Source organism: Bos taurus, chromosome 6 (assembly GCF_002263795.3).
Source record: "Bos taurus isolate L1 Dominette 01449 registration number 42190680 breed Hereford chromosome 6, ARS-UCD2.0, whole genome shotgun sequence".
NCBI classification, from domain to species: domain Eukaryota; kingdom Metazoa; phylum Chordata; class Mammalia; order Artiodactyla; family Bovidae; genus Bos; species Bos taurus.
In genome coordinates, this window is record NC_037333.1 from 72,109,715 (window position 1) to 72,346,181 (window position 236,467).

General features: G+C 40.5%; 3 protein-coding genes and 1 pseudogene across 12 annotated transcripts; 2 read left to right on the plus strand and 2 right to left on the minus strand.

Annotated features, from left to right (window-relative positions):
- Positions 1 to 63,661: 63,661 nt before the first annotated feature.
- On the plus strand, positions 63,662 to 89,611 carry RESTB (RE1 silencing transcription factor B). Of its 3 annotated transcripts, none has more exon segments than NM_001101880.1 (4): positions 63,662 to 63,954; positions 71,331 to 72,234; positions 77,408 to 77,491; positions 83,991 to 88,586. In NM_001101880.1, coding segments are annotated over 3 exon segments (3,000 nt in total). In that variant the 5' UTR covers positions 63,662 to 63,954; positions 71,331 to 71,339; the 3' UTR covers positions 86,012 to 88,586.
- RESTA (RE1 silencing transcription factor A) lies at positions 77,409 to 225,785 on the plus strand. 3 transcript variants are annotated; one of them, XM_059887772.1, is made up of 4 exons: positions 77,409 to 77,491; positions 210,753 to 211,656; positions 216,297 to 216,380; positions 220,098 to 225,785. In XM_059887772.1, exons 2-4 carry the CDS (start codon positions 210,762 to 210,764, stop codon positions 222,131 to 222,133), a joined length of 3,015 nt encoding a protein of 1,004 aa, XP_059743755.1. In that variant the 5' UTR covers positions 77,409 to 77,491; positions 210,753 to 210,761; the 3' UTR covers positions 222,134 to 225,785. The 3 variants fall into 3 exon arrangements, with proteins under 3 accessions (XP_059743755.1, XP_002688313.2, XP_005208055.2); XM_002688267.6 differs by lacking the exon at positions 77,409 to 77,491 and adding an exon at positions 201,617 to 201,905; XM_005207998.5 differs by lacking the exon at positions 77,409 to 77,491 and adding an exon at positions 202,250 to 202,928.
- On the minus strand, positions 96,469 to 109,756 carry LOC783045 (nitric oxide-associated protein 1-like; annotated as a pseudogene).
- On the minus strand, positions 145,304 to 169,924 carry LOC101902029 (serine protease inhibitor Kazal-type 2). Of its 6 annotated transcripts, none has more exons than XR_807394.4 (6): positions 169,839 to 169,924; positions 168,389 to 168,432; positions 155,802 to 155,911; positions 150,187 to 150,336; positions 146,583 to 146,598; positions 145,304 to 145,605 (listed from the first exon to the last, which is right to left on the minus strand). XR_807394.4 is itself a non-coding variant. In XM_010806151.4 (5 exons), the coding sequence occupies exons 1-5, from the start codon at positions 169,891 to 169,893 to the stop codon at positions 145,580 to 145,582; spliced, it is 291 nt and encodes a 96-aa protein (XP_010804453.1). In that variant the 5' UTR covers positions 169,894 to 169,924; the 3' UTR covers positions 145,304 to 145,579. The 6 variants fall into 6 exon arrangements, 2 of the variants coding, with proteins under 2 accessions (XP_010804453.1, XP_010804454.2); XR_807393.4 differs by having other exon boundaries at positions 145,574 to 145,605; positions 146,583 to 146,638; XR_807392.4 differs by lacking the exon at positions 146,583 to 146,598.
- Positions 225,786 to 236,467: the final 10,682 nt, after the last annotated feature.

The following is a 236,467-nucleotide window of genomic DNA, read 5'->3' on the forward strand; positions in this document are numbered from 1 at the left end:
TGCCTGTGTTATGGGCTGAATTGGGTCCCCTCCACCCAACGTCATGTACCTCAGCATGTAACATCGGTGCCTCAGAATGCGACCATATTTTGAAATGTAATTAAGTTACAATAGGATCACTTAGTGGACTCCCAAGATGACGGGTGTCCTTATAAAAAGATATTAGGACACAGACAACGCAGAAAGATAACCATGCGAGGACACAGAAAGAAGATGGCCGTCTGAAAGACAAGGACAGAAGCATCAGAAGAAAAGAGACCTTGACCTTAGACATCTAGCCTCTGGGACTGTGAAAAAATATGTTTCTGTTAAGTCACCTGGTCTGTGGTATTTTATTAGGGCAGCCCCAACAAACATATACAATATGTACAAGTGTTAAAAGATTTAAAATGTCATTTTTTTATTAAAAGAAGAAAATTTTAAGAAATCTAACAAATAAAAGAAAAGTTACTCTGAGGCACAGCCATCAATGACCTCTAACAGTACCTCATCTAGTATGAGGACATTTATTTACTGATTTTTTATTCCCTTGAGAAACTTTGACATACTGACTGATTCTACATACAAATTTTGATGGCACTTCAGCAAACCTTGATGAAAGGTTTACAGAAGAGAAATAATTTGGCCAAAGAGGCAAAAGTCAGCACGTTGGCCGATCTGTTTCTTCCTCTCATATCTGTGTGTTGATCTGTCGATCTGTGACATACTGTCTGGTTCAGTCTGGGTCTAGTCCTGAAAACACAGTCTACATCCAACAAAAAGATTCCTGAGCCCAAGCACGGAATTCACTCATTTGAAATAATATATGTTATGCTCTCCAGTCCCATTCCGGCATCATCACAGAAGTGGGACGAGGCCAAATAAGTGTGCAAAGCAAAGTGTCTAGTAGGAGTCTTTTTCTCCCTCAGCGATTTGTTTAGGGGAGCTCAGCTGTATTTGGTGATGTCTACTGCCATCTAGCGAAAATGAATTGAACTACTGCTTCATTTTTTGGTACTTTAGTTTTCAAAGCGGAGAAGGCAATGGCACCCCACTCCAGTACTCTTGCCTGGAAAATCCCATGAACAGAGGAGCCTGGTAGGCTGCAGTCCATGGGGTCGCTAAGAGTTGGACACGACTGAGCGACTTCACTTTCACTTTTCACTTTCATGCATTGGAAAAGGAAATGGCAACCCACACCAGTGTCCTTGCCTGGAGAATCCCAGGGATGGGGAAGCCTGGTGGGCTGCTGTCTATGGGGTCCCACAGAGTCGGACACGACAGAGCGACTTAGCAGCAGTTTTCAAAGGGCTCTCATTTTATCTTCACAGCAATCTATAAAGTAGACATTGCTGCCCCAGTTTGTGTTAACTTTTTAGAAATAATATTATTGAGCTTATTGTGATCCAGGCACTATACACAAATGATCTTATGTACTCCCCTTATCAATTTTGTGTGATCTGTGCATATTGCCTGTATTTTTATTCCATTTACAGATGAGAAAGCTAAGGCTTAGAGAATTTAAGAAACATACCCAAATCCCAACAGCTAATCAGGGTCCAAACCCAGGGAGGCAATGATCACTAACACAAACCTTATCTCCCTTCTCCTCCTCCCACTCCTCCTTCATCTTCATTATCAAACCATTGTGATTATGTGCCCTTTATAGCTGTTATATAATTTAATCCTCATGACAACTCTTTTTTTTTCACAACTCTTATCAGTTAAGCATAATTACTATTCCCATTTCCTAGATGAGGCAATCTAGGCACAGAGCAGTTTAAAAAGTTATCCAAGATCATAAGCTAGGGAAAGCATAGCCAGAATCAGAATCCAGAGAATTTGTGGTTTTGCTGTAATATTTTTAAAGATTTAAATAAAATTTGCTTCTCTGAAATCTGTGAAGTGAATCTTCTCTTCCTCATATCTTACTCTTTGTTTTCCAGATGTATTAAGGTGACTTGACATATAGCATTGTGCAAGTTTAAGTATACAATACAATGATTTGATACACATAGAATATGTGAAAGGATTACTACAATAAAATTAGTTAACACATCCATCACCTCATGTAATCACAAACAATATGTGTGATGAGAGCATTTAAAATTTACTCCCTTAGCAACTTTCAAGTACAAAATACAGTATTGTTATTATAGTCACCATGCTGTGCATTAGATCCTCAAAACTTGTTCATCTTAAATATAACTGGAAGTTTATACTCTTTGACCAACGTCTCCTGATTTCCCCCACCCACACGGCACCTGGCAACATTCAAACTTTTTCCCTATTTCTATGAGGTTTTTTTTTAAGATTCCACATGTAAGTGAAATCATGTAGCCTGTCTTTCTCTGATTTATTTCACTGACCACAGTGCCCTCAGGGGAACCCAGGGAGTATTATTACAGGCCCCATGCTCACAACTAGTTCAACTAGTATGCAGTCTGAGAAATAGTTTTGTTCTCATTACAAAATCATTACATATTTAGAAAGCAGAAAGAAAAAAAATCATTGTCTCCCCAAAAATATTCTCTTCCAAACAATCAAAATTAATATTTGCTTCCTTACTTCTAGCTATAATTTTAAGCTACTTTGATTTTAATATAGGTGTGATCATATTATAAAAACCATTTTGTGTTGTTTCTTTTATTTAACATTTTAATATAAGCATTTTTTATATCACCCAACTACTCATAATTGTTACTATGAATAGGTACTTTACTGACATTATAACTTGTGGACAGTAATTCCTATAATGGATCAGGTATTGGTGTAAGGAATTTCTCTCTACAACATACTGTCACGCGAGTGTACGTTCCTCGGTTCTTTGTCTCGTCACAACAAAGATTTGGAGCGACGGACATTAAAGCCGTCGGCGCGTCACAGCTCTCGGGTCTTGGACAAACCATGCTACAGCTCTTAGACAAATCAGTGTTACAGCTCCATTTTATTTAGAAGATAGCAGGAGAATCCAAGACTGGAAGAGAAGAGAGTGGAGGAGTGCGTGGGGAGGGAGGGAGGGGGGGAGAGAGAGAGAGAGAGAGAGCGCGCGCGCACGTGCGAGATAGAGTCCGAGAGAAAGCGCTTTGGCTCCTCCTTTTATATGTTTTTTCCTCCACCTGGGCCTGCCCTATGCAAATTGGGCTTAGCCAGGAGTGCTGTTTGTTCTGCCTGAAGTCTTCACTCTGGTCCTCGGACCTTATTTGACCTTCCTTGTCTTCTAGTCACTGCCATTTTGGACTCCTTTTCCCTATTCTACCTACCTACCTAACAATACCACATAGGATGGAGAGCATTTTTAGCCACAGCTGGTAAGTGACAGAGCTCAGATACGAATCTCCACAGTTTCCTGGTTCACAAGATGAGGAAAGGAAGCCAGAGAGGGATAATTTGTACAAGATCACAACACCAATAAGTTCTGAAGCAGTTTGCCCACAGATTTTTTCACTGTAACCTTAAGATCTCATCTGCACGCTAAACTCTAGAGCTGCCTTTTCTAAAACTGTAGCCACTGGTCCTGTGGCTACTGAACACTTGAAATGTGACTGGCGTGATGTGAGATGTGCTGTAAGGGTAGAATACACACTGAATTTCAAACACTTAACTAACGAATGAGCATAAAGTATTTAAATGATTTTTATATGGGTTACACATTGAAATTATAACAACTTGTATTTATTGAGTTCAATTACACTACATGATGACAATTAATTTCACATGTTTCTTTTCATGTTTTTAAATGTGGCTACAAGAAGTTTCAAAATACACGTGGTGTGCATTGTATTTCTCTTTCTTAGTGCTGCCATAGATCAGCACCTCTTAAATCTTAATGTGCAGATGAGTCACTTGCGGATCTAAATTAAAATGCAGCTTCTGATACAGGAAGTCCAGGGTAGACCTAAGAGTCTGCATTTCTAACAGGCTCTCAAGGAAGCCAATCCTACTTGTCCAGAAAGACCACATTGAGGAGCAAGATTCTAGATGGAAGGGAGGCAGTGGGATCAGCATCAGAACACTTAGCAACTCCTATGTTTGGGGGACTTAAAAGGAGGCTCTGACATGGGAAAGGGGTTTAGTGGTCTGAGAAGCTCCTTGCAAAACCAGGTCAGAGTGCTGTTGGGGAGGCCTAGATGGCAGCATGTCAGGTGAAATAATCAACAGCCGTGCCTGTGAAGAGACTCTACGGGGCCCAGCTGCTTTCTCAATGAAGAGGCTACTGATGAATGCAGCAAAGACAGTTTCTGAGTGAGGAAGACTGAAAGCAGACTTCATAATGTTGGGGAATAGGAGAGGTGGACTGGGTCACTGTTTTTTCCTAGAAAGAGAAAAAACAGAGGCTAAGGCTGATGTATGGGGCAAGTGAGCAAAAGTGGGATGAGGCGTGGAGTGGATTATGGGGACACTTGTTTGCTTTGGTTTTGCAGAGGGAGATTTGTGCATGTCTATGATTTGTGCAGAAAGGGAAAGGTGTGAGGGGGAAGGTGGCCCAGAGAACACGGGCAACTTCCCTCCTCAGTAAAGCAACCGGCTCACTGAACATCAGCTGTCAGGCCTCTTGAGGGTAAATATGACACAGCCTCTAGGTTCAAGGATCTCAGAGTCATAGTGTCATGGTCTGTGTGCAGGTTGGAAAAGAATTTCCAGGCAGGAGGCAGAATGAAAGGAGAATCGAGTTTATTAGATTGGGGGAGGCGGTTGTCTGCCAGTATAGTGAGTGGGACAAGGAGCAGGGTAGGGGTGTGGAGAGTCATTTGCTGATTGGATAGGTATGTATACTGGGCAGGAGAAGAGTAAGGCAAACATCTTTTCCTTATATGGGGTGAAAGGGAAGATAGGCAATACTACTCAGCAGGACTCAAAAATTCCACAAGGGTTACAACATGTTGGGGAAGGGTATTGAGGGTCTGATTTTTTCTGTTCCTGTTTTCCAAGACCATTCTTGCTCACCTTGTTCTTTCATCCTTGGGGCACCACACTGCGTACTAAGAAACCTGTGTGCCACTTGGTGTAACCTGAGAAGGCAGTACAAGCTGGTATGGATGAGCAATCTTTTCCACATGAGGCCCAACTCAAGAAAGATGTATATGATCCCCAATTTCCTCACAGTCACATTTAAGCACTCTGCTATCCAAGATGGCTGTTCTCTTGCTCTCTATACATCTGCCGCACGCACCCCACCCCCCCCCCCACCAACCCCTGCCAAATCTATCAGGGCCTACTTCACCTACACCTTACTCTTTTGACTGACCTTCGTACATACTTGCCCCAGGCCCGTTGTTCTTATCTAATGGGCAGTCAGGGGTGGTCCCCACTTCTGGTTTCCCTGGTAACTGATGAGTCAAGCTGATGTAAGTGCCCCTATAAGTGGTAATCTCCCCCTGCTCCTGGGAGTGAAGCCCCTGCCAGGCCCTGCCTGCTGTCTGCCGGACACCATGGGGTGTGCTCCAAGACTTTGCTTTGGACACATAAGCCCCCTCATTCATTAAACCACTGAGTCTCTGTCCCTGACTCCAGGCTCTTCCTTTGGTCTAGAAGCTGGGCAAGCACTGGGCTTGTAGGGCTGCGGGCTGCAGCCCAACATTCTTCATCAAAACAAAATGAAGGTTTCTATTTGTATGCTCAAATTTCACAAACAGTTTCGCTAGTAGCACCTACTGCAGTGACCTAGGTGACAACACCACCTCTTTGAAGAGGTGCTGAGTGAGCGGACACCACGTGGGGTTGGTGAGGAGGTTACAACAGACTCAGGGAAAATATCTGGCTTCAGTATACAGTCACAGACTAGGAACAACCGAAAACCTCTGGCCCCTCAGAAAAGTCTACATTTGGTGGCAACTGTGGGGTGGGGATGGGGTGGGGGTTCTGTCCTTTAAGTGAGAGCACATGGGAGTGGGGAGTAAGGTGGAGTGTGCAGGGGGAGGAGAAGGGGATGCTGGTGCAGGTGCAAAGGAGAAACTTCACCCTCCCTTATCTCATCAGCCTGGAGAAGGCAATGGCACCCCACTCCAGTACTCTTGCCTGGAGAATCCCATGGATGGAGGAGCCTGGTAGGCTGCAGTCCATGGGGTCGCTAAGGGTCAGACACGACTGAGCAACTTCACTTTCACTTTTCACTTTCATGCACTGGAGAAGGAAATGGCAACCCACTCCAGTATTCTTGCCTTGGAGAATCCCAGGGATGGGGGAGCCTGGTGGGCTGCTGTCTACGGGCTCACTCAGAGTCGGACACGACTGAAGCGACTTACCAGCAGCAGCAGCAGCAGCAGCAGTATCTAATCAGCCTAAAAACCTCAGCCTCAAAGGGTAACCCGTATCAGGCCCCACCCAGCTCCTCTGACTAAGGTCAGCTGTCGATTCAGTGGCCTTTGAGATTCCCAGATGAGTTAAAGGTCAATCCTTCAATTCTGGAAATCAGCCCACCTGGGGAATCACATTCTTATGCAAATATTCTGAAGCTAAGAAATCAAAGAACCAGCCCCAGGGAGTAAACAAGCTCTAAACATACAATGAAGATGCCATCACACCCTTCCCTTTCTTCATTTGGCCACCTGATGGGAAGAGCAGACCCATCAGAAAACACCCTGATGCTGGGAAACACTGAGGGCAGAAGAAGGGAGCGACAGAGAATGAGATGGTTGGATGGCGTCATCGACTCAATGGACATGAGTTTGAGCAAACTCCAGGAGATAGTGAAGGACTAGGAAGTCTGGCGTGCTGTTTTCCACGGGGTCACAAAAAGTCAGACATGACTGAGCGACTGAACAACAAGAGCATAAAATCCTGTAACTCTTTGGAGATTCACCTCAAGCATCTTGGCTTCCTGGGGGTTCAATTGCCTCCTAGCCCTGGGCCAACCCTTCTCTGCCAGCTCTCTGGGTCCTTCTTTCTCCACTAGACAGTCTGAGCCACTTTAAAGCAGTCTGGCTCAAATAAAGGAGAGCCATTCCAGTTCTTTCCCTCAAGGATGAGTGTTTACACAGTGTTTAGAAGTGGCTCGTTTAACATCTCTGGACAGTGATCTTCTATTTCTGTAATGACTAGCCCAATACATCAAAGAAGTTTAGCCACTTACACACCTTCAACAGTTTTCTGACGCCTTAATAACTGAGATCCATGCACTTCACCAAGGTGGTTTAAAAAAAAAAACAAAACTTCCTGTTTTCTTGAAACTTCCCTATTTAAAGCCACTGTCTCTCACCCTGGTTAAGCTTCCTCCTTTCAGCCTTCTCCCCAGCCTCCTAAGCACACCATCTCCAAAAACCAGTCTCCAGTGCCAGCATGTAAAAGCCTTGCCAAGCGTTGACCCTTCCATGAAGCATGTCTGAAATTTCAACATTCTCCAAAAGGCACACCTCACCCTCATGAATGACTTCTTTCTCTTCACTCCTGTGGTTATTTTGTAAAATGTCCTCACTCACACTGGTTAATTCAGAAAATATTTATAAAGGCTTACTGCATGCCAGGAGTTTTTTAAGTTCCACTAACAATTCTAAGATGTATAGGGTAGGCAATGCAACTCATTTCAGTATTCTTGCCTGGGAAATCCCATGGATAGATGAGCCTGGCGGGCTACAGTCCATGGGGTCGCAAAAGAGTTGGACACGACGGAGCGATTAAATAACAAAGTAGAGCAGGCAGCCCTAGGAGCTTGAAGCTCAGTGAGGGAGCACGACGCCTACTGTATGGTAGGTGCTATGTTTGGGATATTCCCCAAGAATATCCCAAAAATAAAAAAAAGATTGAAAAACCATCTCAGACTTGCTGCTGCTAAGTCACTTCAGTCGTGTCCGACTCTCTGCGACCCCAGAGACCGCAGCCCACCAGGCTCCCCCGTCCCTGGGATTCTCCAGGCAAGAACACTGGAGTGGGTTGCCATTTCCTTCTCCAATGCGTGAGAGTGAAAAGTGAAAGTGAAGTTGCTTAGTCGTGTCTGACTCTTCGTGACCCCATGGACTGCAGCCTACCAGGCTCCTCCATCCATGGGATTTTCCATACAAGAGTACTGGAGTGGGGTGTCATTGCCATCTCAGACTTGGGGACCCTAAAAAGGCTTTCTGGAAAAAGAAATGGGGAAGAGCATCCAAAGCAGTAAGCAGACAGGCAAAAGTCCAGACATTGGGTCAGCTAGGCCAGAGTGCAAGTTCAGGCACGGCAAGGGGAGGCGGGAGGAGGTGGGAGTGGAGCCCAGGGTCTAAAGCATGAAGAATCTTTTCAGTCACTCTCAGAAGGTTGGTCTTGATCCCTGAGGCAGATGGGCCATTTAAGAAAATTGCTTTGTGGTGAGCTGAGTGCATTGGATGGGGCAAAGGCGCTGCAAGAGTGAAGCTATGGCATGTGGGATCTGATCCACATAGGAACCAGATGAGGGTTTCTTCCTTGAGGAGGCAACTGGAAGGCTTCAAGGTTCCCCAGATGAGAGGGGACTAAGGCCTGAGTTCAGCAGAAGACTGTCGTCCCAGTATTTACTTCTCCATTCCTGTGTGTATGCACGTCTTCTCTTTCCTTGGAATGGAAGTCCTGAGTTGGCAACAAGAGAAGTCACCACAATGAGAAGCCCAAGCACCACAACTAAGAAAGCCTGCACACAGCAACAAAGACCCAGCTCAGCCATAAATAAATAAATATTTAAAAAGAAAGAATTTCTCCTGAAGTTTCTCCTAAGGAGAAAATACATGTGATGGACGAGCTTTACTTGGGCATGAGTTAAAGTGCTGTTGAACATCAGTTCAGTGTTAATCAACCAAAAATGTGTTAAGTAAGGTGTTTTTAAACATAAACAGCCATAAAACAAAGTTATTTATTCACAGTTTGATAAAAAATATTGTGACAGAGCCTCATAGGAAGCTAACCCTGCATTTTCTCTAGAACGATGGTTCAGTATTCACTAATGGTGTGTTTGTGGCCACTTAATAGAATATACTGTAACTAATGTGAATTGGCTCTGTGAGTGTTTGTATTTAAGACTATGATTTTCTTCTGAGCTGGGTTTTTTATGCATCTCAGAATTCCGCTATGGTGCAGTGTGCCTGTTACTAAACTTATATCCGTCAAATCAAACCCAGAAAGAATTGCTTTCCAAATATCTTGGGTCCTGTGTGTTTGTGGTTTTGAAACCTTCATGCTGAGCTTTCTGATGGTGAGACTAGAACTCTACAGCCTACATTCTGTGTCAGCAGGCTGCTGTCAGGTTCTTCCAGTAGGGGGCGCTGTGTGTTAGGCGCTCAGTTGTGTCCCACTCTGTGACCCCATGGACTGTAACCCACCAGGCTTCTCTATCCATGGAATTCTCCAGGCAAGAATACTGGAGTGGGTTGCCATTCTCTTCTCCAGGGGATCTTCTTGACTCAGGGATCAAACCCACATCTCTTATGTCTCCTGCATTGACAGGTGGGTTCTTTACCACCTGAGCTACCAGGGAAGCCCGAGGGCACTAGAGGGAGACTTTAAGGCAGGAGGAGGAAGGATGGACTTTGGCTCACAGTGCCCCCTTTATCTTTGCCTGCAGAATCCCTTGGACAGAGGAGCCTGGCGGACTACCGTACATAGGGTCACACGACTGGACACGACTGAAGAGTCGAAGCACGCATGCACGGCCGTTTACCCTGACGGTAGTAGCAGCTGATTTCAGACTTTTTTCCAGCTCTCTGAACTACTGTAGTCCTCAGAGGTCTGAGTCTCAGCTCTGTGGAGCCCCTCCTAGAACATGGCTCATGGTACCCGCAGGCTTTACCTCAGTTACCTCAGGGTCCCTTTGCTTTTTTCAGACCTTTAACATCTGTATAACTAATTTAATTTCCAAGTTAAATTCTCTCTGCTGAGCTACTTACTATAGTTTCTATAGAGGTTTCTTTAACTTTTTATTAAAAATAATTTTATACTTACAGAAAATACAGAATAATACAGAAATGCAGAGTAATACAGAAAAATTCTAGACACCCTTTATACCTTCACTCAAATCCATTATATATTTTTTTCCATTGAGGTGAAACTCACATAATATAAAATTAACTATTTTAAAGTGAACAAATCAGTAGCAATCAGTACATTACAATGAATCTATCAACTTTTATCATTTTCCCACATTTGTTTTATAATTCACTATCTCTATAAATACATATATGTGGATGCTTCATTATGCATAATATTGTTCTTGAACTATTTGTAGATTACATACATAATACTCCTTTACCTCTTAGTACAATTATATGTATTTTAGAATATATTTGAATATAACTATTGGTTGAGCTTCCCTGGTGACTCAGACAGTAAAGAATATGCCTGCAATGCAGGAGACATGAGTTTGATCCCTGAGTCGAAAAAAGGGATAGTTTCCCACTCCAGTATTCTTTCTTGGAGAATTCCATGGACAGAAGAGCCTGGTGGGATCATAAAGAGTCAGACATGACTGAGCGATTAACACTTTCACTTCACTTTTACTTTGAATTATAACCATTGGTACATTACTTTAATATTTAATCCATATTCCGTTTTTGCAAAAAGATTCCACAGAGAATGTATCAATTTACTGGGAATACATTTTAGCACTGTTGTTTCTTTATCTTCTTTGCATTCTATGTAATGGCTGTAAGAAAGATAATTTGAAAATAGTGTTAACCCAAGTAGATTAAAAAGATGTGGCTTTTTCAAAAATGATACACTCAATATTGCAAAATATAATTCTTAGGATTCAAAAAACTTACCTTATATAGTTGAGGTTGGAATTTTAGTTTAATTCTTGTAAAGTATAAGTATTTTCTTGTCTCTCCCACTCTGAAGTCTTGCTATTTGGCTTTATTTTTAACTTTACGATGTGCATATTTACAGGCCTGCTATAAACAGCTGAGTAAAAACTCAGGAAGGTAGCCAACAGTTCATGTGTTTTACACACATGGACCCTGGCAGAGGAGAAGAGGAAAAATGGCCCTCAGCCTGATTCTCCTGCACATTTTACTGTCCTTGAGGCATTTTCACTGCCCAAAGGAGAAGGAAAATTGTTTTCCAGTCTTAGGTCTAGTGCCAAAGTTATTCTTGGAATTACTCCCTTAATCTGTCAGTTTCATTTTTCCCATGGAGATGTGATCAAGGCGGCCATACCTTCCCAGTCAAGAACTAGGTTGGAACTTGTTTGCTCCCCTAGACACCTGGTTTGGGAAAAAACCCTGCAGAGGGATTTCAATAAGTGACCAGAAACATCAGAGAGCTGGTACTAAGATCTGAAGCTCTAACCTTACATGTGACTTCAGTCTTTCTACAGAGCTAGTGGCTAACAGATACAAAGGAATTAAGCACCTCTGTGGAAACTTCCCTGGTGGTCCAGTGGTTAAGACTCTGTACTTCTACAGCAGGGGCATAGGTATGATTCCTGGTCAGGGAACTAAGATCAACTTGATCCCTGGATTGGGAAGAAGATCCCCTGAAGGAGGACATGGCAACCCACTCCAGTATTCTTGCCTGGAAAATCCCATGGACAGAGGAGACTGGTGGGCTACCGTCCATAGGGTCGTAAAGAGTCGGACATAACTTGGCAAATAAACAACAGAGAGCTAGGATCCCGCAGGCTATGAGGGGTGGTCAAAAAAATCACCTCCAGGGATTTCTTAGGAAAGAAAAGACCGAGGAGTCAAATTTCAAAGCTCCGTAGTGTTGGTCTCTAGCTCGTTTCCCAAGTTCTTCGTTTTCATTCTCTTTTCCAGTCTGCTTTATTCAAGAATCTGGGTTTTGGTGCCAGATAGACCTCAGGTCACATCCAAGCTTTGTCCTTTCCTGGCTTGGGACCACAGGTGAGTTAGTTAGCCTCCCAGAGACAAAGGATCCCCACCGAAAAAACCGGGCTCACTACCTTCCTTGCAGTGTTGATGTGAGGAGTGGGCACAGTGCCTCACACAGTCCTGACAAATAAGCCTCAGCAAATGCTAGTTTTCTCCTATTATCACTTTTCTATCTTTCTTACCAATGGATTGAACCTCATTCTTCTGGAGCTTATAGTTTTAAGCAGTATTAAATTAGAAAAGAAACATATGGTAAGACAATCTGAATGAAAACTGCAGGATTTACCCAGGCCTTAGAATTTAGAAATTTTAGAAATATCCATTCCTTTCTAGAAGGTAAGATTTCAAACCCTCAGAAATGCATTTTGCAGTGTTTATAGCCACACTATTAGGAAAACCATACCTTTGAATGGAATTCTGGCAGGTTTTATAATCAAGTCAAAACTATAATTTATATGTAATTATTTCACAGTCTTATAAAGCAATTCAGATACAAATGGAATTTTTACAAAAATCAAGTTTCTCCTTTCTTTCCTCTCCTGAGAGAATATATAAAAGGCAGCTCTCAGGTATACAGAATAGTTTTTATCATAGACAGAGACTTTGGATATTTCCTGAAATAAGTGGTTTCCAGATTTTATGAACACAAATATACAGTAATGAATGATTTTACTCTGAATTCTTTATTCATAGACATCTAACACAGACTAACTTATTTAACCACAGTGGCAGAGATTAGCTAGCTGTTTACCAAACCCGGTTCCTTCTCTACCTAGGCACACACCTGAGCTATATTTCCAAACCTTCCTTGACCTTAGATATCCCTAGTGGTATGTGGTCAAAGCGGTCTTCCCAGATGGTGCTGGAGAGGAGAGTGAAAAAGCTGGCTTAAAACTCAACATTCAGAAAAACTAAGATCATAGCATCTGGTCCCATCACTTCATGGCAAATAGATGGGGAAAAAATAAAAACAGTGACAGACTTTATTTTCTTGGGCTCCAAAATCACTGTAGATGGTGACTGCAGCCATGAAATTAAAAGATGCTTGCCCCTTGGAAGAAAAGCGATGATAAATCTAGACACTGTTCTGCTGCTGTGGTTAAATAAGTTAGTCTATGTTAGATATCTATGAATAAAGAGTTCAGAGTAAAATCATTCATTACTATATATTTGTATTCATAAAATCTGGAAACAACCCTGAATATTCATTGGAAGGACTGATGCGGAAGCTGAATATTTGGCCACCTGATGCAAAGAGCCAACTCATTGCAAAAGTCCCTCATGTTGGGAAAGACTGAAAGCAGGAGGAGAAGGGAATGACAAAGGATGAGATGGTTGGATGACATCACCGACGTGATGGACATAAGTTTGAGCAAGCTCCTGGGGATAATGAAGGATAGGTAAGCCTTCCATGCTGCAGTCCGTGGGGGTCGGAACAGTTGAACATGACCTAGCGACTGAGCAAACAACGATAAGGTAGCGCTAATGGTAAAGAATCTGCCTACCAATGCAGGAGACACAGGAGACTAGGGTTCCCTGGGTGGGGAAGATCCCCTGGAGTAGGAATGACAACTCACTTTGCCTGGAGAATTCCATGGACAGAGGAGCCTGGCAGGCTACAGTCCATGGGGTTGGATGCAACTGAGCACATGCACGCACACACACACACACACACACACACACACACACACGGTCAAAAGTGATATGTAATACTTCCAAGACTGGCCCATTAAACATCTCTGTGTTGTCCTCCACGCCCTTGGACCCTCCCAGCTGACAGGAAGGGAGATTACCCCCAGGAAAACGTTGGGAGACATCTTCGGAATGTGGGAGGAGCCACATATAGAAGGAGCCTGGATCCCAACTAGAAACATCTGCATTAGACTATTTTTGTGAGTGGGAAATAAGCTTTTCGTGTCAAGCTACTGAGATTTTGGGAGGTTTATCTCTATAAGCAGCTAGTGTTACAATACAGTCTTAATCACCAAATACCATTTCAAAGTCCTCAAATGTCTTTATACCAGTCCCTCCCTGCCTCCCTCTCTTCCTTCCTTCCTCCCCCAGTATTATCAATAACTGAGCATCTACCACATTCCTTCCAGGCACTATTCTAGGCACTGGGGGTTTGGATGAACAAAGCAGATAGATCTTTGTTGAGAAGCTCACATTATAGTGGAAGAGACAGGAAATAAATAAGTAAATAATACGATTTTAAGTATTGGAAATTGCTTAGAAGAAAACTAAAAAAGAATTTAAAAAAGAAAAGAGAAAGAGAGTGACAAGGAGGATCTTTTAGACAAGGTGGTTAGGACAGGGCTTTCTGAGGAGATAGCATTTGACCAGAGACCTGAATAATACAAAGAAGCTAGTCAAACAAAGATCTAAAATGGCAAAGAGCTCAATTCTTTCTCTAAAAACAGTGACCTGTAGGAGAAAAGCAAACACAATAATATAAAAGGAAAAACTGAAGTGACTCAACTCAGTCAAAGATGAGTCAAAGAGAAATGAAACTCAAACCCCAAATTTATGTGTTCTGAACCCAAATTTGCCCTTGGCCAAGGCTCTTTAGCAGTGTCAGTAAGCTCTTCCTTTTATTTTTGGCTGACTACTTCCATCCCTCCCAGTCTTCAATGTGAAGTTTGCCCATGTATTTAGGCAACTCAAAAAATACAGTAATGTGGCAGACTTCATTCTTAGATATTTATAAATACTGAGAACTCCAATAGGTTGTTTAACTTCTCCAGTTCTTAATTCCCTCTCCTTTAAAAATAGAAAGAATCCCAGTAACTAAGTTGCTTCATAGGTTTGTTCTGATGATAGATAAGGTTGTACATATAAAATGCTAGCACAGAATAAGTACTAAAAAATGTTTTTAGTAAGGCTAACCTAACCTGCTGCATGTTGTCAACTATTTGAATCCATCTTCTTAAAACACCAAGATATTTCTGCCTTCTTTTGGGTCGCATTCCACTTCAATCCTGGTATGAAAGAAAAGGATAGTCTTGTCTGCAGGCTTTGTCAGCAGCGGCAGCCTGCAGCTGGTTGTGGTATGCAGGAAGCTATATGTTAAGGATGCTTATTTACGAACAGCTGATCTGAGATACCCATCTGCCTGTCTGAGGCAAAATCACCTCCAGCCACTGTCCCATACAATCCCAACCGTGAGTTTGTAATCTGTTTGTGTGTTGAGAGATCAATCTGTGGATCATGGCTGGCATCTTTTAAAATGTTATTGAAGTATAAAATAAAAATGAACACACACAAAAAAATGTTGAACTCCAGGGACTTCCCTGGCCGTCCAGTGGTTAAGATTCTATGCTTCTGCTGCAGGGGCCACAGGTTCAATCCCTGGTTAGGGAACTAAGATCCCATATGCAGTGAATGGCACCCCACTCCAGTACTCTTGCCTGGAAAATCCCATGGACAGAGGAGCCTGGTAGGCTGCAATCCATGGGGTCACTAGGAGTCAGACACGACTGAGCGACTTCCCTTTCACTTTTCACTTTCATGCATTGGAGAAGGAAATGGCAACCCACTCCAGTGTTCTTGCCTGGAGAATCCCAGGGACGGGGGAGCCTGGTGGGCTGCCGTCTATGGGGTTTCACAGAGTCGGAAACGACTGAGGTGACTTAACAGCGACTTAACAGTGGCCAAAAAAAAATTTTTTTTTTAAGTGTCGAACTTCAGAAAAAAACAAATGTCGAACTCAGGAATTACCTGGTGGTCCAGGTTAGGACTCTGTGCTCTCACCGCCCAGGATCCAGGTTCATTCCCTGGTCAGGGAACGAAGATCTCACAAGCCACACAGCATCATCAAAAAATAAAAATAAAATTTTAAAAACTGTTGAATTCAATAAATTTTTACAGAATGGACACACCAGTATAGCCAACCTGACATGAAGAAAGAGAAACCCTCTTCACACGCCCTCCCAGTCACTGCCTGTCTCCAAAGCTAACCACTAGCCTGCTTTCTAGCACTAAGCATAACAATTTGTATTCTTGGAGTTTCATTGAAATAAAATCTTATGGTGTGTGTTCTTTTGTATGGTGCTTCTTTTGCTCAGCATTGTGTTTGTGAAACTCATCCATGTAGTTGTGTGTGTCAGTAGTTCTCATTCCCATAGAGTATTTCACTATATGAATACACTGCAACTTATCTATTCAACTGTTAATGAACATCTGCGTTGTTTTCAGCTTGGGGCCATTACAGATAATGATGTAAAAGAATGGCCATTTTATCATGCTCAAACATTCTATGAGTTAGGGATTTGTAAAGGGTTCTGTAGGGATGGCTGATCTCTGCTCCAATGAAGTCTGGGCCTTCAGCTGAAAAGACTCAGTGGTTGTGGGTGCATTGGCAGTGGCACCAGCATATATATGGCACCTCAGCTAAAAGGACTCTAAGACTGACTACTGCCAGTTGGGTCACCTCTGTGTGAACTCTTCTGGTAGTGTGACTTCCTCATAGCTTGGTGGCCTCAGGGCAGATGGACTTCTTACACAAAGGCTCAGAATTCCAAGCATGAGTGTCCCCAGGAACAAGGAAGAAGCTCCATGGCTTTTTCTACTGTAAGACAGAATAACTGATTTGCCTGTGTATGCGCTCAGTTGTGTCCAACTCTGCAATCCCATGGACTGTAGCTGGCCATGCTCCTCTGTCCATGGGATTCTGCAGGCACGAATAATGAGTGGAGTGGGTTGCCATTTCCTACTCCAGGGAATCTTCCCAACCCAGGGATCAAACCCTCATCTTTTGTGTCTCCTGCACTGGCAGGTGGATTCTTTACCACTGCACCACACTCTGTGCGTGTGCACTCAGTCGTGTCCGACTCTTTGCGACCCCATAGACTGTAGCCTGCCAGGCTCCTCCGGAGTTTTCCAGGTAAGAATACTGGAGTGGGTTGCCATTTCTATAAATTAGACTGACCCCCCCCCCCAAAAAAAAAACAAACACAAATAAACAGAGAAAAACAAAAGTTTATTAACATATGCTTCACATACACATGGGAACTCTCCATGATGATAACACAAAGAGCAGTGAGAACTTGGGCTTATATAGTGCCTTAACCAAAAAACAATAAATTTTCAGGGAAGTGACAAGACAAATGAAAAGAATTTTAAGTTTCTAGGACAGCAAATTGTGGGAAGGTAAATATATGGGGGAACTAGTGGAAGATAAGGGCTGGACTTATGAGTCTACTATTGTCTCTGATGATTAACTTCTGTTCTTCCTGGTAGAGCAGAGAGAGGGGGCATCATTATAAATTTATGTCATACAAAGTAGGAGGAAGGCAGAGAGCTTTTCTTATATTTGCTTTTTTCTCAGTTATCTTCAGCTCAAAGAATCCTAATGCCAAGTGGCACACTGTTGGGGAGCATATTCTTCTACCCTCCATTGGCTTAACTTTGGAAGTCACATGGCATCACCTCCACACCATTCTATCATTCCAAATGAGCCACAAGCCTGCCTAGGTTCAAAGAAAAGAGGCACAGATCCTACCTCTCCTACTGAAGAGTCTCTGGGTTACGTTATAAGGAAGCGTATGTGACAGAAAAGTTTTTTACAGCCATCTTTGGAAAATATGAATTGCCTCAGCTCTATGACCATTCTGGAACATTTTTTCATGACCATATGTACATTTCTGTTCAGTATGTATTATACCTTGGAGCTCAATTGCTGAGTTGAACTGTGTATGTTTGCTAAACTTTAGTAGATAATGCTAAATAGTTGTTTTTGGCTTGTGCCAATTTACACTCCCATAATATGTGAAAATTACAGTTCCTCCATATCTTTACTAACAATTGGCACTGTTTTCCTCAGTTTAGACATTTGGCAGGATATACAGTGGTTCTGCGGGCTTCCCAGGTGGTGCTAGTGGTAAAGAAGCTGCTTGCCAGTGCAGGAGACATGAGAACCATGGGTTCAGTCCCTTGGTTGGGAAGATCCCCTGGAGGAGGGCATGGCAGTCCACTCCAGTATTCTTGCCTGGACAATCCCATGGACAGAGGAGCCTGTTGGGCTGCAGTCTATAGAGTGGCATAGAGTTGGGCATGACTGAAGAAACAGCACATAGTGTTATTGCATTGTGGTTTTAAATTTGCATTTCTCTGATAACTAATGAAGTTGAGAACTTTTTCATCTGTTTATTGGCCATTTAAATATCTTCTTTTGTGAAGTGCTAGTTCAGAGGGGCTTATGGCAGAAAGTGAAGAAGAACTAAAGAGCCTCATGAAGAAAGTGAAAGAGGAGAGTGAAAAAGTTGGCTTAAAGCTCAACATTCAGAAAACAAAGATCATGGCATCCGGTCCACAATTCAAGGCAAATAGATGGAGAAACAGTGGAAACAGTGGCAGACTTTATTTTTTGGGGCTCCAAAATCACTGCAGATGGTGATTGCAGCCAAAAAATTAAAAGACGCTTACTCCTTGGAAGAAAAGTTATGACCAATATAGACAACATATTAAAAGCAGAGACATTACTTTGCCAACAAAGGTCCATCTAGTCAAGGCTATGGTTTTTCCAGTAGTCATATATGGATGTGAGGGTTGGACCATAAAGAAAGCTGAGCACTGAAGAATTGATGCTTTTGAACTGTGGTGTTGGAGAAGACTCTTGAGAGTCCCTTGGACAGCAAGGAGATCCAACCAGTCCATCCTAAAGGAGATCAGTCCTGAGTATTCATTGGAAGGACTGATGTTGAAGCTGAAACTCCAATACTTTGGCCACCTGATGCGAAGAACTGACTCATTTGAAAAGACCCTGATGCTGGGAAAGATTGAAGGTAGGAGGAGAAGGGAACAACAGAGGATGAGCTGATTGGATGGCATCACTGACTCAATGGACATGAATTTGAGTAAGTTCTGAGAGTTGGTGATGGACAAGGAGGCCTGGTGTGCTGCACTCCATGGGGTTGCAAAGAGTCAGACAAGACTGAGCGACTGAACTAGAGGGCCAGTACATTTTTTAATGGATTAGATTAGAAAATATCAGAATATACCATTCATGGCAAGAGTAGATATTTTTTCCAGAAACATTGTTTTAGTTTTATATATTGTAGTAGTTGCTGTGGTGTATTCCTCAGATTCTTTCATTTACGATTAAGCACAACACTCCCCAGTTCCTAAGAATGTTGCCTGCTGCTGACTAACTGCTCAAAATCTAACCCTGCCCCAGAAATTGCCCTTGGCAGGTTTATAGGTGACTCAGTGGTAAAGATGGAGAAGGCAATGGCACCCCACTCCAGTACTCTTGCCTGGAAAAATCCCATAGACGGACGAGTCTGGTAGGCTGCAGCCCATGGTGTCTCAAAGAGTCAGACACGACTGAGCAACTTCCCTTTCACTTTTCACTTTCATGCATTGGAGAAGGAAATGGCAACCCACTCCAGTGTTCTTGCCTGGAGAATCCCAAGGATGGCAGAACCTGGTGGGCTGCTGTCTATGGGGTCACACAGAGATGGACACGAATGAAGTGACTTAGCAGCAGCGGCAGTGGTAAAGAATCCTCCTGCCAGTGCAGCAGATATGGGTTCAATCCCTGGATCGGGGAGATCCCCTTCAGTAGGAAATGGTAACTCACTTCAGTATTCTTGCCTAGAAAAATTCCATGGACAGAGGAGCGTAGCCAGCTGCAGTCCATGCAGTCTCAAACAGTTGGACATGACTGAACCACTAGCACAGATACTGAGGGAACTGAGTCACGCAGGCTTAAGGCCCCTCCCCAAGGAAAGCCCGAATCCAGTGACTGGTCAACTTAGGAGGTAAGTGCAAAGATCCAATCCTCCTAGAAGTATTCTGTCTTGCCTGGAACTTTAAACCTGAATGTCCTTTGTCCTTGGAGACCTCTTAATCCTGGGTAAATTGGAAAGGTTGGTCAACCCACTCTTGCCACAATTTGAGATGCTATTGATAAATCAACTTCAGAACTCTGTATAATCAACTGAAGCTTCACTTAGATTGCAGGAGCATCACTAAGTTCTACTTTTTCCTCTGCCCGATTCTGTGTCCTTTGTACTTTCAAAATTACTGATCCTAGAGAACGCCCCAATAAATGAGCTGCATCAACTCTCCATCCAGAATCTGCTTCCCAGGGAACCCAAAGTATTATATACATGTGTGTGCTAAGTCGCTTCAGTCATGTCTGACTCTGTGCTACCCTCTGTCCATGGGATTATCCAGTGATAAAATGGAGAATCCCTCTGTCCATGGGATTCTTCAATGATAAAATACCTTTTCTTGCTGGCTTAAATAGATATGGAAGCCACTATTAGAGTAGTTATTACTGTTTTTCCCACCCAGTGCTCCTCTCTTTCTTTAGTGACAGCACCCTGCTTCTTCAGGGGAGATAGTACTCCTCTCACTCAAGTCAGAGGTTTTTGTGGGCATATCCAATTTAAGTACCCCCATCCTCCCAACTCTCAGGCATCAACCCAGGCCAATCAGAATCCCTTCCTAGAATTTTTCTATTCAGTGTTAGAGAAAAAGAGTCCTTTCTGGGCCAGCCTCCCCACTATAATATTGAACCAGAGGCCATATAACCCATATACAGACAGACAAGTAGGGGAAGTGTGGAGAAAGGGATTCCTGTGACATTACACTTTGGTTCCACGGCAGCCTGGGACCCATGTGAACCTCTCCCTTCCCCTGGCTCTCCTCCCCTTGGGCTTCTGCCATTTTCAGTGAGAAGGATTCTAATTAGTGCACAGGCTTTTGAGAAGAGCACATTATGATAAATCATCAGGAAAATAATCAATAGCTGTCCTGTTGCTTCTAATTTTTTCGATGTCTTCTATTTATTTGTCTTCCTTTCCTTCATCTTGTCTTCTCTACTTAATCAAATTAAATCCCTCCAAGATTTGTTCAAATGCCCCCTGCCTGATGAAAGTTTTCTGACACTCCTAGTTTACATGCATGCAGCCCACAAACATTTTTAAGCTCTTGCTACTCTTTGGCCTGGCATGCTGTGATTCATGGGGTCGCAAAGAGTTGGACACGACTGAGCGACTGAACTGAACTGAACTGAACTCTTATACTTAAAGTGCTGCTGTTGCAGAGGAGGAGCTCAAGAGGGAGGGAATACACGTATACTTATGACTGATTCTTGTTGGAGTACAGCAGAAACCAACACAACATTGTAAAGCAATTATCATCCAATTAAAAAATTAAGTGCTATTGTGCTAGTTGCTAAGTTGCTTCAGTCGTGTCCGACTCTCTGCGACCCCATAGACAGCAGCCCACCAAGCTCCCCTGTCCCTGGGATTCTCCAAGCAAGAACACTGGAGTGGGTTGCCATTTCCTTCTCCAATGCACGAAAGTGAAAAGTGAAAGTGAAGTCGCTCAGTTGTGTCTGACTCTTCCCGACCCCATGGACTGCAGCCTACCAGGCTCCTCCGTCCATGGGATTTTCCAGGCAAGAGTACTGGAGTGGGGTGCCATCACCTTCTCCAATTGTTCTAGTACTGAGGCCCAAAGATGGAACAATGCACAGCCCAGGCCTACGGGTGCTTTGGTGTCATAGTGGGGGAAGCCAACTAATAGACAGTTACCCTATGAGGTGGCAAGTGCAATGACAGAGATGTTAGAGAGCCTGTAGGGGGGGAAGTGTGTAGCAGCTAGCCTTCAGGATGGTCCTCAATGATCTCTGCCTCCTGGTGTTCACACTCTGTATAGTCCCCCAGCATCTTATCGGGGTTTGTCTCTGTAACCAATAGAAAACCAGGAAAATAATGGTGGATGACTTCTAAGGCTAGGTCAAAGGTTGACCAACATTTTTCCTAAAAGGTAGTAAATATCGTAAATATTTTAAACTTTACAGGCTATATGGTTTCTATTGTAACTACTCAACGCTGTCACTATAGTAAGAATGCAACCAGTAAGTAAATGATGACTGTAGCTGTGATCTAAAAGAACTTTATTTACAAAGAAGGTAGCAGGGTAGCTTTATCGGTCACTTATAGTTTGCCAATTCCTGGTCCAGGTCATAAAACACATTGCAGTTTTGACTTGTTCTTTTGGGTCACTTGCTCTGGGGGAAGTCAGTTGCCATGTCATAAGGACATTTGAGTAGGTAAGGAATCAATGCCTCTGCCAGCAGCCAGCACCAAGTGGGCCAGTCATATGAGCAGGCCATCTTCTAAGTGAATTCTTTTGCCTTATCAAACCTTCGGATGACATTGCAGCCCAGTGGACATTTTGACCATAACTTCATGAGCGATCTCTAGCCAGAAGCACCAGGTAAAGTTCTCCCAAATTCCTGAAATTGTCTAAGCTAGTTAGCATTTATTGTTGTTTAAGTTTTGACTTAGTGCAGAAATAGAGAACTAATGCCAAAGGTTTGTTTTCCTACTGACCTCTGAGATAACTATTAAGAAACAGTAAGCTAGGACTTCCCTGGTGGTCCAGTTGTTAAGATTTCAAGCTTCCAGTGCAAGGAGTGAGGTTTCAATCCCTGGTCAGGGAACTAAGATACCACATGCTATGTGGTGTGACAAAAAAAAACCAGAAACGGTGGCTGTTGGCACATTATGAATCAACTACATTTCAATTAAAAAAGAATAAAGAAACAGTAGGCTTGCTGTAGCCTAGGTTCTTTAGTTAATTTGTTTGTTTGAATTACAAATACATAAATACAAACTGGTGGTGGAAAGATTCAGATAATACAGAAGTATAGAAATCAAATAAGAACAGCCTCCTGTATCAACTCCCAATTGTGGATGGAGAATTTCACCTGTTATATCAGTAAACAAAGGATGTTGGGGCTGTCAAACCATCAGTCACTGTAGCCATCCCCCTTAGGGGGTGCAGGATTAAGTAAAGCAGGATGCTGGTCCTGGTATATATCAAAGGGATGATTTCAATGAGACCATACTCTTGCATCTTCCCATGCATAGGAAAGTGCTAAACTTATTAAGTTGAGATGTCAGGTTTTTCTTTTGTTGTTGTTGTTCAGTGGCTAAGTCATGTCCCAACTCTGCAACCCCATGAACTGCAGCACGCCAGGCTCCTCTGTCCTCCACTATCTCCTGGAGTTTGCTTGGATTCAACAAGCAGCAGTGCAGGAGGGTTCCTTTTTCGCCACACCCTCTCCAGTGTTTATTATTTGTAGATCGTTTGATGATGACCATTCTGACTGGTATTGAGGTGATACTTCATTGTAGTTTTGATTTTCATTTCTTTATAGTATCCAAAATAGAGTAATGCATCCAAGGTCATAGAGAAGTTACAGCAGAGCTGACATTCACCTCTTGAAGGAGGAAAGGGACCACAGCTCCAAAGAACAGACACTCATCTCCAAGTTTAACAGTTAACCCTCTCTCGTTTGTCTATAGAATCTACAGTGCTAAGACAGCCCCAAACTTTCTCATTGGTGATGCTATCTAACCGTCTTACCATTTTCTTTAATTAACAGTAATCTCTTAAGACTTCTCTGGCCTTCCAGTGGTTAAGGTTCCACACTTCCACTGCATGGGGTGTGGGTTATATCCCTGGTCAGGTAACTAGGATCCCACATGCCTTGTGAGGCATGACCAAACTAAGATTAAAACAAAAAAACTAACAAAAAAACAATAATCTTTTGATGTTCCAACTACCTGGGGTTTTTGTTTCTTTGTTTGGCTTTTGTTTTTTTGCAAAAATTTTTTGTGTCCTGGCTTCTCCCTTACCTCTTCAGAGCTGTCCCTCAGAGCTATCTGACAAGTGTCTCCTGGGCTTAAGTCCTAAGCAAGTTCACTGAGTAAACCATATTTCTCAACTTTTATGAGGTTGTGCTTTTTTTTTTTTTTCCCCCAGTCTACACTATCCTCTTTGCCCCAACACTGCCCTTAGAGGAGGTGTTGGCATATTTGTATATCATCTTTTGGCCCCCTTTCTGTAGCATGGGTGCCTACTGGCTTCTTCCTTTCTTATTTCCTCAGCACCTTGTGAGGAAAATAAAATAAACTCAAGAGTTTATTTTGCTCTATTTTGTCGTAATGATTTGTCATTTTCTCCAGAGACAGCTTCCCAAATGTGGGACCAGTGTAATTATATGAGGCCCTGTGCAATTTGAAGAACCCAAACTTGATTTAAGGCTCTGTTGTCACTATATTGAAATTCTCATAACTATTCTTTAAAATTCTTAAACATATTTTAACAAGGAGCCTCACATTTTCCTTTTATGCTGTCCATGGTTTTCGTGTTTATCTTCTCTGAGATTACAGGAGCCCCGGGCAGCGATCTTGTGATGGACTTCTTTGAATTCCTCACAGCATCTTGAGAATACCCACAGAAAATGTTTGCTAATATGAAGGGAAATTTTCTTATCTCTGAAGGACTTTTTTCTTACTTTTTTGTTTTTGTTTTGTGAAGCCATGCATAGATGTATTTGATGACTATCAACAAACAGAATAAACCAGAGTTCTTATTATCCCAGTGGAGTCCCACTTTCTGTCTGGTTTTTGCATGCTGCTCTGAGCTTCATTTGTTCCAGGCAAAGAACAAAGAAGAATCCCGTTCTCTGTTTCTCATTTAGAGAGATCCATGAGCTCATTCTCAAGAAGCAAGAACTTCAGCCCCTTACAGCCTGTGAGCTCCATGTTTCCACAAGACCTATACTCAAAGAAGGATTGTGATCCAGGCATAATGAAGTTCATGTTTCCAGGCAAGCAGTGAGCAGGAGTTAGTGAATAAGTAATGGAGCCTATATCTATGATGTTTAATTTTTTTCATCTGTCTGTACTTCAGCTAATGATCCTTCTAGTCATTTCAAGTGTTCGATGTTCCTTGAGTTTCAGTCATTAGGAAGATTTACCATAATTTCCTGAAAAAAAAAAAAGTTAGATTTCAGGTTGTTCTGGTTAACTTTTTAGAGCAGCTTATATAAATTCAAATTCTCCACTTTTTCAAATTTATATTAAGGTATTTCTTTAAAACATGTTCCTCAAGTGTGAAAATAATTTTTCTCCAATTTTTATTACTTAAATATTTTATGCTTTTGAGAGTGTATGTTCTATGTATGCCATGTTTTATTTACTTCTTTATTTTTTGGTCATGCTGTGCAGCATGTGGGATCTTAGTTCCCCAAGCAGGGATTGAACCCGTGCCCCCTACTGTGGAAGCACAGAGTCCCTAACCACTGGATCACCTGGGAATTCTCCATGTTTTTTAAAAATGGAGTAAACCGCACATTCAGAAAAGTAAAATGGTAAAAATTTAATTCAAGTAGTTTTAACATTTAAAGTGAAATTTTTGTTGTTCATTCAGTCATTCATTTAACAAATATCTGTGAAGTCCCTTCTATGTACCAGGCAGTGTTTCAGTCCTGGGGACCAGCCAACAAGTTCTCAGCATGCATTATGGTGGAAGAACATAACAGAAATAAAGACAGGCTGGATAAGTAACATAACAGAACATTTCATTTTAGCTAGTGATATATAGTAGGGCTTCCCTGGAGGCTCAGATGGTAAGGAATCCACCTGCAATGTAGAATAACCAAGTTCGATCCATACACATTTGGATATTGATTTCAAAAGATCTTTAGAGTATAGTTGACCCTTGAACAACACAGGTTTAAATAACATGTATATGTGGATTTTTCAATGAACTTGTAGTACAGTACTACATGTTTTGTGGTTGGTTGAATCTGTGGACATGGAACCCTGGATACAGAGCCATCTTTAAGTTATATCAGATTTTGATGGCACAGAAGGTCAATACCGCTCATCTGCACATTGTTCAAGGGTCAACTGCATATTGTTAAATGAAAAATGGGAGTTGCAAAATAAGATATAGGGATCTCAGCTTTATAGGGATCTTGTAGTTGCCTAACCAGAAAAAGAAAGCATATACACAAACATATAAGTATGTAAGATGCTAAAAAAAGAGAGAGAGAGAGAGAGACCTTTTGAATTAGGGATATTCTAATATTAAGAACAAAGAAAATAGAAGTTGCTGAATTCTCTGGGAACTTCAAAATATCTATCAGATTTTATGGCCACCTAGAGAGGAATTTTTCCTGATGTCTTGAAGCCATACTGACAAAAATAATTGTCAGCATGATAATTAATGTAAGATCTCTGTTTGCATTGATATGCTCCACCTCTATGGTCAAATTGTCACATTATCTGAAATGCTTTGCAGATAGTAGGTGCTATATAAGTATTTGCCACAAGCTGGCAGGAAGGAATGTATGAACTCACTGTGGAATGAAAAACAGATGTCACTACTTTGGAAATGTAATCAAACCTCTTTTGAGGTACCAGGAAGAAGCATATTTGCAAATCAGGAAATACTCAACCTCAAGAAGCAGATGCTAATATGCTTTTGCTCAAAACATCTTTTTCATAGAAAGCCCTGGGTCACATTTTTACTTTGGTGACACTCAAAATTTTTAATCTGTCTAGGGAATTTATTTCCAAAATGACATTCTGAGTGACTGCTTCCACTCCCAGCAAGCTGAGTTTTGCGATAATTGCCTTTGATGTCTGTTCTGTGGCTTTTCTCCTTTTCCTCAACCCTGTTGCTGGATATTACTATGGAGGCTGCCCATAACAATGGAGTCTATGGCCTCAGTAGAGGCAGTATTCATGGTGCCAGAGGCTGCAGGCACTGCCAAAGGCTGTACTGAGAGCAAAGGAAACTTCCAAGGGTTTCCTTACACTGAACTATATGATTTTCCTTTCTAAAATGTATGCTCATGTTCCTTTCTAAAATGTATGCTCATGACAATCATGTTGTCACATGATTTTGGGTTGCAGTTTCATCTCAACTCTTCTTTGGCTCCCCAAGCTGTGGGCAAAGTGATTTTTAATACTGCAAGGCTGCATCTGGAGTATTCAGAGGGCAGATAGAAAAAAGAGATCATCCTTAGAGATAGTGCCCTAGGGGCTGTTTTTCATAAACCATTTCAGCCTTCCACACCCAGCAATCTTTCTTGAAGGATTAAGATATTTTATGCTCTGCCAGAGAAAGGAACTAACATTTACTGAGTAATGATTATGGGCTGTTGGCTGTATATGGATCAGTCTTAATTTTCCTTTATTTATGAGGTATTATCAGTCTGGGGCTTTCCAGGTGGTAAAGAATCTGCCTGCCAATGCAGGAGACACAAGAGACATGGGTTTGATCCCTGGGTCGGGAAGATCCCTGGAGTAGGAAATAGCAACCCACTCCAGTATGCTTGCCTGGAGAATCCCTACGGACAGAGGAGCCTGGCGAGCTACTGTCCATGGGGTCACAAAGAGTCAGACATGACTGAGCACACACATATACACACACATCAGCCCACCTCACAAATGAGAAAAATGAGCCTTCCTTAGGGTCTATACTAAGATTTCTTGATTCTAAAATTCATGTTCTTGATACTACAAGGAGAGGGGAGAATAGGAGTCAAGATTACTGGCTTCTTTGGTATAACATGCTCAGTAAATGACACCAGAATTGTACTTCACAAGGATGAACATGATATAACCTAGTTATACCAGAACAAAACACTCACTTTTAATGCATCCTGATTTGGGGAAAATAACTGAAATTTTAAGACAATTGAAAGTGCCTCACTATGAAATTTTTAACAGCTTTAATAGGTGTCCTGATCCCTAACCCATCACACCTCAACCCACTCCAGTGTTCTTGCCTGGAGAATCCCAGGGATGGGGGAGCCTGGTGGGCTGCCGTCCATGGGGTCGCACAGAGTCGGACATGACAGAAGCGACTTGGCAGCAGCGGCAGGGGTCTCCTTTTTCAGATCCTAACTCTCCAGGTTTCCACTGTTGGCCATTTCCCAGTAAGATAAAGGAAGATGCCAGCTATAACGGATAGAGTTGTACTTTGAGCTCCCACTACTTTCCACAGTTCATCACATTCCAAATATGCTCAAGCAGCAGAAGTTATACTCACAATGGTGAACTTCTCAGCATCTTTCTGAGCCCACCCCTAAAATTGTTTAAAATTGACATATTGTTTCCTATAAATGAAATTGAAATGTACTTGCAAACCGGACAGAGTTGCTGGTAGCAATGGATACAAAGAATTCTTCGAAACCAAGATGTTGTAAAAAGCAGAGACGTTACTTTGCCAACAAAGGTCTGTAGGTCCGTCTAGTCAAAGCTACGGTTTTTCCAGTAATCATGTATGGAAGTGAGATTTGGACTGTAAAGAATGCTGAGCACTGAAAAATTGATGCTTTTGAACTGTGGCGTTGGAGAAGACTCTTGAGGGTCCCTTGGACTGCAAGGAGATCCAACCAGTCCATCCTAAAGGAAATCAGTCCTGAATATTCATTGGAAGGACTGATGCTGAAGCTGAAACTCCAATTCTTTGGCCACCTGATGTGAAGAACTAACTCATTAGCAAAGACCCTGGTGCTGGGAAAGATTGAAGGCAGGAGGAGAAGGGGACAACAGAGGATGAGATGGTTGTGCATCAAGATCACCAACTTGATGCACATGAGTTTGAGTAAGCTCTGGGAGTTGGTGATGGACAGGAAAGCCTGGCGTGCTGCAGTCCATGGGGTCGCAAAGAGTCGGACATGACTGAGCAACTGAACTGAACTGAAGATGTAGAAAGGTAAATTATCAAACTCTTGATTGTGTAGAATAGTGCAAGAACAAATCCTCGTAGAAAATGCTAAGTTGTCTACAAGCAGAGAAAGGTGAGTTTTTTAGAAATAGGAAAAGATGTTTTTAAGTGGCTACCATTGATTCTGGGAGGAAAGAAAGAAGATATGGCAAGAGAAGCCATTTGACTTCTATTTGACTCATGTTCTTATAGATGACTTTGTCCCATGTCAAAGTCTAAAATAATGTTTCCCTTCCATTGTCATTAAATCCTACTTATCAATATGAAAGGCCAGCTCTATGAAAAAAGTTGAATACTTAAAAAAGAGCTTAAACTCTGTAGCAAGTCACTAGTATGAGTATACCAAATGTCACAAATTATATTTTGAACTTACAAATCTGATTTTGAAAAATATCTGCTTTTGGAAAACATTTCCATGGTAGATTTAGTTTTAATTTGCTCTGCTTCTGTGCAAAATACCTCAGAGTTTTTGCACAGAAAAATTCTCCTGAAGTTCTCCTAAGTTCCTTTTACCTCTTTTGTACCAGCGCCTCTTAAATTTTAATGTGCAGAGACAGCCTGTCAAAATGCAATTTCTGATTCAGTAGGTCTGGGTTGGGCTTCAGATTCTGCATTTTTAATAAGCTCTCAGGTGATAACAGCATTGCTGGCCCATAAACAACGTTCTGTGTGAGACTTAAGATCACAGAATTCTTAAAACTCAGCGGGACCATGTTTCAAAAGAAGAGACTAAATGGAAGACTTTTCATAAGGGAACATTTAAGAGTGAAAAAAATTAGTAGAAATTATCTTAAGCCAGGACTTGTTGAGGGCTTTACTGTGGAGAAACACTGATAGGTTTTAAGCAAGGAGGAACTTGATTAGACTGGTTTACTATCATTCCTTTCTTGTTAAGGTAGGAATCTATAGTAATAACACACAAACAACCACTGGGGAAAGTAGCCAGGAAACCGCAACAAGGCCATAGCAAAGTCTTTATTTCTTCTCTCTCCCTCATGGCAGTTAAGAAATTTCATCAAGTATTGAAGAAAAGATACAGTCTTTGCTCAAGATATATATTAATATGATCTCAAAACTACAAACTCCCAGGCCTTTACAGTTTTGTAAAATACAAGAAAAATTATTTAAGAAAGATTTCTGGATTCCATAATAAACTGCAGTATCTTTTCTCTGATTCTTTTTAAGCCTTGATATCTTAGCAGTATATCCTCATAGGATCATCATGAGGAAAAAAAAAAAAAATATATATATATATATAGTCTAGACAGAGATCAAGAATCACTGCAATGGGGTTCTTTCTTGGACCCTTACTAGGCCAAGCAACCTCTGAGCTCTCATAACCCCAATGCCTGCTTTGATCATGACATTTAATACTTTGTATTTATAAATCTTTTTTAACTATTGGAAAACGTAATAATAAAGGTGGCAACCCCCTCCAGTATTCTTGCCTGGGAAATCCCATAGACAGAGGAGCCTGATGGGCTATAGTCCATGAGGTCGAAAAAGAGTCAGACACAACTTAGCAACTAAACAACAACAAACATTTATTCAGTACTTACCACGTGCAGGCTTATTCTAAATACTTTTTATCATTACAACAGTCTAATGAGGTAGATGCTACATTCCATGCCCATTTATAGACAAGGAAACTGAGATTCAGAGTTGTGGTGATTGCCCAAGGTCCTTGAGCTAGTTAGTGAAAGGGCTGGGATTGGAGCCCAGGTGGTCAAGACCTAGAACCCACATTCCACTTGAGTTGATGCTTCCTCAAGCATTGCTCTCAATAATTCTATAGCATAGCATAGTGGGGTGTGTAGCAGGCATCCATTTTTGTTGGTTTCACATTGGTGAAATCATCAGGATTTTGCTAGGGATATAATTAAAGTTTGTAGAGTCTAAATCATTTCCAGAAGTCTCAAGTAGACTTCCCTTTTTTTTTTTTTTTGGCTGTGCCACACAGCATACAGGATCTTAGTTCCCAATCCAGAGATCAAACCTGTGTCCCCTGCAAAGGAAGCATAAAGCCTTAACCACTGGACTGCCAGGAAATCCCTGCTGTTGTGTCTTTAACTTCTGTTCAACCCATTCAAATCCAGCCAGACTTCTGTCTTCATCTCTCCACACTGTGACATCTTTAAAGTCATGGCTGTCTCCCATTTTGCCATATCTAATATATGCATTCTACTCCTTATCTGCAAGGAGATCCAATTAGTCAATCCTAAAGGAAATTAGTCCTGAATGTTCATTGGAAGGACTGATGCTGAAGTTGAAATTCCAATCCTTTGGCCACCTGATACAAAGAACTGACTCATTGGAAAAGACCCTGATGCTGGGAAAGATGGAAGACAGGAGGAGAAGGGAACAACAGAGGATGAGATGGTTGGATGGCATCACTGGCTTGATGGACATGAGTTCGAGCAAACTCTGGAAGTTGGTGATGGACAGGGAAGCCTGACATGCTGCAGTCCATGGGGTTGCAAAGAGTCGGACACGACTGAGGAACTGAACTGACTCCTTATCTGACACAGCCTCTCAGCAGCATTTGACCCAGCCCTCTGGTTTCTCTGACACTGTACGGTTTTGTTCTCTGATATCTCTGTTCCCTCTCCAGTCTCCTTTGCTATCTCTTCATCCTCTGTGGGTCTCTAAATACTGGAATTCCAATTCGATACTGTATCACATCAACTGTTCTGTGTTGGTCTTTATTTCTTCTCTCATTCTTTTCCCCACTCCTTCATCCCTGTTTATCGTTATGACTTTAAATATCTTCTTGATGATGCACATGACTCCCAAACTTATATTGTCAGCCCAGCCTCTTTGCTGAACTCTAAACTTAGAACTTTCTTGACTTCTCTACTGGCATGTTTCATGAGCATTTAAAACTCCTTTGTTTGGGACTTCCCTGGTGACCTAGTAGCTAAGATTTCACACTCCCAATGCAGGGGCCCTGGGTCTGATCCCTGGTCAGGGAACTAGATCCCGCATGCTGCAACTAAAGATCTTGCATACGTCAAAGATCAAAGACATCATGTGCCTCAGCTAAGACCCGGTGTAGCCAAAAAAGTAAGTAAATAAAATAAAATTCATATGTTCAATATTACAGTTTATTGTAAGGTATAAGCAGAAAAAATAAACCCCGTAAGCTGTGGAAACTGAGCAAATCTTTTGTCAAAGAAAATGTCTTTTCCCACATGACATTGACTACGAAGAGGAAACCAACAAGTAAGGAAAATATTTATTAGCTACTTGCCCAAAGTTAAAATATGGCTCCCAGATATGTGTGTGTGTGAGAGATTTGTTTAACTTACCAGTAAGGGAACTGGTGGGTCAGGAAGATCCCTGGAGAAGGAAATGGCAACCCACTCCAGTGTTCTTGCCTGGAGAATCCCATGGACAGAGGAGCCTGGAGGGCTATAGTCCACAGGGTCACACAGAGTCAGACATGACTGAGCGACTGAACAACAACAAAGGGAACTGGCAGGCAGTAAAGCTGTTCCGAAGACCATTTGAATAATAGAGATTTATAAGGTCACCCAGGAAAGACAATTGCTTCTTGACAGGAAAGCTATGACAAACCTAGACAGTGTGTTAAAAAGCAAAGACATACTTTGCCAACAAATGTTCGTCTAGTCAAGGCACAGTCTTTTCAAGTAGTCATGTACAGATGTGAGAGCTGGACCATATAGAAGGCAGAGTGCAGGAGAATTGGTGCTTTCGAACTGTGGTGCTGGAGAAGAATCTTGAGAGTCCCTTGGACTGCAAGGAGATCCAACCAGTCCATCCTAAAGGAAATCAACCCTGAATACTCATCAGAATGACTGATGCTGAAGCTCCAATACTTTGACCACCTGATGCAAAGAGCTGACTCACTGGAAAAAAATAACCCTGATGCTGGGAGACATTGAGGGCAGGAGAAGAAGTAAGCGACAGAGGATAAGATGGTTGGATGGCATTATCCATTCGGTGGACATGAACTTGGGCAAATTCCAGGAGATGATAAAGGATAAGGAAACCTGGTGTGCTGCAGTCCTTGAGGTTGCAAAGAGTCAGACACAACTTGGTTACTGAATAACAACAACCAGGAAAGACATGCTAAATAAATTTGCAAGGTGAAAGACACAACTAGTTAATGTCCTACAGGGCAGTAAGACTAGCCGTTTTGAGATACCATTTTTGCTGGAGAGGAATCATTTGTCTATCAGACAAAAATCTACAAGTTAACATGTAATTTCCCAGAGTCTCCCAAAAGTGATCATTTCTCTAGAGAATTAAATCATCCTTGGGCAGGCCTGTAAGATAGACCTGAAGTGTGACATTGGAAAGATACACAGCCTTCTTTTTGCCTTATTTCCATGTTTTGGATAATTTTTATTAAGTGTGAGAATCTTTACCAACTTTTTTCTTGAGCACACAGTTTATAATAAATAAACAGAATTGGGATTTTTATTCCAAAGCTCATATTTCTTCTACCATACACCACTGACACATGGCTTTTATTTAGGAGAGGTGCTATAGAGATTTCCAGGCTGTAGGGCGGACAACTGAATATCCATTACCAGAACAAAATGCTCTTAGAACTCTGAAGGTTGAGCTTGTCTCTGGATTTTTTTTCAAAGCCTGCTATCTTGAGTCCCATTCAGTTTTCTGCTCCCAGAGACCTAGTAAAAACTTCAGATTTATATCATTCATTTTCCAGGTTACGCAATGTTTTATTTATTGATGTTTAGTTTTAAGTACATGTCTAGTCTTCTCAAGGAGACTGTAAGTCTCTCAAAAGGAGGTTTTCTTTCTTAATACTTAACTGTAGCTATAGCTCCTTGTATATGCTCTACAATGTTCAGTAAGGATTAGCAGTACTGAGGCCATACACAGGTGAAAATGAAAGCTGAACAAGTTGAGACAAATAAAAGACATATTGTAGGGACATCCCTGGTGATCCAGTGGTTAGGACTCCTTGCTTCTACTGCAGGGGGTGTGGATTTGATCCCTGGTCAGAGAACTAAAGTACTGCATGCTGCATCACAATAAATAAATAAATAAAAGACATAGTCAAGTAAAATAATTTTGTTGCTGTTCAGCCTCTAAGTCCTGTCCGACTCTTTGTGACCCCATGGATTGCAGCATGCCAGTCTCCTTTGTCCTTCACTTTCTCCTGGAGTTTACTCAAATTCATGTCCACTGAGTCCCATCACTTCATGGCAAATAGATGGGGAAAAATGGAAACAATGACAGACTTTCTTTTCTTGGGCTCCAAAATCACTGTAGATGTTCACTGCAGCCATGAAATTAAAAGACACTTGCCCCTTGGAAGAAAAGCTATGACAAACCTAGACAGCATATTAAGAAGACATTACTTTGCCAACAAAGGTTCATCTAGTCAAAGCTATGGTTTTTCCAGTAGTCATGTATGGATGTGAGAGTTGGACCATAAAGAAAGCTGAGCACTGAAGAATTGATGCTTTTGAACTGTGGTGTTGGAGAAGACTCTTAAAAGACACTTGGATTGCAAGGAGATCAAACCAGTCCATCCTAAAGGAAATCAGTCCTGAACATTCATTCAAAGGACTAATGCTAAAGCTGAAACTCCAATACTTTGGCCACCTGATGTGAAGAACTGACTCATTTGAAAAGACCCTAATGGTGGGAAAGGTGGAAGACAGGAGAAGGGGACAACAGAGGATGAGATGGTTGGATGATATCACCGGCTTGATGGACATGAGTTTGAGCAAGCTCCAGAAGTTGGTGATGGATAGGGAAGCCTGGCGTGCTGCAGTCCATGGGGTTGCAAAGAGCTGGACGTGATTGAGCGACTGAACTGAACTGAACTGAAACAAGTTGGTGATGCCGCCTAACCATCTTATTCTCTGTCACTCCCTTCTCCTTTTGCCTTCAATCTTTCCCAGTATCAGGGTCTTTTCCAACGTGTCGGCTCTTTGCATCTGGTGGCCAAAGGATTGGAGCTTTAGCATCATTCCTTCCAGTGAATATTCAGGGCTGATTTCCTTTAGGATTGACTGGTTTGATCCTCAGTATATACTCAGTTTAGCACATAAGCAAGCTAAATGACACCCAGAGGCACCATGACAGTTCCCAGGCCAACCACCAAAGACCAAAAAATGGGTGGTGACCCAATTTCTATAAGTCCAACTCTTTCCCAAAATAGTTGGAATAATCCTCCCACTCATTAGCCTATGAAATTTGTTCTTGCTGTTTAGTCACTAAATTGTATTCAGCTTTTGCGACCCCATGGTCTATAGCCCACCAGGTTCCTCTGTCCATGGAATTTCGCAGGCAAGAATACTGGAGTGGGTTGCCACTTCTTTCTCCAGGGGATCTCCCCAACCCAGGAACTGAACCAGAGTCTCCTGCATTGGCAGGTGGATTCTTTACCACAGAGCCACCAGGAAAGTCCCCTGTGAAATTACCCAGCTCATAAAAGCTAACCATACCACATTTTGAGGCCACACTTGTCCTCTGCGATGGCCCACACTCTGTCTGTAGCATGTGTTCCTCTCTAAATAAATCCACTTCTTACCTTCCACTTTGTCTCTCACTGAATTCTTTCTGAGATAAGACATCAATAACCTGAGCCTCATTAGGTCCTGAACCAAGTGTCTGGTTTCGGTTGGAAGACTGTGGGTTTGGTCCTGGTTCAAGTCCCAGCACGTGAGTTCAATTCCCAATCTGAGTTGAATGGTTTCAGTTTCACAAACAAATGGGTTCATTCAGCAATTTATACTGAGTGCCTGCTATGTATTAGCCACTGGGACACAGCTGTAAGTCAGACATGGGCATAAACTTGATTACAGTGTACTGGGAAAGACTAATACTAACTTCACAAAGAGGATTAAATTACTATTAAGAAGTTATACTTAAAAATAGGGACTTCCCTGGTGGTCCAGCAGTTAAGACTCTGGGGTTCCAGTGCAGGGTGTGTGGGTTCAATGCCTGGTTGGGGAACTAAGATCCCACATGCTGAGCAGTGTGGCCAAAAAGTAAAGCAAACAAAAACAATGCAATATGTTGGGACCAGGACACCTGAAAACCTCAAAAATAAAGAAAGTCTGAGAAACTGTCATCACCTTAGGAAACATGACAATGAATAAATGTAGTATGGTATCCTGGATGGGATCCTGAAACAGAAAAAGGACATGAGGCAAAAACTAAGGACATCTGAATAAACTACGTGATTTAGTTAATATTAATGTACTGAAAGTAACAAATGCGTCTTGGTTCATTAGCTATAATAAATGTGCCCTTTTAATATAAGATAACAGGGAAAATTGTTGGGATGAAACTATATGGGAACTCAGGAGCCTGGTGGGCTGCCGTCTATGGGGTTGCACAGAATCGGACACGACTGAAGCGACTTAGCAGCAGCAGCAGTAGCAGCAGTACTACCTATTTAATTTTTCTGTAAATCTTAAACTATTCCAAAAAAGTAAAATCTCAAACAATTTAAATGCTTGCATTGTAAATAAAACAAAAATTATTTATGATAAACAATAAGAAGGCAAAAAACTGGATGTTTATTGTTAGTGTCTATGAAGGTGGCAAGAAACGCTTCTTGGGAAATCATGTAAGAGCTGAGACTTGAAATTTGAAAAGGAGTTGGCTGAGAAAAGAGGACATTAAGATTCTTCTAGGCAGAGATTATAGGGAATTCTAAGACTGAGAAAATCAAAGCAAGTTCAGTGAGGTCATAGCAAGATCCCTGGGCAAAGATGATAAGATGAGACTGTGACTGCCCCAGATAGGCCTTGGAGACCAGGCAAAGAATTTTTCAATTTATATTAAAACCAAAAAACCATTTACTCAATTACCGGTATGATCAGCATAGCTATGTGCAGCTCTGCAAAGCTTTGGGCCCTATTATGGTTGTTTACTCACTAAGCCTTATCTAACTCTTTGTGACCCTATGGACTATAGTTTGCTAGGTTCCTCTGTCCATGGGTTTTCCCAGGCAAAAATACTGGAGTGAGTTGTCATTTCCTTCTCCAGGGAATCTTCCCAACCCAGGTATCGGACCTGTGTCTCCTGCATTGCAGGAGGATTCTTTACCACTTGGCCCCCTGGGAAGCCCACTGGCCCCATGCTGCTGCTGCTGCTGCTGCTGCTGCTGCTAAGTCGCTTCAGTCGTGTCCGACTCTGTGCGACCCCAGAGACGGCAGCCCACCAGGCTTCCCCGTCCCTGGGACAATGAACAAAACAATAAAACTCCTGCCCTAGTAAAGACCTTAAGGACAGGGTGGGAGATGCTGGAGGGAAGAAGATGGGGAAACAGACTGAGCACTGAAGGCCCTTTGGTTTTACTCTGAGATGAGGGCTTTTGAATCAAAGAGTGATTTGACCTCCTTGTGCATTATCTATGAAACCTCACTTAGGCCGCAACTCTTCCCAAAATCAACTCCCTGTGTCAGCCACAATGACCTTTTGCAAACAGACCTAGTCATTCTCCTGCTCCTGCTTTAAAGCCCTATTTTTGTCTCCTTGCAGAGACATAAGAATCCAAACTCCTAAAAGCTTAAAGAAACTCCTAAACACTTAAGACATTTCTTCAAAATATGTCAATCTGAAAAGAAAATGTGATTTTTTTTAAAATAAGTTTTTATTTATGGTGGTTAAAGGCGGAAAATTTTCCTTTCCAGATCAAACCAGGTCCCAGAGGATTCTTGAAGGCCATTCTGAAACCAACTGCACATACAAACAAATGTTCTTTAGTTTATTCTATCAAACCCTCATCTCAGGATTTTCCTGGTGGCTCAGTGGATAATAGTCCTACCTACAAATGCAGGGGACAAGGGTTCAATGCCTGGTCAGGGAAGATTCTCACATGCTGCGGAGCAACTAAACCCACATGCCACAACTGCTGATCCTGTGTATCACAATTACTGAAGCCGGCACACCTAGCCACTATGCTCTGCAACGAGAGAAGCCACCACAATGAGAAGCCTGTGTACTGCAAGGAAGAGTAGCCCCCACTCCCTGCAACTAGAGAAAGCCTGCACACAGCAATGAAGATTTTCTATGAGAAGTCTACTTTGAGGAGATTTTCTCCAAGAAATTCAATTTGATTTTTTAATGTATAACCATCACTACAGATGGTGACTGCAGCCATGAAATTAAAACATGCTTACTCCTTGGAAGGAAAGTTATGACCAACCTAGATAGCATATTCAAAAGCAGAGACATCACTTTGCCAACAAAGGTTCGTCTAGTCAAGGCTATGGTTTTTCCTGTGGTCATGTATGGATGCGAGAGATGGACTGTGAAGAAGGCTGAGCGCCGAAGAATTGATGCCTTTGAACTGTGGTGTTGGAGAAGACTCTTGAGAGTCCCTTGGACTGCAAGGAGATCCAACCAGTCCATTCTGAAGGAGATCAGCCCTGGGATTTCTTTGGAAGGAATGATGCTAAAGCTGAAACTCCAGTACTTTGGCCACCTCATGCGAAGAGTTGATTCATTGGAAAAGACTCTGATGCTGGGAGGGATTGGGGGCAGGAGGAGAAGGGGACAACAGAGGATGAGATGGCTGGATGGCATCACTGACTTGATGGACGTGAGTCTCAGTGAACTCTGGGAGTTGGTGATGGACAGGGAGGCCTGGTGTGCTGCGATTCATGGGGTCGCAAAGAGTCGGACACGACTGAGCGACTGATCTGATCTGATATTTGGTGGGTTGTATATCTGAGCAAATCTGCTGGAAACTTCCTATGAGATGCAACTGAATAAAAATGATAAATAAGTACATTTCATTTCTACAACATGATAGAGACAATTTCAGCTCAGCATGCAAAATTTAATTTGGGGGGAATGCTATAGAATTTTAATAAATGGAATACTGAGAAGTTATTAAAAAGAACCAGACATTTGAATATAATAAGTTTAAGATATTAAAGGAAAATTTTATATGTGTATTATAACTAAAATTATTTCCTTCTATCCTGAAATTTTCCTTTAATATACATATTGTAAATGTATATTGTATATGTATTATTTTATATATAATATAAAAAGGTTATATTATATTGAGGTTGGGAGAAAGCCTCAAGTGTATGACTATTGATACTACTTATTCTTGAGTATGAGTAATACATAACAGTTTTCAGATTGTATGTTACTGAAGTATTTGACACTTTCTACAAATTTGTTTCTGGTTAGTTGTAAATAATACAAAATAATTAGAATCTAATATTTATAAAGTGGCTTCCCAATGGCTCAGCAGTAAAGAATCTGCCTGCCAACGCAAGAGATGCAGGAGATGTGGGTTCAATCCCTGGGTCAGGAACATCCCCTGGAGGAGGAAATGGCAACCCACTCTAGTAGTATTCTTGCCAGGGTAATACCATGGACAGAAGAGCCTGGTGGGCTACAGTCCATAGAGTCACAAAGAGTCAGATATGACTGAGCATGCATGCAGACACACATGATTTATAAAGTATATAATACTTTAGTAATTAAATCCATATTTATAGGAACTAACAAAATAGAACTAAATTAGACACTATCATAAAATGACAGCCAATGATTATACCAAAACTTCTCTCTTGGTGTGAATTACGCATTTTATTTGGACTTCTATTTCAAGATGACCCATCAGTTCAGTTGAGTCGCTCAGTCATGTCCGACTCTTTGCGACCCCATGAATTGCAGCATGCCAGGCCTCCCTGTCCATCACCAACTCCCGGAGTTCACCCAAACTCATGTGCATCAAGTCGGTGATGCCATCCAGCCATCTCATCCTCTGTTGTCCCCTTCTCCTCCTGCCCCCAATCTCTCCCAGCATCAGAGTCTTTTCCAATGAGTCAACTCTTCGAATAAGGTGGCCAAAGTATTGGAGTTTCAGCTTTAGTATCAGTCCTTCCAATGAGCACCCACGACTGATCTCCTTTAGAATTGACTGGTTGGATCTCCTTGCAGTCCAAGGGACTCTCAAGAGTCTTCTCCAACACCACAGTTCAAAAGCATCAATTCTTCAGTGCTCAGCTTTCTTCATAGTCCAACTCTCACATCCATACATGACCACTGGAAAAACCATAGCCTTGACTAAATGGACCTTTGTTGGCAAAGTAATGTCTCTGCTTTTCAATATGTTATCATGGTTGGTCATACGTTCCTTCCAAGGAGTAAGCGTCTTTTAATTTCATGGCTGCAATCACCATCTGCAGTGATTTTGGAGCCCAAAAAAATAAAATCTGACACTGTTTCCACTGGTTCCCCATCTCTTTCCCATGAAGTGATGGGACCAGGTGCCATGATCTTAGTTTTCTGAATGTTGAGTTTTAAGCCAACTTTTCCACTCTCCTCTTTCACTTTCATCAAGAGGCTTTTGAGTTCCTCTTCACTTTCTGCCATAAGGGTGGTGTCATCTGCATATCTGAGGTTATTGATATTTCTCCTGGCAATCTTGATTCCAGCTTGTGCTTCTTACAGCCCAGTGTTTCTCATGATGTACTCTGCATATACTTGTTGACAAATTATCAGTGATTATTCTCAAAAAGAAAAAGCTTATGCCTTCATTCTGGACCTTAAATTAAGAAGCTTATCTTAATTATAATTCCCACTGCTGCTGCTGCTGCTAAGTCGCTTCAGTCATGTCCGACTCTGTGCGACCCCATAGACGGCAGCCCACCAGGCTCCTCCGTCCCTGGGATTCTCCAGGCAAGAACACTGGAGTGGGTTGCCATTTCCTTCTCCAATGCATGAAGGTGAAAAGTGAAAGCGAAGTCGTTCAGTCGTGTCTGACTCTTCCGCGACTGCGTGGACTGCAGCCCACCAGGCTCCTCCATCCGTGGGATTTTCCAGGCAAGAGTACTGGAGTGGGGTGCCATTACCCTATTTTTAAAAAATGGCTTACCCAGTTCCTACCCATTCCCAACCCAGCCCAATTTAGAACAGACCCATAGTTGCTTGGGTATCTGTAGGTGGCAGGAGACATCTGTAAGGCCACCCCTTAGCCCCCCACCTCCCACCTCCTCCTCCTTCTTCTTTCAACCTGGCTTCCTTTCCTCCCTTGAAATCTTTGATGTTAGTACTTGGATCTGAAGTTCTGTGTCTCTGTAGGAGGTTTTCTGAGAGACTGTATTCTTGTATTTAAGGGCTTCCCTGGTGGTGCAGAGGTTAAAGTATCTGCCTGCAATGTGGGAGACCTAGGTTTGATCCCTGGGTTGGGAAGATCCGCTGGAGAAGGAAATGGGAACCCACTCCAGTATTCTTGCCTGGAGAATCCCACGGACAGAGGAGCTTGGTGGGCTACAGTCCACGGGTTGCAAAGAGTTGGACACGGCTGAGCGACTTCACTTTCACTTTCACTTTCATAGTTGCTTTGCTCATCATCCATTCTATGAGTGGGAAAAGAGAGATGACACTTGCCTACAGGCTAAATTAGTCTAAGGGAATCAACTGGAAAGGTCATCATCTGAATATTCTAAAAGGTCACTGAGAAAGTTCCCTCCCCCTACTCATCCCTCCCTACTTATAGGACTCTATAGGAGGCTTGTGGAATGGATTTCCCCTACAAAGTCACTGTCCCCTTCAGTAAGCCTATCTTGACCCAGACTGGATTAGATGCTCCTTAAACAGGCCTGGTTTGCTGCCATGCACCTCTTCATCCATCTTAACACTTCTAGAAATGCATTGTCATTTTTCCATGAAATTCTCCCTCGCCACTGTTATGAGCTTCTTTTATCCCTAAAGCTTAGCGACCCAGGGATTGAACCTGGGTCTCCGGCATTACAGGTAGATTCTTTATCATCTGAGCCATGAAACCAGGACCTAAAGCTTAGCAGGGACTAATTATTTGGCCACAGATATTTATTTGAGGGCCTATACTGTACCAGGTGCTGTGCTAGGTGCTGGATTTATGAAGGTGACCAAAATAGTAAAACTGACATGGAATTTAGAGTCTGGTGAGGGAAATCAGTTTTTTAAATTAATATACAAGTAACTAATCAATTAAAATAGTGTTTAGAGCTACAACATCCAAGTAACAGGTGGTAAGAGAGCACACAGAGGCTTAGTAGGACTTGATGCAGTTCACTGAAGGCTTCCTGGAAGATGTGACATTTTAGGGGGTTCCTAAAATGAGAACAAGTTGCCCAAGCACAGTGGGTCTGTGTTGGAGTCGGGGTAGGTACTGAGGCCCGGAAGAACCATCCAGGTAGTTGAAACAGCACGTGGAAATAGTCTGATACTGGAAATGGCCAGTGTGGAGGAGTTGGTGGCAGGAGAGATAGCAGCCCAGGTCAGGCAGCTTCTTATTGAACTTGTTAAGCAGCTCAAACATTGCCTTAAAGAAATGAGAAAACTGGGAGGGGATTTTAGCACAGGAATGATGTGATCAGATGATCTGATTTGCATTTTTAAAAGCTGAATTTCTGAGGCCTCCAGATGAAGAATGGAATGTAGAAGAGCAGGAATGGGCAAAGGGATTTTAGCTAAGGCAAGAGATAATGGTGGCTTAATGAATGTAGATAGCGGAACTTTAGAATCTAAGTATAGGACACAAGGCCTGGAGAGTCCCCACACATACCTTTCAGGTTCCAGGTTTTATGTCTCAGTGAACAAGGCACCATGAATTATTCAGTACTAGCTTATTCATAGCAGAGCTAGGACTACAAGCCAATTGTGCATTTTTCTCTTGCTACCTTTATTCATGGACTTCATGACTCATCAAGTTTTTTTAATTTTAAAAAAACAATGCCTTACTAAATGATGGATATATGAACTTCATTACCCTATTTTCTCTACTTTGAGATGTTTGAAGATATTGATAATAAGTGGTTTTATGAAACAATACTTTAAAACCTTTGGGGCATAGGTATGAATTCAAGGCATTTGAAATCAGTTTAGCCATGGAAACTGGTCCATGCCAAAACCATCCATGGATCGAGGAGTACATTGCCTTACAGACAGACAATAGAGCACTCTTGCAGAGGGAGTCTGAGCAACAGCAAGTTTATAGAGCTTCAAAGAGTAAACAGGAAACAGGGCAAGATAGCCTAGGAGGTCAGCCATTTCCGTATAAGCTTGCTGCTAAGTCGCTTCAGTCGTGTCCGACTCTGTGTGACCCCATAGACGGCAGCCCACCAGGCTCCCCCGTCCCTGGGATTCTCTAGGCAAGAACACTGGAGTGGGTTGCCATTTCCTTCTCCAATGCATGAGAGTGAAAAGTGAAAGTGAAGTCGCTCAGCGGTGTCCGACTCTTAGCAACCCAGGTCCTATTTTCCAGAGTAAGGTGAGCTAGCTGAAGCTGAGTTAGGGGATTGTAATGGGTGTATGTTGACAGTGGGGCATTTCCTGGAGGTGCAGGCTGGCTTAGGTTTAGATGTGTGACCTGGGTTGGGCTGCTGGTGTTAGGGCAACCACTGACCGAAACCACCCACCCTGGCCAGGACTGATAGCAACTACTTGCAGGAGTTATCTTATAACAGGAGGTCCTGGTAAGGAACATGGAACCAACAAGCTACCACCAACTGGAAGAAGTCAGGAAAGGTCAAAAGGAGGGAGGAGACACCAGTCCATGTGTCTTACCAACCTCTCAGAATCCTCCTCACTGGAATCCATCTTGGCTGAGCGATGCATGTGCCACCAGGAAGGACCCTGAGTCAGAACGATCGGCAAGAGACAACCAGGAAACTAACCCCACCACCATAAAACCTGAGACTGTGAGCCACGTGACAGAGCAGTTCTCCTGGGTTCCCTTACTCTGCTGCTCTCCACCCCTTCCGAGTAAAGTCTCTTGCTTTGTTAGCACATGTCTCCTCAGACAATTCTTTTGAGTGTCAGAAAAAAGCCCACTCTTGGGCTCTGGAAGTGGTTCCCTTTTCTGCAACAGCACATTTCTTGATCACTTAACATTATTTTGTCTAACTCTTCCTAGACATTAAGTAATCAATGTCACCACAGCTGTATGCATAAACCCCCCAAGAGTGACTATGCAGTTGCCTATTTATGATTTAAATTACATATTAGAATAACTTTGAAGAAGTTCTGGATTTGTTTTATTTAAGCTAGGGACTGTTACTCATTTAATAATTTTGGAATACAGAAAGCAAAGACAAGTGTTTATATTCACTAAAACAACTATATGGAAGGTAGGCTGTGATCATATAGTGGTTAGCATAATCATATAGTGGTTAGTACCTTGCACTGTGGAGAGTGGATGTGTGGTGTGGTAATTCTACTGACTTTCAGCCTGAAATCTCTGGATCTTGGAGAGTAGTGATTGGCAGTTAAAGGCATTAGCTTTAGCTATTAGTTTCTTTTAAAGTGACTGTTATGGCAGGCATTCCTTGGGCTTGGGATCAAAGAACTCTTGAAACAGCATCTTCTAGTTTACCTTCTCCCCAGTCATTCTGCACCATGTGATTTCCTTGGTACCCAGAAAACATTCAGTTAGTTATCTCCTTATTAAAATTATTTTTTCACCCTAGTTTTACATTAGCAAGGGAATATTCAAAAGAGCAAACCTGATGCACTGTAAGTACCAACTAACTGTTAGTGAATGAAGCAATTTACAAGCAAATTGGAACCCTGTAATTTGAATACAACATGACAAGCGGCATAATATAGAAATGCATACTAGAAGGTGAAAATTTCCTCTCACATGTGCACTGTACAAAATAGTCCTGGCTAATATTTGACTACTAGTTTTAGTAAAAACACTGGCCTGGGCATTCTTGAATACCTCTATGTGCTGTAGGAGGCTATGTTGGGTCAAAAGGTTTCTGTGTGTGTGTGTATTTTGGTAGTGTCAACTTACTCTCCAAAAAGTTGTAATAATTTTGACTCCCCTAAACATAGTATTGTCCAATGGTCCATGATTATTTTACTTTAAAAATTCTTGTTTTCTAAATTATAAAAGTACATATCCTTTTGAGAAGAGTTAGAACAATTTGGGAACATTTAAAGTAGAAAATTGAGGTATTTCCTATCCCCTATCCAGTTTCTGAAATTATTTTGCAACAAGATGACAATGTGGTCAATTTGATTTTTGTGGTCAAAAATCAATTTTAGATTTTTTTCTTCTTTTTCCCTCTAGCACATGTAAACAATATATGCCACTCCTAAGACATTCTGGGAAAGACCTGCCTAGGCCTCTGAGTCCTCAGACATGATTGTATTTTGAAAAGCAAGGCTCTACCTTACTACCAATCATCTTTAAATGCATCTACATCAAATACATATGAGACAAAAAAGTAATAATTTAGCATTTTTTTCTTTTAAAAATACTTGACTATAAGTAACTTTTTGTCTTTTCATACTGTAAAAAGTAAACAATGGAAATAGTGACAGATTTTTTTTTTTTTGGACTCCAATATCACTGCAGATGGTGACTGCAGCCATGAAATTAAAGACACTTGCTTCTTGGAAGAAAAGCTATGGCCAACCTAGACAGCATATTAAAAAGCAGAGACATTACTGTGCCAAAAAAGATCTGTCTAGTCAAAGCCATGGTTTTTCCAGTAGTCATGGATGGATGTGAGAGTTGGACTATAAAGAAAGCTGAGCACCAAAGGATTGATGCTTTTGAACTGTGGTGTTAGAGAAGACTCTTGAGAGTCCCTTGGACTGCAAGGAGATCCAACCAGTCCATCCCAAAGGAAATCAGTCCTGAATATCCATTGGAAGGACTGATACTAAAGCTGAAACTCCAATACTTTGGCCACCTGATGGGAAGAACTGACTCCTTTGAAAAGATCCTGAGGCTGGGAAAGATTGAAGGCGGGAGGAGAAGGGGACAACAGAGGATGAGATGGTTGGATGGCATCACCGACTCTATGGACATGAGTTTGAGTAAGCTCCGAGAGTTGATGATGGACAGGGAAGCCTGGCGTACTGCAGTCCATGGGGTCGCAAAGAGTCGAACATGTCTGACTGACTGAACTGAACTGATTTATAGTCTTTTAATTCAATAATTGTCCATTTGTCTTGCAATTCATTTTTCAAGCTTGGAGCATAAGCTTTTGTAGGGGTGGCTGATCTGGCTTAGAAATGGAGAGAAGTTTATTCTCTCACAGTTCTAGAGTTTAGAAGTCTACCATCAAGGTATCAGCAGAGCCATGATATCTCTGAATGGCTTATAGGGGAGGATCCATTCCATGTCTCTCCCAGTTTCTGGTGGTTGCCCACTTCCTTGTCTTGCGGCCACATCACTACAATTTCTCTCCATCTTTATATTGCTGTCTCTGTTTTCTCCTCTGTGTGTCTCTTATAAGGACATCTGTCTGTGGATTTAGGACACAATCAGATAATCCAGAATGATCTCCTCATTTCAAGATCCTTAATTCAAGTACATCTGCAAAGGCCTTCAGATAACACTATTCCAGGCATGTGTGCCTGGAACCCAGTGAGAGAGGTCAAGAAAAGGAAGAGATACAGTGGGAGATGTTAGGGGAAAGTAGGAGGAAGTGATGCAAAACTTAGATTACTAGTTGTTAAATGGCTTCACTGTCACTTGAAATCAAAGTATAGACAGTACATATAATGAGCTGTTGAGTCACTTTGTGAGCATGGACTTAATGTCAGGAGAGAGATTCTTTACACCTACTCTGAGTCAAAAAATCCAAGTGACTATCCTTGTCCTAAACTTAGGTGATGCATCTCTACCTGTCCAATTCTGTGTCTCAATGTTCTGTGCACAGTGCAAGGTAAACAGTGCTAAAATTTCCCCCTTTGTTTTTCTCTTTTCTAGATTACATGCAGACTAGCTTCTTAGGGAAACATTCTATTTTCTGAGCACAACACAGGAATTTAGATATCATTTTTGCCAGTATATCAGTATACTGAATTTGGTTAAAGTTTCATGGTGTGACCTTCACAACTGTGATTGGATTATAGTGGTCTGATTTTGTTTTTCGGGGAGACTTCATCACTGCTTATTTAAGACTTCCTTGTGAAAAGTGAAAGTGTCAGTTTCTCAATTGTGTTCAGCTCTTTGTGACCCCTTGAACCATAGTGCGCCAGATTCCTCTATTCATAGAATTCTCCAGGCAAGAATACTGGAGTGGGTTGCCATTCCCTTCTCCAGGGGATCTTTCTGACCCAGGGATCAAACCTGGGTGTCTTGCATTTCGGGCAGATTCTTTACCATCTGAGCCACCAGGGAAGCTCTAAGACTTCCTTGGAACAAGCCACATTCATGCTTAAAATGGTGTCTGTTCTAGACTAATGCCATGCAGTTTATCTTCAGTCTTGATTTGCTCCAATCCTAGCTGGCTTGCCACTCTGGTTTACTTGACTTTCCTGCATCCCTCTTCTGCCTCTTCATCTTTCAATAGAGGACCAGTCTTCCCTCCTCTTGGATAACATATTAGGAACAACCTTAAGGTAACTGATCTCTAGACTGGAATTTCTGTCTATAAACTGTGCCCATGAGTTGCTTACTTCCCTCAAATAAATACTCCTCCTCTTCCTTGAAGCTTAGTCTAGCTAAAAACAATTTCTCCTCCAAATTCTAAAAACTCTTATTGTTTGTACTTTTACTGAAGCAGAATATGTTTTATTTCCCCACTAGATCATAAGTTTGGTGAAAGTCAAAACCTTGTTTATACTTAAAAAAAAATTTATTTATATATTTATTTTTGGATGCACTGAATCTTTGTTGCTCTGAGATGGCTTCTTCTAGTCGAGGCTAGCAGGGGCTACTCTTCATTGAGATGCATGGAGATGCACATTCTCTAGAGTGCAGGCTCAGTAGTTGTGTTCTGTGGGTTTAGTTGTTCCCCGGACTGTGGGATCTTCTAGGACTAGAGACTGAACCCATTTTCCCTGTATTAGCAGGTGGATTCTTAATCACAGGACCACCAGGGAAGTCTGTAGTTTATATTTCTTTACTTGCCCTCCACCCCATACTATGTTTTACCTTAAACAGAGATGATGCTTGATAAATACCTGTTGAATAAAACAGCTTTAAGGATAGGAAGTGAATTTATAGTATAAATTGGTAAAGACTATCAGGAGGAAAATCAACATCCTTAGATACAACATTTTGTGAAAAAATTTGGAACACTTACCAAAATAATGCAAATAATCAAAACACCTCAACAACAAAAAAAAGTTTCCATTGTTTATATTTTTTCAGGTCAGGTTTATTGAGGTATACTTTGCATTTAGTAAAATTTGCCCTTTTAAATTGTTCATGTCAATGAATTTTGAGTAATTTTCACAATTATGTATCTATTACCACAGCCAAGATAAAGATCACTTATCAGTTCAGTTCAGTCGCTCAGTCGTGTCCGACCCTTTGCAACCCCATGAATTGCAGCAAGTCAGGCCTCCTTGTCCATCACCAACTCCCGGAGTTCACCCAAACTCATGCTCTGGTGGTTCAGACGGTAAAGCGTCTGCCTACAATGCGGGGGACCTGGGTTCAATACCTGGGTCGGGAAGATCTCCTGGAGAAGGGAATGGCAACCCACTCCAGTACTCTTGCCCACCTCCCCCAGCCCCCCCCCCCCCCCCCCCCCCCCGCCAAAAGCGGCTCAAAGATCACTTATATCATCCCCCAAATTCCCTTGTACCCTTTTATAGTCAACCCATTTCTCTCACCACCAGCTCCGGGCAACCACTAATCCCCTTTGTATCTCTTATCAGTTCAGGTCAGTCGCTCAGTCGTGTCCAACTCTTTGTGACCTCATGGACTGCTGCATGCCAGGCCTCCCTGTCCATCCCAAACTCCCCGAGTTTACTCAGACTCATGTCCATTAAGTCGATGATGCCATCCAACCATCTCATCCTCTGTTGTCCCCTTCTCCTCCTGCCTTCAATCTTTCCCAGCTTCATGGTCTTTTCAAATGAATCAGTTCTTCCCATCAGGTCCTCAAAGTATTGGAGTTTCAGCTTCAACATCAGTCCTTCCAAAGAATATTCAGGACTGATTTCCTTTAGGATGGACTGGTTGAATCTCCTTGCAGTCCAAGGGACTCTCAAGAGTCTTTTCTAACACCATAGTTTAAAATCATCAATTCTTTGGTGCTCAGCCTTCTTTATAGTCCAACTCACATTCATACATGACTACTGGAAAAACCATGGCTTTGATTAGACAGACCTTTGTTGGCAAAGTAATGTCTCTGCCTTTTAATATGCTGTCTAGATTGGTCATAGCTTTTTTTCCAAGAAGCAAGTGTCTTTTAATTTCATGGCTGCAGTCACCATCTGTAGTGATTTTGGAGCCCAGAAAAATAAAATCTGCCACTGTTTCCACTGTTTCCCCATCTATTTGCCCATCTATTTCCCCATCTATTGAAGTGATGGGATCAGATGCCATGATCTCAGTTTTCTGAATGTTGAGTTTTAAGCCAATTTTTTCACTCTTTTTCACTTTCATCAAGAGGCTCTTTAGTTCTTCTTCAATTTCTGCCACAAGGGTGGTATCATCTGCATATCTGAGGTTATTGATAGTTCTCCCAGCAATCTTGATTCCAGCTTGTGCTTCCTCCAGCCCAGCGTTTCTCATGATGTACTCTGCATATAAGTTAAATAAGCAGAGTGACAATATACAGCCTTGATGTATTCCTTTCCCTATTTGGAACCAGTCTGTTGTTCCATGTCCAGTTTTAACTGTTGTTTTCTGACCTGTATACAGATTTCTCAGGAGGCAGGTGAGGTGGTCTGGTATTCCCATCTCTTTAAGAATTTTCCAGTTTATTGTGATCCACATAGTCAAAGGCTTTGGCATAGTCAATAAAGCAGAAGTAGATGTTTTTTTGGAACTCTTCTGCTTTTTCAATGATTCAACGGATGTTGGCAATTTGATCTCTGGTTCCTCTGCCTTTTCGAAATCCTGCTTGAACATCTGGAAGTTCACAGTTCACGTACTATTGAAGCCTGGCTTAGAGAATTTTGTGCATCACTTTGCTAGCATGTGAGATGAGTGCAATTGTATGGTAGTTTGAGTGTTCTTTGGCATTGCCTTTCTTTGGGATTGGAATGAAAACTGACCTTTTCCAGTCCCATGGCCATTGCTGAGTTTTCCAAATTTGCTGGCATATTGAGCATAGCACTTTCACAGCATCATCTTTTAGGATTTGAAACAGCTCAACTGGAATTCCATCCCCTCCACTAGCTTTGTTCGTAGTGACACTTCCTAAGACCCGCTTGACTTTGCATTCCAGGATGTCTGGCTCTAGGTTGGTGATCAAACCATTGTGATTATCTGGGTTGTGAAGATCTTTTTTGTACAGTTCTTCTATGTATTCTTGCCACCTCCTCTTAATATCTTCTGCTTCTGTTAGGTCCATACCATTTCTGTCCTTTATTGTGCCCATCTTTGCATGAAATGTTCCCTTGGTATCTCTAATTTTCTTGAAGAGATCCCTAGTCTTTCCCATTCTATTGTTCTGCTCTATTTCTTTGCGTTTTGCTCTATTTCTTTGCATTGATCGCTGAGGAAGACTTTCTTATCTCTCCTTGCTATTCTTTGGAATTCTGCATTCAAATGGGTATATCTTTCCTTTTCTCCTTTGCCTTTAGCTTCTCTTCTATTCACAGCTAAATATAAGGCTTCCTCAGACAACCATTTTGCCTTTTTGCATTTCTTTTCCTTGGGGATGGTCTTGATCTCTGCCTCTTGTACAATGTCCCGAACCTCAGTCCATAGTTCTTCAGGCACACTGTCTATCAGATCTAATTTCTTGAATCTATCTATCACTTCCAGTATACAATTGTAAGGGATTTGATTTAGGTCATACTTGAATGATCTAGTGGTTTTCCCTACTTTCTTCGATTTAAGTCTGAATTTGCCAATAAGGAGTTCATGGTCTGTGCCACAGTCAGCTCCCAGTCTTGTTTTTCCTGACTGTATTGAACTTCTCCATCTTTGGCTGCAAAGAACCTATAGTCAATCTGATTTCAGTGTTGACCATCTGGTGATGTCCATGTGTAGAGTCTTCTCTTGTGTTGTTGGAAGAGGGTGTTTGCTAGGACCAGTGCATTCTTTTGGCAAAACTCTATTAGCCTTTGCCGTACTTCATTCTGTACTCCAATGCCAAATTTGTCTGTTACTCCAGGTGTTTCTTAACTTCCTACTTTTGCATTCCAGTCCCCTATAATGAAAAGGACATCTTTGGGTGTTAGCTCTTTAGCCTTTCCCAAAATGCTGTATAAATGGAATCATAAGGAAAGTGGCCTTTTGTATCTGGCTTCTTTCACTTAACATAATGCTTTTGAGATTCGTCTATGTAGTTGCCTGTATTAGTAGCTAGTTCCTTTTCATCGTTATTGAAAATTATTTTTAGCAGAAGACATTTGAATTCCTGAAATTACTCATCTTCCTAAAAGCAGAAGTAAGAAAAATTCAATGATCACAAATCCCTTCCCCTACAGGCCATCTGTGGGATCCACCAAGGATGACTGAGGCTTATCATGGGAAATGAGAAGTCTCCACACTACATGTAAACATACATTGTCCCAGAACTATCATATCTCCTGTCTGTTCTCCTCAGGTCCATCTATCTTTCCAAAAAGTCAGTTTGTTTCCCCTTTCTTCCTCCCCTTCCCTCATTGAGAATTCACTTGTTTCCCCTTAAGTATCTTTCTCCCCCTCCCCTTCCTTTATTAAGATGATATAAAAAAAAAGTGTTAGTTGCTCAGTCATGTTTTACTCTTTGTGACCCCATGGACTGTAGCCCACCAGGTTCCTCTGTCCAGGGAATTCTCCAAGCAAGAATACTGGAGTGGGTAGCCTTTCCCTTCTCCTGAGGATCTTCCCTACTCAGGCACTGAACCCAGGTCTCTGACATTGCAGGCAGATTCTTTACTGCCTGAGCCACCTGGGAAGCCCATTAACATGGCATATAAGCCCCAAATTCTAATTGCCCCTTGAGTCACACATTTCTCTGCACCCATACCTTAACATAAATATGGTGATTAATTGTTATCTTCTGCTAATCTGTCTTCTGTCAGTTGAATTTGAAAGATCTCAATCACTGAAGGGGGCTTCCCTGGTGTGTCAGCTGGTAAAGAATCTGCCTGCAATGTGGGAACCCTGGGTTCAATCCCTGGGTTGGGAAGATCCCCTGGAGAAGGGAAAGGCTACCCAATCCAATATTCTGGCCTGGAGAATTCCATGGACTGTATAGTCTATGGGGTTGCAAAGAGTCTGACATGACTGAGCATCTTTCACTTTCAATCACTAAAGCAAGTACAGGAAAAGTTTTAATTCCGACACTTTATTTCATTGTATGGGTGTATTAAAATTGTTTATCTATTCACCAATTGGACATTTGGGCTGTTTCCAGTTTTTGGACACTTCCCTACCAGTTCTTTGCATAACATAAAATTTCAGTTCTGTTCTGGAACAGGATATCCAGATTATATATTTCAAGTCTCTATAGAAAACTTCAAGACTGTTTTCCAAAATGGTTGTATGGCCAATTTGCATTGCCATCATTAATATATGAAGCTCCAGTGGCTCAGCATTTTCATCAGCACTTTATATTGCCCGCTGTTTTAGCCATTCTGGAAGGTTAAGTGTTAATTTGAAGACAAACAAGGAAAACATACAGATTACTCATCAAAGAAATATTGATAAAACCAGTGCCTAGTTTTAGCTTCAGCTGAGTTCAACATTTTGTTGGATATTTGATTTCGTTGACTGTCAGGAGTAAGATCATGTGAAGAACATATGACACAGTACCTTATCTCACAGTCCTCATGGTCAGGTCAAGGGAACATACAAAAGAAAAGTATGCGCCCAAGTAAACTTTCTATGGTACGTCAGAAGCACAGAGTAGAAGCTTTCTACCTCTTTCTCAAAGGAAGAGAAAGGCTTCAAGAAGTTGTATATTTGAGTTAAATCCCCTTTCCCCTAAACTAATGAATAGCCTTGTACTTTAAAATGTCAATCCTGTATCTTCAGTATTTTAAAAGCTATAGAAGTCAACAAGGCCTCTCCTAGCCAAAAGACAAATAATTTTAGCATAAAAGTATACTGAAGAGTTAAGGAAAGGTGGTTTGAAGAGACTTCTTACCTCAAATACCCTGTCTGTGGGGCCATTGAACAAAGTAGCTCATTAGGCCCAGAGGAATTTTCAGAAAAGGATGTTCCTGGGGCCAGGAACAAGCAGAGGAAGACTGGAGAGTTTGAGATAGAAAGATCAGTGGCCCAGTTGGAAATCTGTGTCCTTGGATCTCAGTTCCAGCTGTGCTCCAACTAGGTGAGCAAACCTAGACAAGCCAAATGCTTGCAGGCCCATCTTTCCATCTGTAAAACAGAGATCTCTGAGATCTTAGATCCCTGAGATCCCTTTCAGTTGTGACATATTGTGGTTTGCATATCACATGGAGGGAGAATGGGGAGGGCCAGAGCAGAGAAATGAAATGAGGGGAGGGGCAGGGCTATGCAGGGAGAGAGGTGTGGCTTGTATGTAAACAGAGGTGAATGGAGTCACCCCTAAGGCTCAAACAGACTCTTAAATTCCACCAAGGCAACATGTGGAAGTAGGAGTATGCTGGGAATACAAGATGCAAAAGAGCACGAACTGCTTTTGCTGCATCCCATAGGTTTTGAGTTGTTGTGTTTTCATTGTCATTTGTTTCTAGAAATTTTTTGATTTCCCTTTTGATTTCTTCAGTAACCTGTTGGTTATTTAGAAATGTGTTGTTTAATCTCCATGTGTTTGTGTTTCTTACACTTTTTTTCTTCTAATTGATATCTGGTTTCATAGCATTGTGGTTGGAGAAGATGCTTGATACAATTTCAATTTTCTTAAATTTACTGAGGTTTGATTTGTGGCCCAAGATGTGGTCTATCCTGGAGAATGTTTCATGTGCACTTGAGAAGAAGGTGTATTCTTCTGCATTTGGATGGAATGCCTTGAAGATATCAATGAGATCCATTTCATCTAATGTATCATTTAAGGCTTGTGTTTCCTTAATAATTTTCTGTTTGATGATCTGTCCATTAATATGAGTGGGGTGTTAAAGTCTCCTACTATTATTGTGTTCCTGTCAATTTCTCCTTTATGTCTGTTAGTGTTTATCTTATATACTGAGGTGCTTCTATGTTGGGTGCATGCTTCCCTGGTGGCTCAGATGGAAAAGAGTCTGCCTGCAATGTGGGAGACCCAGGTTCGATCTCTGGGTTAGGAAGATCCCCTGGAGAAGGAAATGGCAATCTACTCCAGTACTGTTGCTTGGAAAATTCCATGGACAGAGGAATCTGGTGGGCTACAGTCCATGGTGTCACAAAGAGCAGGACATGACTGAGCAACTTCACTTTCTATGTTGGGTGCATAGATATTTATAATTATTATGTCTTCCTCTTAGACTGATCCCTTGGTCATTATGTAGTGTCCTTCCTTATCTCTTGTAAGAATTTTAAGGTCTATTTTGTCTGATATGAGATTGTTACTCCAACTTTCTTTTGCTTCCCATTTGCATGGAATGTATTTTTCCATCTTCCCACTTTCAGTCTATATGTGTCTTGAGGTCTGAAGTGGGTTTCTCGTAGACAGCATATATATGGGTCTTGTTTTTGTATCCATTCAGCCAGTCTGTGTCTTTTGGTTGGAGCATTTAATCCATTTACATTTAAAGTAATTATTGATATATATACTACTATTGCCATTTCTTAATTGTTTGGGGTTGATCTTGTAGATCTTTTTTCTTCTGTTGTATTTCTTGGCTATATGAGTCCCTTTAACATTTGCTGTAAAGTGGGTTTGGTGGTACTAAATTCTCTTAACTTTTGTTTGTCTGAAAAGCTTTTTATTCCTCCATCAATTGTGAATGAGGTCCTTGCTGGGTACAGTAATCTGGGCTGTAGATTTTTCCCTTTCAGTACTTTAAATATATCCTGCCATTCCCTTGTGGCCTGCAGGGTTTCTGATGAAAGATCAGCTGTTAAGCACATGGAGTTTCCCTTGTATGTTACTTGTTGCGTCTCCCTTGCAGCTTTTAATATTCTTTCTTTGTGTTTAGTCTTTGTTAGCTTGATTAGTATGTGTCTTGGTGTGTTTCTCCTTGGGTTTATCCTGTATAGGACTCTCTGTGCCTCTTGGACTTCGTTGACTATTTCCTTTTCCACGTTGTGGAAATTTTCAACTATAATCTCTTCAAAAATTTTCTCATACCTTTTCCTTTTCTCTTCTTCTGAGACCCCTATAATTTGAATGTTGGTGCATTTGATATGGTCCCAGAGATCTCTGAGACTGTCCTCAGCTCTTTTCATTCTTTTTATTTTATTCTGCTCTTCAGAAGTTATTTCCACCATTTTGTCTTCCAGCTCACTGATTCATTCTTCTGCTTCAGATATTCTGCTATTGATTCCTTCTAGAGTATTTTTAATTTCAGTAATTGTGTTGTTTGTCTCTGTATGCTTGTCCTTTAATTCTTCTAGGTCTTTGTTAATTGATTCTTGCATTTTCTCCATTTTATTTTTTTTTCAAGGTTTTTTATCATCTTCACTATCATTATTCTGAATTCTTTTTCAAGTAGTTTGCCTATTTCCTCTTCATTTATTTGGACTTCTGTGTTTCTACTTTGTTCCTTCATTTGTGCAGTATTTCTCTGCCTTTTCATTGTTTTTTTTTTTTTTTTTAAGTTATTGTGTTTGAGGTCTCCTTTCCCAGGCTTCAAGGAAAGTTGAATTCTTTCCTTGAAGAAGGTTGAATTCTTTCTTCCTTTTGATTTCTGCCCTCCATGGTAACACTTTGGGCTTCCCTCGTGGCTCAGATGGTAAAGTGTCTTTCTGCAATGCAGGAGACCTGGGTTCGATCCCTGGGTTGGGAAGATCTCCTGGAGAAAGAAATGGCAGCCCACTCCAGTATTCTTGCCTGGAAAATCCCATGGACAGCAGAGCCTGGTAGGCTACTGTCCATGGGGTCACAAAGAGTCGGACACTATTGAGTGACTTCACTTCACTTCAGGATTGGCACAGTGGTTTGTGTGAGCTTCCTCTAGGGTGAGATTTGTGCTTAGTTTTTGCTTGTTTATTTTTCCTCTGATGGGCAAGGCTGAATGAGATGGTGATCCTGTCTGCTGATGATTGGATTTGTATTTTTGCTTTGTTGTTTAGATGAGGTGTCCTGCACAGGGTGCTACTGGTGGTTGGGTGATGCAGGGTCTTGTAGTCAAGTGATTTCCTTTGTGTGAGTTCTCATTATTTGATACTCCTTAGGGTTAGTTCTCTGGTAGTCTAGGGTCTTGGAGTCAATGCTCCTACTGCAAAGGCCCAGGGCTTGATCTCATTGTTTAGGCTTTGATAATGGTTTGTACTTGATGTATTTTACACGCCATTCAAGAACTTCTTTACAACACTGACATACTCCATCATGAAGTTTTGCATTAATTTTTCACATGACTCCTCACAGAGGTCAAAGAACATCCTCAGGCCCTCAGTGCCAGCAAGGCTCTTTTAAAGAGGCCCAGTCTTGATCCTTTCCCCTTCATGAAGCTTCTCTCTCTCAAACCCGGCATAAAAGAAACACAAAATTTTAACTAACAGAATTCAGCAACACATCAAAAAGCTCATACACTATGATCAAGTTGGGTTTATTCCAGGGATGCAAGGACTCTTCAATATACACAAATCAATCAATGTGATACACCAATATTAACAAACTGAAAGATAAAAATCACATGATAATTTCAATAGATGCAGAAAAAAACCTTTGACAAAATTCAGCACCCATTTATGATTAAAACTCTTCAAAAAATGGGCATAGAAGGAACCTACCTCAACATAGTAAAGGCCATATATGATAAGCCTACAGTACTGAACTGAACTGAACTGAACAGCAAACATTATTCTCAATGGTGAAAAACTGAAAGCACTCCCCCTAAGATCAGGAACAAGAAAAGGGTCTCCATTTCACCACTATCAGTCAACATAGTTCTGGAAGTCCTAGCTACAGCAATCAGAGAAGAAAAAGAAATAAAAGGAATCCAGATCAGAAAAGAAGAAGTAAAGCTCTCATTGTTTGCAGATGACATGATACTGTACATAGAAAACCCTAAAGACAGTATCAGAAAATTACTAGAGCTAATCAGTGAATTTAGCAGTTTCAGGATACAAAATCAATACACAGAAATCACTTGCATTTCTATATACTAACAATGAAAAATCAGAAAGAGAAATTAAGGAATCAATCCCATTCACCATTGTAACAAAAACAATTAAATACCTAGGAATAAACCTACTTAAGGAGACAAAAGAACTGTACACAGAAAATTTTAAGACACTAATGAAAGAAATCAAAGATGACATAAACAGATGCAGAGATATTCCATGTTCCTGGGTAGGAAGAATCAATACTGTGAAAATGACTATAGTACCAAATGCAATCTACAGATTTAATGTGATCCCTATCAAATTACCATCTAATAGGCATTTTTCACAGAACTGGAACAAAAAATTTCACAATTCATATGGAAACACAAAAGACCCTGAATAGCCAAAGCAGTTTTGAGAAAGAAGAATGGAGCTGGAAGAATCAACCTTCCTGACTTCAGATCATACTACAAAGCTACAGTCATCAAGACAGTATGGTACTGGCACAAAAACAGAAATATAGACCATAGAAAGCCCAAAAATAAACCCATGCACCTATGAGTACCTTATTTTTTGACAAAGGAAGCAAGAATATACAATGGGGCAAAGACAGCCTCTTCAATAAATGGTGCTGGGAAAACTGGACAGGTATATGTAAAAGAATGAGAACACTTCCTAACACCATACACAAAGGTAAACTCAAAATGCATTAAAGACCTAAATGTAAGACCAGAAACTATAAAACTCTTAGAGGAAAACAGGCAGAACACTAGATGACATAAATCAAAGCAAGATCCTCTATGACCCACCTCCTAGAATAATGGAAATAAAAACAAAAGTAAACAAGTGGGACTTGATTAATCTTAAAATTTTGCACAGCAAAGGAAATGTTAAGCAAGGTGAAAAGACAACCCTCAGAATGGGAGAAATAATAGCAAATGAAACAACTGGTAAAGGATTAATTTCCAAAATATACAAGCAGCTTATACAACTCAATGCCAGAAAAACAAATAACCCAGTCAAAAAGTGGGAAAAATACCTAAACAGACATTTCTCCAAAGGATACATACAGATGGCTAACAAACACATGAAAAGATGCTCAACATTGCTCATTATTAGGGAAATGTAAATCAAAACGACAGTGAGATATCCCCTCACACAGATCAGAATGGCCCTCATCAAAAAGTCTACAAACAGTAAATGCTGGAGAGGATGTGGAGAAAAGGGAATGCTCTTTCACTGTTGGTGGGAATGTAAACTGATACAGCCACTATGGAAGACAGTATGGAGATTCCTTAAAAAACTAGGAATAAAACCACCATAAGACCCAGCAATCCCACTCCTAGACATATACCCTGAGGAAACCAAAACTGAAAGAGACACATGTATCCCATTGTTCATTGCAGCATTATTTACAATAGCTAGAACATAGAAGCAACCTAGATGCCCATCGACAGATGAATGGATAAAGAAGTTGTGGTACATATACACAATGGAATATTACTCAGCTATAAAGAGGAAAGCATTTGAGTCAGTTCTAATGAGGGGGATGAACCTAGAATCTATTATACAGAGTGAAGTGAGTCAGAAAGAGAAAGATAAATACCGTATTCTAACACATATATATGGAATCTAGAAAAATGGTACTGAACAATTTATTTACAGGGCAACAATGGAGAAACAGACATGGAGAATAGTCTTATGGACATGGGGAGAGGGGAGGAGAGGGTGAGATGTATGGAAAGAGTAACATGGAAACTTACATTAACATATGTAAAATATAGCCAACGGGAATTTGCTGTATGGCTCAGGAAACTCAAACAGGGGCTCTGTTATCAACCTAGAGGGGTGGGATGGGGAGGTAGATGGGAGGGAGTTAAAAAAATTTTTTTTCTCTGCTCTTCTGGACTTTGGTTCTAGTAAGGAAAGATAAAAAATAAAATGGTAAATAAAATTTAAAAATAACACACAAGATGTGTTTGTTAGTGATAAACGCTAATAGCAGAGAAGGACAATAGGATTGGGTGCAGAGGGGGAGGGGCTGTAATTCTAAAGAGTGCGGCTGAGAAGATGTCATCTGACTCAGGAGTGGAAGGAATGAGCTTGCATGGACAGAGAGGTACTGGACAGTCTTTCAGAAAAAGAACAGCAATTTCAAGTAGCCAGGATTCAAGGAAGCCAGGGATTTGAGTGGAAGAGGAACAGGGGAGAGTAATGCAAAATGTGGTGTGGGCTCCCTCAGGAGCAGGAGGAGCTCAGCTTCTTCTGGAGCTCCCTGGCTCACCTCCTTCCCTCTCTCAGCATTTAGGGAATACCTCTGTGACTCAAGCTGCAGATACTATCATGGATAAGACCCTGTGTTCTGGTTACCAGAACCAGAATAAGACGTTTTGGGGCCCAACTGGCAGCAAGGGTACATGAAGATACTGTCAACAATACTTGAGCAGGACTTAAATCTCTGTCTTTAGTTCTGAAGGCCTAATGGTGGGTCTCCTTACAGAGGACAAATGAAGCTACAGAGAAGAAACTAGGGTATATTGAACTAAAAAAAAAAAGCATATAGTTTTTCTAGAAAATACCTGCAGGAGATTCAAAATTTAACAAAAATAAAAAGCACCTTAGATTTCTAAACTGCAAGAATTTTAGATATCACCAGTGCAACTTCTTCCTTTCATAGATGAAACTCAAGAGAAATGATTTCTTTTAAAAAAATGTTATTGAAGTATAGTTGATTTACAATTTCTACTGAACAATAATGACTCATTTATACATATATATGTATTCTTTTTCATGTTCTTTTACATTATATTATCTCAGATATTGAATATAGCTGCCTGTGCTATACAGTAGAACTTTACTGATTATCCCTCTTAAGAGAAGTGATTTCTCAAAGTAACAGAGGGAAGGACAAATGGTTCTCTAGCCTATTTGGCCAGTGCAGTGATTAATTTATCACAACTTTTTTTTTAACCTTTACCAAAGTTTCAGAATAAGATTGTAGAGAGCAAAACACAATATTTTAAAAATAATTTTATTTATTTTTGGCTGTGCTGGGTCTTTGTTGCTGTGCAGGCTGTTCTCTAATTGCGGTGAGGAGGGGCTACTCTGCAGTTGTGGTGTGCAGCCTTCTCATTGCACTGGCTTGTCTTGTTGCAGAGCATAGGCTCTAGGCACACAGTCTTCAGTAGTTGTGGTTCATGGGATTATTTGTGGAATCTTCCACATACAACCAGCACGTGGAATCTTCCCGAACCAGGGGTCTAACCCGTGTCTCTGGCATTGGTTGGCATGTTATTTACCACTGAACTGCAGGGAAGCCCTAGAGCAATATTTTAAGTTATGTTGTAAGTTCACTGTGAACTAAATGAGAAATAGAAATTGTGCTGACTCAGAGAGCAAAAATGTCAGTGTCAGAGTTTTGATACCTACAGGATCAGTTATATCAGGAGGAGATTCCTAGAGGTGCAAGCAGTGACAGGTACTATTGGAAATGTAGGGAAAATGGGAGAAAAACCCCCAAACATAAGCCCCTGACAGACCAAAGCCATCTCTTTGGCTGTCTCTTTGGCTGGTGACATCAAGAATAGACTTGAAACCCAGTAATATCAGGATGGAGATGTTACACCCAAATTTTTAAACAATGACAACTTTAAGTAAAATGCAACATTTAAAACAGATTATCATAATTCAGTGTAGCATTAAATGTAAGTTCAGTCAAATTAAGCTCTTTTCTAAAGAAAAAAATGAAACATGGTTAGGAATAAAAAGCATATGGAAACTCAAAAACAATATTAAATCAAGCTTGTGAAATAAATCTCTAGAGAAAAATATTACTCAGAACATAGAATCATTGTAAAGCAACTATACTCTAATCAAAATTAATTTTTAAAAGACAATGATAATTAAAAATTTTAAATGATGAATTAAATATATGGTAAAGAATCCATGGTCTCAAAATGAGAAAACCAGAACTCATTCACCTTTCAAAGTCTTTATTTTGTGAAAGATCTTAAATTTTGGATGCAGCAAAGTAAAATACAGCCTCTTGAAAAAGAATTCCAGTTCACAGCACAGTTTCTCCTAAGGAGAGTTCCTATTGATTTGTAACTTGGCCTTGAATTTGACCTGTGGCCTTCATGTCATGATGATTTGGGTCACTCTGATTATGACATCTCTGGAACAAGGGCCTCTGCTAATTTTAAATGAATGCAGCTGTCGATTGCCATTCATTTATTTGCATCACAATATATGGGAATAAATTTGCAATTAAAAAACATTTCCAGTAAGCAGTCAGATTGAGGAAATGAAGGACATTTATCTAGTAAGTTTAAAAAGAGATGTTTCATTTTTGCCCTTTTGGACATGAAAAAAGGAAACAAAGTTTATGTCTTTGAAGTGTTGATTGAGGCCAGATTTATTCCCTGGGCTACAGCATCAAAAAAAAGCCATGCAATCCAAGTTAGATTTTAGTTTAAATTTAAAAAAAGAATAAATGTTGAAAATTTCATACCACACCTACAAAAGTTTTTTCTTCCCTTTTTCCTCCTTCTTTGCTTCCTTGCTTCTTTTCTTCTTCTCTTTAATTTTTCTTTCTCTTTTTCTATTCTTTCCACATTTCTTTCTTTTTTCTGTTTGAGTTGATGAAAATGAATACTTCTTAAATTTGATTTATAGAGAGGGCTTGCATTTAATATTAAAAATCAAAACCTTTGATAATCACATTAGAGCTTTCATGCCATCTTACATCTGACACTGCAAAAATAATAACATACCATCCAGATTTAGGGAAACAGGTCTATGAGGAGTAGACCAGGAGAGAAAAGAGTCTGGAGGCTTTCTCATAAACTAGACCAGTGAAGGGACTTGAAAGAGAAGGAATTGAGGGAGCTCTAGAAAGACTTAGGAGGCCTCAATACATAGGTTTTGAGGTGTGCTGTTTTCACCATGTATAATGTTCCTTCCATTATCTTCCACTTGTTGAAATTTTAATTCTCCAAAACCCAACTGTATAATCACCTACCGTGAGAAGTTCTAGATATTCTTGACTGTGTGGATAACAACAAACTGTGGAAAACTCTTAAAGACATGGGAGTACCAGACCACCTTACCTATCTCCTGAGAAACCTGAATGTGAGTCAAGAACCAACAGTTAGAATTGGACTAGAACAACTGACTGGTTCCAAATTGGGAAAGGAGTACAACAAGGCTGTATATTGTCACCTTGCTTATTTAACTTATATACAGAGTACATCATGTGAAATGCTGGCCTGAATGACTCGCAAGCTGGAATCAAGATTGTCGGGAGAAATATCAATAACTTCAGATATGCAGACGATGCCACTCTGACGGCAGAAAGTGGAGAGGAACTAAAAAAATCTCTTCATGAGGATAAAAGAGGAGAGTGAAAAAGCTGACTCGAAACTCAACATTCAGAAAACTAAGATCATGGCATCTGGTCCCACACTTCATGGTAAATAGAGGGGGGAAAAGTGGAAGTAGTCACCGACTTTGTTTTCTTGGGCTCCAAAATCACTGTGGATGGTGATTTTGCAGCCATGAAATTAAAAGATGCTTGCTTCTTAGAAGAAAAGCTATGACAAACCTAGACATGAACTTCCCTGTAGCTTATACAGTAAAGAATCTGCTTTTGCAATTCAGGAGACCCAGGTTCGATCCCTGGGTCAGAAAGATTCTCTGGAGACGTGAATGACAACCCAACTTCAGTATTCTTGCCTGGAGAATCTGATAGACAGAGGAGCCTGGTGGGCTACAGTTCATGGGTTTGCAAAGAACTGGACACGACTGAGTGACTAAGCACACACATAGACAGCATATTAAAAAGCAGAGACATCACTTTGCCAACAAAAGTCCGTATAGTCCAGACTATGATTTTTCCAGTAGTCATGTATGGATGTGAGAGTTGGACCATAAAGAAGGCCGAGCACTGAAGAACTGATGCTTTTGAATTGCAGTCCTAGAGAAGACTCTTGAGAGTCCCTTAGACTGCAAGGGGATCAAACCAGTCAAGCCTAAAGGAGATCAACCCTGAATATTCAGAATGGACTGTTGCTGAAGTTGAAGCTCCAATACTTTGGCCACCTGATGTGAAGAGCCAACTCATTGGAAAAAAACCTGATCCTGGGAAAGACTGAAGGCAAAAAGAGAAGGGTTGGCAGAGGATAAGATGGTTAGATGGCATTACTTACTCAGTGAACAGGAATTTGAGCAAACTCTGGGAGATAGTGGACAGAGGAGCCTGGTGTGCTACAGTCCATGGAGTTGCAAAGAATCATATAGGACTTAGCGACTGAATAACAACTCTGAAGCTTCGTAGCACTTGCTGCTCTCTTTATTGTAATACTAGTGATTGTCCAACTTATCTAGATCGGTTAACCAGGGCCTTGAATTCCATACTAAGGGGCTTAAAGAGGGCCACTAGGTTTCAAGGCAAACTAATAAGGTATTTCTGGTGAAAACAAAAAAGAAGCGGGTGCAGAAACTATTCTCTCTCTCTAGCATATTGCTGTGTCAGGTATCATGCATGGCTGCTGCTGCTGCTGCTAAGTCGCTTCAGTCGTGTCCGATTCTGTGCGACCCCATAGACGGTAGCCCACCATGCATGGCTACCCTAGTTTAAAAAAGTGGAAGCAAGTTACTCTCCAAAACTTGCTTACTAAGCAGCCTCCCCATCCTTGGCACCTTCTCTACCCTCTCTAATGCTATACTGAAATACTACTTTGAAGGTTCAGCAATGACGTGCTTACTTTCCATGTCTAGGGATTTGTCCCCACTGTCCTCATTCTCACAATTTAAGTCCATGATCTTTCAGAAACATTTTCTTCTTACAACTCACTAACAGATCGAAGATTTTGTTTTTTATGTAATCCCCCCCCGCCCCCACAAAGAAGCTTAATACGAAGCTTACTTGGTTAAGGGTGGCTATGGGTGGAGTCTTCAAGAAATTCTGAAAGGTAATTTAGAGCGTTTTAGACTTGAAAGGGCGGTTGACAATGCTCCTAAAGTGAAGGGTCAAAGTCTGTAGACTTGTTTTTAAAGCGCTCCAGAGCTGGGAGATAACTTTCTGTTGTTAGTTTATGAAGGAAATCAACAAATGAAGAGGAGCTCGGGTCTTTTTTTTACCTAAGAGCTCAAGTGAGAGACTGGGAGAACCAGGCGCGGTTAACCCTGGGCGCGCCCTCAGCGCAGCCGGAGCTCACAGCTTGCTTCGCCCAGGGGCGGGGCGCGCCAGGCGGCTAAGCTTCTGAGCAGCAGAGGGGGCGTGTCCGGCGGGCGCGCGCGGGCGGTGAGGGGGCGTGTCCCGGGAGTGGCGGCGGCGGCGCGGGTCGGGTGCGCGGCGCAGCCTCCTGTGTTGGAATGTGCGGCTCCCGAGAGCTCAGGGCGCAGGAGCGGAGTAAGCGCCGCCGAGGCCTGGGGCCCCAGAGCCCGCTGTGGGTGGCGGCGGCGGCCCGGACCGCAGGGCGAGAGCCAGCGGCCTGAACACTCTGTGCAGCCCCACTGGGTCTTCGCGGGCCTCGACGAGCCCAGCGTCCAACTTTTCCACCGTCACCCTCCCCTCCCCCGAAACTCCTGCAACAAAGAAAAGTAGTCCGTGAAGGAGCGGCGACGCGGGTCGTCGCCCCTCCTCGCCCAGAAAGGCCGGTAAGCGCGGCGCGATCTGAGACACGGTTGGGTGGGGGCGGCGGGCCGGCCGGGCGGCCGTGGCCGCGGAAAGGGGAGGGCGCGGAAGGACGCGGGCGAGGCGCTGTCCAGGGCTGATTTGCAGATACTGTGGCTCGGGCGGCGGCGGGGGCGGGCGGCCGGGCGGGATCGGGTTACATCGTCGCCGCCGGGGGGCTGGGCCGGGGGCGTCGGTGAGGGGCGGCGCGGCGCCAGGACCCCCTCCCCAGTCGAGGCCGGGTCGCCGCGTCCGCGCGGGCGCAGGAGCGGGGATGTCTTGTCTAGAGGCCAGGAGCGGAGCTGCTTGGGGCCCTAGTCCTGAAACTAACTTCCTCTCGTGCTCCTCCTGCTCCGAGTCCCGTCGCAGCCCCTCGCCTGCCGGCGGCCCTCGCGTCTTCCTCCCTCCCCGGCCTCTCCCTTTCGCCGGAAGGCGCCGTTGAGTGCGGCCGGGCGAGTTGAGTCAGCCCGGGACCCGGGCGGTTCCGCCAATGGGGCTGGACAGCGATTTCTGCGCTCTGGCAGCCAGGCCGCCGAGGCCCTGCGTGCGGGGTCGTCTGGCCGCCAGAGTCGGCGGGGCCGGGGCGCGAGTCCCGCGGGGCGCCGTGGGGGAGTGAGCCTCAGACTTCCGGGGCGCAGGGGGGCCCCCTCTGGCCCTCGGGGCCCGGCGCCTCGGGAGGGCGCCCGCGGAGGCTCCCGGACCCCTGCGGAGGGCGAGCCCTGGGCGGGCGAGGAGCGGGGACGACGACGACGCGGCAACTTTCCTCACTCTTCCCGGACTGGGGCGCGCGGGCCGGGAGGGGGCAGCCTGGACTGGGAAGACTCGGTCTGGCCCAACGGCGCCCCGAGTTTGCCTGTTTCGCCGTCTTCAGTGGTGGGGAGCCCGGGAGACGCTTCAGGACGACTTGGTGTGTCGATGGTGCAGTGAGCGGGCCGAGGCGAGGGGAAGCGAGGGCGCCGGAATTTGCGAAGAGCTGCTTTGTGTTTGGTACGTATTTTGAGAAAATGGCCGAATGCCTATTTCAGTCAGGAATGCCGCGGCCGAGGCCGGCGCTGGTGAAGGCAGCACGTAGGATCCGAGTGGCACGTTGGGCTTTCGGGCTGTGCGCGGACGGCCTTCCTGAGCAACGTGGAAATGCCTGTGGGGATGGTAGTTAGGGTTTGGGGAGAATTAGGAATTATGAGTCGCCTGGGCGTTTCGCTAAGGCTTTGGACAGCCTTTGCTTTGTGTGATGGCATTTGATTCCGACTTTCTTTGGTACCTATGACTCAATGAGTTTGTTTATGCACTTGGGTGAAACGGATTACTGTTTGTATTTTGGGTTTAGCATTCTTTTTTTTTTTTTTTTTTCAGTCTTTGCCATCTGTTTTGCTTTTTCTGATTTGTAAGAGAACACCTGATTCGTGAATAACACCTTTTAGATTGGAAACTAAAGTGTGAAGATGGTGTATGAAAACCCCAAGGTTTCAAGGTGATCTTGTAATGGCTCCGCTGTGCAAGTGGGCCAAGTCAAGCACAGTGCAAGAAAGTTGCTGATAGTGAAAATGAGTTGTCTTATTTTATATGGGAATTTGAAAGTTTCTTTACTTTGATTTGTGAAGTCTTTTTTCTTTTTTGATTTGTGAAGTCTTAAATACACCAAACATCTCTTCTCACAGGAGAAAAGGTGATTACTTACTTTTTTTTGTTTGTTTTTACTTTGTAACAGGTCAAATAATCAAAAAAGAAGTAGTACTTTTTCACAATATAGTTGATCCTTGAACAATACATGTTTGAATTGTGGGGGTCCACTTGGATTTTTTTTTCCCAAGGAATAAATTGTAAAGTTTTTGAGCTTTGCAGTATTTTGAAAAAATTAACAAACCAACCATGCAGCCTAGTAATATCAAAAAATTAGGGGAAACATGTTATGAATATGTAAAATATATGTAAATACTAGTCTATTATTTACTACTGATAAATCTAATAGAAGGTTGAAATTTATCAAGACTTGCACTCAACCGAATAAGCCACCGCACTAGTGCCATTCATCGAAATGTAAATTGAGATTCATTATTAAATCATAATTGTGTAAAAGTAACTCTAGTACATACAGTACTAATGTAATAATTTTGTGGCCACCTCTTTTTAATTTTGTTGAGCTCGAGTGTTGAAAGTGTCTGCTGAAAATGCTAGGTGAGGCTAATCAGCCCTCTGTCCAGTAAATTGTGTTTTCACTAAAAAGTCACCACTTGCAGTTCTAGCGTATTTTTCATCCTGTTTACTGCAATACCATAACATCATGGACCCATACATAGTACCACTTGTGATACTGGAAGTGCTCCCCAGAAGCAAAGTTGTTACAAGAAAAAGTTGAATTGCTTGATGTGTACTGGTGTAGATTGATGTCTGCACTTGAGGTTGCCCACCATCTCAAAATAAATGAATCCATACTAATTTTTTTAAATTAAAGAAAAAGGGTATTTGTGACATCATTACTGCAGCTACACCAGCAGGCCTGAAAACCTTGCATGTTTTGGGAAATACCTTTTTATATCAAATTGAAAATTCACTTAAAAATTGTTTACTTATATATTTTTGGCTGTGCTGGGTCTTTGTTGCTGTGCGGGCTTTTCTCTAGTTGTAGAGAGCAGGGGCTGTAGTTGTCACTAAGTTGTGTCCTACTCTTTTGTGACCCTGTGGACTGTAGCCTACCAGCTACATGAGATTTCCCAGGCAAGAATACTGGAGTGCTCTTTAAAGTAATGTTGCTTTGAACAGTGCTCCTGGCCACCCAGAACCGCACAAATTCAACATTAATTATTCTGAAGTGGTCTACTTTCTTTTTTTTTTTTTCATAATTGCATTGATCACATTTATTTTATACTCGTCTTTTAAACTTATTCAGTTGCATTTTCATTGTATATATAACTCAACAGACACATAATTTTATAGGTTATTTGCAAACAGTGAGCTTATGTCCATACCCTTTCTTAGAGATTTAAAAAAAAAGCACATAAGGAATAAACATGGGATGAGGAGCTGCCTCCAGTGATTACACAACAATTTAGCTATGTGGCAGCCACTATAATACTCTAATATCTGGGAAAGCAGAGGTCAGAAAGATGAGAGAACAACCCACAAAGAAGAAATTGAATGTTTTCCATCAATTTCTATGGCTTGAGACCAGTCCTAAAGAGACGTGTTCAACTACGCCCAACCCCACTTGACTGAACAGGGCTAAGCTGCCACCAATGATTATGGGAACTGATTCAGAAAAGTGTAGATTTCTGACACAAGACTTGAATGTATGCAACATTTCCCACCAGTGTTAGCAGGCCCTAGAAAACTTGTGACTTACTTATCAGGGAACACAGGAAATCAACTTATTTTGAATAACACTACTATGGATTCTCTAAGTCCTGAATCTAAGTCATGGAATTGTTGCCATCTCTCCGTCTCCTCTTGGTTCTCTGGATACATTCAATAATGGTGCCAACTACTCCAGGAAGCTGGATGTCTATGAATTCTATCCATTTAGACAAGGAGCAGAAACATTGTCTTGTAGCCCAGTGACCTTTAAATTTCTCATGTCTTCCCTCTTAACTTTCTTTTAGGTTTTTAAATAATGACCCACCTTTTGTTTTCATTGTCCACTGGCAACGTTTCTTCTTCTCTGAAGTTTTAATTCCAAAGAAATGGCTTTTGTGGTCCTTACTTACGCCTAGATCAGAGTTGTATCCCCTCCACACAAAATAGAGAGCCACCTCTGTTAAAACTAGGATTTTACTCATCCAGTGAAAATACATAATGAACAATCAGCCAAGTGAGTCTGTTCTTTTTACTCCACCCTCAAGCTGCCTACGAGTCTACTTCCCATCATAGGAACTGCCGTTTTCAGGTTCAAATTTTGCTTGGGCACGTTTAGCTGCTTTTGCTCGAAGAACTGAGTCAGTGAAATACAGAAAATATGTCTCTGATCGCATCTCCCCATTTCTTCAACTTGTATTTAAATTTCTAAAATATTCCACACAGGATGAATTCATGCAGAAGAATTGGACTTTGGCTAACACCCTTAGGGAAAGTGGTCTACTTTCCCTAAGAAAGAATTGTCTCTAATTCTGCCTCTGGATCAGGGAGTCTTTAAGCTCATTAGACATGATACTCTATGAAAAAGATGGGAAAGGTTGTCAATCCTATGGGAGGAGAACCCTGATAGAACATCATGAAAGTCTGAAAGGATTACACCATTGAAGATGCTGTTTTTATAGGAAAAGCTGTGAAACCATCAAGCACCAGATAGTAAATTCCTGTTAGAGAAAACTGTCCAGATGTTGTGCAAGACTTCACAGGATTTACAACAGAGCCAATCAAGGAAATATGAATGAGATTCTGGATCTCACAGCAAAAAAAAAGTAGGATGAAGAGTTTTAAGACAGGGGTCTTGGAGAAATTCAAATCAGAGGAATTAAGATAATTTGATGGAGATGAGTGCATTTTTACAACATGGAGCATTCTATGATACAGTGAAACTAAAGCATACCATGTAAAGATTGATACCATATAGGAACATTTTGGGAGAAATGAAAAAGGAAAAAAGTCAAACAAAATTTGGGATGCATTTCCATCAAGCTGCATGAGTCTGACTGTCCTGCCTTCTCCACTTCCTCCTTCACCTCTTTGACTCCTTAGCGAAACCAACCCTTCCTCCTCTCAGACTGCTCAATGTGAATGAAGACTAATAGGTTGAAAACCTTTGTGATGCTCCACTTCCACTTAATGAACAGAAAATAAACATCATGTTGTACAGTTAATAAACTTATCAGTTGTGTGTGTCTTATGAAAAATCTAGTAACTTTATGTCAAGAGTCCTGAGATGTTACTGTGTCATCATCTTTATCACCTAAGTGTTCATTCCGTAGGACAGTGTGCAAGACTCGTATTGAAGTGTACCCTTACATTAATATAACATGATTGATTCTCAATATAAAATTAACTATCTGTTTTCCTGCTGTTTTTTTAACTGTGCTTTCAAAAAATTACACCACCACATAGTATGCCTTTCTCCTAGTTGGCAAAACTGTATCAGCCTGTTGTTACAGGTAAGTAGTTTTTTTTTAATGTGACATTTCCAATACTGTGGAACGAATATGACTGTAGTAATGTATGCCATAACATTTTTATAAAGATTCATTCATTTGCACGTGTTAGACTATCAGGATGCAATCATATTGATCACATTAAGTTATCATAAAGCAGTCATATTGTTGCTTCTTTGTTATCAGTGTATAAATGTTATATCCATAAATAAATATGAATTTCATACTGTTTTTATTTTTGATGTCTAGCATTAGTAATGTTTAACAACAACATTTTTAATTGTATAAGACAGTATGGGTACCTTACATACGTGTGCATAAACTTATGATATCAGTGAATACATTACTATAAATATATTTTTTCTTACAATTTCCCTTTTTTTGATGCTGGAAAATTTTTACTGTTTCTTGTCATCTCACAAAACATCTTTTGTTGACATTCTGCAAGTGATAACATTCAATAATATCCCAAGAAAGTATCTTTTATTTCTGTAATATTTGTTATTTCAAGGAGATTTTTTAGAGAAACTTGATGACTTTCTATCTGGGATATTACATCTTCCTGGTTTATATGTTTTTCTCCCTCTTCAATAAAAGCAGTTAGAATTGAAGTGTCATTTGCTGTGATACCAAAATTTTTCAAGGCCTGTGAAATACTGTTATTTGGGGAAAGATTGAAAATAATTTCAGTAGGTAAAGTTCTTGTTTTCATTTTTCCCATTTTGGAGAGGTGAACGGCTTTGTTTGCTGCCACAAGTATCTGAAATGGATTGACAGTCACTGTTCAGTTCAGTCGCTCAGTTGTGTCCTACTCTTTGCGACCCCATGAATCACAGCACGCCAGGCCTCCCTGTCCATCACCAACTCTCAGAGTTTATCCAAACTCATGTCCATTGAGTCGGTGATGCCATCCAGCCATCTCATCCTCTCGTCCCCTTTTCCTCCTGCCCCTCAATCCCTCCCACCAAATGAGTCAACTCTTCGCATGAGGTGGCCAAAGTATTGGAGTTTCAGCTTCAGCATCAGTCCTTCCAATGAACACCCAGGACTGATCTCCTTTAGGATGGACTGGTTGGCAGTCGCTGTAGGGTTTATTAACTAGCCATCAGTGGCACCTTCGAGAGCCTTTTTTTCTCAAGTCTCAATTTTTTACATATGTAAATAACAGAAGGGTCATCCTGTATTTGGGGAAATAGGTCCTGCTGAGGTGTTAACTGCATTTCATAGATAAGCAGGATTCAGTACTCCCAGAACCTCAAGACTAGCTCCCTGTTCTTGCCAGCTCCTTTGTCACAATTTTGGTGAGTTCGGGCTTACCAGGATGATGTATAGCCACTAGACTGTTAGCCTACAAAGGCAGAGACTGAGCTGATCATTGCGGGGCTGCATCCCAAGGCCTGGCCTTGGAAGGTGCTCCATAAATGAAGGTGCAGAGAGTCTCAAGTATCACCTGGAAGATCACGATCATGGGTGTCGGGGTTGGGTCTCCTGTTCTTGCTCAGCCCCGCCTGGCCTGGCCCTCCTTATGATTTTATTAACGTCTTCTTTTCTCTAGCTTACTATATTGTAATAATACAGTATGTAATATATATAACATACTAAGTAAGTGTTAACTGTCATCAGTAGGCTTCTGGTCAACATTAGGCCATTGGTAGTTAAGTTTTTGTGAAGTCAGAAGTTTCACTCCGATTTTAGATTACACCAGGGAGTTAGTGCTCCTAGCCCCTTGTTGTTCAAGGGCCAATGGTAATTTATTCTTTTGAAGATAGTTGAGTTCATATGAGATTTAATTCTCGGAGCAATTATTACAGGCTTCTACTTTGCAGACCATACTTTAATCTGTGCACAGTTGGCTTTTGGATCTTTTTCCCCTTTCTGATTTAGACCAGTAAACTGTTGAAGTGGGAGTTAAGAGGACAGCAGTTTACTATTCATGTATAGAATTTAAAATATAATTTTAAGTAGCTCTAAAAATGAAGGTTACTTAATTTTTCCACCAGAAAGTAAAAGTGCTTGAGGGAAGACATGCCATGTGTCAAACACTTGATAGAATTTCCTATAGGGGTCATAGAAATTTTTTTGATGACTGCAATAAAGAGAATTTGGAATTACAAAGCTATTTTAAAGACTTATTTTCAATAGTTAATGAAGCTGATTGGGTTTAAAGATTATATGGGGAAATGTATTTTTTTAACTTACAAAGAATTACAGTGATGTTTTGTTTTAGACCAGTAAAAGTTGTGCTTAAACTGGTGCTTTTGTGTGTTTTGTTTTGAATGCAGAGCACAGATATGGCCACCCAGGTAATGGGGCAGTCTTCCGGAGGAGGAGGGCTGTTCACCGGCAGTGGCACCATGGGCATGGCCTTGCCAAACGACATGTATGACTTGCCTGATCTCTCTCGAGCTGAACTGGCTGCGCCTCAGCTCATCATGTTGGCAAACGTGGCCTTAACTGGGGAGGTAAATGGCGGCTGCTGTGATTACCTGGTTGGCGAAGAAAGGCAGATGGCAGAATTGATGCCTGTTGGGGATAGCAACTTCTCAGATAGTGATGGAGAAGGACTTGAGGAGTCTCCTGAGGTGAAAGGCGAACCCAGTGGGCTGGAGAACATGGAACTGGAAAGTTTGGAACTCAGTGTTGTGCAGCCACGGCCTGTGTTTGAGGTAGCAGCTGCCTCAGAAACGTACAGCTCAAATAAAGACGTTCCTCAGGAAACACCCGTAGCAGAGGACAAGTGCAAGAACTTGAAGACCAAACCCTTCCGCTGTAAACCATGCCAGTATGAAGCAGAATCTGAAGAGCAGTTTGTGCATCACATCCGAGTTCACAGCGCCAAGAAATTTTTTGTGGAGGAAAGTGCCGAGAAGCAAGCAAAAGCCAGGGAATCCGGCTCTTCTACTGGAGAAGAGGGCGATTTCTCCAAGGGCCCCATCCGCTGTGACCGCTGTGGCTACAATACCAATCGCTATGATCACTATACTGCTCACCTGAAACATCACACCCGAGCCGGGGACAATGAGCGAGTCTACAAGTGTATCATATGCACGTACACCACAGTGAGTGAATATCACTGGAGGAAACACCTGAGAAACCATTTTCCAAGGAAAGTTTACACATGTGGAAAATGCAACTATTTTTCAGACAGAAAAAACAATTATGTTCAGCATGTTCGAACTCATACAGGTAAGAGTACCTTTCTCATTTATTAAGTGTACTGTACCCCCCAAAATGGAAAATGTGAAAAATTTTAAACATCTCAGAAGTAAAGAGAATGCCTCACTGCACCCACAGGTACCCATCACCTATACGCAACAGTTAAAATCATCATTTTATCACATTTGGCAATCATACCTCATATATCAACTTGTACATCAAATAACAGCTTTATTGAGATATACTCCACTTCCACACAGTTCATCCATTTACTGTTAAAATGCATTGGCTTTAGTATGTTCACAGAATTATGCAGCCAGCACCACAATCAATTTCAGCACATCTTCACCTCAAAAGGAAGCCCTTCTCAGTGGTTGCTGGCATTTCTCCCCTACACCCCTTAATCACTTTTAAATTGACTTTCAAATCTGTGTAATTAAGGGGTCTTATTTTTTAAAAGCATTGTTTGTAACTATTGATAATTGCATTACATTTTCTTGGTGTGAATTGGTACCTTTGAGGACTGATTACTGGTCTGAACAACATAGATAAGGTAACCTAGTACTCTGCTCCTCCCATCAGCAGAGAAAAGGGCTGTGGAATGCTGTTCGCATCAGATCGCATTTGCAGTAGTTGTCACTCTGTAGGACTGAACCCTGTGCTAAAAGTGAGTCCTAGTGAGGAGAGGAATTGATGTTGAAGTGGTAGGCATAAACAAGACAGCTTGCAGATAAAATTCCATTACAAGAAACACATTTGCAGCAAGATTTCTAAGCTCCAACAGATGGCTTCTGTGTAATTTAAAATCTGGTCAAGTAAAATACTTTGCAGTCTCCTTGGAATTTGTTTTAACCTGTAATTAATTGTCTCCAGGCTTTAAAACCATCTTGTTTCAAAAATTTAAAAAAGTACAAACATTTCAAAATTACATGGCATAGGAAAGGAGAGTTTCTTGGGAATCCTACACCATTAATCACTTAACTGTTTTAATTAAACAAACTATTAGACTAAACTAACCTCACCAGCAAATACCAAATATACTTCTGCCATAAATACTTCATGTTCTTTTAATAATTTTGTGAAACCTTGGGGCCTAATTTAGGATTTGCCTTAATCTGTAGAGCTTTCAGGTAGTAACTGACATGGTAAAATGCATGAGTTTTACATGTACACATTTATGAATTTTTTTAAAAAGGTATTATTGGCAGTGGTGAATATTTACAAATCTGTACTCATAACCAGGCTTCCCAGGTGGTGCTAGTGGTAAAGAACCCACCTACCGGCACAGGAGACATAAGAGACCCAGGTTCGATCCCTGGGTTGGGAAGATACCCTGGAGGAGGGCATGGTAACCAGCTCCAGCATTCTTGCCTGGAGAATCCTATGGACAGAGGGAGCCTGGTGGGCTAGAGTCAGACTCGACTGAAGTGATTTAGCACTTAACCTAACCACCATACAAGTCATCATAAAGAATATTACCAGTGTCTTTGTTGTACTGAATTTTGATTTTATTAGTGTCAGTTATATTTTAACACTTTCAAAATTGTTGAGTCACTTAAAAATTTTAAAAATTTCCCCCAAATCTAAAAATGTTTCCAATGATAAATCTAAGTTAGCTGATTTAAGAACATAAAAAATGAGAAAGATGCAGAGATCTGGAAAAATTTTACTTTCAGTATAAATTTCCAATTTTTTATGTGAATTTTTTGAAACTTAAAAAAAAATTATTTATTTCTGGCTGCATTGGGTTCTCCTTGCTGTGCTAGAACTTTAGGGGCTACTCTCTAGTTGCAGATTTCTCATTGTAGTGGCTTCTCTGCTGGCAGAGCATGGGCTCTTGGCTCATGGGCTTCAGTAGTTGTGGTACGGGGGCTTAATTGCCTCGTGATATGTGGGATCTTCCAGACCAGGGATCAGACCTGTGTCCCCTGCATTGACAGGTGGCTTCTTAACCACTGGACCACCAGAGGAGTTCAAACATTTTTTGTTACAGTGGTTTTTTGTCATTTAATTATAGTCTAGGTGCCTAATTTTTTTAATGTTTCGAAATTTTATTTTTATTGAGTTATAATTAGCATACCGTATTAGTTTGAGGTATACAACATAGTGATTTAACATTGTTGCATATCATGAAATGGTGACTAATTTTAATGGCTGTATTTTATATACTTCATCATCTATTGAATAACTTTCCCTCACCTTAAGGTAAGGTTGATATTTCCACAATAATATCATGACTTCCATAGGTACACATATCTCATTTTGCATTTTTAGTGTTAAACTTAGTGTGTCTTAATACTTTTAAAAAGCTTCCTTCCCCACCACACCCCATTATGTTTATTTGTGGTGTTTAAAAAAAAAAATTTCAAAATAATTTGTTGGTGTATAAATAGAAGGATACTGTTTTGATTATGTAAATTCTGAGAGTACCTCTGGTTTTAAATGCATGCATGAAAATTGTATTTATGGAAAAATTAATTTATCTAGTGCTAATGAGCAGAAATATAGAAATGATCCACAGGAATCACTTGTTTCTTACTTCTCACTTAGGGAACCTTTTCAGGTTCACTTAGTGGGTCTCTTAAGTTCCTTTACTGAGTGCTAAGGGTTAGGTGCTTTTACTCTGCTAATCTTCAGAAAAATTTGCTGAGGAAGCAGGGTGTTTATTTACCAAAGGCCTGAAGTGATGTTCCCAGGGTCACATGCAGCTAAGATTCAAAGTTCTGAATCTCTTTTTTATAGGTAATTATCATGGTAAGCGGCTGAGGGTTTTTATTTGAATCTTAACTCAAAAGATTTTTCACTTTGTGGGTTTGATATTTAGCTAGTTCACAGTTTCTACTTTTTTAAAAATTAATTTTTATTGAAGTACACAAATTCTACTTTAAAAGATTATATTTTTGCCTTATGTATGCCTGAAAAATTACTAGCATTTCTAGAGTATTTGTGTCTGGTTTGATGAGTTACACAGATTGAAGCAATCTATTTGTTATGAAGAATTTTAAAAGTTGATCCTTAGTTGATCCTTCATGTAAATCTGAAAGGGTATTAAATTTTTCTTCCGTTCACTTTTTTTGGTAACAGCTTTACTAATATACAATTGATAAACCATACAAATCACTGTGGATTGAACTATTCTGAGTATTTAATATAAATGGAATCATGTGTGATCTTTGGTAGCTACCTTCTTTTACTTAGTATATTTTCAAGGTTTATTCATGTCATATGTACAGTACTTGTTTTCCTTTTATTGCCAAATAATACTCTGTTGTATGGATAAGTAATATTTTATTCATCCATTCATCAGTTAATGAATATTTGGGTTATTTCCAAGTTTTGGCTGTTATGAATAATGCTGTTATGAATATGTATATGTTTTTGTGTAGATGTAATATTTTTATTCCTCTTGGTTAAGTATACATCTAGGAATGAATCACTAGACTATATGGTAATTATGTGTAATCATTTGAGTAACTGACAAATTGTTTTCCAAAGTGGCTGCACTGTTTTACAGTCCCACCCATACTGTACTGAAGTTCTGAATTCTCCACAAATAATTCTCCTAACAAATATATTTTAACATCTGTCATTTTGATTGTAGCCATCCTTTGGGTGTGATGTCTTCATGTCTGTGGTTTTGATCTGAATTTTTCTAATGGCTGATGATATTGTGCATCTTTTCATGTCTTTATTGGCCATTTATATGTTTTCTTTACAGAAATATATCCAACATTTTATAAGCTGTCTTAAAATTCTTCCATGTCAAAGTATGCATTTTGTTGCTATGATGTATTTACAACTAATCTATAGCTACTGGCTAATAACAACTGAATAGTTATTAAAAATACATTTAACACTCATCAGTGCTTTCTATTTTTTTGTACTCGTCTTTTCCTTATCCCATTTTTTTAGACACATCTATTACTGTAACTTACAAAATAATAACTGACGTTTATTGAGGGCTTTGTGTGTTAGGCACTGCATTAAATGCTCTGCATATATTTTCTTGATTTAAATTGTGGCTCAGAGGTTAAAACGTCGGCCTCCAATGCTGGAGACCCGGGTTCGATCCCTGGGTTGGGAAGATCCCCTGGAGAAGGAAATGGCAACCCACTCCAGTATTCTTGCCTGGAGAATCCCGTGGACGGAGGAAGCCTGGTAGGCCAGAGTCCACAGGGTCGCAAAGAGTCGGACACGACTGAGCGACTTCACTTTCACTTTCAAAGATACTTTTACAGAAAAAGAAGCTTCTCCAGAGTCATAATTATTATCTTGTGGCCAAAGAACAGGTGAAAACAAATTATCAAGCCTTTTTTTTTTTTTTTAATGTAATGTTCCATTGTGTCCTGAGAGACAGCTGCTTTTATTTTTATTTATTTTTTAATTTTTCCGGCTGCACCCCATGGCATGTAGGATCTTTGTTCCCCATCCAGGAATCCAAACCGTGCCCTCTGCATTGGAGGTGTAGAGTCCTAAACAGGAAAGTCCCTATCAAGCTTTTTAAAAGATACATATTTTGTGGTTGATAATGTGTGTACAAAAAATACATATTTCCTGCCTTTGAGTCTTTTAATTCTTTAGTAAATTACTGGCCTGTCATCTTCAGTTACTCTCAGTCCCTGTCGCTTAATGATTATAATTTGCTTTAACACTGACTTATTTTATAAAAGTTCTGGCTACCACTTGAAAATTTTAGCTTGAAACAATAGCTTCCTCACTCAAAAATGTTATTGCTTAAAGCTAACAATTTCAAATAGTAGTTTTATCATTTATAAAGACCAAAAAAATTACCCAAGTCATAGCATCAGAAAATTTGGGTAGATTTTTAAAAGAATATCATTGAAATATAGTTGATTTACAATGTAGTAATTTTTTTAAGGATAATTCTATTTTTAAGATGTTGCTGATAACCTGATCCAAGATAGTTTTTCAGTTCTTAATATTTAATGTAATAACATGTAGCATTACTGTGAAAATTAAAAGGGCTGTGAGAATTCAGAAAGCCAATGATACTTTTTATTAGCAAAGCTGATATAATGTAGTTATGTGTATTTTAAATGATTTTTCTAATACATGATAAAAATTGATCATTTTGCCAGGAACAGGAGAAAAAAATCCTCAGTACTGCATGATATGTATATGGTTGAGAACGGTATTTGCATTATTTTATCATATTTGAACACTAATCATTATATTTTTGTAGGTGAACGTCCGTATAAATGTGAACTTTGTCCTTACTCAAGTTCTCAGAAGACTCATTTAACCAGACATATGCGTACTCATTCAGGTTGGTAAGAAATGGGAACTTTAAAAAAAATTTTTTTTTATTGTAGTGCTTTACAATGTTGTGTTAGTTTCCACTGTACGGCAAAGTGAATCAGTTATACAGTATACATATCCATTCTTTTTAGACTTCTTTCCCATCTAGGTCACCACAGATCATTGAAGAGAGTTCCCTGTGCTATAAACAGTAGGTCCTCATTAGTTATCTGTTTTCTCATAGTAATTCATATATATATGTCAGTCCCAATCTTCCATCTATTGTTTTTAGTAAACTGCCATTATAAGAAAGTTCTTCTAGACTAGGAACTGGATCCTAAATGTTTATTTATAGCATAATTCTGAAATCAGAATTAAAAATTAGTGGTCTGCTAGGGTAGAGCTGTATTAAATGGAGATTTCTAACCAGGGAGTCCATAGGTGGAATGTCTAAAACTGAATGTAGATGTATGTGTGTACTTTGTCCAGGCGGAGGGTCCTTCAGTTCAGTTCAGTTCAGTCGCTCAGTCGTGTCCGACTCTTTGCGACCCCATGAATCGCAGCACACCAGGCCTGCCTGTCCATCACCAACTCCCGGAGTTCACTCAGACTCAAGTCCATCAAGTCAGTGATGCCATCCAGCCATCTCATCCTCTGTCATCCCCTTCTCCTGCCCCCAATCCCTCCCAGCATCAGAGTCTTTTCCAATGAGTCAACTCTTCGCATGAGGTCAAAACTTAAGTTCCATGATGTAATAAAAGTTGAACATAGGCCAAGGCTGGTTAATCCTTTTTGAACTGCCTCTGCTTTCTCATACTCCCACCCAGCTGCCCTTGCCTCCCTTACCCTCCAACAGAGCATAACACCAAGTTTCATACTGTGTGGTTACCAGGTTCCAGGGATTCCTTATAGCTGCTCAGTTTCTGAAATTTGGATTTGTTCTCTGGGAGTTGACAGGGCTTCTGAGGGCTGGTTTATAAAGAGCCAAACTTTAAAGAATGGTAGATAACCATGATTCCAATTTATTAACTTATAATAGATAAAATATAGGTCTATAGCAAGTTGAAGATTTATATCCCTTCCAGTGACTGAAATTATCAAGAACACCAACCAGAATTGGTCCCCATTATTTAAAACATAGATAGAAAGCAAAGTTAGGTCAATATTAGCATAGTGGTCTTGAGTGGATAATTCGTTTTAGTCACACTGACCCTTGGTGAACAAGCACATCTGATCAGCATATTCTCCTAAATTTAAATATATAGCCCTATGGGGGAATTCTGCTAAAATTTTGCTGTGTACCGAAGTGTATATAGACCCAACTCCCCTTACCTTAGGATAATAGTTTGTGGTGTCTAATTGGATAGCCACTGTCCATATGTGGTTACTGAGCTAGTGAAATGTGGCTGGTTTGAATTAAGGTGCATACCTGAGTTTAAACAGTATGAAGAAAATCATATAATCTTTTTAAAATATTGATTACATTTTGGCATGATGCTGAATATAGTGGGTTAAGTAAGTAAAATTATTGTTACTTGTTTTTTTGTTTTGTTTTGTTTTTAGCCTTTGTAATGTGACTGCTAGACAACTTAAACCTCTGTTGCTTGCATTTTATTTCTGTTGGGTATTTCTGTTTTAGGTCAGTGATTAAGACTCGATTATAGTATGAATTCTAATTTGAGCAGCTGTGAGGGATCACAGCATGTTTACTGGCCCTTCTTGACCTTACATGCTTATCAAGTTTTATACTTTGAATGCTCTTTCTCAATCTTCTTAACTATTGAGTTGAGTCACTTAACCAGAAACCTGTTTTTAGTATTACTTTTGGGTGCTTCGTGGTTTCACTTTCTGCGGATAACATGGATGCTTTGTTGAGGATAGGCCATCATATCCTACTAATATTTGTGCTGTAGCCTTTAAAAAAAGAGTTTTTCATGACTTAGATCATTTCCATTTTCATAACTGTCTTGTCTATGCAACCCTATAGACCGCAGCTCACCAGGCCCCTCCATCCATGGAATTCTCCAGGCAAGAAAACTGGAGTGGGTTGCCATTGCCTTCTCCACTTGTGATAATAAGTTCTGTTATTGTCCCCATTAAAGCCTTGAAGCAATACAACCATTTTTTCTGTGGAATGTCCTCTCTTCTGGATTTGTCTTAACTTAGCTTTCTCATGGTATCTTTAGTTTTTCCTTTTTCCCTGTGCCTTGTATAACATGTACACTGGTAATTAAGTCTAAATGCTTGAATTGTGTCTCACTTGAAATATCTGGTTGACCTTTTATTAGTGTCACTGGATCAGAATGACAACACACTTGTATGTTTTTCATTGAATGAGTGATACTGTTGTCACTGTATAAATCTGTATCTCTGTTTTATACCAAACAATAATGATTGCCTGAATGATTTTGCATTGATTACTGTTATCTTTTGCTATATTTTAAAGTTGATTTTTACTAGTTGCCATTGTAATATAGCAAATATTTTTAAAGTGTTAATAATGAGTAGCGGTTAACTATTTATTGTATGCATGCTGGGTGCTGAAAAATTGAAACTTGTTATCTCAAATCTTAGTACCTCTAGAATACTTAAATCCCAGTTTATAGATTAGGACACTGGTTTTGAGAAGATAAATGTTTTATCTAAGGTTAATTTGTCATTCCTCCAATTTAGAAGAGCCAGGGTTTGGCTTCATATTTTCACACTCTCAGTTTTAGTCATCAGCAGTGTTTACAGAATATTATGGCTCAGCAAATGGCTCAAGAAGCTACAGAATAATGAAATTAGAAACACAAAGTATGGAGATAGCAAAGCCACTGTCTTTTATTGGATGCCAATAATTTGTGAGTCACTAACAGGAAACAAACATGGCTAGTTTGTTTTGTGTATGAGTGTGCTGAATTATTTCCAGTGGATCCTATATTGCAAATCATTGAGGCTAAATGTGGTCAAATTGGGAAGGTAGCCTTCCTAACTGGGTTGCATGGAGTAAACATCTTGGGTGCTTTCTTTGTGGTCTGGAGTCTGATCTTTACAGGTCAGCTTGGGCATTCACTTCCCTGTTCATCTTTTAGGGAACAGAAGTGTGTGCTTAGATTAATTTCTGGAAGAGATTAGGCTCCGTTGAGTTGGTACATTTTAGCTAAAATGACAAATTAGTTAATGAAACAAAACCACATTGATTATTTCCTTGGAGCACTTCCATTCAGGTAGGTCTTCTGAGGCCAAAGTCAGAAGGGATCAGAGTAATGGTGTGGTGAAATATATAGACACACTAACCTAATCAGCTGTTATTCTGTGTTCTATTTGTGTTTACAAGTGATGGTTTTGGAAGCATCCTCACTTAAATAGTTTAGAGATCCTGATACATTGAACTTATGTTTGCCACTATATTTTTGTATATATCACCCTGGATAGTTCCCCCATTCTCCTAGCATAGGAGTTCATTTTGAAAATTTTTAAACAGTATTTTATTAAGTCTAATTTACACACTTGAAAATGCACACATCTTAGGTTTACAGGTCAGTGACTTTATATATATTTTCTCTTATTTGACTGCCATCTAGGTGAAGACACCAAATGTTTCTACTACCCTTAGAAAAGTTCCCTCTTTATTCTTTCCAATCAGTACTCCCCTATTTCCCCTCAACTGATAACTCTGATTTCTGTTAATTTTTTTTTACTTCTGTAAAATGTTTTTGAGATTCATTCCATGCTGCATTACCAGAACTTTTTTGTTTATTGCTGAGTAGTATGCCCCTGCTGCTGCTGCTGCTGCTAAGTCGCTTCAGTCGTGTCCGACTCTGTGTGACCCCATAGACGGCAGCCCACCAGGCTCCCCCATCCCTGGGATTCTCCAGGCAAGAACACTGGAGTGAGTTGCCATTTCCCTCTCCAATGCATGAAAGTGAAAAGTGAAAGTCAAGTCGCTCAGTCGTGTCCGACCCGCAGCAACCCCCTGGACTGCAGCCTTCCAGGCTCCTCCGTCCATGGGATTTTCCAGGCAAGAGTACTGGAGTGAGGTGCCATTGCCTTCTCCAGTATGCCCCTATTATTGTTTAATTAGAAATTCCCTTTATACTCTTCCTGGGCTCTTTTTTATAAGAATGTGCCTTATACCTGTACTTTATTTAGGAAGAATAAAATAGACATATGACACATTCATAAAAGTAAAATTAAAAATGAGTAAATATTCCTAGAACTGGAAAAGGGAATTAAGTTAAAACTGTTGGTACAGGGCAAAAGAATGTTCATTCAGCTAGGTATTAATAAACTGAACTTGATGAATTGATTTTTCAATACAATAAAGATTTAATAACAATAAAGCAAAAATGGGGGTGGAGTGAAGGAAGTGGTTAAATGATGTCATCATAGTTTTAAACAGAATCCTAGGAACTCCCATTCCCTGACTGTTTCACACATGGAGGCTTACACCTTACTTGATGCAGGCTGTGTAAATACCCTCATTCATTAGGGTTTATAAAATGACATTTGTTTATTTATGGCTCTGCTGGGTCTTCATTGCTGTGCAGGCTTTTCTCAAGTTGCGGTGAGCTGGGGCTTCTCTTGGGGGGCTCACTGTCGTGGTGTCTCTTGTTGGGGAGCACAGGTTCTCGCGTGCACAAGCTTCAGTAGTTGTGGCACATAGGCTCAGTAGTTGAGCCTCTTGGGCCCTAGGGCACGGGCTCAGTAGTTGTGGCACACAGGCTTAGTTGCTTCTCAACATGTGGAATCTTCCTGGATCAGGGATCAAACCTGTGTCTCCTGCATTGGCAGGCAGATTCTTTACCACTGAGCCACCATGGAAATCCATAAAATGACATTTTCATTATAATTCTTTTATGAGCTCAAATATTTTCCTAAAGGGATCAACTCCATTCATCAACTCTTTGTATACTCAAAGGCAGAATTTATACAGTAAGGCAAGATAAGCACATGAAATCTTCCCTTTTGTTTAGCCATTCTATAACTTAGACCAGTTTATTCCAAAAGTCATGAATTACAGGCAATGTGTTTTGACTATTTGGCCATCTGTCCTATACTAAGTGCTCGAACTGGATTGGATTATTTATAGCTTACAACACTTAAAGAGTACTTTACAAATGAGGAAATTGAGCCTTAGAGAGTTTTCAGTACCTTGCTAAAAACCTCACGATAAGTTGCAGAGCCCCATATTTGATCCCCCCAGGTATTCTTATTGTAGAACAAGTTCTTAACGGTTCTGTCACATTTCTTTTCCCCATTCTGTGTCTATATATGTTAAGTAGATGTTTGTCTCCATTTAAGTCATTTAATGGAAAGGACAAGATAGGACCAAGTAGAAAGTAATGCATCGTGTTTTAGAAATCTGTTGGTAGACTAATATGTGGTCACTGACAATGGGAACGTAGTCGTAAACTGAACAAGTTTTTGTGATCTGTCGTCACACATCTTTTTAATCAGGTAAAGCTTAGCATCTATGTGGTTTTATTAATATCTGAATAGTTTTGCTTTATGAAAAAAGATTTGGTGTGAATTTGAGACTGTTCGAGAGATGAATTTTCATAAATGTCAATTTCCATTTTTCTGCTATGCATTCCATTGGACCAGTGGGGTTTGGATACCGTTTGGTAATATTTGCTAGACTGTGATCTAGATGGGTATGTATTCAGGTAGAATGAGTTAAATCTTATGCCTTTAATTTGGGGGTGGGTGGGAGGCTTCTGGTCTTGTATGTGCCTGTGGTTATGACTTCTTGTTCTTATTTAATATGCCATATCTATTTGTATGCCCCTTTTCATTTACCTAGTTCCTTTGCCCAGTCTAGAAGAAGGTGGGAGAGAATTAAGAAAAGATGTTGCTTGTTAAACTTTTTCTGTAGAATAGCAGCTCTGTGGCACTGGAAAAGTTTGACTCAGCTCTTGCCATAAAGGACAAAGGGTTAAATCGAAAGAAAACATGTTTTGCTCCCTGAGGCCAAGGCATTGTTTTAAAAGTTTCACGTGGAAGGTCTGGGAGTGTGGCAGAGAGTGTAAAATACTTGAAATTCCAAGGTTTATCTTAAATGAATGTATGGGAATTTTGTGTACTATTCCATTATATGTTTAACTAAAGATAAAAACTTTAAAATTACCTTATCTCTTTGAGTGCCCTTGTCCTAGAATTAACATTAAGAACCTAAGCCCCAAGGGGTAGCCAAAAAAAAAAAAAAAGCCCAGATTAGTTTGCCAGTAATTGTTGTGTACTTCTTGATGAATCTGTGTTCTTTACTAGTGACTGAGAGCATTAGTTAATGAATTTTTGAAAGATGATTGAGATAATTATTCTTCCATTTGGTATGAGAATCAAAGGATAGAGCAAAGATATACAAATAAATATGGTAAATATAAATTGCATGATAAAGTCTTCATGAAATAGTTTTGGTGGTTTTGTTTATTTATATATGTATATCTCTATATCTATCTCCACTTCTTGATGAACATATTTGAATAAATCTTGAATTCATTTCTTAATGTGTGCCTTCTGTAACATCTCTTGTCTACCTTCAGGTGAGAAGCCATTTAAGTGTGACCAGTGCAGTTATGTGGCCTCTAATCAACATGAAGTAACCCGCCACGCAAGACAGGTTCACAATGGGCCTAAACCTCTTAACTGCCCACACTGTGACTACAAAACAGCAGACAGAAGTAACTTCAAAAAACACGTGGAGCTACATGTTAATCCACGGCAGTTCAACTGCCCTGTATGTGACTACGCAGCTTCCAAGAAGTGTAATCTGCAGTATCATTTCAAATCTAAGCATCCTACTTGTCCTAATAAAACCATGGATGTCTCAAAGGTGAAACTAAAGAAAACCAAGAAGCGAGAGGCTGACTTGCCTGATAACAAACTCACCAGTGAGAAAACAGAAACAGAGCAGACAAAAGGAAAAGGGGATGTGACTGGGAAGAAAAACGAAAGGTCTGTAAAAGCGGAAAAGAAAGATAATGTTTCAAAAGAGAAAAAGCCTTGTAGTAATGCCTCAAGCCAAGTGACCACCAGAACGCGCAAATCGGCCATGGAAGGTAAAGAAGTGGATGTGTCCCCGGGAAACTGTTCAGAAAAAAGCTGCAAAAGCAAGAAAAGCAAAAGGAAGGTGGAAGCTGAAGCCCATCCCTTACAAGAGCCTGTTAATGATGAGGAACCTGTGACAAAAAAGAAAAGGAAGGCAGAAAGCAAATCCAAAAATAGTCAGGAAGTGCCAAAGGGTGACAGCAAAGTAGAGGAGAATAAAAAGCAAAACATTTGTGTGAAAAACAGTACAAAGAAGAAAACTGTGAGAAGTAAATCATGTAAGAAAAGCAGCCAGCCTGCTCAGAGGCGGCCCACTCAGATGGAGTCTGCTCAGGTAGGGTGTGTTCAGACAGAGCCGCTGCCGCATCCTTCTCCTCCCCCTCCCCCTCCCCCTCCCGTGGGGTGTGGTGAGGTCGAGGTTGTCCAGAAGGGGCCTGTTCCCATGGAGCCATCTCCTTCCATGGAGCCTGTTCAGGTGACCCCTGTTGAGATGGAGCCTTCTCCTCTTCCTCCTCCTCCCCCAGAGCCTGCTCAGGTGGGATCTGTTCAGGTAGAGCCTCCTCCCCCGCCTCCCCCTATGGGGGATGCTGAGATCGAGGTCGTTCAGAAGGGGCCTGTTGAGACAGAGCCTCCTCCTCCCATGGAGCCGATCCCCAGAAGGTCTCCTCGCAAAGATAATAGAAAGGAAAAGTCCAGCATGCTGAGTGAAATGGCACGGAAGGAGCAAGTCCTTATTGAGGTTGGCTTAGTGCCTGTTAAAGACAAGCAGCTTCTAAAAGAAAGTGCCAGTGCACAGGATCTCTTCCCACCATCACCACCCCTGCCAAAGGAAAGCTTAAAGGGGGAAGAATCGAAAGACCAAAATTTGTTGCCTGCAGGCGAAGGAAATGAAGAAGCCCCTCTTCAAAAAGTGGAAGCAGAAGAGGCAGGTAAGAGTCTGGCTGGTGTTGCTGCTGTTATCAAGGAATCTGCCAACACTTCATCCTCTGAAGAAAACTTGAATATGCCAGAGGGTGAAACTTCAGAGGATAAACATCAAGCTGAAGCTATGCTCTGTGAAATGGAGATGGACACTGATGAGAAGAAAGCAGAGAATTTCCCCAGCAGAGACTCGGCAGTTGAAGAACCAGTTTCACCACCACTTTCTGCTCTACCGCTAGAAAAACATGAAGCCGTGTCCACAACTGCTGTGGCCTCACCTCCTGTCACCGTGGCAGTAAACGAGTCTCAGGAAATGGATGAAGACGAAGGCATCCACAGTCATGATGGAAGTGACCTAAGTGACAACACGTCAGAGGACAGTGACGATTCTGGATTGAACGGTGCTCGGCCAGTTCCACAAGAGACCAGTGGGAAAGATGGAAAGGATGCCTTGGCTGTCAAAGTGGCCGCGGGAGATTTCGTTTGTATCTTCTGTGATCGTTCTTTTCGAAAGGAAAAGGATTACAGCAAACACCTCAATCGCCATTTGGTTAATGTATACTTCCTTGAAAAGGCAGCTCAAGGGCAGGAGTAATGAAACTCTGGTCAAGGCTTCAGTTCTTAGTGTATAAGGTCTCTGACATTTTATATTCATTTGGAGTAGTAGACAGCCTTTTGTTTTTAAAATTAATTACTGTCCAATCTTGATTTTTAAGTCCCACTCTTTTTCTTAGGACTCCGTGTACCTACTGATGTACACATTTTAGCAAATCCAAGGGAGTTAGTATACTAAACCAGCGGTCATCTAAACCTGTTAGCTTTTTAAAAATATTTTTATCTTTTGCCTTTAACTGAACCAAGGATGCCAAGGTGGTATTAGAGCATTCTATCAATTTGTTCAGCAATAACTTGTCAGTTTTTTCTCATGTCTGTCTTCCTGTTCACTTTAGTTTATTCTTCATTCCTTGTTTAGCCCTATAAAAATTGGCTTACTTAAATGGCAAATTACTTGAAGAATTTGCCTGCTTTATTTGAAGTTAGCACTTTAAAATTGTGTTAAAGATGAGAAAATACATTGAATTTGAAGAGAAATTCTGCCAACAGTAGATGTTCTATCGGTTCAGGTATTTACTTCCTGATTTTTGATCAATAGGTATTTCTTATTTGTGTATATGTTAATTGTCCTAAAAAAAAAAAAACCACTGATTTTGGTGTGTTTTTTTGTTTTGGTGCTTTAATGGCTTAAGATTGCACTTTTTAAATCTATGCAGTTACATTTTTTTCCCTAGAACTAGCATTTGTGTTGAACAGTAACACTTTATACATATATGGCATTTTATTTTTTCCTCTTTGGAGGGATGCTTTTATTCTTGTTTGCAAAGGGCAGGCTTTTTTTCCCCTTTGCTGCAATTGTCTTGCAGAATATTATTGTGTACAAATTTCTGAGCAAATGAAATATGTAGGTTCAATTCATATATATGCCAGAGTCTGCATTTCAAATGTTATTTATTTTAAGTGGATGTAGTGAAATCATAGCTCTCAGTTTGAACTTTACAATAAATAAACCACTAGGTCTATATTGAATGGATATTTATCTCAAGTATCAACCATAAGTAAACTTTTGACGTGTCTTAGTACATCTACTTCCTAAAAGTGCAGTGTTAAATCGTATCTTAGAGGAAAACCTCATTGGTAGATGGTTGTTGTTTATGTCTACTCCGCTGAATAAAGGGCTGTAATTTTTATTTGGAAACTGCAAATCTGGAACTAGGAGGGATAATTCCTCCTTTAAGTTACACACAATATGAGTTTGTGAGATTCCAAAGCCATAGCAGTTATACAGAAAATCTAGGATGAGAAAGGTAGTATGGTAGACCAGCTGCTACTTCCTGTGAATACAGTAGAAAAGGCTGGTGAAACTGAAGTTCAGTCCAGATTTTTAAAAATCACACTTTCTCAGGGATCTCCACCAACTAGTGGGTGTCCTGGCTGTTCCTGTGACTGCCTTTTTCTATAGGTGAGGCCTCAAATGAGTTGTAGCTATTCTGGTGTTCCTATGAGGGTACTTTGTATGGAAGAGTATATACTCCCAAACTTTGTTGGTAGATTCTTTGGCCAGTCACCGAAGAGTATGAAAGAATCCAGCAAAGGATTTTTCTTATTGATAGCAGTTACTCATTGTAGTCCAGTAAAGTATGATCCCAATAGGGAGCCTTGAATAATTTCAACCCTCCCATATTCTTTTCTAAAATTACCATTTTATATTTCATTTATTTTCTTTTGTCTGATGTCTGAGAAAGGTTTCAGAGTTTGGCAATGCAACGTGAAAGATTAGGAAAATATTGAAGTATTGGTGGGAAACTTGATAAAAAATCATAGATTAAAGTTTGATAAAAGACATTTGAACTTGGAATTGACTGGGAGGCCAAAGATATAAAGAAGCAGAAGACTCTCTCAAGACATGAGTAAGTTGTGTGTTACTGGTGTGTGTTTTGTATGCATGATAGGGATTTGTAAATGATGTTGAATTCTAAGCTCCGACAATCATTGTCAACGAAAGATCAAGCTGCAAATATTTATGTTTTAAAACTTAAATTATAAGGCTAGTTAAACCTTTCTGACAACTATTTTTAATGTTCATGGGTACATTTTGTATGTTACCTTTAACAGTATATGTGAAAAAATTCATGTTAAGTACAAATTGCCAACTGGGAATCAGTTTGGGAAAGAGGTATTGTGGATTCTTTGATACTTCAAAAAAAAATTTGACTTCTGGGGAATTTGGTTAATTTTCTTATCTAGATTTTAAGGCTAGAATGCCAAAAGTGAACATATGAAGGAAATTAAAACCCTTTATTAAAGTGATCTGTGAAAACATTGTTACTGGAAATTGAGTGGACTTGAGGCCTTTCTTCCAGAAAACAAGGACTTGATTGTCAGGCCTATATTAGGTTCTGAAACTTAATGCCATGTATTTGTACTTATTAAAAATTGTTTCAATGAAAAGTGTATTAGTAATAAGAACTTCTGGTCTAGTTGGAAGTTCTTCCATTTAAAAAATGTGATATTTACGTGGAACTGTTTTGAGTCTTTTTGTTTTCTCAGTTTCCCCTCCACTGGATAGGATTGAAGCTAGAATTTTCCCTTTTAATAAAGGAATGAAAGGTGAACATGTTATTTGTAAGTTGATATTTAGTCCTAGAGCAAAAGTTGAAAGACTAGAATATGTTATAAGCCTAATCCTAGGTAGCCTTATAAAAATATCTCTTTTAACTATCTTCTGAACCTATATTCACATTGGTTTTTAAGATATATTAAGTTATATATTTTTTCTCTTTCCAGAGCTGCTTCTGTGGGGCTACCCCCCTCTTTTTTTTTTTTTTTAATTGAGGTGTCATTCACAAAGGGCTGCATTTTTTGAAAGATTTCTTACAACTATGGCTGGGTATTTTACTCTAGTCTTCCAAGAAGGGCCATTATAACTTTATTGTGACTTTCGAAGTGACTTGTGAAGTCACTTCTGAAGTCAATTGGTCTTTAACTTTGGGGACTATTTTGCATGTAAGTGCTAATTCAGATTTAAGCTTGAGTCATCGCATATCATCCCATGAATATTGACAATGGACAGAATACCTTTCCTGTAGTTTCAGTTCTAGACTGAAAAGCTTGGGAAGAAACTTCATTTTCTTTTTTGCACAAATCAGAAAAATAGCTACTGTGCAGAGTTTCCTTGTTGACATCAGCAGGTGAACTGGACTTCTAGTTTTAAATCAGACTAGATTGAATGGCTTTTATATTTTCACATGTATACATAGACTCTCCCCATTTTCATCAACATCCATTAGTTATTGAACTTTATGAACTGGCATTGAGACGTTACAACAATGTTTGTTGCACCAACTTTATTAATTTTTACAGTGCAATACATGTTATTTTTCAGAGACAAACCAAAGTTTAATTTCTCAAGGTTCATGCTGTTTACTTCAGCAGCATTTGATGGAAGATCTTTTATATACATTTGTAATAGATAAAAAATAAACCAGACTGCAAATCCTTTTTCTTTCTTTTTTAAAGCAAACCATGTACCAAGTTTTTTGGTTCAAATTGTGTAGGATAAGTTAAATTGCATTCTATTAACCAATATGCGTATTTCTGTAAGTATAGTTACATTGAAATAAAGTTTTAAAACATTTTATGGCTTTGTTTATTATTGGTATATCAAGTCAAATTTATTTGGCTGAAATTATAAGTGTATTAATAATTTTCAAAATCTTTTACCCAAGGTAACAATAACTCATGGTAAGTAGAAAGATTGTGGCAGACATTGTCCTTTGGGCTAACAGTCCCAGTGGGTAGTACTTTCAAGCCTTTCTTTCTATAATTTGTTTTCTGGGAGGTGGAGCTGAAGGTCAGGGAGGAAAAAACCTGCAGAGACGATGTATAGGAGGTTTTCCATAGTAATTTCTTTCCAACTATAGGTCCCTTTTATAGTTTTAATGTACATGCCCCATCACAGTTGCAAGCCTGATACTAATTTTGACTCATGATTGGGAAAAGATGTACTGAAGAGAAAATTAGAAGTTACATTGAATGTTCACTAGTTTAAGGATTTTACTGTATTCAGTGGAAATCTGAGAATATGAAACCCATGAAAAACAGATAAGCCATATTCTAGTAAGATTCTGTTTCCTTTGTTAGTAGAAATATACAGTTGTGCTGTATGTTGAAGGCTTAGATATTTCTGTGGCCTTGAGAGAAGAGGGAGAACAAGTTGGAGAAACATCAGAACAACTGGATTGCATTTTGTCTTGATTCATCAGATGACCTATAAGATCATGAATCAGAAAAGAATGGATTTTTCTTGTTGAATTGATGAGCAGTTCACCTTTCTCCTGTAAGACTTTATCAGCAAAAAGAAAAATGAATTTTCAAGCATTTATTATATTGGCATGGTTGAATTAATAACAGGAATACAAAGTTTTCTGCATGATGCAAGGATATATGGGGAATTTATCATGAATATATAAATGTTATTGATGTGTGACTTAGTTTGTTACCTTTAAGTTATCAGTGTATTTGGTTACAAGTGTGTTTCTCCTGTCCTTTGCTACTCCTTTCTCAGAGGTTCACTCTGTTATAATTTTTTACTTGTATCATTTGTTTAACCTCTTGCCATTCTTGGATCCTGCCCATGGTCTCACTAAGGGCTTGACCCTAGTTTGTAGGCAGAGTTAATGGTACAGTATTATGAGCTCCCCTCCAGTGTTACCTCACAGCTTTTATCTTCAGCTCCATAAAAGCAGGTTGGCAAAGATGCTATTAATAATAATAGTAAGAACAATGTACTGATCTTTAGTAATCAGTACTAAGGGGAAGTTTCAGTGTTATGAAATTGCCCTTTTTTTTTTTTAATCAGAGGATAATTGCTTTTTAATGTTTCTGCTGTACAACCATGTGAATCAGCTATATGTATACATTCATCCCCTCCTTGACCCTCCCTCCCATGCGCCCCATCCCACCCCTCTAGCTGAGCTCCCTATGCTATACAGCACCTTCCCACTAGTTACCCAAAATTGCCTTTTAAAAGGATTTTGATGTTCACTGTATTAAGTGCTCTGTGGCCCTTGTTAGAGTTGTGTTCACAATAGGCCTCTCTTCCTTATGATTGTAATTGGGCAAATAATTTTTGACTTTATTAAACCTGTTTCTTCATCCTGAAAATGGGGTAATATGGTCCTTGTATCTGTAGAGTGGGTTTGAATGTTGAATACTTACTGAGCACTTAGTCTAGTGCTTGGGATATAGTTTTAGTGTTAAGACTTTTTCCACTAGATAAGAGAGTAAATACCCTTACATATATAAAGTCCTTCCTTTATTTGACATGAGTAAGTTGTATAATCCACCTACTTGTCTTAATGTGTCTTGTAAAATAGTAGAGTTTAATGTTAAAATGGTATGTGGGCTTTTGTGTCCACTACTTTACTCAGTGACTTAGTGACTGAACAACCATAGCCACAACTTTACTCAACTATATTGTAGTGTCCATAAGAATGCTTTTGTGTTCATTGCTTTGCTCAAGCACCTAAAATAGTATCTGGCCCTTAGAAGGACAAATAGTTGTTAATTGCCCAGGACAAGAATAATTGTGTGGGTGGTGTTTTGTGGTGCGTATGTGTACGTTTCCTTGATTTCATCTAATTAATATTCAGTAGTAGTTGTAATTTTAAGGTTTTGATAATGCAGAAATCTCTTTGTTCATAGAGTAGGATATTTTTCTGAATGCATTAGAAAGTCAATGTAGCAGGAAATAGCAAGTCTTGAGAAAGAGATTTTGTTAAGAAACTAGCTTGAGAAAAGTTAAGACTTACAAAGAAATTGCAAGAATAGTATACCATGAAATCTTGTATACCCCTTTGGGATCCACCATTCATACTTCCTTTCTAGTATGTACGCAGTATGTAGTGGAACCCCAGAAATTAAGTTGCAAGCATACCTCTTCATCTCTGAATACTTCAATTTGTATTAGGGCTTTCTCTTATACAATTATATTATAATGATGAAATTCAGGACTTTAAACATTGTGAAGTCACTCAGTCATGTCCGACTTTTTGTGACCCATGGCCTGTAGCCTGCCAGACTCTCCCATCCATGGGAATTTCCATGTAAGAATACTGGAGTGGGTTGTCATTTCCTTCTCTAGGGATCAAACCCGGTCTCCCACATTGCAGGCAGACTACCATTTGAACTACCAGGTAATTGCTTCTTTAAAGATTAGTGTAGTCTTTAATCCACAGTCTGTGTTCAAAGTGTGCCACATGAAATACTAACCTTTAACAGCCTCCCTGCTCCTAATCCCTCATCACCTTTGGTTGTCAGTTTTCTTTAATTGGAAACAATTCCATAGCTTTTGTCCTTTACAACATTAAGAGTTTGAGGAGTGCATGCCAGCTGTTTAAAGAATGTTCCTTATTTGGAGTATTGTAATTGTTTCCTCCTGCTTTACATCAGGTCATGCATCTTGGCAGGAATAGTAAGTACTGGTACATTACATCAGAAGAGACATGATGCTGTTATCGGTGTTTTAACTTCTATTATTTGATTAAGGTGTTGTCCATCATATTTCTCCATTGCAAAGTTATTTTTTCCCTTTATAATTCTGTGGGATGATACAATGAAACTATCTTATTCTTCAACACACCCATTGATTTTAGCATCTACTGATTTTTGCTTAAATCAGTTACATAACTTGTATGGTAACTGGTATTCTCTATCAAGAGCAGCTTTTTTCCCCCCATAGACCTAAGTTCTTGTTTCATGTGCTGAGTTACTCACTTTACCCTATTTGGTAGTGGGGGATACCCTTCTAAGCTAAGTAAATTCTCCAGGCCAGAAAACTGGGTAGCCTTTCCCTTCTCCAGGGGATCTTCCCAACCCAGGAATGGAACCCAGGTCTCCCATATTGCAGGCGCATTCTTTATCAGCTGAGCCACAAGGAAAGCCTAGGAATACTGGAGTGGGTAGCCTGTCCCTTCTCCAGCTGATCTTCCCAACCCAGGAATCAAACCAGGTTTTCCTGCATTGCAGGCCGATTCTTGACCAACTGAGCTATCAGCTGCAAATTAAGATAGAGGTCCCTGCTTGAGCATGAGCTACAATAGTAGCTGGAATTTTGCCATTTCTGGTGAACTAGTGTGGGGATACCAGCAGGATTTTTATCTGCATGGAAGAAGAAAGGTTTTTCTGATGTGATACAGCACATCTTACATATATGGAGAGTAAGGCAGAGAAGTTTACCTAGTAGCAAGCATGGGGCCTTGCAGTTAACAGGAGCAGAGGCAGCTATAGTGATTGCATTACCCAGGGACTGGAGGGAGCCAAGGGCAGGAATCTGCACTGCTGTGTTAGTACTGAGCTAGCCTCTTTGGTAGAGGTAGTAATGAACACGAATTTTCTGCAGGTTAGTCGTGGCAGCAGTGCAGTGGTAAGACTTGCATGTTTCTGCTCGGTGGCCTGTGTGCAGGAGTGTGAAATTACACTAAAGAGAGCTGTTGTTGGAGAGGAATGGACTGGCTGACTTCACATATGAGTAGGCTAGCCTTATTCATGATCTATGTGATCCACCCTTAGGGATACCTGGAAATAATTGGGAAGCATTTTGCAGGGAACTGGAGATCTCACATGAACATGCAGGAGGAGTCCTAAATATCAAGCACTCTTCTGAGTACATTGCATTACCTCTTAATCCTCTCAACATCCCCAAGAAGTAGGTTGGTATTCCCACTTTGCTTCCTGCAGACAAGCAAACTGCCTAGTGTCACACAGTGTGGCAGATCTGTGCTACACTGCTTTTCTGATTAAGTGAAGAATATTACGTGGGCAGATGGATGCTGTGGTAAATGGAGCAACTAGGAGTGGTGGTGAAAAGGATTTCAGCCTAATCTGAAGGTTCTCAATTTATAATTGTTATTTATATTAACATGATAAAGAGGGTACTCTTTAAGCAGCCTTCACTCTATCATAATGTCTAACCAGTTCATAATATCTAACCAGAAGCTAAACATAGCTTTTATATGCGCAGCAGGCTTTCTCTCCTGTTCTATGTTTCTGTTTTTGTGCCAGTACCATATTGTTTTGATTACTGTAGCATGGACATGGAACAACAGACTGGTTCCAAATAGGAAAAGGAGTACGTCAAGGTTGTATATTGTCACCCTGCTTATTTAACTTATATGCAGAGTACGTCATGAGAAATGCTGGACTGGATGAAGCACAAGCTGGAATCAAGATTGCTGGGAGAAATATCAGTAACCTCAGATATTCAGATGACACCACCCTTATGGCAGAAAGCGAAGAACTAAAGACCCTCTTGATGAAAGAGGGGAGCGAAAAAGTTGGCTTAATACTCAACATTCAGAAAACAAAGATCATGGCATCCAGTCCCATCACTTCATGGCAAATAGATGGGGAAACAATAGAAACAGTGGCAGACTTTATTTTGGGGGCTCCAAAATCACTGCAGATGGTGACTGCAGCCATGAAATTAAAATGTGCAAGACACATTGTTATATTCACTAAGACAAAGTAATGTGGAAAAAAATGTTTGTCCTCTCCTTGAGAGCCCTAGACCCCTTTCTCCTCCTCAGGGACCCTGGACTTCTTATCAACCTACCTAGTAATTGACTCTCAGCATGTTATACTGTGTTTTCCTCAAGGTGATGAACATGCTGAAACCTTGTGGTGGATGAAAATGGCTACAGATTCTTGGTAGCCTTTCCCATCACCTTGAGTCTCTGCTGCCACTGCAGCTTTCTTTGACCAATAGAAAACAGCAGTGTGACATTGTGCAATTGTGAGCTTCAGCCTTGTAACTTCTACTCATGCTGTTTTTGAACAAAATCACCTGTGAATGAGCCTGAACTGGCCTACTTCAGGATGAGATCCTAGGTAGAGTGAGCCATGGGAAAAGACCCAGGCTTCCCAGCTGCTAACAGCCATCCCAGCTGAAGTTCCTGACATGGGAGTGAGGTCTGCAAATGCATGACCTGTAGAGCGTAAGAACCACTGATCTGAGCCCAGATTAAACTGCCAGACCAAAGAATTGGAACAAAGCTTGTTTCAAGTCATTAAATTTTGGGGTGGTTAGTCACTCGGCAACGGATGTGGATGAGATGGTTGGATGGCATCACCGACTCAGTCGACAGTCATTGGAGCAAACTCCAGGAGATAGTGAATAGGGAAGCCTGGCAGGCTGCAGTTCATGGAGTTGCAGAGACACAACTTAGTGATGGAACAACAACGAAGAATCAGAGCAAAGCTTGTTTAAAGTCATTGCTTTGGGGTGGTTAGTTACTCAGCAACAAGTGTAGATACAAACCTAATTTATGCCCTCAATGTAGTTTTAAAAGAAGCATTTCCAATTGACAAATGAGCAACTGTACCTAGAACTTTCTGAACCCATGCTGAATTAGTGAGTTAGTAAATGGGACTGTTAAGCATTGTTTTCCTTTGTTGAGCAACCTCATCCAATTTCCCATGCTATAAATGTTGTGCTTATTTCTTGGAATTAATTTACATAATAGTTTGTTCATCCAGTGAAAAAGACATTTTCCTTAAGTATTTCAATAAAATATACTATCTGGTATTTAAAGGAAAGTAGTCACCATTTCTCCAATTTTTTCTTCCTGTTGAATATTTAACCTTAAAGTGAACCATAGAAAGTGATCTCTTCCAGCTAGATGTTAAATGTTGAGAAAACTGGAGATAATAAAAGGCTTCAGTTGTGCCACTAAGATCCCCTTTTAGTGAAAGTAAGATATGAAAAGGGATAGGAAACAGGATAAGTGGTCAAGGAGAAAGGCAAGGCCATTTTTAAACAATTTTAAGGCCAAATTAATTTTTTAAATAATTGTTCTGAAGCTATTTGATATGTGAAGAAATAGAGACCACTAGTTTTTTTAAATCAGTTTCTCTTTTAGGATAGTTTACTGGTGTATTTCTTTGTGTATTTGCATTCCAAATTTCCTGTGTGTGTAATTTCCTGTTAATCAGAATTGTGAGTCAGGATCTCCACTCATGCTGTGATCTGTCCGTGGTACTTGGCAAAGCTCACTAGCAATGTGTAAAGATTCCCAGCCAGTCATGGAAGCACTTTCGATTTAAAACTATCTGAGATGGTAAGACAGCACAGAATTCACAGTGGGACACAGTTTGGACACCACTGCTGAAGTTAGCAAGGCTGCAGCCCATTTCACAGTCACATGCTAGCTCTGAGGAATATTCTTAGGCTGGAATTGTATATGGGAGGATTCAAAGGAAGCTAAAGAGAGAATTAAGTGGCACTACCTTTGAGATCTTCAAAATGGGTTGCTTTTCTGAGATGTGTCCCTCCTAAGGTTGAAAAGTTCTCACCTTTAGATTTGAGATGGATTCTTGTATATACAGGGACTGTTGTGTGGTGATTATAAAACTGGGTGCTGTTAGAACTGTTACGTATTTTTATTATGGTGGTTAATGAGCTTATACATATATTAAAATAAAGAGAACTGTACATCAGAAGGGGAAAAAATGAAGTTTTACTGTATAATTAAACCCACAAGGTGCTGGAGCACAACTGCTTAGGTTTGTTTGGCATCACAGATCCATCACGCCTTAATTCTGGGCTAATTATGTGAACCTTAGCTTGCAATCTCTAAATGCAGGTAATAACAATACCTCCAGCATGGCGTTGTTGTAAGGATTCAGTTAATGTAAAGTGCTTAAAAGTGCCAGGCTCATTGTACATGTTTAAATAAGATCTATTCATAGTATTAAAAGACTATAAAGAAATAGGCACTCTATGGGTTATCATATGATCATAGTAATTGTTCAGTTCAGTTCAGTCATGTCCGACTCTGCGACCCCATGAATTGCAGCACGCCAGGCCTCCCTGTCCATCACCAACTCCCGGAGTTCACTCAGACTCACGTCCATCGAGTTGGTGATGCCATCCAGCCATCTTATCCTTTGTCGTCCCCTTTTCCTCCTGCCCCCAATCCCTCCCAGCATCAGAGTCTTTTCCAATGAATCAACTCTTCACATGAGGTGGCCAAAGTACTGGAGTTTCAGCTTTAGCATCATCCTTCCAAAGAACACCCAGGACTGATCTCCTTTAGAATGGACTGATTGGATCTCCTTGCAGTCCAAGGGACTCTCAAGAGTCTTCTCCAACACTACAGTTCAAAAGCATCAATTCTTCGGCACTCGGCTTTCTTCACAGTCCAACTCTTACATCCATACATGACTACTGGAAAAACCATAGCCTTGACTAGATGGACTTTTGTTGGCAAAGTAATATCTCTGCTTTTCAATATGCTATCTAGGTTGGACATAACTTTCCTTCCAAGGAGTAAGCGTCTTTTAGTTTCATGGCTGCAGTCATCATCTGCAGTGATTTTGGAGCCCAAGAAAATAAAGTCTGACACTATTTCCCCATCTATTTCCCATGAAGTGATGGGACCAGATGCCATGATCTTCGTTTTCTGAATGTTAAGCTTTAAGTCAACTTTTTCACTCTCCTCTTTAACCTTCATCAAGAGGCTTTTTAGTTCCTCTTCACTTTCTGCCATAAGGGTGGTGTCATCTGCATATCTGAGGCTGTTGATATTTCTCCCAGCAATCTTGATTCTAGCTTATGCTTCTTCCAGCCCAGCGTTTCTCATGATGTACTCCGCATAGAAGTTAAACAAACAGGGTGACAGTATACAGCCTTGACATACTCCTTTTCCTGTTTGGAACCAGTCTGTTGTTCCATGTCCAGTTCTAACCGTTGCTTCCTGACCTGCATATAAGTTTCTCAAGAGGCAGGTCAGGTGGTCTTGTATTCCCATTTCTGTGAATAGCCTCAAATACAACTGTCCTGAGGTTCTGTCTTTAGGCAGGATAGGAAGAAACACTAGAAAAGTATCAGTGATACTAAGCAAATTTAATTCTCCTGTCTTGCTATTTTTTAGGGAAGGCAAAACCAACTGCCAAAACAAAAAAGTTCTCTCTTTTTCCTAATTCATTCATGCTGGCTGTTTTCCAGGGACTTACTGAAGACTTAAGAAGGATTTTGGTAATCCCTCATGTTCAAAATCACCTGATGATGTGGTCTCTAGCACATGTGTGTGTGTGTGTGTGTGTGTGTGTGTGTGTGTGTGTGTGTCTGGCCTCAGTTTTCTCAGCTCTACCAATGTTCCTGGCCAGAGGTACTGACAGTATCTGTGATTAAGCATCATCTTATACCTACCAGTGAGAATACTACAGCCAAGTGCTTCCACCAGGTTAAATTCTGAGAATTGTTTGAGAAGCAAAAGGAAGCTTCTGAAAAACAGGAACCTGCGGCTCCAAGATGTGGGTTTTTTAAGGATGGTCAATGGCACCCCACTCCAGTACTCTTGCCTGGAAAATCCCATGGATGGAGGAATCTGGTGGGCTGCACTCCATGGGGTCGCTAGGAGTCAGACACGACTGAGCGACTTCACTTTCACTTTTCACTTTCAAGCATTGGAGAAGGAAATGGCAACCCACTCCAGTATTCTTGCCTGGAGAATCCCAGGGACGGGGGAGCCTGTTGGGCTGCTGTCTATGGGGTTGCACAGAGTCGGACACGACTGAAGCGACTTAGCAGCAGCAGCAGCAGACCTAAAAATATTCAGATCATGAAACTTCTGTTCTAAATGAGAAAATATTGATGGTCTTTGACATGAAGGTACGAAGTGAAGCATCGTTCCTATATGATGTTAAAATACTAATCTTGAGCCATTCCCACCCACTACCAGGCATCAGTGGGACAGACAACAGGACAGAGACATTAAGAGCAGGCAGAGGTGCTGTTGGGTTCACACGAGCCCGAAGTCTGTTCTTATTGTTTAAGCGTCACTCTTTGACATTTGAGAGAAAACAATCCCTCAGGGAGGAGAGCAGCCAGGAGAAAATGGAGCAGTCTGAGAAAGAATGGAAATGATTGTTGGTTCATAAGACACAGCCAGGTGGGAGGGAAGCCAGGGTAAATGATCAGAGGCCGTCTACAAAACAGCTCACCTCAGCTGGAGCACAGGGTGCCTACTCTGTGAAGCAATAAGAGGTCTGCCATGTCTGGCGCCACTGGAGCTCCAAGTTAGTCATCTGCAGGAAACCAGCCTTGATTTCCATTTAGCAGAGAGTGAGTGAGCAAGAAGCACAAGCACACAGGATTGTGTCTGTGCTGCACTTCTCCGTTGTCATGGGACGTGTTGCAAGTAACAGAGACAAATAGGACACTGGGGAACTACACAGTAAAGCCCCAGTGATGGGTAGGGCTTGCTGGTTATGGTGATGAAAAACAAAATGTGTTAAACATCACTTTGTCTCAGAAACTTTGAAGAAAATGCTGTGTTTTACAGAAGGGAGAAAAGATAATGGAACTTTAAAAAGATAAAACTGCATTTAATATCACAGAAGTCAAAAAGCTCTTTGATTGCACATTTTTACTTCTACAGTGTCATGAATACAAAAGAGGTGACATGCTGAACACAAGTCTGCAGAACCAAGTAAACGAACTAGTATAAAATTTGCTTAATCATTTTCTAGTCCCTCAAAACAACCCCTGTTCTGTGGACATGAGGGGCTGTCCTGACACCTTGCCATTAATATCTACTCTCCTGATTGCTGGGTGCTGCCACAGTATAAATGATTAGAGACAGAAAGTCAGTCTTCATCCTGAGATCAGTGGATTAGGAAGTATCAGTTAGCTGGCTAATGCTCAGAAGCCAACACAATAAGAGAACTTTCTTAAAGCAAATCCACACTGGATCAATTGGATAGAGCAACTGGGCTATCATTCTGGGCTGCACTAGGTTGACTGAATGTGTTATAAATTAATAACGAATCCTAGCACCGTCTCCACTGTCTATGCTCAGACAGCCTTTTTCATCTGAGGTCTTGTAACCAACCTTTCTTGGCTTTCCTGTCTGCTTTTGCTGAGAATCATAGAAAGGACTGAGAAATATTTAGTGTCATTCCTTCATTTTATAGATGAGAAAATGAAGACCCAAAGAGATTAACTAACACAACCAGTGAAACTGAAATTTACCTAGTAAATTTTACTGTTTGAAACTTAGCAAGATACCTTGGAACACTTGGATATGCCTCAATCTAACCATAACCATTGAATATTAGAAGTAAGAAAAACCTGAGGATATAAACTTTGAACATTTAAAAATGGAATCTTTGTCAAGATGTCTAAAAGCCTGTAAGTTTTCAGGTAAATACCAGCATCAGTTTTTGGGTTCTGTATTTTTCTAAAATGCACATTTACCATATTATCTTCTTGTCTAGATTCAGGACTAAGCTACAAACTATGAACAGTACATAGAAATATAATGGTCACAATTTTAACTTGTAAAGTTAACAGTATTTCATTCTCTCCAAAATAGAAATCAACTATCATTTTCTCAACGTGGGAAGCCACCACCCTCTAGAGGGTGGGTCTGGAAACACCAGGGGGGCTCTCCAATGTCACAGTGAGTAATGGGGCAGGGCATTTATGTTACATGCTAGTGGTGTTTAGTATCTAGGGACGAAGGATGCACATATAGTACCACCTTCCCCAATATGCCAATAGTATTCACTTTGAAACATGATGAAAGTGAGATCTATGAAGTTTTTTTTTTTTTTTTTACCAGTTTCATTTTAAAATACCATTTATCCAACAATGACTTAACTTAGTGAGAAGGGGGCTAGAGTGTACCTGTTGACAGAGAACCTGGAGTATTAAGTTCATGTTAAACCTGAGTCTACAGGAAGTTCATGGATCTGCATTTCAGGCCAGCCTACTCCATGAGCGTTTATCTCAACACTGGGACCTGGGACTTGACTCACCAATTCATTGTCCACAGCTATAATGCCACTTACTCAACTAAGAATACATAAAGGTACAGACTTCTGACTGGTGTAGTGTTTTATGTACAGTGTTTACAGGCAAATGCTGAGAAAATAGTGGAAGTGCTTTATCCTTGCAGAATAGATCTCAGATACCAAAAAGATATAAATCATTTTCTAAGATGTTTGGGTACGTTTAGATAACGTAAGGGAAACTTCTACTTGTTTTCCAGATTTCTTTCACTGTTTCTTCCCTTAGTAATAAAAATCTGACTCCGCATTTCCGTCTACATCCCCCAGCTTCCCCATGGAGGGGTGTGGCCATGGAACTGTTGCCCACTGGACACTGTGATGTGGGCAACTTCCAGCTTTTCCCTTTTTTTCAGTAAGGTAACTGCGTGCTCTTTACTCTCTTTTTCTCATTGCTGTGTAAGGATGACAACCTGAGCAACCACCTTAGACCCAGAGAGGGAAGCCATGGAGTGTTCCACTGTTGGGTGTTTGGCTGACTACTTGAAGCACAGCCACTTACTCATTTCTCTTTCATTTAAGCCAGTGTATTTTGGAGACATTGACTTTCTGCCATTTTCTCTTACACCAACTGCTAAGCTGCTCTTTAGATTCTAAATAAGAAATGCCATCTGGTCTCAATAACAAATACTAGTGGGAGAAACCTGAATGTAACAGAACTCCTTTTTAGGTATTTTTGAATCACAGATACGCACATGTACATGCCCTACTAAAAAAAAATGTGTTTACAAACTCAATTCATTAAAAAGAGGCATGGTCCTTGGTAGTTTAAAAAGGGTGAAGGGGCTTTATTATAGCGATATTTAATAAAATGCAATGTGATGTACACAGTATATTCTATATAGTTGATCTTCAGTGTGAACAGGTCAGCTTCATACAGCTATCTTTTTTTCTTTTTCTGCAGATTGTACAATGTCAGAACTGTCCCTTGAGGTATATAGCATCAGAGGTGCAGTCCTTAAACTTTGGGCTCACTGCTACCCAACCTATGTAGGCACACAACAGAATACAGATGGTGTTAGCAAACATCCTATTAAAAACACCAAACACAGCTCCAGGTGGAGACCCAAGGGAAGCTACTGCTGTCTCACTCCATTTTTTTTTTTAAAGCATACAATGCATTTGTGAAAATGTACAGATTCATTTTCAGAGTAGGTTGCATCTTATGAATAATCTAGCATGTATTTATTAAAATTTTCAGTTAATGTCAGTTAAGGCAACATATACATGCATATTTTAATGCATAAAATAGATATTTTTATACACAACTATAAAAATATGCTAAACATCAGTGTGTATGTGTTAGTCGATCAGTCATGTCCAACTCTTTGGGACCATGTAGACTGTAACCCACCAGGCTCCTCTGTCCATGGGATTCTCCAGGCAAGAATACTGGAGTGGGTTGGTAGTTCCTTCTCCAGGGGATCTTCCTGAACCAGGGATGGACCCAGGTCTCCCACACTGAAGGCAGTTTCTTTACCGTCTGAGCCACCAGGGAAGCCCAAAACATCAGGAAGGCTACATTATTCCCCTTTTGAAAAGTGCTTGGTGTAAAATTACCTGCAGAGGAGAACCTGATGTCAGCCACTGCTTCAGATTCCTCAAATCCTTCATCTAATGTGATGTCTTAAGCAATAAGAGGAGGAAATCCCGCCATTGTTTCTTCTCCACCCATTGGAACCTTCCACTGGGAGACATGAAGTTATTTGGAAATTCAAATGAAACCCCTGATAACTCTAATATTAAGTAAGGCACTGATACAATAGTACTGTACAGGTATCAATAATAAAACCCTTTTAAACTTTAAAATATTGATAAAGACCCTCAATCATTTCTAGATCAAATGAAAAGGCCAGGAGCTCTGTGACAGGATGAAACCTACAGATCCCAGTGACAAGGGCCCCATGACATCCATCTGGTGGTCACCTCCAGACAGCAGAATCTTGTTTTATTAGCTTACACTGTTTTGACAGCCCTCCATAAAGCTTTAGACATAGTAACTGGGCAATTAAGGCAACAACCTTCCAAACACCTTTCTTACAGGCCTAGCTAGACAGAAGTTGCTCCCTACCTCACTAGAATTGAAGGGTACATGGCAAATGGGTAAGATTCAGCTCTGTGTTTACAAGTGTTTCCATGTATTGGAAGTATTAATAGATCTCTCTGTGTTTAGCACTAAGGACACAAAGATGTTACAATATGGTCCCTGATCCCACAGGAAATCAGAAGGTGGAAGTAGCAAGTAAATAATTTGTAGGGTAAGAAAAGTGATGAGAGTCCTCTATTAAGTACTATGGTTGTGAAGAGAGTAATTAATGTGATTTGGTCAAGGAAAACATGAGCAGAATTTTGAAAAATAGAGTACTCAGTGAAAAGGTATTGTGGGTTAGAATCATGTACAGACAAAAAACTGGAAAAAGGATGATGAGTTCAGAGAACTGTAGTTTAAGTGTGTAGAGTATGTTAGGTGTATGTGTGTGTGTGTGTAATAGTGATGAGGCTATCAGTTGAGATTTCTCTCAGTAATGTGGAACTAACAAGGAATTATATGCAGGAAAGAGAAAAGAATAAAACATAATACTTGACCTGCTTTGTATTTTGGAAAAATTTGTGTAGTGCAGGGTTTGTCAACCTCAGCACTATTGACCTTTTAGGCTGAATAATTTTTTGTCGGAGGAGGCTGTCCTGTGTACTGCATGACCTTTAGCAGCCTCTACTCAGTGTCCATCAGGTTGTGAAAACCAAAACTGTCTCCAGGCTTTGCCAAATGTTGCCTTGTGGTAAGAGTCAACCTGGTTGAGAACTACAGCTGTAGTGGGGTAGGGGTGGGAGGAAGACAATAAAACGAGTCTACATTATACCTCATAATCTCAGAAAGCAGGCTACAGTTTGGACTGTGAGGCTGGTCTCAGTGATGATTAGGAGGCAGGACTGACTTTGACTCGGGAGATGAATGAAAACCAGAAGGCAAGGAGGAGGCAGAGTGGCCCAAGAAACTGTATTACAAGGGGAGAGAAGCCTGGGTGTCGCTTTGAGAAGCATCAGTGAGTCCACCCTGAAGACTACACAGATGCATGAAGGTGGAGCCTTCCCCTCAAATCCTACATGTGTCTGGAGCATCAACTTTAGGCCAGTTATTTCAATGGAGTCTTAATTTCACTCTGGCTTTTTTAGTCCAGAGAGAAAGAAGCATTTGCTTCTGAAGTCAGGTTGGTTTTATCCTGGTTGAAAGGCAGGTGTGCATTTTGACCTATTTTTAGTTGTATGAGCATTCATTAATGTAAATCACATCTGCATTGGATGCACCTGGTATTTTTGCAGGAGCTATGTCCCAACCCCCTCCTCATCGCCACAGACACTTACACAGCAGTGACAGCGGTGCCCTGGCACTGGATTTTCTCCACAACCTCACGGTGTGGTCACAACAGACAGAGGTAAAGGAAACTCGCCTAAAGTCACACAGCTTCACTAAGTGGTGGAGCAGAGTAGGATTTGAACCCAGCCTAGCTCCAGTGATCTTAACCATCATACACTACAGGCTAGCCAACAGTGTGTATTCAGGTCTGGTTAAAGAACTATAAATAGGCCCCATTCAGTTTCTGGTGAACTTGGAACAATTTCAGTGGCACAAAAAGGGCACAGCAGGGACTGCAGAGGATGGGAGGTGAGGAGCAGGAGTCAGCTTGATTGTAAAGAAGAGGAAGGAGTGGGACACTGAGTTTTGTTTTGTTTTTGAAAGATCAGAGAAATTTTCACACTGCTTAACAGGTCAAAGGAAGGATCAAGTAAGCAGGAGAGAAGACGTACGATAGTCTCTAAGTGTCTGTGGTTAAGAATCTGGGAGGAGAGCTTTTCTACCCAGACAAGGGCTTCTAAGCTCAGCACTACTCACATGTGAACCAGATAATTCCCTGTTGTGAGGGGCTGTCCTGTGCACGCATTATGTTTAGCATCATCTCTGGCTTCCACCCACTACATGTCAGGAGCATCACCCAGTTGTGAGAAAAACCAACATCTCACTCTATCCAGTGCAACTTTTTGAAATGATGTGACCACTGGGCAGTTGAAAAGTGGCTAGTGCAAGTAAAGAACTAAATTTTAAAGTTTATTTAATTTTAATTAACTTATTGAAATAGCCACATGTTGGCTATTTAGCCACATAAGGCTACCATATTGGACAGTGTCACCTAGAGAAAAGCTCTGTCAGTATCCTGGGATCAGTCCAATCCAACATCCCCTTTCTTATCAGAGCCCATCTCACTTTATACCCAAAATCCTCAAGGTGAACAAGGTCAGGGAGAGCTAGCTGATGGTGTAACAAAGATGGTTCTGTCCAACAAAGGCTTTTTATCAGGGCTGTTGGGACTACCAGGGTGTATTAACCTAACTATTCAACCATCAAATCATGTTGGCTCACCTTCAGTAGCGTATAACCCATGTGCTTCTTCTGATATATAGTATCCACCTTTTCCAACAAAACAGGAAGAAAGTTGGAAGCCACAACTGTAAACCAAGCTGACTGGTTTCCCTTAAGGAAGAAAGAAGGAACTTATTTTATACAATGCAAGTCTACCAACCCATATAAAACTGAAATAAAAACAAGGTCTTAGAAGCACCTATTTTGCAATTATTACAGATGTTTCTTAAAGCCACATATTTGACGTTTCTTCTCAACAAAGCCACAAATCATATTGCATTAGTGAAGAATTCAAATGTTAAATCTGTATAGTAGGGACTTCCCTGGTGGTACAATGGATAAAATCCACCTACCAATTCAGGCGACACGGATTCCATCCCCCATCCGGGGAAGATTTCACATACTGTGGAGCAACTAAGCCTGTGCGCCACAACTACTGAGCCAGTGCTCTAGAGCCTGGGAGGGGTAACTACTGAAGCCCATGTACCCTAGAGCCTGTGATCAACAAGAGAAGCCCCCTGCACTGCAGTGAAGAGCAGTCCCCATTGGCTGCAACTAGAGAAAGCCCACACACAGCAACAAAGACCCAGCACAACCCGAAATAAGTAAATAATAATAAATCTGTATAGTATTCTCATGAGTAAACTCAAGATATAAAGAGGAAGACAGGAGTGGAGGAGGTGTAGAGAGTAAAGGATTTTCTGGAGAAACAAAGGACTAAAGCTACAAGGGAAACCTCCAAGAGAGCAGACACTGCTTTGTCCCCTGGTTCATTGAACCATGTCCCCTGGTTCAGTGTTTAGAACAGTGGCTTGAACATCAGAGTATTATAATTTTTTCTACTGAAAAGTTACTACAACCTATACTGAATTTACAAGCACTAAGCTGATATGGAAGAGAAATGTGACCAAAGTAGGGAGAGAATTTTTTTAGAGGGAAGCATCCCACCAGCCCCTGCTGGACATTGAAGGATACAGAATTAGGTGCCTGAAACATGATCAGACTTATAACTTTTATGAAAACGAAGGAGATGGGTGCCCCAAGGCTAACCAGCCCAAGGGGAGATGGTGGCCCTGTCGATAGCTTCAGCGCCCTTGGCGATCCAGTAATCGGACTCCAGAAGCGTACTGAAAAGAGTTGACTTGCCAGCGTAGGTTTCACCAACCAGGTAGACGTCGCCGCGGTAGCGCCAGGAGCGCTGGAGCGCGGAGATCAACGCCTCAACTCCATAGCCAGTCTTGGCGCTGATAAGCCGCACGGCTCTGAGTACCGTGCGGATCTTGGACGGAACATTCTCATTCTCCTCCCCATCCGGTGGCCTGTGCCCGCTGAGATGTTGTGGCCTTCGGTAGCCACGGGGCGGCAAGAGCCCGGCGCCAATAGCCATCCCACAGTCGCTCCTGGAGTCGCTGCTGGTAGTCGGGAGTGTCCTGGGGCATAAGGTCCACCTTGCTTCTCAGCACGATCAGCTGCTTGGGGCCCACCGGGCCGGGCAGGTGCAGCAGCAGGACGTCGGGCAGATCCAGCAGCTCCACCTTGTACAACACCAGGGCGGGTTCCGGCCACCGCAGAGCGGCGCTCACCACCTCCAGGAACTGTTCCTGGCTCACCTGAAAGCGCAGGGCGCGCTGGTGATGCACCAACACTAAGCAGTATTGGCGTACGGGCCGGGAGCACCTGTTGGCTGGCCCGTAACTTCTGCTGCCGCCTCTCCTGCCGTCGCCGCTGCCGCTGTCGCTCCTTCCCCTCCCGCCGCTGCTGCAGCTCCCACAGCTAGTCTTGGAGGGTCAGTTCCGGCTCCGAATCCTGGACGCATTCGGGGAACAGAAAACTCTCCTCCAGGTCAGCCCCTCTTGGGTTACCCCCAGTCGCCACCGCGCCACGGGGAAGGCCACGTCCCAGGCGCTGGGTGCCGGGAGGAGGAGTCGGCCGCGCATCTCCTCTCGAGGAGCGTCTCCCGGACGTCGTGGCGCACTACATGGGAGTATTACGTGGGAGTGGGTCCCCGCAGGAAGCCGCAGAGCAGTCTGCAAGCAAGGCGCGCGGGCAGCATAATTAATGCTGGAGAGGGCAAAGGGGCGGAGCCACCTGGGGCAGGAGCACTGTGGCTGGTGAAACAACAGGGACAGGCCGGGAGTATCTGAGAATTGTCATTCGTCAGCGTCGCACTGAAGCTATTTCTTCCGCGTCTAATCGCCTGAGTTCTCTCGATGAAGGCTCTATGGCCCAAGAACCCATTTGAAGCTGAGATAAAGATATCGGGGACTTAAGACTAGAGTGGGTTGGTGGAATAGGCTTGCGAGTGAGGGTCTGTTCATTTTCAGGCTTTTCAGCGCCCCGCCGCTGGCACTGCCCGCTAATAAAAAATCTTATTTTTAAAATCTTCGGGTTTTTGTCTTTGGAAGTAGGAGGGAAAAAAAAGTCGAAAATCGAATGCCGCAGACTTATAGCCACAATAGAAACCTTTCATTAGTACATCTTCTTGGCTTTTTCCCCATGTGTCATTATGCGTGCGTGCTCAGTCGCTTCAGTCGTGTCCGACTCTTTGCGACCCCAGGCTTCACCGTCCATGGGATTCTCCAGGCAAGAATACTGGAGTGGGTAGTCATTTCCTTCTCCACGGGATCTTCCCGACCCAGGGATCAAACCAGCGTCTCCTGCATGGCAGGCGGATTCTGTATGGCTGAGCCACCAAGGAACCCTTGTGTCATTATGTAACAGCACTAAAAAGCAAAAACTTTTCATTGGCTATATCCGAGGCCAAGCGTGTAGGAGCGATCCTCCCCGTATATAAACAGCTTGAAGCGTCCGCCTACAATTTGCGAGTGTGCAGAATTTCTAGCCGTTAGGAAACCTTAACCTACGCTTTGCGCAGGCGCATAATTTATATTCCCTCCCCCGCCCCTCCCGCCTCCAGTGTAAGACGCAGAGTATTCTGGGAGAGGTGCTTTCGTCTGACGCCGCGCGCGCGCGCGTGTTTGTGTGTGTGTGTGTGTGTGTGTGTGTGTGTGTGTGTGTGTGTGTGTGTGTGTGTGTGTGTGTGTGTGTGTGTGTGTGTGGCTGCTCGGCCATTCTGTCTGTGATTTTAAGAGTGTCGTGAACCGTTAATCAGTATGTGTGACACACACAAGGGTACGTGAACATTCAGAATACTCCGCGGCGAGCCATCTAAGGGGGGAAACATCTAAGGGGCGAGCCATCTAAGGGGGGGCTGAACGAATGGAGGATTTGTGGCCTCCTTCCCAATCCAGGGTACCTGGGTTCGATCCCTGGGTCAGGAAGATCCCCTGGAGGAGGAAATGGCAACCCACTCCAGTACTCTTGCCTGGAAAATGCCATGGATAGGGGAGCCTGGTGCAGGCTACAGTCCACGGGGTCGCAAAGAGTCGGACACAACTGAGCGACTTCACTTTCACTTTCCCGATCCAGGGTACCTCTTGGGCTTCCCTGGTGGCTCAGGCGATAAAGAATCTGCTTTCAATGCAGGAGACTCGGGTTGGATTCCTGGGTGAGGAAGATCCTCTGGAGGGAGGGCATGGCTACCCACTCCAGTATTCCAGAGAATTGCCTGGAGAATTCCATGGACAGAGGAGCCTGGCAGGCTACAGTCCTTGCTGTCGGAGGCGACTGAGAGACCAACATTCTTTCACTTTACCGGGCCGGTCGGACCACGTCCCCAGTCGTTTACCCACATTCTCCAGGCTGGGAAGGAGTCCGGGATTTTGAGAGGTGGAGGGTTCGGGAAACGCAGTCTTTATGATCTCGGTCGGAGGGACTCTTCTTTCCCTTGTCTTCTCGGTAAATCTGACACTCCCTTCGCGTATTGAAAATAGCGTACAGTGTCACAACTGTAAACACAACAGCTTCTTTAAAATAACTAAAATTTAGAAGTATTCTAACAAGTCACAAGGCATTGTTTCTTCTATATTGATTTTACAGTGTTGACATACATGTAAAGTATTAAGCATCACTACTGTTAAAGCAGGAATGAAACTTTAACCCTGGATTGACAGACGCCCATTTTCTTCACACTTTATATTTATTCTTCCTCATTAACATAATATTGCTCAAAACATATAGTACCCCTGTTGATCACCAAAATTTGATTGTCTTGTCTTGCAAGTGTAGCACATATATAATTAAGCAGTTGGTAAACATGTAGAGATTGAGCAGGCACAAGGCCCAAGGGGTACTGCTGTGTAATGTATCTATGGAAAGGTTGACTAGACCAGTTGTTACATTTGACAGCAAGAAAAAAAGTAACTGGTTTCTGTTCATGCTGGGGGGGTGGTTGAGAAGCACGAAGGATCTTAGTTCCTTCACCAGGGATTACCTTTGTCCCCTGCGGTGGAAGTGGGGAGTCTTAACCACTGGACTGCCAGGAAAGCCCCTTTTACTTTCTGTCTTGTATCACCTATTACCATTCTGTATTTTCTATTGTATGTATTTTATAATATTTACATTAAAATATCTCAGTTGTGGAACTGTCAAAAAAAAAAAAAAAGGAAAGAAAATAGCGTACAGAAACAGGACAAATTCCGTTGTTCTGACTTTGATGCAAAGGGCTGCTTTCTTGATTTCCCTTAAGGCCAAAGTTAATGGATTTATTGAATTGTTGAATTTTTGAGGGTCAGCCTGTGCCAGGCACTGTGCTAGGCTTTGGAAATACACCAGTGACAAAGAATGGGGTGGGCGGTAGGGATCAGGGATTGATCTGGTTTGGCATTTCTTCATGATGTCATGTGCCTATGTAGATTATCCTAAAAGATGACTTTTACATATCCTCTTTCCACAAGATGACACAGTTCTAGGTGGCACGTATTTTACTGAACATGGTCAACATATCTTTTTTTTTTTTAATATGTAGAATTCTTAGTCATGTCTAGTGTATTTTCCGAAGCTCCCAATTTCATTCTCTACAGCTTCTGTTTCATATGTCGTTTTCTTCTAGCTCCTTATACCGTTTTCAACCCTTTCATTTCTCCTTATTCTCTCAGATGCTTCACAGAGAAAATAGAAGAAGCTTAAACTCTACTATTTATTTCTGTCACCTTTTAATCTTGAGTCTAGAAATCATTACATTCAAAATTGAAACCGTTTTTTAGCTCAATTTTCGAGCTGGTCATATATTCTTGTGGTTCATAAACCATGAAAATGTTAACTGTGAGGTCTTATTCTTTTCCGCCATCCTGTCCTGTCCACCATCTCCTCTGTAGGTAACCACTGTTCTAGATTCTTAGCTCTCCAGATGCTTCATTTATATTCAAAGAAATATGAATAGTGTTCTATTTTTCCTGCTTTTACAGACCAAAAGTAGCTTCACACTTTTCTGTACTTTTATTTTTTGCTTTATATATCTATATCCAAAAGAGTTTCATATCAGTACATACAGAACATCCTAATTTTTTTTCACAGATACGTAGTTTGTATGGATATACTATAAAGTTGTGTCTTGATGTATATTGGGTTATTTCCAGTCTTTTTCCACTTCAGACAGTGCTGTAATGAGTAATCTTCTACGTATCATTTTGTTCAATACACGTATATTCTGCAGGATAAATTTTTAGGTATAGAATTTCGGGTTAGAAAATGGACACTTGTTACACAAATTATTAACATTTTGCTAGACGATTCCAAGCGACCACTGTAGTTGATTGTGTTAATTAATATTCTCATTAGCAATGTATAATAATCCTGTGGAAAAAGAGTTAATGTTAGATTGGTGATCACATTTGCTCTAGCATTGAGTCTTCCTTAAATTCCTGCTTGTGTCCTTTGATATCATTATTAGATATGCTCTTATCAGGTTTTCCCTGGTGGCTCAGACGGTAAAGCGTCTGCCTGCAATGCGGGAAACTCGGGTTCAATCCCTGGGTTGGGAAAGTCCCATGGAGAAGGAAATGGCAACCCATTCCAGTGTTCTTGCCTGGAGAATCCCAGGGACGGCGGAGCCTGGTGGGCTGCCGTCTATGGGGTTGCACAGAGTCGGATGACTGAAGCGACTTAGCAGCAGCAGCAGCAGCCAGTACTCTTGCCTGGAAAATTCCACGGACTGAGGAGCCTGGTAGGCTGCAGTCCATGGGGTCACAAAGAGTTGGACACAACAGAATAACTTCACTTTGACTTTCATCAGGTTTTAGACACTTGTTTTTGAGCTGGCTTCTTTTTATACGAAATACTAGCTCTCTGTTGTCCTTGAGAAAACACGTTTAATATTTCCTTTTTCTTTCAGTATTTTAAGAAAATGAGTGACATCTCAATTGACACAAATCAAATGGACGTTTTTAAAACCTTATGTAAACCCTTTGGTAGTCAACACTATTGATTACTTTTCCATGAAAACTCCTTCCTTCCATTTGCTACATCCCTCTCACTTATAATTCTCACCTGTGTGACTTTTTTTCTCATTCTCTTCTGCTGTTCACATTATTCCTGGATGATTTCATTCATTCTCTGTAGCTTCAGTTACCATGTATTAGTGGATGACTTCTAAGTACAGTCAGCCCTCCATATGGGTGGGTTCAGCATCTGGGGATTTAACTAACTTTGGATGGAGAATATTTGGGAAGAAGGTTCCAGAAAGGAAAGTTCCAGGAAGGAAAATTTGAATTTACCTTGGGCTGACAAGTATTTATAGGCATGCTTTTAAAAATTTTGCTCCTCTTTATGTGCTTCATAATATTACATTCTTTACAGATTTAGCTTTTTGACAACCCTGCATTGAGCAAGTCTATTGATGCCATTTTTTAAACTGCATGTGTTCACTTCATGACTCTGTGTCACATTTTGGCAATTTTTGCAATATTTCAGACTTTTACATTATTATGTTTTTTATGATTATTTCTGATCAGTGATCTTTGATTTTACTACTATGAGTGGCTGAAGGCTCAGATAATGGTTAGCATTTCTTCACAAAAAATGTATTTTTAAATTAAGGCGAGTGCATTGATTTTTATTTTTAAAATTTTATTTATTTTATTTATTTTTGGCTGTGCTGGGTCTTCATTGCTGTACAGGCTTTTCTCTAGTTGCATAGAGCAAGGACTACTCTCTAGTGGTATGTAGTGGCTTTGTAGTCTCATTGAGGTGGCTTCTGTTGTTACAGAGCATGGGCTCTAGGGTGTGTGAGTTGCAGCATGTGGGCTCAGTAGTTGCAGCTCCTGGGCTCTAGAACACAGGCTCTGTAGCTGTGGTGCACAGGTTTAGTTGCTTCATATCATGTGGGATCTCCCCAGATCAGGAATTAAACCCATATCTCCTGCATTGGCAGGCAGATTTTTTACCTCTGAGCCACCAGGGAAGCCCCTACATTTTTTTTAGACATAATGCTTAGTAGACTATGGTGTAGTGTAAACATAGCTTTTATATGCCCAGCAGGCTTTCTCTCCTGTTCTGTGTTTCTATTTTTGTGCCAGTACCATACTGTTTTGATTATTGTAGCTTAGTAGTATAGTCTGAAGTCATGGAGCCGGACTCCTCCAGCTCCATTTTTTCTTTCTCATGATTGCTTTGACTCATCTGATTTATTTGTGTGTGTGTGTGTGTTTCCATACAAATTTAAAAATTTTTTCTAATTTTCTGAAAAATGCCATTGGTAATGTGATAGAGATTTCATTGAATCTGTAAATATCCTTGGGAAGTATAGTCATTTTGACAAATCGATTCTTCCAATCCAAGAACAAGGATTTTCTTGGATTGGAAATGTTTGTGTCATCTTCCATTTCTTTTGTCATGTTTTATAGTTTTGGGGATATAAATCTTTTGCCTTCTTAGATACGTTTATTCCTTTGTGTTTTACTCTTTTTGGTGTGATGGTAAATGGGATTGTTTCTTGAATTTCTCTTTCTGATCTTTTGTTGTTAGTGTATAGAAAAGCAAGAGATTTCTCTGTATGAATTTTGTATCCTACAACATTACCAGATTCATTGATGAGCTCTAGTAGTTTTCTGGTAGTATCTGTAGGATTTTCTATGTATAGAATCATCTGCAAACAGTGACAGTTTTTCTTTGCCAATTTGGATTCCTTTTATTTCTTTCTCTACTCTGATTGCTGTGGCTAGGACTTGTAAAACTGTGTTCAATAAAAGTGGCAATAGTGGACATCCTTGTCTTGTTTCTGATCATAGAAGAAATGCTTTCAGTTTTTCACTGTTCAGTACGATGTTAGCTATAGGTTTGTCATTTACAACCTTTGTTATGTTGAGGTAGGTTCCCTCTAAGCCCACTTCTGGGAGTTTATTACCATAAATGGGTGTTGAATTTTGTCAAAAGCTTTTTCTGCATCTGTTGAAATGATCATTTGGTTGTTGTTAATTTTCTTCAACTTATAATGTGATGAATCACATTGATTGATTTGTGGATATTGAAAAATCCTTACATCCCTGGGATAAATCCCACTTAATTGTAGTGTATGATCCTTTTAATATATTGTTAATTTGGTTTACTAGTATTTTGTTTAGGATTTTCTATGTTCATCAGTTATATTGGCTTGTAATTTTCTTTCTTTTTTTTTTTTGTGGTATCTTCCTCTGATTTTGGTATCAAGTAGATGGTGGCCTCATAGAATCAGTTTGGAGTGTTCCTTCCTCTGAAATATTTTGGAATAGTTTCAGAAGGATAGGTGTTAACTATTCTCTAAATATTTGGTAGAATTCACCTATGAAGCCGTATGTTCCTGGACTTTTGTTTGTTGGAAGTTTTAAAATTACAGTTTCAATTTCAGTACTTGTGATTGGTGTATTCATATTTTTTATTTCTTCCTGGTTCAGTCTCAGAAGATTGTACCTTTCTAAGAAATTGCTCATGTATTCAAAGTTGCCCATGTTATTGGCTTATAGTTGCTTGTAGTAATCTCTTATGATCCTTTATATTTATGTGGTATCCCTTATAACTTCTCCTTTTTCCTTTCTAATTTTATTGATTTGAGTCCTCTTCCTTTTTTCTTGATGACTCTGGCAGTAAGTTTATCAGTTTCCTTTATCTTTTAAAAAAACTGGATTTTAGTTTTGTTTGTTTTTAGATTTTAGTTTAGTTTAGTTTTTGCTATTTTTTGTCTCTATTTCATTTATTTCTGCTCAGATCTTTTAAAAGAAACTTTTTATTTTGTATTAGACTATAGCATATTAACAATGTTGTGATAGATTCAGGCGAATAGTGAAGGGACTCAGCCATACATATACATTTATCCATTTTCCCCAAACTCCATTCCCATCCAGGCTGTGACACAACATTGAGTTTCTGCTCTGATCTTTGTGATTTCTTTCCTTCTACTAAGTTTGGATTTTGTTTGTTCTTCTTTCTCTAGTGACTTCAGGTGTAAGGTTAGGTTCCTTATTTGAAATTTTCCTTATATCCTGAAGTTAAGATTGTATTAAAAGCAGAGACGTTACTTTGCTGACAAAGGTCCATATAGTCGAAGCCGTGGTTTTTCCAGTAGTCATTAATGGGATGTGAGAGTTGGACCATAAAGAAGGCTGAACACCAAAGAATTGATGCTTTTGAGCTGTGGTGTTGAAGACTCTTGAGAGTCCCTTGGACTGCAAGGAGATCAAACCAGTCAATCTTAAAGGAAACCAACCCTGAATATTCATTGGAAGGACTGATGCTGGAGCTGAAGCTCCAATACTTTGGCCACCTGATGTGAAGAACTGACTCACGAAAAGACCCTGATGCTGGGAAAGATTGAAGGTAGGAGGGGAAGGGGATGACAGAGGTTGAGATAGTTGGATGGCATCACTGACTCAATGAATATGGGTTTGAGCAAGCTCTAGGAGATGATGATGGACAGCGAAGCCTGGCACGCTGCAGTCCATGGGGTTGCAAAGAGTCGGACACAACTGAGTGACTGAACGACAACAACAAGACTGTGTTACTATAAACTTCCCTTTTAGAACTGTCTTTGCTGTATCCCATGGGTTTTGGATCCTGTGTTTTCATTTTCATTCATTTTCATTTTATTTCTTCTTTGATTTATTCAGTGATACATTGATTGTTTAGTAACATATGGTTTGGTCTCCATAAGTTTGTGTTTTTTACAGTTTTTTTCTTGTAGTTGACTTTTAATCTCATAGCACTGTGGTCAGAGAAGATGCTTGATATTATTTCAGTTTTCTTAAATTTACTTAGGCTGGCCTAGTGGCCCAGCTTGTGATCTATCCTGGAGAATGTTCCATGTGCACTTGAGAAGAATGTGTATTCTTCTGCTTTCAGATGTAATGTACTATAAATATCAACTAAGCCCAATGGTCTAATCTGTCTATTAAGACCTTTGTTTCCTTATTGATTTTCTGTCCATTGATGTAAAGGGATTGTTAAAAGTCCCCCACTATTATTGTATTACTGTTGATTTCAGCTTTTATGACTGTTAGGATTTGCTTTCTCTGTTGAGGTGCTTTTATGTTGGGTGCATATATATTTAGAAAGCTGAGACCTGGTGGCTTAGTCAGTAAAGAATCCTCCTGCAATGCAGGATACCTGGGTCAATCCCTGGATTGGGAAGATCCCCTGGAGAAGGAAATGGCAACACACTTCAATATTCTTGCCTGGGAAATCCCATGGACAAAGGAGCCTGGTAGGCTACAGTCCACGGGGTCCATATTTACAATTGTAATGTCTCCTTGGATTGATCCCTTGATTATTATGTAGTATCCATCATTGTCTCTTAAAACAGTCTGTATTTTATTTATTTTAAAAATTGTTTTTGTTTATTTGACTGCATCAGGTCCTAGTTGCAGCACTTGGGATGTTCGTTCCATCATGCAGTATCTCTTGCTGTGGTGCATGGACTCTCGAGTTGCCCCGTACGGGCAGTAGTTGCAGTGTGTGGGCTTAGTTGCTCTGTAGCATGTAGGGTCCTAGTTCCCCAACCAGGGTCTGAACCCACATCCCCTGGATTGCAGATGGATTCTTAAACACTGGACCACCAGCAAAGTCCTGGCATACGTATAGTTTTTATTTACTTGTGGTATATTAATTCTATTTTTGCCTCTGTATTAAGAAAGTGATGAAGTATAAAACTTAATGTCTATGGAATATGGCTTTTAACTCTGAAGAGTATCCATATTAGCAAGGTGGATTAATTTAGCCAATTTATATACCATCTTCTACTTAAAATGTCAATTTTGGTATAAATGGAATCATCAAAACTTTTATGGAAAAATATTATTTGCCTTTTTTATATTCTTTGGTTTCATTTTAGCCAAGATGTTTGCTGAAGTTTGAATAAATTTACCTCTCCAAACCTACCCATTGGGAAAGAGATTGTGCTACTTCACCAGTGATGCCTCATGAAGCCAGGTTAAGAAATCTCATGTAAGAAAAAGTTATTTCAGCAGCTGATACCGAAACAAAATAGAAAATGTAATTTTAATCAGTTGAGAGTTTTAGCAATTACCTTACTATTAGTTTGTGATCTACTTTTATTTTCTGGTCCTCTTTATGTTGATATTATAGAAATAGTCATTAAGGAAGGTAAAGAACAACTTCAGGTGCAGCATCAGCAAGCTTTCATGGTAAAACTCCAGTTATGTTGCATTCAATATATTGCCTGTTCAATGGCTTAACAGATCATGATCTTTGTGAATTAAATGGATGCCCCTTGGATCCTGATGGCTCTTTCATTCTTAATGGATCAGAAAAGTATAGTAGCCTTATGTTAAAAAAAAAAATTACACAATTAGCATTAGATTTATATTATGAAAGTTGAAATTAAAATGTAAGCCTTTATACAGATTAACCTGAAAGTGGCATTTGAATTATTTAGGAGGGTGATGGCTGAATTTACATAACAAGGTTTTATTCAACTGCATATACTATGCACTAGAAATTTGGTTAGTTGTATGTTTCTGTGGAGCAGTTTTGCAAAATGAAGTTTATAAAGTTCAAGAGTTGATGTTTCAGTGAGCCTATGTAATGACATTAAATTAAGATGCAGCTTTCACTGTTCTTTCTACTTCAAATATCTTCTGGATTTTATGGCTGTAACTCTTAATTTGTCCATGTAGGTTGTGATTGCTCAAGAGAAAATGGCAACACAGTCTATGTGTTTGCCAAAAAGGATTCTAAATATATCTACACAGGATAGTGTGGATCATGTCTGGAGATGTGGAAGTATCTCTGCAAAGGAGTGGGCCTGATTCCCTAGGGCTACATTACCGCACCTGTTTGTTTGTTAAGCTGTTCGAGGAGTCTTACTGGATTGTCTGGTTTCCCTTAGAGGCCCACCTACCCATGAATGCTCCCACCAAGGCCCTACACTCATCTTGGTCCTCCTCAACTCCTTGCCTTTTTTCTGTAAGGCATGGTCCTCTTACTTCCTTGTGGCCTGTGACACTAGTTTATAATAAACTCTTAAGAGAATATAAATGCAAAAGGACTTCCCAGGTGGCACAGTAGAATCTGCCTGCCAATGCAGGAGACGGGATTAGATCTCTGGGTCAGGAAGATCCCCTGGAGTAGAAAATGGCAACCTACTGCAGTATTCTTGCCTTGGAAATGCCATGGACAGAGGAGCCTAGTGGGCAACATGGGGTTCCAAACAGTCCTCAGACGACTGATCAACACACACAAATGCAAAAAAAAAATCTTCCCTTGTTTTTATCTTGAATGTTTTGAAACACTGAAATTTTTGAAAAGGATAGACTTTTTTCAATTTGGATTTTTCTAAAATTTCTTCATGATTATATTCAATTTATGCCAGTTCTTAGCAGAACAAATCTAGAGGTCGTATTGTGTGCTTCCCAGGACATCATATCAGGAGTCACATGATGTCGTTATGTCCCATCATTGGTAATGTTAACTTCACAGTGGCAGCTATTAGGTTCCTCCACTGTAAAGTTACTATTTTTGTGCAAAGTTTTATTGAGTCTAGATAAATATGCATTTCCTTATCAGTCTTTTCCATTGATGATCTTTGTCTGAGGCGTAATTGATATTCATCAATGGAAAAGATTGATGAGAAAATGTATATTTATCTAGACTCAAAGCTGGGCTGGATGAAGCACAAGCTGAAATCAAGATTGCTGGGAGGAATATCAGTAACCTCAGATATTCAGATGACACCACCCTTATGGCAGAAAGTGAAGAGGAACTAAAGAGCCTCTTGATAAAAGTGAAAGAGGAGAGTGAAAAAGTTGGCTTAAAGCTCAACATTCAGAAAACTAAGATCATGACATCCAGTCCCATCACTTCATGCAACTAGATGGGGAAACAATGGAAACAGTGACAGACTTTATTTTCTTGGACTCCAAAATCACTGCAGATGGTGACTGCAGCCATGAAATTAAAAGATGCTTGCTCCTTGGAAGAAAAGCTATGACCAACCTAGATAGCATATTAAAAAGCAGAGACATTACTTTGCAGAAAGGTCCATATGGTCAAAGCTGTGGTTTTTCCAGTAGTCATGTATGGATGTGAGAGTTGGACCATAAAGAAAGCTGAGAACCAAAGAATTGATGCTTTTGAACTGTGGTGTTGGAGAAGACTCTTGAGAGTCCCTTGGACTGCAAAGAGATCCAACCAGTCCATCCTAAAGGAGATCAGTCCTGGGTGTTCATTGGAAGGACTGATGTTGAAGTTGAAACTCAATATTTTGGCCACCTGATGTGAAGAGCTGACTCATTTGAAAAATCCTTGATGCTGGGAAAGATTGAGAGCAAGAGGAGAAGGGGACAACAGAGAATGAGATGGTTGGATGCCATCACCGACTCAATGGACATGAGTTTGGGTAAACTTCAGGAGTTGGTGATGGACAGGGAGGCCTGGCGTATTGTGGTCCATGGGGTCACAATGAGTCGGACACAATTGAGCAACTGAACTGAACTGAACTGAATAAAACTTTGCACAAAAGTAGTAACTTTATTTTACAGTGGAGGAACCGAACAGCTGCCACTGTGAAGAAATTTCTCCTCTCCCTGTGGCTGAGTATGTATAGATGCAAAAAAAATTTATTGTTAACCTTTAGTTATAGCTTATGATAAAGCTACTAAGTAAAAAATGCTTTTGGTTTTACATTTTAGTGCAATCAAGATTTTTGTTAATGGCTGCTGAATTGGAATACATAAACATCTTGAACAGCATATGAACACTCCTTGGAAATTGTGGTATCGGACGGACATCACTGTGTCTCAAGTAAGAGTCTTTAATTAACTAAGGTCTGTGGGATTTCCAAACACGGCATAAGACTGGTGAAAGTTATCCTTTTATTTGTATCTTTCTTAAACTGGTTTCCTTTGAATTGTAAAATATAGTCAAAAGTTAAAGTGATATTTTGAGCTAAATTTAATTATAAGATATTGCTTGCTTTATTGCTTGAGATATATGCATCTGAAATTTTGACATGTAATTTATGTTATTAAATTATATTTTAGAAGTCAAATTATATTTTAAAGTAAAAAATTCTTTTGAGAATCTTTTTGTAAAGCTGACAACAATATTTTAAAAAAAGGAATGAGGAACTTCCCTCGTAATCCAGTGGTTAAGAATCTGCAGAGGTCGCAGGTTCGATCCCTGGTTGAGGAACTAAGATCCTGCATGCAGCACAGCTTAGCCAAAAACTTTTTTAAAAAAGAGAGAGAAACAGAGAAGAATGGATGAGCATTCTATGATTTCCCCTTTGTCTTATTCCAGAGATTCATTCATGAAATGTGATACACTTCTAGATTTTCTCATGTTTAGATAGCTGTTAAAGTACCCTGGGATTAGGGTGAATTTTTTTTAATCATTAAGGTAGAATATGAGTTCTATTCCTCCCCAAAATAGGGCTTTTGCTTTTACCATACTGTATTAAGGGGTAGGGCTCAGGCTTTTGATTCTCTCAAATACGCATCTTGGAGTCTGTTTTGGTGAAAATGGGTTTAGAGAGAAACTGTAACACACTTTAGCCAGAGCTGGTCTTCTGTCTATGTAGCAAAGAAGAGAATTGAGATTTGGCTGCTCCAGGTCTTGCTCCAGTGGATGATAGACCCTGAGTTTTGACCTGAGTGTTTTCATAGCTTGAAGTTCAGGAGCAGCATGCTTCACTTGCAGGGATAAGAGAAAGCCTGACAACCAACAGGCTGTGTTTTTATGACTGAGAACTTACTGTTAATGTGTGTATTTCTGAAGAGAACTGCCTTCAGCTTTTCTGTGTTCTCTAGGGTAAAATTATGTTCTTCATATTGTTTTAGGCCTCTTTACCTTTCCATGGGCAAATTCCCTCAACCTGGAATGCTTGTGCAACCTATTTCCCATGCCTCCTCAAAAATGGGTAATAGGAAGAGGGATGCTTATTACTTTTTTCAGATAAATCTCACTTATTCTGCAAAACTTTAGTATTGATTCTTGTCTTCTTCAGTATACTTTACCTGACCCCCCAGTTTGATTTAGATCAGAGATTGGCAAACGTTTTCTGTGAAGGATCAGATATTAAATATTTTAGTCTTTGTTTACCTTACAGTGTCTGTTGTGTATTCAGCCCTGCCATTGTAGCGAAAAGCAGCCACAGACAATACAGAAATCAATTAAACTTTATTTACAAAAGTAGGTGGCAGATGAAGGCAGATTTGGCTTGCAGGCTATTCTCTGAGCCCCTGATTTGGACCTATCTCTGTGACTGTATATGGCATATTTTCCTTAAATAAATTCTGACAGAATGTGTAAACCAGATGGTAATTATTGGTATATATGCCTACTTCACTCACTATACTATTCACTTCTCGGAGGCAGGGAATGTGTCCTAAAAGGACTTTGTATTTTCAGCTCTGAGCATGGTGCCTGACACGTAGTGTCTGACAGTGAGTGTTTGTTGAACCTATAAATGGACCCTGTGTCCTTGGACTGGGCTCTTTAATCTCCTGTTGAAGAGCGTTAGGAGACTCTTAAGTAGGAATATTGTGTTTATTTTTCATGAGTCTAGTACTTTTCTCCTCCTTCATATTTTCTGATAACCAGAGGTCCTCATTTTGCTCGTTTCTAATAGACTTTCCTGTCAATAGTCCTTTCTAGACCTACTGAAACTCATGTATTTCCTTTGGAGCACATGATACTGTTTAGTCTTCAAGGAGAACACAGCTCACTTTATTTCTTCCTGTTAAGACAACAGTTATATTCTATGATGCTTTTGAACTGTGGTGTTGGAGAAGACTCCTGAGAGTCCCTTGGACTGCAAGGAGATCCAACCAATCCATTCTGAAGGAGCTCAGCCCTGGGTGTTCTTTGGAGGGAATGATGCTGAAGCTGAAGCTCCAGTACTTTGGCTACCTCATGCCAAGAGCTGACTCATTGGAAAAGACTCTGATGCTGGGAGGGATTGGGGGCGGGAGGAGAAGGGGACGACAGAGGATGAGATGGCTGGATGGCACCACTGACTCGATGGACGTGAGTTTGAGTGAACTCTGGGAGTTGGTGATGGACAGGGAGGCCTGGCGTGCTGCGATTCATGGGATCGCAGAGTCAGACACGACTGAGCGACTGAACTGGACTGAACTGAACATAATATTCTATGTTCTATTCTGAGTTCTCTAAGGATTCAAAGCAGGCATTTGAGAATGCCACTCATGCTGTTTTGGCTCCCAGTGTTTCACCTTAGGTTGTTTTCTATGGACAGCAAGGGGGCTAAGAATGTAGCACATTTTCTGTTTCTTGACTTTGGACTCTGTGGGAGAACTTGATGTTTTTGATCAAGCTTTTATGATTTACTGCTGTTTTTAAACTTACTAATCCAAGTCTTTTCCTAATAAACCTGATCTTTTTAAAATAAAAGTATCCAGATGTGATTTTACTTTTTTAAAGTACTATTGTGGGAAAATGCTATTTTTCCATTTTCCAACTAACTGGCAGTTCATTTCTTAGTTGACTTCCAAGATTATATATTAGATATAAATAATTCACTGGAAATTCTTATTTGTTTACTTTTTGACTTATATCTTTATGTATGCATGCATTCGTGCTAAGTTGCTTCAGTCGTTTCTGACTCTTTGCAACCCTATGGACTTTTAGCCCTCCAGCCTCCTCTATCCATGGAATTCTTCTGGCAAGAATACTGGAGTGGATTGCCATGCTCTCCTCCAGGGGATCTTCCCCATCCAGGGATCGAACTGATATATCTTAAGTCTCTTGCATTGGCAGGCAGATTCTTTACCACTAGTGCTGCCTTGGAAGCCCATCTTTATATACAGATACTTCAAAATCTGAAGTGCTTTTAATAATTATTATGTCCTCTATTGCAAATTTTCATGGAATGTATTTTTAAGTGCTTCTCAGTAGAAATAAAATTTAAGTTACATAAGCAATTAAAAATTTTCTAGTTAGCCATATTAAACTAAAAAAGAGATAGAGGAAAATAATTTAAATAATATTTTTATTTGACATGATAATCCAAAATATTTTAATTTCAACATATAATCAATGTAAAATTATTAATGAGATTTTATATAATTTGTGTGTATGTGATATATCTTTGAAGCCCAGTGTGTAGTTTATACCAACAACATAATTCATTTCAGAATGGCCATATTTCAGGTACCCAGTGATGACCTGTGGCTAGTGACTGCTCTGTTAGACAGCTTAACTGTAGACCGTTTGTCTGATAGGCGATTGTGACTGGGAGTTAAATTATAGGCTTATAACTGGGAAAGCCTGATCAAGGCAGAGTGATATAGGGCTGGATATTGAAAAATTACAGAGTGAAGTATGTATAATTATCAAAGAGGCAAAATAAGAAATTGTCATATACAGTTAACCCTTAAGCAACACAGGTTTATATTACATGGTTTCACTTATATGTGGATTTTTTTTTTTTTTTTTTTTTTGCCACACCACGTGGCATACAAGATCTGACCAGGGATTGATCCTGTGCCTCCTGCAGTGGCAGCGTGGAGTCTTAATCACTGGACTGCCAGGGAAGTCCCATATATGGACTATTCTCAATAAACACATTAGAAAATTATTTGGAGATTTGGAACCATTTGAAAAACATAACAGAATAGCCATGTAACCTAGAAATATTGAAAAAAATAAGAAAGATATGTCATGAATATATAAAATATATTTAGATACTAGTTTATTTGATCATTTTCTACCATAAAATATATAGTAATCTATTTTAAGAAGTTAAAATTTACCAAAATGGGTGCAACGACTTATAGATAGTTCATGATCCATTTGCCATCAAGCAAAATGTAAACATGTAATGATGCAATATTGAATCATAACTGCATAAAATTAAATGTCATGTACTCTTATAATTAATCTTTTAGTATTGTGGTAAGCTCAAGTGTGTTTTGTTGTTTGTTGCTGTTTAGTTGCTAAATCATGTTCAACTCTTTTGCAACCCATGGACTGCACCCCAGGAGGCTGCTCTGTCTATGGGATTCTTCAGGCAAGAATACTGGAGTGAGTTCCATGCCCTCCTCCAGGGGATCTTCCCAACCCAGGGATAGAACCCATGTCTCTTAAGAGTCCCCTGGCAGGCAGATGCTTTACCACCAGCACCACCTGGGAAGCCCAGCCAATAGGTATGGGTATAACTCACATGAACTCAAGCTCTTCAGAGCATTCAGTGGGCATAACAACCCACTCCAGTATTCTTGCCTGAAGAATCCCATGGACAGAGCAGCCTCCTGGGGTGCCATTTCTTCCTCTGGGGATATCCGCTTAAAATGCCATGAGACACTAATCATTTCCATGTGAGCACTTCATCTTTCCAGTAAATTGCATATCACAGTAAAAAGTGAGCTCTTGCAGTTCTTATATATTTTTCTTTGTGTTTAATGCAACACTGTAAACCTTGAATAACACCATGACACCAATATGAAGTGCCACTAGTGATTCTAGAAATGCTCACATGAAGCAGAGAAAAGTCATGACATTTCAAGGAAGAGCTGAATTGCTTGATGTATACTGTAGACTGAGGTCTGCAGCTGCAGTTGCCAGCCATTTCAAGATAAATGAATCCAGCATAAACACCATTGTAAAAAAAAAAATGAAAGGAAATATGTGAAAACATCATTATACCTATGCCAGCATGCATGAAAATGTACCTTTTTTGAAATAACTTTTTATCTTATATCAAAAATGCAGCTTTTATGTGGGTGTAGAATTACTATAAGAAAAACATACCTACTAATATGATTTGAGAAAAGCAGTCATTATTATATGATGACTTAAATGGAAAGTGAAGGATCTTAATGCCACCAAGGGTTGATTTGATCATTTTAGAAAGGGGTTTGACTTAAAACATGTCAAGATAACAGGAGCAGCAGCTTCTGCTGACCAAGAAGCAGCAGATAAGTTCCCAGGCACCATTAAGAAAATCATCGAGAAGGAACAATAACAGGCTAAACAGGTTTTTAATGTAGACAAAAAGAGCACTGTTCTCGGTGGAGGGGGGCTGGGGGGAATGCCACAAAGGACATTTACCAGTAAGGAAGGGAAGCGAGTACTAGTTTTAATTCAGGAAGGGATAGGCTAACTCTCCTGTTATGCACAAATGCAGTGGGTTTTAGGATAAGGACTGCCCTTATCTATAAGATCCCTGGGTTGGGAAGATCCTCTGGAGAAGGCAACGGCAACCCACTCCAGTACTCTTGCCTGGAATACCCCATGGATGGAGGAGCGTGGTAGGCTACAGTCCTTGGGGTCGAAAAGAGTTAGACAGGACTGAGCGACTTCACTTTACCTATAAAGCTGCTGACCCACAAGCCTTGAAGGGGAAAGATAAAACACCAGCTGCCAGTGTTTTGGTTGTACTGCAACAAGGAAGCCTGGATAATGAGAACCCTTTTCTTAGATTGGTTCCACTGATGCTTTGTCCTGGAAGTCAGTAATTACATTGCAAGTAAAGAACTGCCTTTTAAAGGTTTCTTTTTACTGGACAGTACCCCTGGCCACCCAGAACCCCATGAATTCAACACTGAAGGTATTGAAGTGATAGCTACCTCCAAATACAACATCTATAATTCATCCTCTAGATCAGGGAGTCATAGGGACCATTATGGCTCATTACACGTAGTACTCTATGTAAAGGATTATCAGTGCTATGGGAGAGAACTCCATGGAAAGATCATGGAAATCTGGAAGGACTACACAATTGAAGATGCCATCATCATAGGAAAAGCTGTGAAGACCGTCAAGCCCAAAGCAATAAATTCTTGCTGGAGAAAACTGTGTCCAGATGTTGTGTATGACTTCACAGGATATACAACAGAACCAGTCAAGGAAATCATGAAGGACATTTTGGATAATGGCAAAAAAGCTGGGGGTGAAGGGTTTCAAGATAGGGATCTTAGAGAAATTCAAGAGCTAATAGGCACGATACAAGAGGAATTAGCAAGAGATGACTTGAACAGAGTGCTTCTGAACCAGTGCCACATGATGAGGAGAAAGACATGGAAGAAGGAAGAAGCAGAGCCAGGAAATAAACTGACATTAGACTAACTAGGAAGAGAGTTCTGATCATTAAAAACTGCTAAGACTTCTTTTACAGCATGGACCTTTCTATGCTACTGGTGCTGAAACTAAAGCACACAGTGGAAGGATTTGTACTTTATAGAAACATTTATAGAAAAATTAAAAAGCAAAAAAGTCAGAAATTAGGATGTATTTCCATCAAGTTACACCCAGTGTGCCTGCCTCTCCTGCCTCCCCTCTCATACCTGGGACAGCAAAACCAATCCCTCCTCTTCCTCCTCCTCAGCCTAGTTGATATGAATCAAAGACACCTAGGATAAAGACCTTTGTGATGATCCACTTCCACCTAATGAATAGTAGATAATCATCATGTCCTACAGTTAATCAACCTATCTGTTATGTATGTCTGTGAGTTCTTGTATGAAAGTCTAATAACTACTACAAGAACTGTATGAGATGTTGTGTCGTCACCATCATCATCACCTAAGGATTCACCATATAGAACATCATGTGCAAGACTTGTGTTGAAGTGGATAGCCTACCTTATATAGGAATAAGGTAAGTGGCATTTAATATTAATGATGTGTTAGTTTTTCCTGCTACTACTACTGCTAAGTCGCTTCAGTCATGTCTGACTCTGTGGGACCCCATAGACGGCAGCCCCCCAGGCTCCCCCATCCCTGGGATTCTCCAGGCAAGAACACTGGAGTGGGTTGCCATTTCCTTCTCCAATGCATGAAAGGAAAAGTGAAAGTGAAGTCAGTCACTGGTTTTCTACTCTTAGCGACCCCATGGACTGCAGCCTACCAGGCTCCTCCGCCCATGGGATTTTCCAGGCAAGAGTACTGGAGTGGGTTGCCATTGCCTTCTCCTTAGTTTTCCTACTGCTTTATAAATTTGCTTTCAAAGAATTACATTATCATACAGTATGCGTTTCTCTCCTTTGCAATTGGAGAACCTGTGTATCAGCCTACTGTCATAGGTAGGTGGATTTTTTTTAATGTTTAACAGTGTTTCCAACATTGTATTATGAGTATGACTGTAATACTGTATGCCACAAAAGCTTTATAAGGATTCATTCACTGTGTCTAAGCTAGGCCACTGTGAAACAATTATATCAATTACACTAAGCTTACCATAAAGTAATCATATTGCTGCTGCTTCATTATCAATGCATGAGTCTTTATATCTGTGAATATATAATATATAAATGTGAATTTGTTTTTCATGTTGTCTTTCATTTGTAATGTCTAGAATTAATAATTCATATTGTATCTACAGTGTTTTATCTCATATGCATAGTATGGATATAGGTGCTGATAGATAATTAATCTTGTAAACAGATGACATTAACTTGTGGTATCAGTATTGATAGTCTCTAGTTTATTAAAAGAGTACAGTCAGTCAGTTCAGTCGCTCAGTCATGTCCGACTCTGCGACCCCATGGACTGCAGCATGCCAGGCTTCTCTGTCCATCACCAACTTCCAGAGTTTGCTCAAACTCATGTCCATCGAGTCGGTGATGCCATGCAACCATCTCATCTTCTGTTGTCCCCTTCTCCTCCTACCTTAAATCTTTCCCAGCATCAGTCTTTTCCAATGAGTCAGTTCTTTGCATCAGGTAGCCAAAGTATTGGAACTTCAGCTTCAGCATTAGTCCTTCCAATGAATATTCAGTACCAATTTCCTTTAGGATTGACTAGTTAGATCTCCTTGAAGTCCATGGGACTCTCAAGAGTCTTCTCCAGTACCACAGTTCAAAAGCATCAATTCTTCGGCACTCAGCTTTATTTATGGTCCAACTCTCACATTCACACATGACTACTGGAAAAACCACAGCTTTGACTATATGGACCTTTCTGTAAAGAAATGTCTCTGCCTTTTAATATGCTGTCGAGATTAGTCATAGCTTTTCTTCCAAGGAGCAAGCATCTTTTAATTTCATGGCTGCAATCACCATCTGCAGTGATTTTGGAGCCCCCCAAAATAAAGTCTGACACTGTTTCCCCATCTATTTCCCATGAAGTGATGGGACCAGATGCCATGATCTTAGTTTTCTGAATGTTGAGCTTTAAGCCAACTTTTTCACTCTCCTCTTTCACTTTCATCAAGAGGCTTTTTAGTTCCTCTTCACTTTCTGCCATTAGGGTGGTGTCATCTGCATATCTGAGGTTATTGATATTTCTCCACAATCAAGCACAATCTTGATTCCAGTTTGTGCTTCTTCCAGCCCAGTGTTTCTCATGATGTACTCTGCATATAAGTGAAATAAGCAGGGTGACAATATACAGCCTTGATGTACTCCTTTTCCTATTTGAAACCAGTCGGTTATTCCATGTCCAGTTGTAACTGTTGCTTCCTGACCTGCATATAGGTTTCTCAGGAAGGGGTCAGGTGGTCTGGTATTCCCATCTCTTTCAGAATTGTCCACAGTTGATTGTGATCCACACAGTCAAAGGCTTTGGCATAGTCAATAAAGCAGAAATAGATGTTTTTCTGGAACTCTCTTGCTTTTTCCATGATCCAGCGTATGTTGGCAATTTGATCTCTGGTTCCTCTGCCTTTTTGAAATCCAGCTTGAACATCTGGAAGTTCATGGTTCATGTATTGCTGAAGCCTGGCTTGGAGAATTTTGAGCATTACTTTACTAGTATGTGAGATGAGTGCAATTGTGCGGTAGTTTGAGCATTCTTTGGCATTGCCTTTCTTTGGGATTGGAATGAAAACTGACCTTTTCCAGTCCTGTGGCCACTGCTGAGTTTTCTAAATTTGCTGGCATATTGAGTGAAGCACTTTCACAGCATCATTTTTCAGGATTTGAAATAGCTCAACTGCAATTCCATCACCTCCACTAGCTTTGTTCATAGTGATGCTTTCTAAGGCCCACTTGACTTCACATTCCAGGATGTCTGGCTCTAGGTGAGTGATCACACCATCGTGATTATCTTGGTCGTGAAGATCTTTTTTGTACAGCTCTTCTGTGTATTCTTGCACCTCTTCTTAATATCTTCTGCTTCTGTTAGGTCCATACCATTTCCGTCCTTTATCAAGCCCATCTTTGCGTGAAATGTTCCATTGGTATCTCTAATTTTCTTGAAGACATATCTAGTCTTTCCCATTCTGTTGTTTTCCTCTATTTCTTTGCATTGATCACTGAGGAAGGCTTTCTTATCTCTTCTTGCTATTCTTTGAAACTCTGCATTCAGATGTTTATATCTTTCCTTTTCTCCTTTGCTTTTCACTTCTCTTCTTTTCACAGCTATTTGTAAGGCCTCCCCAAACAGCCATTTTGCTTTTTTGCATTTCTTTTCCATGGGGATTGTCTTGATCCCTGTCTCCTGTACAATGTCACGAACCTCCATCCATAGTTCATCAGGCATTCTATCCATCAGATCTAGTCCCTTAAATCTATTTCTTACTTCCACTGTATAATCATAAGGGATATGATTTAGGTCATACCTGAATGGTCTAGTGGTTTTCCCTACTTTCTTCAATTTAAGTCTGAATTTGGCAATAAGGAGTTCATGATCTGAGCCACAGTCAGCTCCCAGTCTTGTTTTTGCTGACTGTATAGAGCTTCTCCATCTTTGGCTGCAAAGAATATAATCAATCTGATTTCAGTGTTGACCATCTGGTGATGTCCATGTGCAGAGTCTTCTCTTGTGTTGTTGGAAGAGGGTGTTTGCTATGACCAGTGCATTTTCTTGGCAAAACTCTATTAGCCTCTTGCCCGCTTCATTCCGTATTCCAAAGCCAAATTTGCCTGTTACTCTGGGTGTTTCTTGACTTCCTACTTTTGCATTCCAGTCCCCTATAGTGAAAAGGACATCTTTTTTGGGTGTCAGTTCTAAAAGGTCTTGTAGTTCATAGAACCGTTCAACTTCAGCTTCTCCAGCGTTACTGGTTGGGGCATAGACTTGGATTACTGTGATATTGAATGGTTTACCTTGGAAACGAACAGAGATCATTCTGTCGTTTTTGAGATTGCATCCAAGTACTGCATTTCGGACTTTTTTGTTGACCATGATGGCCACTCCATTTCTTCTAAGGAATTCCTGCCCGCAGTAGTAGATACAATGGTCATCTGAGTTAAATTCACCCATTCCAGTCCATTTTAGTTTGCTGATTCCTAGAATGTCGACATTCACTCCTGCCATCTCCTGTTTGACTTCTTCCAATTTGCCTTGATTCATGGACCTAACATTCTTGGTTCCTATGCAATATTGCTCTTTACAGCATTGGACCTTGTTTCTGTCACCAGTCAGATCCACAACTGGGTATTGTTTTTGCTTTGGCTCCATCTCTTCATTCTTTCTGGAGTTATTTCTCCACTGATCTCCAGTAGCGTATTGGGCACCTACCGACCTGGGGAGTTCCTCTTTCAGTATCCTATCATTTTGCCTTTTCATACTGTTCATGGGGTTCTCAAGGCAAGAATACTGAAGTGGTTTGCCATTCCCTTCTCCAGTGGACCACATTCTGTCAGACCTCGCCACCATGACCCGCCCATCTTGTGTGGCCCCACAGGGCAAGGCTTAGTTTCATTGAGTTAGACAAGGCTGTGGTCTGTGTGGTTAGACTGACTAGTTTTCTGTGATTATGGTTTCAGTGTGTCTGCCCTCTGATGCCCTTTCACAACACCTACCATCTTACTAGGGTTTCTCTTACCTTGGACAAGGGGTATCTCCTCACTGCTGCCCCTCCTGACCTTGAACATGGAGTAGCTCCTCTCAGCCCTCCTGCACCCATGCAGCCACCGCTCCTTGGACGTGGGGTTGCTCCTCTCGGCTGCCGCCCCTGACCTCGGGTGTGGGGTAGTAGTGTGGAGATTCCTTAAAAAACTGGAAATAGAACTGCCATATGACCCAGCAATCCCACTGCTAGGCATATACACTGAGGAAACCAGAATTAAAAGAGACACATAATAGCCAGGACATGGAAGCAACCTAGATGTCCATCAGCAGACGAATGGATAAGAAAGCAGTGGTACATATACACAATGGACTATTACTCGACCATTAAAAAGAATACATTTGAATCAGTTCTAATGAGGTGGATGAAACTGGAGCCTATTGTACAGAGTAAAGTAAGTCAGAAAGAAAAACACCCGTACAATGTACTAATGCATATATATGAAATTTAGAAAGATGGTAATGATGACCCTATAAGCAAGACAGCAAAAGAGACACAGATGTAAAGAACAGTCTTTTGGACTCTTGGGAGAAGGTGAGGGTGGGATGATTTGAGAGGGTAGCATTGAAATGTGTATATTATGATGTGTGAAGCAGATTGCCAGTCCAGTTTTGATGCATGAGACAGGGTGCTCAGGGCTGGTGCACTGGGATGACCCTGGGGGATGGGATGAGGAGGGAAGTGGGAGGGGGGTTCTGGATGGGGAACACATGTGCACCGGTGGCTGATTCATGTCGATGTTTGGCAAAAACTACTACAATATTTTAAAGTAATTAGCCTCCAATTAAAATAAATAAATAAATGGAAAAAAAAAAGAATTCATGGTCTGAGTTACAGTCAGCTCCTGGTCTTGTTTCTACTGATGGTATAGAGCTTCTCCATCTTTGGCTGCAAAGAATATATCGATCTAATTTCAGGAGTACAATAATATAGTGTATATATAGTTTACATGTATTTTGTGTAATAATACTATTATTATCATATGATAGTATTATACTGTTATATAATATTAATAGTATATATGTAGTATATAATACATATAACATAAAATATGTCTTACTTGACTGTATATATTGTCTGTATGGCTCTGGTCTACAGTAGCTTATTGGTTGTTAAGTTTTGGAGGAGTCAAAAATTACATGTGAATTTTTGACTCCATTGGTGTTGGCACCCCTAACCCCCATGTTTTCAAGGGTTGCCTATACAAGCATCTTTGAAAAGATAGTCTGGATCAAAGCCAGTCACTGCCTTTGTTTACAATATATGCAAAACCATGAGATTCATGGAGAATTGTCTCCCAACATTCAGCTGTTATTTGTAACAAGTAATATGCATACACTGAAAGACCAATGTTTTACTTTAACAACTGCAGTCACTTGGTGATAGAATATGTTTACCTAAAGGGCACTGCACAGCTCCTCAAACCTTCAAATCAGATTGGACAGCACTACCCCATTCCCTCTTGCGTATTGATTTTCTCAGAGTACCAGCTTTTTATCGTGGCACCCACCGAAAATCTAGATTCAGAGATATCTCATGTTATCAAGAGGAGGCCGTGCTCTCTGATGTTGCAATTGTGAACCTTGAGCTAGTAGTTTATATGGTGTATATTAGATGCTGAGGGTCGCCATGTTTTCCTCATCCTGTGAGCTCACTGAGGCTCTTTGGGACAACTTGGGAACCATAGTCCTAAGCAGTGGTGGAAGAAGGATTGATTCTGAATGACCTCTCAGACTAGTGCTGTCTTGGTAGTGTAGACTAAATGGTTGTTATATCAGAGAGAAATAAACTTCTGTCCTCTTTCAGCCAGATTTGTGGAAGTCCTGGTTGCAGTGGCAGAGTCTTTATCCTAACTAGTACAATCTCCTAATAAATGTGACTGTGTCTCATAGTGTGGTATTTGATAACATGTTCTTACATGGTGAGAAACAGTATTCACTGTGTGTTTCTTTTGTCTTTCCAACCTCAATCATCACTTCAGTCCACATGTATTGAGCCCCTACTGTGCTCTTGCACTGGGCCAAGCATCCTCTCAAGTTCAAGTCCACTTCTATGTTCCTCAGTCCCCTCAGCTACAGAGCAACTGCTCTTGACCATTTAGACACATCTAAGCAAGTCCCTCCCCATTTAGCAAGTAGGGTCTGTAAGATACATTGATGCTTTACTCCCAGGAGTAGCTGGTATGCCTTCATTGCTGGCTGAGCTTGGGCTGGGAACTCAATGAGAAGAACTGGAGTGATCTGAACTGAAACACATGGATCAGCTCTTTTTGGTCTGTCTGGTTAGGACTAAGAAACATCAGACCAAAAGCCAATCTGACACATCCAGCAAGACAGAATGTGTCCAGGAAGAAGCCTGCAGGGAGCAAGATAGAAGGCACTTGTTTTCACTGCCTTGTGCTGAGCTGGATTGCTGCTGGGGTAGTGAGCACTGTGTGTGTCTATAAAAAGGAAGCAGGAAGGAGAACAGACTCTGGCCCATCAGTGATTGAAAGGAGAGAAGAGTTGAGGGATGGCTGGGCTGGCCTTGAGTATTGGTAGAAGCAGACCCTGTGTCTACTCACTTAGGCTTAGACTTGTTGCTATTTATCAAAATACATAGTTTAGGAGACAAGTTTTCCTAATAACTCAACCCTATGGCAAGCAAAGGATTTTTTCACTCCTCCAAAGACTAACATACCACATTGCAAGTTAGGGTCATCTGTCTCACAAATATTTATTGCCAATTTCATATGCATGGGTGCCTCTGAAAGTCTTTGCGTGGCAAATGCTTATACATAGCTGCCCTACCCTTCCCTTTCTCTTCAGAAAGAAATTTGTCCCTGAACACCATAATCCAGATTCTGACACTTCCATTCTGCCCACATCACACCCTTTACCCTACAGCTTGGTCTGTGTTGCCAAACCAATGCAATGTTCTTGGCACTGGGTCCCCAACCTCTCATTGGTTTTTATTATTATTATTAGTTTATTTATTTGACTGTGATGGATCATAGTTGCAGCCAAGGAATCTTCAATCTTGGTTATGGCATGTGGATTCCAATTCCCTGACCAGCCTGGGCCCTCTGCCTTGAGAGCACAGTCTTAGCCACTGGACTACCAGAAAAGTCCTTCACTAATTTTTTATATTAGCTTTGGTCAGTATGATGGAATCTATTTCCAGTAAAAAAAAAAAAAAAAAAGAGTCAAAAGTCAAAGTGTTTCAAATGGCGAGTGAAAAACACACATGAAAGTGCTATACAGAGATTTCCCTGGTGGTCCAGTAATTAAGACTTTGCCTTCCAGTGAAGGGGACACAGGTTCAATCCCTGGTCGGAAAACTGAGATCCTAACGTGCCTTGCAACCAACAGATAAATATTTTAAGAAAGCATTAAGTGTGAGTTTGGAAATTGTAAATGGCCAAGCTAATATTTGATATGGATTTTCTGAATTAATGAATATGTTCACCCAGGCAGAATTTTAGTTATGATGAAAATCACTGAACCAGAAGGGGACAGGGAGGCAGAAAACCTAGAAAAGAAAAGTTGGTGGCTTTTTTATAACCCTGCCCACCACAGAAAAGCAGTCTCCTCTTAGGCCTGTCAGGTCACAGCTTTCTGCTCAAGTCAGACAAGCTTGTAGCCTCCTCCTCTGGCAGCTTTGCAAATTCCAGCTTTTTGAGCCACGATCTGAAAGCATGTGCTTAATTCCTGCTTCAGATGGTAAACTTGTTTTTATTTGTCATTGTTTTTAATTCACCTAGATCCTTGACCCCAATTAGCTCCAAATGGACCATTCATTCAGTGTTAGTCACAGAAATAGTGTCTTCAAAGAATCAAAGCATTATTGTAAAGCAATTATCCTCCAATTAAAAATAAATTTAAAAAAAAAATCAAAGCTTGAGTCTTTAAGAGCAGTTTGCAAGTCAAGTGTGACTCTCCCAGACCAGTGGCAATGCTCTAGAGAGACATCACTCAGCTGGTTTCAGGCTGAGCGACAGGATCTGCTGGAAGTGGCAGTTCCTAGGGAGTCATTGCCCCCTCGTGTCTCAGCGCTGGCCAGGAATTGTTCCATGACAGGAGGAACACTTGGCAAAAGTCTATAAAAGATTATTGGTGGGCTATTTCTGGTTCTTAATTTGTTGCTTCAATTAAGATTTCCTGTCATCTTATGGCTTTTTAAATTGTAATTGTCCTTCTTTTAAAACAGCAAAATTTTAAAAGGCATATTTATTATAATTAAGGACTGCCCAGGTGGCGCTAGTGGTAAAGAACCTGCCTGCCAAATGCAGGAGACATAAGAGATACGGGTTCAATCCTTGGGTCAGAAAGATCCCTTGGAGAAGGAAATAGCAACCCACTCTAGTATTCTTGCCTGGAAAATCCCATGGACAGAGGAATTTGGTGGGCTAGTCCATGGTCACAAAGAGTTTGACACGACTGAAGTGACTTAGCATAGCACATTATAATTATAAATATTCTCCTCGAAGAAAAATTTGTGTAAACATTTTTTGCTAAATTTTGATGTATTTCCTCTGTATTTTTTTTCCTACATGTAAAAAAACCTAATTTTACTTGGAGACAGAAAAAAAAAAAAAAAAAGCCACAGAACCACTGAATCTAATTTTATCATAAGTGTTATATAAATATGATCTCTTATCCACAATAAGAAAATCAACTTTTGGATATGCCAGAGTATTAAGAGTTGCCTCCTTTTTTTCTTACAAAATTTAAAACGTAAAGGATAGCATTTTTTTTTCAAGTTTTTTTTTTTTTTTTTTATGTCACACTCAGCATGCGAGATCTTAGTTCCCTAACCAGGGATCAAATCTGTGCCCCTGGCAATGGAAGCACAGAGTCTTAACCACTGGGACCACCAGGAAATCCCAGGGGCATGCATTTTATATTTGGGCTTCACAGACAAAGTGTTTGGTTTAGTCAAGAAGAAGAAGAAGAAGAAGAAAAGTATGTCAAAATAACTGTATCCCTTAAAAAAAATGATGAATAAAACAAAGTACTTCCTTAATATTGTTTGGATTTCCATGGTGGTCCAGTAGTTAAGAATCTGCCTTGCAACTCAGGGTACGTAAGTTTGATCCCTGGTCTGGGAACTAAGATCCCACATGCTGCGGAGCTACTAAGCATGCTTACTGCAATTACTGAAGCCTCACGCTCCAGAGCCTTCACCCCACAGCTAGAGAACCTGCATGCCCCAACTAGAGAGAATCTGTGCAACGTATGCCACACCTAAGATCACTAGAAGCCAATTAATAAATTAAAAGTAACTACTGTTGATCAACTATTCTGATAAACTAGGATGCCTACATCAAGGCTCATGGCCAGGTGAGTTACCTCCAGCTCCTGGTGAGGAAGTGGCTGTCCTTGAAGGTTGAATGGGGTGATTTGTGTCTGACCTGCTTTAATGCCTGAATTTCAGATTCTGCTGCTGTTCAAAATACTCTTACCTTCCTAAATCTGGCCATAGAATAGAGAAGCCAACAGAATGGAACTGATATAAAGTAGCCAGCCCACAAGTATGTACCAAACACTTACTGTGTACCAAGTTAGGAATATAGTAAAGAACATGACAAGTAAGGGTACTAGGCTCATGGAATTTACAGTCTATAGCAGATACCAGGTTTTCAGTTTCCAGAAGTGAGAGTTGTTTACTTTTCAGAGAAAATTAACAGTATAATCCTGTAGGCTCTGCATGAACAGGGCAGTGCTTCATTCATCACTGTATACTCAGTGCTCAGCACATGTAATAGATATCTGCAAATATGGATGGCATAATTGAGAGAATGGTCAGATGTAAACTGGATACTTAACAAAAAACCTAAATCAAGTTTGAGGTATGCTCTAAGAATTGCTCAAGATCATCTGGACATTGTTTCATTCCCCTTTTCAGAGTAATGAAGGAAAACATTGAAATTTATTGTTAGTCAGGAATCGAAACTTTGTTTCCTCTGTGGCATGTGGGTTGTGTATTTGTCTGTTTTGGGGAAGGAAGGAATTCAGGGAGGTTACTGATTTTGTTGTCATTATTTTGTGAGGCCTTCTGGGCTGTTTTTTTTCTTCCTTTAATCAATAAATATGGACTGTGGGCTTCCCTGGTGGCTCAGCTGGTAAAGAATCTGCCTGCCAATGCAGGAGACACAGATTCAATCCCTGGTCTAGGAAGATGTCACATACCGTGAAGCAGTTGGGACCATGAACCACACCTACTGAGCCTGTGCTCTAGAGCCCAGGAGCCGCAACTACTGAGTCCACGTGCCACAACTACTGAAGCCTGCACACTCTAGAGCCTGTGTCCGCAACAAGTGGAGCCACTGCAACGAGAAGCCCAAGCACCGCAACTAGATACTAGCCCCTGCTCCCCACAGAGAAAAGCCTGCACAGCAGTGAAGACCCAGCACAGCCAAAAATATGAAATAAAATAAATAAATATACACACTGTGCTAGGCACTGTCCCAAGCACCGAAGATAACACGATTAGTATGGCTGGCAAGATCTCTGTACCCCAGCAGTTTCTATTTCAGAACTTTCCATGGATTGGTGGGCTATTTTTTTCTACACTTACTTTGGGTGATTATAATCACTACATATCACTTTTATAATGAGAACATTTTTAAGAAGGTATAAAAAGAGACTTCTTCAACAGGATAGATACAAATCTGAGTTTCCAGTATAACACTGAGCATATTTGGGCAGCACTACTTCCATTGCACAAAATGAAAAGAAGAGCAGGCACTAATTTACCACAGAGAATATGTAAATAAGCACAACTTTTCAGTCCCTTTCAACATTTTAAATTTGTTTATTTTCTAACCAAGTGATTCCAGTTTTTTAAATTTATCCTACAGAGTGCTTGCATAAATAAAAAAGGACATATATATGTGTGCACCATTATCTGTGATGGGAGAAAATGAAAAGTAATTGAAATGTTCATCACTTGAGAATTGCATAAATAGGTCATTGTATGTTCATATAATAGAATATAATACCATTCTCTTTAAAATGGAGATCTAAATGTACTAACTTGGGAAAACATCCATGATATATTGTTACAGGATCAGGGATAGGGCCAAAAATCAGGTTACTGGTTTTACTCTTTCTTTAAAGGTATAGTTTTGTATAATAGCCAACATTTTCAAGTGTTCAGAGCTCCTTATGTGTTTGATCTTATTTACTCTTCACAGTAGCCCTGTGACGTAAGTACCGTTGCTATTCTCACTTTACAGATGAGGAAACTGACTTAAATTTGTAACTTGCTTAATGAACACAGATACCTGACTGTGCACTCATGTGCTAAGTCCCTCTGCTATATCCAGGAACCAATTACATAATTCTATCTAGCTTAGACTAGTTTCAGTTGGAATTTTCAACTTTCAATCAAGAGAATTCTCAGAAACAATCCAAATAGAGATCAACATAGACTGGATAAATTATGAGACAACAATATAATGGAATACTATGCAGCTCTTAAAAAGAAGGAACTACATATATTGGCTTAAAGCTCAACATTCAGAAAATGAAGATCATGGCATCTGGTCCCATCACTTCATGGGAAAGAGATGGGGAAACAGTGAAAACAGTGTCGGACTTTGTTTTTCTGGGCTCCAAAATCACTGCAGATGGTGACTGCAGCCATGAAATTAAAAGACGCTTACTCCTTGGAAGGAAAGTTATGACCAACCTAGATAGCATATTCAAAAGCAGAGACATTACTTTGCCATCAAAGGTTCGTCTAGTCAAGGCTATGGTTTTTCCTGTGGTCATGTATGAATGTGAGAGTTGGACTGTGAAGAAGGCTGAGCACCAAAGAATTGATGCCTTTGAACTGTGGTGTTGGAGAAGACTCTTGAGAATCCCTTGGACTGCAAGGAGATCCAACCAGTCCATTCTGAAGGAGATCAGCCCTGGGATTTCTTTGGAAGGAATGATGCTAAAAGCTGAAACTCCAGTACTTTGGCCACCTCATGCGAAGAGTTGACTCACTGGAAAAGACTCTGATGCTGGGAAGGATTGAGGGCAGGAGGAGAAGGGGACGACAGAGGATGAGATGGCTGGATGGCATCACTGACTTGATGGACGTGAGTCTGGGTGAACTCCGGGAGTTGGTGATGGACAGGGAGGCCTGGTGTGCTGCGATTCATGGGGTCGCAAAGAGTCGGATACAACTGAGCGACTGAACTGAACTGAACATATATTGACATGAAAACAAACATAAAGGAGAAAAGCAACTTTATAGAATACATGTGTTTTATAACAATAGACGTTTGTACAGAAAAGCACAGAAGTGGTGATAGTTCAGTGTCATAAAAACAATACTTTCACAAAACCCTTATAATACATATTTATACATTTGAGTTTCTTTTTGAAATACCATTATTATCAGTTTTTTTCCTGAATATAAGCCTTCCATGGTCATTGTTGTGGGAAATAATTGTTTAGTTTACTCAGGAGAGGAGAATGGGACTAAAACAGGGAAACTCTCACTTGACACACTTCTGAATTGTTTGAATTTATTAGCTGAGTTTATATGATGACAGCCCAACTCCAACTGCTGCAAGCAAAAAGAAAAAGTGTTGGAGGCAATATTGAATGGACAGCAGGCCAGCTCATAGAATCAAAGGAAAAGCTGACCAACTAAGTATAAGCCATGGCAAAGTAGAAAACCGAGGTGCCCCAGGGGCCCTAAGGCCTCAAACCAGAATGCTGAGTTCCACTAAGACTCAGTGGGCCTTTGGTCTCTGTTCCCCATGGCATGTTGGCCTCGTGCTCTCCTACCACAGTCTTTTTTTGTAGTGAGGGATCTCAGCTTCCAGCAGCTTCCAGTGACACAGACTGTTGACCCTACCAAAAAAGGAAAAGGTTGTTTTCTGAGGAAGGACTCTGAATGGTCAAAAACATACTGCAGACCAACCTCTGTGACCAGGGTAGTGGGAATTACTACTGGTCCTGATGGGTTTGATTTGAACTAGGTGCTCACTCTTCAACCTATCACCGGGGATAGGGTATGGGATTGACTAAGAAGGCAGTGGTTCCATTCCAGAAGTTAGGAGTGGACTGGAGAAGGACAGTTGAAGCTAGAAAAAAATGCTTTTTTGGAGCAGAAGAAGGGAGAATTGCTGGGCAAACCAAATGATTATGCTACATGAGCATAAATGTCCACTAAACATTTTTTAAAGCTATTTTCATCGTGAATGTGAAGTCAAGTGGGCCTTAGAAAGCATCACTATGAACAAAGCTAGTGGAGGTGATGGAATTCCAGTTGAGCTATTCCAAATCCTGAAAGATGATGCTGTGAAAGTGCTGCACTCAATATGCCAGCACATTTGGAAAACTCAGCAGTGGCCACAGGACTGGAAAAGGTCAGTTTTCATTCCAATCCCAAAGAAAGGCAATGCCAAAGAATGCTCAAACTACCACACAATTGCACTCATCTCACATGCTAGTAAAGTAATGCTCAAAATTCTCCAAGCCAGGCTTCAGCAATATGTGAACCATGAACTTCCTGATGTTCGAGCTGGTTTTAGAAGAGGCAGAGGAACCAGAGATCAAATTGCCAACATACGCTGGATCATGGAAAAAGCAAGAGAGTTCCAGAAAAACATCTATTTCTGCTTTATTGACTATGCCAAAGCCTTTGACTGTGTGGATCACAATCAACTGTGGAAAATTCTGAAAGAGATGGGAATACCAGACCACCTGATCTGCCTCTTGAGAAATTTTTATGCAGGTCAGGAAGCAACAGTTACAACTGGACATGAAACAACAGACTGGTTCCAGATGGAAAAGGAGTTCGTCAAGGCTGTATATTGTCACCCTGTTTATTTAACTTCTATGCAGAGTACATCATGAGAAACGCTGGACTGGAAGAAACACAAGCTGGAATCAAGATTGCCGGGAGAAATATCAATAACCTCAGATATGCAGATGACACCACCCTTATGGCAGAAAGTGAAGAGGAACTCAAAAGCCTCTTGATGAAAGTGAAAGAGAAGAGTGAAAAAGTTGGCTTAAAGCTCAACATTCAGAAAACGAAGATCATGGCATCCGGTCCCATCACTTCATGGGAAATAGATGGGGAAACAGTGGAAACAGTGTCAGACTTTATTTTTCTGGGCTCCAAAATCACTACAGATGGTGACTGCAGCCATGAAATTAAAAGACATTTACTCCTTGGAAGGAAAGTTATGACCAACCTAGATAGCATATTCAAAAGCAGAGACATTACTTTGCCAACAAAAGTTCGTCTAGTCAAGGCTATGGTTTTTCCTGTGGTCATGTATGAATGTGAGAGTTGGACTGTGAAGAAGGCTGAGCACCAAAGAATTGATGCCTTTGAACTGTGGTGTTGGAGAAGACTCTTGAGAGTCCCTTGGACTGCAAGGAGATCCAACCAGTCCATTCTGAAGGAGATCAGCCCTGGGATTTCTTTGGAAGGAATGATGCTAAAAGCTGAAACTCCAGTATTTTGGCCACCTCATGTGAAGAGTTGACTCACTGGAAAAGACTCTGATGCCGGGAAGGATTGGGGGCAGGAGGAGAAGGGGACGACAGAGGATGAGATGGCTGGATGGCATCACTGACTCGATGGACGTGAGTCTGGGTGAACTCCGGGAGTTGGTGATGGACAGGGAGGCCTGGTGTGCTGCGATTCATGGGGTCGCAAAGAGTCGGACATGACTGAGTGACTGATCTGATCTGATGTGTATTCAAGTGCCAAGAGTGTGTTAAGAAGGATATTTTCTGAAAGTTTTATTATCATTAAAAATTGTAATGTACAGGTAAGCAATTATAGTTAAAATCTACTTTTTTTTTCTTCTTCAATTTTTCCCTATTTTCCCTCTGGGAACATTGCACTCAGAATCTCATCTCAGCTGAACCAATCATATATCACCTTATTTCCTATGACCACAATTGGGCCTAAATGGTGGGTGTGTGATCAACATGAACCAATCAAGGTCTTGGCCCAGAAAAGGCTTTTTTTTTTTTTAAGTAATAAGGCTGTGGGGCTGTGCCTCCAGCAACCTTTTTCACCTGGAGTTGTTACAAAAGACTCATTTCCTGTCAGGTAGGAAGTTGCTAGGATAGGATCTAAAGCTGCCAATTTTGCCTCCAACTCAGGGGGGTAAAGCTAGTCTATGAATGAAGTTGTTTATGCTGAAATAAGCAAAGATGAACATGAAGAGACTAGGAGTCTTAATGCATTAGAGTCCTTGGTCCTAGGCACCCTCTGAGGCTAATGCCATCTCTACCCTCCAGCTCTCTTCTGCAAATATGACTAAATTGGACAATTTCTTCTTTACCTAAGGCTAGCTTGAGTTGGGAGTCTTCCAATTTCAGCCACAAGACTCCTAATAATTTAGATACAGATCAATAGAGCTGGGTAACTTATGGCACAATAATAAAATTCTAGGTAACTTTTACGGAGAAGGCAATGGCACCCAACTCCAGTACTCTTGCCTGGAAAATCCATGGACAGAGGAGCCTGGTGGGCTGCAGTCCATGGGGTCGCTAAGAGTCGGACACGACTGAGCGACTTCACTTTCACTTTTCTCTTTCATGCATTGGAGAAGGAAATGGCAACCCACTCCAGTATTCTTGCCTGGAGAATCCCAGGGACAGCGGAGCCTGGTGGGCTGCCGTCTATGGGGCCACACAGAGTCGGACACAACTGAAGCGACTTAGCTTAGGTAACTTTTAAAAGAACAAACTACATATATTGATATTAAAAACCCAAATATAAGAAGAAAAGTACGTTTAAAGGCAGGGTGTATTTCTGTATATGTGTGATTTTATATATACCCACATATGTAGGGAGACTATGTTCCAAAAGGTTATTGGGTCACCTCTGGAGGCTGGTATGGGCAAGACTTTCATCTTTAAATATACTTCTGTGTATTTTTAGCTTTCCTAAAATTTTATACTTTGTTTTCTATTATACTTTTATAAAACTTTTAAGCCAAAAATAACTACAGACATAATGTAGTTGTGCACATTTATGTTATACAACTTCCTACTTTATTGCCTCTATTCATTTAAGAACAGAGGTCTGGATATTTGGAGACCAGGCTTCTAGGCCACACTGTTTTGCATGTATTCTATAACCTTTGGCAAGTTGGCTTGCCTCTGTGGGCCTCAGTTTCTTCCTTCCTAAGAGGGGTACTTGAAGTAACAGTAGCTACTGTTGCAGTAGTTTCCATGGACCAAGTGTGGGGCTAAGCAGTTTCCTCACAGCAGCTCCATGAGTTGAGCATGATCCCTCTTTTCCAGATAAGAAACAGAAGCCCAAGTAAGTATTGGAATCAGAATTCAAATTCATGTTAAGCCCACTCCCCAAAGCAATGTTCTTTTTACTACATATTCTCCCAGCCACCTCCTGCCTCACGTCTCAATTCCCTGGCCCCAGAATTCAATTAAACCCAAGACTCGACTCAAAATCCTCTACCTGGACAACACTATCTTTCTAAAGTAACTTTTGGTCACTTTTATTATTGCTACATCTGTATGTATGTTGCGTCACACTTGAAGACAGGATGTCTCTACCTCAGCATTATTGTACAGGAGCCAGTGACCAGAACCATCCCAAACAAAAAGAAATGCAAGAGGGCAAAGTGGTTGTCTGAGGAGGCCTTACAAACAGCTGAGAAAAGAAGAGGCGCGAAAGACAAAGAAGAAAGGGAAAGATATACCCAACTCAATGCAGAGTTCCAGAGAACAGCAAGAGAGATAAGAAAGCCTCCTTAAGTGAAAAGTGCAAAGAAATCGAGGAAAACAATAGAATGGGAAAGACTAGAGATTTCTTCAAGAAAACTGGAGCTACCAAGGGAACATGTTATGCAAAGATGGGCACAATAAAGGACAGAAATGGCAAGGACCTAACAGAAGCAGAAGAGATTAAGAAGAGGTGGCAAGAATATACAGAAGACCTGTACAAAAAAAGGTCTTAATGACCTGGATAACCATGATGGTGTGATCACTCACCTACAGCCAGACATCCTGGAGTGTTGAAATCAAGTGGGCCTTAGGAAGCATCAATATGAACAAAGCTAGTGGAGGTGATGTAATTCAAGTTGAGCTATTTCAAATCCTAAAAGATGATGCTGTGAAAGTGCTGCACTCAATATGCCAGCAAATTTGGAAAAGTCAGCAGTCACCACAGGACTGGAAAAGGTCAATCCCAAAAAAGGGCAATGCCAAAGAATGTTCAAACTACCACACAATTGCACTTATTTCACATGCTAGTAAGATCATGCTCAAAATCCTTCAAGCTAGGCTTCAACAGTATGTGAACCGAGAACTTCCAGATGTTCAAGCTGGATTAAGAAAAGGCAGAGGAACCAGAGATCAAATTGCCAACACTCCCTGGATCATGGAAGAATCAAGAGAATTTCAGAAAAACATCTACTTCTGCTCGTTGACTACACTAAAGCCTTTGACTGTGTGGATCACAACAAACTGTGTAAAATTCTTCAAGAGATGGGAATATGGGACCACCTTACCTGCCTCCTGAGAAATCTGTATGCAAGTCAAGAAGCAACAGTTAGAACTGGACATAGAACAACTGAGTGGTTCCAAATTAGGAAAGGAGTATGTCAAGGCTGTATACTGTCACCCTGCTTATTTAACTTATATGCAAAGTACATCATGCAAAATAATGGACTAGATGAAGCACAAGATGGACTCAACATTGCAGGGAGAAATACCAATAACCTCAGATATGCAGATGACACCACCCTTATGGCAGAAAGTGAAGAGGAACTAAAGAGCCTCTTGATGAAGGTGAAAGAGGAGAGCGAAAAAGCTGGCTTAAATCTCAACATTCAGAAAACGAAGATCATGGCATCTGGTCCCATCACTTCATGGCAAATAGATGGAGAAACAATGGAAACAGACAGACTTTATCTTCTTGGGCTCCAAAATCACTGCAGATGGTGACTGCAGCCATGAAATTAAAAGACACTTGCTCCTTGGAAGAAAAGCTGTGACAAACCTAGACAACATATTGAAAAGCAGAGATATTATTTTACTGACAAAGATCCCTTTAGCCAAAGCTATGGTTTTTCCAGTAGTCATGTATGGATGTGAGAATTGGACCATAAAGAAGGCTGAGTGCCAAAGAATTGATGCTTTCGAATTGTGGTACTGGAGAAGACTCTTGAGAGTCCCTTGGACCACAAGGAGATCAAACCAGTCAATCCTAAAGGAAATCAACCGTGAATACTCATTGGAAGGACTAATGCTAAAGCTGAAGTTCCAATACTTTGGTCACCTGACGTGAAGAGCCAACTCATTGGAAAGGCCCTGATGCTGGGAAAGATTGAAGGCCAGTGAAGGGGACGACAAAGGATGAGATGGTTGGATGGCATCACCGACTCAATGGGCATGAGTTTGAGCAAACTCTGGGAGATAAGGACAGGGAAGCCTGGTGTGCTGCAGTCCATGGGGTTGCAAAGAGTCGGCCATAAGTTAGCAACTGAACAACTGACATTTTGGAGGGAAAATTTCTTTGTTGTGGGAGCTGGATGTGTTTGGTAGCATCCCTGGCTTCTGCCCACTAGATGTCAGGATCATCTACCATTCAAGCTGTGACACCCAAAATGCCTGTATAGTTCCAAAGGTCCTCTGGGGAAAATTAACCCAGGGTTGAGAATCATTGCTCTCAAAGAAAGGAAAAAGCAATTTCTTGCATTAACCCTTAAGGAAAATTGTGCTTAAAGGAGATTTACTTTTTGTATTTTGTATCTTGTGATGATTCTTTGACTTTACCAACTCTGGCTAAAGTCAGCTCCAGTCTATCATATTATTTGATCTGTGCAGAATGCTGTACCAGCTACACATACATTGTACTTTCAAGATTTAGAGGAATGAGGAAGAATAAACCTTGCCCTCTCGAAAATGACTCCACTTCTCCCTTAGTGAAATTCACCCTTGCTTGAGAGGAAAAGATCCACCTGAGGCTGCTGAGTGAGAATGGATAGTCGATAGTGAACAGTGGTGATTAAATACAGTACTGATTTTATTCCAACTAAATAAAGCAATGCATAGGTCATCTGGGCAATAAGCTTAACTAAAATGACAAAAGCCAAAAACGAGGATTTTGTAGTTGTTTTATCAGTCACTGCCCTCCTACACAACTCATCTCAGAAAATCTCATGCAAAGAAATACAGGAAAAGAGAAAAGCGGGAAATGAAGTTCATTTAGTGTGCAGTGGAAGGTGGTTTCTCCAATTCCTCTTCTGTGAAATGCTCCATCAGCATGGTCCACTTCGGATTATTTTAATATCATGACCATCATCCCTGCAAATTGAACAACCATAAAAACATATTTATTATTAAATCCCTCCCTGCAACTGTCCTGAGTTCTTGTGGCTGGAATAAAAATAAAATGAACCCAAGACAGATTCCCAGGAAGAAAAGCAATTTTAATTCTTGTGCATGGAGGTCTCATAGAAATGAGATTTAATAAGTGACCAAAGCAGAGAGCTTTTATACTTTTTACTTTTTAGACAAACAGTACATTTGTGAGGAATTAAAGAGGACAAAGAAACTTAAGCTTTGGCTGCTTAAAACTAGTAAAGAATCTGTAACAGTTTCTGCTTATGGTAGTAAATAACAAAAACCTCAAAGACCATGAACAGAACTAAAATCTGTTTTATAGTGTGTATTATAGTTTCTGCTGAAAGATAATTTTCTTTCTACAATTATTACCAAAGATGGCCAAATCAGACTAATTTTTTCATAAAATAAGTCTAGATTCAATAAACCTGGCCTGGTTGTTTACATAAGTACAGCAAGAATAGTGATTGACCACATAGACTCTCTTAAATCTGCTTTGCTGGAACATTTTATGAGGAACTTCAGATTGAATTTTTAATAGCCTCTCAAGGATAAGAAGCCAAGCCAAGCATTCACCAACAGACTTTGCAATAGATATAGATTTGGGTGAATTCCTCTCTTCACACAAGACTCCAAAGTACACTGTTTCCTAAAGGTCCCAGGAAATGACCTTCCTTACTTACCTGGTAAGGCTGCTGGGAAACCTGAAAGTAAGATTCTAGGCTGTTTTTCCAAAGGGCTTTATTGGCTCCATAAAGTCAACCTTAGTTCCTCAAAGCTATCTGGTCATATCTGAGTCTATGCATGTCTCTCACCAATATGACATTCCAGTCAAAGCTCTGATACTATAATTAATGTTTCCAATTGTGTTGTAAGAAAAGCAGATTCTTACTGAACTTATGCAAATAACTATATTGCCAAGAAAAAAGAATACTCACTGAGAGTTTCTAACTTCTGAAGGGATCCAGCAGAGAGAAAAAGAAATGTTTCAGTGCTGCTTACAAAAGACAAAAAGATTTCCTTAAATCTGGAGAAAACATTTTTAAAACTCAGCAATGTTTCATTTTAATAAAAATTACAATTATCGTCCTCAGTTTATTTAGTCTCATAGTGAATTCTTGTTCCACTTGATCTGTTAAAAAATTTTTGAAGCCATCAGTTTCTCCATTAGGGTTCTGTAAATTCTTATCCAGGTATGATTTGAAAGTCATCAGACACCTATATTCTAGGATATTTGTTAGATTTCTTTCCATGAATTTCCCTTAAAATAAAACATATTTGCAGAAAGCCTTTGTAGAAGCATCTGAGTAAGAGAGTTCAGTTCAGTTCAGTAAACTGTGTGTAAATGATAAATGACTTTAAAATGTCCACTATTGAAGATCTGATTCATTATAATGGAACTGATAAGAAAATTCAGTTATCTCTAAGACTTATCATTTTAAGATAATAACTAGAATTATGGCTAACATATAATGACATATCCAAAGTTTAGGGATTTCATTTATTTTCTAGAACATTTAGGTTAATAACATTTATCCATACAATACAACCTAAGAAGATTTATCATTTACTTGATAAATGCTTTCTATGTAATTTAACATAAAAAAGAAGCCTAATTAGTTTAATAGCTCTTTTATAAGTACAGAAAATAAATTTTTGATCGAGGTATCCAGGGGCCCTGTGGAAAACCCCAAAGTCATTTCCAGTTCAATAAGAGTTCATTTGGAATTTTGCAGAGTTTGTCAAAAATATCAAACATTTTTGAAACACTTAGTCAAATAGGATTATTGGTCACTGTGAAACAATATTTAGCTATCCATATAATCAGTGACAAACATGTCCCTGGCAAATACAGAAAGCTAAATAGTTGTAAAAAGCTTTAGTTCTTTTAATATTGAAAAGACTTAGGAGTTTTTTTGTGGGTGTCTTCTAAGTGATCAAAAACCTGATAAAGACAAAATATAGAATGTGGTTTTCTAGACAGATATATTAAAGGTAAAGAAAACTTTTTTTCTTTTACAATTTCTTTTTAAGACTAGACCAACAATCTAAGAGAACTTTGTACTTTTGAACAAGAAAACTTTTTAACAGAGATAAACACCAGATTTTAATTTTGTACCAGTTTCCTTTGATATTCCTTAAGTAAACTCATTCCAGTCTTAGTCCTGATCACACATAAAATTCCTTAAGATTATTTTTTCATAAACCTTTTGCAATTTTCTATGTTCATTTTATTTGTCCCTTGTTTTCTTTCACATTTAGAAATAGCCTGCTTTAGGACAAAATCTCTTTCCTTTTCCTTAACAAAGGCACCTCTTTACCTTTTCTTAGCCCAAAATACTTAATACTTTTTTTTCATTTCTGGAACACTTTAACTGCATATATTAATTAGAATTATTAATCCTTTGAAATCTAAATTTTGGGGGGGAATAATGAAACAACTGTGAACCATATTTTGTGACTTGGCAAACATAAGTACATTTCATAATTTCTAGAAATAAATGCCACTTCATGGCACAATTTTTCAATAAAGCACAAGAGGGACCTCCCTGGTGGTCCAGTGGTTAAGAATCCTCCTTGCAATGCAGGGGACATGGGTTCAATCCCTGGTTGGGGAACTAAGATCCCACAGGCCACAGAGTGACTAAGCCCACAGCTAATGAGCCTGCATGCTCTGGAGTCCAAACACCACAACTAGAGAGCCCGTGTGCCGCAACTGGAGAGTTTGTGCACTGCAACGAAAGATCGCATGGTGCAACGAGGATCCCACATGCTCCAACATTTCTTTTTTGGAAATGATACAGATATCCAATGACCTCCCATCATTTAACTTACCAAACTCTAAGGGTGTAAATTAAATTACCGAAGAATTTAGAAAATCAAGTTTACTCACGGAGATGGCTAACATCTTTTATTATTTGTGGGAAGGACTTAAGTTCTGTATTTGTCCTTCACAAACAGTTGTAGAGGGGTGTGATTTACTCGAATTTGGGCAAGAGATCCTTTCAGCAGTTTGTGTTTTAAAAGGCATCTTTCCTTCTTTTTCTTTTTCAGTTTCAGGTTATACCAATTCAGCCAATCGAGGCTTAATCTCAGGCAAGGTGGGCTGTGTTTACATTTCAAAGATATGACAATATTTATAACCTTTAAGGCCAAAAAAAGGCCTTTTAAGTTCAGTTTTCTCGTAGGAGTTTTGGATTATATTTATCTATTATTATAAGCCTTAGGGTAATTATTATTTTAAAATAATTTTTAAAGTACAGGACAGTTTTGCTCCAATATTGTGATCTTCTATAATATCTAGAAGGCATTTTAAGAGGAACGGGTAAGCTTTTGGAAATGGTAAAACAAGTGGGTCTTGATTTGTTTCTACAGTTGCATTTCTAATTTTGTAGTTTTGCAAGACAAAGAAAAAAATTGTTTCTATTAGCCCTTGATAATTGTTTGTATTAAGCTTCCAGCTAATCTACTTCCTGGTTATTCCTAGGAGGGCCTGAGGAATTGTAGAGGAGGTGGGCGATTTTTTTTTAAAGGGGAATTTATGTTGGATCTTACTTTTAAGTCTAATTTCTGTTTTTTCATCTTAATAAGGGATTCTCTAAGGCTCACCATTATAGTTTATTTTTCCTTTCAATGTGTTCCTCTCATAAGTACCAAGTAACAGTTATTTACGATGAGAGCTTTCAAATTTTTTTCCTCTTAAATACAACCTACTTAAAGGATCTTTTGACCTATGGCTGATTAATGTTGGTGTATGGCAGAGACCAACACAATACTGTAAAGCAATTATCCTCCAATTAAAAATAAATTATTTTTTTTAAAAAAAGGATCCTTTGTCCATTGATGAATAGGATTTTATATTAATTTCAAATATAGACTCAAACCAGTAAGCCTTTTTTATGGCTTAACAAAAGATAAAAAGGTGTTTCCAAGGATATAGCTCTCACATGATTAGAAAGTTCACTCTCATTGTTAGTCTAAGAAAATAAGGCAATGAAAGTTGACACACAACAGCCCATTATGGATAGGGACCCCATGACAAACGCCCCTGAGAGCTGGTATGGCCGGACAAAGAGAGTACTGACTTTGTGTCTCAGAACTTGTCTAGTCAACTGACCACCAGATACACCTTTCAAATGGCAGAGCTCTCGGAACATAAAACAAGATGGAAGAACATATCTGGTTTTATATGGAAGACCCACAGGAAGGTCTGTTTAAGTAGATGCAGGTCTGGTGAGAACCATTAACTCACCAGTTTGTGAGGCCAGCTCAAACAACAGGCTTATAGGGCATGTGCCTGCATGCTGCCCTATGGTTCTTCCTTCTTATGGGAAACAACACAACAGACAGAGACAAAAAGCAGTGACCATCTCTGAGAAGAAAAGAATTTCCAAGAGTTACTAAATACAAGGAGCTAACTCGACAAATATTTTCTCCTGCTAATCTAAATTTAGAGAGGAAATAAGGAACTCTTGCCAACTTCCCCTTCCACCAGACCTTGCAGGGAGAGATCCAGGAAGCTGAGTTGGTAAGAAATCTTACCTTCTGCTGGTCTTTATCAGAGGGCCCAGGATCTCTCAGCTGCAGTAGCCTCAGGGTGAGAAGCGGGTTCCAACCAGGCTCCTCCTGGCTCACCAACTGTCAGGGTAGAAGAAATTTCTCCCTCTACCCTCTTGAGTTCTTGTGGCTAGACTAATAATAAAATGGACACAAGACAGATTAACAGGAGAAAAAGAAAAATTTTTATTCAGGATGCACAGAGGTCTCATGGAAATGGGACCTAATAAGTGACCAAAACAGGCAGCTTTTATTCTTTTTAGACAAAGAAGCAATACATTTGTGAGGAATTGATAAGAGAAAGAAACTTAGGCTTTGGGTACTTAATAAGTGAAGAATCTGTACAGAGTTTTGGCTTGGGGTAGTAAATTTAAAAAGTAACAAACTTTGTTTATACAGGCTTTTTAGCTTTAAATTCCCAATCTCTGATATAAGAGTGGGAAATGGCAACCCACTCCAGTACTCTTGCCTGGAAAATCCCATGGACGGAGGAGCCTGGTAGGCTACAGTCTAAGGGGCTGCAAAGAGTTGGACACGACTGAGCGACTTCACTTTCTTTTCTACCTTCAGAGGCAGGAAGAACATCTTTCACCTGACATTAATTTCCTGCTTTCAGGGAGAGAGACAGAAGGGTCAAAGCATCCCTCATGCACTGGCTCTTTCTTAAGCAACTTTAATACACAATACTTAATATGCTATCGTGGCACATTTTTGGGTAGCCTACCTGGGGCCACCATATTGAAACATTATCTGTCATATTGAAACTGCCCCACTGTTTGTATTAAAAAGACCCATGTCATAATACATTATATTCTCTCCAGGGTGACAGTCATTTTTAAAGCTAAATCTAGGAAACAATGAGGGTGAAAGCCCAACTCTGCTATTTTTCTCCTAACCCTAGGGTACAGGGAACTGTTAACATTTCCAAGAAATCATTCTTGAGAAGACCTAGGTAACTCACTTAAGACTGAGGTCAGAGAATGGACCCCTGAAATACAAACCAGCATACCTAGAGGAGAAGTCATGGTCACATGAGCTGGTCAAGTGTTTTACAAAAAGGGAATCAGATGTAATATATTTATTACTAAGCATTCTACCAGATAGAGTTATTAAGACCTATTTTCCAGCTAATAGTGCAGGGTGTGTAGGTTGCTTGTACATACCTTCTGACTTTAAAAAAACACAATATTCTGCCACAGAGTTTAACTACTTAAATATATTCTTGTTTTATTTAATTTTTATTTTATATTGGAGTATAATTGATTTACAATGTTGTTTTAGTCTCAGGTGCACAGCAAAGTGATTCTTTTTCCTTTTAGGTTATTACAAAATAATACCTATACATATATCCATTCTTTTTAAGATTATTTCTCCCATATAGGTTATTATAGAATTTTGAGTGAAGTTCCCTGTGCTGTACAGTAGGTCTTGTTAATTATCTATTTTATATATGCTGCTGCTACTGCTAAGTCACTTCAGTCGTGTCTGACTCTGTGTGACCCCATAGACAGCCTCCTACCAGGCTCCTCTGTCCCTGGGATTCTCCAGGCAAGAATACTGGAGTGGGTTGCCATTTCCTTCTCTAATGCATGAAAGTGAAAAGGAAAGTGAAGTCGCTCAGTCGTGTCCGACTCTTAGCGACCTCATGGACTGCAGCCTACCAGGCTCCTCCGTCCATGGGATTTTCCAGGCAAGAGTACTGGAGTGGGGTGCCATTTTGTATATAGTGGTGTGCATATGTTAATCCCAAACTCCTAATTTATCCCGCCCCCCACCTTTCCCTTTTGGTAACCATAAGTTTGTTTTTGAAGTCCGTGAGTCTGTTTCTGTTTCATAGATAAGTTCATTTGTATCATTTTTAAGATTATACATATAAGTGATATCATGGTATTTGTTTTTCTGTGTCTCTCGGTCCATCCATGTTGCTGCAAATGGCATTATTTCATTTTTTTTTTTTTTTATGGCTGAGTAATACTGAATATATACCACATCTTCTTTATCCATTCCTCTGTTGGTGGGCTATTTAGGCTGCTTCCATGTCTTGACTATTGCTGCTGTGAATGTAGGGGTACAAGTATCTTTTCAAATTATGGTTTTCTCCAAATATATGCCCAGGAATGGGATTACTGGATCATATAGTAGTTCTATTCTAGTTTTTTGAGGACGCTCCATAGTGGCTGTATCAATTTACATTTCCACCAACAGTGTAGGTGGAACTTTTCCCCAACTCCCTTTTCTCCTTTTATGGCTGTAAGCATTTGCTTTATATATTGAGGTGCTCCTATGTTGGATACATATATATTTACAGTTGTTATGTCTTCTTGGATTGATCCCTTGATCATTATGTAGTGTCCTTCTTTGTCTCTTTGAACAGTCTTTATTTTACAATCTATTTTGTCTTACATAAGTACTGCTACTCGAGCTTTCCTTTGCTTTCCATTTGTATGAAATACCTTTTTCCATACCCTCCCTTACAGTCTGTTTGTGTTCTTGTATCTGAAGTGAGTCTCTAGTAGCATGTATATGGCGCTTTTTTTTAAATCCATTCCACCAGTCTATGTCTTATGGTTGGAGCATTTAATCCATTTACATTTAAGCTAATTATCTATCAGTTCAGTTCAGTCACTCAGTCATGTCTGACTCTTTGCAACCCCACGGACTGCAGCATGCTAGGCCCTGTCCATCAACAACTCCCAGAGCTTTCTCAAACTCGTGTCCATCGAGTCAGTGATGCCATCCAACCATCTCATCCTCTGTTGTTCCCTTCTCCTCCCACCTTCAAGCTTTCCCAGTGTCAGGGTCTTTTCCAATGAGTCAGTTCTTTGCATCAGGTGGCCAGTTATCTATATGTATGGTCTTATTGCCATTTTGTTAATTGTTTTGGGTTTGTTTTTGTTGGTCTTTTTTCTTCCCTTCCCTTTTGTTCTCTTTTGAGTTGTATTTGGATTGCTTTTTTCTGTGTGTGTAGATTTTTGGTTTGTGTTTATATGAGGTTTTATATATCAGTCTATATAGATAGATAGATAGATAGAGATATATACAAGATTGTTTTAAGGTGCTGGTCTCTTAATTTCAAATACATTTCCAGTATCCTGCATTTGTACTCTCCTCTTCTTACAGTTGCTGTTTTGACTTCATGTTTGTGTGTAGATGATTTCCTACCTTTACTATGTGTTTGCCTTTACTGGTGAGCTTTGCCATTGGTAATTTTCTTGTTTCTAGTTGTGGCCTTTTCTTTCTCATCTAGAGAAGTTCCTTTAGTATTTGTTGTAAAACTGGTTTGGTGGCACTGAATGATCTTAGCTTTTGCTTACCTATAAAGCTGTTGGTCTCTCTGTCAGATCTGAATAAGAGCCTTGCTGGGCAGAATATTCTTGGTCCTAGGTTTTCCCCTTTCATCACTTTAAATACATACTCCCTTCTGGCCTGGATAGTTTTTGCTGAAAAAAATCAACTGATAATCTTATGGGGATACCCTTGTATGTCATTTGTTGCTTTTCTCGTTTATGCTCTTTATTCCTTTATTTCCTCTGTTTTTAATTTTTATCAGTTTGATTTATATGTGTCTTGGCATATCCCCCCTTGTGTTTATCCAGTATGGGGCTCTCTGCACTTCCTGGACTTAAATGAGTGTTTCCTTTCCCATGTTAGGGAAATTTCTGGTTATTATCTCTTCAAGTATTTTCTCAGGCCCTTTCTCTCTCTCTTCTCCTTCTAGGACCCCTATAATGCAAAATATTTGTGCATTTAATATTGTCACAGAGGTCTCTTAGACGGTCTCATTTCTTTTCATTTTTCTTTATTCTGTTCTGCAGCAGTATTTTCTATCAGTATGTCTTCCAGCTCATTTATTTATTCTTCTGCTTTATTTATTCTGCTATTGATTCCTTCTAGTGCATTTTTCATTTCACTTATTGTATCGTTCATCTCTGTTTGTTTGTTCTTTAAATCTTCTAGCTCTCCATTAAACATTTCTTATGTCTTCTCATCTATGCTTCCATTCTTTTTCTGAGATCTTGGATCATCTTTACTATTATTATTCTGAATCCCTTTTCAGGCAGATTGCCTCTCTCTACCTTTCACTTAGTTGTTTCTCTGGGGTTTCATCTGGTTTCTGCATCTGAAACCTATTCCTCTCCTATTTTATTTTGTCTAACTACCCATATTTGTGGTCTCTATTCCTCAGGTTGCAGAACTGGAGTTCTTGCTTCTAATGTCTGTTTCCTGGTAGATGAGGTTGATCCAGGGGCTTGTGCAGGCTTTCTAGTGGGAGGAACTGGTACCTACCCACTGGTGGGTGGAGTTGGGTCTTGTCCCTCTGGTAGACAGGCTGTGTCAAGGGGTGTATTTATAGGCAGATGTTGGCACAGGACAACTTTAAGCACCTTGTCTGCTGATGGGTGGGGCTGCCAGCTATTGGGCGGGGCCAGGAATTTTTGCCAAAATGGTGATTTCTAGGAGAGCTCATGCCAATGAATGTTCCATGAAGTCTCTGCCACCAGTGTCCTTGTTCCCCAGTGAGCCACAGCTGATTCCTGCCTCCCCAGGAGACCATCCCAGACCCACAGGTATGTCAGCTTAGGCTCCTATGGAATCATTGCTTTGCCCTAAGACTCAATATATGTGAAACTTTGTGTGTTCTCTACAAGAGCGGAGTCTCTGTTCCTCCAGTCCTGTGGAGCTCCTCCACGCAAGCCTTGCTGACCTTCAAAGCCAGATGCTCTTGAATCTCCTTGTCTCAATGCTGGACTCCCCAGGCTGCAGAGCTTGACATGAGGCTCAAACTCTCACTCCTGTGGGAGAACCTCTGCAATATAACTATTTTTCAGTTTGCAGGTCACCCATTTGGAGGGTATGAGATCTGATTATATCATGAAAGCATGCCTGCTACTATCTTGTTGTGGCTTCTTCTTTATCTTTAAATGTAGAATATCTTTTTGGTAGGCTCCAGTTTTTTCTGTCAGTGGTTGTTCAGCAGTTAGTTGTGATTTTGGTGTTTTCATGAGAGGACATGTGCTTAAGTCCTACCACTTTGCCATCCTGTCTCCTGAGGGACAAAGCATTCTTGATGGCCTGGGATATCCCTGCTCCCTTTCCTGCTATGCCAGGATGGGTGGAATTGATAATGGGCTAGGGTTTTTTACATAGCAGCGCCTCAGTTCCATAATCTGCCTCAAAACCCAGAAATAGCTATAATTCCTTCCCTTGTCTTCTTTCATTCCTCTGAAAACACACTGAACCATAACCGTGGATAACAGACCCAGGTCTTCTTTCTTGGTGCTCGGCACAGACTTGAATGATGGGGCTGCAAGCAGCACCACTGCTACAATCCTCAATAAATTTTGGGAAACTACCCATCCCTGGATAGTACATTACTTAATTATCTCATTTATAATTGATTGATCACACACTTCTTTTTCTAACCTTGACCTAGAAAATACACTGAAAGATTCTGGGTCTTTTTAAATGTCAGTCTTAAAACAGAGCTACTTATGTCACGTTTGATTCTTATGTCCAAGAAGAGTCACAACTTGCTAAGTAATCAAAATGCAAGAGAAGAACTAAAGAAAATGCACCTAGTTTATATTATAAATTGTTACCTGATTTTCATGCACAGAATACACTCATTGGGATAAGTGGACATGTCACTTCCACACACAGGGCTAAAGTCCCTGGGACATCCTGGTAATTTATACTGATCGCAGTTTGGCTAGAAAAGAGAAAGGAAGACAGAAATTGGAGAATAACTTGAGATATTCTCATCATACAGCAGTTTAGAGGAGGACAAAGCCCTAAGTTTCCCTAGATTTCCTGGAAATATCTTACAAAAAGATTTTTTTCCCAAACAAAAATATGTTTTTTCTAATACAAAAATCAGATGCAGTGTTGAAGCAATGGATCAATATCTGCTATGTAAGAAAAGGACCTCAAAGGAAGGTTCAATATGGCTGATTTTTAAAATGAAAGTCCAAGACTTGCCATCAAATCTACGTAACTATCTATCCTCCAGCTTCATAATTTGCTCTTCACTACCACCTACATGAGAATGACCTGTTCCATTCCACCTAATCCCTTGGCATAACACCAAGACATGCTCAGGAATCTTTTTCTCTGGACTTTTAATATACTGGCATTTGAAAAACATCATTAAAGAAAATAGTATGTTCAGAATTAGACCTTTGGGGTTGTTATGGGTTTAACTGTGTCCACCCAGAGAGATGTGTTAAAGTCCTAACCCCTAGCACCTCAGAATGTGACCTTATGTGGAATTAGGGTCTTTATATAGGAAATTATGTTAAAATAAGTTTAGGAGAGTGGGTCCTAATCTATATGACTGGTGTTCTTATAAAAGGGAAAGTTTGGAAACAGAGTCACACACTCAGGGAAAATCATGTGAAGACACCAAGAGAATGCCATTTACAAGACAAGGAATGCCTGAGACTACCAGATACTGGGAGAGGGGAATGGAAGGAAGATTCTCCTTCCCAGCCCTTAGAAGGAACAAACCCTGCTGACACCTTGAGTTTGGACATTCAGCCTTGAGAACTGTGAGACAACCCATTCTGTTGTTCAAGTTACTCAGTTTGTGACTTTATTACAGCAGCCCTTACAAACTGATATTGGATCATGGAACTCAACCCTCAGATTCAATGGACTGGAGGCCAGAGAGGTAATATGTCTTGCTCATAACCTCTAGTCTCCAGCAGGACCAAGACTAGAACTGGTCACAGTGGTCGTGTGACCACCATGCAGAGGCTCACTTTAAAAACAGGTTGAATATATGACCTGCTGTATTTGTTTTGTTTTAGTAATAGTGATCCTCTTTCCTCACTTCAGAACAAGTGTTTAGTATTCTGAATAAATGAAATATACCTTTTTCTTCATATTATATGGATTCATAGAGACCTAAGTAGGATAGGGCATTGGCCAAACTCTGAACTAAAGAAAAACTTTTAACCCTTTCCATCCTCTGTTCAGGATTCTATCTCCTTCTAGGAGCCTGATGTGTTCTTCCTGCTCTAGGCTCACTAAGATGATGGCTTCCAGGACAGCTTCCACAGGAGACTAGAAACCCTTTTCCCAGTGAGATTGGGACAACTGGTAATTGGTCATTTTATTGAAAAAGTCAATTAAAGCAGGGAAACAATAACAAAAAATACATATCCTAAGCATTTTCTCTTAAAACAGAAAATAGGATTGCCAATCTTTTTGATGTATGACACAAGGCACATGGCCAGGGGTAATACTACTTACACTAAGAGAACCTCCCTTGCAGCTAGGTATGACCACATGATCAAGATTAGGCTGACTGGATACAAATGGGATTATTGTGTAGTAGCTTCTGAGGATCTCCTTTAAAGGAAAATTGAGCCTGTCCTCTGCTTCTCCTAATTTTTAGTCTCCTTTGTCCATTCCTCTATCCTGTTCCTGGGTGCATGAAACCCTCCCCTATACAGACCAGGATGATAAAAGCCACATCCTACGATGGCAGCTCTGTGAGCTGTTATTTTGAATCCATGCTACTTGCAACTGAATCTAATCCTACCTGACCAGACCTAAGTAAGACTTTTCCTATTAATGTTTCAACTAATTGAGTTCTATGTGCTATCACTGCAAAAATCATACCCATAATAAATCACCTACGATTTCTTGTTTTGTTTTGTTTAGAAGGGATTTCTCAACTGCACTCATATTTTGGACCAGATAATTCTTTGCTGTGTGAGGTTGTCCTGTACATTGTAGGATGTTTAGTATTGTCTTTGTTCTTTATCTACTAGATGCCAGCAACAACTCCCTGGTCATGACAATCAAAATGACAGTCTACATATCTCCTGGGGGTAAAACTACCCACTTTTAAATATGGCAAGAATTTAGAGACATTGTTACAACAAGGCAATGTACAATTAAAAAACAATTCCCCAATTATTTACTATTGTTTTACCTACACCTAATTCAAGAGCAATTATTTTGTTTTAGAATTTGTCTTTTAGCAAGTCTCAAAAGTATTTGACACAGTTCTCATATAAATGGCTTTATTTCTTTACAATCATGTTTATACTGTCTTTACATTTTTAATTAAAATAAGACTGGAAACTCTCATAAGGGGCTTTTGAACACAGCCACTTGAGTCTTGGTGAAAAATATAACTCCACTGATGGGAAATAGTCCACTTTATAAGAGAGGAGTCATACAAGATACTAATCTACAACCAGTCAGTGATCGGTCTCCTGTAGAAATTATTCAGAGAGAAAGGACAGGGTCATTTGTGAGTTGCTTAAATGGAGGATGGCAGAGTGAATTTTCACTGTTATTATCCCCATTTTCTGAAAGAAATTCAAACCCAGGAAAAACTGAGTCATCTGAGCAAAAATATTATTGGGTACCTATTGAGGTCCTTTAATGGACTGGAACCTGGTGGTCTGGAGTTGAAGATTAGAAAGTAAAAGAGAGAGAGAAAGAGGCCGATATTCCTTGGTTTATGCAGAAAACCAATAAAGCCCTTGACATGGGGCTTGCGCTGCTTCACGTAGGCACAGGGCACCCTCTTGCGAGGGTCTTGCAAGCCCAGGCAAGAAAGTGAGCTCAGTGGGCTTCTGCACTCCAAAGAATTAGCCTGAGAGAGACAGAAAGAGAGAAAGACACGGGGACCCAAGCTCTGATGGAACAAGGGTGTTTTATTCAACATAGTATGGGTATATACTGTCTTACAAGGTAGCTGTGTTCAGCAAAGATAAAGATCAAAAGTCCAGACTTACAAATTATCAAGGCAATCCACATCAAAGAGAGAGAGTTGTAAATAATCACTTTAACCATATGGTTCATAAAAAGGAAGAGGGTCATAAATAGTTACTTATCACCGTATGAAAAAACTAACGAAGGAAATGCATGCATTCCTCAGCCCCAGGAGCGGTTTGCCGCTCCTCTTAATTCCTGAATATTCAGGAATTGATAAGGAACAGAGGATTCATGACAGATCCAAAACAGCACACAGGAAGCCTCCTGTTAAATGCTTCCTGACAATTCCCCCTATTTTATTATATTTGTAAAAAAGGTCCTGACCAATTGAGTTTGTTTAGTAGTAACCAACCTTCTAGAAAGGCAATGATAAACAACAAATATAATTACCAAGACAATCACCAAAGTTACAGTTCCAGACTGATGCTGTGGGTAATATTTTGAAACCATCCTCGTGGGTCTAGCCCAGATAATTGATCAGCTAGTTGTTCAGCTAAAGTTTCCATATTAGTGGAAGAGGGCAGACATTTAGAAAAGTTTTCAAAGATTTCCTTTTAAAGTATTAAATAGGGTATTCAGTTGATAATTAGCAATGCCTGCTGCTAAGTCGCTTCAGTCGTGTCTGACTCTGTGCGACCCCATAGACGGCAGCTCCACCAGGCTCCGCCATCCCTGGGATTCTCCAGGCAAGAACACTGGAGTGGGTTGCCATTTCCTTCTCCACTAGCAATGCCTAAAGAAGGTCTAATCCAATTTATATCACCTAAGAGCTTTTGGAAATCAGTTAAAGAAGGTCTAATCCAGTTTATATCACCTAAGAGCTTTTGGAAATCATTTAAGGTTGATAATTTTTCAGTACGGATCTGAGTTAGTTGGGGAGTAATATATTGTCTATCAACAACAAACCCCAAGTAATGGTAAGTTGTAGAGGTTTGAATTTTTTCAGGGGCAATGATTAATCCAGAGTTTTTAAGCATAGTTGAGCTATGGTGGGAGAATTCATCATCCCTTGTGGCAGTACAGTCCATTGGTACCATATATGAGGTCCGATATGACTAGGATAAGGGAGAGAGAAAGCGAATCTCTCTCAGTCTAAAGGGTATAAAGGTATATTAAAAAAGCAATCTTGTAAATCAATGATGATAATGTCCCAATTTTGAGGAATAATGGTAGGTGATGGGATTCCTGGTTGTAATGCACCCATAGGTTTCATAGATGCATTAACTTTTCTAAGGTCTGTTAGGAGACGTCATTTGTTAGATTTCTTTTTTATAACAAAAATAGGAGAGTTCCAAGGAGAACAAGATTCTTCAATATGCTTTAATTCTAGTTGTGTATCTATAAGTTCCTTAGCCACCTGTAATTTCTCCTTTATGAGGGGCCACTGCTCTGTCTAAATAGGCTCGTCATTCTTTCAAGTTATTTTAATAATTATATCGTTTGTTAAATGAGCAGTGGCCCCTAGGAAAAATGTGGAATGTATATCTGAGTTTGCCATTGCATAAGTAAGTCCCTTCCTATTAGATTAAGGGGTGCATCTATCACATAAGGTCTTAATGTTGCAGGTTGGCCTTCTGGTCCCTCACATGGATAAATTTGAGTACTCTGATAAACCTCTTGTACTTTGGTTTGAGAAATCCCTGCAATTTGGCAAGAAATTTTTTGTACAGGCCAGGATTTGGGCCATAAATGTTTGGAAATAATAGTAATATCAGAGCCAGTGTCAAGGAGACCAGAAAATCTTTTACCATTAATTTTGATATTTATAGTCAGTCGGGCAAATTCAGATACTAATGATGTCCAGAAGGACTGTTTTTGATCTGTACCGCTGAATCCACCTGTCCGTACATCATTAGAGGAGTTAATAGAAATGTAAGGTAAAAGAAGTAATTGAGCAATTTTATCCCCTTTTTTGAATTGCAATAAAATCTGAGATGGCATCATAATTTGAATTTCTCCTTTATAATCTGAATCAATTACTCCAGGGTGGACAGTAATTCCTTTAGAAGTCAAACTAGATCGGCCAAGTAAAAGACCAAAGGTTTGTGGGGGCAGAGGTCCAAAAAGTCCGGTAGGTATTCTAGAGGGGACTGCTTGAGGGTAAAGGAGAAAGTCATTTAGGGCTGGTATATTGACGGCAGCACTGCCGGATGTTGAGAGTTTGAGGGAGAAGATGGAATTTGCCCCTGGTTTTTGTTGAAGGGGACCTGGGGGGTCCCCTGCTTGGAGTTTCCCAGAATAGGTTTCCCTTCAATGTCAAATTTAGATTTACATCTAAATCTAATGCATTGGCCCAATGCATTCCTCTACAGCAGCAAGGGCAGATTTTTGGAGGTTTTTTATTAGCTTTCTTAGAAAGGGCAGTCCCTTTTTAAATGGTTCTTATCTCCACATGTAAAGTTCCTTCATTTCCCTTCCTTAAGGCAGCAACCATTGTTTCAGCTAGCATTTGTATCTTTTGAGTTTCTGATCCTAGACTTCGACAAGCCTTCAAATAATCAATAATAATCCCTGTCTCACGAATTGGAGCTATTAGCCTTTTGACATTCCTGATTTGCATTTTCATAAGCAAGCAATTTCTCTAGTTGCCTTTTGGCTTTTTCTCCAATTACAGTATGAGGAATAACATTTTCTAATCTAGCTAAAAAATTAGCATACGTTTCATTAGGTCCTTGCAATATTTTAGTGTAGCTACCTGTAGGCTCCCCTTGAGGAGTAATTCAATCCCAAGCTTCAAGGGTCACTGTTTTTAATTGTCCATGTAACAAAGGAGGGCACTGTATTTGAGCTTCTACAGAGTCAAATTGTCCTGTACCAGTTAGCATCTCAAAAGTAATTTGATTTTGGGGCGCACCAGCTCGAGTATTTGTTAGCATGATCTCTGGCTATATCATGAAACCACATTATCCATTGAAGATATTCTCCTGGTTTAACGAGACCTTTTATTAAAGTTCGCCAATGATGGGGAATAAAATTTCCAATAGAGGATGTTATAGAATTTAGAAGTACTTTAGTAAAAGGTGAATGTGGGCCATACAGTTATAGATTTTTTTAATTTGTTGCATGTGATAAAAGTTAATACCCTCATATTGAGGTATTATGTGCCCTTGAGCATCAGGATTTCTAAAAACTGGAAAGGCGGAGAAACCATCAGCTTCAGAGACTTGCAAAGCCAGCAATTCAGAGAGCCTCTGTCTTGAAGGAGAGTGAGTAGGTAGCAAATTCTTACAATTAAGGGAATGTGGTAAAAACTTATTATTGTTATTCAGAAAGGTGTTGTCAGTTTTAATGTCAAAAGGTGTCTTAGGGGAGTCGTTGCCAGAATCATTAGGTTCTAGCAAGGGAGAGACTTTGGGATTTGTGCCCGCTGGTAGGGGAGGAGTGCTTGGAGCAACTGGGGCAGGGCTTGTAGGAAAATTCTAAAATATTTTATGTTGTTCTAATTGGGCCTTTTGTAAGGTTTCATCATCTAATTCATATTTATGTAATAAGTGTTCTGCCTGATGTCGAATATCGGGAGGGCTAGAATTACCTTGAAATGGCAGAATCACAGCTTTAACAAGAGCCCATAGGGGCCAGAAATCTATCGGAATATTTTTTCCCTGTCTGGCAGCTCGTTCAACATTCTCTTTGACCCGGTGCCAAATTTCTAAATCAAAACTACCTTCATTAGGGAACCAAGGGGGTTACATTCAACCACTGTCTGAAGGCAAGCCTCTATTTGCTGGTGTGAAACTGAAAGTCCTTGAACTTTAAGTGATGAAGTAAAATAGAAAAGTGATGGGGCTTTCCAGCCATTTGACCCATGTCTTAGTACTTACTGACCTCAATAGGTCCTTGAGTCACTCTGTCTGAATATGCCATGTATACCAGGCCCCTGTTCTGGGCACCACTTGTTGAGGTCCTTTAATGGACCGGAACCTGGTGGTCCAGAGTCGATGATAAGAAATAAAAGAGAGAAAGAGGCCGATATTCCTTGGTTTATGCAGAAAACCAATAAAGCCCTTGACACGGGGCTTGCACTGCTTCACGTAGGCACAGGGCACCCTCTCGCAAGCGTCTTGCAAGCCCAGGCAAGAAAGTGAGCTCAGTGGGCTTCTGCACTCCAAAGAATTAGCCTGAGAGAGAGAAAAAGAAAGACACGGGGACCCAAGCTCTGATGGAACAAGAGTGTTTTATTCAACATGCTACTGCTAAGTCACTTCAGTCATGTCCGACTCTGTGCAACCCCATAGACGGCAGCCCACCAGACTCCCCTGTCCCTGGGATTCTCCAGGCAAGAACACTGGAGTGGGTTGCCATTTCCTTCTCCAGTGCATGAAAGTGAAAAGGGAAAGTGAAGTTGCTCAGTGGTATCCGACTCTTAGCGACCCCATGGACTGCAGCCTACCAGGCTCCTCTGTCCATGGGATTTTCCAGGCAAGAGTACTGGAGTGGGGTGCTATTGCCTTCTCTGTTTATTCAACATAGTGTGGGTATATATACTGTCTTACAAGGTAGCTTTGTTCAGCAAAGATAAAGATCAAAAGTCCAGACTTACAAATTATCAAGGAAACATAAGGCAATCCATATCAAAGAGAGAGGGTTGTAAATAATCACTTTTACCCTATGGTTCATAAAAAGGAAGAGGGTCGTAAATAGTTACTTATCACCTTATGGAAAAACTAACGAAGGAAATGCATGCATTCCTCAACCCTGGGAGTGGTTTGCCACTCCTCTTAATTCCTGAATATTCAGGAATTGATAAGGAACAGAGGATTCATGACAGATCCAAAACAGCACACAGGAAGCCTCCTGTTAAATGCTTCCTGACAGGTACCCATTAAATGCTGAAAATTTGGCACCAAACAATAAGACATCACAAAATATACAGCTTACTAGGGGGAGACAGACAATTACAATTCATTGCTATGATTGGGTAATTAAAAGCACTGGATCTGGAGTCAGATGCCTAGGTTGGAACTACAGTTCCACCATTTCCATGTGACCTTGGCCAGAGAGATAAGAATGGTACCCACAGTCTGTGCTGTAAAAGATTAAGTGAGTGACTCCATATAAAGAATTTAGAACACTGATTGGTATCCTTTACTATTGAAAGAAACCCAGGCTATGTCATCTCAAAATATGACTCCTTGACATAAACATTACTTGGAGCTAAAGGCAGTCAACATGCAGTTTTGACTTCCCCTTTTCTGCCTAAAGGCAGAATATAAATTCTCATTTACTGGAAATGATTCTGGTTTCTTATCAGCCCAGAAATGGCACCTAAGGAACCTGCAAACAAACTTTATTCCATTAGTTTCCTCCCATTATTTATCTTCCTACTGTTTGCCACTCTTGGAAGCCTAAAACAATTTTCCTTTGTCCTGTCATTTATCTACAAATGTTGTTATTCAGTCCCTAAGTTATGTCTAACTCTTTGCAACCTCATGAACTATAGCATGCCAGTCTCTGCTGTCCTTCACTGTCTCCCAGAGCTTGCTTAAATTCATGTCCACTGAGTCGAAGATGCTACCTAACCATCTCATCCTCTGCCGCTTCCTTCTCCTTTTGTCTTCAATCTTTCCCAGCATCAAGGTCTTTTGCAAAGAGTCGGCTTTTTGCATCAGATGGCCAAAATATTGGAACTTCAGGTTCAGCAACAGTCCTTCCAATGAATATTCAGCATTGATTTCCTTTAGGATTTACTGGTTTGATCTCCTTGCTGTCCAAGGGACTCTTAACAGTCTTCTCCAGCACCACAATTTGAAAGCATCAATTCTTTTGGCACTTTCTTTATTATCCGACTCTCACATCTGTACTGGAATAACCATAGGTTTGACTATATGGACCTTTGTTGGCAAAGTGATGTCTCTGCTTTTAACACGCTGGCTAGATTTGTCAGCTTTCCTTCCAAGGAACAAGCATCTTTTGATTTCATGGCTGCAGTCCCCGGCCACAGTGATTTTGGAGCCCAAGAAAATAAAACCTGTCACTGCTTCCACTTTTTCCCCTTCTATTCGTCATGAAGAGATGAGACCAGATGCCATGATCTTAGTTTTTTGAATGTTGAGTTCTAAGCTGGCTTTTTTACTTTCCTCTTTCACCCTCATCAAAAGGATCTTTAGTTTCTCTTCACATTGGAGTGGTAGCATCTCATATCTGAGGTTGCTGATATTTTCCCAGCAATCTTGATTACAGTTTGTGAGTCATCCAGCCTGGCATTCCACATGATATACTCTGCATATAAGTTAAATAAGCAGGGTAACAACATACAGCCTTTACATACTCCTTTCCCAATTTGGAACCAGTCAGTTGTTCCATTTCCAGTTCTAACTGTTGCTTCTTGACCCATATGCAGGTTTCTCAGGAGACAGGTAAGGTGGTCTGGAACTCCCATCTCTAAGAATTTTCCTTGGTTTGTTGTGATCCACACAGTCAAAGGCTTTAGTGTAGTCAATGAGGCAGAAGTTTTTTGAAACTCCCTTGCTTTCTTCATGAACCAATGATTGTTGGCAATTTGAACTCTGGTTCCTCTACCTTTTCTAAACCCAACTTGTACATCTGGAAGTTCTTGGTTCGTGTACTGCTGAAGCCAATCTTGAAGGATTTTGAGCATTACCTTGTTAGCATCTGAAATAAGTGCTATTGTACAGTAGTTGGAATATTCTTTGGTATTGCCCTTCTTTGGGATTGGAATGAAAACTGACCTTTTCCAGTCCTAGCTTGGAAACACTATGTCCAAGACTGGGTATTCTAAATTTGCTGACCTACTGAGTGCAGCACTTTAACAGCATCATAGTTTAGGACAGCTGGAATTCCATCACCTCCACTAGCTTTGTTCATAGTAGTGCTTCCTAAGGCACACTTGACCTCACTCACACTCCAGTCTGGCTCTAGGTGAGTGATCACACCATTGTGGTTATCTGGCTCATTAAAATTTTTTGGTATAGTTCTTCTGTGTATTCTTGCTACCTTTTCTTAATCTCCTCTGCTTGTTAGGTCCTTACCATTTCTGTCCTTTATCATCCCCATCCTTGCATGAAATATTTCCTTGATAGCTCTGATTTTCTTAAAGAAATCTCTAGTCTTACCTATTCTTTTGTTTCCCTTTATTTCTTTGGATTGCTCATTTTAAGAAGGCCTTCTTATCTCTCCTTGCTATTCTCTGGAACTCTGCATAAAGTTGGGTGTATCTTTCACAAATGTATTGCTTTCTGTTAAATATGCAAGATAAGGCAGATTTCTAAGCCACCTCTTTGAGTTACACATTTCTTAGTACTCCCATGTGTATGCACAATACACTTGTTAATAAACATTTGTTTATTTTTCTCTGGTTAATCTCTCCTTTGTTGTATAGGCCCCAGCTGAAAACTTAGAAGGGTAGAGGGAAGATTTTTTTCCTCCCCTACACTAGTATGGTAATGATGATGATGCAGTATAGTGTGAATGGAAACAAAGAGAAAGTGCATTTATGTCTACTTTGGAGGAAGAAAACAGGGTGGTAAGGTTTCCTGGAAATGGTCTGCACTGACATGAATACTCAAAGTTACCTTACCCACTGAGATCAATATTCACGTATGTAAAATAATCATCTCTATTTATTGTGAGAACAGAGATTGCATGTAAAAATGGACAGTGTCAGACCAAATATTAAAATAGAACTATCACCCAAAACCTTAGCAAGCTAGCCAGGAAACCAACCCATTATTTAGAATAACCAGTCCAGGAAGCCAACATGCTGTGAATCAGACTTATAAGAAATCAGACAGCTATCTCTAGTGATATCCAGGTAGTCAAACAGTAAGCTATATAACAGTTGGCCCACAACTGCCAAGGCTTGATTAACAACTGATATTTTCCCTAAATTTTACCCCTGCTTCCAACTTAGGCCCAATTAGAGAAAGCCAAATATGCCTTCTGAATCATTCACATACTATGCCTGCCTTTAGTTTCCCACCTCCAGCCTCCCCATGCCAACAGCCTCAATCAGGGCACACCTGATGCCTTCCTTCCCTTTTTCCCATTATAAAGCTTTCCCACTCCTCTGCCTTTGAGTCTCAGCTAAAACACAAGTGACATGACTGACTCACTTGCTACATCAAGCTCTGAATAACTAGCTCTTTTGTTTAATTAACTTTTTAAGATAATTGACATATAGGTATTTACAATGTTATATTAGTTTCAGTGTACAGCAAAGTGAGTCTTTTCTAGATTCTTTTCCATTATAGATCACTAGTAGACATTGAATATAGTTCCCCATGCTATACAGCAGGTCCTTCTTGTTTATGTTATATATATAGTAGTGTGTATATGTTAATCCCAAATTCCTAATTTATCCTTCCCTCTGCCTCCCACTTGGCAACCACAAGTCTGTTCTCCACATCTGAGTCTGTTTCTGTTTCATTGATAGGTTAACTTGTGTCATAGTTTAGATTCACATTTAAATGATATCACATGATATTTGTCTTTCTCTGACTTACTTCACTTAATATGATAATCTCTATGTCTATCCATATTGCTGCAAAAGGCATTATTTTATTCTTTATTATGGCTGAGCAATATTCCTCTGTGTTTGTGTGTGTGTGTATGTAATCTTATTTTTTCATTCATCTGTCAATGGACATTTAGATTGCTTCCATGTCTTGCTGCTGCTAAGTCGCTTCAGTTGTGTCTGACTCTGTGCGACCCCAGAGACAGCAGGCCACCAGGCTCCCGCGTCCCTGGGATTCTCCAGGCAAGAACACTGGAGTGGGTTGCCATTTCCTTCTCCAATGCATGAAAGTGAAAAGTGAAGTCGCTCAGTCGTGCCCGACTCTTAGTGACCCCATGGACTGCAGCCTACCAGGCTCCTCTGTCCATGGGATTTTCCAGGCAAGAGTACTGGAGTGGGGTGCCATTGCTATTGTAAATAGTGCTGCAATGAACACTGGGGTACATGTTGAATAACTCCTTTTTCTTGTTCTCATTTGGTTGGTCTTCCTTACTTTCACACAATCTAATTTATTAATATACATAAAATGTTTAGTACAACGTATAATTATTAGGCCCAGGACCTTCTGAATCATCAAAGGAAACAAAGCCCTGAGGCTCCCAAGGTCTGAGCTGTTTCCTTTCTTTTTAAAAATTATTTATTTATTTGGTTGTGCCAGGTTGCGGCATGTAGGATCTTTAGTTTGTGGCATGCAACCTCTTAGTTACAGCATGCGTTTCCCTGACCAGGAATCAAACCCTGGCCCCCTGCATTGGTAGCTCTAAGTCTTAGCTACTGGACCACCAGGGAAGTCCCAAGGACTGAGCCTTTTTCAACCAAAATTTACATTGTATCAAAAAGCCTGCCTGATAATCTGATTTCTAAAGATTCAGTCAACTGTTTCCAAAGTGGCATGTCAGACCTGAAACCAGTCTCCAACCCCAACCTTTGTGGGCTTCATTGTATTAGTAGAAACAGTAAAAGTGGTTTCTTACTTACTGTTTTTTGTTCTAAATGTTGACTAAATTGAGCATTCAAAGAGGCTGCAAGAAGAAAACAGACATTTAAAAGGATATGATTAAGGTCAATTCTTCTTCATAAGGGGTTTTTTAAATCCAGCTTGTAATTTATACAAGCTGCACCTTCTCCCTTTCTCTCCCATGTCCAGCTTTTGAAGAACTTCTAGAAAGTATATTCAGTTGTATGCTGGCACCTCTCTTAGCAGGCACACAGAAAACGTTTGGTACCAGTTCTATAATTGACCGCTCTAATAGGTCTGCTTGAGAGAGGACTTTGGAGCTACATAACAAAAATCAGAGAAGAGGCTCTCATGCCTTCCTCAGATACATACATGCATAAGGTTGGTGATCCTCTCCCCTCACCCCAGCAGCTGCTTCCTGAGGAGCCAGTGGAAGTTTAGAGATCAGAGGGAACCTCCCCTGAGCCTCAGTGGGAGAATGCTTACCCAACCCTTGGAACAACAGCAGAAGAGGCCATGTCCCATGGTCCACCTACTGTTCCTTGAGGGGGGCTTCCAAGAGGAACAGGATGGAGCTTCAGCTGCGACAGAACTTAGTGCAGCTTTAGTCCCCACAGAATGGGTCCCTGTATCCAGCAGGACATTCAGAGCCAGCGGAAGATGAACCCACAGCCCGTACTGACTGACACCTACCTCAGAGGTATGCCAGCCAAGAGATGTGAGCACCAGCTAATTCACAAAAGTGACTGCAGGAAGACCCTGACTACTGCCCCCAGGGCTTCCCTAATGCCTCAGGATCCCTAGCTCTTTGCTCCACAGCCCTCCATCATCTGGGGACCATTTCCCCTCTCTTCCTTCACAGTATTTAAGAAATAAAAAAATCAATTTTCCTGGCTAAAAGAACCCAAAAGTCAGAGAAATAACTCAAAAATTCACGATATTCTTTTCCTTTGTTGCTCAGGATAATAAATACAAAGCTTACCACTAGATGTTACCATTTTAACTTCATTTGAAAGTGGGTGTCAAGTCTGGCTGGCCTGAGGCCCTTTTCTCATGAGCCCCAGAGTGCCTGGCACACTTGGCATTCACAACTCCTGATTCCTGTACATCTTCTGCCAAGGTTCGGTAGGGCCCCGGGTACATAAAAACCCGATTCCTGATCCTGGACTCCAGAAAATCTGCTTTAAGGGAGAGAGCGCAGGCAGCAGGGTCACTAGAAAAGCCCAAGCAACAACACTGTGGTTCCAAAATGTGACTCGCGCACACCCCCAAGTTCGTGTCCTTAGACAACCGCGGGGCGGGCCTGGAACCGCCAGTAACAGGTGCGTGGAGGGGCAGTCGTTAGCGAGACCCCCCTCTACACTTGATCTCAGTCAAAAGGCCGAGAAGCGATGATACCCCCCCCCCCCCCCCCCGCCCCAGGTAACTTTTCCGCTTTCCTTGGCTGCCAAGCCCACTGGTGACCATTACCTGCCGAGTCCCCAACCAAGAATAACAGCACCAAGCGCAGCCCCACGAGCGCCATCCTCCCGCCTGGCCGGCGGTCGGGTCCCTGTGCGCTCCAGCGCCTGCGCGCGCGACACTGACTGCGCCCTCGGGTTGGACACGTGACAGAGGGATGTGAAGGAAAGGCAAGCAGGAGGAGGGAGGGCGGGCAGGGGGAAGAGGAGGAACAGAGCAGGTTGGAGGCGGGAGGAGGGCCAGGCAAGGATGGACGCGAGGAGAGGATATGGAGGAAGTGGGGAAAGTAAGGTAGAGGAGGGTGGTTACTAGCTTCCCACTTCCCTACCCGCCCCCGCCCCCGCCCCCAACCCTTCTGTAGGGAGAAAGCGACTAAGGCGACCCCGTCCCTGCAGCAAACAAGAACGTTGTAAGAGCCCTGGATAACCTTGTGAGTGTCAGTCAACCCCAGGTTCTTCAGCATCTTCTATGTCCCAGAAACTGTTTGGGGGCTGAACTTAACGAAGGAGGTCAGGGCTCTCTAGAAGCTTTTCTAGTGTAGGTGTTGGCAATGGGGTTATACAGGGAACTCCACAACAAGTGAATACAGTAATTTCTAAAATTAAGCTGGAGACTGGAACCAGCTGCCACTGCCAGTGAAGGGCCAAAGCTGGGGCACCACTAAAAGAAACAGTGAGTCCCTCCTCTGTCACCCTGACTTGCAGTGTCCCCCATACACATCCTATTGGCACAAAAAGCCAGCTAGCAAAGCAGATGGGAGGTCTGCAGAATTCTGCCATCACAGAGTCTAAAAGGCTGGGTGTAGAGCTTGTGGTGGTTGTTCACTCACTCAGTCATGTCTAACTCTTTGTGACCCCATGGACCGCAGCATGCCAGGCTTTTCTGTCCTTCACCATCTCCTGGAGCTTGCTCAAACTCATGTCCATTGAGTCAGTGATGCCATCCTCTGTCGTCCCATTCTCCTCCTTCAATCTTTCCCAGCATCAGGGTCTTTCTAATGAGTCAGTTCTTCAAATCAGGTGGCCAGAGTACTGGAGCTTCAGCTTCAGCGTCAGTCCTTCTAGAGATGACATACCACAACCTAATGATTGGTGCCATCACATGCCCACCCCTTGATGTCAGCAACCTCAGGTACAGGGACAATAAGACAGTGTGCACCCTGTCTAAAGTTCTGGCTAGTTGAGGCCAGAGCGTAAATTTGAAACATGTTTATACTTTTCTGAGATATATAATGTAAATTCTTTGGACAATAGTCTTAAAATGACTTATTTTGGTCATTGTTTTTTTGCTTTCATACCAAAATATTTTCTCAACTGTGTGGGATTTCTGTTACCAGATGTTAATAACATAGACACTTGCTTATAAACATATTCATCTTTGACATTCAGGAACACAAACTGATACCTGAGCACAGACTCAGGAACAATGCTTAGAGTTGTGTTAGGAGGAATTTCAACTTCAAAAAGAAAACCATTTACCCCTCAAGGTAGATTTCTTATAAATTGATACTGCTGCCTTTTTGTTATTTTGTTCCAAACAGTTGATATCACACCTTAGAAACATTTCATACCAGGGTGCTTTTCACATAACTGTATCAGCATTTGTCAGCCAAGAATAAGAATAACAAAAATTTTTCTGTAAAGGGCCTGAGAATAAGTACTTCAGACTTTGTGGGTCATGCAGTCTGTCACAACTGATCACCTCTACCATTGTAGTGCAAAAGCAGGCAGATTATGAGTGAGTCAGCAAATGGACGTGGCTGTGTTCCAGCAAAACTTTATAAAAACAGGCAGCAAGCCATGCTTAGACTGTGTGCTGTAATTTGCTGACCCCTGGACAAACATGCCAAATAAAAATGGTCAATGCAGCCATTGGCATGTTAGTAACACCAAGAGCAAGCTAGGAGATGTGTTCTGAAGTTAATCCTTGTGGCTTTGTTTTTAGTCCTCCTTTAGTTACTCACTACTACTTAGATCTCTACAGCTCCAAATGAATGAACATTTGATGAAGTGTCTAGGAAATTTTGGCAAAATAAAATTTTTTTCTGGTCCTATTATATGGTCACTTCATTTAAATACATTTTTATTTTATCCCGAATCACCTGGTTAATTATGCCTCTAGGAAGTCTGACTTTTAACTTTAGTGTCTGTTACTTACTGCTAGTCTGCCTTGATTACAGGTACTGGTGAATCTTCTGAAATTATGCAATATGAAGGTACTTTTACTGTTTCTCATGCTACAACCAAACAAGAGATCTTATATACAAACTCTATCATAGGAAATTATCCAGTCCATATTTAATTATTGATATGAGGCTTTTAAAAGGCATCTATAAGCTTAGAAAAGGAAAGTCTTGTTACACTAAAATTAACTCAAAATGGAATGTGAATTTAAATGTAAAAGTGAAACTTTAAAATTTTAGAGATACGTAGAAAATCTTCAGAACCTAAGCAAGGAGTTCATGGACTTGACACAAAGGTATAGTTCATGAAAAGACAAACATAAATTGGACTTCATCAAAGGTAAAGAATTTTGCTCTGCACAAAACCTTGTAAAGAGAATGAAAAGACAAACTACAGATTGGCCAAAAATATTTGCAAACCACGTACCCAACAAAGGACTTGTATCTAGAATATGTAAAGAGATCTCAAAAATCACAGATGCTTCTAGTTAGCTGGAAAACAGAGAGATATAGGGGTCAAAACTGAGAATTTGTTGAAAACATTTTTGCTAGCTTATTACATGCTTGGTTCTCAGAATTTTTAAAAACTATCAGTAAATGTAAATTGTACATCTTTGAAAAGAATTCTCAAGCACTTTTGACTCTTACCACAAAGGTGTTTTTAGAGTCCCTCCACCCACCTTTTTAAAAGTAGATACTCTGCATAATCACATTTGGAAATTACAAAAAAGAAAAATTTAAGATAAATAATTACTTTTGAATGAAACCATCCCTACTATCCAGAAGGAAGTACAGTCCTAGAAATATCACATTAATTTCGTTCATTCATTCATTCCACAAATATTTACAAAATATTTACATGTGTACTGTCCTAGGAACCAGATTTAGCAGTGAATAAAACATACATCAGAATCAAAACCCCTACCCTCGAGGAGCTTACATTATAATGATTTTACTGTGATAAAAAGCCCAGTTAAAACAGCAACAAACTGTTCAAATAATGTTCACAATCAATGTATACCTACTCTTAATTAATTACACAAGACCTATGGATCAGAGAACTCTTTTTTTCTTTTAACTTTTTGGACATTTCCTGTAGCATGTGGGATCCTAGTTCCCTGACCAGGGATTGAACCTGCAACCCTCTGAATTGGAAGGTGGAGCCTTAATCACGGGACTACAGGGGAAGTCCCCTAGAGAATTAAAAAAATGTTTTTTTAATTTAACGAGGGACTTCTCTGGTAATCTAGTGTCTAAGATTCTGCACTACCAATTCAGGGGGCCCATGTTAAAGCCCTTGTCAGGTAACTAGATCCCACTTGCTGCAACTGGAAATCATGTAGGCTACCGATAAGAGCCAGCACAGCCAAATAAATACACAAATATTTTTTTTTAATAAAGTAAAAATAAAAATTTAATCAGTGTAGTAAATCAGGCTATATAAATACCAAAATGTATATAATCACTCCTAGGCCCATCTTAGACCACCATGTTATCAAATCTCATCTAAACAGAAGTTGCAGAAGCACCAAAGGCACTGTGGAAAACTTTAACTGGCTCCCCCTGAATCAAATCCAAACCTTTGTGGGGTTTTGGAATATGTAGTTCCTTTTCACAAAAATTTTGTTGTTTATATTAAGTAATGAATATTATTATTTTAAATGAGTTAATAAATATTTTCTAAATTGCTTAGTTTAATTCTAATAACATTAAATATTGATAGCCATAACAGGAAACACTCTTTAGGATAGTCAATAATTTTTTAAAATGTTAAAAATCTATTTGGACTCTAAGACCAAATTTTGAAGATCAATTGCCAAATGAAATAAATGCTATTCCCAATTTATATTTAATGTAAGTAGGGCCAAAATGGTCAGGAAGATGTAAAGGACAAGGCTAATTTGATCTTGTTTTCCTTTCTATTCAGCTCTAGAATGTAATAGATATTCATTTCATACTCTGAAACTAACATAAGTAGAATTCTACTGTATTAAGTGAACTTTGGCAACCTAGCGTGTGTATTCCTATTGCCTCTGTTGTTGTTCAGTCACTAAGTCATGTCTGACTCTCTGGGACCCCGTGGACTGCAGCACGCCAGGCTTCCCTGTCCTCCACTATCTCCTAGAGTTTGCTCAAACTCATGTCCATTGAGTTGGTGATGCCATCCAACCATTTCATCTTCGGTCGCCCCCTTCTCCTGCCCTCAATCTTTCCCAGCATCAGGCTCTTGTTTAATAAGTCAGCTCTTTGCGTCAAGTGGCCAAAGTACTGGAGCTTCAGCTTCGGCATCAGTCCTTCCAATGAATATTCACTGTTGATTTCCTTTAGGATTGACAAGTTTGATCTCCTTGCATCCAAGGAACTTAAGAGTTTTCTCCAGCACCATCAAATTTAAACTTTTAAGAAAAATTATCCCAAATTTGGAAATAAAGCAAAATATTACTATCTGCTTTTGTAAAGTCATACTAGAGCATTCTCTAAGAAACCTGAAGGGGATCATCAAATTCTAGGGGCTGTCATCTTATATGGCTTATTATTTACCCAGTAGAGCCTAGAGTCTGTAAAATTAGATCTTGTAGAAGATCAGCTATAAATGACTTTGTCAGGTAGAAAAGATTATGCTAAATGTTACTGTTTTATGCTAATGTGTCAACAGTTAGTAGTAATAGTAGTGTCAATAGGGCTTCCCTGGTAGCTCAGCTGGTAAAGAATCTGCCGGCAATGCGGGAGACCCTTGTTCAACTCCTGGGTCAGGAAGATCACCTGGAGAAGGGATAGGCTATCCACTCCAGTATTCTTGGGCTTCCTTGGTGACTCAGATGGTAAAGAATCTGTCTGCAATGCAGAAGACCTGTGTTTGATCCCTGGATTGGGAAAATCCCCTGGAGGAGGGCATGACAACTCATTCCAGTATTCTTGTCTGGAGAATCCCCATTACCAGAGGAGCCTGGTGGGCTACAGTCCATGGGGTCACAAAGAGCTGGACATGACTGAGTGACTAAGCACAATGTGTCAATAAAAAGCAGTGTTGTATTTAATTTTCAATCTTATTCCAGCAATCTTTTTTCCATAGACTATGTGTTTACCAGTCTCCTGTATCCTTCTTGAACTCAACTTACCATCTTGCTGGTTCCCTCACTAACTAATTAAATAAGGAGACTAAATAAGAACCCAATTTTCCTAGCATATGGGGAAGAGGGTCTTTCCCATTTGGGAAGACCAGCATGTACAAAGGCTTCATGACTCCTTTAGAGAATTTTAAGAAGTTCAATGTGGATAGAACTCTGCTTCGCAGACTTTGATATGCATGCAAATCACTTAGATACAATAAGTCAAGCTAAGGCCTAAGAGTCTGCATTTCTACAGGCTTCCAGTTGAAGCCCTTGCTGCTGATGCACTAACCACACTTTTAATAACAAGGGACTAGGCCAGAGCATAGGAGTATGTGAGAATCTCCAGAGCTGAAGATGGAAACTGAAGATGAATGTGGATCTAGAATAGGTGCTCTAATAAAAAATAATCTTTTTTTTTTTTTTTTTTACAATCTACATCAAACAAAAGATTCCTAAGGCCAAGTAGGAAGTTCACTCATTTGAAATAATATATGTGCTCCAGCCCCATTTCAGTATAATTACAGAAGTGGGACTAGGCCTAGTGAGTAACTGCATGAAAACTGTCCTGTTTTTTTGTGTTTTGCTTTTTGTTTTGGCCACTCAACTTGTGGGCTCTTATCCTACTCCTGATCAAGAGTTGAGCCCAGCCTGTGGCAGTGAAGTGAAGTGAAAATCATTCAGTTGTTCAGTCGTGTCCAACTCTTTGCGACCCCATGGTCTAGGATCAAACCCTGGTCTCCTTCATTGCAGGTGGATCCTTTACTAGCTGAGCCACAAGGGAAGCCCAACTATTGGATCACAAGGAATTCACAACTCCCTGAGCTCGTTGTTTAGTTGAGCTCAGCTGTATTTGATGATGTCTACTACCATTTAGGGATTCCCTGGTAGCTCAGCTGGTAAAGAATCCACCTGCAATGCAGGAAACCCTGGTTTGATTCCTGGGTTGGGAAGATCCCCTCTGGAAGGGAAGGGCTACCCACTCCATTATTCTGGCCTCCGGGTTGTAAAGAGTCAGACACAACTGAGTGACTTTCAATAAGCAACTGCCATCTAGTGGAAATGAATTGACATTTTAACTATGCTGTGCTGTACTTAGTCATGTCCCACTCTTTGCCACCCCATGGACTGTAGCCCACCAGGCTCCTCTGTCCATAGGGATTTTCCAGGCAAGAATACTGGAGTGGATAGCTGTTCCCTTCTCTAGGGGATCTTCCCAACCCAGGGATTGAACCCAGGTCTCCCACATTGCAGGTGGATTCTCTACTGACTGAGCCACCAGGGAAGCCAGACATTTTTTTTTTTTTGCTGTGTATATAAGGTGCTTTATTCTCCTCAGAGTGATACATGCTAAGGTGGGTTGGGTTTGGGCTAATGTTCCCATATGTACAGAATTGAATAAAGTGAGTCTCTGAGAAGTCTGATTTGCCTTGATGTGGAGGGGAGCCAGGGAGGGTGAAGATGGATGTGACCACCAGAATGTATTCAGTCCTGTGCTGTTCAGTCCCTGCCTGGAATGCAGGGAGGTAAGGCAGCTCTCAGGGTAGTCACTTCTAGGCAGGGGCAGCCTGCTGGGTTTGGAGGGCCTTCTGTACCACATCTTCCCGCTGGGCATCTGATATCTCGCGAGCCCAGGCCTGAACCCCCTGGTGCAGGCAGGCATAAGCCAGCCATCGTCCTTTTCACCAGCTCTACATGTTCTGGGTCCATGAGAATAGAGCTGTGGTTGTTCAGTGCTGTAGCTCCCTCCTCATCTTCATCCTCACTTTCTAATGGTGGGTCTGGCAAATGAAGCCCCAGGGCCTGGGTTTGATCCCAGGTGAGGAAACTAGATCCCACATGCCACAGCTAAAGACCCAGCACAGCCAAATGAATAAATATTTTTTAAAAAAGAGAAGAATTCAAACCCAGGAGAGGCAGTCATCATTGACACAATATTTCTCCTCCTTCGTCTCACCCTCCCCTTCCTCCTCCCTCACCATCATCCTTATTATCACAAACCATTATGATTATGTGCCAGGCATTTTCCTAAACCCTTTACAGGTATTATATAATTTAATTCTCACAACTGCTGTGAGTTAAGTATAATTATTATTCCTGTTTCATAGATGAAGAAATCAAGGCCCAGAGCAGTTAAGCAAGTTATCCAAGGTCATTAACTAGGGAAAGCATAGCCAGGATTGGGACTTGGAGAATTTGGGGTTTTGTTTTAATATTTTTAAAAATTTAAATAAAATTTGTGTCTTTGAAGTCCATGAAGTGAATTTTTTTTCTCATTTCTTATTTTGTTCTCCAGATTTATTGAGATATTGCTGACATACAACATTGTTAAAGTATACTATATGATGATTTAATACATAAAATGTATGTAAAATGATTACCACAATAAGGTTAGTGAAACTCCAGTACTTTGGCCACCTCATGCGAAGAGTTGACTCATTGGAAAAGACTCTGATGCTGGGAGGGATTAGGGGCAGGAGGAGAAGGGGACGACAGAGGATGAGATGGCTGGATGGCATCACTGACTCGATGGACGTGAGTCTGAGTGAACTCCGGGAGTTGGTGATGGACAGGGAGGCCTGGCGTGCTGCGATTCATGGGGTTGCAAAGAGTTGGACACGACTGAGCGACTGAACTGAACTGAACTGAACTGAACATATTCATCACCTCACGTAATCATAAATTGTGTATGTGTATGATGAAAACATTTAAAATCTACTCTCTCAGCAATTTAAAAACATATAATACAGCATTATAATCACCATGCTGTTCTCCAGAACTTGCTGGTGCAGCAAGAAAAAAAAGGTTTGTATATAATGGACTACTACTCAGCCCTAAAAAGAATGAAATAATGCCATTTGCAGCAACATGGATAGATTTAGAGATTATCAATACTAAGTGAAGTAGGTCAGAAAGAAAGATACAAGTACCATATGATATCACTTATGTGTGAAATCTAAAATAAGACACAAATGAACTTATTTACGAAACAGAAACAGACTCAGAGATGAAGAAAACAAACTTTGGTTACCAAAAGGGAAAGGGGATGGGGGAAGGATAAATTAGAATTTGGGATTAGCAGATGCAAACTGCTATATATAAAATAGATAAGCAACAGGGTCCTACTGTATAGCACAGGGAACTATATTCGATGTCCTGTAAAAATCAGTGATGGAAAAATATGAAAAAGAATATATACACACATATATATATACCACTGAATCACTTTGCTGTACACCAGAAACTACACAACATTGTAAATCAACTATAACTTTAATGTTTTTAAAGGTGTACAATTCTTTTCATGTATTGTTGAATTTGGTTAGCTAATATTTTGTTGAGGATTTTTGCACTTATATTCATCAGTGATATTAGCTTGTTATTTTCTTTTTTTGAGTTGTCTTTGTCTGGTTTTGGTATCAGGGTCATGCTGGCCTCGTAGGATGATTTCAAGAGGTTTTTTGGGTCCCTTTTTCTGCCTTCATTTTTTGGAATAGTTTGAGAAGGATAGATGTTAACTGTTCTCTAGATGTTTGGTAGAATACACCTATGAAGCTGTCTGGCACTGGACTTTTGCTTGTTGGGAGTTTTTAAAATTACTGATTCAGTTTCATTACAGGTAATGAGTCTGTTCACATTTTGAATTTCTGACTCAATCTTAGACAATTGTACTTTTCTAGGAATTTATTCATTTCTTCTAGGTTATCCATTTGATTGATTCTAATTGTTCATAGTAACCATTTATGTATCTGTAATGTTGATTATAACTTCTTTCATTTGGGATTTTATTTATTTGGGCCCACTCTTTTTTGCTTAATGAACATTGCTAAAAGCTTTATCAATTTTGTCTAGTTTTCAAAGAACCCACATCTCCTGCATTGGCAGGCAGATTCTTTACCACTGAGCTGCCAGGGAAGCCCTATAATAAGGTATAGGGATCTCAGTTTTAGGCATATGTAGCAGTACTACCAAAAAAAGAAAGTTGAGAAGTATATACAAGAAAATATAAGCATATAAAATACTAAAAAAAATTGGGATCTATTCCCCAATATTAAGATAAGGAAAATAAGGGGAGCTGAATTTTCTGGGGGTCTTCAAAACATTAGCTCTATCAGATTTTATAGTCACCTGGAGAAGAAGTTTTCCTGGTGGCCTGGAGCCATTATTGGCAAAAATAATTGACAGGGTGATAATTTGTGTAAGATCTCTGGTTTGAATTAATGTGCCCATCTGCCCACCTCTATGGTCAAATTGTCATTGACCTGAAGCAATGCCTTGCACGTAGTAGGTACTGCATAACTATTTGCTGCAAGCAAGAGAGGAGTATAAGAACTTACTGTGGAATGGAAAACAGATGTCACTACCTTGGAAATCTAATCAAACAGCTTTTGAGGTATAGGGAGGCATGCCTTTGCAAATCAGGAACTATTCAACCCCAGGAAGCAGATGTGGTCAAAACTCCAGGGTCATATTTTTACTCTAGTGACTATCAAAACATTTAATCTGCCCAGGGAATTTATTTCCAAATGACATTCTGAGTGACTGCTTCCATTCAGTACAAGCTGGGTTTTGCGATAATTGCCTTTGATGTCTGTGTTGCAGTCTTCCTTCCTCTCCTAACCCCTGCCACTGTCAATTACTCTGGGAGGCTGCCCACAACAATGGAGACTATTGCTTCAGTAAAGGTAGTGTCCATAGTGCCAGAGGTTACAGGCTCTGCTGAAAGCTATTCTGAGAGCAAAGGGAACTTCTAAGGGTTTGTTTTTACTGATATATATTATTTTCCTTTCTAAAATATATGCCCATCATCACATGGGCAAAACACGCCATTTGTGGCAGCAGTTTCATCTCAGATCTTCACTGGATTTACTGCCTCTGCTGTGGGCAAAGTGATTCTTAACATTGCAAGACTGTAGCTGGGGAATTCCAAGGACAGGTAGAGAAAAGAAGAGATGCTTTCTAGGCCAATAACAGTACCTTAGTGCCCTAAGGACTTCCATAAACTATTTCTACCTTCTATACCCAGCATTCTTGAAGGATTAAGACATTTTAGGCAGTGCCAGAGAAAGGAACTAACATTTATTGGTTCATGATTATAGGTGAAAAGTTGTACAGATTCCGTCTTAGTTCTAGAATGTTATCAGACCCAATTTACAGATGAGGACAAATGAAGCTACCTTGGGATCTAAACTCAGATGCCTAGACTCTAAAATCATGTTCTTTCTCATACAGGAAAAGAGGGGAATGGGAGTGGGAGTCAAGATTACTGGCTTGTTTGGGACAATATCTCAGTAAATACACCAAGACAGTGGCATTCACAGGAATGGGCATAAAATAGTCTCATCCAATATATTACTTTAGTTATATTGGAACAAAATGCTCACCTTTAATTCATCCTGATTTGGGAGAAATAACTGAAAATTTAAGACTATTTTAAGTACCTGATTATAAATTTTTCTAAGTTTAATAGGTCCTGATCCCCAGCCCCATCATACCGCAACAACTAATCAAGGACCAGAGGCTCCTTTTTCAGATCCTAACTCTCCAGGTTTCCGCTGTTGGCCATTTCTCAGTAAGATAAACACTAGATGCCTGTCATACTGGATAAAGTTGTACTTTGGGTTCCCACTGCCTTCCACAATTCATTACATTTCAAATATGCCCAAAATATAATATAAGCTATACTCATCATAAAATTCTTAATGTCTTTTTGAGCTCACTCCTAACATTATTTAAAATTGGCAATCTATACTTCAAACATGGTGACTAGAGTTGCAAGTAGATGTGTTTACAGAAAGTCTTTGAAACTAAGAAGTTCACAGAAAGGACATTTTATAATTGTCAAATTCTTATGTGAAATAATACAAGAAACAAATTGTCATAGAGAACGCTGGGCTGTCTACAAGTAGTAAAAGTTGAGTCCTTTAGGAATAGAAAAAGAAGATTTTTTAAAGTGGCTACCATTGACTCCGGAAGGGGAAAATAAAAAAGAAGCTATGGCAAAGAAAGCCGTTTGACCTCTTCTATTTGACTTATGTTCTTAGAGATGACTTTGTCCCAGGGCCAAGTCTAAAATAATGTGTCCTTTCTGTTGTCATTATTTAAGTCCTACTTATCAAGAAGAAAGGCCAACTCTCAAAAAAAGTTGAAAACTTAAAAAGGAGTTTAAACATTCAGCTGTGGCAAGTCACTGGAATGAGTAGACAAAATTTCACAAGTTTTATTCTGAACTTGTACACCTGATTTTGGAAAACATTTACATGGTAGGTTTAGTTTTAATTTGTCCTACTTCAGTGCAAAATTTCTTGGATCCTGGAAGTCTTCCTAAGTTCCTTTTACCTCCTTTGTAACAGTGCCTCTTAAACTTTAATGTGCACAGACAGCTTGTCAAAATGCAATTCTGATTCACTAGATCTGGGTTGGGCTTCAGATTCTGCATTTTTACTAAACTCTCAGGTGATGACAGTGTTTCTGACTGATGGGCTACACTCTGTGAACCAAGACTTTAGATCAGAGAATTCTTAAAACTCAGTGGAATGATATCTCAAAAGCAGGAACTAAATGGATTAATTGTTGTTGTTTAGTCACCAAGTCATGTCTGACTCTTTTGTGACGGTGTGGACCATAGCCCACCAGGCTTCTCTGTCCATGGGATTTCACAGGTAAGAATACTGGAGTGGGTTGCTGCTTTGGATCTTCTGGACCCAGGGATCAAACCCAAGTTTCCTGCATTGGCCAGTGGGTTCTTTACCACAGAGCCACCAGGGAAGCCCAAATGGATTAACAGAGGAAGACTTTTTCTAAGGGGACATTTAAGAGTGAAAAAAATATGAATAGGACTTCCCTGGGGGCCCAGTGGTTAAGAATTCACCTGCCAGTGTGGACGTGGGTTCAATCCCTGGTCCAGGAAGATTGCACATGCCACAGGGCAACTAAACCCATGTGCCACAACTGCTAAGCCTGCATGCCTAGAGCCTGCACTCCGCAACAAGAGAAGACGTCACAATGAGAGTAGCCCCAAGTTCACTGCCGCTGGAGAAAGCCCACAAGCAGCAATGAAGACCCATAGGCAAAAATAAAATTAAATTAAATTTGAAAAAAGAATATGAATAGAAACTATCTTAAACCAGACATGCTTTACTATGGAGAGATACTGGTAGATTTAAAACAAGAAGGAACTGGATCAGATTGACTTATTATTAAATATCACTCCTTTCTTCCTACGTAGGGATCTATTAGCAAGAGATAGACAACACACAAGCCACTACTGAGGAAAATAGCTAGATAATTCCAACAAAGCCCTAGCCAAGTCTTTATCTTATCTCGACCTCCCTCTGACCCTCATGGCAGTTATATGCAAGTTGAGAGATTTCAAGCATAGGATGACAGACATGGCCTTTATTCAAGATATTATCTCTACAACAGAGTCATGAACCAGAGTCTACTAACTACGTTTTTACAGGTGAGAAAGCCAAGACTCAGAGTTGTGGTAATTGCGGAACGTCATTGAGCTAGTTAGTGAAATAGCTGGAATTGGAGCCCAGGTGGTCAGGGTCTAGAATCCACATTCGAAACTTCCTCAAGTATTGCTCTCAGTATTTGAATATCATAGCGCGGTAGGGTGTGTACTAGGCATCCAAACTTGTAGGTGAAATCATCAGGATTCCTCTAGGAATGTAATTAATGTTTGTAGAATCTAAATCTCTTCCAGAAGTCTCAGGTACATCTGCATTATAAGTTTTCTACTTTTACTATCTCCACATCTTTAACTTTCATTTACCCTTCAACCCATTCAGATTCAACCAGGCATCTGACTTCATCACTCACATGAAGTGACTTTTTTTTTTGGCTGCAACATGCGGCATGAAGAATTTTATTTCCTGGGCCAGGGATCCAACCCATGTTCCCTGCAGTGGAAGCACTGATTCCTAACCATTGGATCACCAAGTAAGTCCCCTAAGTGACCTTTTAATATATGCCTTCTACTCCTAATCTGACACTGCCTCTCAATAGCATTTGGCCCAGCCCTCTGGTTTCTCTGACACTGTACCATTTTGTTCTCTGATATCTCTGTTCCCTCTCCAGTCTCCTTTTGCTACCTCTTCATTCTCCATTCCAGCTTGTTATTGTATCACAACAAACTGTGGAAAATTCTTAAAGAGCTAGTAATACCAGACTACCTTACCTGTCTCCAAAGAAACCTGTATGCAGGTCAAGAAGCCACAGAATCAGACATGAAACAATGAACTGGTTCAAAATTGGGAAAGGAGTACATCAAGGCTGTATATTGTCACCCTGCTTATTTAACTTCTGTGCAGAGTACATCATGTGAAACGCCAGGCTGAATGAATCACAAGCTGGAATCAAAATTGCTGGGAGAAATATCAATAACCTCAGATATGCAAATGATACTACTCTAATAGCAGAAGTGAAGAGGAACCAAAGAGCCTCTTGATGAGGATCAAAGAGGAGAGTGAAAAAGCTGGCTTAAAACTCAACATTCAAGAAACTAAGATCAGGGCACCCAGTCCCATCATTTCATGGCAAATAGATGGGGAAAAAGCTGAAACAGTGACAGACTTTATTTTCCTGGGCTCCAAAATCACTGTGGACACGGACTGCAGCCATGAAATTAAAAGATGCTTGCTCCTTGAAAGAAAAGCTATGACAAACCCAGACAGTAATAAAAAAGCAGAGACATTGCTTTGTGGACAAAGGTCCATATGTCAAAGTAATGGTTTTGCCTGTAGTCATGTCTGGATGTGGAGAAGGCAATGGCAACCCACTCCAGTACTCTTGCCTGGAAAATCCCATGGTCGGAGGAGCCTAGTAGGTTGCAGTCCACGGGGTCACGAAGAGTCGGACACAACTGAGTGACCTCACTTTCACTTTTCACTTTCATGCATTGGAGAAGGAAATGGCGACCCACTCTAGTGTTCTTGCCTGGAGAATCCCAGGGACGGAGGAGCCTGGTAGGCTGCCATCTATGGGATTGCACAGAGTCAGACATAACTGAAGGGACTTAGCAGCAGCGGTGGCAGCAGCATGTCCGGATGTGAGAGTTGGACCATAAAGAAGGCTGAGAGCTGAAGAATTGACATTTTCGAACTGAGGTACTAGAGAAGACTCTTTAGAGTCCCTTGGACTGCAAGGATATCAAACCAGTCAATCCTAAAGGAAATCAACCCTAAATATTCATTGGAAGGACTGATGCTGAAGCTCCAATACTTTGGCCACCTGATGCAAAGAGCCAACTCATTGGAAAAGACACTGATGCTGGGAAAGATTGCGAGCAGGAGAAGGAGGCAACAGAAGATGAGATGGTTGGATGGCATCACTGATTCAATGGACATGAATTTGAACTCTGGGATACAGTGAAGGACAGGGAAGCCTGGCATGCTGCAGTCCAATGGGGTCACAAAGAGTCGGACATGGCTTAGGGAATGAACAACAACAGGTCAGTTAATCTCTGTTGGTCTTTATTTCTTCTCTCATCTTTTCCCTTCCTTCATCCCTCCCTGTTTATCCTCATGACTTTAAATATCTTCTTAATGATGCAAATGACTCCCAAATTTACATTGTCAGCGCAGGCCTCTTCCCTTAACTCTAAACATAGAACTTTTACTTTGACTTCTCCACTGGCTTGTTTTATGGCCATTTAAACTTGTATTCAAAACTCAGTGTTTAGCAGAGCTTCACATAGGCGTGATGATCATACTGGTTATTGAGTACATGGTTCTTTGGTTTCAGGATAAATTTAAAAATTCTTAACCTGGTATCCGAGGCCAATTTGGGGCAGTCTTTGCCCAGAGATCTTTCTGTGGTCATACTAGGATTTCCCTGTTGGTCTAGTGGTTAAGACTCCATGATTCCAATGCAGGGGGTACAGGTTTGATTCCTGGTCAAGGAACTAAGACTCCACATGCTGCATGATTCGGTCAAAACAGAAAAAAAGGCTTACCCAGTTCCTACTCATTTGCTAACTCAGCCTAACTTGGTACTGGCCAATAGTTGCTCTGCTTACCACTCATTCTATGAGTGAGAAAAATGGATGGTACCTGACCACAGGGTAAGTTAGTCTGGCAGGCTATCAGTGTCAGTATCTGAATATTCTTGAAAGGTCATTGAGACAGTTCCCTTCCCTCAGTGAACCCCTTCCCACATATAAAACTATGTGAGGCTTGTTGGATGGATTTCCTCCACAAAGTTGTTATCCAGAAACTGGGTTTGCCTTTTGGTGGGTGTCAAGCCAAAAGATGCAACCAAGCCAAAGATTGGAAGAAGTAAGGATTTGTGAAATAAAAGTCATATTTTTGTGGTTAAACAGGAGAAATTTAAACAAGAAATCTTTTCAGCCCTTTGGACTCCTCTCTGCACTGTGCATTGTGTATCTGCATTATGCATTACCAAACCTCCTCTCCTCCCTGCCCCTGAAAAGGGGGGAGGAGTACCTGCTCAACCTTAAAGAGAAACTTCTTCTAGCATCACAAAGAAGACTCCTTAAAAGATAACATTCTTTCTTGATGTTGTAAGGGGTCATATGACCTACCACAGTGACTCATTCGATATCTAGCCCTCTGTCTCAAAAAAGCTTATGTAACTATGCCTTTACTTTTAAAGGATGTAATAGTTCTTGGAGCTGAGACGCTCTTCCCAGGTTGTAATCCTCCAATTTGGCTCAGATAACATTTTCCATTTCTTTCTTAGATCAACTGATTAATTTCCCATCAACAGATTTATTACTTGTAGCAAGTAAGGAGAACACCAGAGAGCTTTCCCAAAGCAGTGTCTCCCCAAACAGCAAAATGTGGAAGTTTTAAACGAAGGGTACATGCATACTCATTAAAGGGCTTGGGTGGTATGTGTATATTCATGAAGGGAGAATTGAGTAAGAGAGATTTCAGCCTAGAATTGGTGCAAAATCGACAGAGTCCAAACTATAGTGGAACGAAGTTGGAAAACGTTGACATCATCATTTGATCCTCCACCTCGGTGGGGGCCTTAGTTCCTGCAGAACTCAAAGGTATGTACCAGATTGCTATGTATACTCCCTGAGGAGGAGCTAGAGTTCTGTTTTATTGCAGAACTGTTGTTTCCTGACTGCTTTTCCTTTGTTTCTTCCTTCACTCACTTCCCTTAAGACCATTAATTATTGAGACCCATTCAAGGGCAGTTATTGTGGCCAGGCTTAGATCACAAAATGGCTTATACCAAAGATGACTTCTCTTATGTCAAGAAAAGCATGCCTGGTTCTCTTTGGGGATCCCCTCCCTTATCTGTTTAGAGTCACTGTCTCCTTCAGTTAGTCTGTCCTGGTCCAGACTAGGTTAGGCATATCATTAATGGATGTCATTGGCTGGCATGCATAATTAAATAAATGGTGCTTATGACCATGACATCCAAGTACCATGTGCTAACAGAGCTCATAGAGGCATAATAAGACTTGATATAGTTCAGGTGAAGTTTTTCTGGAAGACATAACATCTAAGCAAATTCCTGAAATGAGATCAACTCACCCAAGTCAAGTGGGTCCCTGTTGGAGTGGGGATAGGTTCCCAGAAGTACCATCCAGGTAGTTGGAACAGCATGTGGAGATGGTTTGAGACTGGAAATGGTCAATGTGGAGGAGCTGGTGGCAGGAGAGGTAGCAGCCTGGGCCAGGCAGCTCCTTACTGAACTTGTTAAGTAGCTCAAACATTGCCCTAAAAGTTTTGAGAAGGCTTGGAGGGGATTTTAGCACAGGAATGATGTGATCAGATGAAATGATTTGCATTTTTTAAAGTTTACCTTGTAAGTCTTCTAGGTGAAGAACAGAATGTAGAGGAGCAGGAATGGGCAAGGGACGTTAATTAAGGCAAGAGATAATAGTGGCTTAATGTTTGAATATGGGCTTCCCTGGTGGCTCAGATGGAAAAAGAATCCGCCTGCAATGCGGGAGACCTGGGTTTGACCCCTGGGTCAGGGGAGATCCCCTAGAGAAGAAAAGAAGGCAACCCACTCCAGTATTTGTGCCTGGAGAATTCCATGGACAGAGGAGCCTCGTGGGCTAGAGTCCATGGAGTTGCAGAGTTGGACATGACTGAGCAACTAACACCACACCAATGCTTGTATATACAGTGAATGACAGAACTTTCTAATCAAAGTATAGGATACAAGGTCTGGAAAGTCCCCACACATACCTTTCAGGTTCCAGGTTTTATGTCTCAGTGAACAAGTCATCATGATTTTTTCAGTACTAGCTTATTCATCCTAGCTTGCTCATTCAATACTAGCTTGCTCAAAATCCTCCAAGCTAGACTTGAATAGTATGTGAACCATGAACTTCCAGATGTTCAAACTGGATTTAGAAAAGGCAGAGGAATCAGAGTTCAAATTGCCAACATTCACTGGATCATTGAAAAAGCAAGAGAGTTACAGAAAAACATCTACTTCTGCCTTATTGACTATGCCAAAGCCTTTGACTGTGTGGATCACAATAAACCAAGGAAAATTTTTAAAGGATGGGAATACCAGACCACATTACCTGCCTCCTGTGAAATCTGTATGCAGGTCAAGAAGCAGTTAGAACTGGACATGGAACAACAGAATGGTTCCAAATTGGGAAAGGAGTATGTCAAGGCTGTATATTGTCACCCTGCTTATTTAACTTATATGCAGAGTACATCATGAGAAATGCCGGGCTGGATGAAGCATAAACTAGAATCAAGATTGCCGGGAGAAATATCAGTAACCTCAGATATGCAGATGACACTACCCTTATGGCAGAAAACGAAGAAGAACTAAAGAGCCTCTTGATGAAAGTGAAAGAGGAGAGTGAAAAAGTTGGCTTAAAGCTCAACATTCAGAAAACTAAGATCATGGCATCTGGTCCCATCACTTCATGGCAAATAGAAGGGGAAACAATGGAAACAGTGAGAGACTTTATTTTTGGGGGCTCCAAAATCACTACAGATGGTGACTGCAGCCATGAAATTTAAAGACACTGATCCTTGGAAGAAAAGCTATGACCAACGTTAGATAGCATATTAAAAAGCAGAGACATTACTTTGCCAACAAGGGTCTGTGTAGTCAAAGCTGTAGTTTTTCCAGTAGTCATGTATAGATGTGAGAGTTGGACTATAAAGAAAGCTGAGTGCTGAAGAATTGATGCTTTTCAACTGTGGTTTTGAAGACTTGAGAGTCCCTTGGACTGCAAGGAGATCCAACCAGTCCATCCTAAAGGAAATCAGTCCTGAATATTCATTGGAAAGACTGACGCTGAAGCTGAAACTCCAATCCTTTGACCACCTGATGTGAAGAACTGACTCATTGGAGAAGACCCTGATGATGAAGACCTTGAAAGATTGAAGGCGGGAGGAGATGGGGACAACAGAAGATGAGATGGTTGGATGGCATCACAGACTCAATGGACATGAGTTTGAGTAAGCTCTGGGAGTTGGTGATGGACAGGGAGGCCTGGCATGCTGCAGTCCACGAGGTCACAGAGAGTCGGACCTGACTGAGTGACTGAACTGAACTGAACTGAGCTTATTTATAGCAGAGCTAGGACTACAAACCAATTGTGTATTTTTCTCTTGCTACCTTTTATCATGGACCTCCTCATATGACTCAGCGAGTTTTCAAATTTTAAAAAAGCTGTGCCATACTAAATTACGGATATAGTCTCTCTATTTTGAGGTGTTTGAGAATGTTATAATAAACAGTTTTATATAAACAGTGCTTTAGAACTGTTGGCACACAGGTACGAATTCAAGGCCTTTGAAATCAGTTTAGCTATGGAAACCTGTCCAGAGCTTCCTGGGGCTCTCATACTCACATGACACCCTCTGCGTCCCAGCCTGGTAGACTCAGCAGGGTCATATCTGGACTGATTGCCATAGTCATAGATAATGTCAGATTTCTGGACTCCATGGCATTTACCAGGGGCAAGACATGGAACCTCCTTTTGAATCTTTTGTAAATTGCGAGTCCATACTGTCAAATGACAAAAATAATACAATTTAGTCATGAGCTTGACGTCCCTTATCCATGGGAAAACCATCCATGGATTGAGGAGTACACTGCCTCATAGACAATAGAGCACTCTTCCTGAGGAGTCTGGGCAAGAGCAAGTTTATAGACCTTTAAAGAGGAAACAGAAAAGAGGGTAAGATGACCTAGGAGGTCAGCCATTTCCTTATAAGCTTGTTTTTGTTGTTCAGTTGTTAAGTCGTGTCCGACTCTTTGTGACCCTGTGGACTGCAGCATGCCAGGTTTCCCTGTCCTTCACCATCTCCCAGAGTTTGCTGAAACTCATGTCCATTGAGTCAGTGATGCCATCCAACCATCTCGGCCTCTGCCGTCCCCTACTCCTCCTGCCCTCAGTCTTTCCCAGCATCAGGGTCTTTTCTAATGAGTCGGCTCTTGGCATCAGGTGGCCACAGTATTGGAGCTTCAGCTTATAAGCTTAGCAGGTCCTATTTTCCAGTGTGAGGTGAGCTAGCTAAAGCTGAGCTAGGGGGTTGTGGTGGGTGTAGGTTAGGTTTCCTCGACAGTGGGGCATTTTCTGGAAGTGCAGCCTGGCTTAGCTTTAGATTTGTGCCCTGGGGCCGGCTGCTGCAGTGGCTTCCATTTTCTGGGTCCCCATATATGAATTATATTTATCAATGCTTTTTATACAGGGGATGTTGTGAGAACAAAGTGAGCCTATATTGGTCCCACATTCGTAATCACTGATTGTTTCTTTTTTCCCGTAACTCTTACTTGACATGGAGTCATCAATGTCACCAAAGCTGTCTACATAAACTACCAAGTGGCCATATAGTGACCTATTTATGATTTATATTACATGTGAAAATAAGCTTGAAGAAGTCCTGGGTTGGTTTATTTAAGCTGGGGACTGTTACTCATTTAATAGATTCTAAATATAGAAAGCAAAGATGACAGTTTATATTCACTAAAACAATTATATGGAAGTAGGCTGTGATCATATACTGGTTAGTACTCTGCATTGTGGAAGGTGGGTGAGTGGTGAGGTAATTCTATTGATTTTCAGTCTGAGGTCTCTAGATCTTAGAGGGTGACGGTTGACAGTTAAAGGCATTAGCTCTAGCTATTAGTTTCTTTTCTGAAGCGACTGCTGTGGCAGGCGTTTCTTATGATTGTGATCAAGGAACTCTTCAAATAGCATCCTCTAGTTTATCTTCTGGGCTTCCCTGGTGGCTCAATGGTAAAGAATCTACCTGCCAGTTCAGAAGATGCAGGTTTCATCCCTGGGTCAGGAAGATCCCCTGATCCCCTGAAGGAAATGGCAGTATTCTTGCCTGGTAATCTCATGGACAGAGGAGCCTGATGGGCTGCATTCTGTGGGGTCAGAAAAGAGTCAGACATGGTATAGCAACTAAACAACAACATTTAATCTTCTACCTAGATTTTCTGCATCATGTAGATTCCCTGGTACAAGAAAGCATTCAGTTAGTCATCTTATTTGCATTGGTGAGGGAAGATTCAAAAGACACATCATAAGTAATGAATAATTGTCAAATGAATGAAATAATTCATAAGCAAATTTGAGTCCTTTCATTTAAATATAACATTATAAGCTGCATAATAAAGAAATGTATATTATAGAAAGTGAAAGTACCCTGCCATAAGCCTATTCTACAAAGTAATCTTGGTTAATATTTTGACCACTAGTTTTACTAAAAAAACTGGACTGAATATTCTTGTATATCAATGTACACTGTAGGAGGTTTTGTTGGGTCAGGAGCCTTGTGAGTTTATGTGTATATGTGTGTTTATTTTGGCAGTGCCAACTTATTCTCCAAAAAAGCTGTAAGATTTTCACTCCCTCAAACATTCTGTTGTAAGAAATTCCAAGATTGTTTTATTTTACTTTTAAAATGCTTATTTTCCCACCTTCCCTGGTGGTGCAGTGGGTGAGAAGCTGTCTGCCCGTGCAGAGGACACGAATTTGATCCCTGGTGTGGGAAGATTCCACATGCTGGGGAGCAACTAAGCCCATGAACCACAACTAGTCTAGAGCCCACGAGCCACAGCTACTGAGCCGGCATGCTGCAATTACTGAGGCTTGTGTGCCTCGAGCCTGGGCTCCACCAGAGAAGCCACCACAATGAGAAGCCCGGGCACCACAGTGAAGAGTAGCCCCTGCTCGCTGCAACGAGAGAAAGCCTGCACACAGCAGTGACGACCCAGAGCAGCAAAAAACAGAAAGAGAGAGAGGCCAACGAAATTATCTGTTAAAAAAACTTCTTGTTTTCCGTATTATAAAAGAACACATCCTTTTGAGACAAATTAGAACAACTTGGGAGCATACAAAGTAAGAAATTCTGGTATTTTCCACCCTCCATCCAATTTTTAGGATTATTTTAGAATGAGATGATAATATGCTTTCAATATAGAAACCTTTCAAAATCAATTTTAGTTTATTTGTTTCTTCTTTTTCCTCTAGCATATGGAAACACCCTGTGTCACTACTAAGAAATTCTGAGAGAGAACTGTCTAGGCTTCTGGAGCCTCAGGCACTTTTGTTTTTCAAGGCTCTTCCTTATAGCCTACCAATCAACTTCGAATGCCCCCACATCAAATACTATATATATATATATATATATATATATACACACACACATATATATATATACACAAAAAAATGGAACTAATTTAATATTTTTCTCTGTAAAATATTTGGATTTTAAGTAACCTATTTAACCTATCAGCCATGATTTGCCAGTAATCATTCTGCATACTCAGCAGGATTTCTTGGGAAGTGAGAAAATGTAGTCTATAAGTTTTTAAAAATACATAATATTTGGGACTTCCCTGGTGGTCCAGTGGCTAGGAATCTGCACTCTGAATGCAAGGGACCAGATTCTATCCCTGGTCAGATTCGATCCCACATGCTGCAAGTAGGAGTTCCCATGCTGCAACTAAAGATCCTGCATGCCAAACTAAGACCTGATGTAGCCAAACAAACAAACAAACAAACAGAAAGCGTGGTATAAAAAGTGTGGTATGTTATTAGCTACTAAGTCATTTTGTGAGCACGGGGTTAATGTCAGAAGAAATAATTTTTATATCTAGGGACTTCCCTGATGACCCAATGGTTAAGACTACATCCTTCCAACACAGAGGGCATGGGTACAATCCCTGGTTGGGGAACTAAGATTCCACATGCTGAGCAGCATAATCTTCGCACCTATTCTGAGTCAAAAAAAATCCTATGCTTGTTCTAAGCCTAGATTATGCACATCTGTCAGATCGTGTCTCAATGCTCTGTGGACAGTGTTAGGTAAACAGCCAAATTTCCCCCCTTCATTTTTCTCTTTTCTAGATTACTTGCTAACTAGCTTCTTCTGGAAACATTCTGTCTTCTGAGCATGATATGGGAATTTAGATTTCATTTTTGTCCAGATCAATACACTTGATTTAGTTAAGTTTTCATGGTGTTGATGCAGAAAACGTGTTCTCTATGCACCCAGTACTGAATTGAATCTCAGAGGCAGAGTTTTGGATGAAGTAGAAAAGAATAGTTTTCTTGAATTTCCAGGCAAAGGGGAACATAGCAGGCTTCTGCTTCTGAAAACTCTGTGTTCCAACTTGGGAGGATTTAATGAGGAGTTTTGGCTCAGAGGGTAAAGCTGCCTGCAATGCAGGAGACCTGGGTTTGATCCCTGGGTCAGGAAGATCCCCTGGAGAAGGCAATGGCAACCCACTCCAGTACTCTTGCCTGGAAAATCCCATGGACAGAGAAGCCTGGTAGACTACAGTCCATGGGATCACAAAGAGTTGGACACTGAACGCTTCACTTTCACTTCATAGCAGTAGTTCAAGGGTGGAGTTGTTGACAAGATCAAGGTGTGTCCAGGCTCTGCACTTCTCTAATCTGGTCTCAGGTAATCTTCTTGATGAGCCTTTCTGCTTTCTTTAATCTGGCCTTCAAGTTATCTTCTCTGACATAATCCATTTGTTGGGTTTCATTCTATAAAGAGCTTAAATACATTGTTATACCTTGTATTCCTTGAAGTGGAACCAGGACCCTGCCCCAAGGCTGCACTACTGTTTCTTGACTGCTCCTCCTTTGTCTCTGCATCCACTCCCTTCCCTGATTAGCAACTGTTTGTTCCTGCCCTTTCAGGGAAGTTCAGGAAACTGAAGCCTATTCCCTATAAACAAGAAACAGGGGGCACAGAACGGTTTCTAGTACCAGGAGTACCAGTAAGTCCTGCCTGGTTTCATTATTGAAAGGGTCAGTAATACCCACTCACTGTGACATAAAAAATTATCTTTATTAAAATACATTTGAGTTTGTAAAATCTCTTATAGTCCTAAAAGCAGAACTAAGAACCAATTGTCATAAATTCCCTCCACTAGAGGCCATCCCTGGAGTCTACCAGGGATGACTGACTCTTATCATGAGCAAAGGTAAGTTTTCACAATGTAAACAGACATTGTCACAAATTGATCCTATCTCCCATCTATTCTCCTGATGCACATTTATCTTTCCAAAATGCCATTTGTTTTTGAATAAGCTCCCTTCTTATTCCCCTTCCCTAATTGAGAACTCATTTATTTTCCCATTAGTGTCATTCTCTTCCTCTTCTTCCCCTATAAAGATGTTATATAAGCCCTCCATGGATAAATTCTAACTGCCCTTGTGTCACATTTTTTCTGTGCACTCTCTATATACCTTAATGAAAATATGATGATTAAATGTTATCTTTTGTTACTCTGTCTTTTGTCAATTGAATTCAAAAGACCCCAATCAAGAAAGTAGAGGAAAAGTTTTTGTTGTGGTGGTTTTTAAAATTGAAGTATAGTTGATTTACAATGTTGTGTTAATTTTTGCTGTATAGCAAAGTGATTCAGTTATGGATATAAGTATATATATATATTTAAATATTTTTCCCATTATGGTTTATCATAGGATATTAAATAAAGTTCCCTGTGCTATAGAGTAGGAAGGAACTTGCTGTTTATCAATTCTATATATAATAGCTTACATCGGCTAAACCCAATCTCCCACTCCATCCTTTCCCCACCATCCTCCCCTTTGGCAGCTGCAAGTCTGTTCTCTATGCCTCTGAGTCTGTTCCTGTTTTGCAGGTTCATTCATGTCATACATGAAGGATATCATATGGCATTTTTTACTTTCTCTTTCTGACTTCATTTAGTATGATAATCTCTAGATCCATTCATGTTGCTGTAAATGGCATTATTTTATTCTTTTTTAGGGCTGAGCAGTATTCCATTGTATATATATACCACATCTTCATCCATTCATCTGTCTATGGACCATATAGGTTGCTTCCATGTCTTGGCTATTGTGAATAGTGCTGCTATGAACATAGGGATACATGCATCTTTTTGAACTAGAGTTTTGTCTGGATATATGTCCAAGAGTGGGGTTGCTGGATCATACGGTAATTCTATTCTTAGTTTTCTGAGGAGTTTCCATACTGTTTTCCATAGTGGCTGCAGTAACTAACATTCCCACCAATAGTGTAGGGCAGTTATACAGGAAAAGTTTTAACTCCTGGACACTTTATTGTATGAGTGTATTAAAATTTGTTTATTCCTTCATCAGTTGGGTTTTAGGGTTGTTTCATTTTTTGAACACTAATCTCCAGGGTTTTTTTTTTTTTTTGCATGGCATAAGTTTTCAATTCTCCTCAGTTAGTACCTAGAATGGGATACCTATATTATATTCTATGTGTCTCTATAAGAAACTTCAAGACTGTTTTCCAAAATGGTTGTTTTGGGAGATGTTGGGCCAAAAGATACAAACCAAAGCTTGGGAGAAGGATTTATTACTTGCAGTAAGTAAGGAGAACACCTGGGGTTTTTTCCAATGCAGTGTCTCCACAAACAGCAAAATGGGAAACTTTTAAGCTAAGGGTACATGCATATTCTTGAAGGGGTTAGAGCAGAAAATTCCACATAGAATTGGGGCAAAGGTAAATAGAGTCCAAGCTTTAGCTGATAGAATTCAGAAGAGGTAAAAATCATCATTTCATCCTCCACCTGGGTAGGGGGATTAGTTCCCGAAGAACTCAAAGATACATAACAGAGTGTTATGTATATTCCTCATTGCTTAGTTTCTAAGTCATGTTTGACTCTTTGTGACCCCCATGGACTGTAGCACACCAGACTCCTCTATCCATGGAATTTTCCAGGCAAGAATACTGGAATGGGTTGCCATTTCCTTCTCCCGGGGATCTTCCTGATCCTGGGATTGAACCCACAGCTCCTGCATTGACAGGTGGATTCTTTACCACTCAGCGAACAAGGAACCCCAAGGGGCAGGAGCTAAAACTCTGTTTTATCTTTGAACTGTTGTTTCTTGACTGCTTTTCCTTTGTTCCTGCTTCCCCTAACTTCCCTTAAGATCACTGATTATTGAGGCGAGCATGGGGCCAGCTTAGATACAAAAAGCTTAGGCCAAATTGGTTTTTCTTATGTCAAGAAAACCACGCCTGGTTCTCTTTCTCTGAGGATCCCCGATCCTATCAGTTGTACCAGTTTTCATTTTCATTATCAGTAGATGAGAGTTCTAGTTGCTCAGTGTCCTCATCAGCACCCTTATTTTCAGTCATTCTAGTGGATAAAGTGATTATTTGAAGACAAATAAGGAAATGTCCATTGAAGAAACGTTTATTTATAAAACCAGCACTGTGTGTTAGCTTTGACTGGGTTGATACACTTTGTTGCAAGTTTAATTTTATTGACTGTGTCAAAAATAAGAACACAATTCCTTATCTCTTCAGGTCCTTGTTAGTCAGGTCAGAAACAGGAATAAAAGTATGTACAACAGTATACCTCTCATGGTACTCTGGACGCTTTTGCCTCTTTCTGGAAGGAAGGAGAAGACTGCCACAAGTTGTATTTTGAATCAAGTCCCATTTCCCCTAAATTGACAATTAGCTCTATAGGTTAAAATGTCAAAGCTGTGGCTGGAGTATTTTAAAAGCAATCGAGGAAAATAAGGGTTTCCTTTGCCAGGAGACTACTAATCTTAACCTTAAAATAGGGTCAAGAGTTAAGGAAATGTGGATCTGAAGAGTATTTTAACCTCAGATATATACTGTCTGTATGTCCATTGAACATAGTAGCTCATCAGGTCCAAAAACAGTAAAAGATGTTTTAGGTAAGGGTGAGCTACTGCCAGCGATTAGAGTTTAAGGCACACTGGAAGAGCACTGGGCCAGTTGGAAATCTGTGTCCCTGGGCCCAAGTTCTGGCTGTGACCTAACTAGGTGAGCAAACCTGGACAAGTCAAATGCTTTCAGGCCTGTGTTTTCTTCTATAAAACAGAGCTTGGATCCCTAAGATTTCTTTCAGTTGTGACATTTTGTGGGCTGCATATGACATGGAGAATTCTGGGAAGAAGGACAATAGGGAAGGCCAGAGCAAAGAGATAGAATGCAGGGGAGGGGCAGGGCTGTGCAGAGAGAGAGGTGTGGCTTATATGTAAAAAGGGGCAGGGAATTCCCTGGCTGTCCAGTGGTTAGGACTCCATGCTTTCACTGCTGAGAGCCTGGGTTCAGTCCCTGGTCCGGGAATTATGATCCTGCAAGCTGCATGGTGACAAAGCTAATAAAACAAACAACAACAGAAACAGGGGCAAATAGAGGGACACTTGAGGCCCAAACAGACTCTTAAATTCTACCTAGGAAAATCCAAGGAAAGACTGGTATGTGGAACTAGGAGTATACTAGGAGTACCATATGCAGAAGAGCAGGAATGGAGATTTTCAACAGGAAGGCAGTACAGAGGAACCAGTGACCTAAGAGCATTTTTTAACCCATTCAACAAATAGCTATTGAAAGGAAATATTTTAGGGGGCAAAGAGGTAGGCCAGCATTCAGCATGAGGGAAGTCTGTGATGGGTGTTGAACTGGGGGTACAAGGGGCCCCACTGTGAGAGATTGTGACACCAAGCTGGGATCCTGTAAATTTAACAAACACATGTTGAGCAACTACCACATTATAGGCATTGGAGATAAGGACTAATTTCTTTGTTCTTTTGGACATTAAGTTCTGTTCCCAAAATCTTGGCCCCCTGTCCACCAGTGTTGAATAAAGAACATGGAGACAGAATTCAGAGGAAATAGGAAAATGACTCTATCTTTGCCTGGCACAGAGGAATACACAGCAGGCTAGCACCTCAAGAACTAAGCCCCTCTCCCCTGGGAAATAGGGAAAGGTTTTATACTCTCATGAAGGTCTTGTGTGTATGTATATATATATAAATTTTTTTTTCTTTCCTGCAAGTTTACAGCCAAAAGCTGGAGTCAGGCGGCTCAGCAACCTGATCTGGTAATCCCTGAAGTTATAGGCCAAGAACTTCTTCCTTTTGAGATACAGAATCCTACTAGAGAGTGTAGGGGGAGAAAAATGTCAGGTGCAGAGTATAATTTATGTGGAATCAGATAATAATTAGCTTTGTGAAGGACAAATCCAGCTACAAGTGTTTGTCAGTAGTAACACCTAAAGAATAACCAAGATTATTTAACTCTTGCAGACATGTTTGGCTGGTATGTGCCAAATGCTGTCTACTCTTTTTTGTTTTTGCGGTGATAGTTTTAGTAAGGAAAGATAAACAATAAATGGTAAATAAATAAAATACATGGCATGTTTGTTAGCAATAAATGCTAATAGCAGGGAAGGACAGTAGGATTGGGTGCAAAGGGGAGGAGCTGTAATCCTAAAGATTGTGGCCGCTGAGAAAAAGCTGCCATCTGACCCAGGAGGGGAGGGAATGAGCTTGCACGGACAGAGAGGTACTGGATAGTCTTTTAGATAAAGAACAGCAAGTTCTAGTAGCCAGGGTTCAAGGAGGCCAGGGAGTTGAGGGGAAGAGGAGCAAGGGGAGAGTAGTGCAAAATGTCATGTGGGCTGCCTGAGACAGCAGGAGGAGAAGCAGGAGGAGCCCAGCTCCTTCCAGAGCTCCCTGGCTCCCCTCCTTCCCTTCTCTCAGCATTTTTAGATACTGTCATGGATAAGACTGTATTCTGATTACCAGAACCAGAACAAAAGTTTGGGGCTCAACTGGCAGCAAGGGTAGATGAAGTTGCTGTCAACAGTGCTAGACCTGGCCTTAAATCTGTCTTCAGACACCATTAATCTTGTTGTTGTTGTTGTTCTGGCTGTGCCACATGGCAAGTGACATCTTAGTTCCCTGACCAGGTGTTGAACCTGTGGAATCTTAACCACTGGACTGCCAGGGAAGTCCCCAGACACCAACAGTCCTAAAGCCAGTGTGGCTCAAGGCCTACACTGGTGGGTTTCCCCACAGAGTGCAAAAGAAGCTGCAGAGAAGAAACAAGGGCTGCCAGGTATATTGAACTGAAAAAATACATATATGATTGTTTTAGGAAATACCTGCATTAGATTCAAAATTTAACAGAATAAAAAGCATTTGAGGGATTTGCCTGGTGGTCCAGTGGTTAGAACTCTGTGATGGTTCAATTTCTGATCAGGGAGTTAAGATCCTATATACTGTGAGTCAGCCAAAAAAATTAAAACAAACAAAAAAACAACAGAACTCAGTCACAGTTCAAAGTCTTTTATTTTTTTTCTCAAAAGATCTTAAATTTTGGATACAGCAAAGTAAAATACAGCCTCTTGAAAAGCAATTAGTAATTAGTTTATAGAACCAGCTTCCCCCAAGGAGAGTTCCTATTAATTTATAAATTTGGCCTTAAATTTGACCTATGGCCTTCACGTCATGATGATTTGGGTCACTCTGAATATGACATCTCTGAAACAAGGACCTCTGCTAATTTTAAATGAATGCAGCTGCCTATTTGTCATTCATTTATTTGCATCACAGTATGTTGGAATAAATGCCCAATTAATAAAACATTTCCAGTAAGCAGTCAGACTGAGGAAATGAAGGATATTTATCTAGTAAGTTTTAAAAAGAAATGTTTCATTTTTGTCTTTTTTGGACATGAAAAAGGGGAAAAAGTTTATATTTTTGCAGGCTGTGACAGAGGCCAGATTTGTTCCCAGGGTTACAGCATCTAAAAAATCCTGCAAGCATTATATGGATTTAAAAAAAAATTTTTTTTTTTAAAGTGAATAAAGGTAGAAAAGTTTAGGGAATTCCCTGACCATCCAGTGGTTCAAACCTGGCACTTTCACTGCCAGGGGCCAGGTTCAATCCCTGGTCTACAGGCCGCATGAAAGTGAAAGTGAATGTGGTAGTCGTCACTTGTGTCCGGCTCTTTGCGACCCCAGGCTCCTCTGTCCATGGAATTCTCCAGGCAAGAATACTGGAGTGGGTTGCCATGCCCTCCTCTACGGGATCTTCCCAACCCAGGGATCGAATCCAGGTCTCCCGAATCGCAGATTCTTTACCGTTAGAGCTACCCGGGAAGCCGCATAGAGTGGCCAAAGAAAAAAGGAAAGAAAGAAAAAGTTTGCACCAGGCCTACAAAGGTTTTTTTTCTTCCTTTCCTTCCTTTAATTTTTTTCTCCCTACCCCAGCTCTTTTTTTTTTTCACCATTCCCTCCTGCATTTCTTTCTTTCTCTTTTGGGATCAATGAAAATGAATGCGTCTTAAGTTTGATTCATGGGGGGGATTTTGCATTTGAACAGCAAGGAGATCAAACCAGTCAATCCTAAAGGAAATCAACCCTGCATATTCATTGGAAGGACTGATGCTGTAGCTGAAGTGCCAATACTGTATCCATCTGATTCAAAGAGTTGACTCATTAGAAAAGACCCTTAGGCTGGGAAAAATTGAAGGCAACAGAAGGGGGTGACAGAGAATGAAATGGCTGGAGCATCATCTACTCAATGGACTTGAGTTTGAGCAAACTCGGGAGATAGTGGAGGACAGGGAGGGAAGCCTGGCATTCTGCAGTCCATGGGGTCACAAAGATTTGGACACCACTGAGCGACTGAACAACAAATCAAAACCTTTGGTAGTTAAGCATGGAGGACCTTTATTCCATTTTTCATTTGACCCTGTACGTTATTTAATAATGTACTGTCAACAATTAGACAGGGCTCCTAAGGAGTAGACCAGGAACATAGAGTGTGGCAGCTCTCTCATAAAAAAGTAAAGGAACTTGAAAGAGAAGGAACTGGGTAAACTGAGTAGGAGGTAGGTCTCAGGTGTTTTTTGAGCTTGCTGTTTTTACTGTGTATAATGTTCCTTCCCCTATTTCCCACCTGTTGAAATTTTCCCACTTCTCAAGACCAGATCAGATAATCCATCTACTGTGACTGTTTCTAGATCCTATTAGAAACTAGCTAAAGCGTCTGCCTACAGAGTGGGAGACTTGGGTTCAATCCCTGGGTCAGGAAGATCCTCTGGAGAAGGAAATGGCAACCCACTCCAGTACTCTTGCCTGGAAAATCCCACGGACAGAGGAGCGTAGTAGGCTACAGTCCATGGGGTCGCAAAGAGTCGGATACGACTGAGCGACTTCACTTCGCTTCCTCCTCTAAACCCCCAAAGCACTTGTTGCTACCTCTTTTATACTATTAGTGATAGTCCAACTTATCTTTATCTGGGTAGTCAGGGCCTTGAATGCCATACTAAGGAGTTTAAGAGAGTCATTACATTTCAGAGGATAGCTGTGAATTACAATACTTAGGCATTTCTGGGGCAAAAAGAAATTTTTTTTCTCTTTCTCCCTCCCTCCCTCTTTCTAGCCTATTACTGTGTGCCAAGTAGCAGGCTTGGTTACTCCACTTTATAAACATGCACGCAGGTTACTCTCCAAAACTGGCTCAGGAAACAGCCTTGAAGTCCTCACCACCCTCGTTACCCTCTGTAATCTGAGGGTAACTGCTACACTGAAATGGTGCTTTGAAGACTGAATGACTTGATACCTTCCACGTCTAGGGACTTGTCCCGTCTATCCTCATTCTCACAATTTTGAATCCACTTCGTTCCTGAAATACTTTGTTTTCACAACTTACTGCGTTTTTGTTATTGTTCTTTTTGTTTTTTGTTGTTTTCCTGGCTTATAGCTTAAAATTTGGAAAGCTTTTTTTTTTTGGTTAATGTAGACTCAAAACGAAGCTTAATTAGTTAAGGGTGGCTATGGGTGGAGATCAGAAGAGATTCTGAAAGGTATTTTTCAAGCATTTTAGACTTGAAAGGGAGGTGACAAAGCCTGTAAGAGCGCTCCTTTTAAGAGTGCTAGTCTCTTGCGTGCATTCCAGGGCTGGGGGATAACTTTTCTGTTGTTAGTTCATGAAGGAAATCAACAAAGGTAGCGGGGTTGGCTTCTTTTCTGACCTCAGAGCCCGAGTTCGAGACACTGGGGAAACTAGGTGCTGCTACGTCTGGGCGCTCCCCCATCCAAAGACCGGGCCCCCAACAGACTCCTTCGCCCAGGGGCGGGGCGCGCTAGGCGACTACGCGCGAGGGCAGCGGAGGGGGCGTGTCCGGCGGGCGCGCGCGGGCGGTGAGGGGGCGTGTCCCGGGAGTGGCGGCGGCGGCGCGGGTCGGGTGCGCGGCGCAGCCTCCTGTGTTGGAATGTGCGGCTCCCGCGAGCTCAGGGCGCAGAAGCAGAGTAAGCGCCGCCGAGGCCTGGGGTCCCAGAGCCTGCTGTGGGTGGCGGCGGCGGCGGCCCGGACCGCAGGGCGAGAGCCAGCGGCCTGAACACTCTGCTGCCCCACTGGGTCTTCGCGGGCCTCGACGAGCCCAGCGTCCAACTTTTCCACCGTCACCCTCCCCTCCCCCGAAACTCCTGCAACAAAGAAAAGTAGTCCGTGAAGGAGCGGCGACGCGGGTCGTCGCTCCTCCTCGCCCAGAAAGGCCGGTAAGCGCGGCGCGATCTGAGACATGGTTGGGTGGGGGCGGCGGGCCGGCCGGGCGGCCGTGGCTGCGAGAAGGGGAGGGCGCGGAAGGACGCGGAGCGAGGCGCTGTCCAGGGCTGATTTGCAGATACTGTGGCTCGGGCGGCGGCGACGACCGCCGCGTCGGGCGGGGGCGGGCGGCCGGGCGGGATCGGGTTACATCGTCGCCGCCGGGGGGCTGGGCCGGGGGCGTCGGTGGAGAGCGGCGCGGCGCCAGGACCCCTTCCCCAGTCGAGGCCGGGCCGCCGCGTCCGCGCGGGCGCAGGAGCGGGGATGTCTTGTCCTGAGGCCGGGAGCGGAGCTGCTTGGGGCCCTAGTCCTGAAACTAACTTCCTCTCGTGCTCCTTCTGCTCCGAGTCCCGCCGCAGCCCCTCGCCTGCCGGCGGCCCTCGCGTCTTCCTCCCTCCCCGGCCTCTCCCTTTCGCCGGAAGGCGCCGTTGAGTGCGGCCGGGCGGGTTGAGTCAGCCCGGGACCCGGGCGGTTCCGCCAATGGGGCTGGACAGCGATTTCTGCGCTCGGGCGGCCAGGCCGCCGAGGCCCTGCGTGCGGGGTCGTCTGGCCGCCGGAGTCGGCGGGGCCGGGGCGCGAGTCCCGCGGGGCGCCGTGGGGGAGTGAGCCTCAGACTTCCGGGGCGCAGGGGGGCCCCCTCTGGCCCTCGGGGCCCGGCGCCTCGGGAGGGCGCCCGCGGAGGCTCCCGGCCCCCTGCGGAGGGCGAGCCCTGGGCGGGCGAGGAGCCGGGACGACGACGAGGCGGCAACTTTCCTCACTCTTCCCGGACTGGGGCGCGCGGGCCGGGAGGGGGCAGCCTGGACTGGGAAGACTCGGTCTGGCCCAACGGCGCCCCGAGTTTGCTCGTCTCGCCGTCTTCAGTGGTGGGGAGCCCAGGAGACGCTTCGGGACGACTTGGTGTGTCGATGGTGCAGTGAGCGGGCCGAGGCGAGGGGAAGCGAGGGCGCCGGAATTTGCGAAGAGCTGCTTTGTGTTTGGTACGTATTTTGAGAAAATGGCCGAATGCCTATTTCAGTCAGGAATGCCGCGGCCGAGGCCGGCGCTGGTGAAGGCAGCACGTAGGATCCGAGTGGCACGTTGGGCTTTCGGGCTGTGCGCAGACGGCCTTCCTGAGCAACGTTGAAATGCCTGTAGGAATGGTTGTTAGGGTTTGGGGAGAATTAGGAATTACGAGTCACCTGGGCTGTTTCGTTAAGGCCTTGGACAGCCTTTGCTGTGTGATGGCATTTGATTCCGACTTTCGTTGGTACCTATGACTCAACGAGTTTGTGTTTATCCGCTTGGGTTAAACTGATTACTTTTGGTATTTTGGGTGTAAAATTTTTTGAGCCCTTGCCACTTTGCTTTTTCTAATTCGCAAGAGAACATCTAATTTGAGAATTAACACCTTTTAGGTTGGAAAGTAATGAGGTTAAGACACTTTATTGAAAAGCCCAACGTTTTTTCAAAGAGATTTTATTATGGCTCCTCTAGGCCGTTGAGTCAGATCAAACACAAGGCAAGAAAGTTGCTGATTTGAAGATGAGTTATTCAGTTAATGGGTATTTGAAAGCTCTTGTGTTTTCATTTATGTATATTTAAATACACTAAACTTCCCTTTTCACAGGAAAAAAGATATTTAATTTTTGTTTACTTTTAAACAGATCATCAAGAAAAGAAACTTAAGTAATACTTTAATGGTATTATGTACTTTTTCAAAGTACATTGGACCCTTAAACAACAGGAATTTGAACTGCATGGGTTCACTTATATGGATTTTTTTCAAGAAATATATTGGAAAATTTCTCATAGATCTGCAACATTTTGCAGAAGTTTACAGATGATACACATAGCCTAGAAATATGGAAAATTTAGAAAAAGGTACATCATGAATGTATCAAGTATACATAGATAATGTATTTTATCATTGACTACTGTAAAATGTATACAAATCTAATAAAAGTTACCAAAAATTACAGACCACCTGTAATGGCACCATTCCTGTCCAGAGAGATGTAAACAAATGTAAAGATCAATCATTCACCCATAACTGCATATTAACTGTGGTCCATACTGTGGGTCTGTAATCATTTCATAGCTACCTGTTGTTGCTATTTTGGTGAGCCTCAAGTGTTTGGAGGGATCCACTTAAAACGTCTTGTAAGTCTAATCATATCTGGGTGAGCAGTTCTCTCCAGTAAATTGTGCTTGCAGAAAAAAAGCCACCTCTCCCATTTCCTGAGTGTTTTTCATTGTGTTTAGTGGGATACCAGAAACCTTGAATGACTCCATGGGACCCATATAAAGTGCCACTGGTGATGCTGGAAATGATCCCAAGCAGTAAAGTCATGGCATTGGAAGAAAAAGTTAAATTGCTTGATATTGACCATATCAAGTTCTGCAGTTTCCATTACCCACCACTTCAAGATCAGTGAATCTAGTGTAAGGGTTATTGCAAAAAAAAAAAAAAAAAAGAAATTTGGAGACTGTCTCTGCATTTTTGCCAGCAGACATGAAAGCCTTACACTTTTTGTAATATGCCTTCTGTCTGATATTAAAAATGCCTTTTTGGGAATTCCCTAGTTGTCCAATGGTTGGGACACCGTGCTTTCACTGCTTGAGGGTTCAGGTTTAATACCTGGTTGGGAAACTAAGATACCACAAGCCACCAAGCTGTGTGATGTAACCTTAAAAAAAAAAAAAAAAAGAATTTTTCATGTGGGTATAGTTATGAAAGGCATACCTATAGAGTAAATTGATTCGAGAAAAAGTGAAGTTATTGTATGACAATTTAAAGCAAAAGGAAAATGAAGTTTCTAAATCTGGAGACTTTAATGCTGGCAGAGAATGGTTTGGTAATTTTAGAAAGAGTTTTGACTGAAAAAATATCAAGATAGCAGAACCAGCTTTGAGTTCCCAGATGCTGTTAACAAAATTATTGAAGAGAAAGGCTGTCTGCCTAAACAGGTTTTTAATACAGAGTAATGTGCCCTAGTCTGGAAAAAGTTGCCAAAAAGCTCATTCATTACTAAAGAAGAGAAGTGAGCATTAATTTGGATTTAAGGCTGGTTGAAGACTAGCTTGTTTTGTACAAATTGAGTTTTTGATCAGGACTGTTCTTATCTATAAAGCTGCCAAGCCCACTTTTTTTTTTTTTTAATGGAATTGTTTTTCTTTCGTTCTTTGTCTTCCTTTCTTTTTTTGGCTTGCACGATCTCAGTTCCCCCACCTGGGACTGAACCTTGGCCACTGCAGTGAAAGCCCAGAACCCTAACCATTAGGCCACCAGGGAACTTCATAAGCTCACTATCCTTAAAGATAAACACCAGTTACTATTCTTTTGGTTGTATAATAAGAAGGCCAGGGCAATGAGAATACTTAACTAAATTGGTTCCATTGATGCTTTATCCCTGATTATGAAGTACTTCGCAGTAAGGGGACTGCATTTTAAGATTCTTTGGTATTGGACAGTGACCCTGGCCACCTTAACCCCATGAGTTCAACATTGAAGGTGTCAAATGGTATTCATGCGTGTGTGCTAAGTTGCTTCAGTTGTGTCCCACTCTTTGCGACCCACTCTTTGCGACCCTATGGACTGCAGTCTGTCAGGCTCTTCTGTCCATGGGATTCTCCAGGTAGAATACTGGACTGGTTTGCCATTTCCTCCTCCAGGGGATCTTTCCGACCCAGGGATTGAACCGAGGTCTCTTACATCTACATTGGCAGGCAGGTTCTTTACCACTAGCACCACCTGGGAAGTCTGTCAAAGTGGTTCCCAAACACAGTGTCTTTTAATAAAGCCTATATTAAGGTATCTTAAGGACCTTGAAGTGTCATTACACATGGTACTCCATAGAAAGGATTGTCAGTGCTGTGGAAGACAACCCTGATAGAACATCGTGAAAGTCTAGAAGGACCATACTGTTGAAGATGTTATCATTGTGATAGCAAAAACTATGAAGGCCATCAAGCCTAATACAAATTTCTGCTAGAAGAGACTGTCCACGTCTTGTGCATGAATTCACAGGATTTACCACAGCCAATCAAGGAAGTCATGAAAGAGATAGTGGATACTGGAAAAAGGTGGATGAAAGGCTTCATGATACATATTTTGGGAATATTCAAGAGTTAATAGATAGCATACCAGAGTAATTAATGGAAGTTAATTTGGAGGTGAGTCCTTTAGAACCAGTGTAAGACTATAAGGAAAAAGACATGGAAGAAGCAGCGCCAGAAAACAAATTGACGTTAGACAGTCTGGCAGCAAGGTTCCTTTTGTTGAAGATTGCTTTTGACTTCTTTTACAGCTTGGCCCCTTGTATGATACAGACACTAAAACTAAAGCCCTTGGTAGAAGGATTAGTACCAAATTGAAACATTTTTAGAGAAGTAGAAAAGGAAAATTTGGACAGAAATTTAAGATATCTTTCTCTCAAGTTTCGCCTCTTTCCACTTCCTCCACCTCTTCTCTCTCTGCACCTCCTTCTGCCTTCTTTTACACTTCCTCTGCCTCTTCTGACTGCCACTCCTGACTCAGCAAGAGCAACCCTTCCTCCCCCAACCCCCCTACTCAACAGAAGACAGGAGGATGAAGACCTTGATGATGATCCACTTCTCTGCTTAATAAATGTTAATCACACCGTTCAGTTAATAAACTTATCTGTCATGTATGTGTATAAGTGTCTTGTAAAAAATCTAGTAATTGTACACCAAGAGCTGGAAGACATTGTGTCATCACCATTGTTACCTAAGAATTCATTGTGTGCAAGACTTGAGAAAGGTATTAGTTTTTCTACTGTTGTATAATTTTGCTTTTGAATAATTACATTACCTGGAACTTCCTTGGTGGTCTAGTTGTTAAGAATTCATGTTCTGCTGTTGCTGCTAAGTCGCTTCAGTCGTGTCTGACTCTGTGCGACCCCATAGATGGCAACCCACCAGGCTCCCCCGTCCCTGGGATTCTCCAGGCAAGAACACAAGTGGGTTGCCATTTCCTTCTCCAGTGCATGAAAGTGAAAAGTGAAAGTGAAGGCGCTCAGTTGTGTCCGCCTCTTTGCGACCCCATGGACTGCAGCCCACCAGGCTCCTCAGTCCATGGGATTTTCCAGGCAAGAGTACTGGAGTGGGGTGCCATCGCAGGGGATATAAGTTCAGTCCCTGGTCTGGGAGGATCCTACCCACATGTCGAGCAGCAATTAAGCCTATGGGCTGGAACTACTAAAGCCTGGGCTCTAGAGCCCCAGCACTGCAACAAGAGAAGCCACTGCAACTACAGAGCAGCCTCTGCTTGTCGAAACTAGAGAAAGCCAACACGCTGCAACGAAGACTCAGTACAGCCGAAAATAAATTTTCAGTCCAGTTCAGTCGCTCAGTCATGTGCAACTCTTTGTGACCCCATGGACTGTAGCATGCCAGGCTTCCCTGTCCATCACCAACTCCCGGAGCTTACTCAAACCCATATCCATAGAATCGGTGATGCCATCCGACCGTCTCATCCTGTATCGTCCCCTTCTCCTACTGCTTTCAATCCTTCCCAGCCTCAGGGTCTTTTCCAGTGAGTCAGTTCTTCACATCAGGTGGCCAAAGGATTGGAGTTTCAGCTTCAGTGTCAGTCTTTCCAATGAATATTCAGGACTGATTTCCTTTAGGATTGACTGGTTAGATCTCCTTGCAATCCAAGGGACTCTCAAGAGTCTTCTCCAACACCACAGTTCAAAAGCATCAATTCTTCGACACTTAGCTTTCTTTATAGTCCAGCTCTCACATCCATACATGATCACTGGAAAAACCATAGCCTTGACTAGAGGGACCTTTGTTGGCAAAGTAATGTCTCTGCTTTTTAATACGCTATCTAGGTTGGTTATAGCTTTTCTTCCAAGGAGTAAGCGTGTTTTAATTTCATGACTGCAGTCACCATCTGCAGTGATTTTGGAGCCCCCAAAAATAAAGTCTGTCATTGTTTCCCCATCTATTTGCCATGAAGTGATGGGGCCAGATGCCATGATCTTAGTTTTCTGAATGTTGAGCTTTAAGCCAATTTTTTCACTCTCCTGTCTCACTTTCATCAAGAGGCTCTTCAGTTCTTCACTTTGTGCCATAAGGGTGGTGTCATCTGCATATCTGAGGTTATTGATATTTCTCCCGGCAATCTTGATTCCAGCTTGTGGTTCATCCAGCCTGGCATTTCTCATGATGTACTCTGCATGTAAGTTAAATAAGCAGGGTGACATTATACAGCCTTGATGTGTTCCTTTCCCTATTTGGAACCAATCTGTTGTTCCATGTCCAGTTCCGACTGTTGCTTCCTGACCTGCATACAGATTTCTCAGGTGGTCTGGTATTCCCATCTCTTTCAGAATTTTCCACAATTTGTTGTGATCCACACAATCAAAGGCTTTGGCATAGTCAGTAAAGCAGAAGTAGATGTTTTTCTGGAACTTTGCTTTTTCGATGATCCAGCGGATGTTGGCAATTTGATCTCTGGTTCCTCTGCCTTTTCGAAATCCAGCTTGAACATCTGAAAGTTCACGGTTCATGTACTGTTGAAGCCTGGCTTGGAGAATTTTGAACATTACTTTGCTAGTGTGTGAGATGAGTGCAATTGTGCAGTAGTTTGAGCAGTCTTTGGTATTGCCTTTCTTTTGGATTGGAATGAAAACTGACCTTTTCCAGTCCTGTGGCCACTGCTGAGTTTTCTAAATTTGCTGGCATATTGAGTGCAGCACTTTCAGAGCATCATCTTTTAGGATTTGAAATAGCTCAACTGGAATTCCATCACCACTAGCTTTGTTGGTAGTGATGCTTCCTAATAAGGCCTGCTTGACTTCGCACTCCAGGATTCACTCAAGGTGAGTGATCACATCATCGTTATTATCTGGGTCATGAAGATCTTTTTTGTATAGTTCTTCTGTTTATTCTTGCCACCTCTTAATATCTTCTGCTTGTGTTAGGTCCATACCATTTCTGTCCTTTATTGTGCCCATCTTTGCTTGAAATGTTCCCTTGGTATCTAATTTTCTTGAAGAGATCTCTAGATCCTCCCATTCTATTGTTTTCCTCTATTTCTTTGCACTGATCACTGAAGAAGGCTTTCTTATCTCTCCTTGCTGTCTTTGGAACTCTGCATTCAAATGGATATGTTTCCTTTTCTCCTTTGCCTTTGGCATCTTTTCTTTCCTCAGCTATTTGTAAGGCCTCCTCAGACAACCATTTTTGCCTTTTTGCATTTCCTTTTCTTAGGGATAGTCTTGATCACTGCTTCCTGTACAATGTTAGGAACCTCTGTCCATAGTTCTTCAAGCACTCTGTGTATAAGATCTAATCCCTTGAGTCTATTTTTCACTTCCACTGTATAATCATAAGGGATTTGATTTAGGTCATACCTGAATGGTCTAGTGGTTTTCCCTACTTTCTTCAATTTCAGTCTGAATTTGGCAATAAGGAGTTCATGATCTAAGCCATAGTCAGCTCCCAGTCTTGTTTTTGCTGACTGTATAAAGCTTCTCCATCTTTGGTTGCAAAGAATATAATCAGTCTGATTTTGGTGTTGGCCATCTAATGATGTCCATGTGTAGATTCTTCTATTGTGTTGTTGGAAGAGGGTGTTTGCTATGACCAGTGTGTTCTCTTGGCAAAACTCTGTTAGCCTTTGACCTGCTTCGTTTTATACACCAAGGCCAAATTTACCTGTTACTCCAGGTATCTCTTGACTTGTAACTTTTGTATTCCAGTCCCCTATAATGAAAAGGACATCTTTTTTGTGTGTTAGTTCTAGAAGGTCTTGTAGGTCTTCATAGAAAAATAAATTAAAAAAATATATAATAATTACATTACTATATGCTTTTTGAGAAACAGCATATCAGCCCATCATACATATATGCAGTTAAAAAAAAAACTATTTCAAATACTATGTTATGAAAATACCTTACACTATATGCCATAAAAATTTTTATGACTCATTTATTTGCATATCGGCTTGGCGACTGCGAAGCAGTCCTATCGATCGCAGTAGATTTCAGTAAAGCAGTCATATCATTGCTTCAGTGTTATCAGTGCTTTGTTATAACTGTAAATGAGTATGAATTTCTTTTTCACAATATCTTTTCTATTTTGATGACTAGTGTTAGTAATATGTATAATATCTGCAGTATTTTGTATCATACAGTATTGGTAAAAGTATTACAGGTGTAATTCATCTTGTATACAGGGAATGTAAACTGACTGTATTTATAAATACAGTACTGGAAATGTAGCCCTTATGATTTTCTTAACTTTTTCATGTATCTATTATAAAAATGCATGTGACATGCAAAATACATGTTTACTGACTTATCCTTAAGGCTTGTGGTTAACAGTAGATTATTGGTACTCTTGGTTTTTGTGGAGCCAAAAAGATGAGATTTTTAACCTCACTGGGGGTTGGTGCCTCTAACCCATTTGTACAAAGGTCAATTTAATTTTAATTAGCACTGAAAATGAAGGTTACTTACATTTTTCCACCAGAAACAGTAAAAGTGCTTAAGGAAAGGCACACCGTTGGTAGATTTGGTTGATGGATGAGTTGTGTCAAACACTTGATAGAATTTCTTGTAGGGGTTACAGAAAATTTTTTGATGACTGCAGTAAAGAGGGTTTAGACTTACAAAATGATTTTAAAGACTGACTTTCAGTAGTTAATGAAGCTGATTGAGTTTAAAGATGATGTGGGAAAATGTATTGTTTTAAGTTACAAAGAACTACAGTGATATTTTGTTTTAGACTGGTAAACGTTGTGCTTAAACTGGTGCTTTTGTGTGTTTTGTTTTGTTTTGTTTTGAATGCAGAGCACAGATATGGCCACCCAGGTAATGGGGCAGTCTTCCGGAGGAGGAGGGCTGTTCACCGGCAGTGGCACCATGGGCATGGCCTTGCCAAACGACATGTATGACTTGCCTGATCTCTCTCGAGCTGAACTGGCTGCGCCTCAGCTCATCATGTTGGCAAACGTGGCCTTAACTGGGGAAGTAAATGGCGGCTGCTGTGATTACCTGGTTGGCGAAGAAAGGCAGATGGCAGAATTGATGCCTGTTGGGGATAGCAACTTCTCAGATAGTGATGGAGAAGGACTTGAGGAGTCTCCTGAGGTGAAAGGCGAACCCAGTGGGCTGGAGAACATGGAACTGGAAAGTTTGGAACTCAGTGTTGTGCAGCCACGGCCTGTGTTTGAGGTAGCAGCTGCCTCAGAAACGTACAGCTCAAATAAAGACGTTCCTCAGGAAACACCCGTAGCAGAGGACAAGTGCAAGAACTTGAAGACCAAACCCTTCCGCTGTAAACCATGCCAGTATGAAGCAGAATCCGAAGAGCAGTTTGTGCATCACATCCGAGTTCACAGCGCCAAGAAATTTTTTGTGGAGGAAAGTGCCGAGAAGCAAGCAAAAGCCAGGGAATCCGGCTCTTCTACTGGGGAAGAGGGCGATTTCTCCAAGGGCCCCATCCGCTGTGACCGCTGTGGCTACAATACCAATCGCTATGATCACTATACTGCTCACCTGAAACATCACACCCGAGCCGGGGACAATGAGCGAGTCTACAAGTGTATCATATGCACGTACACCACAGTGAGTGAATATCACTGGAGGAAACACCTGAGAAACCATTTTCCAAGGAAAGTTTACACATGTGGAAAATGCAACTATTTTTCAGACAGAAAAAACAATTATGTTCAGCATGTTCGAACTCATACAGGTAAGAGTACCTTTCTCACTTATTAAGTGTACTGTACCCCCCAAAATGAAACAGTCTTAAAGATGTGAAGAATTTCAAACATCTCAGAAGTAAAGAGAATTAAAGATGGGTAAATCTCATCTCGGAAGTAAATTACATCTCAAAAGTAAAAAGTAAAGATGGGTACCCACAGGTACGAATCACCTATACCCAACAGTTATTGGTTGTTAATATTTTATCACATTTGACAATTCATGTTTTAAAATAACAGCTTTATTGAGATATACTCCACTTCCACACAGTTCATCCATTTAATGTTAGAATGCATTGGCTTTAGTATGTTTGCAGAATTGTGCAGCCCGTACCACAGTCAATTTTAGAACATCTTCACCCCAAAAGGAAGCACCTCTCAGTGGTTGCTCCCCATTTTCCCCAATACCCCTTGCTGCTGCTGCTGCTAAGTCACTTCAGTCGTGTCTGACTCTGTGTGACCCCATAGACGGCAGCCACCAGGCTCCCCCATCCCTGGGATTCTCCAGGCAAGAACACTGGAGTGGGTTGCCATTTCCTTCTCCAATGCAGGAAAGTGAAAAGTCAAAGTGAAGTCGCTCAGTCGTGTCCGACTCTTCACGACCCCATGGACTGCAGCCTACCAGGCTCCTCCGTCCATGGGATTTTCCAGGCAAGAGTACTGGAGTGGGGTGCCATTGCCTTCTCCGACCAATACCCCTTATTTATTCACTTGTAAATTGACTTTCAAATCTTTGTAATTAACGGGTCTTATTTTTTGAAAGCAATGTTTATAATATTGATAGTTGCAGTACATTTTCCTGGTAAGAACTGGTACCTTTGAGGACCGATTGCTGGTCTGAATAATAAGGATAGGGTAACCTAGTACTCTGCTTCTCACATCAGTAGTGAGAAGGGCTGTGGAATGCTGTTTGCATCAGATCCCATTTGCAGTGGTTGTCACTCTGCAGCACTGAACCCTAAAGTGAGTCCTAGTGAGGAGAGGAATTGATGTTGAAGTGGTAGACGTAAACAAGAAGACTTGCAGATGAAATTCCATTACAAGAAACACACGTGTAGCAAGATTTCTAAACTCCAACAGATGGCTTCTGTGTAATTTAAAGCTTAAAATCTAGTTATATAAAAGAATTTGAAATCTCTTTGGAATTTGTTATAATCTGTGATTGTCTCTAGGCTTTGCAACCATTTTATCTCAAAAGTAAAAAAGTTTCAAAATTACATGGCATAGGAAATGAGAGTAACTGGAGAATCCTACACCATTAATCACTTAAGAGTTTTAATTAAACAAACTGTTAGACTAAGGTTAGACTAAACTAACCTCACTTGCAGTATCATAAAACAAATCCCAGATACCATATACACTTTAGCCATAAGTACTTCATGTTCCTTTAACAGTCCTGTGAAAACTGGGGCCTAATTTATCAAAGAATGGGCCATAATCTGTAGAGCTTTTAGGTAATCAGTGTGATATACGATGAAGTACATGACTTTTACGTGTACATGTTTATGAATTTTTAAAAATTGAGGTATTATTGACAATGATGAATTTTTACAAATGTATATACTTAAAACCACCATGCAAGTCATCATAAAAAATAATACTAGTGTCTTTATCTTATTAAATTTTTTTGGGGTGTCAGTTATATTTTTGATACTTTCAAAATTGATGAGTCACTGAACAATTTAAAGATTTTCCCCAAACTCTTAAAATGTTTGAACAAAAAATTTAAATTAGTTGATTTAAGAGATTTTCGGAGTTAAGGAAAATGTAAAGAACTGGAAAAATTTCAGTTTGGTATATATTTCCAATTTCTTATGTATACTTTAACAAAAAATAAAACATAGGATCTCTACTTTTTGCCATTTCTTCTTTTTTTCTTATGGTGGTTTATTTTCATTTAATTACAATCTAGGCAACTAATTTTAATGGCTGTTTTTATATGTTTCATCATTACTTAATATTTTTTCTACATTAATTTAAAGTTGATATTTCCACAATTAAGGTTATGACTTACACAGCTAACTCTGGTTGTATGTATCTCATTTCACATTTAGTGTTAAACTTATTTGATAATACTTTTTAAAAGCTCCCTCATTGCTTGTATTACCTTATTTGTGGTTTAAAAAAAATTTTTTTTGTAAGCAGTTTGTTGGTGCATAAATAGAAGGTTATTATTTTGATTATTTAAAATTTGAGAGTATCAGTGGTATAAAAGGCATGGTTCTAAAAATTGTATTTATGGAAAAATTAATTCATCGAGTGCTGAAGAGCAGAGATAAATGATCATCAGCAGGAATCCATTATTTCTTATCTCTCACTTAGGTAGCCAACTTTTCAGGTTCACTTACCAAGTCTGGTATGTTTCTTTATTGAGTGCTCAGGGTTAGGTGCTTTCTTCTACTCTGCTGCTGCTGCTGCTAAGTCGCTTCAGTTGTGTCCGACTCTGTGCGACCCCATAGACGGCAGCCCACCAGGCTCCCCCGTCCCTGGGATTCTCCAGGCAAGAATACTGGAGTGAGCTGCCATTTCCTTCTCCAGTGCATGAAAGTGAAAAGGGAAAGTGAAGTCGCTCAGTCATGTCTGACTCTTAGCGACCCCATGGACTGCAGCCTATCAGGCTCCTCCGCCCATGGGATTTTCCAGGCAAGAGTACTGGAGTGGGGTAATCGTCAGAAAAATATGCTAAGGAAAACAGGTAAGTGTTCATTGAAAGCCTAAAGTATTGTACCCAGGGTCACATACAGCTAAGATTCAAAGTTCTATATCTTTTTTATAGATAATTATTATGGTAGGGGGCTGAGGATTTTCATTTGAGTCTTCAGTAGATTTTTCATTTTGTGGTTTTGCTATCTTAACCAGTTCACAAATTCTACTTTGAAAGATGACATTTTTGCCTATACGTGTGAGTGAAAAATTAATAGTGCTTCTAGAGTATTTATGCTTGTTTTGGTGAGTGGCACAGATAGATGCAATCTATTTTGTTACGAACAATTTAAAAGTAAAGTATCTGTAGTTGATCCTATATGTTAATCTTCAGGGTATTAAATTTTTCTTAGCTTTTTTTCGTAACAACTTGACTGATACACAATTGATATACCATACAATTCACTGTGAATTGAACTGTTCAGAACACTTCATATCAATGGAATCAGGTGATACGTGGCCCCCAGTGGCTACCTTCTTTCATTTATGTTTTCAAGGTTCAGCCACATCAAGCTTACAGTACTTGTTTTCCTTTTGTTGCCAAATATTACTCTAAAATGGGTAAGCAACACTTTGTTTTTCTATTAGTTAATGGATTTTTGGATTATTTCCACTTTTTGGCTATTGTGAGTAATGCCGCTATTGCCATTCTTATGCAAGGTTTTGTGTAGACATATGTTTTTATTTTTCTTAGGTAAACATACACCTAGGAGTGGAATTGCTTAGCCATATAGTAATTATGTTTAATCATTTGAGGGACTGACAAGCTGTTTTCCAAAATGGCTGCACTATTTTACAGTCCCACCAGCACTGTATTAGGGTTGTAAATTCTCCAGAACCTAACAAGTAAACGTTAACATCTGTTATTTTGATTATAGCCATCCTGGTGGGTGTGAAATCATCTCACTGTGGTTTTGATTTACATTTCTGTTGACTAATGATATTGTGCATCTTTTCATGTGCTTGTTGGCAATTATGTATCTTTTTACAGAAATACATTTCAACATTTTTTAAGTTATCTCAGAATTCTTCCAGGCTAAAGTAGGCATCCTGTTGCCATGAGCTATTTTTGTCTAATCTACAGGTACCAGCTAATAATAGCTGGATAGTTACTAGGAACACATTTCACACTTATCACCACATTCTTTCTTTCTTTGTTTCACTTTGTCTTTTCCTTTCCTCGTTCCATGGGTTTTTTTTGTTTTTTGTTTTTGGCCAAGCCACGTGACATGTGGGATCTTTAGTTCCCCTACCAGGGATTGAACCTGTGCCCCCTGCAGGGGAAATATGGAGTCTTAATCAGTTGACTGCCAGGAAAGTCCCTCCTTGTCCCTTGATATTAGGTACATCTGTTGCTGTAATGCATAATATAGACAGAAGAATAACATATTTATTGAAGGCTCTATGTGTCAGGCACAGGGCTGAAGGCTATCCATGTATTATCTTAATTTAAATTCTCACAATTCTAGAAAGTGGAGGTACTGTTACTTTTATAGATAAGCAAGCTTGCCTGAGGTCCTAATTGTTATCTTGTGGCCAAAAAAATAGACAGATGTCAAGATTTTTTTAGTATCTTTTGTGGTCAACAACCCATGTGCAAAAAACACAAATTTTCTGCCTTTGAGACTTAAATTCCTTAAGTCTTAAATTCCTTAAGAATCATTGTTCTCTTATCTTCAGTTGCTGTCAGTCCCTGTGGCTTTATGAGTATAACTGGGACTTCCCTGGTGGTCCAGTGGTTAACTCCATGCTCCTAGGGCAAAGGGCATGGGTTCGATCCTTGATCTGGGAACTAAGGTCTCACATGTGGAACTGAGCAGCCAAACCACCCCCCCCAAAACTCAGTATTAAATAATGTACGTATTGTTAGTGAGAATTGTAATTGCCTTATTTTATCATTTGAACATTAATCACTGTATTTTTGTAGGTGAACGTCCATATAAATGTGAACTTTGTCCTTACTCAAGTTCTCAGAAGACTCATTTAACCAGGCATATGCGTACTCATTCAGGTTGGTAAAAAATGGGAACTTTTCTATCATTTTTAGTAAACTACCATTATTAAGAAGTTGTTCTATACCTGGAACTGGGTCATTTCTTATGATTTATTTTTAATGTAATTTGGTATTTATATATTTTTTAATATAAATTCAGTATGTGGTTGCTGGGTTCCAGGGATTCCTTGTTAGTTGTTTAGTTCCTGACATTTGGTTTTGTTCTCTTGAGAATTGTTAAGGCTTCCAAAGATTGATTTACAAAAGCCAAACTTTAAAGAGTGATTGATAATCCATGATTCCAATTTATTCACTTATAATAAATATAGGACTGTAACACCTGGGAGAATTGTCCACTCTAGAACTGAAATGACCATGATCACTGTCCAGAACTGGCCCCTATTGTGAAGGTATGGAGATGGCAAAGTTAAAAAGTATTTGCGTAGGTGGTCTTGAATGGATAATTATTTCATTTTTGCCACACTGACCCTTGGGAGGTCCTGATATGATCCACAACTCTTCCTTTTCTAATTCTCAGTAGATATGTTACCATTTCATCTTGGATGAAATATTTAGAACTGGAGGGAATGCATCCGATTTGCATGTCCCTTTGTAATATTTTTGTAGGTATCATACTGGATAGTGCTTCCATCCTGCTAGCATAGGGATTCATTTTGAATATTTTCCAATTATGAGCACAGTGAATGTTTGTTAAAGGGAATTAACATCTTACTGAATTCTATCATGGACTACTTATTTTTAAGATGGAAAAATAATTTTTTCAGCAAAAACTATTTTCCTTCCACTGAGTACTTGGTGATTATTATGGAGGCACTGTTTTTTTTTGTTTTTTTTTTCTCTCTTGGCCAAGTGGCTTTCAGGATCTTAGTTCTCCAACCAGGGATCAAACCTGTGCCCACTGCAGTGGATACCTGAGGTCCTAACCACTGGGCCACCAGTGAATTCCCTGAAGGCACTATTTTTAATAGCTGGGTCATTTGAAACATTATGGTTTGAGAGTCTTTTTGTGAAGTTTAGAATAATTTTTTTTTATTTTTTGTTATTTTTATTTATTTATGTTTTGGCTGCAGTGGGTCTTTGTTGCTGCACTTGGGCTTTCTCTAGTTGCAGCGAGCAGGGGCTACTCTTTGTTGTGGCGCATGGACTTCAGTAATTGTGGCACATGAGCTGAGTAGCTCTGCGGCATGTGGGATCATCCCAGACTGGGGATCAAACTGGTGTCCTTTGTGTGTTGCAAGACAGATTCTTAACCACTGGACCACCAGGGAAGCCCTAGAATAACTTTTTAAACATATTTTATTAAGGTTTAATTTACCCACACAAAAATGCACACGTGTTAGGCATATAGGTCAGTGATTTTATGTATGCTTTCTCTTGTTTGACCGCCATTTTGGTGTAGACATGAAATGTTTCTACTACCCTTAGAAAAGTTCCCTCCTTACCCTTTCTAGTCAGTACTCCCATATTCTTCCATCAAGTGATACTCTGATTTCTATTAAAGATTTAACATCCTTCTGTAAAATGTTTTTGAGAGTCATTCCATGCTGCGTTATCAGAATGTTGTGTTTATTGCTGAGTAGTACACCCCTATTACTCTTGAGTTAAAAGGTCCCTTGTTATTCTATCTGGGCTCTACTTGATAAGAATGTGTATAAGCTTGTAAAACTCTCTTGAATTTGCCTTACATTTATAAATTAATTTGGGAAGAATAAAACAGACACCTGGCACATTTATAAAGATGAAAAACAGGTAGAAATTTTTACTAGAACTGGAAAAGGAAATTAAGTTAAAACTGTTGGTACAGGGCAAAATAATTTTCATTCAGCTAGGTATTAGTAAACTAGTCAACTTGATGAATTGATCTTCCAGTGCAACAGATTTAATGGCAATAAAGCAAAAATAGGGGTGGGGTGAATGAAGCAAATAAATGATGCCATTGGAACAGAGTACTAGGAACTCCATTTCTTCATCATTTCACAGGTGGATGCTTGCATCTTGCTTGATGCTGGCTATGAAAATGCTCTCATTCATTAGGGCTTAAAAGTGGTGACATTTTCTTTATAATTCTTTTAAGAGCACAAATATTTTCCTAACGAGATCAACTTCATTCATCAGCTCTTTGTTTACTCAAAGGTAAGGTTTATATAGTAAGGCAGGATAAGCACCTGAAATCTTCCTTTGTGTTCTATAATATACCAGTTCATTCCAAAAGTCATAAATTACAGGTAATATGTATTGACTGTTTGGCCATATGTTCTACACTAAGTGCTTTATATGGATTAGATTATTTATAGCTTAAAACATAAGAATAGTTTAGTTAAGATGAGGAAATAGAGCCTTAGAGAGTTTTCAGTACCTTGCTTAAGACCTCACAGTAAGTTGCAGAGCCCGTACTTGATCCCTGTAGGTATTCTTACTGTAGAACAAGTTCTTAACCGTTATGTCACATATCTTGTTTCTGCCATTTTGTTTCTTTATATATTAGGTAGATGTTTGTCTCCATTGAAGTCATTCAATGGAAAGGACAAGAAAGGGCCAAGTGGAGAGTAATGTAGCCTGTTGTTAGAAACCTCCCTTTATGAATCTGTTACTGGACTAATGTGGAAAAGAGCTTATAGTTTGACATACTTGGATAAGTTTTTGTTTTTGTGGTCAAGTATTCTGTAATCAGATATCTTCTAATCTGTAAAGCTTACTATCTATGGTTTTACTTAATGTCTGAGTAGTTTTGCTTTACGAAAAAATTTAATAAGATTTTACGTGAATTTGAGAATGTTGAGATATGAATTTTCATAAATGTCAATTTCCATTTTTCTGCTATGCATTCCATTGGACCAGTGGGGTATGGATACCGTTTGGTAATATTTGCTAGAGTGTGATCTAGATGGGTATGTATTCAGGTAGAATGAGTTAAATCTTATGCCTTTAATTTGGGAGTGGGAGGGCTTCTGGTCTTGTATGTGCCTGTGATTATAACTTGTGCTTATTTTATATGCCATATCTATTTGTATACCCCTGGTTTCTTTGCTTATTCGTTAGAAGAAAGTGGGAGAAAATCTGGAAAGGATTTCTGACTTTTTATACTTTGCTGTAGAATAGCAGCTCTGGCAGTGGAAAAATTTGCTGAGTGAAATCTGATTCAACTCTGCTATGATGGACAAAGGGTCAAAGCATTGTTGTAAAGCTTTCACATAAAGGTCTGGGAGTGTGGCCTAGAGTATGAAGTATTACTTTTGAAGTCTCAAGGTTTATCTTAAATGTACGGGAATTTTATGTTCTGCTCCTTTATACATTTGTTTGAACTACATAAAAACGTTAATATGTTACCTTTTTGAGTGCCTTTGCCCAAGAATTAGCATCAAGAGCCTAAGTCACTTTTTTAGTAATTGTATATTTCTTGATGTACCTGTGTTCTTTAAGAGTGTTTGAGCTAACCTGATGAACTTTTTAGAAGATGATTAAGATAATTATTCCTTTGCTTAGGATGAGAATCAGAAGTCAAGGGATAGAGGAAAGATATACAAATAAATACGAAAGATATACAAATAAATATGGTAAATATAAATTGCATGATAAAGTCTTTATGAAATAGTTTTGGTGGTTTTATTTTATTTATCTATATCTATATCCCCACTTCTTGGTGAGCATATTTGAATAAACCTTGAATTCATTTCTTAATGTGTGCCTTCTGTAACATCTCTTGTCTACCTTCAGGTGAGAAGCCATTTAAGTGTGACCAGTGCAGTTATGTGGCCTCTAATCAACATGAAGTAACCCGCCACGCAAGACAGGTTCACAATGGGCCTAAACCTCTTAACTGCCCACACTGTGACTACAAAACAGCAGACAGAAGTAACTTCAAAAAACATGTGGAGCTACATGTTAATCCACGGCAGTTCAACTGCCCTGTATGTGACTACGCAGCTTCCAAGAAGTGTAATCTGCAGTATCATTTCAAATCTAAGCATCCTACTTGTCCTAATAAAACCATGGATGTCTCAAAGGTGAAACTAAAGAAAACCAAGAAGCGAGAGGCTGACTTGCCTGATAACAAACTCACCAGTGAGAAACCAGAAACAGAGCAGACAAAAGGAAAAGGGGATGTGACTGGGAAGAAAAATGAGAGGTCTGTAAAAGCGGAGAAGAAAGATAATGTTTCAAAAGAGAAAAAGCCTTGTAGTAATGCCTCAAGCCAAGTGACCACCAGAACGCGCAAATCGGCCATGGAAGGTAAAGAAGTGGATGTGTCCCCGGGAAACTGTTCAGAAAAAAGCTGCAAAAGCAAGAAAAGCAAAAGGAAGGTGGAAGCTGAAGCCCTTCCCTTACAAGAGCCTGTTAATGATGAGGAACCTGTGACAAAAAAGAAAAGGAAGGCAGAAAGCAAATCCAAAAATAGCCAGGAAGTGCCAAAGGGTGACAGCAAAGTAGAGGAGAATAAAAAGCAAAACATTTGCGTGAAAAACAGTACAAAGAAGAAAACTGTGAGAAGTAAATCATGTAAGAAAAGCAGCCAGCCTGCTCAGAGGCGGCCCACTCAGATGGAGTCTGCTCAGGTGGGGTGTGTTCAGACGGAGCCGCTGCCGCCTCCTTCTCCTCCCCCTCCCCCTCCCGTGGGGTGTGGTGAGGTGGAGGTTGTCCAGAAGGGGCCTGTTCCCATGGAGCCATCTCCTCCCATGGAGCCATCTCCTCCCATGGAGCCTGTTCAGGTGACCCCTGTTGAGATGGAGCCTTCTCCTCCTCTTCCTCCTCCTCCCCCAGAGCCTGCTCAGGTGGGATCTGTTCAGGTAGAGCCTCCTCCCCCGCCTCCCCCTGTGGGGGATGCTGAGATCGAGGTTGTTCAGAAGGGGCCTGTTGAGACAGAGCCTCCTCCTCCCATGGAGCCGATCCCCAGAAGGTCTCCTCGCAAAGATAATAGAAAGGAAAAGTCCAGCATGCTGAGTGAAATGGCACGGAAGGAGCAAGTCCTTATTGAGGTTGGCTTAGTGCCTGTTAAAGACAAGCAGCTTCTAAAAGAAAGTGCCAGTGCACAGGATCTCTTCCCACCATCACCACCCCTGCCAAAGGAAAGCTTAAAGGGGGAAGAATCGAAAGACCAAAATTTGTTGCCTGCAGGCGAAGGAAATGAAGAAGCCCCTCTTCAAAAAGTGGAAGCAGAAGAGGCAGGTAAGAGTCTGGCTGGTGTTGCTGCTGTTATCAAGGAATCTGCCAACACTTCATCCTCTGAAGAAAACTTGAATATGCCAGAGGGTGAAACTTCAGAGGATAAACATCAAGCTGAAGCTATGCTCTGTGAAACGGAGATGGACACTGATGAGAAGAAAGCAGAGAATTTCCCCAGCAGAGACTCGGCAGTTGAAGAACCAGTTTCACCACCACTTCCTGCTCTACCGCTAGAAAAACATGAAGCCGTGTCCACAACTGCTGTGGCCTCACCTCCTGTCACCGTGGCAGTAAATGAGTCTCAGGAAATGGATGAAGACGAAGGCATCCACAGTCATGATGGAAGTGACCTAAGTGACAACACGTCAGAGGACAGTGACGATTCTGGATTGAACGGTGCTCGGCCAGTTCCACAAGAGACCAGTGGGAAAGATGGAAAGGATGCCTTGGCTGTCAAAGTGGCCGCGGGAGATTTCGTTTGTATCTTCTGTGATCGTTCTTTTCGAAAGGAAAAGGATTACAGCAAACACCTCAATCGCCATTTGGTTAATGTATACTTCCTTGAAAAGGCAGCTCAAGGGCAGGAGTAATGAAACTCTGGTCAAGGCTTCAGTTCTTAGTGTATAAGGTCTCTGACATTTTATATTCATTTGGAGTAGTAGATAGCCTTTTGTTTTTAAAATTAATTACTGTCCAATCTTGATTTTTAAGTCCCACTCTTTTTCTTGGACTCCGTGTACCTACTGATGTACACATTTTAGCAAATCCAAGGGAGTTATTGTAGCAGACATCTAAATCTGTGAGCTTTTTTTTTTTTTAATCTGTTTTTGCTTTTAATTGAACTAAGGTGGCCAAGGTGGTATTAGAGCAATCTGTCAATTTGTTCAGCTATATAACTTAATCAGTTTTTTCCTCATGTCTGTGTTCCTATTTCACTTTAGTTTATTCTTCGTTTATAGCCCTATAAAAATTGGCTTACTTAAATAGCAAATGACTTGAAGAATTTGCCTGCTTTATATAAAGTTAGCACTTTAAAATTGTTCTAGCGATAAGAAGAGAGACATTGAATTTGAAGAGAAATTCTCCCAACAATGGATGTTCTATCAATCCAGGTATTTACCTTCCTGAATTTTGATCAAAAATGTATGTTTATTTGTGTATGTGTTAATTGTCATAAAAACAATGATTTTGGTGGGTTTTTTTGTTTTTGTTTTGGTGCTTTAATGCCTTAAGATGTTGCACATTGTTTTTTTTTTAACCTATGCAGTTAAATTTTTTCTAGAAATAGCATTTGCATTGTAATACTTTATATATGCATGTTTATTTTGATCTCTCTGGAGGGATGCTTTTTAGTCTTGTTTGCAAAAGGGGCAGTTTTCTTTTTCCTTGCCGCAGTTGTCTTTTTTGCAGAATAGTAGTCTGTGCAAATTTGTGAGCAAAATGAAAGATGGAGTTTAGTCCATTGATTTTGATTTTAACATCTATGCCAGAATCTGTATTTCATATAAGTTATTTATTTTAAATTGATGTAGTGAGTTCACACCTTTCAGTTTGAACTTTGGCAGTAACTAAACCACTAGATCTATGTTGAATGGATTTTTATCTCAAATACCAACCATAAGTAAACTTTTTGGCCTGTCTTAGTACATCTACTTCCTCAATGTGTGGTGTTAAGTTGTATCTTATAGGAAACCTCTTTTCCTAGATGGTTGGTGTTTATTTATATGTCTGCTCCGCTGAATAAAGAACTATAATTTTAATTTGGAAGCTGCAAATCTGGAACTAGGAGGCATAATTACTCCTTCAAGTTACACAGAGTATCAGTTTGTGAGATTCCAAAGCCATAGCAATTACACAGAAATCCTAGGATGAGAAAGGTAGTATGACTGCTGGTAGACCAGCTGCTCCTTCCTGTGAATATAGTGAAAAAGGCTGGTGAAAAACTGAAGTTCGGTCCAGATTAAAAAATCACACTTTCTCAGGGATCTCCTCCAACTAGTGGGTGTCCTGGCTATTATCGGGACAGCCTTTTGCTACAGCTGAGGCCCCAAATGAATAGCTATTTTGGTGTTCCTGCAGGACCACTTTGTATGGAAAAGAGTATGTGCCCCAAACTTGCTGGTGGGTTCTTTGGCCAGTCACCAAAGAACATGAAAGAATCTAACATAGGTTTTTTGTTTTTCCTTGTAAAATAAAGTATGATTCCAGTAAGGAACCTTGATTCTTCTTATCCTCCCAGGTTCTTTTCTGAAGTAATCACTTTATATATTGTTTGTTTTCTTTTGTTTGGTGGATCTCTGAGGCAGGTTTCAGGGTTTGGCAATGCAACATGAAAAATTAGGAAAAAGTATTAAACTGTGTGTGGAAAACTAGTTATTCTGAGAGTGGGTGTTTAAGGCAAAGGACATTTGAACTTGGAATTGACTGGGAGGCCAAAGATTTAAAGAAGCAGAAAATTTTCTCAAGATATGAGTAAGTTGTGTATTACTGTTGTGTGTTTTCTGTACATAATAGGGATTTGTAAATGATGTTGAATTCTAGGTGAATTCTCAGCTCCGACAATCATTGTCAAACAGATCAAGCTGCAGATATTTATGTTTTAAAACTTAAATTATAAAGCTAGTTAAACCTTTCTAACAACTAGATTTAATGTTCACTAGTGCATTTTATATTAAAACGTTACCTTTTCCAGTACATACAGAAATACTCATATTAAGTACAAATTGGAGATTGGGAATCAGTTTGGATTCTTTGATACCTCAAAAGAAAAAAAATTGACTCCTGGGGAATTGAACGTATTTTCTTATCTAGATTTTAAGACTAGAATGCCAAAACCAAAAATATAAAAGAAATTAAAACCCCTCATTAAAGTGATTTGTGAAAACATTGTTACTGGAAATTGAATGGACTTGAGGCCTTTCCTCCAGAAAACAAGGACTTGTTTGTCAGGCCTATATTAGGTTCTGAACCTTAGTGCCATGTATTTGTTCTTATTGAAAATCATTTGATTAAAAAATTTGTTTCATTGAAAAGTGTATTAGTAATATGAACTTCTGGTCTAGTTCTTCCATTTGAAAAATGTGCTGTTTGCATGGGACTATTTGAATCTTTTTTTTTCTCAGTTTCCCTTCCACTGGATAGGATTGAAGCTAGACTTTTCCCTTTTGATAAAGGAATAAAAAGTAAACATGTTGTTTGTAAACTGATGTTTAGTATTAAAGGTTGAAATACTTAGAATACCTTTATAAGCCTAATCCTAGGTAGCTTTGTAAAATATATCTCTTACTTGTCTTCTGAACCTATATTCACATTGCTTTTCAGGATATTTTAAGTTTTTTTCCTCTTTTCAGAGCTGCTTCATTAAGGCTTTTTTTTTTTTTTTTTTTAATTGAAGTGTAATTCATAAAGAGCTACTCTTTCTTTTTTTTTTTTTTAATTAGACTTCTTTTTAACTATTGCCGGATGTTTTGCTCTAGTCTTCCAAGAAAGGCCATTTTATTTTTTAGTCACTTCTAAAGTCACATGGTCTTTAACTTTGGGGACTCTTGCATCTGAGTGCTAATTCAGATTTAAGCCTAAGTAACCTCATTGCCTCTCACCCCAAGAATGTTGACAATGGAAGAAATACTTTGCTGTAGTTCTGGACTAAAAAGCTGGGGAAGAAACTTCATTTTCTTTTTTGCACAAATCAGAAAAACAGCTACTGTGCAGAGTTTTCTTTTTGACTTCAGCTGATGAACTGGATTGATAGAGTTAATTCAGATTTAAGAGATTATCTGAATCTTGGTTTGAATAGATTTGGGATCTGCATGTAATATTAACTAGATCAGATAGCTTTTTTATATTTTCACATGTATACATAGGCTCTCCCTACCCTTGTCAACGTCATTAGTTATTGAACTTTGTGAACTGGCATTGAAACATTACAGCAATGTTTTGTTGTACCAGTTGTATAAACTTTTACAGTGCAATACGTGGTATTTTTCAGAGACAAACCAAAGGTTTATTTCTCAAGGTTCCTGCTGTTTGCTTTAGCAGCATTTGATGGAGAATCTTTTATATACATTTTTAATAGATGAAAAACCAGATTGCAAATCCTTTTTATTGTTTTTGTTTTTTGAAGCAAACCATGTACCAGGTTTTTGGTCCCAATTGTGTAGGATAAGTTAAATTGCATTCTATTAATCCATATGAGTGTATTTCTGTAAGCATAGTAATGTTGAAATAAAGTTTTAAAAAGCATGTTATGCCTTTGTTTATTTGTGGTACATCAAATGTTAAGGAGCCCAAATTTGTTTGGCTGGAACTAGAAGTAAATTAATAATTCTCAAAACATTTTCACTCTGATAACCCAGGGTAAATAGAAAGGTACTGAAAATCTCTGGGGATAACCAGTCTGTGGGTAGAAGTCCAAAGCCTCTCTTCCTATAATCTGCTTTCTGGGAAGTGGGTATGTAGTAGGAAGGGGAGAAACAACCTGAAGACAATTTATAGGAAATTATATACTTCCCAATCACAGGTCCCTTAACAGTCATCATCTACATGTCTGTTCTCAGTAGTAAGCCTGCTATCAGTAAATATTCACTCATTGGAAAAAGATGCATTGAACAGAAAATAAGATGAGTTACACTGAGTGTTCACTGAGTGCTAGGGCACTATTTTGACTCTAATTTTACTCTAATGGAAGTCTGAGAAGGAAATGAAGTCCAAGGGAAAGTGATAAGCCATATTATAAGGTTCTGCTTCCTATGTTACTGGAAATGACTGTGCTGTACGTTGAAAAACAGTGTTAAAGACCTAGGTATTTCTTAGATATTTCTGTGGACTTGAGAGAAAAGGGAGAACAAGTTGGAGAAACATCAGAACAACTGGATTGCATTCTGTCCTGATGGAGTAAGTGACCTAAAAGTTCATGATTCGGAAAGGATATTTAAATGTTATTGATGTGCGACTTGTTTGTTACCTTTAAGTGTGTTACCATAAGTGTGTTTTTCCAGTCCCTTGCTATTCCCTACTCAGAGGCTCACCCTGTTATGATTTTTACAAGTATCCGTTTTTCACTTAATCTTTGGTCGTCCTTGTATTCTGCCCAGGGGGAGTTAACGGTACAGCAGAGGGCCCCCCTCCAAGGGTACTCAACCTCAGCTCCATACAGGTAGGTTGGTGAAGAGGCTAACAACAATGTACTGATCTTTGGTAATCAGGGGAAGTTTCAGTGTAAACAAAATTGCTTATTTAAAGGATTATTATTGATGTTTGCTGTATCAAGTGCTCTGTGGCCCTTGCAGTTAGAGTTGGGTTCACTGTGGGCCTCTCTTCCTTAACAACTATAATTTTGCAAATACTTTTAACTTGGTTAAATCTGTTTCTTCATCCTGAAAATGAGGTCATATGGTACTTGTATCCATAGGGTGACTCTTAAGTGTTAAATGCTTTTGTTGGGTTTTTAAAATATTTTTTTGACTGTGCTACACCAAGCTTGGGGGAATCTTAGTTTCCTGATCAGGGACTGAACGTGGGCCACAGCATTGGAAGGGCTGAGTCCTAATTACTGGACCGCCAGGGAATTCCTGAGTGTTAAATATAATTCCAGCTGAACTATTTCAAATCCTAAAAGATGATGCTGTTAAAGTGCTGCACTCAATATGCCAGCAAATTTGGAAAACTCAGCAGTGGCCACAGAAGTGGAAAAGGTCAGTTTTCATTTCAATCCCAAAGAAGGGCAATGCCAAAGAATGTTCAGACTATCACACAATTGCACTCATTTCACAGGCTAGCAAAATAATGCTCAGAATTCTCCAAGCCAGGCTTCAACAGTATATGAATGAAGAACTCCCAGATGTTCAGGCTGGATTTAGAAAAGTCAGAGGAACCAGATATGAAATTGCCAACATCTGTTGGATCATAGGAAAACATCTGCTTCATTGATTATGCTAAAGCCTTTGACTCTGTGGGTCACAACAAACAGTGGAAAATTCTTCAAGAGATGGAAATACTAGACCACCTTACCTGCATCCTGTGAAACCTGTATGCAGGTCAAGAAGCAACAGTTAGAACTGGACATGAAACAATAGATGGATTCCAATTTGGGAAAGGAGTACTTCAAGGCTGTATATTGTCACCCTGCTTATTAACTTAATATGCAGAAGGCTGGGCTGGATGAAGCACAAGCTGGAATTAAGATTGCGGGGAGAAATATCAACAGCCTCAGATATGCAGATGACACCACCCTAATGGCAGCAAGTGAAGAGGAACTAAAGAGCCTCTTGATGAAGGTGAAAGAGGAGAGTGAAAAAGCTGGCTTAAAACTCAGCATTCAAAAAACTTAAGATCATGGCATCTGGTCCCATCACTTCATGGCAAATAGATGGGGAAACAATGGAAACACGACAGATTTTATTTTCTTGGGCGCCAAAGTCACTGTAGACTGTGACTACAGCCATGAAATTAAATGATGCTTGGAGAAGGAAATGGCAACCCACTCCGGTGTTCTTGCCTGGAGAATCCCAGGGACGGGGAAGCCTGGTGGGCTGCCGTCTGTGGGGTCGCACAGAGTTGGAAATGACTGAAGCAACTTAGCAGTCATCAGTCTAAGCTGCAGAAGCCCCAAATAAACTTCCTAGTCACCAAACGAAATGCTCCCTAAGGCAGCCACTGGGTAATTAGGTTGTCATGGTAGCAGGGACCCTTGAAGAAGGTTTTGAATATAGCTTTGAAATAATTGTTTCAAAACATTTTATAACCTTGGATCCCAGAGAAGTAGAAAAGAGGATGTAGAACCATGTCATTTGCAGAAGCACCATCCAGAGTGAAACAGAATGCACTCAGGGCACAGAAAAATGGTTATGTGAGGAAAATCTGAAAGTTGTCATGGAAAATAATAATTGCAGCAAGGACTGTTGTAGATGGCTAAAAAAAATAGCTATAAGAATTTTAGACTCTGAAGTGAGATCAAATTTTGATGGACATATTTTTTAAAGGACCTTTAAGAGAATATTCAAAAGGCATGCTCTGGCATCGGCAGGATGACTGAATGCAAATAGTTAGAATGTTTTATCTTTGTATCCCCAAATGGAAATAATGACATAAGTAATTAAACATTAGCTTTTATCTAAAAACATTTGTCCTAGGCTCAAATTTTTGTGAATTTAAGAAAGGACCATATAATACTCACTTATGTAATACACAGTTATATAATATTCAGTTTTATGATAAATTCTTAATGGAATGGAATGAAACCTCTGAAATGTGAACCAAGTGTCTGCCACAATATCTCTTGATGGGATTTGGAAGGGCTGATGAAAAATTACATTTCTGAGTGTGGCAAAATATAAGTAAAAATGTAAATCTAGTGTGTGAGTAAGATAAAACTTGGGGTTTTGACTGGTCATTTGATGAATAAAGCTTCCAGAGAAAATTAAAAAAAAATAAATGATGCTTGCTCCTTGGAAGAAAACCTGTGACCAACCTAGACAGCATATTAAAAAAGCAGAGACATTACTTTGCTGACGAAGATCCATATAGTCAAAGCTATGATTTTTCCAGTAATGTGTGGATGTGAGAGTTGGAAAAAGGCTGAGCACTGAAGAATTGATGCTTTTGAACTGTGGTGTTGGAGAAGACTCTTGAGAGTCCCTTGAACTGCAAGATCAAACCAGTCCATCCTAAAGGAAATCAGTCCTGAATATTCATTGGAAGGACTGATGTTGAAGCTGAAACTCCAATGCTTTGGCCACATGATGGGAAGAACTGACCCATTTGAAAAGACCCTGATGCTGGGAAAGACTGAAGGCAGGAGAAGGGGACAACATGTAATTTGACATATAATTTTAGTATTAAGTGCTTGACATGTAATTTTTGTATTAAGACCTTTTACACTAATAACAAAGCAAGTAAGTATCCTTAAATATATAAAAGTGCTTCCTCTATTTGGCATAATTAAGGTGTATAATCCACCTGCCTCTCTTGCATGTCTTTTATAGTAGCTTTTAATGTTAAAATAGTATGTGGGCTTTTGTGTCAAATGATATAATTGCTACTAGAGTCAGAATGATTTTGTTCTCACTGCTTAACCCAAGTACCTAAAACAATATCTGGCCCTTGGAAGGGCAGATAGTTGTTGATTACCCAGGGCTACAGGTGTGTTGTATGTGTGATATTTTTCTGTGGGTGTGTTCTCCTTGATTTCAACCAATTGATATAGAGTGGTCATTTTACTGTAATTTAAAAATTGTGGTGATAGATAAATACTGTTTTATAGACTGAGTATTGTCTGAACACATTAACAAGGCAAGGAGAGAGTTCACTCAGGTAGCAGAAAATAGCAAGTCTTGAGAAAGTGACTTTGTTAAGAAACTGAGAAATGCTTAAGTTTGCAGAGAAGTTGTGGGAATGGTACCCTGAAATCTTGTGTACCCCTTACTTGGGATCCACCACTCAGTGTTTGTTTTCTGCACATTATGTATATTATGTGGTGGAAGCCCAGAAAATAAGTTGAAAGCATACCTCTTCATCTCTGAATATTTGTTTGTACTTCCTAAGGATAAGACCATTGTCTTATACAACCATCCTGTAATAATTAAATTCATGACTTTAAAGATTGGTGTAGTCTGTATAGTTCTAAGTTCAGATTGTGCCAAATATCTTAATAACTTTACATATCTCCCTGCTCCTAATTCCTTGTTGTATTTGGTTTGTCACATATCTTCATTTCTTTTGGTTTGGAACAACTCCTTAGCATTTGTGCTTCACAACATGAAGAGTTTGAAACTGTTTAAAGAATGTTTCTTAATTTGAATTATAGTATCATAATTATTTTCTCATGCTTCAGTTCAGGTTATGTGTCTTGGCAGGAATAGTCAGTACCAGTACATTACATCAGTACATTACATCAGAAGGCACACGATTCTGTTATTGGTTGTGTTAACTTTTATTGTTTGGTTAATGTGTCGTCTACCAGATTTCTCCACTGACATTATTTATTTCCCTTTGTAATTAATATTCCATGGGATGATATAGTGAAATTATCTTAATCCTTCAACAAACCTAGTGATTTTCTCATCTATTGGTTCTTGCTTGAGTCAATTATATCTTTTATGGTAACTGATATTCTTTATCAATAAGAGCTTCCTTTCCGTTTTACCCATAGATGTAGGGTCTTGTTTCCTGTGGTAACTGGTACTTTACCCCCATTCATACAGTGGAAGGGGGAGGGGGATACCCTTTCAGGCTCTCTAAATGAGATTCTTAAGAGTGAGACTATTACACTGAACAGTTAAAACTCATATATCACATTTCTCCTTGCTTATAACAGTACTATAAAATTTATGAAAGCTTGAAAGAGTGTCTTAAGGATTAAATTGTGGAAACTTTACCAGTGGTCAGGCTTCTACCACTAGAAGGGGCAATTTTAGAGACCAGCATCCTAATTACATTGATTTTGAAATACTGCACCTTTGATTTCTTTTTCTGTGCGCTCTAATAACTTTTTAAAGATCACATAATGCAGGTACAACAGCAAACTCATAACAAGTTAAAATCTATCTTGACTAGCTGTCTTCCTACTAATCCTCTTAGTCTCATTTGTTTCTTTTGCAGACTTAATTACTGTTAATAGTTAATATTAACTCTACCTCCATATGTGTATGCATATTAAAATGTTTGATTTCTGGGCTGTTTACATAACTGGGATTATTCTGCAGTGAGTAGAATTTGGAGAGCACTAGTTTTTAGGACTATTTTCATTCTGTTGTACAGTGTTTTATTGTATGGATATATCTGGTTTTTATCAAATTAATTATTGCCAAAACTGGTTGGTAGTCTGGAAATACTTTGAGAGTGGATGGGCAGTGGTTCAAGGAACCCATAATACCTTACAACCTTACAAGTTATGGTTATATTTGTGTCCTTAAAATAGAACTTATTTCGGTCTTGCTGATAGTGATCAAGTCTGTCCTCTTGATTTTTTTTTTTTTAACAGAACATGTATATATTTGGGATGTTTAATTTACTGTGGCTTAAAATAATGATGGATAATATGTTCATGTAGCATTCAGCATTGATATGGTAAGGGAGAGGAGATAACCTACATTTTCATCTGAATGGATTTTTTGCATTTTAAATTTACAGAAGTAACAGTGCACACTTTTCTTTAAAAACTTCCTAAAAGATTGATGATGAAATCAAAATCGTACAACCTGTGTTCCCTCCTTTTTTCAATCATGTAGCTATTCTATGTATCTGACTCCTGAGGTAAATCTAAGTCAGCATCAATTTTCTTTCCTATTCATTTATTTATTTGGCTGCATCTGGTCAGAGTTGTGGCACACAGGATCTTCACTGTGGCGCATAGAGTCAGTTGCCCTGTGGCATGTGGGATCTTAGTTCCCCACCAAGAATCGAACCCACTTCCCCTGCATTGCCAGGTGGATTCTTAACCACTGGACCACCAGGGAAGTCCCATCATCAAATTTCTTGTTTGATAAATTTACAGTGGGTTCTCTTCATATAGGTCAGAACATACAGCATGTTATACTGCATTTGCCTCAGGGTGATGAACATGCTGAAACTGTGTGGTGGATGAAAGTAGCCACAGGTTCTTGGCAGCCTTTCCAGTCAGCTTGAGTTTCTGCTGCCACTGCAACTTGCTTTGACCAATAGAATATAGCAGAGTGACATTGTGTGATTTGGGAGCTTCAGCCTCCAGAGGCCTAGCAGCTTCTACTCATGCTCTTTTTGAACACCATCACCTGTGACTGAGCCAGAACTGGCCTACTTGAGGATGAAATCCTAGATAGAGTGACCCCTGGGAAAAGACCCAGGTTTCTCAGCTGTTACAGCCATCCCAGCTGAAGTTCTTGACATGGATTGAGGTCTGCAAATGCATGTACCCAGAAGAAGTGGGCAGAAGAACCACTGAGCTGAGCCCAGATTAAACTGCCAAATGAAAGAATCAGAGCAAAGCTTCTTTCAATTCACTAAGTTTTGAGGTGGTTAGTTACTAAGCCATTAGATGTGGATACAAACCTAATTATGCCCTCAATTTAGTTAAAAAAGAAGCATTTCCAATTGACAAGTGAGTAATTATACCTAGAAGTGACTGAAGCCACACTGAATGGAGGAGTTAACGGGTAAGTGGGACACTTAAGCACCGTTTTGTTGAACAATCTTACCCAAGTTCCCTTGTTGCAAATCTTCAACACATTTCTCAGAACTAACTTTACATGATAGCCTTAGTTGTCCAGTGAAAAAGACATTTTCTTAAACTAATACTTGAATAAAATACATCCTTTATCTCATATTTTAGGGACAGTAGTCCCCATTTTCCTTCTGTTGAATACTAATTTTCCTTCCTGTTGAATATATAACCATAATTTAAAGTCAAAGATAGGAAAAATAAATATTTTTAGGCCCAATGTTAAATGCTGAGGAAAATTGGGCAACCAGGATCCCTTTTTATTTAAAGTAAATGTGAACAGAAACAGGAAACAGGACGGGTGCTACACAAGTAGAAAAGACAGGGCCATTTGAACAAGTTCAGGGCCAAATCTGGTTTTTGGAGCTATTTGATTTATGATTACATAGGGACCACCAGTTCTCCTATGTCACTAAAAGATCAGGGTTTTAGATCAGCTTTTCTTTTAGGATAGTTTCTTTCCTATGGTATAATTCTTTGGATGTTTGCATTCCAAATTTCCTGTTTATGTTATTTCCTATTAATCAGAATTGTGGGTTAGGATCTCCTTTTATGCTGTGATCTGTCTGTGGTACTTGGCAAAGATCACTAGCAGTGTAAAGATTTTTAGCCAGCCATGAAAGTACTTTAAATTTTTTTGTTTTTTAAAAATTTATTGAAGTATAGTTGATTTACAGTATGTTAACTTCTACTGTATAAGTGATTCAGTTACATCTATATCTATATATATAGATAACACCCCTGTATGAGGTGTTCCCTGTTCCCCTTTCCAACCCCTCCTTCCTAACACTCCCACTTTGATTTGAAAACCCTAGAATGCTTTAGCTCCTCCCACATACTTGTGCCCTTTTCTCCCTTTGTTCAGGTTATTAAGAGGTTTTCTTGAAAACTTGATTCTACCCTCCTCCCAGGCTTGGGCTATTTCTAAATACACACATATAATGTGTATATTATACATACATACACATTTTTCATATTCTTCCCCAATACGGTTTATCTTAGTTCCCTGAAAGCACTTTTCATTTTAAACTACTGATATGGTAAGACAGCATAGAAATCACAGAAGAACACTTGTATAGATTTGGGTAAGGATACAGCTCAACACACATACATCCCCTACCTATGAAGAATATTCTTTTTTAAAAAATTAAAATCTACGTGTATGTATGTATGTATTTTGGAGGAATATTCTCCTCAGACTGGAATTTTATATGAGAGGATTAAAATGAAGCTAGGAAGTGTCTGTAACACAGGGTTTCCAAGGAAATTGTGTCATTACCTTTGAGGTCTTCAAGTGGGTTGATTTTCTTAGATGGTGCTAGTGGTAAAGAACCTGTCTGCCAGTGCTGGAGATATGAGAGACTGATTTGATCCCTGGTTGGGAAGATCCCCTGGTGAAGGGCATGGCAAACCACTCCAGTATTCTTGCCTGGAGAATCCCATGGACAGAGGAGCCTGGTGGGCTACAGTCCATAGGGTCACAAAGATTCAGACACGACTGAAGTGACTTAGCACACATGCATGTATATATTTAAAATCCATAGAACTACGTTAAAAGGGAAAAAGTTTCACTGTATAAAAGTGCTAGAAGCTTGTGTTTGAATTTTGAATCACATCTCTGTCATTCATTAGTTACATGACCCTGGCTAGTTACTTTTGCTTCAGTTCCATCTCTAAATGCAGATAATAGTAATATATACCTCCTGCATAGGGTTGTTCTATATACAAAGTGCCTGAAACAGTGCCTGGCTCACTGTCCTAAATAAGGGCTGCGTGCGTGCTCAGTTGCTACAGTAGTGTCCGACTCTGCGACCTAATGCACCATAGCCCTCCAGGCTCCTCTGTCCATGGGATTCTCCAGGCAAGAATACCGGAGTGGGTTGCCATTCCTTCCTCCAGGGAATGTTCCCAACAAAGGGATTGAACCCGAGTCTCATATGTCTCCTCCTTTGGCAGGTGGGTTCTTTACCACTAGCAGCACTTGGGAAGGCATCATATGATCATAGCAGCAATGAATATTCTCATATACAACTGTCCTGAGGTACTGCCTTTAGGCAGGACGGGAAGAAACCCTAGAAAAGTGTCAATGCTAAGTCAGCTTTCCATTTTTCAGAGAAGGGAAAAATCAACCCCTCAGAAAAGTCCCTTTGTTCTCCTAATTCATTCATACATTGAATGCATATGGCTATTTTCTGGGGACTTAGTGAAAAGTTAGAAAGGAACTTCGGCTGTCTCACATGTCCAAAATCACCTGATAATGTGGTCTCTACCCCACATTAAGAAACAGATAATGTGTCTTTCTGTGTGTATGTGGCCTCAGTTTTCTCAGATCTACCAATGCTGGCCAGAGGTACTCACAGTGTCTGTGATTAAGCATCATACCTATTGTATCTACCAGTGAGAATATTGAGACCAAAGAAATCTTTCCACTAGGTTTATTACTCAGAAGGCAAATTCTGAGAATTACATGAGAAACAAAAGGAAGCTTCTGAAAAACAGGAACCTCTGAAGCTCCAAGCCATAGGTATTTGCTCTAAAACTCTAGACTTCAGAATTTTCAGATCATGAAACTCTTTGTACTAAATCAGAGAATATCTGTGGTCTTTGACATGACGGGGAAAAGTGATGCATTGTTCATACATTAAGTTATTAATCTTAAGCCGTTCCCACCCACTACAGGGCATCAGAGAGACAGACAACAGGACAAAGATTAAGAGCAGGCAGAGGTGCTATCTGTTGGATTCACATGAGTCTGAAGTCTTGTTTTTATTGTTTAAGCATTACTCTGACATTTGAGAGAAAACAATCCCTCGGGGAGGAGAGGAGCCAAGAGAAAATGGAGCAGTCTGAGAAAGAATGGAAATGATTCTGTTGCTCCACAAGACACAGCCAGGTGGGAGGGAAGCCAGGGTAAATGATCAGAGGCTGTCTACAAAACAGCTCGTCTTAGCTGGAGCACAGGGGTGCCTATTCTGTGAAGCAATAAGCAGTCTGCCATGTCTGGCACCACTGGAGCTCCAAGTTAGTCATCTGTAGGAAACCAGCCTTGATTTCCATTTTGCAGAGAGTGAGTGAGCAGGAAGCACAAGCACACAGGATTGTGTCTGTTCTCTACTTCTCGGTTGTCATGGCAAGTATTGCAGGTAACAGACAAATTAGACACTGGGGAACTACACAGTAAAGCCCCAATGATTGGTAGAACTTGCTGTTTATGGTGATTAGAAATACAAAATACATTAAACTTCACTGAAACTTTGAAGAAAATGCTATTTTAAAAGGGGAGAAAAAGAAGATGGAACGTCAACCCCTATTCTGTGGACATGAGGGGCTGTCCTGACACCTTGCCGTTAACTTCTCTTTCCACCTGCATGCATGCTGCCATGGTATAAATGATTAATGCTGGAAGGGTACTCTTCATACTGAGACCAGTGGATTAAGAAGTATTAGTAAGTTGACTTATACTCAGAAACCAACACAGTAAGAGAACTTTCTTATAGCAAATCCACTGTGGATCACTTGGATAGACCAGCAGTGATCTGGGCTACACTAGGATGGCAGTTCAGTTCAGTTCAGTCGCTCAGTCGTGTCGGACTCTTTGCCACCCCATGAATCGCAGCACGCCAGGCCTGCCTGTCCATCACCAACTCTCGGAGTTCACTCAGACTCACATCCATCGAGTCAGTGATGACATCCAGCCATCTCATCCTCTGTCATCCCCTTCTCCTCCTGC

Coding starts and splice junctions, on each gene's coding strand:
- RESTB (XM_005207950.5), top strand. CDS start 71,340: ATGGCCACCCAGGTAATGGGGCAGTCTTCCGGAGGAGGAGGGCTGTTC. Junction 72,235..77,407: donor GCATGTTCGAACTCATACAG/GTAAGAGTACCT, acceptor ATATTTTTGTAG/GTGAACGTCCGTATAAATGT. Junction 77,492..83,990: donor ACATATGCGTACTCATTCAG/GTTGGTAAGAAA, acceptor GTCTACCTTCAG/GTGAGAAGCCATTTAAGTGT.
- LOC101902029 (XM_010806151.4), bottom strand. CDS start 169,893: ATGGCGCTCGTGGGGCTGCGCTTGGTGCTGTTATTCTTGGTTGGGGAC. Junction 155,912..168,388: donor AACATTTAGAACAAAAAACA/GTAAGTAAGAAA, acceptor TCTCTTTTCTAG/CCAAACTGCGATCAGTATAA. Junction 146,639..155,801: donor ATTCTGTGCATGAAAATCAG/GTAACAATTTAT, acceptor TTTTGTAAGCAG/CACTGAAACATTTCTTTTTC.
- RESTA (XM_059887772.1), top strand. CDS start 210,762: ATGGCCACCCAGGTAATGGGGCAGTCTTCCGGAGGAGGAGGGCTGTTC. Junction 211,657..216,296: donor GCATGTTCGAACTCATACAG/GTAAGAGTACCT, acceptor GTATTTTTGTAG/GTGAACGTCCATATAAATGT. Junction 216,381..220,097: donor GCATATGCGTACTCATTCAG/GTTGGTAAAAAA, acceptor GTCTACCTTCAG/GTGAGAAGCCATTTAAGTGT.